This window comes from Podarcis bocagei (genome assembly GCF_964188305.1).
Source record: "Podarcis bocagei genome assembly, chromosome: 18".
Classification (NCBI taxonomy): domain Eukaryota; kingdom Metazoa; phylum Chordata; class Lepidosauria; order Squamata; family Lacertidae; genus Podarcis; species Podarcis bocagei.
The window spans coordinates 10,616,957-10,819,811 of NC_138144.1; the positions used below are offsets into that span (position 1 = coordinate 10,616,957).

Sequence of the window (202,855 nt, forward strand, 5' to 3'; positions counted from 1 at the left end):
CAACCAGAGAATATTGAGAAGCAAAGCAGCTTGTAAGCCTGATCTTTATTGATCTGTTGCAACAGGGTGCTCCCCTCACAGGCAGGAGAGGAGGAGGACCCCGAACCAAGGTGCGCCCGCCCTTATATAGACATTTTATATTGCCCCCCCTGGAGTCCAATACCACCCCCAGAAACATCATGCATACATCACAGAAGGGGTGTAACCCAAGACCACCACCCCAGATACATCATACCTACATCACAGAAAGGGCGGTCTACAACAGAAATCTGAGTGCATTGTTTACCTCCTGTCTGGCAGGTTACCTATTAATGCTCACTTAACTGGATACCCTGGGGAGCCTGGCCAGTCTTTTGTAATGATAAATACTTAGTTCCTGAGCCAGGTCACAGGCTCACCCTATTCAAACACAGACATACCCTTAAGACAGGATTTGTGAAGGAAAAGACAATGGGGAGGCTTTTCCACTTTGATCTTGCAGAGAAAACATTTGGTCAGTTTGGGAATCAAAAATGGTTTCAGGTCAGTCTTCCGGTGCTGACCTATGTACGTGCTTGGTTGGTGCATTTATGAACATTTATTATATATTTAAGACTTTAAATTTCTTATCACAGTAGAATGGTGGAGTTGGAAAGGACCCCAAGAGTCATCTAGTCTAACCCGCTGCCAAGCAGGAACTGCAACTCAAGCATCCATGTGCATCCCTTGACCACACAGCAGGGAGGGGCAGTTCCATCTCTCCACCAAGCAGAGACGCCATCTCCTCTCCGGTTTGCACGCCTGGCGGGAGATCTCCCTGGCAGATCTCATGCTGTCAGTCATGCTGTCTCTCGGCAGGAATTAAATGTTGGGGGAGAACCCAAGCTTCCTTGCCCTGTCCTATTTATTCTCCTTCTGCCCCGTCAATCATCCGCTGCTGACCCAAAAGTGCAAAGTGAAGATGCTCGGCTAAGTTTTGCTGACGGAGGAGAGATGGTCGCTCTGTTCATCCGGAGATTCTGCTGTTTTCTTTCGCTTGGGAAGAATCCTCAAATCTTAAGAGGTGGGATGAGACAAGATGGATGCAAGAGGAATGACCCGCCAAAGATGGAGCCTGTCGTGGATGGATCCCTTGAGATTCCTGCCTTGAAGGGGGTAGGACTAGATGACCCTACAATTCAATGATTCGTTGTGGAAAACAAGCCCTAGCTCAGCTACGTATAATTGTCAATTATTATTCCTTATTACCATTATTATTCCTTATTACCATTATTTATTTTTATCCATTTCATTTACAAACCTCCTCCTACATCTCCAAGTATTCTGCAGTAGAACGTAAGAATCGCACATATTAGAAACAATTTTGAATTCATCCAGATACCAACTGATATTTTATATATATTTTCTGTCCACTGAGAAAGACTTGATCTTGTTAAAAATGATCTTATTAGAAGGAGGTGGGAATAGACAAAATCGATGGGAGAGGATCGATCTGTCCAGGACAGCCTGGTTAGAAAGGACTGTATCCATTATTAGTCATACTCAGAGGAGACTTATCGAAATAAAAGGGGCATGGTTAATTTAGGCCCATTGATATCAAAGGGTCTACTCTGAGTAAAAGAATAATTTGAGAGGCAATCAAAATAGATGCACTCTGAACATAGGTCACAGGTTCCCAACCATTTCTGCAGCCTACTGGGACCGGTGGGGCAGAAGGCAAGGGCGACCCAGAATTGGGCAGAGCCAGAGGAAGTGAGGGGCAGAGCCAAACCACGCGGGTTCCTACCTCCTCCTTCTGTTCCTTCTCCTCCCTGCTGACTTCTACAAGGGGGAAGACTTGAGACTGAGGAGGAAGATGACAGGACTGGGCAATATATCAATATATCATGCAAAAACCAGTTTGAAGTCCATATCATGATAATCAGTTTAACAATTTTTGATCTGGCAATATATCATGATGTGTGCGTTTGTGTGCAATGCAAAATCACGATGGAGCAGGGGAAACCGTGGAGCCAGCCAAGGCCTCTACCTGACTCCATCCTTATTTCAGACCTCGCGATAGAAGAAGAAGAAGAGGAGGAGGAGTTTGGATTTGATATCCCACCTTTCACTCCCCTTCAGGAGTCTCAAAGTGGCTAACATTCTCCTTTCCCTTCCTCCCCCCCAACAAACACTCTGTGGGGTGAGTGGGGCTGAGAGACTTCAGAGAAGTGTGACTAGCCCAAGGTCACCCAGCATCTGCAGGTGGAGGAGCAGGGAATCGAACCCGGTTCACCAGATTACGAGTCCACCGCTCTTAACCACTATACCACACTGGCTCCCAGAGCAATACAGTGGTACCTCGAGTTAAGAACTTAATTCGTTCTGGAGGAATGTTCTTAACCTGAAGCACCACTTTAGCTAATGGGGCCTCCTGCTGCTGCCGTGCGATTTCTGTTCTCATCCTGAAGCAAAGTTCTTAACCTGAAGCACTATTTCTGGGTTAGCGGAGTCTGCAACCTGAAGCGCCTGTAACCTGAAGCATCTGTAACCCGAGGTACCACTGTATACTGTGACGTTTAGCTGCTGATACATCACAGTGTTGAAAACCAGATCTCGCCCAGCCCCAGTGACAGGAAGGGCACCTCCCTGCTCCCTGTCTGTAAGCCAGAAAGCAGGCGAGCGGGGGCTGGCAGAGGTCACTCATTCAAACACTGACCAGCCCCTGGGGGGCCACGGTCAGAGACGGGGTGACGTGGGGTGTCAAGCTTCACATATACACTTCGACCTGAATCTAGGATTCTATATTTCATACAATTATGGGACTGTTGGCCTGCTCCTTTTGGGGTCGTTTGTCCACCTTTGCTCCCCACCCTGCACTCAGCTCTCACCTGTGGCTCCTAGAAGCTGCCAGCAGGCGACAGCGGCCACAATCCTGGGGAATGGCTTTGACTGGCTGGCTGAACCAGGTGAGGGGAGCTGATGGGTCTCAAATCCTCAGTGAGTTAGGGGCTTCTCCTGCATGCAAAGATAGGTTCCAGTGGACAGAGTGGATGAGACCAGGAGTGGATCCAATGGTGAAGAAGGTGATTTCTGTTTGAGTTGTAGAGGGAAGTGAGGGGCAGATGGGACTAATCTCCTATCTTTTAGAAGACATCTGAAGTCAGCCCTGTTTAGGGAAGCTTTTAATGTTTACTAGATTATTGTATTTTAATATTCTGTTGGAAGCTTCCCAGATGGGCGGGGTATAAATAAATTATTATTATTATTATTATTATTATTATTATTATTATTATTATTATTATTATTTAGGAGAAGGAAAACTCTGACCCTAAACTTCCACTGCCTTGCAGGACATCTTTGGGAGAAGAAAAGACTAAGGAGGAATATGAGTAGAATGTGTCCTTTTATTTAAAATGCATCTCTGGATTATTTGTGGGGCATAGGAATTCGTTCACACACACCCAAAAAAATATAGTCTGGCCCCCACAATGTCTGAGGGACAGTGGACCGGCCCCCTGCTGAAAAAGTTTGCTGACCCCTGGAGTAAAGCCTACACAAATCTGGAGTGCAGTCCCTAAGGCGGTTGATGGCGCCTTGTCAGCCTCCTTCCAGCAACTCCTGGTGTCAGACGTCTTGCTCTGCTTTCCTTTGGACCCCCCTCAGAGAGGCCAAGAGGGGGGGTCTTGTCACCTGGGCAGCCCTGGACCCCCAGACACACTCCCCAGGCTTGCACCCCAAGGAGGTGACTTTGGTGCTGTGAATGCAGCAGTTGGGCTTCACCCTCGGAGGCACACTCCATTGTCTCTCAGAACTGCGGAGTTAGAAAGGCCATTTAGCCGAACCTCCAGCAATGGACGAATCACAGCTAAGATGTTGCAAGACCAACATGCCTTCTGAAGTGTGGCCAGCAGCTACTGTTCAACAGTGGGACAGATTCTCCGTCTCCTGATTCCTTGGGAGAAAGCAAGAGGAAGATATTCCATCGAAATTCAGCCTCCCGTTCGGCAGGGGGAAAAGCAACGACCATCTCAGAAATGGCAAGCAATCGAGATGATTTAAAAGGCTAATAGTTCAGCAGAAGGAGAGAGAGAGAGAGAGAGAGATGGAGAGAAATGACCTGTTGAGTCAGCCCATCTTTCACTCTGGTGACTTTGCAGGGTGCTGTACAACTCGTCTATCTGCATCTGTACAAAGCAGAGATGAAAGATGTTCAGGGTTCCCCACCCCCGCAAACCTCCTCCTCCTGCAAAACAGTTAACTCATATCACACCACCTCCTTCTGTCTCGGGAAATCTAGTGTTTAGCCTGCAGGAAAGAAAATAAGAAACATAGAACTGTGATGTTGGAAGGGACCCTGGGGGTCATCTAGTCCAACCCCCTGCAAGGCAGGAATCACAGCTGAAAAATTCTTGATGCCATCTGCTTAAAATCCTCCAGTCCACCACCTTTCCAAGGAAGTTGAAGATGGTTCTCCTCTCCGTTTCTTCTTTCCCAGGCTAAACGCCCCCAATTCCCTCAGCTGTTCCTCATAGGCTTGGTTTCCAGACCCTGGATCATCTTGGGGTTCCCTCCTCTCCTCTCTAGAATAGCTAATGCAATTCTTGGTTGCATCCACAGAAGTCTAGTGTCCAGATCAAGGGAAGCCACAGTCCCACTCTCTTCTGCCTTGGTCAGGCCACACCTGGAATACTCTGTCCAGTTCTGGGCACCGCAATTTAAGAAGGATGTTGACAAGCTGGAAGGTGGGCAGAGGAGGGAAACCAAGACAACCAAGGGTCTGGAAACCAAACCTGATGAGAAACAGTTGAAGGAGTTGGGTATGTTTCGTTTGGAGAAGAGGAGATTGAGAGAAGATAGGAGAACCATTTTCAAATATCTCAAGGGCTGTCACATGGAAGAGGGAAAAGCTTGTTTGAGAGCCAGTGTGGTGTAGTGGTTAAGAGCGGTAGTCTTGCAATCTGGGAAACCGGGTTCGCTTCCCCGCTCCTCCACATGCAGCTGCTGGGTGACCTTGGGCCAGTCACACTTCTCTGAAGTCTCTCAGCCCCACTCACCTCACAGAGTGTTTGTTGTGGGGGAGGAAGGGAAAGGAGAATGTTAGCCGCTTGGAGACTCCTGAAGGGGAGTGATAAAGCGGGATATCAAATCCAAACTCTTCTTCTTCTTCTTCTTCCTGATCTGGAGGGCAGGACTTGAACCCATGGCTTCAAGTCACAAGGAAGGAGATACCAACTAAACACCAGGAAGAACTTTCTGTTGGCAAGAGCTGTTCAACAGTGGAATGATCTCCCTCAGGAGGTGGTGGACTCTCCTTCCTTGGAGGTTTTTCAGCAGAAGTTGGGTGGCCACCTGTCCTGGATGTTTTAGCTGAGATCCCTGCATTGCAGGGGGTTGAACTAGATGGCCTTCGGGGGGTCCCTTCCAACTCTACAATTCTATGTTTCTGTGATTCCACATCTTCCAGCTTGTCAGCATCTTTCTTAAATTGCAGTGGCCAGAATTGGTCACAGTATGGTCTGACCAAGGCAGAAGACAGTGGGACTATTATTTTCCTTGCTCTGCTTAAGCAGCCTAGAATAGCGTCAGCTTTTTTTTTGCTGTTGCATCACACGGTTGTCTCATGTTCATCTTGTGGTCCACCAAGACCCCTAGGTCCTTTTCACATGTACTACTGGCAAGCCAGGTGTTCTCCGTCCAATATTTTTGTGCCCGGTTATTCCCGCCTAAGTGCAGAACCTTATGTTTGCCATTATAAAAATTAATTTTGTTTGCTTTGGTTCAGTTCTCCAGTCTGTTCCATAATAAGCCTTCGATTTAGGAGGGGGGTTGTTGGTCGTCGTCTGACTCCTCCCCTATCCTGGTTTTAAAAAACGGGAGAACATTTCCCCCCATGTATCCAAAGCTGAAGACGGGGGCAGAACTGGGCTGGAAGGAGAGGGTTCGGAATCCATCAGCTCATTGCAGCTCATTACATTTGCCTGCGGGGTGATCAATATTTTTGGGCAAGGGACATTTGGCAATTATGATTCATTTTCTAAAAAACCACCGCTTTTTAAAGTGGTGGTTATTATCATAATTGGTTTTTGGTTTTATGGAGGGAGCTGCTGTTTGGGGCCAGCTGAGATTAATACAAGATTTTGCAATTTCAAAAACCCCCATAAAAGGAGCGCGGATTCCTTCAAATAGACCCATTGGAGGGGCGTGTGCAGCTAAGTTAGAGTAGACCTATTTCAATGACTGCACCTAAGTTATTTGCTTCCCCCTCTCCTTGTTTCACCCCCACAACAACCCTCTGAGGTAGGTTGGACTGAGGTAGAACCATAGAATTGTAGAGTTGGAAGGGACCCCCGAGGGCCATCTAGTCTAACCCCAGGTCTTGTCGTCTCCCAGGTCTTGGTCAGACACTCAAACCCCGCTGCCCCCCTATTTCAAGGGGTCTACTCTGGGTAGGACTAAGATTTGGACCCAACCCACAGGAATGTCACAACGATGGAAGCAGTAGTTGCTGCTTGTCCCCGTGACCTCAAGGCAAGCTGGTATAGTGGTCAGAGTGCCAGACGAGGACATGGGAGACCCGGGTTCAAATCCTGTGTGACCTTGGGTCAATCACTGTCCCCAAATCCTACTCAGAGTTAGACCCAGTGAAATGAATGAACCCAAGCTAAGTCATGCCTATTAACTTCAATAGAGTCTACTCTGAGTAGGATTAGCATCGAACACCAACCCTGGCTTGGATCTGATTTGAACTGGGGGGGGGGGGAGAGAGGACAGTGTGAAAATGCCAAAAAACAAAAAGAACAAATGTGATTAAATTTCTTTATTTTGCTGGCAAGGTTTTGACTTATTCCGCACAGCTGGCAGAGACCATCTCTTCACCCCTCTGATTTCCCACACCGTTTTTTTAAAAGCCTCTGTAAATCTAAAAGCGGGGGAAATAGATTACCTGATTACCTCTGCACAGCTGTTGCAGAGTTTCCGGAAGACCTGCTATCTTTCTCTCGCAGTTCTTTCAAAATGGAAAAAAAACTGATGAAAGGAAAAGGGAGGGGGAATTCACAGAATCGTAGAGTTGGAAGGGACCCCAATGGTCATCTAGTCCAACCCCTGCGATTCTTGTCCCTCTGTTTTAAAAACTGCTCAAACTTCCACGTGGAGAGAAAACGAGAGAAGAAGAAAGCAGCAATCGTTGGTCAAATGATGTTGGAATGTGCCCAGGGAATGCAATCAGTGACCATTATCAGGTATCCTGGCAGAAAAGCTTTCTGCTGTGGATTGCCTCCGATGATGTATGTGTGATGGTCTTTAGCTAAGGGGGTTGGGCAATGTCAAAAGTCTTTAAAGGTTCCTGCACACTTTTGTTCAGTGCCTCTCCTTCCTTGCCTTCCACTGGATCCTGCCTCCATCCATTCTTCTCTGACCGATCATGGACTTAGGGGACTCAGAGTCCCAGGGGGAGCTGGGGAGCAAAAGCCAAAACCCAGTTTTTACATCAGAGTCCCACACTGGGTGGAAGATACCTGCATTGCAGGGGCTGGGCTACATGACCCCCCCTTCTCCCTCCCAACTCTACAAGTCTGTGATTCTGTGAAAAAACCGTATACATTACCAAATAAAAATAAAAATGTTATTGTAGTTAACCAAGCCGTAACCTAATACAGAATTTATAAAAATGAATTCCAAATATTGTTGAACTTGTCCCTGGCAAGTCTACGTTTCTGTACAACTTGTTCATGCATAGCAAGTTTGTACATATCTTCAATCCAGCCGTTGAAGGGAGATGCGTTTTAATTTTTCCAGTTCATCAATACCTGTCTTTTTGCTGTAATAAGAGTGTGGAGAGTCCATTCATATTGTCCCTTTGTTAGGTTTCATATATTGGGTATATAATTCAAATCTTTTCCTCTGCAAATGTAAGATGGTTCCGTAGAGCTGTGTTGATCGTCTCTCTTACCATCTGCCAGAAATTTTTCGATGTGGGAGATTGCACAAATGTCTGCTTTAGAGTAGTGTTATCTCTGTCATACCTCCAGCAGCTTGATGTCTTAGAATACTCCTTTCATAAACAAGCATAATGGAGTCCAGTAAGTTCTAAATATTATTTTTTTGTTGTATGAGTCTTGATTTGAGGTCCAGACACTTTAGGTACCTGAAAATGGCTGTCATTTGCAACACCTGAGCAAACGTAGTGCCCCCTCTCCCCAGACTTTCAAAAGCCCATTTTATAACCCCATCTATGTGGGGAGATGGGACATCTTGACTGCATGGTCCTGCAATGGGAAAGGACCCTTTGCACATGCTCAGAGGTTCCCTCCTCACCATATCACCCACTGCAGGCCAGAGATTCTGGGTCTGCATGGGGTGGTGAGTCTTCAAATTAAGATGTTTCCATACCAAATCGATAAGCACCAAAGAGGCCAGAAGATGTTATTTTGGGAATGTACTATTTTACTATTGTCATAGGAATAAAGCTTTTTAAACTCTCCGATTCCTTTCTCTTTTATAGGAGTCCGGACTTAAATAGATAACAGTTTGTGAGATGTTTTATCGATCCCTTGTTGAGGGGAAAGAGACAATCTTTCTTCCAAAGGGGAGACAATTATCCTTTATATAAAGTGTTAGTTGACTCTCATGGAGGGATTTCACCTTCTCTTCCACCACCTTTAAAAACTGCACTGTTAAAAACTGCCTGGAAGGCAGTAACCACAGCTTCACCAGTTGGATTTCTGCCTGTTGCAAAGTTGCTGGGAGTTCAGTTAGGGAGAGAGAAATGGCTCTGCTGACAGTGATGCCATTGGCTCTCCTCCATAAACTCCCATAAGACCCCAGACAACAAGGCCATTTGTTGGCATCCATCTGTCTCGAGAGACAATAGAAGTGACCTCCCCAGGACCCAAGCCTGGGCAGTGTGTCTGGGGGTCCTGGGCTGCCCAGGTGACAAGACCCCCCTCTCAGCCTCACTGAGGGGGTCCAAAGGAAAGCAGAGCAAAACATTTGGCACCAGCTTGGCTGCAGGAGTTGCCGGAAGGAGGCTTGCAAGGCGCCATCCAACCGTCTTAGGGATTCCACTCTGGATTTGCGTAGGGCTTACTCATGAGCCTTTTTTCCTCCTGAAGATATCCTGCAAGGCAGCGGAGGTTTAGGATCAGAGCTTCCTTCTCCTGGATGGGCTTCCTTCCCAGGTGGACCGGCTCCTCTACAGCTCAGGCAGAAATCGCTTTCTTGACTGTTGGACCTGTCCCGCCCACTTCATCTTTGCATGCAGCCTGTCTTCGCATGCAGAGAAAGCCCCTAACTAGCAGAGGGGTTGAGACCCATCGGCTGCCCTCAGCTGGTTTAGCCGGCCAGTCAAAACCGTTCCCAGGATTGTGGCCGCTGTCGTCTGCTGGCGGCTTCTAGGAGCCACAGGTGAGGGTGGAGTGCAGGTGGGGAACAAAGAAGAGGAAGACGAAGAGGAAGAGGAAGAGTTTGGATTTGATATCCCGCCTTTCACTCCCTTTAAGGAGTCTCAAAGTGGCTAACATTCTCCTTTCCCTTCCTCCCCCCCAACAAACACTCTGTGGGGTGAGTGGGGCTGAGAGATGCCAGAAAAGTGTGACTGGCCCAAGGTCACCCAGCAGCTGCATGTGGAGGAGCGGGGAATCAAACCCAGTTCACCAGATTACGAGTCCACCGCTCTTAATCACCGCACCACACTGGCTGTAGTGTAGTAGACAAACAACCCCAGAAGGAGCACATAAGACGCCCACGAGAGGTGCTACCCCTCCCATGCAAGATAAAAGCACAAAATAGATAAGAAAACAAGAACAACAGCAAAATAAATATCCAGCAACACCACTTTCTATGAAAGATAGTTAATTATCCATTTATTAGCTGCCAAGCAATTGTCATGGCCAGTTATGGAGAAAGCACGACTCTGCTGTCTCATAAAGCACAGCGGATGAAGGTTTTCCAAATGAGAGATGTGGATAAATGAGCTAATACGAGACGAACGAGGAACGCGCTTGTCTCGGAAGCCTCATCCTTCATGTGGCACCTCTATTATTTATTGGAAGGCAAACTGTCTGGTTTTGTTTTGCTAAATAGGGCTTTCGGTTTGATACTGTGGCATAGCGTGGTGGGGTGGGGGGCCGTGGCCTTGGGCACAATATTCAGAGGGGGAAACAACCAGGTGCCCCATGCAGGGATCCCCTCCACGGCAAAGGCAGCTGAGCAGAGCAGTTTGCCAGGGGCTGCCACCACTGTCCAGGTGCGTCCTGGTGGGACCTGTCCCCACCTACCTGCCGCCAAGGGTCTCTGCTCCCCAGAGTCCAGCCTGGCCTCGCCACCCTGGTGCCGTCAGGGACAAGGAACAGGGGAATTGTTCCCTCTTTGCTCAGTGCCCTGTGCTCCCAGATGGCAGCAGGAGCAGCTCAGGCCCGTGGTGAGTGGGCACGGATCGAGGGAGGTGGGCCAGGGGCGACCCTGGCTGACCCGGCCCCATATTCCTCTCTGTGGGCATCGGGGGCATTTACCTGCCAAGGGCTCCCCCCTGTGCAAGCAGACAGGTGGCACAACACAGCCTTGCTTGGCTGTGGGGTTGGTGGGTCACCTCGGCAGCACTGGTGGCTTGCCTGCCCTGGGCACCTGCAACCCACGCTACACCACTGGTTTGGTATAAACCTTTCCCTCTGTCAACAGAATTTGCACAAATTAGAACATGCCGTGAGCTTAGGGGAAAAGGCCAATTTGGGTCCCTGTTTCAAACAAGATGGTTTTTATCCCAAGCCTGGGGGCTGTAGTCTTTTCTTGGTGAGTTTCCATGGACTGCATGGCAGTGGTAGGTGGGGCTGGAAGGAAAAGTGGGTGGGGCCAATTGTCAGGAGTTCAGCCTACACTCGAGTAGGACCCTGGCAGAGACACATGCCCGGCTGCCATGTTCCCTCCCTCCTGGCCTTTCGTTCGGAAGCTTCAAAAGCTTTCTTCAGCCCGAACATCACAGCAACTGATGCCAACCGACACCGGCACACTCAGGGATCCACAGAGTTTGCGCATGATGTGTAACAGACCTCAGCAACTCAGCATTTTGGCTAATCTACTTTATTGACATATAAACACACACGGAGCACTGCAACATGGCTCCCTCTCTCTCTAGCCTCAGACAGCAAAGAGAAAAAGAACAAAGGACAATAGTCCCACTTCACAGAACACAGGAACACAAACATCTTGTCTCCATCACTTCCTACTCTGTGGAGTCAAAACACATACCGTCATATGATAGACAACAATCCCATGACTGCAATCAGGGAGCAGGAATTCTAACACCAATTTGGACTTCGTCCTCTCTAGGCCCCCTGTCAGGCACCTCTCTGTCATCCTGCAAGCAAGAGGCATGATCAGGGTTCAAGGACACGTGTCTCAGCCAGGCAAAACCACCTGAGGAAGGTGGGAAGGGGTTGTGGCCGGAAGAGGCTTCCCAGAGCCAGGCCTGTGGGCTTCTGGGCTAGCATTACCCTTCGCTCTCTTCGTTCCATGCATCTAATTTCTAGGGGAAGTTTTTCTTTAAAAGCTCTCAGCTCCCATTGGCTCGGACCGGGCCATTTCTTTTCCTACATTTTTATTAAATTCTACTTTTATTTGTATTCCAACATGATGCTCACTTCTTCGCGGGTCCCTCGGGGCTGAGTAGCAAACCTGTGGCTCTTATTTCATTTGTAAATGTGGCAAAAAACAGGAAGGGGGCAGGTTATTAAAGAGATAAAATAAAATCCTTTATGAATAATACCAACAGAAAACCTCACATGGTGGTTAAAAAATGCTGCCCTGAGCCCCTTTGGGAGGAAGAGTTGGTTATAGATTTACATGAACTATTGTTCTTCAGTGACCCTTATCTTCCTGCCTTCGGAACGCCAGCAGACCCGTTTCCGTGAGGGAAAGGGCAGCCATCCGTTCGGCTGGGGCTTACACTCTTGCACAGTCATCAGCCGGTTTTTAAGAGTTTTGTGTTTTTTTAAGGGGGGGAGGGAATTAAGGTTTAGAAAGTAAAAATACGAGTAAGAGGTGGCTGTAGCGGCAGCGCCCCCCTTAGAAAAGAAAATAATTAAAAAGGAAAAAGGAAGGGTGAAATGGGGGGGGACATGTTTTTAAGGAGAAGAAGAGAGAGAAAAGATTTATTTGTTATTCTTATTTTAAGAAAGGGGTGGAGGGAATTGGGATTTAAAAAGTAAAAATATGAGCAAAAGGTGGCTGCAACAGCAGTGCCCCCCTTAAAAAGGAAAATGTTTTTAAAAAGAGGAAAATGGGGGATCAGCCTGTTGTAGTTCTAGGAAGAATCATTGAATTGTCATGCTGAAAGGGGTCCCCAAGGGTCATCTAGTCCAACCCCCTGCAATGCAGGAATCTCAGCAAAAGCATCCAGGTGGCCAGCCAAACTCTGATTAAAAACCTCCAAGGAGGGAGAGTCCACCACCTGCCAAGGGAGACCGTTCACCGTTGAACAGCTCTGTCAGAAATGTCTTCCTGATCTTTAGTCAGAATCTCCTTTCTTGTAACTTGAAAGTCATGGGTTCGAGTCCTACCCTCCAGAGCAGGAGGAAACAAGCTTGCTCCATCTTCCATGTGACAGCCCTTGAGATATCTGAAGATGGCTATCTTCCCTGATTTGGGGTTGCCTTCTGAGATTTGCACCATACACTTAAAGCACATCCGAAGAATCCTGGGAAGCGTAGTTTGCAAAGGGTTCTGGGCGCTGCAGCAGTGAGTGGGGGAAACTACCGTTCCCAAGATTCTTTGCAGGAAGGCGCACACTTTCAGCGTTAGGTGTGTGGCTCTGCCGAGGGAAAGGAAATGTTTCTGAAGGGTGGGTGTGGAATGAACAAGAAGAGAACAGGGATCCTGGAGGGTTTGATGGAGAATGAGAGTTGCTGTAATTAGATATCACTGTAATTAGAAACTACCTGTTTGGGAAGGTCACACTTCAGCCTTGATCTCGCAGTACTAATTGTCCCTAGTAATTGGTTTGGGGAGACTCTGCAAAGTCCCAACCACTGCTGGCGAACTGAGCAAATTAATGTAGAAAACTTAATTAATCCTTAACGAGTTTTTATTTAGCCGTCAAAGGGAGAGTTTCAACACACTCTTGTTCATTGTAAATCAGGCTTGCAAACATTATCCATTCCAAGGTCTACAATCCGTTCTGGGCAACTTTGGGGGGCGGGGCCAGAAGCAAGAGTGGGAGGAGCCACAAATGCAAATTGTTTGCTTTTGGATGGTAGGCTGAGCCCCCCTCTAGCCAGGCAAGGAAGAGGCATTGCAAGGGTCCAAGGACGCAATACCAGCCAGACCAAAACCCTCAAGGAAGCTGTGAGGCAGGGCTGGTGGGGGCGTGGCCTGGGTAGAGTGGGTGTGGCCTGAGGACCAGGTGGAGATGGAGTTTTGGAACTGATAAGACAAAAAGGGAAGCAGCTCTCATTCTGCACCTGGTCCTTGAGGAGCAAAGTGGTTCAACTGAGACCTGGGAGACCAGGGTTCAAATCCATGCCCTCCAATATTTCTCCAATGAAAATAGAGATGTCCATTATTGTTGTTGTTGTTGTTGTTGTTGTTGTTGTTGTTGTACCCTGCCCATCTGACTGGGTTGCCCCAGCCACTCTGGGCAGCTTCCAACATATATAACAACATAACAAAACATTAAACATTAATAAACTTCCCTATACTTAGCTCCTTGGTTCAGGGGTTACATAGCTCCAGGGACGTGGACTTATAAAAAATATTGGGGGGGCCCGGGAAAGCTCATGAATAATAAATAAGCTCATGAATATGCAAATAAAGTGGCTCCGGCCCTAAATAGGGCAAGCCACGCCCCCCAGCCAGCCGATTGGCTGGCTGAGAGGTGTGGCCAGTCGGGATTCCCCTGTTCTCGCGGGGGCTGAAACCGCCAGGAGGAAGGAAATTCCCCCCGGCAGTGCCTTGGCAGTGGCGGTGGTGCTGCGAAGCAGTGAGGCAGGAGCCCCCGCCCCCGGGGATTCCCTAATCTCGCGGGGGACGGCCGGGGCTCTCCCACTAGGGCGCGCGGCTGGCTGGCTGGCTGGCGGGGGACGGCGGCGGCGCTCTGCTGGAAGGGCGCCCGAGATTATTGGGGGGGCTGAGCCCCCCCAAAAAAATTTTTGAGGGGGCTCGAGCCCCCTCAGGCCCCATGGAGTCGGCGCCTATGCATAGCTCCATAAAAAGGCAAAGGGACCCCTGACCGTTAGGTCCAGTCGTGGCCGACTCTGGGGTTGCGGCGCTCATCTCGCTTTATTGGCCGAGGGAGCCGGCGTACAGCATCCGGGTCATGTGGCCAGCATGACTAAGCCGCTTCTGGCGAACCAGAGCAGCGCACAGAAACGCTGTTTACCTTCCTGCCGGAGTGGGACTTTGCACTTTGCACTTCTACTTGCACTTTGATGTGCTTTCGAACTGCTAGGTTGGCAGGAGCAGGGACTGAGCAACGGGAGCTCACCCCGTCGCGGGGATTCGAACCGCCAACGTTCCGATTGGCAAGTCCTAGGCTCTGTGGTTTATACCACAGTGCCACCCACGTCCCACATAACTCCATACTCTCCAGCATTTATCCAATGAACATAGGGACGTCCTAAGGAAAAGCGGGAAATTCCAGGATCAAATCAGAAGGCTTCTGTTGTGAAAACAGTCCAGGTCCAAGGATCTCCAGGCAAACACCTCCAGATGGTGGAGACGTCAGGCACCATCCTGGTACCCAGGAATCTTCCCTTGGTTGCCAGAGGCCGATACCCAGGTGCAAAATGTGCCTAGAGTCTGGCTAATTTTGACGACTCAGACCAATGGCCCATCTAGCTCACAGCGTTAAAACTCAGATATATGAGCTAATCGCCAAATAGAACCTTAAACCTGGCTTAGGGTTGCCACAGCAGGCTCCTTCAGCCTGATGCAGCAGCCTCTTCTGAAGTCCTTAACTGGAGGAAATCGCCGTCCAACGGCTCACGGGCCTGTAGAAAACTAAAAAACCACAGCAGAGCTTCCAAGAACCCAGAGAAGAAGAGTTTGGATTTGATATCCCGCCTTTCACTCCCCTTCAGGAGTCTCAAAGCGGCTCATATTCTCCTTTCCCTTCCTCCCCCACAACAAACACTCTGTGAGGTGAGTGGGGCTGAGAGACTTCAAAGAAGTGTGACTGGCTCAGGGTCACCCAGCGGTGGAGGAGCGGAGACGCGAACCCGGTTCTCCAGATTACAAGTCTACCGCTCCTAACCATTACACCACACAGAGTGTTGATGCCAGTGCCGGATTTATGTGTAGGCTAAGTAGGCTGAAGCCTAGGGCCTCTAAATCTAGGGGGCCTCACCAGCCCTACCGCTCTCCAGTGCCGCAGTCTCCCCTCTCCCAAAATTGTAAACCCAATACTTCATGCAAGGGTAGGGCAATTCAGGCCCAGCAACTATTAGGTCTAGCCAGTGGGGCCCAATTTGAAGCAGTGAGGTACAACTTGATTTTTTTTTTTTTTTTTGTAGGGCCCAGTTCACAGTCAAAGTTTGCATAATCTTATAGATATAAATAAAATCCATCTAGATTGCCCTGGTGTGGGGAGCCCCTTAGGAGCGACCCATGGGGCCCAATTTGGCCCAATTGCTCCAACTGCCTTAAGGTCAGCCCTGATAAGACTGTGCAGGGGTTGGACTGACAAGCCCTGCACCTTCTAGGTCCCTGATTTCACCCATTCAGAGTACAGACTCAAGGACTTGTTATGGAAATAAAGATGGGGCACTCATTGGAAATCAGTTTGTCACTCTTTCCCCCCAAACCCCAAGACAATGAGCCCAGCCACCTTTGATTCACTGTAGTGCATAGGCACTACACTACAGCATGGCCATAAACCTGTACGTTCAACCACTGAAATATACACCCAATATGTAGCAATGGAGATTTGTGTTACTGCTTTATGAATGAACACTGTGTTTTATGAATGGACTCTGTATTTTGTGAATTACCTAAGAGCCACCAATAGGGAGCTCTAGAATCTGGTAGCTAACGAATTGGGTACTACCAAACAGCAACCTCTATTGCTGAAAGCAGGTAACCAGCAGGGAATGCTTCAGCTCAGCCTTTGCACTGTTGACTGAACACCCACTGCTGTGCAGATAATGGAGAAAGCTCATAAATTGTATCCCTTCTGGCATCCTGGCCAACTCTATTGTGCTGGTGTAAACCCTGGTGCACTAGAAGCACAGAATAGCAGCAAATAAAATCCGCTCATACGTCAGCAACTGATAAGATTTATCAACCAGTTCTTCCAAAGTCTTCCTAATTTATAAAGCACCAAAATACAGGCCAAAAGAGAGCAGGTCTGGGAAGAGCGAGGCATACAATGGGCACCACCAGTGAAAAGGCCTTGCTCCATGTAACTCCTGCCCTGTCATTTGATAGAGTGCCCACTTGCCCTCCTTCTTGACATGGAATGCTCTCTATTGGAGTCTCCAGGTCTAGTACAAAGACCATAAGAAGGGAGAGCAGGGACCTTGAAGTTCCCAACAGCTGTTAAGCAAGCAAGCAAGCAAGCACACAGGTCACCTTTGTCACAGTCAGGACGCCTATGTCCTGGCCAGGACTGCACCCAATCTTGTTTTCATACAATCTTGTTTGTCCCCAGTAATCAAAACTATATTATCAACATATACAAGCAGAAAAGATGTTTTCCTTCATTTGCAAGGAATCGTACAAAACAAAGTGGCACTAATAAAGAAAGTTTCAGGGTGGCAACAGAAAGCAAACTAAAAATGTTTTTGCAGTTCATCAAAACTATCCAGCAATATCAAGTTATAGGAAAACTGGTCCTATTAACAGTAATCCTTCTAGTTGGTTAATTTGTTTGGCAACTTCCATGCACATGACGTGTGATGCTAATTATTTTCCCCAAGAGTTAAATGATAACTAATCAGAGGCAGCTACAGGAGAGCTATGAGATTCAGGTGAGGGTCAGATGCCTTGTCAATCCCAGCAGGTATATAAGAGGACGACCCGGCCTGCCCAGCATGGAAGACATGCGTATAGTACGCAGATCTGAAAGGGCCACAAAGGGTAATCCACCCAAAAGGTATGCTGAAGAGTTTGCTAAAACAGTCAAAGCAGATACAGCTGTTGTTAGTAACTCAGAGAAGGTTTGGGAACCTTCAAGCTTCAAAGAGGGCCCAAAGTTTAACCTCAGAGCATGCTGAGCCATGGTTAAATGCCATGAAGGCTGAACGTGATTCCTTAGAGTGGAACAAGACATGGGAACTAGATCCAGGCCTGCCTGGGCAGAGCCATCTTTCCTATTGGGCTTACTGGCGCTAGCCTCTCAGGGGCACCCCAGCGAATGGGGGAGCTGCACAGGTTTGCCAGCGGCCTCCCCTTTCCCTGCACACCCGCCAGCTGTGCCCTGTCAACCATATGGCTGGCGGGTGGGCAGCTTCCCTCCCAAGCCTCTGCGGGAGTAGAGCGATCCCCGCAGAGGCTTGGGAAAAGGTTGACAACTCTGGGAAAGGGGGGCACCAGAGGGATCTTTGCAACATGGCGCCGGATGCGTAAGACGGCCCTGTGCCTAGGCCACATTAGGTTTACAAAGTACAGTTATTGCAAAAGTTTTTCATTGTTAATTTTATGCATTTTTAAAAATCACCATGGTATTTAACAATGCAGTGGTACCTTGGGATGCGAACGGGATCCATTCCGGAGCCCCGTTCACATCCCGAAGAGAACGTAAGATACGACAGTGCATCTGTGCATGCGCGGGTCGCGTTTTGCCGCTTCCGCCGCGTGACGTCATTTTGAGCGTCTGCGCATGTGCAAGTGGCGAAACCCGGAAGTAACGTACTCCGTTACTTCCAGGTCGCTGCGGAGCGTAACTTGAAAACGCTCAACCTGGAGCACATTTAACCCAAGGTATGACAGTATCATCTTATGTCCTTTAGAGGAGAAATTGTGAATTGTAGAATTTTAAATACCCGTCACCATCCTTGGCTTCACTTAATTTTGTTTATAACACTCTTTCATTTTCTTCTAGTTGCGAGGGTGGCGGGAGGGGCCTCACAAGTGGAGTAGCCCAGGACCACTCTTCATCTAAATCTGGCCCTGGTTGTTGCCACCTAGACCCCAAGGCTCTGCAGATCAGCACTGCAAAATCCAAGGAGACATTTCAGAAGCCCTCCACGCTGGGGAAAATATGCTGGTTTTATCCTTCCTGGGCTTGGGTTTTTCGTTTGCTTTAAGAAACGCATTCCAAGACGCTTGTTTGAGCCTCTCTGAAAGTCCCATCTTCCCTGGGAACAGTGATCTCCTTAAGACTTTCTGCAAGCACTCTCTTGAAAACATCCCCCCCCCCCGCTCTCCCCCAGCTCCCTGAAATGAAGTCTGGGGCTTAGATTTTTGAATTCTGGTCACACGCACATCGGTGCATGACTGAGGGAAAGCGGCGGAGAGTGATAATAACAGGACGGCTTAGCTCTGGTTACTAAAAAGAGAGCTCTCCAAACGGTCTGGCTTTCGCAAGTCCCATTCAATGCCTATAGACACCAAAAGGCTTTTTCGCTGCCAGGATTAATGCCACCACAATAGAGATCTCTGGAATCCGTAATGGAGCCAGGGCGGGCAGGGAGCCGGTGCCCCCACAATCCTGCCGCATTAACCCCCCTGAATCTGCCGAAGAGATTTGGCTGGCTGGCTGTGGGCATGCAGGCTGCAATATCCCGGGTGAGTGGGTGGGTGGGTGACGGACGTTTGGCGCATTGGCACAGCCCATCGCTCCATGCCAGCGCTGCCGCTGGGCGCCACCTGTTGTCACACACCCAGTGCGCATAGGTAGGGACGTGGGTCTGATGGCGGAGAGGGAGGGGGTATCTGTGTGGGCGTGGGCGTTTTTCAATTGCAAAAAGTCCTAGGGTGTTTTTTAAGGGAGGGCTTTAATCCCTGTGCAACTGTCTTCTCTGAGGCTCAGCACTCAGTTTGCATGCACAAGGTCCCGGGATCATTGCTCGGCATGCCCAGGATTGGGGGCAGGAGAAGGTGGCCTCTTTTGACCTAAGAGGACCCCCGCAGCTGGGTCAGGCCAAAGGGGGCCCAGCATCCTGTCCTCCCAGCAGTTGCCCAAAATGGGAAACCCCACAAACACGATCTGAGGGCAACAGCCTTCTCCAGTTCTGGTTCTCCTGCGTTCTAAGCTAGACTGGCTCTCTCCATGGAGGCTCCATTCAGGAATGGGATAAGAAGCAGGGAAGCGTCTGGATGCTAAAGTGATAACGCCAAAGAGGGTTCCTCCAAACCAGGACTGTAGCTGGGGGGGGGGCACCCTGCCTGGGTGTGTGTGCGTGTGTGTGTGCAACTGTGAGAAAGGTAAAGGTAAAGGGACCCCTGACCATTAGGTCCAGTCGCGGCCGACTCGGGTTGCGGCACTCATCTCATTTTATTGGCTGAGGGAGCCGGCGTACAGCTTCCGGGTCATGTGGCCAGCATGACTAAGCCGCTTCTGGCGAACCAGAGCAGCACACGGAAACGCCGTTTACCTTCCCACCTATTTATCTACTTGCACTTTGACGTGCTTTTGAACTGCTAGGTTGGCAGGAGCAGGGACCGAGCAACGGGAGCTCACCTTGCCGCGGGGATTCGAACCGCCAACCTTCTGATCAGCAAGTCCTAGGCTCTGTGGTTTAGACCACAGCGCCACTCGCGTTCCATGCAACTGTGAGTAGGGGGTGCCAAACTGGATCTTTGACCCGGGTGAAATAAAGCCTAGTTTTGCCCCTGATCTAAGTCTGGCATCCTATTTTCTTGTCGGGCAACCAGACCCATCCAAAGAGGACCTGAGTGCAACTGAAAACTCTCCCCAACAGCAGGAACCCAGAGTCGGCTGCCTCAGATTCTAAGGCAGCCATCAGGACTAGTAGCTAGCGACTGACCCCTCCCCTCCACGGATTTGTCTAATGCCAGACGAATGGATTTTAAAGCTAATGGACTCTGTGGAGCTGGCAGAATGAACAGCAAAAATAAGAAATCAGCATGACAGACTGTTCATGGAGGGACGGAAGTCCTTTTTGGAATATCTGAAAAAATATCATAACCAGGTGGATTTGCGAGCAGAATTTGAAATATGAGCAGCACTAGAAGATTGATAATATCTGAAAGGCAATTTGTCTTAGAATGAAGTATGCAAATGGGATGGGATTAAGAACAGCATGGAGGGGAATACAGGAAGTCAAGTCTTAAAGAGAAACGCACAACACATTTGGAATCTGGAATTTATAGGTAAAGATTTTAAAATTTAATAAAAATTGGGCAAAAAAACAAGGATTTGTCTAATGCCTTTTCAAAGTCGGGCAGGCCGAAGGGGCTCATCTAATCCAGCGTCCTGCTCTCACAATGGCTGACCGGATGCCCCCCAAAAGAAGCCTCCCAGTGGGACTGGACCACAACAGGAGCAATTCTGCCCACTTGCCACCTGGGCAAGCACTCGTTCACCAGCCTGTCCTACCCCGCAGGGTTGTTGTGTGGGCAAAAGCAGAGATTGTCAGAAGGAAGACGAGACCAAAGAATATTATTTACAGTATATGATAAAGGTAAAGGACCATTAGGTCCAGTCATGACCGATTCTGGGGTTGTGGCGCTCATCTCGCTCTACTGGCCGAGGGAACCGGCGTGCAGCTTCCGAGTCATGTGGCCAGCAGGACCAAGCTGCTTCTGGCGAACCAGAGCAGCGCACGGAAACGCCGTTTACCTTCCCGCCAGAGCGGTACCTATTTATCTACTTGCGCTTTGACGTGCTTTCAAACTGCTAGGTTGGCAGGAGCAGGGACCGAGCAACGGGAGCTCACACCGTCGCGGGGATTTGGACCGCCGACCTTCTGATCGGCAAGTCCTAGGCTCAGTGGTTTAGACCACAGCGCCACCCGTGTCCCACAGTATATGATAGCCATCTTCAAATATCTCAAGGGCTGTCACATGGAAGAGGGAGCAAGCTTGTTTTCTCCCGCTCTGGAGGGCAGGACTCGAACCCATGGCTTCAAGTTACAAGAAAGGACATTCTGACTAAACGTTTGAAAAAACTTTCTGACAGTGAGAGCTGTTCCACAGTGGGAGGCTGTAGACGCTCCCTCCTTGGAGGCTTTTAAGCAGAGGTTGGACGGCCATCTGTCATGGGTGCTTTAGCTGAGATTCCTGCATTGCAGGGAGTTGGACTAGATGACCCTTGGGGTCCCTTCCAACTCTATAATTCTTTGATTCTATTATTCATTTAAAAAAGAAAAAAGAAACCAGACCAGTCCTATGTTATTCCTGGAGGTGGAGTCAACAATTCAACGTACTTGCTGGAATCTGGCTCGGAAAAGAGCAAGGGGCAGCCGCGACTGACATTGAATTGCACTGTGCAAAAAAACCTTCCGTGCGTTTTTGACGTCTGCTTTGCAGGAGCGGTGAGGAAATCCGAGTTGCCCGGCTTTTCCAAAGCGCTACAAGGAAATTGTAAAATTAGCAAGAGGCGGCATCTCTGTCTCTCTCTCTCTTTCTTTCATTACTGATAAAGCTAAATGGAGTCAGGCTATTCAAGGTTCTCAATTGGGGCTTATGACTTTTAGCCATGCAGAGCACGTTCCGGGGCTGTTGCGTACAATGCTCCAACAAGGAGGACATCATCAACCGAAAACAAGAGGGAGGGAAACCCGCAATAATTCTGCATCACAAAAACCCCAGAGTTTCGCAGTCCTGCATACAAACAGGAGCATCTTAAGTGCATCCACAAAACTGTCTTATTCTGCGGAATACGGCACAAATTTCTTTGCAAGGAGGTCTTGCATACTTTTCCATCTCACACGGCTCTTGCCTATCCCCTTCGTTGCCCTGAGATCTAGAAACTTGCAGACCCTCTAAGCGTCCCTATTGTCCAGGGACAGTTCTGGATTTACAGAAGTGATTTGATCTCAGAATGTCCCACTTTTCATCAGAGATATTGAGTGTATAAAGTTATGCGACACCAAAACAAGGAGATAAGTAGGATGTTTTTGAGCTTTTTTAAAAAGTAAAATTGCCCAAAATGGCACTGCTGACATGGGTTGCCATACGTTCGGACATTTTGCTAATTTCCAAATTTCCGCCCGGACAACAGTAGTATTGTCTGACAGCAGTATTCTGGGTATGTCTAGGAAATTCTGCAACCCTCCAGTAAGGAACTGGACAACCTTTAGAAGACACCTGAAGGCAGCCCTGCAGAGGGAAGCTGGAAGCTGCCCAGAGTGGCTTGGGCAACCCAACAAGATGGGAAGGGTATTATTATTATTATTATTATTATTATTATTATTATTATTATTATTACTACTAAGTAGGGTGTCCCTTTTTTCATCAGAGAAACGTTGGAGGGTGTGGACCTGAAGCTGAGAAAGCAGGGCCAGTGGAGTGCGAGGAATTCCCCCGGTTTATATCTCACTTTGGCAATTCACGTTGCTTGTTTCTAACCCTGGTGACTCTGCTTTGCCTCCACAGTTTTGCCATCTGAAATATGGGAACATTAGCCTACCTTGCAGGCCTGTTGTAACCGTCAACTAGTACACGGAACATTGGAAGTGTTATCATATATATATATTATATTATTAATACAGTCAAGCTATTTATGGCACTCAGAGTCTGTTTCTGTTTCCCCCTCTCTGAACAGTGGAATCATAGAATTGTAGAGTTCGAAGGGACCACCAATGGCCATCTAGTCCAACCCCTCGTAATGCAGGAATCTCAACTAAAGCACCCATGACAGAGGGCCACCCAACCTCTGCTTAAAAATCTCCAAGGAAGGAGAGTCCACCTTCTCCCGAGGGAGTCCTTCCACTGTAGAACAGCTGTTCGTGTCAGAAAGTTCTTCCTGAGGTTTAGTTGGAATCTTAAAGCCATGGGTTCGAGTCCTGCCCTCCAGAGCAGGAGAAAACAAACTTGCTCCCTCTTCCCTGTGACAGCCCTTGCTTGAGATATTGGAAGATGGCTCTCATATCTCATCTCAGGCTCCTCTTTTCTATGCTAAACATGATTAATATCCAATGGATATTAATTATTATGTATATGTTATATTTTCCTTAAGTGGCGGGGAAGCGTCTAGCACCAATCAGCCCAGTGGCTTTGACCTCACAAATGTAAGCTGTCCGGTTTCTGTGAGGGAAGGGGAAGGTGTAAGTTTGGCTGGGATTAAAACCTCACTGAGAGCCACACGAAGGAGGACAGGATTTGTGAGTGCAGCCGAACAGAGATATTGTATGTTTTTATATGTGTTGTAAGAGTGGCTCGGGAAACCCAGCCAGATTGGCAGGGTATAAATATCATCATCATCACCATCATCTGGTAGGGCGGCTAAGGGCGTCCACAGGCAAGGAGGCTGAAAGATTCAGTAAGGTGAGAGAAAAAAGGGAGACAGAGAACTGAGATGGGGAAGGCCTGGTGAGGAGGTGGTGCTTTCACGCAGCTCCCGGACTCTAACGGCGTTTTAATATTTTGCCACCTTGCCAAAATCCCCTAGTGGTCCGTGAAGGGCTTCCGTGACAGCGAAGGGTAACGCAGGTTGAAAACACAATTACCGCCGTAAGCGAATTGATCTCCAAATAAAACAGGAGAGAAGTGAATGGGGACGGCATTCATCAACAGGCCGCTGAAAAGGAGGAGAGCAGCGAAAGCCTTTTGTGGCTGACGCTCCGCACGCGTGTCTGCGCTTCTCATCCCTGGCCGTTTGACTGGCTGGCCTTCTCCGGGGTCCCAGTTAAGGCACAGCCCTCCCCACTTCATACGTCCCCTGTGCCTGGAATTCGGAGATAGACTGTGGCTGAACAAGGAGGTTTTACTTAGCTGTCATGGCTGACCACCATTTGCAGACTGCTTAAAATCCTGAGTTTGGGTCTTGACCTGTTTGTTGTGGGATTTGCTTTCGCTCTGTGTAAGACACGAAGGTGTGGGTAAATCGGGGAAGTGGGGTGGGATGTGTGTCTGCTCAAGGGGTTGTCAGACTCCAACTCCCATCAGCCTTAGCTGCCAGTCGGGGATGATGGGACACAAAGTGCAATATTATCCAGAGGTCACAGGTCCGTCAACTGAAAAAGAGGCATTCCCTGCCCCAGGCAAGAAATAGAAGGGTGCTCTTTTTTTTTTAAAAAAATTTTTAATTAAAAAATAATTAAAATGGCTGCATACAAATTCAATTAAAAAAAAGAAAACAGCACAAAGCAATACATGGTGCAACAACTGCTTCTATTTTAGTAGGGCTGCTAAATTATTACTGGGATTTCAAAAGCGGAATTGACGCCTGGGGTGGGGGGATGAATTTATCCTGGATCTTAGGCAAATAGTGGGTTTTTTTGGCATTTTTGTGAAAAAAAAAAGCCCAACAAGTTTGGGGTTTGTTTAAAAAAGTTCAACAACTTTGGAGTCTTCCCTAAAAAAGGACCATTTTAGAAGATGCCTTTACTAATTTTAGAAGATGCATTTCCTTGCAAGAGAGACGAATGCTTCTTCCTAGATTAATGCAGATAAATCTCAATTTACCAGTCTTTTGAACAGTTTTTTTGTATATCATGTGAGTTTTAAAAGTATACTTGTGAATTTTATAAATTTTATGACTCTAAATATGAACAGGAGGAGTTTAATAAGAACACAGTTTGGGGGGGTACGGCATTCTGCATATGTTCAGAGCAGCTCTTTCCACTTTTCGCAACCCGGAGCCTGAGCAAAATTTACGCTGAACCCAGTAACTTGCTTCGGTCAGTGGGCAGCCAGAATGAAAGCTAAGACCTTTCCCTCTTCTGTTGATCTCAGCATTTGTTGTTCCGAAGATAGACTGCTTCTGAACCTGGAGGCTCCATCTGCTGTTCTACTAACATAACCAAGGGGGGCAGGGGGGCAACTGCCCACCCTCCGAAAATCAATAAAAATACATAGCTAACTGAGGTTCTGCCCCCCCCAACAAAAATCCTGGCTACGCCCTTGGTACCTAATGCCCCTCTACTGACCTCTAATTAGTGAATTCGGCTAATGGGATCAGAACTAGCCAATCTTTTTAGCGGTTTTGGGTGCCCATGTCCAGTGTCGGCATCACCAACCCTGCCTTCCTCTGCCCCTCTGTGTATGCTCAGAGATTACTGTATTTTCCTTTTCATCTGACACTCCCCCCCCCCCAATCCGCGTTTCTGGAACAGTCTGGTGCGCCCCAGCCCAAGTCTTCTCCCACCTCTGTGCCTTTCTAGCACCTTCTCCGAACTTTGCACGTGCCCATGGACACACGCGCGCAGCCTGCTTTCCCACAGAGCTGGAGCCCGCCCTCAACCTCTCCTTTCTCAGCAGCGTCTATTCCGATCCCTTGTTCCCTGCACTCTGCACATGCTCCATTCCCTTCGCATCTCCGATCTCTCGCTTTGCCTCAGTCCTCCACCCCTTTCCCCGCTCCGCACTCTGCACACACCCAGAGCCCGCCGAGCTCACGTCCCTCCTTCCCCCCTGCACTCTGCACATGCTCTGCCTGCCGCATGCCCTCCCCACAGCTCCTCCCTCTCCGCCTCTCCGCGCTCTGTGCATGCCCAGAGACTCCTTGCTCGCCTCGCGCCGTCTGCATCTCCTTGGACGAAGCGCAGACCTCTCACCTCACCTAGATGACCCTTCCAACTCTGCCATTCTAGGTTTCTGCGATTCTTCCTCGCCCGCGCTCTGTGCATGCCCAGAGGCAGGCTCGTCCTCCTCTCCGCTTCCTCGCCTCGCGCCGTCTGCATCTCCTTCGCCGAAGCGCAGACATCTCTTTCCGACGCAGCCTATATATGTGTGCTGCTTAGGGGCGCGTTAGGCGCCCGTGCCAAGCGGCGCTTCTCCTCTCCAACAGGCTGGCGAGGGTGCCATCATCTCCCAAATACCATCTTCATCCCCAGGTTGGCAGGGTCGCCCTCTGCCGCCCCTAGCGGCGCGCTCCCGCCAGAGCAGCCTCCAGCTCCGCCTGGGAGCGAGCGAGCAGCAGCCAGAGCGCGGGAGCGGAGGCGCAGCGGCGGCAGCGGCTGCGTTTGGATAGGGCGGGGGGGACCTCACTTTCCCGCTGCTCCTGCTCTTTCCCGCTGCTCCTGCTCTGCCCCACTTCCGCGGCCCCTGATGGGCGGGCCCTGGGAGACCCCCTCCCGGCTGCCTCCTTAGGGGACCCCCCACCCAGCGCGGGTGGGGGGCGGGCGCAGGGGTTGCGCGCCCCTGCGCCTTGCGCGCCCTGCCCTATGGAGAGGCGCCGGGCGCTTTGCTGCTGGTGGTGCCTGTCGCTGCTGCTGGCGGGGCAGCCGGCGGCCCGGGGGCACCCGCAGCCCTGCCACATCCTGGCACGGATCGGGCACACCGTGCGCCTGGGCGCCCTGCTTCCCCGCGCGGGCGAAGCCGAGAGCCGGGCGCGCAACGCCCTGGCCCGCGCCAGCCGCACGGCCACCTCCGCGCTGCCCTACAACCTCAGCCTGGAGGTGGTCCCCGGGGCGCCCCGGCAGAGGGACCCGGCCTCGCTGGCCCGCTGGCTGTGCCAGGCGCTGGTGGTGCGCGGAGTGGCCGCCGTGCTCGCCTTCCCCGCGTCCCGCAGGGAGCTGCTCCAGCTGGACTTCGCCGCCGCCTTCCTGGAGATCCCCTTCGTCAGCATCCGGGAGGAGGAAGAGGAGGAGGAGGAGGAGGAGGAAGGCAGAGGGGGACAAAGTGCGAAGACCCCCATGCCCTTCAGGAGCCGGGTAAGGAGAAAAGCACCTCCGCTTTCTCATTTAAAAAAATCCTCCCCGGTGGAGAGACTCCTAGGGCAAGAGCAGTCTACCAGCCCACTAGCAAGCAGGCTACAGATTGACTTGGGCAGGGCTTTTTTCCAGCTGGAACTCACCAGAAACCTCTCATGTGGGTAGCAAGGATTTATGTTGTGGGGTCAGGTTTTATGTTTCGGAGGCAGAACCGAGCTCTGCAAAACAATTGATCGGTTAGTTAAGTATTTGTACTTATTTACTTGATTTAGGGGGGTGAAGCTGCCCCCTGCCACCCTTGGCTACGCCCCCATTGCCATTATAAGAGAACAAGGGAGGTGTTCGTGGTGAGTTCTGGCGCTTCTTTCTCTATAAAAATAACACTGGATTTAGGGATCATGGAATTGAAGAGCTGGAAGGGTCATTTAGTCCAACCCCCTGCAGTGCAGGAATCCTGCCCACAGCCGTCTTGGACTCAAATAACTGACCTTCTGGTTGGGTTCCTTGAGTGATGGACCTGGAAGGGACTTCGTGGGTCATGTGGGCAGGGCCCACCCTGCTGTGCCGAAATCTTAGCTTTGATTAGTTATATGGTTGAACCTCCACATTCAAGGGCAGTCTACCTTGGAGAGGCCTCAGGGACAGGTAGCTAAATGAGGCTGTCATTGCCCTTCAGGAGGAAGGAGGAAGGCAGCCCTCCCTGTCAGAGAGCCTGCTCACAGGATTCTGCTCACAGAATGATAGAATTGTAGAGTTGGAAGGAACCTCAAGGCCACCCCTTGCAGTGCAAGGATCACAGCTTTGCATGGTTGGTGTCTAGGAACATCCACAGTCAGGAGCAGTCTATCTTGGAGTCATTCAGGCAGCGCACAGGCTAAACGTGGCTATTAATTTAAAATATTTCTCCACCCATCATATGCAAAGTCCACAGCTGGTTACAGCTACATTACGAATGGTAATAACGTAATATGATCTATTATTTTTTATTGTCCTGAAATACTTGTTATTCTTATTACTTGCATAACTCATTAATACTGCTGTGATTGTGGCCATCGTACCATTTTATAATGCAGTATTGTGTTCTTTTCTCATAATTCAAGAGTTATTATTACTTACATAACTTATTAATACAACTGTACTGTATTAATTGTATGTAAGGCAACGCATAGGATCATAGAACTGTAGAATTCAAAGGGACCCCCTTGAGTCATCTAGTCCAACCCTCTGCAATACAGGAATCATGTCTACTCAGAATTAAGTCCCACTTGAAGCCATGGAGCTTGTTCCTGAGTAAGCAGGTAAAGGATTGCAGCCCAAGTGGCTGTTATGTCCGGGGTCAATCTTACCTGAAGGTCCTGGATGCAGGGGGAGAAATGGCAAGGACTGTCTGCAGCTATTAGCTATGATTAATAATCCTTTTATTGCTTCGATCCCTGAGCTTCCATGTTTGGGAGGAGTCAACCTCTGAGCACCAGAGGCTGGCAAAAGGCAGCAGGGCAGGCTGTCCCTGAGTTGTGAGTACATCAGGCGAACTTCCATTGCAGGGGCAGTCTATCTCGGCTGGAGAGAAAGGACCGGGGAAGGCTGTGAGCGTCTTCCTCCATCATCAGTGTTGCCAGCTGCCTTTTGGGTCCTCCTTCCCCTTGAGAGGTCGGCTGCATCTGAAGCTGGAAGCTTGAGGGAAATCTGCCGATCGCAAATGCCCATTTTGCACCCGTGCTAAGAGGGAGGTTGTGGATGGATAATAAGTGGTCAAGGATAATCAGGGAAGGGTATCCCTTTCCCTGGTTGGCTGCACTAGATGGAGACCTCAACTGGTATTTCTTCTTGAAGTGAACAGAAATATATATTCTAATAATGATGATGATGATGATGAGGTACCCAAGGGTCATCTAGTCCAGCAATGCAGGAATAAAAAATAACAACAGCCCTGTAAGTTCATTGCTTCTGCCCTTAAAAGGTTCTGTCAGCTCCTTATTAGCCTTTGCGTTGCAGGGGGTTGGACTGGATGACCTTTGTGGGTCCCTTCCAACTCTATAATGAAACTGAGCCTCTCTATATAGACATAGTCTACCTTTGAGCACCAGCTGCCGGGGACTAGGAAGGCAGCATCGCCTTTATTCCATGTCAGTGTCCTTTCTGAGGACATGGATCTGTCTCCTGTTTGGAAGCAGGATGTGGTCCTTTCGCCCCAATCTCAGCAAGGCCACCCGCATCCAGGGGGTAGTCTACCCCCTGGTGCTACGGACAAAGAATTAGTGGGCGTCCATTTTGCACCCCACTGTTGGAGACAGGAAACTGGGGTGCGTAAAACCCTTCTGTTTCGGGGGAACACACACACACAGAACTTTTCCTTTCCCACGCCTGTTCAGTTTGAACCCAATGTTATCCCTACTCAGAGTAGACGTACTGAGATGAAAGGCACTGCTTACTCAAGATGATCAGTCCCAGTAAATGAGGCACAACCCAACAGGGTGGGTTTTTAAATTGAGGGGGACGATGACTGTCATTAGGCTTTTCGGCTCTCAGCCCAGGACCGTCGGCCTGCCTGCTGGCTTTTAATGCCGGTGATTGATGCAAGAGGTGTCCGATCGCCCCGCTCTGGAATAAACAGGCGCAGCTGAGCAGTTGTTCAAAAAAGAATGAAGCCTGTCGATGGGATGTCATGCTCAGACAGGCTCTGGGCCCCGAGCCCCGTTTGTGGCTCATAAATCAAGATAGGAAAGCAGAGGGGTGGGCGGGTGTAATCCTGCCACGGTCCTCTGCCAATTCATGCTGGGAGTCAGTAATCCTCCCATTGAGCTGGTCTGTTTTACAGCTATAGATATAGATACTGGAAGATTCACTTAATAGCTCAGCTGGTTACAGTAAATGCTGAGAACGCCAAGGTTGCAGGTTCGATCCCCGTACGGGGCAGCTGCATTGCAGCGGGTTGGACTAGATAACCCTCAGGGTCCCTTCCGACTCCACGAGTCTGTGATTCTACATCGATATCCTTCCTCTGCACACATGAGCCCAAAGCCACCAGGAACCCCATCTGTGCCAGGCTCTTGGCCGTTCTGCGTTTAATTTCGTTTCTTAACGGGAAAGGATTTGGTAGCTCTCGGCCTGGGAAGTTGATTTATATCGGAGGAGACGGTCTAGCTCAGGGCTGCTGGACACTGGCGGGCAGAGACTCTCTGGAAAAGATGTTGGTTGGTCCTCAAGATTCTGGTTTGAACAGGGTTACCAGAAGCTCAGATCCTTTGGCCCATCAAAATTAGTGTTACCTGCACTAACTGGCAGTGTTTCAGGAAAAGAGAGGCACCCAAGGTTGCCCAGTAAGCTTTGTTGACAGAAGGCAATTCGAACCCAGCACACTCTGCTTCTTCCTCCACCACGCTACCCATTGCACCGCACCACCTCTGAGAGCTGAGAACCGGCAGCTTTGCTACTGCATAGCTCAGTCTGTAGAGTATGAGGCTCTTAATCTCAGGGTTGTGGGTTCGAGTCCCACATTGGGCGAATGTTTCCTGCGTTGCAGGGTGTTGGACTTGGGGGTCCCACCCACCTCTACAATTCTGCAGTTCTATGTTCTTCATACCCTGGGTCAAAACAGATACACCCCCTCCCCCTGGCAAGCAGGCCTAGTGCAAAGACTCTGCCCCTTGTTTTCCCAGCAGATGACAGCAAAAAAAATCGGTCATTATTATTTTTTGCAAAACTTGGAGTTAGCCCCCCCCCAACTCTCCTTGAATGCATGGGGAATGCAATTGCAGTGGGGATAGGGGAAGAAATTGCTAATCAATATGTGCTGGGGCACCGGGACCTTGTTACAGCAGCAGCCGTCTGTTGCTGTTTCTAGGGACAGCAACACCCCAACAATGCCTTTTGGATTTGGGGAGCAGAAGATAGCCAAATCAGGTGCAAAGATTGAGGTGGAATCTGGTTCCAGCTTTAGAAGGAGTTGGTTGTTTTGTGACACCAAACAAGCTCAGGTCTCCTTCTCCGTCTTTGCCACTCAAGGCTGCTGTTTGGAAAAATCCAGGAATTATTCCAAGATGATAAATAGTAATATCCTTCCAAGGTCTTGCCAAGATCTGGGGGCAAAGGGAGGGATTTGATTTGATTTGATTTGATTCTTTCTTTTCTGTTGTTTCCCCTCCTTTCAATTGCGCTGTCTTGTCGCCAGGACATTAGTGATCTCAGAGAATTCCTTCCTCGTCGCTGGTTTCCTTTGGTCCAATTCCCCCCAGCCAATATAGGCAATCTGTATTTTGCTCACAGGTTCTCGATGGGGGAAGGAGGGAGAAAAAAACCAATTCCCTCTCGGCGCAGAAGCAAAAGGCTCGATTTTAAACAGGTTGCCAAATAAACCTGAAAAAGAAAAGCACAGCCTCTTTCAAACATCACATTTTCAGACCTGTGAGGTGCATGTTTCCCAGGGGCTGGATGTAGAGAGGTGCGCTCTTGTGGCATTTAAGCACATAAGAAGTCCAGCTTCCTATCTCCACAGCAGCCAGTCATATGCCTCAAAGGGAAGCCCACAGCAGAATAATAAGAATAATAATTTTATTATTTATACTCCACCCATCTGGCTGGGTTGCCCCAGCCACTCTAGGCAACGTCTGACACATATATACCAAACATTAAAACTTCCCCAAACAGGGCCTTCTTCAGATGTCTTCTAAAAGTCATTTGTTTATCTCCTTGACATCTGATGGGAGGGCATTCCATAGGGCGGGCGCCACCACCGAGAAGGCCCTCTGCCTGGTTCTCTGTATCCTCACTTCTCACAGTGAGGGAACTGCCGAAACGCCTTCGGAGCTGTTCTTCCATGTTTGGGCTGGGTGATGGGTATCCTTCAGGTATCCTGGGCCGAGGCCGTTGAGGGCTTTCAAGGTCAGCACCAACACTTTGAATTGTGCTCGGAAACGTACTGGGAGCCAATGTAGGTCTTGCAGGACTGGTGTTATATGGTCCCAGTCACCAGCTTGGCTGCCGCATTCTGAATTAGTTGTCATTTCGGAATCACCTTCCAAGGTGGCCCCACAGAGAATGCCTTGCAGTAGTCCAAGCGGGAGAAAACCAGAGCATGGACCACTTTGTCGAAACAGTCTGCAGGGAGGGTCTCAGATGGAGCTGGCAGACAGCTGCGCTGGACACAGAATTAACCTGTGCCTCCATGGACAGCGGTGAGTCCAAAATGACCCCCAGGCTGCGCAGCTGGTCCTTCAGGGGCACAGTTTCCCCATTCAGGACCAGGGAGTCCCCCACCCCTTGTCCCGCACAAAACGGCACTTGTACCTTGTCAGGATTTAACCCCAATCTGTTAACTGCCACCCATGTGAGAGCAATAGTGTTCTCCCACACTTGTTTACCACTGTTCTAGGGTAGACTGCCTCTGTTCATGCATGCTCCACTGAGGAATCATAAGAAACTCAGAAAAGCCCTGCAGTGGGAGCAGGCCAATGGGCCACTTAGTCCAGCCTCCTGTCCTCACAGAGGCTGACCAGATACCCCAAATGGGAAGCCCTCTCCCCCCGCAAGCAAGACCTGAGTGCCACAGCCACTCTCCCCATTTGCCACTCCCAGCAACTTGTGCTCAGAGACAGTGGATGCTGGAGGCAGAACATTTGGCCATCAATAAGTTCTTGCAAAGCCCAATTTGCACGGCAGGTTTAGCAGCGGTGTTGTAAATTCCCCAAGATCTTTAGAAACGTCCATCCTGCCTTCTTTGCCTCGCTTTTTAGAACGCAACAGCCATTTCTTTGACGCTGCCACACACCCATCCGTCAAGAAGCCCAGCAGGTGTTGAGGTTCCAGCTAAAAAACAAATTAAAAAAAAATACATTTGGCAACTTTTCCGGAGGTTTTTTTTACCTTGACATCGCTCCCTTCTGCCGTGAAAAATAGCCTCGTTATGGAGCAGATAACTTCTGGATCCAAGGTAAAGTGACATCGTAGATCTCTCTCCTGCAACAAATGAAAGATGAGTCAACACGGTCATCGCTTGGCAAGGCGAGGTCTCCCATCTGCAGAGGAGAGAGGGAAGGAGTTGGGCTGAAACAGGGTAGAGGTGGCTTCAGGGCTGAGCACGGTTTATGGTGCAACACGGGGAAAGTTAACCTCCCCTTGGCCTGTAGATTTCTCCATGCCTGGTCTTTGAAAGTGCACTTTCTCACTCCAAATGGAGGCGTTCTTCCACCTCTCAGGCTTTGTTCGGCCCTGATAAAGCCACACAACACAGGCAATATAGAACTGTAGAGTTGGAAGGGATCCTGAGCCTCATCTAGTCCAACCCCCAGGAATGCAGAAAAATGCTGGCATATTATTTATACCCTGCCCCTCTGACTGGGTTGGCCCAGCCACTCTGGGCAGCTTCCGACATACAGTGGTACCTCTGGATATGACTGGGATCCGTTCCGGAGCCCCATTCGCATCCTGAAGCGAACGCAACCCGCGTCTGCGCATGCACGGGTTGTGATTCACTGCATCCGTGCATGCACGTGATGTCATTTTGCACGAGTGGCAAAACCCAGATTTAACGCGTCCCATTACTTCCGGGTCGCCGCAGAGCGCAACCCGAAAGTGCTCAACCTGAAGCATATTTAACCTGAGGTATGACTGTACAGTCATACCTCGGGTTACAGACACTTCAGGTTGCATTTTTTCGGGTTACATACCCGCCAAAACCCGGAAGTACTGGAACAGGTTACTTCCGGGTTTCGGGGCCCGCACATGCGCAGAAGCGCTAAATTGCGCTTTGCGCATGCACAGAAGTGCCGAATCGCAACCCGCACCTGCGCAGACGTGCTGCTGCAGTTTGCGAACGCTGCAGATTGTGAATGTGCATCGCGCACAGATTACGTTCGCAACCCGGGCGTCCACTGTATATCAAAACATGAAACATTTTTAAAAACTTCCCTATCCAGGGCTGCTTTCAGATGTCTTCTAAAGGTTGTTTAGTTAACTCATCTACCTGGCTCTGGGGTCGCATTTCTCCATACCTTCCAACATTTTCCCGATGGAAATAGGGACTTCCTAAGGAAAAGTGGGACATTCTGGGGAGAAATCAGAACCTGGGGCAGCTTCTGTAAATCCGGGACTGTCCCTGGAAAATAGGGACACTGGGGGGAGCCCTTCTCTTGTGAGAGTCATTCACTGAGAGTTTTGGAAACCACCAGTTGACAATGAGGGGCCCACAATTAAAGCTAGATAGCTGCATCCATTTGCCTCAAATTGTCACCTTGTCCTCCCCGCCATTTCACTCTTTGCTAAATAAAAGCAGCCAGAGCCTGTCAGCAGAGAGGAAAATGTTTGCCCAGGGTGACCCCTGGGGTCCCGCTGAGTCTCTCCAAAAAGATAACCGGCTTCCATTAGTAAATAATTGCTTTGCCCACTTACGATCTCAAGGACATCCATTGCAGAGACTCCCCAAAGCCTCATTCTCAGCAGGGCTGGAGTTGCAGAGGTATATTTATGGGGTAGCAGTGGAGTGGGGTTTGGGGAGGGGGCAGGAGACAGGGGCTTTCCTCCGCCAGGGCATTCCTGGTGATCTTTATCAGCTGTGAGGCAAGAAGGGTTATGATAATTGCATGATCCCACAGTGAGGATCCCCCTCGAGATTTTGCCATGGCCAATTAGTCGCTGCTCCCATCACCGCTGCTGGAAAGTGTGTCATTTGGGGAGGGGAAGACTCCAGAGGCAGCACAACGAGAAACTTTCTGGAAGTCTAGCTCACTTTCGAAATTTGGGGGTCGGGGGCTCATCTGCCCTGCACTTTGATAATTTTAGACCCCAGATTAGGCAGCCTTATGGCGGGGGCTCATTGGATCAGAGAGGAGGTGGTGGAGTGGTCTGATGTGGCCATCAAGACCTCTCCCCCCCCCAGCCTCAGGGCTTTCCCCAAGCCACCCCCCCCTCTCCACGGGCCATGCCCCTCAATAGTCCTGCTTTAGTGCTTTTGGCAGCCTGGAAATGTGTCCTTGAGCTCTGAAAATGTGTACCCTCCAACATTTCTCTGATGAAAATAGGTAAAGGGACCCCTGACCATTAGGTCCAGTCGTGACCGACTCTGGGGTTGTGGCGCTCATCTCGCTTTATTGGCCGAGGGAGCCGGCGTTTGTCTGCAGACAGCTTCCAGGTCATGTGGCCAGCATGACTGAAATATACTCAGAGTCGCAAAGTGATTTCATGCTCTTTATTCAGCTCATAGTGGTGAGGAGGAATGAATGAATGTCCCCTCAAAGTATCTGCTTTATATACATTATTTACACAATGGGCTGCACATGATTGGCTAATTCCAGAATTCTACTGTAAGCCAATCAGGTTGTGGATTCGCTTCTATCTAGAGAATGATTGGGTGGTTCCTGCCAACCAATCATACTGCTGCATTGTTCTAGGACCAATCAAACTGCTGCAGTTTGGATCCTATTCAACTCAGTACATAACAATGACTAAGCCGCTTCTGGCGAACCAGAGGAGCGCACGGAAACACCATTTACCTTCCCGCTGGAGCGGTACCTATTTATCTACTTGCACTTTTATGTGCTTTTGAACTGCTAGGTTGGCAGGAGCATGGTTCTATTCCATCACCACCACCATCATTTTATTATTTATACCCAACCCATCTGACTGGGTTAGCGGCAGTATTTCAATAGAACCTCCATGGCCAGTCAGTGCCTACCTTTGAATACGAGGTCCCATCCCTCCACGGTTTGTGCCATTCCCAAATGTTTCCTTTTCCTACAGAGACGGGCACCCACAGCTCCTATTTGTGTGGTGTCATCTTGCAAACCTCCGCCAGGGCTTCCATCCAGCCCACAAATCTCTCTTGCAGCAGAGTTGCCACCCGGAGTCCGGAGCCGAGTTAACTTTGGAAAAGCTGCCTGGGCACTTTCCGTTTTCCTCCTGCCTCCTGTCCAAAGCCATATAAATGATGGTTGAACTCGGAGAGGAGGTTTTTATTGTGCTGTATTTTCTCTGTCTCCAGACAGTCTATTAGAAAGTTCTGGACATGGGCAGCTGGGGCCGGTGGTTCTCCTTGGGACTTGGCTGAAGCAGCAAAGTCGGCCGAAGGAGGAGATCTGGTGGGCTGGACAGCCCTGTTTTAAAGCCAGGATACCTCAGTCAGTAGAGCATAAGACTTTCAATCTCAGGGTCCTGGGTTAGAGCCCCATGTTGGGCAAAAGTCGATTCGAATAGATGGCCCTCATGGCTCCTTACAACTCTACAATTCTATGAGGAACAAAAATGAATTTACAAGGGGTGGAGAAACACCTCTGTTCAGAAGAGACATTGCCTCAATATTTCCTGCCGCATGCAAGAGACAAAGGAACACCTCTATTTTAAAAGAGCAATTCTCCGGGAGGTGGAAGAATGCCTCTGTTTCGAACGTGGTTTCCCAAATTTGGGTCCCCAGCTGTTGTTGGACTACAACTCCCATCATCCCTAGCTAGCAGGTATGGTGGGAATTGTAGTCCAAAAACAGCCGGAGACCCCAATTTGGGAAAACCCTGATTTAGAAGAGGCAGAACACTTTTTCAACCAGGCCTCTGCAGACCGAATGAGCTGCTTACATCGAACAGAATTAGGATCTCTTGCTTGGTCGCTATTTCGTTCCAGTTTCCGATTGCAGGGGGCTAATGGTTTCCACTGTGGCCTTTTCATTTTGTGTGTGTGGCTCTGTGGAACTCCCTGCCTCTTGAGAGCAAGCAGGCACCATAGAAACCCTGCAACAATCCCTGCGCTCTTTTCAGATCTATTTGCTTAGCTAGCAACTGACATTTCACATGCGATGATGGTCTTCATGGGATGTGGTTACCGTTTCCAATTCCATTGACCACCCACCTCAATTTCCTGCATCACCCACAAACACAGGCACATTTTCTTTCGTGTATTTCATTGAGTTTATCAATCACTTCCCATTAAAGCACCCCAAAGTGATAAACACTTTTTTTATTAAGAAAAACAGTAATGAAAACATCAATAAGTGTGTCTCAAGTGGCGACGACCTTGACGTGATCGTACCAGCTCTGGGCTGGCGATTCGTCTTTCTGAGCATTGCTCCTCTTCCACCCCCAGTGTTCAACAACGCATGTGCGCATGAGGGAAGGCGTCCTGAACCAACCGTGCGTACTCTCAGGCCTTGTGCTGGAATCATGCTTTATTTTTATTTATTTTTAGGGGGACGGCTGTAGCTTGGCGTTCCGACTCACTATTAGGCAGCTCAGTTTGCTCCAGTTTGAAAATCAGAATGATGAGGTCCGGAACCTTGACTTGGTGTGTAAAAGAAGGGTTGTGAGTCGCTGGCACAGAGCGCAGGCCAGTCTTGTAGAACGTCCCAGAGCAACATGGGACTCGGGTGGGGTGAGGAGATGATACCCAGTGCCAGAGCGCTTGCTTGGCATGTAGAACGTTCAACCCCACAGGCATCTTCAGGTAGGGCTGGGAGATTTCCCTAATTCTGAAACCCTGGAGGGCTGTTGCATACCCTCCAAAATTTCTCCGGTGAAAACAGGGGCGTCCTATTCCATCATAACAACAACAACTTTCTTATTCATATCGTGTTCAGCCGGCTGGGTTGGCCCAGCCCCTTTGGGCAGTTTCCAACATATATAAAAATACAATAAAACATTTAAAAACTTCCCTATCCAGGGCTGTTGTCAGGTGTCTTCTAAAGCTTGTATGGTGACTTATCCCCTTTGCTCGGGGGTTGCATAACTCCATACCCACCAACATTTCTCCTATGAAAATAGGGGTGTCCAATGGGAAAGTAGGGATCAAATCAGAAACTGGGATGGCTTCTGTAAATCTTGAACTTTTCTGGGAGAATAGGGACACTGTAGGATCTGCGTAGATCAGTGGTTCTCAAAGGCTGTGGAAGGATGACTCTTGCAGTCCCTTCCAACTCAACAATTCTATGATTCTCTGTTCCTATATAACTGCATTTTTTAATACTTTCTGAATACCCCATGATTATATGATAAATTAGTGGTGTTCTTGGTTATTAATCAAGTATTGCTATGAGCTGTAGTAGTAGTAGTAGTAGTAGTAGTAATAATAATAATAATAATAATAATAATAATAAATTATTTATACCCTGCCCACTCTGAGCAGCTTCCAGCAAAAGATTAAAAATACATTAAAACATCAGTCATTAAAAACTTCCCTAAACAGGGCTGCCTTCAGATGTCTTCTAAACGCCAGATAGTTGTTTATTTCTTTAAGGGCGTTCCACAGTGTTTTTTGTCTGTTTTTGTTTTCCAATGCAGCAAATTTTTATTCTCAAAGTGTCACCCGGAGAAGAAAAGTTTGAGAACTTGCTGGTGTGGATAATACTGAGCTAGATGAGGAAGATTCATAGAATCCTAGAGCTGGAAGGGACCACAGGGGTCATCTAGTTCAACCCCCCCGCAATGCCGGGATATTTTGCCCTACGTGGGCCTTGAACCCACAACCCTGAGTCTCTTGGCTATGCTCTGCACCCCCCAGTGGAGGCAGCGATGCCTCTGAACTCCAGCTGCTGGAAACGGCAGGAGGGGAGAGAGTTGGTCTTGTGTTCGAATCTCGCTTGCAGCCACTGCGAGAACAGGACGCTGGACTAGATCCAGAAGGGATCTTCAGACGTAAAGAGCCAAATGGTCCAGCAACCTTTAGCCCACATTCATGATTCTGCAATTCCTTTCCCGATGAGAGGAGGGGGATTTCAAACATCCCACCCTCCTAAAAGTCCACCTCTCTTTTCCATCTCTGGCACAGGTGAGCTTAAACTCTGCTGACCTCTAGTGGCCGCCTGCCTCTTTGCTCTGCTTCCAGCTGGGGGCTCACCTATATTATATTATTATTATTATTATTATTATTATTATTATTATTATTATTATTATTACTATTACTATTACTATTATTATTATTATTAGCCACTCATCTGAATGGCTTGTGCCAGCCACCAAAGAAGAATGGCAGCTGAAATTGATAGAACATGTAGAATTGGCAAGTTTGACGTGCAAAATTAGAGATAAGAAAGAGACCGGTTTTTAAAGGTGACAGGAAAATGTTTGCAGAATACCGTACTTAAAAACTCAGGGTAAAATATGTTAAAATGCAAGTAGAGTTTGAGGGAGAACAGCAGTGGGGGTGAACTTTCCATTTTTCTTTTGTGGTAAGGGCAAGGTCTATAGCAGGCATAGGCCAACTCGGCCCTCCAGATGTTTTTTGGGACTACAACTCCCATCATCCCTGACCACTGGTCCTGTTAGCTAGGGATGATGGGAGTTGTAGTCCCAAAACATCTGGAGGGCTGAGTTTGCCTATGCCTGGTCTATAGTAACTATAACATGCAGCATAAATTGAAATTCTGAGGGAACCCTGGAGGGAGGGAGGGGACGTCGCAGGTGGAATGATTGAGTGCTAAACTTGAAATGATGTTGAATTGTGTGTGTCTGTGTGTAATAAAAACCTATGAGTCAACTGTGGGATAGCCAGCTTCATACAACCAACATGCTTAAGTCTAATTAACGCATGATGGAGTTAGTATTTATTTGTTCATTTATTAGATTTTTATACCACCCTTATCATAAGATGAGCCAACAGTGTGACGTGGCAGCTAAGAAAGCCAATGCAATTCTGGGCTGCATCAATAGGAGTATAGCATCTAGATCAAGGGAAGTAATAGTGCCACTGTATTCTGCTCTGGTCAGACCTCACCTGGAGTACTGTGTCCAGTTCTGGGCACCACAATTCAAGAAGGACACTGACAAACTGGAACGTGTCCAGAGGAGGGCAACCAAAATGGTCAAAGGCCTGGAAACGATGCCTTATGAGGAACGGCTAAGGGAGCTGGGCATGTTTAGCCTGGAGAAGAGGAGGTTAAGGGGTGATATGATAGCCATGTTCAAATATAGAAAAGGATGTCACAGAGAGGAGGGAGAAAGGTTGTTTTCTGCTGCTCCAGAGAAGCGGACACGGAGCAATGGATCCAAATTACAAGAAAGAAGATTCCCCCTAAACATTAGGAAGAACTTCCTGACAGTAAGAGCTGTTTGACAGTGGAATTTGCTGCCAAGGAGTGTGGTGGAGTCTCCTACTTTGGAGGTCTTTAAGCAGAGGCTTGACAACCATATGTCAGGAGTGCTCTGATGGTGTTTCCTGCTTGGCAGGGGGTTGGACTCAATGGCCCTTGTGGTCTCTTCCAACTCTAGGATTCTATGATTCTATGATATCAGGGCGGTTCACGGAATAAAATACAGGATAAAAACAAGTAAATAATTGAAACAAAACAGCAACCCCCCCTCTTCCTGTAGACACATTAAAAAGGCTGTAGAATATTAATCAGCCTGTAGAATATTAATCAGGTTGTACAATTTTAATCACAATTTTAATTTTTTTTAGTGTTCCATGCTGGGTTGCCAGAACAGAACTGAACAGGCTTAGGATCCAGTCTAAGTCCCCCCTCTCTGGCCCAGGATGAACTAATTATGCCTGTATATCTTTGACTGTCCCGGTATTGGGGATTTACAGCTGGCCAAACAGGAATCAGCCAGCTGAGCTGGAGATCCACTGAATCCTTAGCTAGATCCCTGCAGATCTTGCCATAGAATCGCCCCTTAAGTGGGAGGTGGGATTTTGGGTTCGTTTTTTATTATGCATTTTGCTTTTTTATCTCGTAATTTTCTGTTGCAAACCACCCCGAGATCTATGGACGAAAGGCGGTATACAAATTTTATGCATAATAAATAATAATAATATAACCAAATTCCTTACTGGTGCCATGAGATAGATACCACCCTCTCCTGCGTTGTTGCCGACTGAGATCCCAGCAGCAGATTTTTATTTTTTTATTTTAAATAAACAATTCAACAACATTTCAAATTTATCAATCAGTCATTCCACCTGTGACTTCCCCTCCCTCCCTCCCTCCTTCCATGGTTCCCTCAAAAATTCAATTTATGCTGCAATGTCATAGTAACTCTAGACCTTCACCTAATCTCACTATACAAACAAAAAGTCCACCCCTGCCGCTGTTCTCACTCAAATCCTATTTGCATTCTAACATTTTTACACTGAGCTTTTCAGTATTCTGCAAATATTTTCCAACCTTCTTTAAAACCGGTCTCTTTCTGATCTCTAATTTTCCACGTCAAAACTTGCCAGTTCTACATATTCCGGCTGCCATTCTTCTTTGGCAGGTATCACCTCCTTGTGCCATTTTTATGCACATAATATTTGTGTTGCTGTGGCTGTGTAAAGAAATCAACAAATAACTCTCTTCCCTGCGGGGCCCCCTTGTTTCATATATATATATAAAAGTTTTTTGACATATCATTTTCAACAGTAATTAAACATACTTTTACACCTTATTCAATTTTTTTGACTTCCATCAATCCTGTCTGAAAAATTTCCAGTCTAATCTCTTAGTATGCATTTCTTATCTTCCCTATTACAGTGGTACCTCGGGTTACATAGGCTTCAGGTTACATACACTTCAGGTTACAGCCTCCACTAACCCAGAAATAATACCTCGGGTTAATAACTTTGCTTCAGGATGAGAACAGAAATCGCATGGCGGCAGCGGGAGGCCCCATTAGCTAAAGTGGTGCTTCAGGTTAAGAACAGTTTCAGGTTAAGTACGGACCTCCGGAACGAATTAAGTACTTAACCCGAGGTACCACTGTACATTTCAAACTCATAACCAATATCTCTATCTTTGACTACTTGGTAACACTTTGTATATTTCTCCTTACAAAACTTCTTGTAGTCCTACTGGACTATTTTGCCGATTCAATAATCTTCAAATAATTCAAGCCTCCTCCCTTGTTTCTCATCCTTCCCGGATCAGAACCCCTTCCACCTTCACATGGACCGGAGCAACGACTTTGAGACGCTCCTGGAGCTGCTGGCTAACATATTCCGCTCCAACAAATGGCGCGAGGTCACCTTGGTGCTGTGCCAGGCCTGGGACGTCCCTGCCTTTGTGGACCTGTGGAGCAGCTACGCCGAGCTGGAGAGGACGGCCGTGGTGGACCTGAGCTTCCTGGAAGAGATGGAGGCCGCCCGCCTCCTGCGCCGCCACTTGGAGGAGTACCGGGAACTTCCCGGCCCCGCTCTGCTCTTTGGCTGCAATGCCCGCCACTCCCAGCTGGTCTTCCGGACGGCCAGGGACCTCGGGGTGCTCCAGGAGTTCCACTGGGTGCTGGGGCAGCCCCAGAACGTGGACGAGCTTCGGACGGAAGGGCTGCCCCTGGGGCTCTTAGCCTACGGGGAGGTGGGCAGGCCGTCCCTGGAGCAGTTTGTCCACGACGCGGTGGAGCTGGTTTCGAGGGCCATCTCCAGGGCCGTTCACGTCCGCCCGGACCTCGCCCTCATCCAGAACATGGTGAACTGCAACGACAAGCACACCGTCGCCTCCGAGTCCTCAGGGCGCTACCTCTCCCAGTGAGTAAGCCGGGGGTCCCAGAAATTTGTGGTGGCTAGGGGGAGGACAAAAAAGCGTTTTAGAAGACCTGTGGCCAGTGCGAGTTCCTGTTCTCAGCAGACTGAGAAGGGGCACTCATCCAGAGGTGCAACGGGCAGGTGATTGAGCTTTACCTCTGCACGGATTGGGTGATGCCTGACACAGAGGCAAGCCCAAAACAAGGACCTGTCAAGAGATGTGACAGGCTAAGAATGGGGATTCTTCCAGAGATGCAACAGGCAGCCTCTCCTGTGGGCAGGTGGTTCCATTTCTTCTTTGCAGGGACTGGGTGATCTGGTCTGGCAAGCCCTGACTCATACAGAGTTGCGACGGGCAGCTGCCTGTGAGGACTGGCAGCTGTGCTGTATCCCTGCAGAGGGAGAGAATGACTGATCCAATTATGCCCAGAATAGAGATGGCATCATGGAGGCTGAGTGGCAGGAGGCAGGCCCAGATCCGCAGGCTCCTTTGGGAACCTGGGTGCTCCTCATCAGGAGGGGCTTGCACTCACTGCCTGTTAACTCCTGAGACAGTTTTAAGGCTCTGCTACTACCACAAGTTAACATCCAACTATTGCATCACGGCCAAGCGGGAATGTCACGCTCCTGCTCCCCTTTCTCTCTCTTGTGGCAGGTAGTTCCACAAGTTTATATATACAACCAATGCAGCCTATTATTATTATTATTTAAATTTTATTAACATATAAAACACATACATTTACACAATTACACAATACATGTACACAACATACTACCTTATATTCATAACATAAAACATACCTACATTACTCTATATAATGCCTATCTATACTGTACATATCAACATACCTACACACCTGCCCCACACGGACACCCACCAAGTGACTTGACTTCTTTAATCTCTTCTTCTATCTTAACTTTACTCTCCTTTCACTCTAATCATTTTCTGGATTCACTCAGTATCTGTCAGAATTTCTACCTTTTCCACATAAATTTTGATGTATTCCTTAAAGATAGCCCACTCCTTATTCACTTTTTGTACCATATCTCCTCTTATCCTCCCTGTTAGTTCGGCAGTATGGAAGTATTCCATCATTTTAGATAACCAGTCTGTTTTAGTTGGGACGCTGCTGCTTTTCCACTTTTTGGCAATCAATAACCCTGCCACAGTAGTTGCATACATAAATATTGGTCTGACCATTCTTTTTATTTCCTCTGACATGATGCCTAGGAGAAAAGATTCTGGGATTTTTTCAAATGAAAATCTAAACATCTTTTTCAATTTGTTATAGATATTTTCCCAGAATCCAACTATCTCTTTGCACATATGTAGAAAGTTTCCTGCCCCATTGTTGCATCTCCAACAGACATCACTACAGTTTTTATACATTTTTGCCAGTCTGACCAGGGTCAGGTACCATCTATATTGCAATGGGAATGGCTGTGGGAAAAAGATATCAAATTTACGGCATGTTATAATTTAAGAGAGAATGTAATTTAAGAGAGAATGCAGCGTATCTTACCAGGAACCCAGCCTCCTGCTTTCCTCTCTCTCTCCCTCCCTCCCTCCCTCTTTCTCTCGGTTCCAGGTTTTTAGCCAACACGTCCTTCCACGGCCAGACGGGGGAGGTCTTCGTGCACAACACGTCCCGCGTCCACACAGATCGCCACTACAAAGTCTGGAGCCTCCTGAGGGACTCTGTGGGGCAGCCGACCTGGGTGACGGTGGGGACCTGGAAAGGGGGCGAGATGGAGGTGGAGGAGGGGACGTGGCCCCAGCACCTGCAGCGCAGGAACCAGGCAGAGGGGTTTTGCCGCATGAAACTGCGCGTGGTGACCTTGGTAGAGCACCCTTTCGTCTTCACCAGGGAGGTGTGTATGAACCAGAAAGTGCCTGCATTTATTCAAAAGCCTTTTTTAAAAAAAGCAATCTTGTTTACGTCAGGGGTAAGAGGTGTGGGTTAATGTGCACAACAGCCAGTCATTGTGCAACATTCCTCACAGCCTCTTGGACCTTATACACAACGGCTGAGAAATGTACCAAAAGAAAAAAGAAAAAAGCAGTCAAAATACACATGCTCCCCAAGGCCTGCTGGTAATTGCCTACACTGACCAGGAAATGTGCAAAGTCCCCTCTCCATGGACATGTTATGTGCACATTCTCTAGGAAGGCTGGTCAATGTGCAGAATGACTGGCTGTTAATGCACATTAACCACTCACAGAGGAGGGTGTCCATCCAAGTCAGACTCCGAGGAGTTCCACTTTCTTAAACTGGTCATGCCCATTGATTTCAGCGGACCTACTCTGAGTAGAACACAACCCACGAGGACGAGGAGACAGAGCCATAATTTTAAGCCAAACTTCCTTGCTGAGCTAGGGCAGGGGTGTTCAACCAGTGTGCCGTGGCACCCTGGGGTGCCTTGAATGATGATCAGGGGTGCAGCGGGCAGCACTGGCCTCTGTCCCTCTTCCCTTCCCTTCCTCCTCTGATGCCCTCTTGCCCCTCTGCCTCCCAAAGGCTTGCACAGCTGTTTGGTGCAGCAGCCCTGGCTACAAGCTCCGCAGGCGAATGGTGCCTCTGGGGCTGGCCAGGGGGCGCTGGGTGCCAGGAGCTGAGGCAGCCTTGGAGTAAGTAAGCAAGCAAGCGGACGAGGGAGCCCAGTCAGCCAGTTGGGAATGGACAGACGAGTGGGCAGCCGGGCAGCCAGGCAGGCAGGCACTGTGCTGGCCTTTCTTGTGCTTGCTGTGTGCCAGGCCTGCCTGGGAGCTGAGTGCCCAGTGCTCAGAAGAGGAGCTTTCCCGCCTTGCAGGCCTGGCAGCACCCACTGCTGCCTCCCAAGTTAATGTCAGGAGATCAGCCTACACTCGAGTAGGACCCTGGCAGAGACACATGCCCGACTGGCATGTTGTTTAGTGAGCAGGGGGTGTCAGTGGCAGAAGCTGAAGCAGGAGAGGAGGGAGGCCAGGGGGCAGAGATGGTGAAGAGTCACGGGTGTCTCCCCCTCCTCCTGCAACAAGCTCCCCTCCCTGCTTGTCTCCCAGGACCAGGAGGGGCATGAAAAGTGCAGAGGGGAGGTTGGCTGCACGCAGATGCAGTCTCCAATTGCTTGGGGAAAACCCTGGAGAGGAGAGGATTTAAATGTCTATGGGTGTCTTTCAGTCTTGGCAACTGATCCATGGGGCAAGACCTAGTGAGGGTGAACTGCTGTGCTCATCAGTCTGTGCAGATCGTGTTTTTGCTGGTAAAGAGTTAACTCCAACTTGCACAGTGTGATTTATTGCTGGCTGGCTCCTGACATCTAAGAGAGAAAGAGAGAGAGAGGGGGGGGGAGAGAGATACTAATCTGTGGTTTATGCAGGTGGATGAAGAAGGCAACTGTCCTGCTGGCCAGCTGTGTCTGGACCCCCGAACCAACGACTCGGCCGTGCTGGACACCCTCTTTGACGAGCTCAACTCCGAGAACGGCTCGGTCCCCGCCGAGTACCGGAAATGCTGCTACGGCTACTGCATTGACCTCCTGGAGAAGTTGGCCGAGGACCTCCCCTTTGACTTTGACCTCTACATCGTGGGGGACGGGAAGTACGGAGCCTGGAAGAACGGCCGCTGGACAGGGCTGGTGGGGGACCTCCTGAGTGGGACGGCCCACATGGCAGTGACGTCCTTCAGCATCAACTCGGCCCGCAGCCAAGTGATCGACTTCACCAGCCCCTTCTTCTCCACCAGCCTGGGCATCCTGGTGAGGATCCGGGACACGGCGTCTCCCATTGGAGCCTTCATGTGGCCGCTGCATTGGACGATGTGGGTGGGCATCTTTGTGGCTCTCCACTTGACCGCCCTGTTCCTCACCCTCTACGAGTGGAAGAGCCCCTACGGGATGACCCCCCACGGGCGCAACCGCATGAAGATCTTCTCCTACTCCTCAGCGCTCAACCTCTGCTACGCCATCCTCTTTGGGCGAACTGTCTCCAGCAAGACCCCCAAGTGTTGGACCGGGCGCTTCCTGATGAACCTCTGGGCCATCTTCTGCCTCTTGGTCCTCTCCAGCTACACCGCCAACCTGGCTGCCGTGATGGTGGGAGAGAAGACCTTCGAGGAGCTGTCTGGGATTCACGACCCCAAGGTCAGTGCAGGGTTTGGTAACCTCTGAGTGCCGCCATCTGCTGGCCTTGCACGGCACTGCCTGTTGCACAGCGCCACCTAGTGGCCCTTGCACGACACAGCATCACCTTCACAGCTACACCTAGTGACCCTTGCACGGCTCTGCCTGCTCCACAGTGCCACCTAGTGGCCCTTGCACAGCACTGCTTGCTGCACAGCTCCACCTAGTGGCCCCTTGTACAGCACTGCCTGCTCCACAGCTCCACCTAGTGGCTCTTGCACGGCACTGCCTGCTGCACAGCGCCACCTAGTGGCCCTTGCACGGCACTGTCTGTTGCACAGCTCCACCTAGTGGCCCTTGCACGGCACTGCCTGTTGCACAGCTCCACCTAGTGGCCCTTGCACGGCACTGTCTGTTGCACAGCTCCACCTAGTGGCCCTTGCACAGCACTGCCTGCTCCACAGCTCCACCTAGTGGCCCTTGCACGGCACTGCCTGTTGCACAGCTCCACCTAGTGGCCCTTGCACGGCACTGCCTGTTGCACAGCTCCACCTAGTGGCCCTTGCACGGCTCTGCCTGTTGCACAGCTCCACCTAGTGGCCCTTGCACGGCACTGCCTGTTGCACAGCTCCACCTAGTGGCCCTTGCACGGCACTGCCTGTTGCACAGCTCCACCTAGTGGCCCTTGCACGGCACTGCCTGCTGCACAGCTCCACCTAGTGGCCCTTGCACGGCACTGCCTGTTGCACAGCTCCACCTAGTGGCCCTTGCACAGCACTGCCCTCTGCACAGCTCATGGCACAGCATCACCTGTACAGCGCCACCTACCGGCCCTTTCACAGCTCTGCCTGCTGCACAGCTCCACCTAGTGGCTCTTGCATGGATCTGCCTGCTGCACAGCTCCACCTAGTGGCCCTTGCCACTTCCCTTTATACAACTAATGCCGTAGTCCGGCTGTTGTTGCTTCCAGACCACAACCTCGGAGTTGGGAGGGACCCAAGGGTCATCTAGCCCAACCCCATGCAATACAGGAATCTCAAATTAAGATTTAAAGTTTGCTTGCTTCTATTAAAAAAAAAACCCACCATGTGGTCCCTGTTTTGCTTTTGGGCAGCTGCACCATCCGTCACAAGGATTCCGATTTGGGACTGTCTGGGAGAGCAGCGCGGAGGAGTATATCAAGAAGAGTTTCCCAGACATGCACGAATACATGCGGCGGCTGAGTGTCCCCACGACCCCCGCGGGCATCAAAATGCTCAAGTGAGTTGGGGGTGGAGTGGGTGGGAAAACTCGGTTCAGTTTGCATTTGAAGGGAGACCGACCAAATCAACACTCTCCCCCCCCCCCAAAGAAATATGCAAGCCGAAACAAACCCATCTTGGGAAATTGTGCTGCCAGCACAGCCGGGAGAGGTACCGTTGGAAAGGTAAGATAGATACGTGAGCGTAGTCCCCTTCTGTAATCAAGTACATAAATAAAAATACTTAACTAAAAGCAGAAATTGTAGAAGGGTTTTGACAGATTTTTCTGAGCACTTGGGGTCAAAAGAAAGTAATTTGAAACAACGGTTGTGGAGACATTTCATTCCGAATCTGCTAGACAAAGCCAGATAAAGAGTAATGAGTTGGGTCCTTTCCCCCACGACATACGGTAAATCCTGGCTACACCCATGGATAGATAGATAGATAGTTGGGGTGTATGGGGTAATAATGGGATAGAATAGATAGATAGTTAGGGGAGGGGTAATAATAATAATAATAAAGTGACGATGTGGGTTAAACCCCAGAGCCTTGGGCTTGCCGATCAGAAGGTCGGTGGTTCGACTCCCCACGACGGGTTGAGCTCTTGTTGCTTGGTCCCTGCTCCTGCCAACCTAGCAGTTCAAAAGCACCTCAAAGTGCAAGTAGATAAATAGGTACCGCTCTGGCGGGAAGGTAAACGGCGTTTCCGTGCGCTGCTCTGGTTCGCCAGAAGCGGCTTAGTCATGCTGGCCACATGACCCGGAAGCTGTACACCGACTCCCTCGGCCAGTAAAGCGAGATGAGCACCACAACCCCAGAGTCGGTCACAACTGGACCTAATGGTCAGGGGTCCTTTACCTTTTAATAGTAATGATAATAATAATAATAATAATAATTGGACGAGACCAAGTGTGGGTCCAGGAGTCAAGAAGGCAGGTCCCTTTGCTGTGTTCTTTTCGGCACCTGCTAAAAACATGCCCATTTAAAAAGGGGTCTCTGTGCATGCTGTGGAGGGAAGTGAGGGGCAGATGGGGCTCGTCCACCTGGGAAGGGAGCCCACTGGGGAGAAGGAAAACTCTGACCCTGAACCTCCACTGCCTTGTGGGATATCTTCAGAAGAACAGGCTTAGCAGTAAATCCTACACAAATGCAGAGTGGAGTCCCTAAGGCGGTTGAATGGTGCCTTGCACGCCTCCTTCCGGCAACTCCTGCAGCCAGTAGGTAACCAAACCACCCCCTGTGTCGCAAAGAGAACGTCAGCAATGTCTAGGCAACACGATGACCATATACACACGCAATGGACAATCTTTATAGAATTCCTTCAAACCATAACAAAATGAAATCTTTAGTCTCAAAGTCTCTGAAAATCTTTAAATGAAGCGAGGTACCAGGCTGTGTATGATGAAAGACAAGCTGTGAAGCTTTGTGTATACAGCCAATATGATGTCCAACACTGAACAGTGATTCCGGATATTGACTACTGTTTCGTAGAATTCTTCGTCAGCGTGGTGGGAGGATATAGAATTGCTTCATAAACCCATCTTAATTCAAATGAATGTATGTAAATGAAAATATCAAACGCTGTGGAACAGTGCTCATGTAATAATGTAGTCACTGCTCACGTCTTCCTTGTTTTCCTTCAAACCCCATCAGCAAGGCCAAGAGGGGGTCTTGTCGCCTGGGCAACCCAGGACCCCCAGACACATTGCCCAAGTTTGCCCCCCAGGCAGGTCACTGCGGCAGTTTGACTTCACACCTGGAGGCACAGTCCATTGTCTCTCAAGACTGATGGAGGCCAACAATATATACTACTGTTCATGCATCTGCTCTTTCCAATACCTTAGGTCTGAGCTATGCAACAATTCAGATTTAGCAAAGGTCATGGCTTGCTGACCTGTCAAAGTTCTGCAGCAAAGGAATGGCTGCTTTGCTGAAGATGGAGCAACAGAGGCTCAGCGCCGTTTGCCATCATTTGTTTGGTGCTTCGCTCAGTTCTCTAAGGAGCTGGAAACATAAACTTGTAAAGTTGGAAGGGACCCTAAGGGTCATCTAGTTCAACCCCCTGAAATGGAGGTCAGTTGATCTGCAACAGAACTGGGTTATATGGCTCAAGGGCAATTCAGACTGGGCAATTCATACCTCTCATAATTTATGGTGTCTGCTTGCAAAACCTTCAGGCTTAGCTCTGTCTATCTGTTTTAATTAACTCGGGGTTTTGGGTCTCTCCTCATCAGAACCAACCCTCCGAAGCTGAATGCCTTCATCATGGACAAGTCTCTGCTCGATTACGAGGTGTCCATCGACTCCGACTGCAAGCTCCTCACCGTCGGGAAACCCTTTGCGATCGAAGGTTTGGGGGGAAACGTCAAAGGACTTTCTTTCATGGCTCCCCGAGCCCTGCTCATTTAGCGAGGAATCCTAGCGGAAGGGTTTTGAGATGGAGAGAGAGAGAAGAGAGGGGGGGCGGGAGGGGGGCGATCGCAGTCCCAATCTCGCCATAATGAAACTGGGTCACCTCAATCAATCTTTTAAGTGGGGCTGTTAAATATTAAAGTGCTGGAGATGAGAGATGCCTCTCCGGGGGTCAACTGTTTTCCTTGGGGGGGGGGGGGAGGCGGGAAGACGCAGCGGCACAGTTGGCTCCTTTGGAGACTGCAGACTTCACATTCTCACCCCCCCCACACACACAAGCTGTCCTTTAGGGGAAAGCCCCCCCCCTTTGAGGGCCATGTGCTCTTCTGAGTGACCTATCAGGAATGTGGCTTTAAGTTTGAAAAAAGGTTTGTAAGAACATTAGGAGAGCTGCAGGGTCAGACCAATGGTCTGTCTACTCCAGCATTATGGGAAGCGGAGAAGCAAGACTGTGGAGACGCGTAGAATGGTGGAGTTGGGAGGGTCCACCAAGGGTCATCTAGTCCAACCCCCTGAAATACAGGAATCACAGCTAAAGCATCCCCAACAGGTGGGCATCCAACCTCTGCTTAAAAGCCTCCAGTGAAAGGGATCCCCTCAAATTCTCCCACTCCGTGGTGCTGTGAGTTGAATTGAACCTTAATAGGTTCTAGAGTAAAGGTAAAGGTAAAGGGACCCCTGATCATTAGGTCCAGTCGTGGCCGACTCTGGGGTTGCGGCACTCATCTCGTTTTATTGGCTGAGGAAGCCGGCGTACAGCTTCCGGGTCATGTGGCCAGCAGGACTAAGCCGCTTCTGGCGAACCAGAGCAGCGCACGGAAACGCCATTTACCTTCCCACCGGAGCGGTACCTATTTATCTACTTGCACTTTGACGTGCTTTTGAACTGCTAGGTTGGCAGGAGCTGGAACAGAGCAACGGGGGCTCACCCCATCACGGGGATTCGAACCGCCAACCTTCTGATCGGCAAGTCCTAGGCTCTGTAGTTTAACCCACAGCGCCACCCGTTTCCCTAGGTTCTAGAATAGCCCCCATTAAATCAGTGGACTGAAGTGAGTCACCACCTTTTCATTTCAATAGGTTGCCTCTGAGTGGGACTCTCTATGTCTGCGAATTTCAAGGAGTCTTCTCTGAGTAGAACTCACAATCAGGGTTTTTTGTGTTTGGGTGAAGTGTTAGTGTCTCGCACCTCTTTGTCCCTAGCATTTGGGGGTTCTACTGAGTCATTCCCTGCAACTGAAGTTCCCTGCTCCTGCATGAAAATCTGTTTCATTTTTTGTTTCTTACTTCCTCTCCACTCCTTCCCACGCTGGAATATTCTGTTTCCCCATCCCTCTGCCCCAGGAGCAGCCAGGGGTCTGCAGGGGGTGGCCTTGCAAACTTTGCTGCAAATCCTCTTTGGGTTTATGGGGTGCGGAGGTGGAGGAGGGGTGGGGGTGGGGAGCACCCAATACCCCCTAACGCTTTCGCTCCTTCTTGACATCCCTAATTATTTCCAGGCTGCCCTCACTGGAGCATCATCTGAAATGCTTTTTGATCTCCCTGTTTCTCATTAGCTCTTCGGCAAACTGGGGAGCCGAGCGGAATACAAATGAACCCATTATTTCTCTCTCTCTCTCGCCCCCCCACACCATGCTTGATTCCCACTCCCCAATAATTGATCCAGTCTCATCTGCCAGATTTATATTTTTTGAGAGAGGAGGGGTGGTTTTTTGCCGGCGTGGTGAGGAGAAGATTATTTATTTCATTTTATAATGTACATCAAACAGAGAGAACAGGTGAAAATTGAAAGATGAAACGATAGAATGAGTGCAGTCGCAGAGGGGTTCAAATGACAAAATCTAAGTTGAGAATGTAAGTTTTATCAGATTATCTATTTGCAAGGCTCGTGATGTGGGCTGCCGTGAAAATGATGCTTTATATGGCGTAAAGGAGTGCCAAATTGCATTAAAAGCGCCAGGAGGTTCCAGTCCTTGTCAAAATATCAAATTATGCGTAATTTTCTCCCTATTCCCGAGTGAGTGGTACCAAGTGGCCAGTGTAAGATTTGAGAGGTGTTTTCCATTGAGCGGCAACGACTGTCAAGAGGAGACTGATTGTTTTGACAATATATCGCCAAAAATACTCTGTGACTTTTAATTTTGAACAGCAAACAATAGCTTCTTTAGTAATGTTTAGTGTTTCTGCCAAGATTTAACTCCAGAAATCTTTTACCAGTGTGTACATTCCACCCTAAATGAGAGTTGACTGCCAGGGGGTATCCTTGACCCCAAGGTGAAGTGATTGACAGGTCAGAGAATCTCCCCCCTCCCTCTTTTTCTGCCCCAACTGTAGACTGTTTATAACATTAGTGTCTCATATTGAATATGAATGATCTGTAGAAAGAACTCTTATGAACTGAAAGCAGAGGCTCTGTATGTACTTTTGCAACCCAAGAAAAACTTTTAATAAAAACAAATTTTTAACAAAAACAAGAATGGGTTTGGAAAAAATTGTTCTTAATAAAGATTTCCTTGGGTTACCTAAGTACATACAGTGTCTCTGCTTTCAGTTCATAGAGTTCTTTCCACAGATCAGTTACATTAAGGTGCAAAGTTGCATCAGCAACAATAGGAAGGTTGAATAGATTTGTCTTGTCGGTCCATATCGACTTATTTATCCATCCGCCCACCCACTAGGATATGGTAAATAAAACTGCCAGTACCCTAACACCATTTATATCCATCTGTGGTCAGACTACACTTGTAGAATCATAGAATGGTAGAGTTGGAAGGGGACCCCCAGGGTCATCTAGTCCAACCCCCTGCAATAATAAATAATAATAATAATAATAATAATAATATTTATACCCCACCCTTCCTGGTTCAGAAAACCAGGCTCAGGGTGGCTAACAACAAATTTAAAACACTTAATTGATGCAACAAAAAAACAGCATAAAATGCAGTATAAAACGTGAATAATAAATTCAGAATTCAAAAATCAGTTTAGGGGGGAAATCCATCCAATAAGCATTAGATGATCACCAGGGCTAGCTGGCTGAATTGGTCCTACTTGGGCCAGCGAGGAGACCAGGGGAGAATTAGCTGTGGGGTCTCAGAGCGGGGAATCTTCATAAAAAGGGGAAGGGGAGGGAAGGAAGGGGAATAAAGATCAGGCTAAGTTCAAATTGAAAGCCAGGAATAGCTCTGTCTTACAGGCCCTGCGGAAGGAGGTTAAATCCTGCAGGGCCCTGGTCTCCTGGGACAGAGCATTCCACCAGGTCGGAGCCACTACTGAGAAGGCCCTGGCCCTGGTGGAGGATAGTCTGGCTTCCTTAGGGCCCGGGACCTCTAAACTATGGTTATTCATGGACCTTAAGGTCCTCTGTGGGCAGACCAGGAGAGGTGGTCCCGTAGATACGAGGGCCCTAAGTCACAAAGGGCTTTAAAGGTCAAGACCAGCACCTTGAACATGACCCTATAATCCACCGGGCGCCAGTGCAACTGGTAAAGCACTGGGTGAATATGCTCCCATGGCAGGGACCCCATGAGGAGCCTCGCTGCAGCATTCTGCACCCGCTGAAGTTTCTGGGTCAGCTTCAAGGGCAGCCCCGCGTAGAGCGAATTACAGTAGTCAAGCCTGGAGGTGACCGTCGCAGGGATCACTGTGGGGCTGGTGGGGCTCTAACCTCCAACCTCCTGGTTAACAGCCAAGTGCTTAGGTTCCTGTGTCCAGTTTTGGTCGCCTCGCCTCAAAAATGGGGATAGAATAAGTTCAGAAAAGGCCCCCCGAATGATCGGATGAAACGGATCAAATGTGAGGAGAGGCTGCAGCGTTTGGAGTTTTCCAGTTCAGGGAAAAGACGAGTGAGAGATGTCCTGAGGGAAGTTTGTAAAATGATGCGTGGCATGGAGAAAGGGGGGGGGGGAGTTTTTAATGTTTGACATTTTATTAAGTTTTTATATGTGCCGGAAGCACTCCAGAGTGGCTGGGGAAACTCAGCCAGATGGGCGGGATATAAAGAAGTTGTTGTTGTTTGGCTTAGGGTTGTTGTTGTTATTGCTGTTGTTGTTGTTATTACAGTGATACCTCAGGTTACATATGCTTCAGGTTACAGACTCCGCTAACCCAGAAATAGTGCTTCAGGTTAAGAACTTTGCTTCAGGATAAGAACAGAAATCGTGCAGCGGCAGTGCAACAGCAGCAGGAGGCCGCATTAGCTAAAGTGGTACCTCAGGTTAAGAACAGTTTCAGGTTAAGAACAGACCTCCGGGACGAATTAAGTACTTAACCCGAGGTACCACTGTATTCCTTCCTCTCCTGACACACTACAGCTTGCATGAAGCTGAAGGTTGGGGTATTCAGGACGGATGAAAGAAAGAACTTTTTCCATGCAGCTAAACTGTGGAACTCACTGCCTCAAGAAGCCACCAACTTGGTTGGCTTTAAAAGAGGATGAGACAAATTCACAGAGCATGTCTACTAGCCAGGATGGTTGGAGGCAGCAATGCATCTGAATGCTAGTTGCTGGAAACCACAGGAGGGGAGAATTACTCCTTTTTGCGGGGGCGGGGGGGGGGTCTTGCCTTCAGGTTTCCCTTGGGGGCCTCCGGTTGGCCACTGTGAGAAGACTAGAGCCGGACTAGATGGGCCACTGGACTTATCTGGCAGCCAGGCTTCGAAAATATTTTATTTTATTTTATTTTATTTTATTTTATTTTATTTTATTTTATTTTATTTTATTTTAATTTATGTTCTTATATTACATCGGTAAAGAATATCATATTACAATACAATGCTTATTATCATATAATTTTCAACATGTATACAAAATGTATATACAAAGTTTATATACCTAAAGATAACAAAAAGGGGGGGGGGGAACAAGGACAAAAAACTATTCCAAACTCATATCTCTACCAACACTTTGGACTTCCTGTCTATCCCGTTGTATATTCCTTTTTATAATTGAATGTACTCTTATTACTGTGTATATTCTTTACATTTTGTCCAATACATTCCTATATCAATATGTACCCTTGGTCTTATTTCTCAACTGCGTCTCTCTCCAACGTCAATCAAATGCTAGCATAGATAGTGAACCTTTGCTGTATTTTTTAACATATCTCCTATATCTATCCCACTTTTCTATACAGTGGTGCCTCGCAAGACGAAATTAATTCGTTCCGCAAGTTTTTTCTTCTTGCGAGTTTTTCGTCTTGCGAAGCACGGTTTCCCATAGGAATGCATTGAAAATCAATCAATCCGTTCCTATGGAGACCGTCCGGGGACAGAGGGGAAGCGCCGCTCTGTCCCCTCTTTGAAGCCGCCCCTTGCTTCAAAAGAGGTCCGGGGACAGCGGGGAAGACGCGCTGCGCTTCCCGCTGTCCCCGGACCTGGGGCTGCGGGGAGAAGATCGCTTCTCCCCGCCGCCCCTTGCTTCAAAAGAGAAGACCCGCTGTCCCCGGGGCAAGCTTCGTTTTGCGAAGCAAGCCCATAGGGAAATTCGTCTTGCGAGGCAACTCAAAAACGAAAAAACCTTTCGTTTTGCGAGTTTTTCGTCTCGCGAGGCGTTCGTCTTGCGGGGCACCACTGTAAATTTTTGTTTTGAATTGCCTCTCAACTGCGCCATTTCAGCAAATTCTTGTAGCTTGACATGCCAATCCGTTATTGTTGGTGCTGCTTCTTCCTTCCACCCCTTTGCCACCAAAGTCCGAGCTGCGGCCATTGCATATTGAAGATATTTTAATGGAACCTCCATGTCCAGAGGCAATCTATCTGGATCCTTAGGTTCTATGGGGGACTTGGCCACGGTGAGGATGCTGGACCAGAGAGGTCACTGGCCTGATCTAGCAGTCGGGCTCTCCTTGTTTTATGTTCTAATATCTGACTGATGGAACCCGGGTGGCGCTATGGGATGCTATGGGTGGCGCTGTGGGTTAAACCACTGAGCCTAGGGCTTGCTGATCAGAAGATCGGCTGTTCCAATCCCCGCGACGGGGTGAGCTCCCGTTGCTCGGTCCCTGCTCCTGCCAACCTAGCAGTTCAAAACCACATCAAGTGCAAGTAGATAAATAGGTACCACTCCGGCGGGAAGGTAAACGGCATTTCCGTGCGCTGCTCTGGTTCGCCAGAAGCGGCTTAGTCCTGCTGGCCACATGACCCGGAAGCTGTACGCCGGCTCCCTCGGCCAGTAAAGCGAGATGAGCGCCACAACCCCAGAGTCGGCCACGACTGGACCTAATGGTCAGGGGTCCCTTTACCCCTTTACTTTTTTTATCTGACTGATATTCGAACCAGAAGGCACTCTGCACATGCTCGAAACCCAGATTGGTGTTCCTCCAGCAACACCCTTTATTTATTTCTTTTTTTGCACCAAACCACCAAAATGTCTGTGTTTCTGCCACCTTCCAGGCTACGGAATCGGCCTTCCCCAGAACTCGCCCCTGACCTCCAACATCTCAGAGTTCATCAGCCGCTATAAATCGTCCGGCTTCATGGACCTCCTCCACGACAAATGGTACAAGATGGTCCCCTGTGGAAAGCGGGTCTTTGCTGTCACCGAGGTACGGGGGGGGGGGCTGGGGAAAGGGGGGGTTGCAGAGCACACAATTAAAGAACAATTGTGCATTGTTGCAAAAGTTGGGTGCCGCCCCCACTCTCTGCAAGACTCCAGGGGTTTCCAGGCACTTGCCCAGGGTCTGTGGTCCCTTGGGTCTCCAGCTGGTTTTGGACTACAATTCCCATCATCCCTGACCACAGGTCCTGCTAGCTAGGGATGATGGAAGTTGTAGTCAAAAAAAAGAGCTGAAGGCTCAAGTTTGGGAAACCCTGGGTTAGAGTATCAGACTAGGACCTGGGTTCACAGAAGCCTTCCTACTAGGTATTTTAGGCCAAGATATACCGAAAGAAAAGAGGATTCTATTTATGTATGCCACTACAGCTGCGAGAATGCTGATTACACAAAATTGGAAGACTGGAGAAATACCAACTAAAGAACAATGGCAAGAGAAGTTGATGAACTATGCAGAACTGGCAAAAATGGCAGACAGATTAAGAGAAAAAGACAACGGTGACTTTGAAAAAGAATGGGAACCATTTACATTATACCTGCAGAAACAAAGAAAGTCTATAGACTTGATGGCAGGATTTAAATAAACATTCACATTGTTAGTATTAGAAAATGTGTAGAAGATAGAGAAATAATATGGTGTACTCATTTTTTTAGGTTTGATGTTATTGTATAAATATGTTATTAGTAACTTTTTCTTTTAGGAGGCAGCAAAGTGGTGAAAGGAGAAACAAACCAGAAGCGGAAGTTGGGGGAAGCCTAGCAGGGGAGGGAGGGAGGGATATATAGTAAATGTTAAGAATTTGAGATGTGTATGAATGAAAAAGAAAAATGAATAATTTTTTTTAAAGGACCTGGGTTCAAATCCCCGCTTGGCAGTGAAGCTCGCAAGGGGTGGCCTTTGGGGGCCAGTCACCGCCATTGGCCTTGCCAGCCTCGCAGGGTTGTTGGGGGGATTAAATGAGGAGGGGAAGAGCCACCTTGGGGGAAAGGGGGGGCATAAATAGAATGATAATAGATACAGTGAGGGGGGAAAGTATTTGATCCCCTGCTAAATTTGCCCGTTTGCCCTCTGATGAAGAAATGACCAGTCCATAATTTTAATGGTAGGTTTATTGTAGCTGCGAGAGATAGAATAACAACAGGAAAACCCCCCAGAAACCCAGAAGACAAAAGTCAAGGATTGATGTGCATTATAATGAGTGAAATAAGTATTTGATCCCTTTGCAAAAGGTGACTTGGTGGCAAAACCCTTGTCGGCAATTACAGAGTTTCTTGTCGGTGGCTACCAGGTTTGCACACATCTCAGGAGGTATTTTGCCCCACTCCTCTTTGCAGATCCTCTCCAAGTCAGGAAGATTTCGAGGCTGATGTGTAGCTACTCGCACCTTCAACTCCCTCCACAGATTTTTGATGGGATTAAGGTCTGGAGACTGGCTAGGTCATTCCAGGACCTTAATGTGCTTCCTCTTGAGCCACTCCTTTGTTGTCTTGGCTGTGTGCTTTGGGTCATGTCATGCTGGAATACCCATCCTCCACCCATTTTCAATGCCCTGGCTGAGGGAAGGAGGTGCTCACCCAAGATATGACGATACATGGTCCCGTCCATCGTCCCTTCGATACGGTGAAGGTGTCCTGTACCCTTAGCAGAAAACACCCCCAGAGCATAATATGTCCCCCTCCATGTTTGATGGTGGGGATGGTGTTCTTGGGGTCATAGGCAGCGCTCCTCCTCCTCCAAACATGGTGAGTGCCCACTGTATGTGTGGGCTCTGAGCTGTGCTCATTCTGTCTCTCTCTCCTTGCCCAGACCCTGCAGATGGGCATCTACCACTTTTCGGGTCTCTTCGTCCTGCTTTGCATTGGTCTCTGTGGCTCTTTGCTGACTTCCCTCGGAGAGCACATCTTCTACCGCCTCATCTTGCCTCGCATCAAACGCAAGAAGAAGTTCAACTACTGGCTTCACACCAGCCAGGTAAGAGGTCGCCTCCCAAACTTGCCAAAGCCCACGCTGACCGTGCAGGACGGCGATCCACAGGTGGCGGCCTCCTCTTCTGTTCCCCTCTCTTAAGCATGGCATGGAGGGCGGCTGGTTCATCCACCCACCGCATTCCTCCCAGGTGTGTCTTCAAAGAAGATAATTCCAGAGACCAGCCAGCTCTTTGTGTCTCAAAAGAACCGGTTCCCAAGCTTGCGTTGTTGATAGGATTTGCAGCTTAAATTCAAATAAGGGAAAGCTAATTTGCAGGGGCGTTGCTGCAAGGTGTTTCTGGTTTCAACCAGTGGGTTGGGGTGGATGACCTCCTGGGAACCCATCCAACTCTATGGTTCTGTTGCATGCTGATTGGACCACTTTCCTGCTTTCTGCTCACGTTGCAAAGCATTTAACTGTGAAAACCTGAGGATTCCCAAGGAAATCATGTTTCTGAGTATCAGTGGGAGCTGCATGCACCTCACATGCTCAGAGACACTGTGGGTTTTTTTGCCAATTTAGATGTTATCTAGCCAATCTGAGGCCTCACCATTACTTCCTTAATTTGTTTTTAATATATGCCAGAAAATCCACCGGGCGCTGAACATGGGTTTGGAGGAGCAGAGGAACAAAAAGCTGAATTTGGAGAAAAGGTAAATAAGGAAACATTCCGCACTCGGACTTGCTGCTTGCTCTGAACTCTGTTGCTTTATCTCGGGATAAATTTTGCAGCCGGAAAGAATTTGGCTTCCATCGTCCAGATTTAATCAGCTGCTAAGGAGGAGTTTATGCCATTGGGCTTTTCTTCCTATATACATAAAATTGTAAGGCTGTTGTCATGCTATCTGATGCAGGACTTTCTCAGGGGGCACTAAGAAAGATGGAAGTGTAGTGATGGAGGAAGGGGGAGGCTGTTGTTGTAGGACAGGGATGTCCAACAGGTCCATGATCTACTGATAGATCCCTGCGAGGTTTTGGTAGATCGTGGTAGATTGCTGGCTCCCTTTCCTTAGCAGTGGTAGAATAGATTCCAGCCCCCTTGGCCCGTCCTCCATTGTAGCACAATCTGCCGAAGGGAAGTTTTTAATTCTGTGAGTAGATCGCAGTCTCTTGGGAGTTGGCCACCCCTGTTGTAGGAGAGGCAGCCACTCCACATCAGGATTTGACCAGGCGCCCAGTATAAACTAGCATATGCAAATCCCATGCAAATTAGCATATGCAAATGTCATGCAAATTAGTACAGACAAACGTTATGCAACACAGCGCAGGGAAACGTTGTGCAGCTTAGCATTGGCAAATGTCATGCAAATGTCCCCCAAATTAGCAAGGGCAAATATGCAAACCAGCACAAGCAAATGTAAATTGGCATAGGCAAATCTTATGCAAATTTCCTTTGGGAGCCTGTGCACCAAGCTCTTTAACCACCCAGCAGTGCCCCCACAATTGGACATGAAGCTCACTGGGAGACCTAGGGGGGCAATTACTGCTTCTCAGCCTTCCCTACCTCACAGGGTTGTTGTGCTTTTTCCTCTCTCTTTTTGTCCAAACTAAGACTTTGATCTAAATACAATAATGAGAAAGGGGTTGGGAGAGAGAAAGGAAGGGGGGGGGGGGAAGAAAGAAAGAAAGAAAGAAAGAAAGAAAGAAAGAAAGAAAGAAAGAAAGAAAGAGAAATAAAATTCAGAAGGGAAAGGACTTCCGATGCTTCATCTATTCGCTACAAATATAAACAATATTCACTCAACAAAGCTATTTTCTATAAGCAAACATGATCTTCAATCCTTGAATCCTAATGTCATTATTTCTTTTTCTTTTTCACGCAAAATCTTTCCAATCTTTAACAAATGTTAACAATGACTTTTCTCTGATTAAACATGTCCATTTGCCATCTCAGCTCAGTCCATAAGTTTTAATAGCCATTCTTCCATCGTTGGTCATGATTTGTCCTTCCACCACATTAGCGCATGTAAAAGTCTCACAGCCATGAACATACAGTGGTACCTCGGGTTACAGACGCTTCAGGTTACAGACTCCACTAACCCTGAAATAGTACCTCGGGTTAAGAACTTTGCTTCAGGATGAGGAACAGAAATTGCACGGCAGCAGTGGGAGGCCCCATTAGCTAAAGTGGTGCTTCAGGTTAAGAACAGTTTCAGGTTAAGAACGGACCTCCGGAATGAATTAAGTTCTTAACCCGAGGTACCACTGTATCTGACTTTTAGAAGACATCTGTATTGGGAAGTTTTTCAATGTTTGACATTTTATTTTGTTTTTATATATGCCAGGGTATAAATAATAAAATTCTAATAATAATAACAATAATTTATTTATTTATACCCCGCCCATCTGGCTGGGTTTCTCCAGCCACTCTGGGCAGCTTTCAATATAATATTAAAATACAATAATCTATTAAAAATTAATTATTATTACTCCAACTCTACAGTTCTATGCTTCTATTATATGTTCCCACTGTGCCATCCGTATACGATCTGCCTTGAGCTCCTGGGAGGAAAAAGTGGGGCATGAATGAATAAAGAGAGCCAATTCTCCCTCTTTTCTCCTCTCCGCCTTCCCTCAAAGGTGCAACATCCAAAAGAGCCAAGAGGAACCAGAGGCCCCCCCGCCGCCCTCCAACCAGCCAGGTTGGAACAACCTCCGCCGGGCAGCCGTGAAGAAGGAGGACAAGCGCGTCCACTTCAACATCGAGAACGCCCCGGGCGAGGCTTCGGATGAGGAGCGAGAGGCCCCCGTCTGGCACTGCATGAACGGCCAGGATCCGCAGCAGGGCAGCAAGGAGGACAAAGAGAAGGAGCTGAAGGAGCTGGAGAGCAAGATCGAGGACATGCGTGAGCAGCTGCGGGCTGCCCTGGTGCGCAAGAGCGAGCTGATGGTGGCGCTGGGGCCACCACCCAAGGCACCCCGCCTGCCGCCCGCCCTCAAGGCCTTGATCAAGGAGAGCAACGAGGACAGGTGATGCCCAGGGGCGGGGGCCGCCTCTCGCCGGCTGGCAGTGCGGGGCGGCTCCAGCCAGTTGTGGAGACGGACAGCAACGAGCGCTCGGGCTCTGGAACACTTTCGGAAAGGCTGCAGGAGGACTTGTGGGCTGGAGCGCTGCTGGGCTACAGCTTGGGGTGGCCAGCCGTGGGTGCAAGGAAAAGGTTTGCTCTTGACTCTGCTACGTTTCCCGGAGCTGTTTTGCAAGAGGAGGCTGCAGCAGGTGGCGTGAAGAGCCTGCACTTTGCATGCAGACGTTTCCAGGATCAACTCGCGGCAATGCCAGTTTTTGTTTTTTTGAAGATCTCCAGTAGCAAGCGAGTCCCAGGAGAGAGCCGTTATATATATATAAGGCTGCTTTGTTCGTACGTTCAGACCCCGACACACTAGATCTCACCGCCGCAAGCTGGTTCTTGGTATGTTCGCCAAGCAGCCGCTGGGCACATAGGAGCAGGCCTGCAAGCAATCAGTTGGCGCACTCTCCGGCCACCAGGTGCCGTCCCTCGCAGGATCCAGTGAAACGTATATTGGAATGGCAGAACAATCAGGAAGGGGGAAATGCAGTTGGTCAGGGACAAAACACAGAGTTTTGAAAGGAAGGCAGTCTGAGGTCCAATCCTTTGCAGTGACACCAGGTCTTGGGAGGGCTGTTGTCTTTGAGCCCCTCCATGTAGGACTCCAACTCCCAGCATTCCCAGGGCCAGTGGTCAAGGAGGAGGATGGGAGTTGGAGTCCTGCAACACCAGGAAAGCCGTGGGTGTCCTCAGCAGTGTCAAACGAGAGATGTCTCTGTTCAGAAGAGGCATTCTTTCCTGGGAGCAGGGAAGGCCTCTTCAGAGGTCAGGGCTGCTGACCAAGAGGCGGGAGTGATGGGCACCAATCTGGATGGTTCAAAACAGGACCAGATAAATTTGCGGAGGAAGAGAGGGCGATTGAGGGCCACTGGTGAGGTTGGGCAGTATCTGGTTTCCAACATTGTGATAGATATCACCAGCTAAACATTGCGATACATAGATATGTCACGATGTCTGAAATAAGGATGGAGCTATGTAGAGGCAATGGCTGGTCCCACATTGTGTTTTTTGCATAGCACACAAACAAATTATGATATCACGTGATGGACTTCAAACCGGTTTTGGATGATATGTTGATATATCACCCAGCCGTAGCTACGAGCCAGGACAGCTGTGCTCTCTGTGTCCACGGTCAGAGCAGCCACGCTTCTGAATCCCAGTTGCTGGAGACCTTGGGGCGGTGTGTGTCAGGGGGAGAGATGCTGCTGCTTGCATCTTGGGGGCATCTGGTGAGGAGAGGGGGCTAGACTAGATGCCTCTCTTTGTCCTCAACCAGCTGCAAAACTCATCTCGAGTTCTTTTGAGCTGGGAGTTCAGCAATTTCTTGGAGGGCCACAAGACTCCCCCACGATGCCTGGGGTGGACGCCCCATGGTCTGACGCTCTTAATGGCAGATTAAGATGTTCACATTTCGGAGGCTTTCGGTCTATTTCTGATAGGGCCTTTCCTTTGCCTTTCTGCAGGCGGTTTTATTTTAATGCATTTATTCCTTACGATGACCTGTTGGGTTTCCTGCACAGCTCAGAGCCCTTTGGCCTAATCAGGCTGCAACCTGGCAATTATTATTAATAATAATAATTAAGAGATTGCATTGTTTGGGCTCAGATTGCTAGCATTTCTCACGTCCTGTTCGAATGCAGTTGTGGGGCTAGGCTGCCAAAGAGGTTCTTAACCAATGATTGACAAGATCGAGAGCCAGTGGGAGCAACACGGACTCTTCATGCACCCTCCCCTAGCCCCTCCCTTGAGTGGCCCTTAATGGCTGGCATGGGCCCAATCCGCACTATAGAGATAAAGCAGTGCCATGCTGCTTTAAATGCTCTTGGCTTTTTCTCCCAAAGCATCCTAGTTTGCTTGGGGCACTAAGAATCGACAGCAATTCCTGGAGTGGTTTAACAACCAATCAACCACTTTGAGAACTGCAAATTCTCTGGGAGGGAGAATAGGGGGCACCCTAATGATTCTCCTCACCCTGAACAAACTCCACTTCCCAGAACTCCATGGGGGAAACTGAGGCTCTTTGAAGTGGTATCATAGCACCAGAAATGCATAGCTGACTAGGAATGCCAGAATGGAATCATGTGATTTGGGCCTTACAGATCCTTGCCAGTGTGCTGTAGGCTACTAGCCACAGTCTTCTGCTGGGATACCATCCCATTCTCAATTTTACGATGAACAATCCAAGATCTGTTGAGCAGCTCAGGTTTGGCGAAGGTCAACTGGAGCCAGCAGCTCAGGTTTCGCAAAGTTTAGCCTAAGTAACTTGAAGAACTGGAGGACAGGGTAAGGGGCTTGTGCAGAGTTTAGTGGGCTTTTTGTTCAGACAGTGCCAGTTTAGCAAAACTGGGTGGGGTGTTCTGCTTTGATCAAGCAGCTCATGTTTAGCAATGCTTAGCTTATAGCAAAGATTAACTAACTTGCCAAGGAGCAGTGGGACTTTTTGCGGATCTGCGATTTGACTGAGCCACAGAATAAGTGGAAAGCTTCTTCCAAAATTAGGTTGCAGAGGACATATTGCAAATGACATCATTGCTCGGGCAAAGATCAGTTCCCAGGAAAGTCTTGCTTTCATTAATCAACAGTATAATTAAGCTCAGATGTGATGCTGGTTTTTGCCAATGCTTCCAGTTGGAACAAGGGAGGGGGGCATAGCTATTGGGGATCCTCAGATTGCTGGTATAATTTATTATCCCCCTCCTCCTTTCTGCTTATCCTCACAGCACGTAGGTGCAGCGAATGAACCTGCTGTGCCCATTTTGCAGCAGGGAAAAACTGAGGCTGAGAGGCAACAAGCCAGTTCACAGTTCATTCAATGCTGGCGCCCTCCAAGAAGACCCACAACGAAAGAGTGAAAAAATTCACCCATGTAATCGTCACTTGCAAACACATATTGAAAGAGCCAGATCGGTGTCTGTTAAATATGGGTGGATTGTTGAAGGGAACATCAAAATTATGCAAAATAGAATAGTATAGCTATATAGAACAACTTTGTAACATGAAAAGGAACACATTAAAACTGGTATTACTTTTAAATGCTCATTTGTTAGAAAGAGAATTCGACCTGCCTGTTCTTTTGCTCTGGTTGTACAGAGCATTTTAAATTGATTCTCTGTGTATGTGCATGTATCTTCCTAAATATATAATATTGTAAGGCTGTCATCACGCAGATCTGGGCTTGCACTACAAATCCTCCACTGTGGGCTGGGTGATGCGGACCCTACATTTTTATGCATATAAGAAGATATATACATGGAATAGTGGCTTCATAATAGATCACTGCAGGAATCATAGAATCATAGAGTTGGAAGACACCACAAGGGCCATCGAGTCCAACCCCCTGCCAAGCAGGAAACACCATCAGAGCACTCCTGACATATGGTTGTCAAGCCTCTGCTTAAAGACCTCCAAAGTAGGAGACTCCACCACACTCCTTGGCAGCAAATTCCACTGTCAAACAGCTCTTACTGTCAGGAAGTTCTTCCTAATGTTTAGGTGGAATCTTCTTTCTTGTAGTTTGGATCCATTGCTCCGTGTCCGCTTCTCTGGAGCAGCAGAAAACAACCTTTCTCCCTTCTCTATGTGACATCCTTTTATATATTTGAACATGGCTATCATATCACCCCTTAACCTCCTCTTCTCCAGGCTAAACATGCCCAGCTCCCTTAGCCGTTCCTCATAAGGCATCGTTTCCAGGCCTTTGACCATTTTGGTTGCCCTCCTCTGGACACGTTCCAGTTTGTCAGTGTCCTTCTTGAACTGTGGTGCCCAGAACTGGACACAGTACTCCAGGTGAGGTCTGGCCAGAGCAGAATACAGTGGCACTATTACTTCCCTTGATCTAGATGCTATACTCCTATTGATGCAGCCCAGAATTGCATTGGCTTTTTTAGCTGCCGCGTCACACTGTTGGCTCATGTCAAGTTTGTGGTCAACCAAGACTCCTAGATCCTTTTCACATGTACTGCTCTCAAGACAGCACACAAGGAGGTGTGTGCTCAAAACCAACTCATGCAGGTTGATCCCCCCCCAAAAAAATTAGTATTTCAGGTTCTTCCCATTCTAATTTGTTCATATGCAGAAACATAGTTGTTCTATTGACACATCCACACCATATATTTGAACACACGGCTCCCCCTGCCCCAATAGTCCTGGGAACTGTAGTTCACCCCTCAAAGGGTTACAGCAGAGGTCCCCAAACTAAGGCTCGTGGGCCGGATAAGGCCTGAAGGACTCGTTTATCCAGCCCGCGGTGACCCCCGCTGCCGCCGCCCGCTCTTACCGGCGCTGTGCTGCGCGGCTACCCACTTCCGGGTCAGAGGAGCACTGGAAATAGCTTGAGCACATGCACAAGCATTATTTGCGCATGCGCAAGCGTTATTTCTGGTGCACATCCGGGTCAGAGGAGGCCCGTGCACATGCGCACAAGCTATTTCCAGTGCTCCTCTGACCCAGAAGTGCGCCGGAAATAGCGTGTGCAGACGCATATGGGCACGTGCTGCCCTCTGGTTCACTGCGCAATCGGCGCTGGAGACACCGGCCCGAGGCGTGGTAAGTTTGCTGACCCCTGGGTTACAGCATGGGTAGGCAAACTAAGGCCCGGGGGTCAGATCTGGCCCAATCGCCTTCTCAATCCGGCCCACGGACGGTCCGGGAATCAGTGTGTTTTTACATGAGTAGAATGTGTCCTTTTATTTAAAATGCATCTCTGGGTTATTTGTGGGGCATAGGAATTCGTTCACCCCCCCCCCATATAGTCTACAAGGTCTGAGGGACAGTGGACTGGCCCCCTGCTGAAAAAGTTTGCTGACCCCTGGGTTACAGTGTCCAGCACCATTAACGAACTACAGTTTCCAGGCATCTGTATGGAAAGGCGGCTGCTTCAAATGTTTGGTATAGATGTGCTCTATATACGAGCCTGTTTTGTGGAGGTTTGATGTTCAGACCCCATTTCCTTGCAGATGTAATGCTGCAATACTCTAATGATGCAAATCACAAGCAATCACCCCAAAAGCTCACCTAGCTACTGGCTAGGCAAAGGCTTGAAAAAGGAACACAAACCAAACCCGCAAACAAGGTAAAAATTCAGGGTGGGGGGGAATCCCTCTCCGCTGGAAGAATTTATTACAAAAATAACAGCACCTTGCTCGAAAACCCCAGCTGTCAAATATTCATTAAAAATAATAATCTCAGTACACCCACATTTCAGAGCTCATTATACCTTCTGCTTCAGGGGAAAGAAAATGTAGCAGGTTCTATTGTTTATTTATTAAAAACAGACCTCTTTGTTTTTTTTATTCAGCCTAGCCAGAAGCTGTTCTGATTATGCTCAGGATGTAATATTATTTTCATTCATGAATTGCCTTTCACATAAGATATACGAAATGCAGGACAGGGGATGAGATTATAAGGGGGCAGGGAGGTAAGAAAGACTTGGAAAATAACCCAAAATGCAATCTGTATTCCAAGTAAGAGGCTCTGTTTGAAATAATTTGATGTATTTTTGAGACGCCACTAATGCCATCACTCTTGAATTCATCCGTTGCAACTGATGCAGCACTAAGCTCGGTTTTGGACTCCAAATCCCATCAGCTGCAGTGTTATACAGCTGCACTGGCTGATGGGAGCTGTAGTCTAAACTTCTATAGGGTGCTTGGTTGGCGAAGGCTGGCATTTAGCCTTTGGGCACCCAGAGGGGGTCCTGCTCCTAATGATGGGCAGACAGATGGTACAGGTAGCCTTCCAGATGTTGCTTGACTACAATTCCCATCATCCTCAGCGATGCTTGCTGGTGCTGTTGGGAGTTCAGCAACACCCAGTGCGGTGTCGGTTTCCTCTCCTTGGAGATCAGGGATGGGGAACGTTTGGCTGACATTGGATTCTGGTGCCCATTGGATCCTAGGAACAGAGGATGATGGGAGTTGTAGTCCAACAGAACACCTCCGGTTCAGTTGCTGGCATCTACCTTTAAAAAAGCAACTATAGGGCAGGGCAACAAGCATTTTCAGCTTCATATGATGGCAGAATTGCACTGGATCATCTCATTTCCTAGAATCGCAGAGTTGGGACACCCAGTGGTCCTCTAGTCCAACCCACTGCGATGCAGGAATAAAATAACAAAACTACCACAGATCCGAATTAATGCAAGCCCAAAGGCTCCCTGTTAGGCACACATGCAGCTACTTGACCAAATATTTGGATGTTGACAGATAATATATATAAAACAAATTTAGAGGGGGTTGAATGTATGAGAGAACTTTGGAACCGTGGTTAAGCCTCGGATTTTGGTCAAAAGACTAGCTCCATTGCTTATTACAATACTCAGCAGACTTTAAGGACTCCCAAAAACAGCTTTCTGTCGTCTTCTTAAAAAAAGATTAGGATACGTTTCTTGGAAGAGTTGTAGCTGAGTTGCGCAGCACCCGCTTCGCAGTCAAGACGGTCCCGGGTTCAAATCCTGAATTTCCAGGTAGAGCTGGCCGTGTTCCCTGCCAGTAAGTGTAGAGCTGTAAGCTAGCTGGACCAACTGCAAGGTAACTTTACTACTCAGAATAATGAGGACTAGGAACTTCTATTTTGAAGGTGGGAGAGCATCTCCTTTGCATGCAGAAGATTGCAGGTTCAATGCCCAACAGCATCTGCAGGTAGTGGCTGTCTCAAAACCTCTGAGCTAGACGGACAAATGCGCTAACTTCTGTCATTTGTTTGCTTCTGTCTAGCTGTGTTCTGGAAACTCACAAAAAGTGTCTAGAATTCTTGACATCTGGAATATAGAGGGTGGTGTTTCTGCAGATTATACGTTGGGGCAAAATAACCTCAAGAAGTTGCCACAGATTTCAGGCTGCAGCGTGGCAGGTCATGTTCAATTTAGGCTGATAACCACCGGGTGAAACTCTTCACAGAGGACGCCAATATCAGTTGGGACCACTCCTTGAGGCTTGGTCATTGGAGTGGAGAAAATAAACGACACAGCATTTCAAAGAAATAAGGGTTGCGGCCAGTGTTAGACTTGCTCAAAGCGAACTTACGGAAATCAATGCATGTGACTAATCTAGGTCCGTTTTGCTCTGAGAAAGCCTTTGCTGGAGACAACCCTAAGAGGTCGGGCTGAGACTGCGGACAGGAGCTGCTGGGCCGTGTAGGAAACTGAGATACGAAAGCTAGGAGCTAAATGGCACCTTAAATCTAGGTTATGGGTGCAACAACGGAATGTCTACACACTTTTTAATTAACAAGAATACAAAGCTGAAAATTAATGAACTGCAGCTAAAAAAATTTTCACATGCTCTAGACCTTCCCCTGACCACCCCGCTAATATTCTTAAGAGGATCTCCTCCAGTCTTCAGAGAGTAGCTGGAAGTGGGGAGGCTGCAAAATCTTAGGCTCAGGACTGCACTGCTCTCAGAAACTGCTCGTGCTCATGAAATTCCGTCACAAAACGCGCCTAGAACAATGGGAGTTTCAAACACGGCTGCCGGGGATGGCTGATGCGACGAGCATTACGTTTGTTTAATTCTGGGATTTTGTGGGGTGCAGAGCAAGTATTTGTGGTGCTGAGCGGAAGACAACTGATTGATTTTGGGACGATTGTGTGTAAAATGGAGATTTGGTGTTTCAGCACTCCATGAACTGGGTGTTTCTCCGGAACAGAAGCTGCCTTGCAGACATGACTGGATCTTGCACGGCTTGGGGGGGCGGGCGAAGTTCTCCCTCTCTGCCCCGGCCCCATATCGTACTCTGTTCCATCCCAAAGTTAAGGGAAAAAAGGAGCACGGAAGCAATGCTGTTAGATATAGTATTTATTATATATATAATATATATAATATATACATACTTTTTTGTACATTAAATAGAATGAACTCTACTCTTCATTCCTGGTATAGTTTGGTGTGATTCTTCTCTCTTTCTCAACCCCTCAATCCTTTCTGCCTGACGATTACAACGTAAAAACCCTAATGTCCAAGTACAAGCATACAAGCACTCCATTGCCAAGCAGAGATGGGCGGGCGGGCAGCGAATGATCCCACCAACATATTGCACATGAATGGGGGTCGGGGGGGGGAATACCACCACTATGCTTGTTGTCGGCCAACCCACCCTCCACCCCAAAACTAAAACTACTTACACGTCACCCATCTAAGGGATTCTCCCTTCCCTGGCTTTAGGGTAGAGCACAGCAGCCCAAGGTGATTTTGACTGCAAAATCAGAGCATCTCACAGACGCTCCTGGGCTCCAGTCTCAAAAAAGGCTGCTGCTTGCACTTTGCACCTCATGGCAGAACTAAAAAAATAAGAATTAAGATGCCCAGGGTCCTTGGCTCCTGCCTGCTCCCAGGGACCATGTGGCAGGACAGTGAGGTCATAGGGGCAGGGTTTCCTTAGGTCCAGCCGTGCTACCCCCTGAACCTTCCAGCCTCCGAATTCCCCTTGCTATTGCTAGATCACCTGAGTACAAAGGCACTCAAAAGTTTGGAGCCAGCTGCGTTCTACGATGCTTCCTATTCCCAGCTAGCGCGCACACACATGCACCCCACAATTTAAGGGGTAGAGCTCTGCTCCAGAAAGGGATGGGCAAAGACTCCTGGGAAGCGGGTCCTTTTTTGGGAGGGGTGCCCCTTGCCCCCCACACCACTCTCTTATGTTTCCAGGAACTTAGGTGGCATTTTTTGACGTGCACACTCTTCAAAACACATCCTGCTTACGAGATAAGGCACTGGGCTGGGAAACTTTTTAGGGTGGGGGAGTGGAGAATAATCCTAAATTGCCACGCTGGGTAAAACAAGAACTGAGTTCACCTGTCAACAGCTGTGCAAGGGCATAAGAGAGAGGGAGCTGCGAGGGTTCTCACCAAATGACAGCTTTAAAAAAAAAAAAATACCACCCAATTTTTAAAGCACCCAAAAAGCCCCCTCATTTTAGAAAGAGTGTTGACAGCCACCCGGTCCTCTCTCATCAAGGCCATGTCAGACTGAAAATCAGGAGCTGCTCCCTCTCGCAGTCGCTAAGGATGCAACTTGCTAGAACCTTGGAGCTCTGGGAACAAAATAACTGCTGGGCTTTCCTATGTAGAGGTTAAAAACAGGGGGGGGGGGGGACGACAACACACAGTCCAGCGACCAGGCAAGCCACTGCAAAGGGGGTGTGTGGCTTTCTGAGGACCCCCTCCCCCAGTGGCCAAAAAGGGCCTCCTTGTCAAGAGAGAGATAGAATTCACCTCCAGATCTTCCCCTTCACGTTAATTTTTAAAAGCGCCCTTCTAACAAGAAAGACCTATTGCTGTTTTACTCTGAAAGAGGCTGCGTATGTGCATCTATACACGAGGCTTCTTTCAGAGTAAAATGCAGTCTGTCCCCCATGCTAAAAAGGAAAAAAGGAAAGGAAAAAGCCAGGCAGACGTTTCTATGACTCCAGCGCTTCTGGGATGACAGATCTTCGAGAGCGGCGGCTGCCAGGAACCCCAGATTTAAAGGGGGTTCGTCTCAGGGCCCCCTTCCACACAAGGGTCTCAAGTCCTTCTCCATCAGCCCCCCGTTTTCGCCCCTCCCCTGACGCAGAGTTCGCCATGATACCCGTTTTGTTCGCCTCCCCAGCGCCCCCTCCTGACAAAAGCAGAGAAGCACACACAGAAAAACAGCAGTAATTCCAGGGCAAAATTAAGTCCACATCTCCAGCAGACACCAAAGGCGGAGGGGCGAGGAGTCCCATGATTTGAGAAAAGCTTGGTGGGGTGGGGGGCAGAGAGACTGGCGGGGGGCTGTGGCTCCGTACGCCCAACAGGAAGGAACCAGAGGACTCTCTTCAGATGCAGGGGGTGAACTGGCTGTGGGTGTGAGCCCCTCGTTTTTTTTATTCACATTTTTGCCTTCCTTTCCTGGGTTTAGCGGAAGAAGGGGTGGGAGAGAGCGAGAAAGGGGGGCAGGTTCTCTCCCTCTCCCTCTGGCCTTTCAAGCTCTGCACCTCCTCAACGGAGGAATTGCAGGTGAGCCCAGGGACAATGGAGGGTCGAACTGAGAAGCATCCCGTCCGCCAGGAAGCTCAGGAGAGGCAGTGGGAATCTGGGCCTGCATCAGCCGCACTGTCCAAAGGCGCCGGCGCCGAGGAGTCCGCCTGCGCGAGTCCCTCCTCGGAGGCCTCGCCCGGGGTCCCGCTTGCAGCAGAGCCGAGTGGACAGCAGCCTGTGAGGCAGTCTGTGTCCGGAGGTTTGCCGCGGCCAGCTGAGCTCTCTGGAGGCTGTGGGATGTCCTCACGGGCTGGACTGAGGGGGGTGGCGGCGGCAGCAGCAGAGGCCGATCCGCCTGGTGAGGGAACCCCAGCGGTGGACGTGACCTCGATGGCAATGGACCCCACAGGAGCCTCTGAGAGGTCGCTGCTGACCAGGAGGCGGGTCATGACGCTCGAGGCCGACGCCACGTCCTGAAGGTCCCCGCTGGGCCCGGCGGCTTCTGGCGCAACGCTGGGGTCCAGGAGGGAGCCACTCAGGTTGGACATGAAGGAGGCCTCTGCGATGACGGCTGTCTCCGCCACCCAGTTGAAGTTGTCGCCCAGGGAGGCCACCGTGGCGGCTACGACGGCTGCTGTGTGGGCATCCTCGGGTGCCAGGGGGCCGTCCCCAGCCGCGGGGGGCTGCGGGCCGGCCGGGTCGGCGGGGGCAACGGTGTTGTTGTTGTTGAGGTTGTCCTGCAGGGTGGTCTGGGCTCCACCCTGCTGGTTCTGGAGCAACATCTCCTGGATCCGGATTTGCTGCAGGATGGCCGGCAGCTCGTAGTGGTGGAAAAAGTAGATCATGGAATGCTGTGGGAAAGGCAAGGGGCAGAGGGGGTGAGCTGGGGGCCGAGACGGCTGACATCCACACTGGCCAAGCCTTCTGAATCGTGGCCCATTCCGCTGCCTGCTTCCCCCTCCCAGCCCCTTGGGCAAAACTGGGTGTTTTTAAAAGAAAGCTTACCCACCAAAATAACCCAGGTCCAGCACTGAAGAATGCAGAATTCTGTGCCCCTTTTTTGAACTTTTTTATTGATGTTTTCACAACACAGTAAAAGGAACTAACTGAACTACATCTGAAGGTAGCATGTTCATCCTGATTGATGTTGCATTGTGTTTTTAATATTTTGTTGGGAGCCAACCAAAGTGGCTGGTGCAACCCAGTCAAATGAACAGCACATGAATAATAAAATAATTATGATGATGATGATGAAACATTTTTATGTCTATGCTCCAAATGGCTCCTTAAACTAAGGTTACGGTTGCCGAAAAGGGAACGCCTAGTTGCCATTTTGGGTCCGGATAGCTTGAAACTTGTATTTTTCAACACAACTTTTTGGCTCCTGAAATTTGTTTTTTCTGATCATGCGGATAAAATACAACGGACAGAATTCCGCAGTGTGTGAAAACAGTCAATATCCAAGGATCTCCAGGCAGACACCTCCAGATGGTGGAGATGTCAGGAGCCATCTTCACTCGGTTGCAAGTGGCCAATAGCCAGGTGCAAAATCCGCCTGGGAAATTTTGAATGCTGGTTCCAGGCTAAATGCACCCAGCTCCCTCTACTGTTCCACAAAGTCCTGCTGAGCTCAACATCATCCTGCTTCCTTGCTATGGTTAGTTCTACATCTTGAATGGGTTTTCCTGCACTCCAGACAAACATGGTGAAATTGCCAACGTACCTGTATGAAAAGCCACGATGTGACCAGTGCCAAGCTGCTGTATTGCCCATTGAAGCGGTAATGGTAGGCATAAAAGGCAAAATGGTACAAGTAGAAAAACCTGGAGAGGAACAGAGACATGGGGGAAAGGGGGTTAAAGGACATATATCAATACTGGACTGCGGCAGCACACGCTCCGTAGGGCTTCAATCACACTTGATCTGAAGCTGCAGTTGGGGCAGAATGATGGGTACTGACATCTTGGATCAGCTGTACTAGCCCTGTTACAGACTCCACATAAAGACCGTTTCCACATTTATAAGAACTCAACCTTTTATGATGGCAGCACCTGTGGAACTCCCGGTCTACTGATGCCAGGCAGGTGCCTTCGCTGTGCTCTTTTCCGCACCTGCTAAAAACATGCCTGTTTAGAAAGGGATTTCTGAACATGCTGTGGAGGGAAGTGAGGGCGGGGGGGTCTGTGGAATCTGCCTGGGAAGGGAGCCCATCTGGGAGAAGGAAAACTCTGATCCTAAACCTCCGCTGCCTTGAGGAATATATTTGGGAGAAGAAAAGGCTCGGGAATAAACCCTACACAATCCAGAGCAGAGTCCCTAATGCGGCTGGATGGCGCCTTGCATGCCTCCTTCCAGCAACTCCTGCAGTCAAGCTGGTGCCAAAGATCTTGCTCTGCTTTCCTTTGGACGCCAGCAAGGCTGAAAGGCAGGTCTTGCCATCTGGGCAGCCCAGGATCTCCAGACACACAGCCCAAGCCTGCGCCCCAGGGAGGTCACATCGGTGCTGCAAACACAGCAGTTTGGCTTCACCCCCAGAGGCGCACTCCGTTGTCTCTCGAGACAGACAGATGCCAACAACCCAGAAAGTTGATGTGTGTTTTAATCTGTTTCTAGTCTATTGCTATATTAACTTTCTGAAGGTTTTAAGTTATTGTTGCTAGCTCTTTTCTTACAATTTAACAGTGTAAGTACAGTGAAATAAACTCTCTCTCTCTCTCTCAAATGCCACACAACTGAAAGATGGGAACGGAAACATTGTGGAAGAAGGTTGGGAAGTCAACCAAATAAAGGACCATTGGAAACAGACAGGGCTGAGTTCAGTGGTCAGATCTGGCACAGAAGAGAGCCAATGTGGTGCAGCAGTTACTGAGCTGTGAGTGGTGTTAGAAACTCAGAAATAAAAGCTAGGCTCCAAATGGCTCCTTAAACCAGGGTTACAGCTGCCAAAACAGAATGCCTAGTTGCCATTTTGGTGCCAGGAAGCAGGAAATCGTATTTTTCAGTATGACTTTTTGGTTCCTGAAATTCATTCTGATTTTGCAGATAAAATAAAATGGGTAGAATTCTACAGGACGTGTTGCTAGTGTGTGAAAACAGACCAGATCCAGGGATCCCCAGGCAGGCACCTCCAGGTGGTGGGGACATCAAGCGCCATCCTGGCACTCAGGCATCTTCCCTTGGTCGCAAGTGGACAACAGGCAGGTGCAAAATGTGCCTGGTTCCTGGCTAATTTCGAACGCTGACCGGGAGGCCATGTTTCAAGTCCCACACTTGGCAATGAAGCTCACTGTGTGTGACCCTGGGGCCTGTCCCTTGCCTCTCACAGAATCAAAGAATTGCAGAGCCGCAATGGACGCCAGGGTCACTTAGCCCAACCCCACCGCAATGCAGGAATCGCAACCTATCTCACAGAGCCATTGCATGAATAAAGCAGGGATGGAAGGAGGACGTCACAGGCCACCTCAAGGGGGCTGGGAGAAAAGGAGGCCTATGCACACCAGGAACTGGAAGCTCTGTGTGCCCTTACCTGAGCCAATGCCTCTTGCTGGTGTTGGTGTGGCAGCAGATGGCGTCGTACTGGTCCGCCAGCCACACGATGAGGATGATGTAGAAGGCTGTGGTGGTGTCGTTGAAGAACTCGGACATGATCGCCTCCATGCCTGCCGCAGGATGGTGGAGAGGAGGGGAGAGAGAAGGCCAGCAAGTCATCAGGGAGCTCAGCGTCCCAAGAGAGATATAAGATGAGCTGGCTGGATCCGGCCAAGGGCCCTCCGAGTCCACCATTCTCTCCTCACAGTGAACAATCAGATGCCCCAGATGAGAATTATTATCCTTATTATGTATATGCTGCCCACCTGACTGGGCTGCCCCATCCACTCTGAGTGCCTCCCAACAAAATACTAAAAACACAGTAAAACATCAACCATGAAAAACTTCCCCATACAGGGTTGCCTTCAGATGTCTTTGGAAAGTTGTACAGTTCTTTATCTCCATGGCATCTGATGGGAGGGTGCTTCACAGGGTGGGCGTCACCACCGAGAAGGCCCTCTGCCTGGTTCCCTGTAGCCTTCCTTCTCGCAAGGAGGGAATGAGGGAACTGCCAGAAGGCCCTTGGAGCTGGACCTCAGTGTCAGGGCTGAGTGATGGGGAGGTGCTCCTTTGGGTCTACAGGGCTGAGGCCGTTTATGCCTTTCAAGGTCAGCAGCAACACTTTGAATTGTGCTCGGAAACATACCGGGAGCCAATGCAGGTCTTTGGGACCTGTCTAATATGGTCCCAGCAGCTGCATTCTGGATTAGTTGTAGTTTCTGAGTCACCTTCAAACGTAGCCCCATAGAGAGCACATGTGGGAGATAATCAGAGCATGGACCACCCTAGCGAGACAGTGTGCAGGAAGGGAGGGTCTCAGATGGAGCTGGCAGACAGTCGCTCTGGATGCAGAATTGACCTGCGCCTCTAGGGACAGCTGTGAGTCAAAAATGACCCCCAGGCTGCATACCTGGTCCTTCAGGGGCAGTTACCCCACAAAGGACCAGGGAGTCCCCCACCCCACCTGCCCCTGAGGGCCTGAGCGCAACAGCAGCAACTCTCCCCCCTTGTGATTCCCAGGAACTGGTCTCAGGACCTAAGGTTACGCTATGACCCGGTTCAAATCCCCACTCACTGGGTGACCAGGGGCCAGTAGCCACTGACTCTTTTCCAGCCTAGCCTCCCTCACAGGGCTGCTGGGGGGATAAAACGGGGAGGGGAAAGAATGGTGCCCATCACCTTGAGCTCCTTGGGAGGAAAAGGTGGTGCACAAGATGTCAGAGACAGAATGAATGGGCCTGGTATATCAAAGGCAGTTCCTGACATTCCTGCGAGGCGGTCTCCTTACCCACGAGAGCCAAGATGACGGTCAGCAGCGGGGCTGCCGGGAAGGCAATGGTCATGTTCATCTCCAGCATTTGCAGAAGGTCCACTGTGAGAGGGAGGAGGAAAAAACATTCAAGAGGAGAGGAGGCAGTTGTAGCCCCAGGTGGGAGAAGAGGAACCCCTCAACACAGATGACCCCAGGGTTGATCTCCAATTAGAAGGAATGCAAAAAGCAGAGGCAAGAGAGAGGGTGCAAATTTTGCCAAATTTTGTTTAGCACATCTCGGTCGACAAACTGTGGTTAGTGCTAACTACAACTTGGCTTCAAAATATTATTTTTAACTTTGTAAATAAATTAAGTTAAATTATCATACCACTGCATGTCTCTCTCTTTTTTAAAAAAAGTATCAAAGCAGTTTCAGCAATGAAACCATTAAAAAGTTAAGGTAAAGGTAAAGGGACCCCTGAACATTAGGTCCAGTCGTGGCCGACTCTGGGGTTGCGGCGCTCATCTCGCTTTACTGGCCAAGGGAGCCGGCGTACAGTTTCCGGGTCATGTGGCCAGCATGACTAAGCTGCTTCTGGCAAACCAGAGCAGCGCATGGAAATGCCGTTTACCTTCCCGCCGGAGCGATACCTATTTATCTACTTGCACTTGATGTGTTTTCAAACTGCTAGGTTGGCAGGAGCAGGGACCGAGCAACAGGAGCTCACCCCATCGCGGGGATTCGAACCGCCAACCTTCTGATTGGCAAGTCCTAGGCTCTGTGGTTTAACCCACAGCGCCACCCACGTCCCAATTAAAAGTAAAAAGCTAGACACCAATTAACCATTCTTCATCGCCTGTATAGGCTGGGCGGAATAGAAAAGTTTCCAGCAGGTGTTTAAAAATTGGCACAGGAGGCACCTGCTAAATCTCTAGTGCAATGGTTCTCAAACTTTTTTCTCTGAGTCACACTTTCAGAATAAAAATTTGCTCGCACCACACCCAATTTTTTATCAATAAGAAATACACTGGAAAACAAAACAAAAAAAACTAGCAGTGCTTGTTTTATAATATAGAACACAACTACTTCCTAATATGATCCAGAAAGTATAAAACAACAGAGTTACATAAAAACTGTTCAAAATTTATTTGATTGCCCTTGAATCTTCCTGTCACACTTGTCATTCTCTCTTCCGACACCCTCTAGTGGGAGGGAGTTCCACAGGACTGGGCCAATTACAACAATGGCTCCGTTTCTTGTCGTTGTCAAACCAGCCTCACCGACTCGGGGAATGACCAGCGACGCTCCTGCAGGTGGCGTCAGTTATCAAGCTGGAATATAAGGGCTCAGGAGGCCCCTGAGGAACCCTGGGCCTAAGTTGTTCAGGGCTTTTAAAATTAATACAAGAACCCTGAACCTGGATTGGCAGTAAGGTGGTCAGCCAGAGCAGCCGCTTCAACAATGGCCTCACATTCTCTAACTGTTATATACAAGGTCTCTCTCAGGAGGTTGTCAAGGTTTTTAAGCAGAGGTTAGGCTGTCATGGATGCTTTAGCTGAGATTCCAGCATTGCAGGAATGATGACCCTCAGGTTCCCTTCGAACTGTGGACCTTCTGATGCTGACTGATCGGAAGTGGCAAGCCTTGTTTGAACCCTCTACCCAGGGGGTTGGGGAAAGAAGAAAACTGCTGTCTTTGTCCTCCAGCAAACAGACCACTTGGGCTCTCGGAAAGCCAGCGAGACTGGATGAAATACTTACCGATAAAAACGAAGATCTGGTGGTGCGAGTATCGCAGAAGCATGGAGACAGACAGAGTCTGGAAAAGAGAAGGGGTGGGCAAGTGTTAGAGCCCCAGCTCCCTATGAATGTAGGGCAGTGTCACCCCCCCACCAACCCTTGAATCAACCAACCAAAATTCTAATAGTAGCAGACACCTGCCCTTTCGCCTGAATTAAATACCGAAGGCACTGTACACATGAGCTCCCAAATAATTAGCTTTTAATAATCTTATCTCCAGTGCTATTTAATAGTCAGTGCTTATTTAATCATCTTCTTCCTTGGAGGTTTCTAAGCAGAGGATGTATGGACACCTGACATGGATGCTTGAGCTGAGATTCCTGCCTTGCAGGGGGTTGGACTAGATGGCCCTCGGGGTCCCCTTCCGACTCTGTGATCCAGGGGTGGCTCAACTAGGAAACTAATGAACCTTAAGCTTCGGGGCCTCCAATTCCAGAGGGACCCCAGAAGCGAATTTAGTCCACACTGCCTAAAATTTTGAGTCGCACAAATCGATTAATTTGTTGTTGTATATACAGTACTTCAACAATCCCAAAGTTTGAATGTCAGTAGTGCAGATGCTTTAAAGGTGTGGTGATCTGACATGGAACAACCCTCTCCCCTTGAAGAAGATGATTTCAGTAATTATCCAGACCTCACTGCTGGTCTGAGCTGCATCCCTCCATATCACCCAGCCAGGAACTTCCCTGGGTTCTCAGTCAATTATTTTAACCACAGACCACTCAGGGAGCTGTGGCTGGCTCCTTCATTATACACCTTTAGGCACCAGGTGAAGTTGTTCGTCTTCAACCAGGCCTTTGGCTGACATTATTATTATTATTATTATTATTATTATTATTATTATTATTATTATTATTATTATTATTATTCTGTCCATCTGACTGGGTTGTCCCAGTCACTCTGGGCAGCTCCCAGCAGAATAAAACATTAAGCATTGAAAACTTCCCTGAACAGGGCTGCTTTCAGATTTCTTCTGAAAGTCAGATACTTGTTTATTTCCATTATTTCCTTGGCATCTGATGGGAGGGCATTCCACAGGGTGGCCGCCACCACCGAGAAGGACCTCTGCCTGATTCCCTGTAACCTCACTTCTCACAGGGAGGGAACCGCCAGAGGGCCCTCGGAGCTGGACCTCTGTGTCTGGGCAGAACGATGGGGGTGGAGACGCTCCCTCAGGTCTACAGGCCCGAGGCTGTTAAAAGGGTATTCACATCCAATATCCTTTTAAATGTGTTGTGGGAGGGGGTCATTGATTTGTTGTTGCTCTTATTTTCCGAGCACAATTCAAAGTGTTGGTGCTGACCTTTAAAGCCCTAAACGGCCTCGGTCCAGTATATCTGAAGGAGCGTCTCCACCTCCATCGTTCTGCCCGGACACTGAGGTCGAGCTCCGAGGGCCTTCTGGTGGTTCCCTCACTGCGAGAAGCCATGTTACAGGAAACCAGGCAGAGGGCCTTCTCGGTGGTGACGCCCTCCCTGTGGAACGCCCTCCCACCAGATGTCAAAGAGAACAACAACTACCAGACTTTTAGAAGACATCTGAAAGCAGCCCTGTTTAGGGAAGCTTTTAATGTTTGATGTATTACAGTATTTTAATATTTTTTTGGATACCGCCCAGAGTGGCTGGGGAAGCCCAGACAGATGGGTGGGGTATAAATAATAAATTATTACTATTATTGTTGTTGTTGTTGCAGCAATTTTATGTTGTGGACTGCCCCGAGATCTAAGGGTGAATGGTAGGATACAAATTTAATTGAAAATATAACAACAACAACAACAACAACAACAACAACAATTGTTCAAGAACTCTCCTGGGATCTACTGGGGCTGAAAAGCAGCCCACGAGCTGACACTGAATACTCACGAATATGACCATGATGACGAATGCTGCCAGGTATGAGGTCCGCGCCATCCACATGCTGATGAATCGGTAGTGTTCCCCAGATACCACATTGCGGAGGAATCCTGAGCAAGGACAGAAGGGAAGGGAAGGAAGCAGTGATGGGGATGGACAGGAGGAAAAAACAAGGCGGTTTCAGCAACAAAGATTTCCCAAAGTGGACTTAGTCCAATTAGTTAGCTCTGGCACCATCTAGTGTTGGACTTGCCGCCTTCTGCCCCACCAGAGATTGCAACAGCCCAGCCCAGATCTGTAACTGAGTGAGAACAGAGACCAATTATATACATATGCTAAACCTTTGTTCTCTTCGTTTTCAGCCAAGGCTTTCACGCTGGACATGAGGATGTCGTCGTAGCCAAGGAACTCATCCAGGAGCAGGCGGCTGAACCGGTCTCCAAAGCACTGGTCTCGAGTGGGGTCTGGGGAGAAGATGGAGAAGAGGGTTTGTGAAAACAGGCGGAAAGAAAACTGGCTGTGCTGATAGCAGCAGGAAGAAGCAAGTCGAGGGGTGTTTGTGCATTTCACGGGACACTCAGAAACATTCCAACTTCTGGAGGGGAAGGAGTGGGCGTTTTGTGATTTGGGAGGGAGGCACCATGGCACAGGGAAAAGAAAAAGCGGGGGCCAAGTAGTGGCCAACGCAGGCCTAAAAGCAACAAGGAGCAATCCCGGGTTCAAATCTTGCCACCACCCATTTAAGCTCACTAGGTGGAGTTTTGAGCAAGGCAGCTTCCCTTCTGCAACACGGGAATCAATCTTTCAGTGTGGCAGCACAGGAAAGAGAATCTTTGTACGAGTTAACGCTTCATTATCCCCTTTGCTGAACCTTTGTACTTTTGTCCTTCCAGGCTGTGAGACTTAATGATTTAAATTGTTGATTATGTTTGCAGCTATTTTTCCCCGTTAACAAATTATATAGATAGAGATAATAATAATAACAACAACATTTGTACCCAGCTGCTCAACCTCCCTCCGCCCCAACGAGGCACAGCAAATAAACAAACCTCCACCCTCAGTTGAACGGAAAAGCAAAACTTCTTACCCAGCGTCACCACCATGACAGGGATGCTGAGGCGCTGCCGGGTGCTGTGCGACAAGCGAAGGAACCCGTATTCAAAGGAGTATTCCACGATGTACTCTTCCTGGGGCCAGACTGGAAGGATTTTTTTAAAAAAAGAAAATGGTATTTTTGAAAAGGCCAAGAGGATGGAAAACCAGAGGTGCCCCCAGGGGTATTGCCTCAGCCTAGTTCACCACAGCATGACCGTAGATTAAAAGAAGCCTCGCTGGGTGCTCCAAGGAGCTGGGGAAAGTTCCGAAAAGGACAGGACAAAATGACTCTGCTATGAGGAAAGCTTGGAGTGTTTGGATGTTCTTAGTTAAGGAAATAAGAGGTGACATGCTAGAAGCCTGTAAAATTAATGCAGGGCACGGAAAAAGAGAAAAGTTTTCCTCCCTCTCTCATAACATTAGGAGTTGTGGATGTCCAATGAAACTGAACGCTGAGAGATTCAGGACACTGTCCTGCCCCCCCCCCCCAATACAATTTTTACTGAATTTCCAATTTTTTACAAATTGACTTTAAATCAAATACTTACATACGTTTCCTGACAGACTTCCCACTTCCACCTCCCGTGTTTTTGTATATATCAAACTCTCGCCTATTGCAAAAATGCCTCTAATACAATTACTTTTTCCCCTTCTGCTGCTCCTTTCCTACCTGCAATTTTTTAACTTGTTTGTAGTGCTTTTCCAAATAGTCCCCACCCCCCAATGCCTCCATTCTTCTATAAAAACTGCATCTTTTTGACCTCTTAATATCGCTGCCCGCCCCTCTCCATGGCATTAAGGTCATTGAGAGCGGGTCAGTTTCAAAGGCTGCGTGCCCCGAGAGTGCGCAGGTGGCGGGGCCTTCTCTGCCGTAGCCCCACCCTCTCAAAAAGGAACCTCTCCCACACACAAGGAGAGGAGGCAAACACCGAAAGAAAAGGAAAGTGGCAGGTGCAAAGGGAAGGGTATGGCAAAGGTGAGGAGTGGGAAGGAGGGTTATTTAAAGGGTCTGCAATGTCGTCTCTTTACCTGCTTTGGCTAGCATCTCAAACTGGGACACCGTCTCGCTGAGGGGCTGCATACCTTTAGACGCCGGCTCGCCGCTGAAGGAGAACTCTTGGCTCTCGTTGGGGGCTGGCACCTTGGCGCCGCCCAGGCGGGAGGGCTTGAGGAAGACCTTGGGCTCGATATCCAGCTCAAACTGGGATCAGCGGAAACAGAGGAGAAGAGTTCAGGGAAACGCAGAAGCTGGTCCTCCTAACTCAGCGGTTTCCAAAGTGGGCATTGCCTGGGGGGATGCTAAGGGGCAAGGGGGCAGCAGGGGGGCAGCGGGAGGTGTAAATGGCCACTAGACTCTGAAACGCCAGCATCACTGGATCAAGTTCATCCATTGCGTTGAATTAATTCAGCTAAATAATAGGACTGGGCAATATATTGATGTACTGTATTGTCCAAAACTGGTCTGAAGTCCCAATCATGATGTTGGTTGCATAGTTTTTCACCTGGCAATATATCATGAATCATAATGTGTGCGTGGGGGTGCTATGCAAAAATTACAATGTGAAGCCAGCCAATGTCTCTACATAGCTCCATCCTCATTTCAGACACTGTGATATATCAGTAGATTGCAATGTTTAGCTGGCGATATATCACAATGTTGAAACCAGGTATCGCTCAGTCCTATTACGGTAAATAGCTTAAACAGGATTGGGGGGCGAAACGTGCAATTAACTGTTACTGTTTTGAATTTTAGGGCTTTTTATAGGGTAGGGTAAGGGATGCGAGTGGTGCTGTGGGATAAACCACTGAGCTTTGGGCTTGCCGATCAGAAGGTTGGCGGTTCGAATCCCCGCGACGGGGTGAGCTCCCGTTGCTCGGTCCCTGCTCCTGCCCACCTAGCAGTTTGAAGGCACGTCAAAGTGCAAGTAGATAAATAGGTACCGCTCCGGTGGGAACGTAAACGCCGTTTCCGTGCGCTGCTCTGGTTCACCAGAAGCGGCTTAGTCCTGCTGGCCACATGACCCGGAAGCTGTATGCTGGCTCCCTTGGCCAATAAAGCGAGATAAGCGCCGCAACCCCAGAGTCGGCCACAACTGGACCTAATGGTCAGGGGTCCCTTTACCTTTTTATAGGGTAGGGTAGGAGGCACTGGTGATGGAACCAAGGGGGCAGTGACCCAGTATTTTTGGGAACCACTGATCTAACTCATTGGCTTCTATTATTATTATTTGTCTGCCATAAGGTTGCAGGACACATCGCAGCAATTTAAAAGAAGCAATATCCAAAACCATTTACAGTCTGAAGAAGAGGGTGAGTCCTGACAGACACAGACACACGCCTTTATCTCCCCGGATGCAATAAAGTGCGTCTCTCCCACTTCAGTCTCTGCAGCCACAGCAGGAGCTGCAACTCTCCAGCAGGTTGATTCCACCCGCTAAGGCACACTCTTCCATTGTCTCCCAAGACTGACGGATGCCAACCAACCACATATATCAGGTGTCAAAACATCATTGCAGCCTGGTGTGTCTGCAGCATAATGAACATGGCTAAGAGCCTAAATAAATGGGAGTAACATCTTCAGGACCCCACGCTGCCTAACCCTGAATGAGAATGCAGATGCACTGTCACATCTGCGGGATCTGCCTCTGTACTTTTGTGCAACAAGGCATTTCTCTCGGGGGGCGATAAAGAATCTAGTCGTTTACGCTGCGTTTGACAGCTCCTCTCAGGAAAAACATTTGTTGTGGCACAGAGAAATAGCGCGCCATCATTAAGGATCCAAAATTACTTTTATAACATGCAGCAACCTTTAAACAGCCATACGGAGAAGCTAGACACACACTCAAGCCCCCGCAGCCTCCTGCCAACCTCCCCCAAGGCAAAATAATCTCTAAACAGAGAAATGAAATAGTCCCCCAGCCCTGAAAGGCTAGATGAGGTCTAATACGAAGCACAACTGCGGTGGCAGACAGCAAATGGTAGCTTTCAGCTGGTTTATTTAATCCCCGTTCTGGGTTGCACTCAACGCAAATGGAAATATATATATATAAAAGAGGAACCATATTGGAGAAAATTAAATGAAATTAAGGAGTAAATTGAGTGAGTTAAATCAGCTGCGTTGCCACCCGGGGACTCCTGGCAATTTGTTCACACAAGGCATTAATTTGGTTTAACAAACCTTTAATGTACTACATGCTGGTTCGATCGCAAGGGAGGAAAGGAAATTACTGTTTGGTGGGTGGGGAAGAGGACCTGTTAATTATTGCCGGCTCTGTAGGGCTTGGAAGAAATGAAACAAAAACCCAGCCCAGCAGGACCACATAATGTTTTTTCTGCACTAGTGAGAAACAGACCTTTCAATGTGGCAGCAGCTGCCCTCTGGAACTCCCTGCCTCTTGATATGAGGCAGGCGCCTTCACTGTACTGTTTCAGACACCTGCCAAAAACTTGCATACATTTACTATATGGGCTGGACGCGGGTGGCGCTGTGGGTTAAACCACACAGCCTAGGACTTGCCGATCAGAAGGTCGGCGGTTCGAATCCCTGCAATGGGGTGAGCTCCCGTTGTTCGGTCCCTGCTCCTGCCAACCTAGCAGTTCGAAAGCTCCTCAAAGTGCAAGTAGATAAATAGGTACCACTCCGGCGGGAAGATAAACGGCGTTTCCATGCGCTGCTCTGGTTCGCCAGAAGCGGCTTAGTCCTGCTGGCCACATGATCCGGAAGCTGTACGCCGGCTTCCTCAGCCAATAAAGCGAGATGAGCGCCGCAACCCCAGAGTCGGCCACAACTGGACCTAATGGTCAGGGGTCCCTTTACTTACTATATGGGCTGCATCCAACAAAGTTCTACTCAAGAGTACAGCCACTAAAATTGATAGGCTGTAATGTTACACCTTTTAATTTCAACGAGTCTACTCTGAGTAGGACTAAAGGCAGAGACAAACCCTATATATTTTTGGAAAGCTGTTTGTTCACAATGTTATTTGGAACCTCTTTATAATATGGAACCATATTTTGCATGACGGTTCCCAAGATCAAGGAGCATGTTTTCGTCCAAGTAGGGATACAACTGGACACAATTCTGAATCAAGAATATAGGGTTGAACCTTTCAAAGCTGTACTGATAGATCATTCATTACTTGACGGCTTCCTGGAAGCAACTGTCTAGCTCTGGGACTAGATGGGAGTGAAATCTGACGGGACAGGAGTCTGATGGCTTTAAAAGACAATGAGCATCTTGGAGGCTGAGTTTTGTCAGAATCAAGTACACACTTCCAGAGTTGGCACAAAATACATTACCTCTAGTAGATGAGCCACCAGAGTCAGTGGAGGGCCGTGAAAATTTGTGCCCAGGGATTTTAGACTGGTTTACTCATGTACTAACTGAAACAAAAGGGGCTCATGGGTTGCCAGATGTGAAATATATTGGCATTATTTTCAGCTCTCCTGCTCCACTATCTAGGGAAGCAAGAGTCATGATCAGAGTGCAAGGACACATTTCAGCCAGGCAAAAAATGCTCAAGGAGGGTGCGGAGCAGGGCTGGTGAGGGTGCGTGGCCTAGGGGAAAGTCCCCAATGCTAAATAGAGAGGCCCAGAATGTCCACATTTAGGGTTTCTCAGCTGTTGGTGTTGCTTACGCAATGCCTTGTAACTGAGGCTGCTCTCAAACAGTTCCTTGGGGCCTCAATTAGCCACTGAGAAGTCCTCTCTCTCAAAAGCATCCAGGTTTTGCATTCCCGGCAGGGAGAACCAGTGATGACGGATCGTACCCAAGAGGATCTCCACAGCAAGGAGATGGGAAAAGAATGCAGTGGGTGAGGCAGTCCTCATCCTACAGAATCACAGAACTCTGGAGTTGGAAGAAACCCCTTTAGGCTCATACATCCCAACCCCCTGAAATGCAAGAATCAAAGCTAAAGAATCCCTTGCAGGTGGCCGTCCAACCAGTGATAGAAACTGAGACATGAAAGCTAGGAGCTAAAGGCACCTTAAACCTAGGTCACGGGTGCTGAAACCGAGTGTCTAAGCAGGCTTTTTTTATAACAAGAATACAGAGCTGAAAATGAATGAATGGCAGCTAAAATCTTATGTTCGTTTTTCACATGTTCTAGTCCTCATCTGAAGACTGCAAAAAGCAAAGCCATACTTCCCATGTACCAAGAACAATGGGAGTTTTGAAAGCTGCATCTAACCTATGTTTAGAAACTGCTAACGAAGGAGAGAGTCCACCCACTTAGAGATGGTCTGCTCTGCTCCACCCTACCTTGATGGAGCTGTTCTCAAACATCTCCACGCTCATTTCCTCCTCTTCTTCTTCCTCCTCCTCCTCCCCGCCAGCTGCCTCAACCACCATACCCGGGAAACGGTCGCTCTCGCAGAACTGGAGGAAGATGGGGGCGCGGCTGGAGTTGCGCTGGATCTCCACCCGCAGGATCCCGTCGCGCGGCCACTTGTCTCGGACGTGCTCCAGGCAGTTGATGGGGGAGCGGGAGAAGGCGATGTGGATATACGCCAGGATGAAGAGCACAAACAGGGCCTGGAAGAGGGAGGAGAGAGGCGGAAAAATTAGAAGCAGGAGAAACAGGAATCGAGGACCGCATTCCCTTCTTAGAGTAGTGCCACAGGCTAGTTTCTGCACACTCGCACCTGTCTCTCTCTCCTCCATCTGAACAAGCAAGTGGCATTATCAGAGGGTCAACCTTCCTGGGGTCACATGACTGTGCTGGCTGGGGCAATAGAGGCAGATGCCAATAGAGGCAATAGATGGCAAACTAGTTTCTAGACACACTAACAGGAGCCAGCCAGCAATAAATCACACCCTGAACACTGGAGTTAACTATTAGAACAGGATCTGCACAGACCTGGTGGAGGGTCAGGAGTAATGGGCACAGGAACTCATGCCCAATAGGACTTGCACCCATGGATCAGTTGCCAAGACTAAAAGTCCCTGCCTCCTCACAGCCATCTAAGTTTTTTGGACACCCCCCCCCCCAAAGCTGTTGATTGAGAATTTTTGTGGGCTAGTTAGCTTCTGTGTATTGATTTGAAAGGCTGAATGAACAGGAAACTTCCTCAAATGTTTACAACAGGGATAGGGACCCCCGAGGCCTCCCAGAAGTCATTGCACTTTAACTCTGGTCATCCTTGAGTCTTGGCCAAGTGGGTTGAGTAGAGCCAAAGGAGTTACAGGACGGCCGACTTTGGCTGACTGTTTGGAGGAGCTTCCAGAGAATGTTCTCTCCTGAGTCATCACCACCCTAAAACTCTGAGGGCAGTGGCACTACCAAGAGGGACCCCCCCCTCCAGTGAGAGACCCCTCCCTAGAGTGTCTGAAGGGAAGCGGCCAAAGTCAGCTTAGATATTTGGTACCCGAGTCATGAATACGAATATCAGCACCTTGAACTGGACCCAGGAATGAACTGTCAACCAATGCAGCTGTTGTATAACAAGGGTCATGAGAGTCCAAAACGGAAGCCAGCCAGTAAGCAGGCAGCTGCATTTTGGATGAGTTGACGTTTTTCAGGTAGTCTTCAAGGGCAGCCCCACACAAAGTGACGTAGCACCTGTCAGGATTTCCTGCCTCAAGCAAGAAGCTTGAATAAATGACCTACAAGCTCCCCTCTGCAATTCTATGAGCCTGGACTCGCAAAACTGTCTACGCAAGTTGACAGCTCTCAATAGGTTCTGCTAGGGGGGCTGTTTTTGTGGGGTTAACAGAGAAGAAACTTCCTTTTACCTGGCCATCCAAACCCAGAACTGTAACGCAATGACAGGCACAGGTTCTCCAGCCAAGAGCCTTTCTCAACTCTATCCTAAGATGCCAGAGATCAAACAAGGAGCTTTTGCAAGCTCTACAACCAAGCTACAGCAGATATCAACATTAGCATTCCTAACACTTCTGGTGTGTGGTTAAGCCACCGAAAAACCCCACCTTCCTATTTCTTAAGAGTTGTGAAGTTGGAAGGTACCCCAGGGGTCATCCTGTTAAACCCCCAGCAACGCAGCAGTTCTAAACGTCTAGTTGCCAGTCTTAAAAACTGGGATGGAAAAGCTAGGAGCCAAATGGCTCCTGGGACCTGGGCTGTGGGCGCCAAAACAGAATGTCAAGTCGCCATTTTGGGGGGTCGGCAACACTTTTTATTTGTTATTTTGATAAGCATGGACTAATACGCAATTCACACGAGACACATTGCTAATATCACGTTTTTATCAGAAATTGTTAACACACGTTAATTTGGTGTTTACAATAAAAAATACTGGTACCATACTTCAGTTTTCAAAACACTCTACTCTTTATTATTAAACGCCTTAACATATTGTCTATCTTTAACTTTGAGGCTTCAAAGCACATACTTTACAGTAATCCTTGAGCATCAGCTGGGCGCAAAAAATGGCACCCAGATTTTTTGAGGTGCTCGCAAATGGATAATATTTTGGCGCAAAATGCACCTGGCGCCCTGCTAATTTCAAACCCTGCTAATCGCCTGTGTCGGTTAAATGTTGCAACCGGCCAACCAGGAAGAATCATGTAAAAGCTTAAGAGAGGAGTGGGGAGGGAAAGTGTTTCCAACTCAACATTTATGTGCCACAAATTATTTCCATGTGACTGTGCGCAAATGCTGTGTTAAATGTATGTTTGAAACTGGAAGTATTTAGGATTCAGCAGGTGGAAAGTAAAGGCTTCCTTGATATATAAGGGGTGGGGAGCCTTTCTCAGGCAGAGGAGCACATTGAGAAACCTTCAGGAGCGGCCAGTGTTGGGTGGGGCCAGGGGCAAAAGTGGGCAGAGCAAGAAATGTATTTTTTACTTTGCGTAGACTAGTTCCTACACACCTTGTCTCTGCTCCACCCAGGAAAGGAGGAGGCCTGATCTGAGTTAAAGGTCCCTGCAGCACAACGTATTTGACTTTTATTTATCCATTTATTTAATCTATATACCACCCTTCCTCAAAAGATCTCAGTGCAGTTCACATAACAAAATACAAGATAATTGAACCAAAACAACAACCCCCACCCCTTCCCACAGATACATTTAAAAGGCTGTAGGATATTAATCAGCCGAAGGCCTAGTTGAAGAGGAATGCTTTCATATGGTGCCTAAAAATATATAGTGGAGGCGTCAGGCAAACCTCCTTGGGGAGAGTATTCCACAAACAAGGAGCCACTGCAGAAAAGGCCCTGTTCTCATGTTGCCACCCTCACGTGAAGAGGGTACACAAAGAAGGGCCTCAGATGTTGAACGCAGTCAACCCCCCCCCCAAAAAAAACACTTTACCTTGAGAAGTACGAAGAATTCAAATATACGACGGAAGGAAGGTGGGAAGAGGCGGGCGTAGGTGACGGCCATCTTGAAGAAAAGGGCATGGAACAAGCGGTCACGGACGTTGATGAGGGGGTTCTGGTTGAGGTTGCGGACCCCACGGTTGTTTCCAGCAGGGGCCCTACCCCCCACATTATTGTTCATTGGGTGGTGGTGGTGGTGGTTGCCTTGGTTCTCTGACATCCTTTTCCAAGACTGGTGTTAGCTTTCCACGGGCGAATTCAGATTTGGATAACAGAAAGTGCTCAGGAAGCGGCCTGTGGGGTCGTCTTGGTAAGGTTTCTCCAGGGGGTGGGGAAAAGCGGCCGAGGGGGAGGCGAAAAACAAAAAAAGAGTCCCTTTTTTCCCCACAAGGGAAAAAAAATCCACTCACAGCAGGATAAAGAGAAATTGTCTTTTAAATGGGCTGATGCAAAAGTTTCAGTAACTTTGTAAACAGGTGGAGAATTTTTTTTGGGGGGGGGTACTGGTTTGAAAAGTCACCCAAAGAAAGCAAGGGAGGGGGAATGTTAAGCTTCCTAGGTTGCAGTTTATATAATGTTGGAAGGTAGGGGGGGGAGGGGGAGAGACTGAATCTAATGGGACTTTTGGGTCGGAGGGGTGCAACACTAATAGTCCCCTGAAAGAAGAGGAGCTACCCCAAGAGAACAGAGCAAAAGGGAGTCTGGGGGGTCCAACACGGTAGGGTCCCGAGGGGGGAGGCAGAGAAAGATCCTAAAGAGATCAAGTTGTGGGTTTTCTTAAGGGGGGGGAGAGCTTTCTTTAAATTAGGGAAAGGGTCAGACAAAGAAGAGACTATGCTAGCAAAATAATTAGGGGGGAATGCCTAAGTTTAAAACACCCCAACTTGGGCTGGGGAGAGGAAAAGAAAAAGGGGTGGGGGTGTTAGAACCTTTTATTTAGATGTTGGGGGCTGCCAAATCCCACCGTTGTGGGAAGAGGCACAGGTTGAATGGGGGGGGGGGAGAATGCCAGCCTCAAAAAGAGAAAAGGAGTCTTAAAGCCCCTTGCTTTTTTGGGGGGGTTGGCTGGAATGCTAAGCAGACCCCAAAATCGAAGGGTGGGGGTGAAAGATAGATATAAGGAAGATATTAAAGGGAGGAGGAATATGCCTATTTTAAAACACCCCAATCTAAGGGGGAGGAGGAAGATGGATGTGGGGCGATTGCGGGGGACCCCCAAACCCCACATATACACCCTTCCCCTTCAGAACTGGGGGGTGGGGGAACAGACACCTTTCCCCCCAAAAAAAAGAAATACAAGGGAGGGGCGAGGGAGGGAGGAGGACTAACTCTCCCCCCAAAAATGGGCCCACCCCCCAAAAAAGAGAGAGCCGCCCCACAGATGTCAATAGGTGTGGGGAGGGGGGGTGACAGGAAACCAGGCTGGGGCGGGAGCGAGGCCCTACGGGGAGGGAGGCTCGAGCCGGGCCGGCTTCTCCCCTCCTTTTCGGGGCGCCTCCTCTGAGGGGGGGCCGGCGAAGGAGCGCCCCGCCGCCGAGCTGCCTCCTCTCAGTCCCCCTTCGCGTCCGCGCCGGCCGCCGCCATCTTGTTTGGTTCTCTTCCCTCCCATCTCCTCTTCCTCCTCCTCCTCCTCCTCGCCCCGCCCACCACGGCGGGCGCGGTGACGTCAGCGGGAGGAGGAGGCGGGGCGAGAGAGAGGTAGAGAGAGAGGCGCCGAGCCGGGAGAATGGGAGGGACGGAGAGGATTCTGGGAAAGCACGCAAAGGACGCAAACTCTCTAGTAGAACGTCATGTCTAAACTGCGGAAGAGGAGGAGGAGGAGCTCCAAAGGGGATGCGGTCAAGATTGAGAGGCTGTAACACAACGCTTCCGGCTCTGAATTAACATGTGTCCTAGAGGGTGGAGATGAGCTGAGCTTCAGTCTTGACTGATCAATTTATTTATTTTTAAAAGCACTTTTATTTCTCCCTGAATGTGATTGGGTACGCTGGGGGGAAATGTGCAAAAAATGATTTTTTTCTTTTACTTCCTCCACTCACCCACACAATACTTTTCATGAATGCACCTCCACCTGTTGAATTTCTACCTGCGTCGTGAAGAAAGCTATTGCAGATGCCGAAGGAGAACTCCCCCTCCCCCTCCCCCGTCATTTGACCTCTTTGATTCCCCAGTACCTATTAATACCGGAAGCTGCGGTCGAAAACCGGAAATGATGTCCCATCGCAGAAGCACTTTTCCTACCTCTTTGTCCCAAGGTTCACCCGCCCCGTCAGCCTCATTATGAAGACCCCGCCTCCTTTCCCCATCATGCATCGCCAGATCAATGCCAAGTTTCCTTTTATGTTTCTCCCATTCTTTTGCTACTTTCCTTTAAAAATCTTCACTCCAGAGGAGAAGAGCCGCAGAATCATTTCCCTTGATTAAAAAATGCGAGAAAAATTCTAAAGGGAAATAATGGCTTTCCATTTGTGATCACCATGACCTTACAACATTTCTACCAACCGAGGTTTATATAGCAACTGCGCGCATGTAGCATACGTGCTCGCTTCGGCAGCACATATACTAAAATTGGAACGATACAGAGAAGATTAGCATGGCCCCTGCGCAAGGATGACACGCAAATTCGTGAAGCGTTCCATATTTTGCAATTCTAGCTAAGTGACATTTTGCAATTCTAGCTAAGTGGTCCACATGCAAAATATATTCATACATGTATATGTGTTTTTTAAAAATAAATGCATCCTCCCTCCTCTCTTTCCTCCCCCTCTCCACTTTGCTAACCTCATAACCACTTTTGCAAGGTCTTGCTTTCAATGGGGGGAAGAAGGGCTCTGCCGTAGTATTTGCATAGTAGGCCCATTTAAATCAGTTACTTATTTGGTTCTTTTCCCCCTCTATTCCCATCTTCTTTCCCCCTCCAAACTCAATTCATTTCCCCTGCCTTTCCCCGAGTTTGTCCCTGCACAACAGCCCTGCCAGGTAGGCAGCAGGTGAAGATGCCCTGCCTGGGCCTCTAGCTCCAGGTTAGACTGTCAGGCAGCAGGGATCCTAGGATGGGGCCTCTCAGGCAGGCAGTCACAGTCCCCAAAGGGGGAGCATGGGATGGGGCTGGCTAGTTGCCAGCATCCCCCAGCCCCTATAAATCTTGGGGTTAGCCTGCCCTGGGGAGAGAACATGCCACGTTTTGGACTTGCTGCTTGATGTTCTGTAGCTGGTGCCAGAGAAGAAGCCAATAAAGCCCCAGAACCCCTTCGGTTCCTGTGTGTGATGCATAGCTGTCAACCGTCCCTTATTTGGCGGGACAGTCCCTTATCCCAGCGCCGTGTCCCGCTGCTGTCCCTTATTGATGATGTCCCTTCAATTTCCCGGGTTTCAAAGGAAGCAGCTCCTCTCCCTCCCTCCCTGCCGGCCAGGGAGGAGGGAGGCTCCAACAGTGTTGCTTGGCTGCGTTGCTCACCCAATAAGGAGTTTTAAGAACGACTGGGGGGGTGGAGCTTGCATGCCTTGTGCCGATCAAGTCGGCCGCATTGCCTGGGGACTTGCCTTTGCTCAGCGCTTCCCAGCGCAGAGGGGACGGTGGTTTTCCTTGCTGCATCCCCTTTGCCGGGTTGCTGCGCTGTGGGAACCACCGCTTGAGGCTTCGTTTGGCTGCTGGCTGGGCTTTCTGCCTTTGGCTCAGAGGGGCTCAGAAGTTGAACATACCTGTGCTCGGAAAATCCCTTATTTTGGCTGCTGACCCCTTATTTTCGAGGCTGCTGGTCCCTTATTTTCAAATCTGTAAGTTGACAGCTATGGTGTGATGGACTTGGAGAGAGGGCTGGGGAAAGCGACCCCCTCCTTGACCAAGAGAATAATGATAACAACAACAACAACAACAACAACAACAACAACAACAACAACAACAACAACAATTTATACCCCTGCCATCTGTCTGGGTTTCCCCAGCCACTCTGGGTGGCTTCCAACAAAACACTAAAATAATACAATAACCTATTAAACATTAAAAGCTTCCCTAAACATGGCCAAAACCCATTCATCCAGCTGGGAAAAATGTCAGAACACAAAATGTCTTTAATTATTAGCAGATAGATATTACCACAAAGCAGCCACTCAGATTTCGGGTGTATTGAGCAGGAGAATTTGGAATTAGTAGGAGGGAAAATAAGAATATTCAATAGGAGGAAAAGGGAAGTAGATAAAATATCTACAGTCATATGTGGTGGGATTGTCCACTAGTTAATGAATTCTGGAAACAGACTGGTATAGAAATAGCGGGAATTGTGGGTAGGAAGGTGGAAATATCTAAATTAATGGTTCTTATTAGCCTGAGTAGCGCAGAGTTAAAAACAAAGGAGGAATGTAAATGGGTAAAATTGATGGTAATTGCAGCCGGACAGGTTATAGCGAGTAATTGGAAAAATGCAGAAGAGCTAGGGGTGAACCAATGGAGGAAGAAACTGAAAAATATTATAATTTTAGAATATCTAACTGTGAAGATACACAGAATGAAAGGGTTTAAGGTCAGTGAGAAGGAAGAGGATTGGTTTGAGAAAATATTGAATTATTTGGGCAGGTTTGAACAATTTGGGGCAATTAAAATGTTAAAAGTTAAATAAACAATGTGGAGGGAGGAGTGCTAAGGTATACAGAATTGTACATATGGTTGATTTGAATATGTTATTATTGATTATGTATACCCAATGTATCAGCCGCCTGGGGGCTTTCACTGTTTGTTTTCACTGTTTGTGTTTTGGTTGTTGGGGAAAAGAAAAAAAGCAGCCGCTCAGCTGCAAGCTTCCCCAGAAGTCAGATTCCAATCCTCATCATTCTGAATATATACAAATTTTGTTATCTGGGCTCTAGTGGCCACGTCAGCCGTGCAGAATTCAGCGGCCAGGTTGCAAGACAGTTTGAGCATAGTGCACCAATCCTGGTCTGGCTGCACTGGCTGCCAATTACTTTCCGTGCCCAATTCAAAGTGCTGCTTTTGACCGATGAAGCCTTAAATAGTTCAGGACCACAATACTCTTTCCATATGAACCTACCCAGACCCTGAGATTGTCATCTGAGTCCCCTCTTTGTACGTGTCCCTTCTGAGGGGCACGAGAACGGGGCCTTTTCTGTGGTGGCTCCCTGTTTGTGGAATGCTCTCCCCAGAGGTGCCATTGCTACATGATCTTCAGGCACCAGGAAAAAACATTCCTTTTTAAACCGACCTTTGGCATTTACCTGTCTATGGGTAGGATGTTTTAATCTGGGTTTTTAAAAAATAGAATTGTCTTTTAGATTGGCTTTTTCATGCTTGCGTGCGTTTGGTTTTGCTGATTAAAGTATTGTAAGTGCTGTGGCAAAAAAAGGAAGAAGCAACTAATAAATTTATTTAACACTTAATAATATTTTCCCCCAATTATATTTTATTAAATTTCAACTTTTTAAACCTATACAATCCAAACACAGTTAATCTTTTCTCTTATTTCTGTTGACTTCCCACCCCGTTTTCCAGAGTTGCTCTTTCTCTCTATTATAATCTAATTCCTCCTGCTGCTCATTGCTCAAATCCTGTTTGCAAGTCCATCATACCATAACATTTCTTTATATAGTCCGAAAAAGGCAACCATTATTCCATAAGAACACACACCATTAGCTTCTCTTAATCCTGCTGTTAATTTTGCACAGGCAAATAATGTATCCTCATAAGGAGCAGAATGAAATTCAAGAGCTCTTGTCCGTCCCGACTCGCACCTTAATCCTTGGTAACCTTGCCAATTCTTGCAGGAAGAAAAAACAAATATTGTTCCACGGGGTGGCCAAGCTATTATTTAAGCATTATTTCCTTTGTGGCTTTGTGAGCAGAGTGTTTTGAAGCACTCTGGCCCTCATTGCTTAGATACTAGCTGGGTCTGAACACAGCAGAGAAAATCTCTGTGAAAAAGGGACACTGAACGGAGCCCCGGAAAGCAGGAAATCTGCCACACAATACGGATCTGGTGGGGCCACGCAAGCTGAAGGGTCCCAGCCCCAATACCATCCTCCCAAAAAATTATCCAAAAAGCAGACTATCTTTTAGAGGTGGGCAACGCCATCCTTGCATCTTTCTTGGTCTCCCTTATCACCTCCTTTCCCATCACCTCATGCACAGAAATCAGCTAAGCAGCGGTCACTGAGATCAGCTGTGCTAGAGGTCAGCTGCGTGGAGGAGCATCTCTCCAGATCTCAGCTGCTTCGCTGGTGAATGAGCACGGATGCTCGTTGCGCTCAGCTCCCACCCGTCGTTGCCCAAACCAGTAAAGTGCGTTGCTCCCTGGAAGAAGACGACAGCCATGATGCCAGCCGGCTGGGGCTCCCATGAGGCAACGAGGCCGCTGCGCATCGTTTGGGCTGATCTTGTGATCCGGATCCCTCTGCGCCAGGGCCGGTCCAAAGGTAACCCCTGTACTTGTTTTTGTTTCGTTTTTTTCCTGTTTTAATTTTCATCTGTCATTACAGCTGTTCTCTCTGCAGCCCTGCAGAGGGAAGTTTTTTAATGTTTAATTTTTGTTATGTTTTTATATATGCTGGAAGCTGCCCAGAATAGCTGAGGAAACCGAGGCAGATGGGTGGGGTGAAAATAATAAATTAATAAATCATTTTTTACTACATTGCAAAATGAAATGGAAAAGAATATTATCTGCCATTTCAGTGGCACCCAAAGAGATGCAAGACGTGACCTTTGCGGCAGCCATGAAGCAGCACCCAGGAAGCGAGGGTCACAATTTGGGCCAAAGGAGCAGGAGGACACATCTGCCCCAGCGCTGCCAGGATTGCACCCGAGGAGCTGAGGCGGAAGACAAAAATGAGCCCATTGCCCCGGCCTGCCACACAGTGCCTCCCTCGTCCGCTCCAGAGAATGGAGACTCTCAAGAAAAACGTGCCGTCCGAACGATCCTCGTCGACCTGAGACCCATCCTGGAGAAAGCGTTGGACCTCTCGGACTCTTCTCCAGAGATGTTGGAGAGAGACTCCCAAAACGATGAAGAACATCTGCAGATGGAGACTGGAGATCTCCCCACTGAAGGAGGAGGACACAGCTCAGAGATGGCCACTGCTGCTTCCATAGATACCAGCATCCCTGAGGACATCTTGCCACCGCTCCCCAGGGATCCCTTCCGAGCACCCAGTGCCCACGCCGAGAGCACCCGCAAGGCCCCAGAGATCTGTCCTCAGTTGGACGACTCGACTGAGCTTGAGGAAACCACGCTGCTGGCCGCGTTGACCCATGAACCGAAACCCAGAACGGTTGTTTCCTTGACTAAGATTATGCCGCAAGAGCTAGGAGAAGACCATCTATTGCAATCAATCAAGGTAAATTCACACACCCAATATGGGTGTTGCTGTGACCCAAATTTGTCCGTGCATGAGGATGGGGATGGGTTTTCAACCAGGGATGAGCAGATTTCTTCTCGGTACCCTCACTGTTCAAGGCCTGGTTGCTTACTGCAACCGGAATGCACCTTAAACATGCTCAAGGCCAAACATGCCCTTGCAGGTGTCCCTATTTTCAAGGTACAGTCACACATTTACAGAAGCCGTCCTGGTTTCTGATTTGATCCCAGAATGTCCCGCTTTTCCTTAGGATGTCCCTATTTTCATCAGAGAAATGTGGGAGGATATGGGGGTTATGCGACCCTTGAAGCAAGGAGATAAGTCACTAGATAACCCTTAGAAGACATCTGAAGGCAGCCCTGGAGAGGGAAGTTTTTTAATGTTTAAAGTTTTATTATGTTTTCATATATGTTGGAAGCTGCCCAGTGTGGCTGGGCCGACCCAGTCAGATGGGCAGGGTATAAATAATAAAATTATTATTATTATTATTATTATTATTATTATTATTGAATAGGGCATTCCTATTTTCATCAGAGAAATATTGGAGGGTATGCCCTTGTCACTGCAAAGTCATGCCTCTCTTCCTACCTTCTTGGGTCAAGCGTTGGACATGCCCCCAATTTAAAACACTATCTTGCCTCTTTCTCTTCACATCCCCCCCTGCTTTCCTGACCCACTTTCCCCAGCCTCCTGCCTCCCCCCCAGACTTCCATCTCCCCACGCAACTGCTGCTACAGAGGCTGCAGGAGACGACCACCAGCCGACATCACTCGCTGATCGCGCAAGTCCTGAGTTCGCTGCGGGAGGAACTCTTGATGGAAGAGCAGCTGCCTCTGGATGGTGGGTAAGGAGACTTATTTCTCCCAGGCTCACAAATGTAAGATGGGGCACACCTGGCTTGCAAAGGATCTAGGGTCTTAGTGGACCACAAGGTGAACAGATTCATCCTCTCTCTCTCTCTCTCTCTCTGCACTTCCAGGGACAAGGCAAGCCCCCTCCTGCAGCTGCCCAGCATCAAAGCTCCAGAACGGAAGAAGGGAGGCCAGCATTTCAAGCCCAGCCAAGTGACCACCGAAAGGATGCTTGGCAAGTTCACCTGGCGCAGGTGCCACAGGTCTGTCTATGGGGCTGGCTCAGCCCCACAAGCCACAGACCTTTGAGTTGCGGCAAGGTCTTTTATTAAAGATGATGTTGCTGTTGTTACAAAACAAACAACTTAAGATCATTGGTTTCTATGGGTCCATTCTGACCCATAGAAGTTTTGCTGATAACAGGGGTTTGAACTGAACTTTACTCTGCTCAGAATAGAACCCACTAAAATTTATCGACCCAAGCCAGTCAATGTCTCTGAATCTCAGCAGCTCTACTACTGAAGCTGAACCAATTATTTTGCAAGGTTAGATATATATATATATATATATATATATATTCATGATTGTGGGGGGGTCTGTTTTTTTCTTAAACAAATAAAATAAAGTCCAGTGTGCTGGCTTTAATTTTTTGCTTTTTGAACCTTTGACTGTGACTGTTCATAGAACTGGAAGGGCCCCCCAAGGGTCATCTAGCCCAACCCCCTGCGACGCGGGCTTCGAAGCCAAAGAGAGAATCCCAAGCAGACAGCCATCCAACTGGTTTAAAAACCTCCACGGAAGCAGAGTCCACCATCTTTAGACAGGTTTCCTAACCACACAATCCTATCCACATCTACTCAGGCAAAGGCTCAGCAGTTACTCCTAGAATAAGTGTGTACAGGATCAGGGCCTGAGCAGCTGCATAATTTATGGATGCAAGTCTGTAAACACACACATACCACATTTCATTATTCTAGTGGTGAAAGCACACCAGATAGCATTCTTTCCAATTTCAGTCCCTCTGTATGTTTTTCTCTTTTGGGGGCATTCATATTCTGCCTAGTCCGCCAAGGAGTTCAAGCTGGTTCTCCTCAACAACCCTTAACCGTATCCACAGAACATTAAATCTGATGTAATTTCACACTGATCCGTTAAAAATTTGGAGATACCAATAAATATTAATTGTCAAATAAGAAAAAGAGAGAATCTTATCTGCAGAACAACAGTCCTGTGAGGTAGGCTAGGCTGAAAGGCGGCGATCGTCCCCCAAGGTCCCACCCACGGAGCTTCGTGGCGCAGCTGGAATTTGAACCCTGGCCTCCCAGATCAGAGACCGATGCTCTAAGCCAGGCATAGACAAATTCCGGCCCTCTAGATGTTTGGGACTACAATTCCCATCATCCCTGACCACTGGTCCTGTTAGATAGGGGTGATGGGCATTGTAGTCCCAAACATCTGGAGGGCAGAGTTTGCCTATGCCTGCTCTAAGCACTAAACCTTGCTGCCTCTCTCTTGGCCTCTCAGCTGCTCACCCATCACCCTGATCCGTGGAGCCCCTGTCAAGATCTTGCCCGCTCCCAACACCTCTATGATTCTATGATATAAGAGGGAGGATGGTTAAAGGAGCACAACAGAAACACACAACGAAAATGTGCTCCCTTCCAGATTTGTTTATTGAGAAATATATCGTGAGAAACGGGCTGCCCACCCCACAGCCCTCTCTCCCCGCCTCCCGGGCAGCTCACACGTAGAACTGGCACCCGAATTTCATTTCTTCCTGCTTGCTCTGCGGGTGCAGGAAGTAGAGCTCGTCTAGCGTGGGGTTCGTCCAGCGGGTGGTGTGGTAGCGGGACTCGCCCACCTGCAGGGAGGAAGAGGAGAAGCTATTGACAATCTGTCGGCCTCACCTGGGTCAGGCAACAAGGAACTTAAAAGAACAAAAACACACACCCCAATATCCTTATGATAAGTGATACCACCTCTGACCACTTATGGTGGGGGCATTGCAGCTCAGTCTGGCAGCTTCCTTCTTTGGTCGCTTGGGAAAGTCCCTAAGCTCGCCACAGGTGAGCGCTAATTCAAAAGAGGACGCTCTCAGTCCACTGTACAAGGGACTTGGCTCTTTTAAGGCCACGGGGGTGGGAAAGTGCTTGAGCAACCCCATTTTTTTAACACTGCACCCCAGAAGCAACCCCAGGCCGGTCCTCACCTGCCAGCCAGGGACGTCCTTCATGATCTTGGCTTCCTCGTCCAAATTCTGCCGCAAGAGGCGCAGGGTCCTTTAAGAGGGAAGACGAGAGACGGACAAGAAAGCGAGGCACAAAATGAAAACAGCCGAGTTGCACAAGTCTGTTGATTTCAATGGATCTACTCAGGTGTCAGCAGGTTATTTCTGCGGGTTGGAGGCTGGCTTATCTGCATTTTTATGTGATCCATTGCTAATTATCACAGCAACACCTGCTTGGAGAAGGACCTGGGTATAATAACTCAAGGATTTTGCAGGCTACTGGCCACTAAGCAGAGGTTGGGTGACCATTTGTCCTGGATGCTTCAGCTGAGATTTCTGCATTGCAGAGGGTTGGACTAGAGGACCCTTGGGTCCCTTCCAACTCTACAATTCTATGGGGAAAAAACCCAAAAAGCTGGCAGAGCCAGTGCTTTGACTCCCAGACTATAATTATTTCTGAGGAGAGCCCGGGCCCCTGCTCTTTTGATGGAACGTGGGTACCATCATGCACAACATTGATAAGACTCTCCCAGCTCAAACAAGCGAATGGAGCAATAATGAGGCTTTCGAGTTCCCTTGCATAGATAGAGACAGCCAGGTAATGTCGAAAAGCATGGAGCAAGAGGCTGGGCACATCTTTCCTTTCCTTTGATAGGGTCCCTGCTAATCGCTGGCAGTTTAAATAAGCACACACTTGCTTTAAGAGCTAAAGGTTGCATCTTCGGCGAAACCTCTTCTGTGTTTTAGAAACTGAACGAGGGCATTTGCACGTGAACGCTGGTGAGCTGAACGAAGCTTACTCCCAGGAAGCTGTGCAAAGGATCACAGTCCTACTGACCCAAATAACACAGCAACACACGATTATTAATAACAACAACAACAATTTTCTTACCCACCCTGCACCTTCAGCTCCCAATCACAACAATTTAAAATCCAATATTTAAAACTCTTCAATGGTTTTAATGATGCAAACCACCTTGATATATATATTTTTAATTGATGTAGCAATATACAGATTTTTTAAAAAAGAAATAAGTACACACTGCCCCCTGGTTTGTTTATGGGTGTGCTTACTGGATTCAAGGCAAATACCCGCGTTTGGGGCTCTAAACCCACCACAACTTCACGAATTCTGAGGTCTATGTCCATAGAGAAAGGAAGGACCCAGGAGGGGCGGGTCACTTGCTTCAGAGGAATCCAATGGGATCCACACATACCTCCGGTCGTTCTCCGCCAATAGAAGAGGATAGATGGCAATCCGTGTCTCCAGATCCTCAATGTTCAGACGTCTGGCGAAGGGAGAAACATAACAGTAACAACACCCAGCCCATCTGATTGGTCCAGCTTCTGGGTTTGACAATGGGGAGGGAGGAATCCTGTTGCGTTCTGCGCATGCAACGACAGGTGAATCCTGCCCCTTGTTTCTCTTTTCCAGCAGTACTCTTTAACCAGGGTTTCTCAACCTTGGGTCTCCAGCTGTTTTTGGACTACAACTCCCATCAACCCTGGCAGTGATGATGGGAACTGTAGTCCGAAAACAGCTGGACACCCAAGTTTGAGAAACCTTGCTTTTAATGTATTAGTGGAGTGTTATATCCCCATGACATTGGTCACTAAAGTTGATAAGTCTGTAGTCAAACACAGAGGAAGGCATCTGCAAGGAAGTTGGGAATGGACAGAAGGCTGTCTCGCTAGGGTGGTCCATGCCCTGGTTATCTCCTGCTTGGACTACTGCCATGCGCTCTGTGACTTGGAAACAGCCCTGTTTAGGGAAGTTTTTAATGTCTGATGTTTTATTCTGTTTTTAATCTGTTGGGAGTCGCTCAGGGTGGCTGGGGAAACCCAGCCAGGTGGGTGTGGTATAAATAATAGAAGATGGTAATAGTAGTAGTAGTAATAATAATAATAATAATAATAATATAATACCAGTCCTGAAAGATCTTCACTGGCTCCCAGTCTGTTTCAGAGTCCAATTCAAAGTGTTGGTGCTGACCTTTAAAGCCCTAAATGGCCTCAGCCCAGTATACCCGAAGGAGCGTCTCCACCCCCATTGCTCAGCCCGGACACAGAGGTCCAGCTCCGAGGGCCTTCTGGCAGTTCCTTCCCTGTGAGAACTGAGGTTACAGGGAATCGGTGGCTCAATGTCCAACCCTCATTGTACAGCATGAGACTCTTAAATCTCAGGGTCATGGGTTCGAGCCCCATGCTGGGCAAAAGACTCCTGCATTGCAGGGGGTGGACTGGATGACCCTTGGGTTCCCCTCCAACCCTACAATTCTCTGACCGCTGGCTGCTGGGAGTCCAATGGAAGGTGGGCAAGTCTGATGTGGAGGCTTAGATTTTGCAAGAGAAAAGGGTCGTTTCAGCTTCTTTCATCTCCCACGCAGCATCTACTGAGCAGAAAGGCTAGAGAAACTCACCTCCTCTCTCGGTTCCACTTCACTATACTGTAATAGCCGACGATGAGGGTCCCCAATCCAATTGCAAAGAGGCTGTAGCCTGGGGAAGGAGAAACACAAAACAAAAGGGTGAGAGCATTCAGCAATTGCCTATACGAAGATCCCTTGAACTAAGGTTACTAGTCCACATTGAGGTTCTGGCTGCTTTGACAGCTATTCCCTTTTGGATGGCGAAATTAAGCTGAGAAGCTGTTCCAATGGCCAGTTCTAGTACTATAATGCTCAAACGAGTAAAGATTATTGTCTTTGTACCCGAAAACTGATTCTGAGCACTCCCTATCATTTGTGAACTGCATATGCATATCATTGATTTACTGAACTGGCATGTGCTGCCTTAACAAAATGTTTGTTTATAGGTTTTTCCTTGTACTTTTAGGGGCATTTTTCATTGTTATTTGGTTGGCTTTAGATGCTGCCCTGTTTGGGCTTCGTTTGCAGAACGAGCAAACAAATGATAGATGATAAAGAAAGAGAGGACACATCATAGAATCATAGAATCATAGATATAACACTGAATCCTAGAATTCTAGAGTTGGAAGAGACCCCAAGGGCCATCGAGTCCAACCCCCTGCCAAGCAGGAAACACCATCAGAGCACTCCTGACATATGGCTGTCAAGCCTCTGCTTAAAGACCTCCAAAGTAGGAGACTCCACACACACATGTGAGCCCCTGAACATTTTGTCTCCCCCCAACCCTTTGGAGAAGAAAAAGAGAGCAGGACTTGACCTCTATGCAGTGGTACCTTGGTTCTCAAACTTAATCCGTTCCAGAAGTCCGTTCCAAAACCAAAGCATTCCAAAACCAAGGCACGCTTTCCCATAGAAAGTAATGCAAAATGGATTAATCCGTTCCAGACTTTTAAAAACAACCCCGAAAACAGAAGAAGAAGAAGAAGAGTTTGGATTTGATATCCCGCCTTTCACTCCCTTTAAGGAGTCTCAAAGCGGCTAACATTCTCCTTTCTTTCCCTTCCTCAACAGCAATTTCCCTTCCTTAAACAGCAATTTAACATGGATTTTCCTATCTAACGAGACCATTGATCCATAAAATGAAAGCAATAATGTACTCCTGTCATACAATCAATCAATCAGTAGCTGAACTGGGTTCTACACAGTCACAAAAACAAAGCTGCAAAAACAAAAATGCAAAATAAATAGCAAAAACAAACAGACCTCAGAGTAACACTCCAAACAAAAGTGTGGCACTCAAATCGGAAGCATAACACTCCAAATGGAGCATGTTTGGCTTCCGAAAAAAGTTTGCAAACAGGAACACTTGCTTCTAGGTTTGCAGTGTTTGGGTTCCAAGTCCCCCCACCCCGGTAAATCTTTATTGGTTTAAAATACAAATGTAAATGATCATTTACAATGAAGGTAAATATAGAAAAATTCAGTACAGAAGAAAAAACATCATGACATAAGAGTAAGAAAAAAGTTAAAAAGACGAAAAAGAAAAGAAAGAAAAGATGAAGGGAAAAGGGAAACATTTATACAAGATCATGTTCATCAAACAAAAATTTCCAATCGTTCTCATTATACTATTTCCATTACCATGGTTTTGTCGCCCAAAAATGAATAAAACGAACACCTTAGTGGGATATATGAAAAAGGATGTAAGGCAAAGATGGGTTCCAAGTTGTTTGAGAACCAAGGTCCCACAGTATTCCCACGACACGAGGCGCCCCGACTGCGCCCCCCCTTGCAGAGGAATCCTGGCCCCCAGGCGACCCTCAGGGGTCCCCCCCATGCAGGGGGCCAGGCTGGGCAGGGGGGCCAACTGAGAGTGGCAGCCAGGACCTGTGTTGGGGGTGGGCAGGTGGTTAGGTCTTTCTCTTGTTTCCCTTGATTTTGGGGATGGGTCTCCCCCCCCGCCCCTTTCTGACCCAGCTGCCTGAGCCCCCCCCAGCACCCCTCCCCCCACCCCCGAGGGACCCAGGCGTCCGGGCGCCTCCCTGGGCGGGGCGGGGGAGGCCCGACTCCTCACCCGAGAGCCCCCTCCGGGGCAGGTTCCTCTTGTAGTCGATGGGGCCGTATCCGCCCGGCGGCGGCATGTCCTGCTTCACCTTCCCGGCTCCCGCCGCCATCTTGGAAGCGGGACGAGAGCTCCGGGCAGCGGCGCCCTCTGACGTCAGAGCCGTCGGCGGGCGCCTTGGCGTGACGTCGCCCCTGCCGGAGCAATCGGAACCCCGGCCGCCCTCTCCGTGTTACCGTAACCACACGAGCAGAGGCGCACGGCATTCTGGGGAGCAGGCGCATCCCAGCCCTCCCTCGTGGCTCTTAGCCAAGGCTTGCAACTGGAATACAAAGACGTTGCTTTTCCCCCGCCCTCAGCTGATTTCCCTGGCTTTTTTCTGGCCCTGTAGGACCAGTCTGGATAGCTGGCCTTGGGGAAGATTTGTCTTTTTCATCCCCAAAAAGTTTTTTATTTGAGTTTCTACTGAAATGAGGCTGCATTTTAATGTTGTATTTTAATCTTGTTTTTAAGCTGTATTTTAATCAATTGTTTTTATACCTGGTGTTAGCCGCCCTGAGCCCAGTCTTGGCTGGGGAGGGCGGGGTATAAATAAAATTATTATTATTATTATTATTATTATTATTATTGGCTGGGGAGGGCGGGGTATAAATAAAATTATTATTATTATTGGCTGGGGAGGGCGGGGTATAAATAAAATTATTATTATTATTATTATTATTGGCTGGGGAGGGCGGGGTATAAATAAAATTATTATTATTATTATTATTATTATTGGCTGGGGAGGGCGGGGTATAAATAAAATTATTATTATTATTATTATTATTGGCTGGGGAGGGCAGGGTATAAATAAAATTGTTGTTGTTGTTATTGTTGTTGTTATTTCTGGAGGCGGTGGAAGACAGGAGTGCCTGGCGTGCTCTGGTCCATGGGGTCACCCGAAGAGTCCAACACTACTAATCGACTCAACAAGCAGCTGATTTCTGCATCGCAGGGTGTCGGACTCGGATTCAGTGCCGGATTTACGCATAAACTCAATAAGCTCTAGCTTAGCGTCCCGCTCTCTTGGGGCCCCCATAAAATTGAAAGGAAAAAAACCACTGGATGTAGATTTCCTAAATATAAGACAAAAAAACCAATAAAATAAAACTTACATGCAGCAACCATGTTTTGTGTTGTGTAGGCTCTAATAATAATAAACCGCCACTCTGGGCGGCTTCCAACAAAGACTAAAAATACATTAATGTGTCACACATTAAAAACTTCCCTGAACAGGGCTGCCTTCAGAAGTCTTCTAAAGGTTGTGTAGTTACTCATCTCCTTGACATCTGACAGGAGGGCATTCCTCAGGGCGGGCGCCACCACCGAGAAGGCCCTTTGCCTGGTTCCCTGCAACCTGGCTTCTCGCAGGGAGGGAACCGCCAGAAGGCCCTCGGAGCTGGACCTAAGTGTCTGGGCTGGACGATGGGGGTGGAGACACTCCTTCAGGTCTACAGGGCTGAGGCCGTTTAGGGCTTTAAAGGTCAGCACCAACACTTTGAATTGTGCTCAGAAACTATGATGTAAGTAATAGGCTCCACCTGCTTCCTAAAATATCGCTGATTTGCTCATTTCTATATACAGTGGTCCCTTGGTTCTCAAACTTTAATCCCTTCCCGAAGTCTGTTCCAAAGCCAAGCTTAATAATTATTTCACTATTAATATACTGTACTTCTTAATTGTATTTCAGTTCAACAGTTATTTTGATAAAATACATATTTTGCTATGTGCAAATGGCTTGAGATACCTATGAGACCCATAAATTACCATATAGCATATATTCAACACAAAAACAGCGACAATTTGTTGTTGACAAATGACAGCTGGACATATAAAGGGCCCCATTATCTTCAGGAGCTCAGGGCCTCATCAAACTTAAATCCGGCCCTGATTGTAACTGAAATAGAAAGAGGGGAAATTGCTTTTTTATTTAGCGCATCAAGCCATTTGGCAGCTCTGCAGGGCTCCACGCAGAGAAAGGGCTTTTCCCCGCCCTCAGCCGATTTCTGCATCGCAGGGGGTCGGACTAGATGACCTGTGGGGTCCCTGCCAACTCTCCCATTCTGTGATTCTCTTTACGCGAGGAGACCATCAGCAGGGATTGAACCCGGGAGCTTCTGCATGCCAAGCAGGTGGGCAGCGGTCTCGCTCTACCAGCCACGCCGCCCTGGCCAGCCTTCAGAGGGCTTGCTTTCCAGGAGAAAAGGATAAATTTGCCCATGTGCAAAAAAAGTCTTAACAGGTTCAGGCAGAATATTGTACGTTTGGTAATGTTTCGGAACAAGTTCAATGATATTTTTTTTTAAAAAAATTAACATCCCTAAATTAAGTTGTGTGGGCTTGTTTCTCGATCTGATCCTTTTCCATGGTTTTGTATGTTTTGTGGTATTTCATGCATTGTGATTTGCTGCTATTTTATTGATTAGTTTAGTAATTTTTAAAAATTATTTAATGCTCTGGTTCATGGGGTCACGGAGAGTCAAACATGAGTAAGACAACTAAACAACAACATTTAATGATTATTTGCTGATAAAGGTAAAGGGACCCCTGACCGTTAGGTCCAGTCGTGGCCGACTCTGGGGTTGCGGCGCTCATCTCGCTTTATTGGCCGAGGGAGCCGGCGTACAGCATCCGGGTCATGTGGCCAGCATGACTAAGCCGCTTCTGGCGAACCAGAGCAGCGCACAGAAACGCTGTTTACCTTCCCACTGGAGCGGTACCTTTTTATCTACTTGCACTTTGATGTGCTTTCGAACGTCTAGGTTGGCAGGAGCTGGGACCAAGCAATGGGAGCTCACCCCGTCACGGGGATTCGAACCGCTGACCTTTTTGGCAAGCCCAAGGCTCAGTGGTTTAACCCACAGTGCCACCCGCGTCCCTTTATTTGATATTTCGCTGTTTATTACATTCTAATGAATTACTGAATACTGCTTTAGTTGATACAAATTGTTTATTTAAAAATTATGTTTTAATCATCACTTTCTTGTATTGGGTCAGGTTGTCTATTACGTGTCTTATATTTGCTGTCTATTTTGTTGTTTCTTCAGTTATTCACCTTTCTATAGAAATATAGAAAGGTGGGATACAAATTAAAAGTGAAATGAAAATGAAATGTCAAACTTTATGCTGTCTTCAACCTGCTTTAACAGTATTCCTTTACTATGCCTTTCAGTTTGTTTTGCACACACGCACAAACACATATATACAATGTTGGTTTTTTTAAAACCCCAATATTCCCATCAGCATCAGGCAGCATGGCAAGGGATTGTCAGGAATGATGGGAGTTGGAGCCCAACAATGTGAGGCAGTGTGGTGTAGTGGTTAGGGACTAGGGTCCAAATCCCCCTTCGCAGGCATGAAGTTCACTGGGTGGGGCTTTGCCTCTCCCCACCTAAGGCTACCTCACAGGATCGTTGTGAGGATGAAATAGGTAGGAGTGGAACCAAACACACGACCTTGAGCTCCTTGGAAAATAAAGGCAGTATATAAATGTAAATAATGATAGTAATGATAATTAATAAATAGGCTACGTCACAGGGTTTAAATGACTCCTCAAAACAGCTAATGTGGAGACAGAAATTAGAAGCAGCCAGTCAGATCATCAAAATTTCTGATGTTAACAGAAAGGGACAAAGGGCAGATGAAATGAAACTGGGCTAAGGTACTGGATGCTTTTTTGGGGTGTGTGTGTTCATTTGCTCCCGATTATTTTTAAATAACTTCTACAACTATACGAGGCGAGTCCTTGCCCTGCTTAGTTAGAAGTCCTGTTAGAAGCCCTCTAATCCAACGCCCCGCAGTGCAGGAACAAAGAGTTACTTATTGCCGGTTCTTAAGATTTTAAATGCACTCTGTGCACGTTCAGAAATACTCAGAACACTCCCTCTCCTTGGAGGTTGGCTTGCCATATGCCAGGGATTCTTTAACTGCGGTCCCCACGCTGCAGAGGGTTTGGCTAGATGACCCTCAGAGCCCTCTTCCTACGCTACAATTCTGTTGAGCTGAACTGGAACTAGTAAGGTTCTAGACTAGTAAGCCCACTGAAATGAATAGGTAAAAATAAGCCACGTCCTTTTAATTTCTATGGGTCTGCTAGGAGTGGGATGATCTGCACTTGAAAAATTGCTTTATTGGCTTGTTGGAAATAACTGACCCTGCTAGGTAATCCTGGCTTTTAGGCCCAGTATCCCTGAAGGAGCATCTCCACCCCCATTGTTCAGCCCAAACATGGAGGTCCAGCTCTGAGGGCCTTCTGGCAGTTCCCTCCCTGCGAGAAGTGAGGTTACAGGAAACCAGGCAGAGGGCCTTCTTGGTGGTGGCACCTGCCCTGTGGAATGCCCTCCCAGCAGATGTTAAGGAAATAAAAAACTATCTGACTTTTAGAAGACATCTGAAGGCAGGGAAACTTTTAATATTTGATGCTGTATTTTGCTGGAAGCTGGGGCTGGGTATGAGAAATTTATTACTACTACTACTATTATTAGAACCGAGGAGGTGTCCCCTGCCCCCCAGTTTGGGAACCACTGTTCTAGTCCTTAAGAGCAAAGTGATAGGGCATGAGCAACGCCAGTCTCTGATGACATTTCTCCAGGATGCAACAAGTTTAACCCCCCCCCCCCAATTTTCACCAAGTGTCTTCTAGATATGTCACCCCACCCCGTGTCATTCTTCATGTCTGCAAACAGCCCCCAATAAATTGTGCTAGTGATTTTGCTGTAGCTTAGGAGGAAGGCATGGGGATGAGAGCATGCCAAAGGATGTTTGATCCAGACTTGGTAATGGGGAGTTCAGAGATATCTGGACGGCTCTGCAGAATGCTGGCTAATTCCCAACGCTGGATCCAGTTCTTGGCTACCTGGGCAACACAGATTTTCTGTAAAGAAAAGGCCCAGGACAGAGGATGCTGCCTTATACTGAATAAAAACAAGCACCTCCTCCGTGGCTCTCTGGGATTTTTGGCACGGAATCCTTTGCAGCCCTATGTAGAGATGCCAGCGATGGAGGACAGCTGAGGTCAGATACAACCTAATGGTTTCAGGTGTGTCCATGTGTGACATCGCTGGACCCTTTAGACAGCAGTGCCAGATATCATATGTGTGTGTGTGTGTGTGTCTGTTGGGTGTTGAGCTAGGACCTGAGAGAGACCAGGGTTCGAATCCTCCCGTTCAGCCACCAAGCTTGCTAGGGGTGACCTCGCGTCAGAAGCGATCACCCTCAGCCCTGGCCGACCTCGCAGGGTTCTTACGAAGGTGAAGATGGGGAAGACGGGCTCCATGGGGGGGGGGGAGGTGGGATATTATAACATACAGACAGGTCCATGTAGAATAGTTAAAACCCAAATATCCACACTTGTGGGGAGGGGAAGAAGAAAGAAAGAAAGAGGAATTATAAGGAGCTTTTTATTACAATGCAACAGTCATAATCTGAAGAGGGGACCCCCCTCCTCACTCCCCCCCACCCCTGTACAGCAATGGTTGTTTTGTATTTTTTTTTTTGTATTTTTAAAAATTTATTTTAAATTAAGTATCTAACTTGCTGCTAACAAAATACCAGACTGGCTCCCCAATGCCCCACCTGCCTGAAAAAAGAGAGAGAGGTTCAATTGCATTAACCCTTCCCCACCCCTTCCTCTTTATATATAGATATATATATTTATATATTTATATAATTTTTATTTTTTATTTTGCAACGAACCCCTCTCCTATCAGCACTAGATCTAGTACCAACATGTTGTTAGGAATAAGTCATTTTAAAAACAGGGGCTGTAATTCCATCTCTAGAAAATAAAAGTTTTTTTTAAACAACCTTAAAAACACAAAGAGGGAACAAACTGTAGGTGCTCCTTTGATTTAAAGCTTGGAGTATTCTGTTTTTTGTGGGGGGTAGGGGTGGGGAATGCAATTTAAAGCAAAAACAAAGGTTACCCAAGGTGCTACTAGAAATTAAACATTTGGGGGGGCAGGGGGGAGAGAATTTGCTTGTTGGGAGGAGGAGAATGAAGTCTGGGGCACTGTGATCAGGGTCTGGGTTGTGCTTTGAGGACAGCGACCAGCCCTGCGGAAAACTCTTCAAAGAGTACAAAGGCCGTTTTGCACCCCCCCAAAAAAACTGGTAGCAAACGGCGGCTGAGGGAGGCTCTATCTCGTGGCACAGCTGAATCAATTTTCTCTCTCACTCCCTTTTCTTAAAAAAAAAACACAGCCTCCCCACAAAATTTCCTTTTCCAAAATCCACCGGATCTTTTCTTTATTCCAGGTTGCCTAAAACTGCATATTGCTCCTGGAGATCCAAAGTACAACCCCCCCCCCCCGGCCACAGAAAGCGCACGGCAGAAGGAGGAGAGGGGGTGGGAGGGACCCAGTAGAGATTTAAAAATAAAAATTAAGAAAAAATTATACATCTCTTCTTCCTTGATCCCTGTTGGGATGTTTGAGGTTCATTCTCTCCAGATGAAGGGAACTCCTTTTAAACTGTCCGGTAAAGTTTTCGGGCTATCAAATGTCCGGGGCAAAACATCTATCTGAGACAGGATCCTGTTTATTTCAAAGAAAGACAAGACAGGTACACCTCCGACCCCCCCCTTGACGCAACCCCCCCTCCCCGCTGAGTCCTGTCGCTCCACATCTTCGGGGGCGGGGGGGGGGCGGAGAGTCCGTTTTGCATTTGTTCACAACATAAGTTATCAGCGGGTTTGTCTTTAATTAAAAAATAAAACCAACAACCCTAAGAAGCCACTCATGCCCCCCCCACCGCAACAACTCCCTGGCTGCCCCCTCCGTTTATCACGTTGCCACCACGGGAATTGCGGGGGGGGGGGGGCAGAGCAAAAACGAAAAAGGCAGGGCTGGAGCCAGTCCGTCCCCTTTGCGGATTTCTCTCTCCACAAGCGCTGGGTCCCAGTTCCACTTTCCGTGAGCGGGAAATAGTACATCCTTGATCGCTAACGACCGTTGTACGATCGCTCAGAAACGGAAATAATAATAATAATAATAATAATAACGACAACGATAAAATCTAAAAAGGAACTAAAAAAAAAGCGGCCTTTTTTTTCTTTAAAGGGGAGGATGGGAGGAAAGCAGGCGAGAAAGACAGAGAGCGAGCGAGCGAGTTTCTTGCGCAATTAATCCTTGTTCTGTACTACTGCTGGCTGGGGGGAAGAATGACATGTAACTCCCCCCCCCCAAAAAAAAAATGCTAATAAGAGAGACAAAATAAGTTTCAGGGTGTGTGTGGCCAGCAGGAAAGAATGATAAAGGGCGACTCTCCTCTCGAAGACAGCAGAACAAAAATGATAATAATGAAAATGCGAAAGTCCGGTTGCCTAATGTCCGTTGCAACCTCCCCGAGTGTCCGTTCCACCCTGCAGGGAAGTGTCGGTGCCCCCCTCTGCCGCCATTCCTTGCTGAGAGCGGCGCTGGTGGGAGCAAGCTTTCCCCTCCTGCGACCTTTGCAGGCGTGATCCGGGCGAGGCTTGAAAGCAGGCTTGCTGTTGTTGCTGTTGTAGTTTTCCCCACCGGGTGGTGGGATGCTGGGCAGGGGGCGGAATCGAAGGTTGGGTTGGGGAGGGGGGGGACAAGAAGAAAAAGGGAGAAGTCTTCCACTCTAGGCGGAGGTTCCTGCGTTATTTCCACGTGGCAGACTGAGAGATGGATCGCGGGGGGATCATGTCTAGGAGGTACTCACGTTGGCGGTCCACAGCCGAGGTGGCAGTTTTATGCACAGCGAGACTGGGGTTGACAAAGTTCAGCGTCCCACCTGGAGGGAGGGAAGAAAGAAAGGAAAGAGGGGGTCAGGGGTGGGTGTGTGGCACAGCAAACGTTTGCACATACAGTAACTGACAATCGTTCCCGCTAATGGCAAACTCTGCCGGAGCGTGCGGATGGTTTTGGAGGCAAAGCTCAGTCGGTAGAGCACGAGACTATTAGAGACTCTTAACCTCCGGGTCGGAGGTTTGAGCCCCACCTTGAGAAAGATTCCTGCCTTGCAGGGGTTGGACAAGATGACCCTCGGGGTCCTTTTCAGCTCTACAATTCTACTATTCTATAAAAAAACATTGGGGGGGGGCAGAATGCAAGGTATCAAAAGGATCAGTTACTGAATCATATGTTCATTTATGCTGGCAATGTGAAAAAGCACAAACCTTTTGAGTCTGTGGTATTTAAAGAAACCACTAACATGAAGGAGCGTCTCCACCCCCATCTTTCTGCCCAGACACTGAGGTCCAGCTCCGAGGGCCTTCTGGCGGCTCCCTCACTGCAAGAAGTGAGGTTACAGGGAACCAGGCAGAGGGACCTCTTGGTGGTGGCACCCGCCCTGTGGAACGCCCTCCCATCAGATGTCAAAGAGATAAACAACTACCTGACTTTTAAAAAACATCTGAAGGCAGCCCTGTTTAGGGAAGTTTTTAATGTTGGATGCATTACTGTATTTTAATGTTTTGTTGGAAGCTGCCCAGAGTGGCTGGGGAAGCCCAGCCAGATGGGCGGGGTATAAATAATAAATTATTATTATTATTATTATTATTATTATTATTATTATTATTATTATTATTTGTCGTATTATCCCTTTGCCTCTGAGCTACAGCCTCTCCCCCCACCACAAGCCTCCCAAAAGACAATGAGATTATTTTCATCCATATGCAAATGTGAACCAATCAATTAAAAATTGCATTCCTGCACTGCAGGTGTTTGGGCTGTGTGACCCTTTGGGCCCCCTCCCAACTCTACAAAAAACACAAACAATCATAAATCAAAGTTTTAAAAGCAGGGCCCTGAGAAGCCACCGAAAGAGAGAGAAAGCGTCCCAGGAGGGAAATTCTGCAAGGCGGTTTGGAGTCCCAGAATGCTTTGCAAAAGGCACCAAAGAAGAGAGAGGGGAAGACGGAGGGAGAAGTAATAATTCTAATTAAAGGAATAGAGAAGCACCCTTTTCACCCAGGAGAAGAAAAGAGAAGAGAAAAGAGCCAGCCTTGCTCTGTTTGCTGGCTGGGCAAGGGAGCTCAGCCAGCGACGGCAAATATTTGTTTTTAAGAGTGCTCTCGAGAGCGAGTGGTCTACCTGCGTTGACGAGAGTCTTCTTCCAAGTGCAAGCACTTCCTTTGCCGGCGGGTCTCTGAGCACGCTTACCTTGCCTGCCGCCAAGCACGGCCACACTGGAGGCGGCGTTCTGCAACTTGGGCGACGGGCTAAATGCATGCAACACTCCGCGGGGGGTGCTGGCGCTGCGGGGAAGCTGGCTGGAGGCCTGGGGGAGGGGAAACGGGAAGAGAGGAGGAAGGTGAGAGAGGCCGGAGCAAAAGTCCCGCTTTGTGCCCATGTGAGAACTCTGGGAAACATTCAGCGTTTCCCAAACTCAGATCTCTGGCTGTTTTTGGACTACAACCCCCATCACCCTAGTGCTCAGGGATGATGGGAATTGTAGTCCAAAACCAGCCAGTGTTTGGGAAAACACTGGGTGTTTGGGTGTGATGGAGGTTGGGCTCATACTGCAAGCGGCTGGCTAGTGGAGTATTTCCTGCACAGGCCGGCAGCATCTCTCCAGGGTGTCAGACTCAGGTGTCTCTCCGCCCTACTGTGGATCGGACCTGGGATCTTCTGCATGCATAACAGGTGGCCTAGCCCTGAGTGGTGGTGCTCCAGGCAACACTCCGCCTACCCGAGTCCTAGGACCTTCTACAAGCACGGAGTCATGGTCATCCCCTTAAAATCAAAGCTAAGATCCCAGCCCCCATTGTTTTAAACAGGCAGAGAGGAAGCTGTCTGACACCGAACCAAGCTGCCGGTCCATATGACAGAGGTACATGTAGCACTTTCACTATATGCTGGAAGACACAGCTCTTTCCCCTGGTCCTTGGCACCCAGGAGAGGTGTGCGCATGTGCATTACCGTATTTTTCACTCTATAAGACGCACCAGACCATAAGACGCACCTAGTTTTTGGAGGAGGAAAACAAGAAAAAAAATATTTTGAATCTCAGAAGCCAGAGCAAGAGGGATCGCTGCGCAGCCTGCATTCGCTTCATAAGACACACACACATTTCCCCTTACTTTTTAGGAGGGAAAAGGTGCGTCTTATAGAGCAAAAAATACGGTATATTGTAGCTGGCATTGTCTCGAGAGACAATGGTGGGCATCTCCGGTGGTGAAATCAAACCACTGGTGAGCAGCAGCTCCCTGGGGTGCAAGCCTGGGCAGTGTATCTGAAAGTCCTGGACTGCCCAGATGACAAGACCCCCCTCTCGGCCTCTCTGAGGGGTCCAAAGGAAATCAGAGCAAGATGGTGGACACCAGCTGGGCTGCAGGTGCTGCCAGGAGGAGGCGGACAAGGCGCCACCCAACTGTTTTAGGGACTCTACTTCGGAATTGTGTAGGGTTTATTCCCAAGCCTTTTTTTCTCCCAAAGATACCCCGCAAGGCAGCAGAGGTTAAGGATCTTTCTTCTATTTAATGGGCTCCCTTCCCAGGTGGACGAGCCCCACCTGCCCCTCAATTCCCTCCACAGCAGAGACCGCCTTCTGGACCAATGGACCCCATCTTGGTCTCATCCACTCCATCCACCGGAGCCGATCTTCGCATGCAGGAGAAGCCCCTAACTGTGGGTTTGAGACCCATTGACTCCCCTCACCTGGTTTAGCTGGCCAGTCATTATACCCAGCCACCCCTCCCTATTTTAGGACCCACCCCTGTTCATCTGATTGCAAATGGTATAAACTTATTTTATTATTATTTATTTTATTACATTTGTAACATAGGAAGCTGCCTCCTACCGAATCAGACCACGGCTCCATCGAGCTCAGTACTGTCTATACAGTGGTACCTCGAGTTACAAACGCTTCAGGTTACAAACTCCGCTAACCTGGAAGAGTTCCCTCGAGTTGAGAACTTTGCCCCAGGATGAGAACGGAAATCGTGTGCTGGCAGCGCAGAGGCAGCAAGAAGCCCCATTAGCGAAAGTGCACCTCTCGTTAAGAACAGTTTCAGGTTAAGAACGGACCTCCGGAACGAAGTAAGTTTGTAACTAGAGGTACCACTGCACTGACTGGTAGCAGCACTCCTGGGTTTCAGGCAGGAAGTCCTTCTCAACCCTGTTTGGAAGCGCCAAAGATTGAACCTGCAATCTTTTGCTTGCAAGGCAGGTGGTTCTACCACTGAGTAGGGCTGGGCAATAGCTGGTTTGCAACATCGTGATATATTACCAGCTAAACATATACGATACATCACAATGTCTGAAATATTGTGGAGCTAGGTAGCGGCATTGGCTGGCTTCACATTGTGATTTTTGCACAGCACACACACCATGATTTGTGATATATTGCCCGGTCACAAATTATGAAACCACTATCATATGGACTTCAAACCAGTTTGGGACAATCTACCAATCTATTGCCCAGCCCGACCACGGAGCCATATATCCCACCTTTTCCTCCAAGGAGAGCTCTCCTCCTCCAGGCCTCACCCTCCACAACAACCCTGTGAGGTCGGCCAATGATCTTGTATTTCTATACCACTGTCACCTGGCACAGGTGGGGAAATGGCTCTCCCCTTGGGCCTGCAGAACAAACTAACTGGAAAACTAAGTTGGATACAGCATGCTGCTGATAACGCCAAGGTTGCAGGTTCAGTTCCTGTAAGGAAGAGCTGCCTGTTCCCGCATTGCAGGGGTTGGGCTAGATGACCCTCAGGACCCCTTTCAATGCTTCGGTTCTTATGAACTAAAAGCAAGGGAAAGTGCCGTGTCCCCACCTGCTTGAGCGAGTGGTGCTGCTGTGTGATCTGCTCGGGTTTGGTCTGGACGGGGGAGGCCGCCTGCTGCAGGATCCGCTGCTCGATCTCCTGCTCCTGCTGGAGGGCCTTGACGAAGGCAGCCTTCAGCCGGCTGGTGTGCTCTGCTTTCAGCGCCTTCTTCTGGTTCGAGGACATGCATGTCTCGCACATGATGGAGCCGCTCTTCTCCTCCCGCCACCGGCAGGTGAAGTCCGTCTTGCACTGGACGCATGTGTAGGGGTCCTGAGAGGAAGGGGCAGCAGAAACCTTGCCTGTAGGGGGAGGGAGAAACGGAGTAAGTCAGCCCAGAAGAAGAAAAAACAAAACAGGACAGCCTTTCCCCACCCCCAACCCATCAATTGCCCAAAGTTGTGGGATGCACGCAGGTCACAGAACTGCAGAGCTGGAAAGCACACCCAAGCCCTGTTGGAAATTCGCCAGCTTGCGATGCCCAGGCGGTAAGATGGCACCCGACTCTCCACCATCTGGAAGTGCATGCCTGGGGATCCTTGGACCTGGACGGTTTTCGCACACTGATACCACATCCTGTAGAAGTCTATCTGTTAAACTTTATTTGCACAATCAGAATGCGTTTTGGGAACCAAAATGCTTTCATTGCGCAGGAGCAGCCAGGTTGGAATGGGCCAATAAATATGTGGGCTGCCCCTGGATTCTTCTTTAAGTTCTCAAAGTTCTTAACCAGGCTCAAGGTTGTCATCTGAACTAGCCAGAGGTTTAACTAAGAATCAATCAGGGTCAGTCCAACATTTGAAAAATGAGACTTTAGAGCCGTCTTGCCCCCCAATGGTAACTGGACATTCCTTTCTGGCAACTGCAACCTTGGTTCAAGGAGACATTTGGTGCCTCGGTGACAGAAACCTCTGCTTGAGAGCCTCAAGGAAGGAGAGCCCACTACCTTCTGAGAAAGTCTGTTCCACTGTTGAACAGCTCTTGCCCTCAGAAAGTTCTTCCTAATGTTCAGCTGGACTCTCCTTTATTGTCATTTGTAGGGTTACCATACGTCCGGGAAAACCCAGACAGACACGTCCTCTTTTTGGAGGCCCAACATGTCAGATGGGCATTGTCAGGGAACTGCCATCAGTGCCAGAGGGAGAGAGCAAAAGCCAGAGGGATTCCAGAGAGCGTCCCGGGAGTGGGAGAGGCAGCCCATCTTCTGGGGAAGAGAATCAGCGTAGCACCAGTGGAGAAGGGGGGCAGAGGGGGGAAGCGGCGAGGCGGTCCCATGACTCCTTGCCTGGGACCAGCGGGGAGAGTAGGGGTCCTCCGCTGCCTACGCCCTCCTTGCGCAGAAGGCTTTCGCGCAGAGAGAGTAGGAGGAGACTAGGCGTCAAAGAGCTTCTTTGCTGGAAGAAGTTTAAGAAACGCCCACGGACGGATTCTGCCAGCGATTGAGTCAGCCACGGGAGAGTGGCTGTCCGGACAGGAAAGGTTCACTCAGGCAACCCAGCCAGGTGTTGGCACAGGCTTACGCACGAGCAACCCCTAGAACCATTACAGGCATGTTTTACATTTTAAAGGAAATATCTGGGTTTCTTTGGGCTCAGGCTGTTCTGCCTGCTGTGGCATTTCTAGTCATCTGAATCCATTGGTTCAGGTCCTACCCTTATTCTTACTAAATAAATGAAGTGGATTAGCAATCCTTCCATCTCCGCAGGGAATTCTGGGAGGGGAATGGGGGCGGGGTCCTCCCAACAACTCTCAGCACCCTTATCAAACTACAGCTCCCAGAATCCCTTGGGGGACACCACAGCTGCTTAAAGGGATATCACCCTGCTTTAAACGTATGCGGTGAAGGTAGCCTTGGATTCCAGTTTAAAAAGGAGAAAAGAAGGATTTTTGACGGAGGAGAGAATGTGTGTGCACATCCCTCTTCTTACCTTGAGCTTCTAGGAGGTTCTGCACCACCTCCTCCAAGCCCACCAGGTAGATGAACTCGTTGTTGGCCGCGCTGGGCAGGAAGTTCATCTCGGGGGCTGGCGGCTTGGGCGGAGGGATCTCCAGCAGCGTCTTCTCCAGCTGCTTCCGCAGCGCCAGCTTGGCGGCCGCTTGGCGGCTGGCAGGGGAGTCATTGGAGTTGACGATGGAGGCTACACTGGTGGCAGTGGCTGCAGCGTTCACCTGGGCCGCCGTCACGGCCGCACCTTTGAGCGAAGTTGGCGAGGCCTGAGGGAGCGGGAAGGAAAGAAAAGGGGTTGTATTGAGATGAGATTCCTGCATGGCAGGGGGTTGGACTAGATGACCCTCGGATCCCTTTCCAACCCCTATGATTCTGGGACTCTTATGATTCATGCAGACTGCACCGCCCTGGTGCCGTCACACTGAAATAATAGCTCATTGCTTGCTTGCTTGTTTTTAAAAGTTTTGACAGTTGCGACCAGTAATTTGATCACTGGCTGCAAAAAGGATTGGGAACAATGAGTCAGATAAAATTGCTATAAGCTCCTTTGGTGATTGGGAGGTTTAATTTGAAATTAAGCTCATTTTCCGCTGTCTCCTTTTGCCCACACCACGGATGTCAGTTCATATTGCAGGTGTATGTTCTGCATTATCTTGTTAATATTACTGCTACAAACTTGTCATGGCCTTTGGCTAGATTACAGTGCTTCCCCAACTTGGGTCTCCAGCTGTTTTCGGACTACAACTCCCATCATCCCTAGCTAGAAGGACCCAATGTCAGGGATGATGGAATTGTAGTCCAAAAACAGCTGGAGTCCCAAGTTTGGGAGACCCTGGGCTAAAATAATAATCTTAAATAGTTTTCTTGTTTTATTCATTTTTTAAAAAACAATGAAGCTGAGTATAAATTTTATGAAATAATGATATATTATCATAATCACCACCCTAGTTTATTGCCTACCATTCACCCTAAGGTCCTACAGCAGGTTACAATATCAAAAACATTTTTGCTTTATTTTGTATTTATTCCATTTATATACTGCACTTTACCCAAAGATCCTATGGTGGTGTACAACATTATATAGCATAGTAGTAATTTAAAAATCACTGAAAAAACCTGTAATAACAGACTCCCCCCCCCTTAAAAGGTCATAGATTGTTTAATGGTCAAAGGCCTGGTTTAAGACTTTAAAACAGCTTCTGCAGTCACAAAAATAAGGCAGGTTCTGAAAATATACCCCTCGGAATTCAGTAGCCAGGTTGCTCACCAGAGCAAGACGGTTTGAGCATATTGAAGGAGCATCTCCACTCCCATCGTTCAGCCTGAGGTCCACCTCCCTGCCTCAAGTGAGGTTACAGGGAACCAGGCAGAGGGCCTTCTCGGTGGTGGTGCCCGCCCTGTGGAATGCCCTCTCATCAGATTTCAAGGAGATAAACAGCTGACTTTTAGAAGATATCTGAAGGCAGCCCTGTTCAGGGAATTTTTAATGTCTGATGTTTTATTGCTTTATTATTATTATTATTATCATTAATTCTGTGGCGAGCCACCCAGAGTGGCTGCGGAAACCCAGCCAGATGGGTAGGGTATAAATAATTTATTATTATTATTATTATTATTATTATTATTATTATTATTATTATTACTACTATGCACCAGTCCTGGTCTGACTGCACTCACTACCAATTAGTTTCCAGTCCCAGTTCAAAGTGCTGGTTTTGACCTATAAAGCCTTAAACGACTCAGGACCGCAATACCTTAAGGACTGCCTCTTTCTCTATGAACCTGCCTGGACCCTGAGATCACCTTCTGAGGCCCTTCTTTGTGTACCTCCTCCTCAAGAAGTCCAGAGGGTGGCAACACAATAACAGGGCCTTTTCTGCAGTGGCTCCCTGTCTGCGGAATGCTCCCCCCCGGGAGGTTCACCTGGAGCCTTCATTATACAACTTTAGACACCAGGCAAAAACTTTGACATCCAATGCCCCTTTAAAATGTGTTTGGGGAGGGGAGGGGGATTACTGGGTTGTTCCTGTTTTTGTTTTTATTATGCATTTAGTGTTTTTTATATTGTGGTTTTATCTCGTGAACTGCCTTGAGACCTGAGGGTATAGGGCGGCACACAAATTTAAATAAACAACAATGTGTCTTCAGCATTTGTCAAAATCTGTTTAGCCAAGGTGCCAAAATCTCTGGGGAGAGTTCGAAGGCCTAGGATCTGCTGCACAGAAGACCCTCTCCCTCCCCCAGCGCCACCCCCCTCCTAAAGCATCTGAAGTCAGAGAAATCGCCACTCCGCTGATCTGGGCAGAGGGTCTGCAGAGAAGGAGGCTGCCTTTCAGACTTTGGGGGCCTGAGTTGTTCAGGGCTTTGAACACCAACATGTGCAACTTCAAACTGGACACGGACACAGAAGGCGGCCAGAATTTTAGTAGCAAGAAATTGGAAAAACAGAACAATACCCAACATGGAAGATTGGCAAATCCTAATGGTAGAATATCTGCAGCTAGCGAAAGCGACAGGAAGAGTAAGAGGCCAGCCAAAACAAAAAGCCTTTAAGGATTGGAGAATCTTTAAAGAATATTTAGAAAACTATGGAATAAAAGGAAACATCTTGGCAGAATTAGACTGATCCCTATATTGTATAAATGTAAGTTTGTAGGGAGGTAAAAAGAAATTATATAAGAAATATGTAACAGTAATGGATAGACAAAGTACAGTGAGATAAATTGGAAGTCAGTTTTAAATTTCTTTTCTATAAATTTTATAATTGTGTTCAATACCAGGAGTATATACAGTGGTATATACAAACTGGACATGGAAGTGAACTGGCAACCACTGCAGCTGTGTTATATAACACAAGTTATATAACATATAAATGGGACCCCAGCCAGCACCACCTGGCTGCTGCCTCTTGGGTGGCGCCTGCCTGCCCCCCCCCCGCTCTTGCAGCTCCTCACCTGTGGGATGTTGACCAGGAGGCTTGCGTTGGGGACGTTGGCGACGCGGATGAGGCCCTGCTGAATGATGCGCTGGCCCTGGATCTGCACGCTGGGGACGGAGGCCCGCGGGGCCAGGAGCAGGGGAGGGGGCCCCGAGCTGGAGTGCTGGCGGATGTTGTGGATTTGCTGGGGAGACACAGAGATGGGCTGATATAGATGGGATCCGAGGGGGGATGGAAGAGAAATTTTAGAAGAGGGGGAGAGGAGGGTGACAGCCAAGGGGGAAGAAGGCAGAGAGGAAGATGGAGCAATGGGGGAGATGCAGAAAGGAGGGGGGAATAAGAGAGCAAGAATATTAACTTCTTTTTCCCTTTGAAGACAAGAAATGGCAGAAAAACTGATCCTCCACTTATAACCCAGCTTTTCCTCAGGGAGCTCAAGGTGGCATACATAGTTCAGAACAACAACCGTGTCAGGTTGACTTGAGAGGAGATAGGATAGCCATCTTCAAATATCTGAAGGGCTGTCACACAGAAGAAGGAACAAACCTGTTTTATCCTGCTCTGGAGGGGAGGACTCAAACCCATGGCTTCAAGTTACAAGAAAGGAGATCCCAACTAAATTTCAGGAGGAACTTTCTGACGGTGAGAGTTGTTCCCACAGCGGAGCAGACTCCCTATGGAGGTTGTGGACTCTCCTTCCTTGGAGGTTTCCAAGCAGCGGTTGGGTGGCCCTCTGCCATGGATGCTTAAGCAGATTCCTGCATTGCAGGGGGTTGGACTAGATGACCCTTGGGGTCCCTTCCAACTCTACCATTCTAGGATTCTATAGGTTGGCTAGGTTGAGATAGGCAGTGACTGCCTCCCCGCCCCCTGCCAGGGAGCTTCATGGCCGAACGTGATTTGCAACCTGGTCTCTCCTGGGTCCTGAAGTGACCCTCTCACCACTGGTTCTCCAGGGGACGATTGGGCCACACCACAAGGTTGGAAGCTGACATTTCAGCCTTTCCCCATCTGCCAAACTCCCAGTCATAATGAAACACCCAACTGAATCCCACCAAGATTTAAGAGCATGGAGTTATCCATGTCCTTTGATTTCATAGAATCATGGAGCTGGAAGAGACCCACAAGGGTCATCTAGTCCAACCCCCTGCAATGCGGGAATTTCAATGGGTGTCCTCTGAGCAGGGCTAGCAGCTGATGCATCCCGATGTCTGACTGAAGCGCCATTTATAGCAGGAGCCCACTACAGAATCACATACCTGTAGAGTTGGAAGGGATGCTGAGGAGCACCTAGTCTAGTTCAACCCCCTGCAAGGCAGGAATATGCAAGCTGTTCCATACAGGGATCGAACCTGCAACCCTGGCGTGGTCAGCACTGTGCTCCATCTAACTCAACACTCTCTACACCAGAGCTTTTCAAACCCTTCATGTTGGTGACATGCTTTTTAGACATGCATCATTTCGCGACACAGCCATTCAGTTTCACCAGTAAACTGGAGGTTCAACTAACGCTTTTTGCAGCCCCAAGAGGAGTGTAGGGAGTGTTTGTGCAACACACCTACACACTGCAGCTGACACACTAAGGTGTTGCGACACAAAGTTTGGAAAGCTCTCCTCTACCCTGACGGACGGTGGCTCCCCCAGGGTTTCAGAAAGGGGTCCCTGCTTGGAGAAGCTGCCGTAGACTGAACCCGGGACCTTCTGCCTGCAGGGTGCACGCTCTGGCCCTGAGCTGCAGCCCCAACTGAGCCCTTCAAGCTGAGGCTGTGGGGGCGGAAAGAAAACGGAAAGCACAAGGTGGAGAAAAGCAGCTCACCTGTGCTCCTCTCACCAGAGGAGGCATGACTATCTGCGTGTTCTGCTGAGAGCCCAGCTTCGAAGATGCCTGCTGCCCTCCGCGGATCAACGGGGGAGGAATAACAGTCCCGGGAATACGCGAGGAATTCTGTATGGCATGAGAAGAGGAGACAAGGGAAGTGAAGGAGGAAGTCCGTTCTATAAGCACCCCACCCACCGATGCATCATTTGTCGCCAGAATCTTTGCTATATTCTTAAGGAGGCCGTGAAAACAGACCAGTGATTTCCAAAACGGACTAAAGAACAGCGTTAGGGCCAGTGTGGTGTAGTGGTTAGAGTCGGGCTAGGATCTGGGGAAGACCAGGGTTTCTCAAACTTGAGTCTCCAGCTGTTGTTGGACTACAACCCCCATCATCCCTAGCTAGCAGGACCAGGAGTCCAAAAACAGCTGGAGACCCAAGTTTGGGAAACCCTGCTCTAACCACACCACACTGGCCCTCACCCCATGGTCGCTGACAAGGCACAATCACAGGGTTGTTGTCAGGGAATTAAACAAAGAGAGGGAGAATCATGTAATCCACCTAGAGTTCCATGGAGAAAAAGGGGGGATATAAATGCAGCAAATAAATAGATTCTCTTGGGGGTGGGGGGTGATGTCTTTCTTGCCCCAGAACCTCCAAGTAGGCTGCCTGTTGCCCGTCTGGGGGTGAGTGGCTGGGGGAGACTTAAGGTCCCAAGAGTCAGCCTCTGGGGTGTCTTTACATTGGACTGAACCCAGCAGAGGCTTCTTCCTGTTGTTTCTGAATAAGCAACTCCCCTGGCCTCAGCCTCCTTCAGCTTCTGCAGGAGACTTCCTGTACTGCGCTACATTTGAGGAGACTCAGTCAATCCCAATGCAGAGAGAAGGTGTCTAATTCTTAACCGCTGGTTGCTTAAAAAGAAGAGGGAAGGAGTGAAATGTGGCGGCTTTGTAATTCAGGAAAAAATATATATCTGGGGAGCACCAGTGTAGATTTTGGTTCCCTTGCTGTTGAACAGCTTTGGATTTCTGTCAGACCTGCAAACTTGCACTGTTCTGTTAGTGTGAGCAAGATCTGCTTCCCAGTCCCCCCAATAAAGAGCACAGAAACTGACCTGCCTATGATTCAAGCAAGGCTGCATATTTGCTGGTCTGAACCAACTTGCAAGAGGTCTCATCTGCTGGGATGGTTATGGGGCTATCTGTTTAGCCCATTTTAGTGTTAACTAAGTTCTAAAATCTTCCTGGAGTTTTTAACTGTGTACTGACAAATGTATTTTTTTACTGACTGACGGTCGAATAAAATGATTGATTGATCTGCTGGGATGGATCTGGAAGAGCATTCGGGCCAGCAAACTGCCTTCCCCTCCTTAACTTCCTCACCCCCCCCCCCCGCAAAATGCACACACAGCTTTGCTTCCAGTTCTGCCGTGTGCAGGCGGCTCCCTTGCGTGTACTGACCTGGAGGAGGGCTGACTTGCTGGAGGCGATGCTCTGCGTCCCTCGCACCAAGGGTGGGGGAGTCGCTGCGGCATTTCCTGAGGAGCCGGTGGGCTACAAGGAGCATCAGCCAAAAGGGGCACGTTGCAGGGGGTCGGGGGGGGGGGAGGGGAAAGAGATCAAAGAGAGATCAATTAGGGAACAGACAACTGAAAATCCTTGGGAGTGTTGCGGTAGTTGGCTTCCCCACCTGCCCATACCCAGCACTCTCGCTTCCTGTGTCCTGGGGATACAGAAACTGCCTTGTATTGAATCAGACCATAGTCTGTCTAGCTCAGATTTGTATACCCTAAACGACAGTGCATTCAAATAATCCATCAATTTTTAATGTATGTATCTATATCTATATCTTTATCTATATCCACATCCATATATATATATATATATAGCCAAAGGCCTTCACAACAAACAGCAGAAAGGCTTCCCTGTAAAACCACACAATGCAAGTCTATAAAAGTCTACAGCGTAAAAGTTTACAACATAAGATTTAAAATTACAATGCAGTAACATAGCTGGATTTCCCATCTTCCGTGTTCCCATCTTCCCAGACTGCTGGGGGCCACTAGGAGCCGCTGCCCAACATCTCGAGGGTAACAAGTCCAGGGAGGGGGGTGGGCAGGGGGGGGGGAGGCTCCTCGGTCCCTACAGTATTTTCTGTAGAGCACACCCGGCTGACACCAGCAACCAACTGTATGTCTTGCTGGGATGCCTGAAAGCAGAAAGCAAAGTGGTAGACTGCTGCTGAATAGGGAAGTTCTGTTTGGCTTCTCAACAGCCGTTGACGGCTCCAAGCCTGGGATGGGGCACCCTGTGGCCCCCCCACTCCAGATGTGGTCAGGCTCAAGCAGCCCCCACACAGCCAGCTCTTAGGGATGCTGAGAGCTTGAGGCTGGTGGACCCTGAATCGCCACAGGTCCCCGTGCTTGCTCCAGAGGGAGGGGTGGTGTGCCACTGCGTTTAGAAATTAGCCTATTGAAATGTTGCTCCGCCCACTTCTGCCCCCAGCCCCTCCCACCACGGCCACGCAGGGCCCTCCCCACAAGGGAGCGTGGTCCTCAGGCTTAATCCCTGTACCCCACCACTAAAAGAATTACTTTAAGCCACTTTCCAGAACAACATCTCTATTTGCCTGTTGTTGGGGGGGGGGGTGGAACTGGGATAAGTCTTTGAATGTACTGTTTATCACACTCAGTGGAGCTTACTTCTGAATAGGCTTGCAAGGGATTGGGAATATTTTAAACAAGGGGCATCCAAGGGTGAAGCAGGGCAATCTTTATTCTAGGTGACTTCACCCAGAAGGTTTTTGCACCCAGTGGCAGCGTGCGGCCAAGAGATTCTCTCAGAGACTTCCGGGTTAGCGCGAACAGCTAATGGCGGATTCCCTCCGAGCTCCGGAGGAAATCGGCTCCGCTGGAGACGGGTCATGCCGCGACGGCATCGCGGGGACCCTCAAAAACCGCAGGCGCAGATGCCTGCGGACCTGGTGACTCGGTGGGCACCTTAAACGCCCCCTCTGACCCACGAAGAGCCTTTTTAAAGGCTTCGGAAAGGGTACGGAGAGCGGCGCGGTGCTGGGAGTAGACCGCTACTCCAGTGGAGCGAAGCCGCGTGCCATGGCTGAAGAGCGCTGACTTTTCCCCCTGAATTCGGCTGGAAAAGAAACAACCCGTGAGTAAAGTGGAATTGGGACTTTAAAATAGTTATCTGTGAATTCGGTACGACCGGGGTGTGTGTTAAAGGGAAGTCCGCACCCCTCCTCTTGCAGACGATCTAAAGCAACAATAGAAGAACTAAGCTGGAGAGCCTACCCTTTGCGGGGTGAGTTAAAAAAGACATTAACTTCCAAGATTTGGCAAAAAGAAATTTTGAGCTGGAGTGAAAGAGTGGAATTTTAAAAGTTTTCTTTCTGTTGTATACAATCCCCCCTCCCGGGCCCGGGAGCGTCCTGTGTTTTGAGCTTGTGGAAGAGGAATACGGAGTTTGACAGCTGTCAAAGCTGTCAAACGGACAGTTTAAAGCTGAAAAATTGTTATCTAAGATCCCTTTGGATTAAAATGAGTTACAATTGAACTAAAATCGTTGGAAACAAAGTAAGAATAACAAGTCAGAGGTTTGTTGGAGAAAGATTACTAAGTAACCAGATTCCCTCTAGGGGGAACTCTGTGACATTACAATGGCTGTGGATGGAAAGTTACTAGTGGAAATTGAAAGAATGTTTTATTTGGTGGGAATCTTACAAGAGCAAAGTCTGGCTATGAATAAACAACTCATGACCTTGACCTCTGGAATAAGCAGCTCTGCTGAATGTATTGAGGACCTGAATGAGAAAGAATCTGCAGCTGAATCGGAAATGATATCTCAAGAAGTGGAGGAGACTAAACAAGGAAAAGAGAAAGCAAAAATGGAAAGTACCAACCAGAAGCTTACACCAGTGGAGTATAAGCAAGGAGACTTTTGGATTACATCGACTACAAATCTGCGAAAGATGCAAAAGACGAAGGAGGAGGCCCTTGGAGTATATGGAATACAGGAACTTAAAATAAAGAAGAAATATGATTGGGACCTCCATTCTGACTCTGAAGATGCATGGCCCGTGGAACTTTTGCAGCAGTTGTTCCTAAATACCCTTGCGGGAAGTGAACCTGGTTTGATGGGGACAGAACTCCTTCGAGATTTGATGACCAACATAAAGGACTACCAACAAGACCGGCGGAGAGGGACTGAAAGAGACTTGAAAGCCTCGGATGTGAGGAATCCAGGCTAAGAACTGTTGTTTTGGACATGTATTGGGGAAGGGACGAAAACCGGGGATGGGAGGGAGGGAAGAATAGAACTTTAAAAACACTCAGGACTTTTGGGTTTAGTTAATATGACTTTTATACAAGACAAAATGGGAAATCGATGGAAGAGAATTTGAGTCCAACTTAGAAAAAACTTATTTTTTATAGAAGAGGTAATATTAAGATGATTAAGAGGAGAAATAATAATTTGCTGACACAATCATGGGAATTGGGATGCATGAAGGGGGGTGGGGGGAAGTCAAGGAACAAGGTTAAGAAAGCAGGATTTTCTGAAACTATACATGTTTTTGTCTTTGTCTTTTTGTGTATGTTATGTTTATATAAAAGGTGAAAAACCAATAAAAAATTTTATTAAAAAAAAAGAGATTCTCTCAGAGGGAATGCAGCCCTCGATGGGCTGCTCACACCTGGCCTACAGTGTTAGAAACTCATAAATAAGAGCTAGGCACCAAATGGCTCCTTCAACCAGGGTTACAGTCGCCACAACAGAATGCTTAGTTGCCAATGTGGGACCTGACGGCTCAAAAGTCAATGTGACTGTTTGGTTCCTGAAATTCTTGGGACACCCCACCCACCCCCAGCGCACAGCTGCCTTGGCGATCCACCGCAGAGTAGCCGGCAGCAAGCGAAGCGTTCTCACCTTCTGAGCCGTCGCCTCCTTCTGTATCTGACTCTGCCGCAGTTTCTTCAGCAGGACGAGTTTCGCCTCCTCTAACCGCAGCTCCTCCTTCAGCTGCTTGATCATCTGCTCCCTCTCCTCAGGGCTGCTCTTCTGCAAGAGGGAAAGGGGGCTTAATTCTCCAGTTAGGGGGGTTGCCAAAAGGGTTGACGTTTTGGGGAGGGGTCTACAGGGAAGAGAGGCGACAGCAATGGGGAGGTAAGGGGTGCAGGACTGGCTCCAGCTAGCAATGGATCCAGACCTCCCTCCTCCCCTCCTTGCTCTATGGGCCCCTTTGACAGGTGGGTGGGGCTGCTCACCTGTCAATCACCTGCCATTACGGATGCCCAGTGACAACGTCACCTTTTGTTTTGCTTGCCTGCAGGCGTGGTTTGGGGACAGCACCTGCAGACTGGAACTGTCACATGTGGCATGTGACTTAATCTCAGGGTCATGGGTTCAAGCCCCACGTTGGGCAAAAGACTCCTAGATCGCAGGGGGTTGGACTAGGTGACCCTTGGGATCCCTTGCTACTGTACAGTTCTATGCGATGAAGCAGGCGCCTTCACCGATCCCTTTTCAGCACTGGCTAAAAACATTTTTTTGTTTAGACAAGCCTAGTCAGATATTTAGAAAGCTGGTGTGAGTTTTAATCTGCTTGCAGTCTACTGCATTTTAGCTTTTCAAATATCTTATTATTGTTAATTTTTCTTAGTGATATTATTTTTCGATAATAAAACAGTGTACAGTGGAACTTCAGAAGCCAAACGCCTGTAAACTTGAACGTTTTGGTTCCTGAACGATCAAAAACAGGAAATGATTTTTCCGGTTTTCTAATGATTTCTGGAAGCCAAACGTCCAGAGCAGTTTCCCGCAGCCAATCGGAAACCACGCCTTGGAAGTCTAACGGACTTCCAGACGGATTCCGTTTGACTTCCAAGGTAAAGGTAAAGGGACCCCTGACCATTAGGTCCAGTCATGAAAGACTCTGGGGTTGCGGCGCTCATCTCGCTTTACTGGCCGAGGGAGCCGGCGTACAGCTTCCGGGTCATGTGGCCAGCATGACTAAGCCGCTTCTGGCGAACCAGAGCAGCGCACGGAAACGCCGTTTACCTTCCCGCCAGAGCGGTACCTATTTATCTACTTGCACTTTGACGTGCTTTTGAACTGCTAGGTGGGCAGGAGCAGGGACCGAGCAACGGGAGCTCACCCCGTTGCGGGGATTCAAACCACCGACCTTCTGATCATCAAGTCCTAGGCTCTGTTTAACCCACAGCGCCACCCGCATCCTGACTTCCAAGGTACGTCTGTATAAATTTTGGCACCCAGCCTGAGTGGGCTCCAGCTGCCCCCGAGGGTAAAGCCCCAGAGGCTGCAGAAGTCAAGGCAAGCGGTGACTGGGTGAGTCAGAGTTTTAGCAAAATGTGCGAGGATGAGGGGCAGAAGAGATGTACAAAAAGGGATGGCTTGTTTCAGCGCCACACCCAAGGAAAAGTCCCAGCGGAAGACAGAACAGGAGGAAGCAATGAAAATAGAAAGCTCACAGCCGCCTGGCCCGAATGCACCGAGTGAGGAGAGGCAGCTACGTTAAGGCAAGGGCTAAGACTTACCATCAGCACCTCTGTGCTGGTCTCCTTTAACGGGATTTTTGTCAATCCATTCATTCTTGGGCTCGACGGCTCGTTGTCCGATAGTACTATTACATCGGGCGAAGGGACCCTCCTCTCTCGCTTGACGTCGCTGGAGGAGCCACCCCACACACAAAAAGGAAAGCAGAGAGGAGAGAAGAGAATAAATAACAGTAAATTAAGACAACACAGTGAAACAGTTCCAGCTGGCTGTTGTTCAATTAACACACCACCTTCCCCAATGTATGTCCTTCAGAGAGGCTGTTGCGCTTCATCATCCCTGACCACTAGTCATGCTGGCTGCTGGGAGATGGAGTCCAGTAGCACCCAGAGGGCCAAAGGTTTTTCGGTCCTGCAGTAGGAAGAGGCATTCCCCTTTCTCAGGAGAGAATGGCTCTTCGAAACGGAGGCATTCCTCCACCTCTTGTACACAGCAACCAAACTTTTCAGGGCACTGTCCCCCCTGATCCCATAAACTCACCCCCCCTACCCTGAAGAAGCATCGTTCAGAACAGCGGTTTGCACAGCCCACTGAAGCAAACAACACAATCAAATTCAGCAACAACAGGGTGCACATTCATTCAACATCCAACTGAAACTATTTAGTTTGACAAAATCGATGAACTTGATCCAGGGATGCTGGCTTTTCGACAGCCATTTATACCTGCTAGGCAGTGGCACTGCCCACTTGGAGAACCACTGAAGTACAGAATGCTCCTTCTGAGAGCAGGGATGGGGCGCCTGTGACCCCCAGATGTTGTTGCACTATAACTATGTCCATCACCACTGGCTGTTGGCTGGGGCTCTAGGTTTCGGAAGGCTGGCCAAACATGCGGACTAGTCTTTGGAGGGGAGACACCAATATTTTTATTCATTTATTACCAAATGTACATCTCCTTCAAGGAGATTGAGATGGTGGGTATGGTTCTTGCCACACGTACAAGCACTCCTCATGGCATGCCTGTGAGTGTGACTAGCCCAAGTTGCAGGGCAGAGTGGGGATTCGAACCCAGGTCTCTCAAGGTTCTGATACTAGGAGCTTCAAGTTCAGCCCAAACACTTAGATCAAGTGTATAGCATCTAGATCAAGGGAAGTAATAATGCCACTGTATTCTGCTCTGGTCAGACCTCACCTGGAGTACTGTGTCCAGTTCTGGGCACCACAATTCAAGAAGTACACTGACAAACTGGAACGTGTCCAGAGGAGGGCAACCAAAATGGTCAAAGGCCTGGAAACGATGCCTTATGAGGAACGGCTAAGGGAGCTGGGCATGTTTAGCCTGGAGAAGAGGAGGTTAAGGGGGGATATGATAGCCATGTTCAAATATATAAAAGGATGTCACATAGAGGAGGGAGAAAGGTTGTTTTCTGCTGCTCCAGAGAAGCGGACACGGAGCAATGGATCCAAACTACAAGAAAGAAGATTCCACCTAAACATTAGGAAGAACTTCCTGACAGTAAGAGCTGTTCGACAGTGGAATTTGCTGCCAAGGAGTGTGGTGGAGTCTCCTACTTTGGAGGTCTTTAAGCAGAGGCTTGACAACCATATGTCAGGAGTGCTCTGATGGTGTTTCCTGCTTGGCAGGGGGTTGGACTTGATGGCCCTTGTGGTCTCTTCCAACTCTATGATTCTAAGCTCTGGGGGCCTTCTGGTGCTTCCCTCACTGTGAGACACGAAGCTACAGGGAACCCTGTGGAATGCCGTCCCATCAGATGTCAAGGAAATAAGAATTATGATCATGATGTTTAATCTTACTGTTTATTAGTAGATTCTAATGAATTATTGAATATTGCTTTATTTGATATGTTGTTCATTTGAGTTATTGTGACTTGCTTGAGTTATTGATCAGATTGCTATTATTCATGTTTGATGCTTTATTATGTTTTTGCATATACTGGAAGCCGCCCAGAGTGCCTGGGGCAACCCAGTTTGATGGGCGGGGAACAAATAATAAAATTCTTGCTGTTGTAAATTAGCAGAACTTTCACCCCACTTGTAGCAAGTGGTCTCAAGGAGAGGTTTCTGCGGAGGCTGCAATACTTAGAAGAGTCTCTAGAGGGCAGCCTAATACAATTCAAAATGCATCATTCCTCCCAATGGGGACAAAAGGTGAAAGAGCGGTTATTCCCCTTCCCCATTTCTTAAGAACCACGCCAGATCTGTGGACCCGATAGGACCCCTTGCAATTAAACCTTAGCTCAATGGAGACCCACTAAACTTGAGAGGCTCAAGCCAGATAAAGCACGGCTTGTGAAAGAGCACACTTCTTTCCCTGCAAACATTACCCAAAGGGTCCTATTCCTTCTTAGAATCATAGTGTTGGAGGGGGTTCTAAGGGTCGTCTAGTCCAACCCCCTGCGATGCAGGAATATGTAGCTGCCCCTTATGGGGATCGAACCTGCAGCCTTGGCATTATCAGCACCAGGCTCTAACCAACGGTGGTCTCCAGGCTGACTTTCCCAAGTTGCAAGGTGGTTAGATTGGTCTCAGCTAGGGCCAGGGCCTTTTCAGTACTGGCCCCGACTTGGTGGAACGCTCTGTCCCAAGAGACTAGGGCCCTGAGGGAGTGACATCTTTCCGCAGGGCCTGCAGGACAGAGCTGTTCCGCCTGGCCTTTGGTTTGGACTCAGTCTGACCCTTATGCTTCCCTCCCTTTATGGTTTTGATCTATGGGCTAGTTTTAAAATGTGGCTGCATATTAAATTGCATTTTAACCTGTATTTTAAATTGGTTTTTTTCCCCTATTATGTTTTTACTGTGATTTTATTGGTGTTAGCCGCCCTGAGCCCGGCTCTTGCCCGGGAGAGTGGGGTATAAATACTTTTTCAAAATATTATTATTATTATTATTATTATTATTATTATTATTATTATTATTAAAAAGTAAAGGTAAAGGGATCCCTGTCCATTAGGTCCAGTCGCGTACGACTCTGGGGTTGCCACGCTCATCTCGCTTTACTGGCCGAGGGAGCCAGCATACAGCTTCCGGGTCATGTGGCCAGCATGACTAAGCCACTTCTGGCAAACCAGAGCAGCGCACGGAAGCGCCGTTTACCTTCCCACTCTTTATCTACTTGCACTTTGACGTGCTTTCAAACTGCTAGGTGGGCAGGAGCAGGGACCAAGCAATGGGAGCTCACCCTGTTGTGGGGATTCGAACTGCGACCTTCTGATTGGCAAGTCCTAGGCTTTGTGGTTTAACCCACAGCGCCACCCGCCCTCACTTCTTTCAGTAGACAATAAAACAAGCCCCTTGCTCAAGTACTCTCTCACAGGCCCTCTCTTTATTTTGATAAGCAGACCTGATTCCAGAGAAGAAGATAGATAGATAGATAAATAGATAAATAAATAAATAAATAAATAAATAAATAAATGGATGGATCTAAACACGGGACTTTTGCTGCAGACTCAACTTACGTTTCCACTCGCTTGTTTTTTGGTTTGCTTTTTTTAAACACCATTTAATGCATTTACATCCCACCTTTTTATCCAAGGAGCTCAATTCTTTCCTCACCCCTTATTCTACCCACAGAACAACCACCCTGTGAGGTAGGTTAGCCTGAGAAGCAGTGACTGATACCCAGTGAGATTCAGGGCTGAGTGAAGGGATTTGAACCCTGGCCTCCTAGCTCCTAGTCTGACAGTCTAGCCCAGGGTTTCCCCAACTTAGGCCTACAGCTGTTTTTGGACTACAACTCCCATCATCCCCGACCACTGGTCTTGCTAGCTAGGGATGATGGGAGTTGTAGTCCAAAAACAGCTGTAGGCCTAAGTTGGGGAAACCCTGGGCTAGCCACTACACCACACTGCAGAAGAGCTCTTTCAACAACCCTCAAGGAAACAAGCAAGCATTCCTGTTGTATCTGGCGGTCGTCATACTCTGAGCAGAGGAACCAAAACGCATGGACACAACTAACATTGTGCAATACAGAAAGGAGCCCTGCAGCTGAATAAGGCCAGAGGGCAGCCATCAGTTGGTTACAGTGTGGAGAACACCAAGGTTACAGGTTCAATCCCCATAAGGGATAGATGCATATTCCCGTATTGCAGGGGGTTGGACTAGTTGATCCTAGAGGGTCCCTTCCAACTCTGATCCTATACTAGTCCACCCTCTTGTCCTCACAGTAGTCAAATAGATGCCCTGAAGGGAATCCCACAAGCAGGACTACAGCACAACACCGACTCTCCCCAGTTACGACTCCCGGCAACCCATATTCAGAGGTATTTATTGCCTCTGACCATGGAGCCCATTCATTTCAATGGGTCTACTCAAAGTGGAACCAACTTAAGTGAAACTTCTTTCTTGCAGTTGATGCAGATACTGGCCAATGTACAGCCATACCTCATGTTATGTTCTTTCAGGTTACGTCCCGCGGAGACCCGGAAGAACCGGAAAGGGTTACTTCCGAGTTTCGCCGCTTGCGCATGCGCAGAAGTGCTAAATCGCGCTTCACACATGCGCACAAGTGCCAAATCGTGCTGCGCACCTGCACAGATACGGCGCTTCAGGTTGCGCTCTTTTCATGTTGCGAACGGGCCTCCGGAACGGATCCCGTTCACAACCAGAGATACCGCTGTACTCTTCCTTGAAAACTTTTCAGCTCCGGCTTGTGGCTTTTTAAAGTGTCAGGTTTTGCAGGAATGAACTCTTGAGGAAGAAAGCAGTTTCTACCAGGCCAATGCCAAGTTCAGCAAACGGGGCAGTCGTAGAGAGGGGACACAAACAGCTTACGATTTCAAACAATGAAAATAAGGCCCTCTCTTTGGGGGATACCTGGGATTGGGACGTCTGCAACATTCCAGCCCTGACTACAGAAGGGAATGTCCAGTCTTGATCACAGAATCATAGAATTGTAGAGTTGGAAGGGACCCCAAAGCCCATCTAGTCCAACCCCCTGCAAAGCAGGAATCTCAGCATCCTCTTCCTACAGAGGGCCCATTACACCAGCCTGCTTTCAACAAAGGAGAGCATGCGCCTATAGTCTTCCCTGCCACAAAATACTATCAAGCAGAGAGCTTCCCAAACCATTAGCTTCTGTTAAAAGCCCCAACACACCCACTCCTCCAATTTGCGAACTGTGCAAGATGTTTTCTCTGATCCTGAACCTCTGCTGCCTTGTGGGATGATGATGATGATATACCACCCTTCTTCTGAAGGTCTTTGGGAGAAGAAAAGGCTAAGGAATAAACCCTACGCAAATCCAGAGTGGAGTCCCTAAGGCGGTTGTGTGGCGCCTTGTCCGCCTCCTTCTGGCAACTCCTGCAGCCCAGCTGGTGCCCAACGTCTTGCTCTGATTTCCTTCTGACCCCCTCAGCGAGGCTGAGAGGGGGGTCTTGCTGTCTGGGCAGCCCAGGACCCCCAGACCCACGGCCCAGGCTTGCGCCCAGGGGGGAAGTCATTTCAGTGCTGCTAACACAGTGGGTTGACTTCACCCCTGGAGGCAGACTCCATTGCCTCTCGAGACAGATGGCAGCAGCGAGATGTAAATTCGGCCTGGGAAGTGGTCGGATTTTGGGTTCAGAAGCTCCTGGTTTGATGCCCAGCATTTCCAGACGCGGCTGAGAAAAAGAGACCTTGAATCTGAAACCCTGGAGAGTCGCTGGGGATCCTGAGCTGCACTCTTGCACAGAAAAAGAATCGGCCAAGTTTTAACCCCTTCTGCTACGTGCAAACTAAAAATCTCTGGCACACATCCACAACGCACACAGTCACCCTTGTATAATCAGTTATCACAGCATCATCATAAGACGGTGAACTCCCCCCCCTCCATGCCGCCAAAAAAGTCACATGATCCCATTGGTCATGTGGATTAAAAAAACCCAAAAAAAACAATTCCTTTCCACATCCTGGAAAAAGTCATGGCAACCAACCGGTCGGAACCGGTTTCGTGACACATTTGCTTTCATTTTGTGGAGTGGGAAGTTGTTGTTGGGGTGGAGGGAGGAAGGAAGGGAGGAGGAGGAAGAGGAGGAGACAGGTAGTGGAAAGAAAATGGAGGGGGTCGGAAGGAGGAAAAGTCTCTCTCAATCAGACACACACAGAAAAAAAGGGCAGGCAGGCGAAGGCGAAGAACCTTAAAAAACTTTCTGAAACCAGCTGAACTGTGAGATTCTGCAGAACCTGTTTTGTACACCTAACATTTTTTTTTTATTTCTGCATTTAACATTGTCATTCCTCCTGCTTCGTTTTAAGGCACTAATTTCATTGGCTAAGTTGCATCATTTTGCATACTATCTTTATATATTTATTGCAGCGACTACCAAACAGAAACTTTCTATTCTTATGGCAATACATATTATGATTATTATTTAGATTTGTATACATTCATTAAATTTATACATCGCCCTTCATCCAAAGATCGCAGAGGGTAGTTTACAACATAAAACCACAAAATGCATAACAAGCAAACCAATACTATATCATATTTGTAGGTGGGTTTCATCCTACTAAGAGTAGACCCATTAAGGAACTTAAGGCAGTTCATTCATTTCAATAGCTCTGCTCTCTTGCTAATGCTGGATATAACCCACAATCGTGTATGGATTTGTTTTCTGTATTGATTCACATTATTTTAGATTTTTCTTATTTTTTTTCTTTTTACTGCAGCATTTATTGTTCATGTGGGTATTTCTATTTTTAATATTATCATTATTTATTTTCAATTATTTATATGCCGCTTATTAACAACAGCCACCAAGCAGTGTATAATAAATTCAAAACAATGCAAATATCTATTATGATCATCATCAACAATTTTATATACCAAAAGGTCCTACAATGCAAATGATTTATTTTCAACAGTTTATGTACCACTCAATTACAACAGCAGTGGATAATAAACTCAAAACAATGCAAATAACTATTAGAATTACAGTGGTATCTCTAGTTGCGGACACGATCCATTCTGGGGTGCCGTTCGCACCCTGAAAAGTCCGCAACTTGAGCAGCGCTTCTGCGCAAGCGCGGAGCGCAATAGAGCGCTTCTGCACATGTGCAAAGCGTGCAGAACACTTCTGCGCAAGGTTTACCATGTTCGCAACCTGAAAAGCTGCAATGTGAAGCAAACACAGAAGAGACCCTGAGGGTCATGCAGTCAACCCCCTGCAACGCAGGAATACACAGCTGTCCGGGGATCAAACCTGCAACCTTGGCATTATCAGCACTGCACTCTAACCAACTGAGTTGTTATTATTTTCAACAATTTATATACCACTCAATTGCAGCAGCCTCTACGCAGCAGCGTATAATAAACTCAAAACAATGCAAACAACAGCAGCAGCTGAAAATGAAAATATCAGGGTATCCTTGTGAGCCTCTTTGGGTACAATGGTGGGAAATGTATGCAAATCTAGGAAGACACTGCAAGGAAAAACTGTGCACAAATTCACACACTTCTACTGCCCACAGCGCTTTTTAGGTAGGGCTTCCTCCCTTGTTCAAACGTCATCACATACGTTTACTTGGGAGCAAGCCTCCATCAGGTCCAGTGGAACTTATTCCCTCCAAAGATTAAAGTCCTTTTTCAGGGCGTTGGAGGAAGGATAATAGAATGGTTGCATTGAAAGGGACCCCTGTGGGTCATCTAGTCCAACCCCCTGCAACAGCTGTCCAGGCAGCTTTTCTTTCTTTTTACTGCAGCATTTATTGTTCATGTGGGTATTTCTATTTTTAATATTATCATCATCATCATTATCATTATTCATTTTCAACCATTTATGTACCACTTATTACAACAGCCCCTAAGCAGTGGATAATAAACTCAATACAACACAAAGAACTTCAGTCTGTCTGTCTGTCTGTCTGTCTGTCTGTCTGTCTGTCTATCCATCCATCCATCCATCCAAGCTGCTTCTCCTTCATGCTGTTGGAAAGTTGCCTTGCACAGAGCCCTGGCTTCATTCAGCTCAGCCTTCCCTCCCCTGCATTGTTCACTTGGCAGCAACTGCCCAAAGTTTTAGGGTGTGTGTGTGTGTGTGTGTGTCTTCCTCAGCCCCCACCTGGATATAAATCAGGAATTGAACCTGGGAGGTTTTGGGTACAAGGCAGATGCTCTAGCTCAGAGTTCAGGCTCCTGCCTTTAAAAGAGAAGAAGATTCTAGCCCTCATGGTTCTAGAACAGTGTTTCCCAAACTTGGGTCTCCAGCTGTTGTTGGACTACAATTCCCATCATCCTTGACCACTTGTCCTGCTAGCTAGGGATGATGGGACTCGTAGTCCAACAACAGCTGGAGACCCAAGTTTGGGAAACACTGATCTGGAATCTGAAATCATACAGGATGCAGAGTCAGACCACTAGCTCAGTATTAAAGAACAAAGAATGGCAAGTATTGTCTCCTACCTCGCCTACCTGGAGAACCTCGCCTACCTGGAGATGGCAGGGACTGGACATGGGACATTCTGAATGCAAAGCAGGTGCTCTGCCACGAGGCCTTCCTCTAAAAACGTTGCAAGGTTCCAGTCCCTATTGTTCTGGATACCCAGCAGGTTTGAATGTCCCTCCCAGGTGTGGACACACAGGAAGAGTCATGTGAGTGTGTGCCTGCAGTAACTTATCTTGGGGATGAAAGAAGTCTCTTTGGAATCCAGGAAAGTTTCTCCCCAACAGGAAGTAAAAAGAGCAGAAATAAATTCCATCTCTCCCACCCGCCTCCTCAAATAAAATAAAATATCTCAGAAGAACATCTTTGCAGAGTTTGAAATTGTGTGGTGAATAGTGCCTGTAGGGTGGGGTGTGGAGAACAAACGAACACACACACAGAGCTCATCAGCATAACCTGTCCTCCCGGAAGAGCTGGTAGGTCAAGGATCCTTGTTATCAATCCCAAATAAATCTTTTAAAATTCAGCACAGCCTTAAACACTACCAGGAGTCAGGTAGTTTTCCAAGAAGGGTGAAGAGGCACCTGGGCAGGATGGGGTAGTCAAAATTAAAATTAAAACGTGGACCCTCTCACATTTCCACCAATTGTGCCCACAAAATAAATTGCTCCAGGGTTAAGGGAAAGCAGAGCCTGAAAATGGCCTCCCCAGAATGCTTCTTGCTCATCACCAGCCTTGGAAAACACTTTTTATAGATGGCCGCTGAGTGTGTGTCTTTTGGCCAAAAGAAGGCATGCACTAACAAAGAGGACACCATGCCACTCGAGAAAAACTGCAAACTGCAGCCCAAAATAAACAACAACCGGCTTTTCACCTAAGACTGGGCCCAAGATTCTCCCACTGGTCTGCTTTAAGAACATAAGAGCAGGCAGAGGCAAACTCGGCCTTCCAGATGTTTTGGGACTACAACTCCCATCATCCCTAGCTAATGGAACCAGTGGTCAGGGATGGTGGGAACTGTAGTCTCAAAACATCTGGAGGGCTGAGTTTGCCTCTGCCTGAAGAAGAGCCTGCTAGATCAGGTCAATGGCCCATCTAGCCTCTTCTCACAGGAGCCAACCAGGTGCCTTTGGAAAATCTCAGGTAGGACCAGAGCGCAACTCTCCCCTCCAATGGCCAAGGATGATGGGGAGTTGAACATCTGGAGGGCCACAGAGACTCCCTGTCCCTGCTATGGAAGGAGGTCCCCTTGGTGTTTTCCTGAACTAAGATGTCACATTCCTTTTGCATGCAAGAGATGGAGGAGTGTGTTCGCCTAGACTAGGACCTTGAAAGACCTGCATCCCCCCAGGGGTTATAGAGAGTCAGACCCTTGGACCCATGAGCTCAGAACTGCCCACTCTGACTGGCAGTGGATCTCCAGGGCTTCAGGCAGGAGTCCCTGGAGATGCCGGGGATGGGCGAGAGCTGGGAGAATGCCTCCCTTCAGAAGAGCAGTTCACCCTGAGAAAGGAGAAATGCCTCTTCTTCGGCCAGGGACAGGGAAACCAGTGGCCTGCAGATCTCATGGGAGGAATGCCTCTTTTCAGAAGAGGAATTCTTTTCTGAGAAAGGGGATTGGCTCTTCTTGGATTAGGGATGGGAAAAACGTGCATCCTTCCAGGTGCTGTTGGGACACCCAAGGGTGGTATAATAATAATACAGTGGATGCTTGGCTTGCGAACATGATCCGTGCGGAATGCACGTTCACAACCCGCAGCAGCACGTTTGCACACGCGCGGGTTGCGATTCAGTGCTTCTGTGCATGCGCCAAAACCCGGAAGTAACCCGTTCCAGTACTTTCGGGTTTCAGCGGGTCCGTAACCCGAAAAAACACAACATGAAGTGCCTGTAACCTGAGGTATGACTGTAGTAGTAGTAGTAGTAGTTGTAATAATAATATACACTATCCATCTGGCTGGGTTTCCCCAGCCACTCTGGGTCGCTTCCAGCACATATAAAAACACAATAAAATGTCAAATATTAAAAACGTCCTGATACAGGGCTGCCTTCAGATGTCTTCCGCAAGCTGTGTAGTTCTTTATCTCCTTGACATCTACAGGCCACCTACCTTTTTGAGGTGCTCATGTCCACCGGCTCGTCTCCCGTCTGCACCTCCACTTTGATCGTGGCTTTCATCTCCCCTCCTTTTAACAGTCCCTGGACTCTCCCAGATGTGGGTTCACTCTTCACCTTGAGGTCTCCCCCTTCTGCGTTGGCCTCGGGGGCCCCCAGGAGCCCCTTGTCCATCTTCATCTTCTTGCAGTCCACGTCGTTCTGGGTGATCTCCCGCTCGAGGGCGCGCTTCTGACTTCGCGTCCGGCAAGCTTCTTCTGTCATTATGGTACTCTGATGGAGTGGGGAAGTAACACAAGGAAAGGAAAAGGGGAGGGAAGAGGAAGAGGAAGAAGGTAAATTCATCCACGCAACACAGATCAGAGTATCACAATGTTGTTGTTTTTTAATAATAGCAATAAAGAAGCAGCAGTCTGAACTAGCTGCTTAGAGAGTGCAAAAGTGGGTGCTCAGCTCTGTTTCAAGCAGAACTCACAACGCAATTCATGGGGAAATGGAAAAATGCGAAGTCAAAATGGGTTTTTGGAAATCAGGGGCAAGTTCACTGCAAGAAGATATGGAGACTCCCTACCCACAATTTTTTTAAAAAACCTGCTTAATTTTGCTTGCCTCCCCCTCCCCTTTAAAAACCTGCCCGTTACCCTGAACACCTGCTTCTCATGACTGAAAGTTTCCAAGTCCCTCCTGGCACATCCTGGGGTTTGGAAAAGGCCCTGTATTTTATTTTTTTAAGGTACAGAGAACATGCCTTTTACTGCTAAAGAGATTACAGGCTTTATTCCGCCACCGGCCCTAAAAGCCACCAGAGAGAATGTCTTAAAGGAGAAGGGCTGTGGGGGAGCCATTCTCTGCACCCCTCCCTCCCCACCGGAAGTGCTCAAAACTCGTGGAAGTAGTTGGGAGAGATTTGGGGGGCTTTTTTAAAAAAGTTTTTTAAAAAGTGGTGGTGGGGTGGAGGGTTGCATTTTGCCCCCACCCTGGGGGGGGGCGTGTGTTCCCTCTCCAACTGTACCTGCAAGAGAGGCACACACACACACACATGCACACACACACACCAAACCTCTTCTGATTTGGGGGTTGGCGTTGCGGGGGTGGGGAAGGGCAGGGAGCAAAGAGCTGAGTCAGTTTGTGATCCCATGACATCACTGGGTCCACACATGACCCTTTCCCAGGATTCAGTGGGAGAGACAAAGCACTTTCCAGAAAACCGGTCTGAACTGGTTCCAGACAACAAGGCTATGTGTTGTTAACCCCTCGCAGCAGAGAGAGCGCGAGAGCGGCTGCGGCCACCACCGTCCCTGCATCTGCTTGTGGGTGGGGTGGGGCTGGGGGGCTGCAGATGGGCATTCCAGAACACAGAGTCCCAGGGAATAAATGGGAAGGGGGTGGGGGAGACCACCCCACGGCGTGCTCTTAAAGGGGCAGCGCAGGTGGTGGTCAGCCGGCCGGGCTTGAGAGAGCCATTTTGGAGAAGCGGGGTGGGATGGGTGCCCGCAAAAGACAGATGTAGAAAAAAGGGGGGTGCGAAGTCAAGGACTAGGGGGTGTGCGATGAGCACCATGAGCCCAGCCCCCAGGAGGATCACCCAGCGGGGAGTTGGCAAAGAAAAAGCAACTTTTCTCCAAACCAGGAAGGTGGGGGGGGGGAGGTTTCCCAGGATGCATTGCACAGAAGGAAGAAACTTCCCCCTCCGTAAAAAAACAAGGTGGAGGCAGGAAAAGCAATGCTTTTGCCGCAGGTGGCCTGTCCCTGCAACGGAAAACCCTTCCAGACTTCACAGAGCCGAAGGAGCAGCGCATTTTGCAAACCACGAGGTCTAGGAAGCTGCTCTGTCAATTTGGGAGAGAGGCAGGATTCTCTGACATCCAGCCCGCTGCCACCGGCTGCCAGGGGTGCCAACCTGAATAAAATATTGAGGTGGGGGGGGGGGAGGTAAGCCCCACCCCACAGAATCGAGCACATGCTGCGGTGTACGCACACTGTTTGAATGGCAATGCCTATCAACTTTGGAGAGGGGCAGCCCCCAAATATGTTATGGGGGGCCCCAAGGGACCTTGGCCCCTAGGAACTGGCTCCCCCCTCCGCAGATGGTGTAGGGACTCCCCTCTCCCTGCAGGCAGCGTAGCCAATGGTTAGGAGCGGTGGCAGTCAGAGCCGAAGATCCAGGGGGGTTGCAAGTGCTCCCCATTCCCAAAGCTCACAATTTGTCTGCAGAATTTTGCACCCGAAGAGAGCTGTTGTTTGTTTGTTAAATTGGTACAACGCCCTGTCAGGGCGGTGGACAGCACAAAGATGCAGAACAGAAGCACAAAATGCGGCATGAATAAAGTTGTGTTTGTGTGTGTGTGTAAACACCTTGCACAACCGGATCCCAGCAGGACTTAAGGAGGAAGGAGAACTGGACCTACAGCTACGCTTGAAGTGCTCCTTCCTGGGGCAGGGAAGCCACAAAACTCCTTTCAATGGCCAAGGAGCCTTCCAACTCTGCAATTCTATGATTTAGTGGTTAGTCCAGCCTGCAAACTAAAGGAAGAAGAAAACCTCACAACCTTTGTCAGTTTCAGCCTAGCTACCTCTCTGCAATTCTCGACTCGCCACTTGCTTAACACCCGGCACCCCTTTTCCTGTCTGCCACAATAATGGGGGGCAGGCCCTTCTATCACTTAGGAGACAGGAAGCTGGGGTTGGTTTGTTTGCAGCCCCAGAAACTTTTTTTTTTAAATACCCCCAACCGCCTCCCTTTAAAGAAATGGAGACAAACCTGGTATAATTCAGGCAGTGTCTTTTCCAGCATGGGGTGCCTTGTGACAGAATCCTATCACATATTGACATAAATTCACCTCCTGCTCGGAAGAGAGGCGAAGGGAAAAGGAGCTTGCGGGAGAGTAATACCGCTTTCTTTCGCCACTGCAGGGAAGGTTATAAGGGAAAGGAAAGAAAAGAAAAAGCAAAAGGGTAAATTTCAGTTTATGAAGGTGAGGAGAGCCCTGCAGCTGGCTAGACCAGAGGGGAGTCCCATTGAGTCCGGCATCGTGCCCTCACAGTGGCCAACCATATGCCCCCAAACAGAAATCCACAAGCAGCAGCAACTCTACCCAGCGGCTGAGCCAGCAACTCAGACAAAAAGAAATCAGGCGTACAGACATTTCCATACATAGCTGCCACTACAGCCGCCAGAGCAAGTTCTACCTGCTGCCCGACAAAAAGGAAATCTTTCTTGATCCTGTGAGTTTTGGGCAACCAGCTAACTCTGCGTGCAAACAAACGTACTAGGAAAGGGGCAGTTTGCAACACATTAAAACATCAAATCAAACAATCCAGAATAAAATAAATTCAAGCTTCAAGGAAAATAGTTCAGATCCTTCTAAGGGACCCCAGTTGCCAACCTGGAACCCAGAGGTCTCCGCGTGGTCGCAACTGGGCCTGCGCCAGTTGCAAAAGGTGCCTGCTAATTTCTAACTGCCTGGAGAGCCGCTGCTGCCAGCCAGTGTAGGAATGCAGAGCTAGAGGGACAAGTAGTCCGGCTGCATAAGGCAGCTTTCAAAGTTCCTATTTCCACCTCTGATGCAGGGATATTGAGGGAAGAGCTTTGGGAAAGGGCATCACCATCACCATATGGACAGGTCTACATGGGAGAAGGCATGCTTATTATTTGAACACGTTCCTTGTTTACCCAAGCAAGGTGGTGGCTGAAGAAGACTGTTGCAGGAAGCCCTAAGGCCACTGGAGAGAAGAATGCTGTAACAGCTCTGAGATGTTTTTAATTTAAAAATGTTTCAGCTTTATTTTTGGATTGCCCATCTCCCTGCTGCCCTGGGCTCCTTTGAGAGGAAGTGGTGGGTTAGGGTTATGACAGGCGCAACTGGCTTTGTGGCTAGGCCTACCTTGCAGGGTCGTTGTCTGCAGCAGGGACAGGGATGTTGAAGCCTGTGTGGGCTGGGGGCAATGCACTCTTCCCCTTGAGTGCTTTTGTCTGGTTGGAGTCATAGTTGGAAGGGACCACAAGGGTCATCTAGTCCAACCCCTGCAACGCAGGAAGCTTTTGCCTAATGTGGGTCTCGAACCCAAAACCCTGAGAGTAACAGTCTCTCAACCAACTGAGAATTACCCTCGCACCTCTCGCTTGCCTGGATGTATGCAGAGGGGCACGTGAGAGTCCATGTATAGAAGCTAGCTTGCTTTCTAAAAAATATCAATGCCATCTGAACAGAAGCAGCAACAACAGCCCTGCAAGGGAGGGTCACATGCACAGACCTCTCTGAGCTCCTTCTGGAGGAAAGTAGGGGTGCAGGGGGGATAAACCGAACAAGCCAATGAAAAACAGAGAGCCACTCAACTTAGCCTGCAGAACGGCAGCCTCTCTGGACAAGAACCAGGGCTGTTGCCTCCAGCACTAATGCAAATCAAAGCCTACATCTTAAGGAAATGGGTCTCCAGAGAGCGCAGAATGCTGGAGAGGCGAAGAACAATCCCCACTAGACAACCAAGGAAAAACATCGGTGTGTAAGGAAGGCGAAGAGAAGAGGACGATGGCTGCTGTTCTGCCAGCACGGTCAGAGGTGGTAAATGCCTCTAGATCAGGGTTTCCCAAACTTAATTCTCCAGCTGTTTCTGGACTACAACTCCCATCATCCTTAGCTAGCAGGACCAGTGGCCAGGGATGGCGGTAACTGTAGTAAAAACACACACACAAACCCACCAATAAACAGCCTAAGTTTGGGAAACTCTGCAGTCTGGATTCCAGTTGTGCTTGTGGGCTTCTGATTCAGCAGGACAGGATTCTGGGCTAAATGGCCTGATCCTGCGGCCGCAGGGCTCTTTTTATGTGGCGAGCGCTCCATGCGAGTGCAAATAGCTTGCGCCAACTTTCATTTACAAGCTTTTCAATGTCAAGTGAAACAAAAGTTTCCTCTGCCTGGACCTTTTTTATTACACTCTGGTCCAGGAAACACTCTTCCTCCCTTGATCCTTATAAACCCACTCCCTACTTATTTATTCTGTTGAATCAGAACCGTAGAGTTGGAAGGGACCCTAAGGGTCATCTAGGCCAACCCCCTGCAATGCAGGAATCTCAGCTAAAGCATGGAATTGTACCTGTGGACATGCTAAAATATGTATTTTTTTAAAAAAAGGAAGGCCCCCTCCTCTCTCCAAGTAAACAGAGTAGTATTCTTGGTTGTAATAATAATAATAATAATAATAATAATAATAATAATAATAATAATAATAATAATGTTATATATGTTTTAGCCTTAAAGAAAAGCAGAAAATAAAAGTTTCTCTACTTTATGAAACAGGTCCCTTAAAAAACAAAAAACAAAAAAAACCCAACACATTTTCCCTACATTCCTAGAATTATTTGGAAAAAGAAAAATATCAGATATTACAGCTCATATTCTGGAATGTAGCTGTCTTCAGTTCTACTCAGAGTAGCTCCTTGAAAATAATGTTGGGCAGGGCAGTGCAATCCAGTCAGGTCTACTCTGAAGTAAGTCCTATTAAATTTGCTGGGGCTTACTCCCAGGTAAATAAGGTTTAAGGATTGCAGCCAAACTGTAGGTCCATTGATATCAACCAACCTACTTACAGAAGGACTCAAGTTGAATAAAGACTGACACTTATTTTAAAAGGCAAGTTCTATTTCATTAACCTGATATGTATGCGCATATATATATATATGCTATGTCTGAAGAGAGAGAAATCAAGTTGCATTTTGGGATTCTTTTAAAAAGGTGTGTGTGTTTGGAGTCAAAGCTTTAAAAACAAAATAAAGGGGGGGGGGACTCTACAGAGTCGAGCTTTGAGCTGCAGCACACGAAGGGTTAAGCCCTGCCATCTTCATGCCATTCACTGATATGTCCATTAAGGGTGTTACATAACAAAATGGCAGACCTTAACCCTTCCTGTGCCACACATCCCCATCGCTTGTCAGTCACAGGAGCCAGGCTGAGTTGAAAGCAGCATGAGGACACAACCCAAATACAAAAAAAAACCCCAAACCCCCGCCTTTTTCGGGGGGGGAGTGTAGAGAAATGGGGGAAAGAAAGGACAGTGGGTGCTTTAAGGAACCCTACCATGCCTGCAAAATAAATAAATAAAAGTTGGGGGTGCACAAGTTTTGGGGTTTTTTTAACATTTTGTTTGGTTATTCAGGATTAAAGCTAATTAGAAGTTATTTAATTTAAAAGCCACAGGGCAGTGTGGAAAGATTCCGAAACATGTTGGTGGTAGGCAGTATGTTTAATACTGGGGGGGGGATGTGGGGTGTGTGTGAAAGGGACACAGTGCCTCCCAATGTCAGGGCCAGGGAGACGTCTGTGTCCCTCCAGCTGTTGCTGGCCCCTCAGATCTCAGTAGCCCCCCCCACGCATTGTTTGATAGAGTGTGTGTGCGCGTGCATGTACATGTGTGTGTGGCAATGGGAGTTGTAGTACAGCAGCGCCTGGAGGGCCAAGGAGCTCCCGCCCTCTGTGGATGGAACATGCATTACATGCGCACACAACTTCGGGATCTCTGAAGGGGATGCAGCGCAAGGAGCGGAGGTCTTCCTGCAAGCACCCTTCTTCCATACAACAACAGCGCACCAAATCCCTCTCCTTTACACATAGGGAAGAAAATGGTCTCTTGACCAGGAACTTCAACTACTAAAAAAAAGGTCTGCGGCTGGGTCCTCATCTTGGTCACACTCATATATGACCACAATGCAGAAGCCAGGCAGTGGATACAGGGAGAAGGAGGTCGTGTCTGATGCTGCTTTTTCTTACAGGGAGTCCCATTGCAGGTGTCAAGTCCAACAAGTGTAGCGTTAGCCACCACTACTATGCCAAGGAAGTCAGGTTTCACCTCAAGTTTCCACCTGTTGACTTTTGGCAGCTGGTAGGAAAGGACAAGGACTTGCCCCCTTACATACCTATGGGGCATAGCTGTCAACTTTTTAAAAGGGAAATTCCCTTATTCCGAATAGGATTCCTTGCAAGAAAAGGGAAAAGTTGACAGCTATGCTATGGGGTTAGGTCCTCCTTGCTCAAAGTCAGGTGTAGAAGAGAGCATCTGGGAGCAAGCAGAGAGGCTCCCCCCCACACACACCACGGACCAGCCACCTGCATTTTACGGGTCCAGCCCTACCTGGGTCACTTAAGGATCATGGCAATTTCACTGCAACACCCAGACTCAAGTGGCCTTGTTTGCCAGCGGGAGAAAGAGAGGGAGGGAATGCATAGGAAACTAGGCTGCGCACACCTCAAACGATACAGGGTGGACTTCCTATTCCTGCCTCTTGCTCTCTCACACACAGATTTTGCAATGCAAGAATATAGGTCTGTCGCATCAAGCAGCGTCCGGATTCCCTCAGCGCCCAGCCAGAGATGTCTCGGGGGAACCCTGCAAACAGGAGATGAGCACCACCAGCCCTCCCTGGCAACTGATCTTAAACTCCAAAACTCAGGGGCTGTTTGAATTCCTCTCTGCCACCAGAGAATTGCAAGAACTGGTTGTGCTCCTAACTAAAGGCTGCCCCTTAAACAGTCTCCAAGGTTTTCCTGGCTGTATCAGATGAGTTACTGCCCGTTCCTAACTGTGCCACCACATACCCCAGATTGTTTGTAGGGGGGCAGGTAAGCCCCCCCCCCATAATTGATCACAAGAGGCGGTGCACACATACCATTTGAATGGCAATGCCCATCAACTTTGGGGGGCCTTAGCCCCTCAAATATTTTATTGTGGGGACTCGAAGGGACCTCAGCCCCTAGGAGTGAGTTCATATGCTTGTGATGCACAGCTACTGCCTCTAGAGATTGGGGTGGGGGGGCTTGGGGGCAAATGCGACCCACTGTCCAGCCCTGAGGACTCTTCTCTTTTTCCAGGCCACACCTCTTCTCTCCCAGGCAATGCCCCTCATCATGGTAGTCCTTTTGCCTGGTTGTAATAACAGAATCACAGAACTGTGGAATTGGAAGGCACCAAGGGTCATCTACTCCAACCCCTTGCAAGGCAAGGGGGGCGGGTGAGACAAATCTGCACAGGACAAGACTTATCAGCAGATATTAGCCACAGTCACTATGTTCTCCCTCTACTGTTGCTGGGAGTTGCAAGGGGGGAGAGTTGCTGCTGTTCAGTGTTAGAAACTCAGATATATAAGCTAGGAGCCAAATGGGTAGGCAAACTAAGGCCCGGGGGTCAGATCTGGCCCAATCGCCTTCTCAATCCGGCCCGCGGACTGTCTGGGAATCAGTGTGTTTTTACATGAGTAGAAGATGTCCTTTTATTTAAAATGCACCTCTGGGTTATTTGTGGGGCCTGCCTGGTGTTTTTACATAAGTAGAATGTGTGCTTTTATTTAAAACGCATCTCTGGGTTATTTGTTGGGCATAGGAGTTCGTTCATTCCCTCCCCCCCCCCAAAAAAAATATATAGTCCGGCCCCCACAAGGTCTGAGGGACAGTGGACCAGCCCCTGCTGAAAAGGTTTGCTGACCCCTGCCATAGACCAAGGTCACAGTCGCCAAAACGAAATGTCTAGTTGCCATTGTGGGGTAAGTCGGCTCTAAAGTCTTATTTTCCAAATGATGGACTGACTGTGATTGATTCTCAGTTAAACGTCTGGCTAGTTCAGACGACAACCTTGGGCTTGGTTAAGAGCTTTGAGAACTTAAAAGAAGAAAAAGTCACTCTATCCAGTTCACATATATACTGGCCTGTTCCAACCTCTTTTTCTTAATGGTTACTCAGACCATTCATGACGTGGGAATATTCTTCCCAACTCTGAGCAGGGCATTGGGGGAAGCCAAGACAAGCGACAACAATTCACTATAATGTTGTTCACTGCTCCTGCTCAGGCTGCACTGAAAAAGCATTTTGGTTTCTGAAATTCATTCTGATTGTACAAATAAAATATAATGGATAGAATTCTACAAGGTTGGGTATTAGTGTGTGAAAACTGTCCAGGTCCAAGGATCCCCAGGCAGGCACCTCCAGATGGTGGAGATGTCAGGAAGCATCCTGGCAAATTCACTTGGTCGCAAGTGGTCAAAAGCCAGCTGCAAAAGGTGCCTGGTTAATTTCGAACCCTGCTGCTGTTGCACTGGGGTCCTGCTTTGGGTTTCCCATAGTGAACATCTGGTTGGCCACTGCAAGCACAGGAGGCTGGACTAGACGAGCCCTTGGCCTGATCCAACAAGCTGATTCTTACATTTGGGGCCTAAGCCCTTTATCAGGGCAGCTTAATGTTTCTGGGGGAACAAGAAGTTAGGGCTGGTCCCTGCGGACTGCCCTCCAGCAACTGTGGTACCTTGCCTTGGAAAAAACAGAATGGGAGAGTCCAGTTTTAGTCGCCAGAACCAATTCTTATCATTTTCCTTTTTTTCCAGACACCAGGCCACAGTGACATCTTAAAATCATCATCATCATCCTCAAGGGTTGTCACCAACTAAGTTCTCCTCAGAGAAGACCCATTGAAATCAATGGACCTTACACAGTCAAGTCCTTCACAAAGAAAATAAGAATAGCCTGCTGGATCAAGCCCATCTAGTCCCTCATCCTCTTCTCACAGTTGCCAACCAGATGCCCATTGTGGGAAACCCCAAGTCGGATTTGAGCACACAGGCCCCTCTGGTCTCCTGAAAAGCATTTGCTGCCTCCGACCGTGGCTAGCAGCCACTGATCACTTCCTCCTTCTCCATGAATCTGTCCAATCTTGCTTTAAAGCCATCCAAGTTGGTGGCCATTCCTGGGAGGAGTGAGCTCCACATTCCGGTTTCTGTGGATCCGCTCCGAGTTTGACTACTGTTGGGCTCAACCCTCCAAGTCACACAAGACAGGAAGCTCCTACCTGTCCCAGCCGTTCATGGGTTCCCAGGAAAGGTCTGCTCAGTCCTTCCGAAGGTTGTTTTGGGGAGGGAGATCCCGACTACAAGAAACCTAGGGAGAAGGCAAAAGAGAAAAAGGTGTACTGGGTTACTGGTGGGGCAGGCAGATATTTATACAAGAGGTTTGTAGACCTTAAAAACATAACCTGGTCCCTGCTGGATTTGGCCATCCAGACCAGAGCAACCAACTCTCCCTGCAACGGCATTCATAAGTATTTACTGACCATGACAGTGGAGGGAGAAGATAGCCATTGTGGCTAATAGCCACTGGCTTTTTTAAAAAAGGAGGGGTGGAAGAACTGAACATGTTCCCTGTTTGTTTTGTATCCCGCCCTATACCCACCAGTCTCAGAGTGGTTACAACATAAAATCACAATATAAAAACACAAAATACACAATCAAAATAAAAACAAAAGCAGCCCAATTAACACTCTGATGCAGAGATACGAGTACTCTGCTGAAATAAAAAGCGTGAGCTGCAGAGCTCTTCTCATCTGAAGCTGCCTTCAACCCAGCTGGACAGGTGGGGTTGTTGAGAGCAGGATTTGGGAATGCCTGAGGCCTTGCAGGAATTGCTGGGACATTGACTCTTGTCAGCCCCCCTAGGCGGTATGACCAACGATCAGGGACGATGATGGAACTTGTGATCCCCGCACCATCCGGAGGTTCCCCACCTTAGTTTGCTCCAGGCTTCCCAGTCCAAAGGCCACATTCCCTTCTGAGGGTTTCCACCCGCTCTCTATCCTGTATTCCAGGATTTCCCAAACTTGAGCGTCCTGCTGCTTTTAGACTACAATTCCCATCATCCTTGACAGTTGGTCCTGCTAGGTAGGGATGATGGGAGTTGTAGTCCAAAAACAGCTGGCGACCCAAGTTTGGGAAACCCTGCTCTATTCACATGAAGACATTATTATTATTAATTGCCTTTACATCCCACCTTTTCCTGCAGGGAGCTCAAGCTGGTGTACATATTTCCTCCCCTCTCAGCATTTATAATTCAAACAACAACCCTGTGAGGCAGGTTAGGCTGAGAGGTAGCGACTGGAGCAAGGTCACCCAGCGAATTTCCTGGCCAAGCAGGGACTCGAACCCCAGTACTAGCCCAACACCCTAATCACTACACCATGCTGCTGCAGAGTTCAAGGACATACCCCGGCCAGGCAAACAAAGCAGGGCTGGGGGCTGGAGGGAAGTGTATGGCCCTTGAACCTGAGGCCCCCACCCTTGTGGTCTACTCTGACTGATGGTGGGCTCTTGAGGCATTCAGGTCGAGAGGGGTCTTCCCCCAACCCCAGAGGACCTGAGACCTTCTACATGCAAAGCAGGTGTTCTACTGCAGAGCTAGGGGGACCGCCTTCTTTCAGAAGCAGTTTCTAATATGGCTTCAGCATTAGAAATTCAGGTATATAAGCAAGGAGCCAAATGGCTCCTTAAACCAAGACTACAGTCGCCAAAATGGAATGTCTAGTTGCCATTTTGGGGCAAGACAGCTGTCAAGTCTTATTTTTCAAAGGATGGACTGACTGAGCTTTGAGAATGTAAAAAAGCGAAGTCACTTTTATCCAGTGACAGTCCACAAATCTATTGGCCTATTCCGACCTCTTTTTCTTGTAATGGAGACACGGACCATTCATAACATAGGAATATTCTTCCCAACTCTGAGCAGGGCAGTGGGGGAAGCAAAGACAAGTGACAACAATTCACTTTAACAATGTTCACTGCTCCTGCTCAGGCGGCACTGAAAGCACATTTGGGTTCCTGAAATTCATTCCAATTGTGCAGATAAAATATAACGGATAGAATTCTACAGGATGCGGTATTAGTGTGTGAAAACAGTCCCAATCCACGGATCCCCAGATGGTGGAGCTGTCAGGCGGCATCCTGGCACCCAGGCATCTTCCCTTGGTCACGAGTGACCGATAGCCAAGTGCAAAAAAGCGCCTGGCTAATTTCGAATGTTGTCTGGCTTGGCCCCAGGGGTGGGGAGAGAAAAGATTGCCTTGAAGTCCTAACTGAGAGTAGTTCTTTGGACATGGACTTGACATTATACTCAGCTTGAAAAGCAAAAATGAAAGGAAACAACCAGTGAGAATGTGCCAGGGCAAGAGGCTCTGCTTTGAGCCAGGAAGTTGGTGGCTTAAGTAGATCTATAAAAAAGGTGCAGCCCACCCACACCTAGTCACCCATGCTGCTTTTTCACACTGTAGTGGGGGGGGGGGGGGGCTCACAAAGTGGTTGCAAGGCTGTCCATAGTACTAACGGAAATGGCCCTCCCTGTCCCATCACTATGTGAGCCGTGCAGAGCCACCCCCAAAATCTGAACCACGGCACCTCCACTGCCAGTATTTGTTTGGCCAGGATTCTTGGCTTGTATCTAAGCTTAGCAATACTCAAAGGACACCCATAGCATCAGAGTAAATGACTTACTTAGGCCCATTAATTTGAATGTATCTGCCTTAGATGCACCAGCCTCTCCGGGCGGCTTCCAACACATATAAAAACAAATTAACATGTCAAACATTAAAACCTTCCCTACGCAGGGCTGCCTTCAAAAAGTCAAATACAGTGGTACCTTGGTTTAAGAACAGCTTAGTTTATGAACAACTTGGATTAAGAACGCTGCAAACCCGGAAGGAGGTGTTTTGGTTTGTGCACTTTGCCTTGGAAGCAGAACATGTTCCTCTTGAGTGTGTTCCATTTGTAAATTGAGTCCCCCGCTGCTATGGGAAAGCACGCCTTGGTTTAAAAATGTTTTGATTTAAGAACAGACTTCCTGAACTGTAGTTTTATTTCCTTGACATCTGATGGGAGAGTGTTCCACAGGGTGGGCACCACCACCGAGAAGGCCCTCAGAGCTGGGCATCAGCGTCTGGGCTGAACAATGGGGGAGGAGATGCTCCTTCCGGTATACTGGGCCGAGGCAGTTTAGGGCTTTAAAGGTCAGCACCAACACTTTGAATTGTCCTTGGAAATGTACTGGGAGCCGATGTAGATCCTTTAGTTTTATATGGTCCAGATGGCTGTTTCCAGTCACCAGTATGGCAGCCGCATTCTGGATTAGTTGTAGTTTTCGAGTCACCTTTAAAGGTAGCCTCAGCTGGATGCAACCTCTTGTGGCAGTGCGTTCCACAAGCTAATCAGGATCTATTCTGCACAAATCATTGTTAGGAAGCTGCAGCTCAGTGGTCAAGAATCTGCTTTGCCTGGTTCAATCCATGACTTCTCCAGGGAGGGTTGGGAGAGACCTTTGCCTGAAGGGATGGAGAGCAACTGATGCCACTCAGTGCTGGACTCTGTATAAGAAAGCTTCCTATGCTCCCAGTATATGCAGCCAGCATGGGCACTGATGGGGGGGTGATAAGTAGGACTTAGAGCCCCTCAACATCCAGAGCACCCCAGATGTTCCTCCATCCTTGGCCTATATGGAGGGACACACCTCTGGGCTATAGATGGGCCCAGGGTCCTACTCTGCTGCACATATGGTAAGTATCATAGAAGCAGAGAATTGTAGATTTGGAAGGGACCACAAGGATCATCTAGTCTAACCCCCTGCAATGCAAGAATCTCTTTGCCCAATGTGGGGCTTGAACCCACGACCCTGGGATTAAGAGTCTCATGCTCTACTGACTGAGTTATTTCAGCATCCAAGGCGCATAACCGAAATGCTCACTTAAATAATGCTCAAACGCACATCTGCAAACCAGCAAGTTACAGGTCGGGGCAACGGACAGGTATATTACAGAAACCCAATACTGGAGGGGCTCTGAATTAAAACATCCACCCCACCCCACAAAAAAAGCAAGGAAACACACAAATTCCTGCCCCCTAGGGATCCAAGGTTAGACTTGAAAAACCACTTGAATAAATTAACTCCCCCTCAGAAACTTGGGATGGGGCAGAAGTCCCCTCCCCCAAGAGCTGTAGGAGAAGAGAGAAACTTGAGTAACTGGCCAACGGTTCCTTTATACAGGGCCACAGATCATTTTATTATCGCATGAAGCCTTGCTCTTCTAATTTAAAACAAACAAAAAACCAGAACAACAACATAAACGAGCCTCTCCTTGGGCAGAGTTTTGATCACAAACACAGCTGACACAAACCCCCAATTGCACAGGATTTTAAAACTAGAGTTGGAACAACTTTGCCCCCCCCCAAAGTAGCAGGAGACTGAAAACACTGTTTTTCAACACCCCCCCCCCCACTTAAAAACCCTTGTACCCCTTAGGATTCTGGAAGGATGGAAGTTGTGGATCTTGACAGGTTCTGTTGTTGTTGAAACAGGAAGCCCCTTTGGGTGTGCCAGTAGAGTGGTATCTTTTGTAAGGTTTTTTATATATATATATATATATAAAATTAGGTGCAATGTTTCGGTCTCTGGTTCCCTTCCACTCTCATTCTGCTTTGCCAAGAAGAATTTACCAGCTGCCCGGCTTTCTGTAGGTTCCCTCCTCCTGTTTCCCGGCAAACTCCAAGTCAACTTCTCTCACGCAACCCCCCCCCCCACGAAACTGCCTTTTTTGGGGGGGGTGCTTTGCTAACAAGAGAGGGGAAGAGAAAAGGGGGTCCAGCTTTGGGGTGCAGAAGGGAACGAACAGAAAGAAGCGAGCCCAGCACCCCGGACCACGGAGCAGGGTGTTACCTACGCGCGGAAAGTGCCTGGCATCCCGAGCAGCTGGCAGCTGTTTCTCCCGTGGGCGTTTCCGAAAAGAGGAGAAGGGGAAAAAGAAAGAAAGAAAGAAAGAAAGTCAGGGATGAGACTCCCGGGAAGCAGCTCTCCTTCGCCTCTTAAGGGAGCCAATAAAAGGAGGCTGGCGGTGGTGCCCCTCTTGTAAGCTGGTTTTAAGCTTCCGGGGCAGTTGCAGGAATGACCTTAGGACTCTGAAGTGGGCAGGGAGGGAGGGAAGGGACCGTCTTCAAAGAGGCAGGATTGCAAAGCAAGATTAAGTCCCCCGCGCGCCCGGTGCCATTGTGCACAAAAGCAAAGTGTGCTTGTGGCACAGGAAGGGGCTTGGAAATGGATCCTGCGTGTGCCATTAGCGCGGCGGGGAGGGGGGATGCCGCCCCACGGCCAAACAAGGCAGCCAGTCACTTACTGGGGGGGTTATTGTGGCTGCTGTCTGCTTGCTTGTTTTGCAAAAGTCCGCTCCGGAGGATGACGGCGGTTTGGGATTTACTGGGGGTTAAGGAGAGCAGAGCGTGCTCAGAGTCCCAGGAGAACCCGCTTCGCTTCCGCACGGAGGACCCCAAGTGGGAACTCGGGAAGCCGCTTTGTGTCGAGTCCATCTGGCTCCCGGGATTGCCTACACTGACTGGCAGCACAGGGGGGGCTTCCCAGTCCTCACCTAGGTTTGCACCCAGGACCGTCTGCCTTTCAAACCTCCGCTGCAAATAAAGGAGGATTCCATGTCCTCATCGTTCTGAATAAAGTGCTGATTCTGCTGGGAGTGAAAGAAGGTGCCCATGCAGACCAGTACTGTTTGCACTGGCTGGCAGCAGCTCTCTTGGGTTTCAGACAGGGAATGCAAAGCAGGTTCTCTACCAATCAGCTACGGCCCCTCCCTAAACAGGAAGCTGTCTTAAGCTGGGTCAATGGTCCATTGAGCTCAGTACTGTCCGCACTGACTGGCAGCAGCTCTCCGGGGTTTCAAACAGGAGATATTTCCAGCCCTAAGTGGAGTTGCTAGGGACTGAACATGAGACCTTCTGCATGCAAAGCAGTTGCTCTACCATTGCCCTTCCTCCTTAGGGCATCCACGGCAGGGAGTGCTATTTTGCTGCCCATATGCCCTGCCATACCCTGGGCTGGGGCTATTGTGAGTTGAGGTGGTCCCTTCAACATTCCTAAGAACGCTGAGTGGCTCTGGATATACTGCCTCTAACCATGGAGGTTCTGCTGGATCAGACCAGGTCCCCACGTCCTCCAACCAGCCCAACTCAGGGAAAGCCAGAAACAGGCTGCAAAGGCAACAGCCTTCCCTGGCATGTTTGGTGTCCAGCTCCTGGAACTCAAGAGATAAGACTGCTCTTCAATATGGAGGCTCCACCACAGCCACCACAGAATACATCACAAAGAAATCTGCTAAGCAGACGGAAGGGTCCATCTAGCAGGGTGGCTTGTCACAAGCCGACAGAACCCCAGACAGGGGCTAACCAGATGGCCGTGGAAGGCCATAAGCAGGAAAAGGAAGGCCACTGTCCTCCTGGAAATGGAGGGACCAAACGCCATGCTGGTTCTGCCACACAAAACTGTCACACACACACTCCGCACCCCTGAGACAGCCCTGCTTTAATATTTCACAGAAAGGTGAGGAGAGACTCCAACTTACGATGCCAAGTGGGGATTTCTCATAAGTTTCAAACAAAGCACTTTGAGACATGGGCTGGGGGTGGAAAAGAGAGATACAGGTAAATTGTGGTTTGCTTATGTTTTTGTTTGTTTTAAAGGGCTAGGTCCAAGATCACATGACCTGTTGCAACAGCTTTGCAAAACTTTGTAGGAGCAGTAAGTGGTGGAGAGGTGTTTATGGGGATATTTCACCCAGGGAAGCTTTTGGTTTCTTTAAAGGTGATGTTTGCATACAACCCCCCCCCCCCTGCTGCTGGATCAGACCCAAAGGAGACCCACCTAGTCCTGCATCTTGTCATCACGCGGCCAGCCAGATGCCCCCATAGGATGCCCATAAGCAAGCGAAGACAACTCTCCCCTGCTGTGGTTTCCAGTAACTGGCATTCAGAAGCACCTACTCTCTCCCAACTGAGCATAGCCTCCTCCATAACTCTTAAATGGCTCCTTAAACCAAGGTCGCAATCGCCAAAACAGAATGTCTAGTTGCCATTTTGGGGCAAGACAACTCTCAAGTCTTATTTTTCAAAGGATGGACTGACTGCGATTGATTCTCAGTTAAACATCTGGCTAGTTCAAAGGGCAACCTTGAGCAGGCATAGGCAGACCTGGCCCTCCAAATGTTTTGGGACTACCACTCCCATCATCCCTGACCACTGGTCCTGTTAGCTAGGGATGATGGGAGTTATAGTCCCAAAACATCTGGAGGGCCAAGTTTGCCTCTGCCTGGTTAAGAGCTTTGAGAACTTAATGAGGAAAAGTCCCTTGATCCAGGGATGGTCCACATAACTACTGGCCTATTCCGACCTCTTTTTCTTTATGCTGACTGCTCCTGCTCAGGCTGCACAAAGCAAGCATTTTGGTTCCTGAGATTCTTTCTGATAGCGCATATAAAATATAATGGATATGATTATACAGAACAGGGTATTAGTGTGTGAAAACAGCCCAGATCCGAGGATCTCCAGGCAGGCACCTCCAGATGGTGGAGACATCAGGCGCCATCCTGGCACCCAGGCCCCATCAATTGGTGGCCGTTATCCAGGTGAAAATTATGCTTGGCGCCTGGCTAATTTCGAACACTGGTTCTCACAGCAGCCAACCAGGAGCCTGTGAGGAACCCCCAAGCAGGAGCTGAGCACAAAAGCGCTGCCGTTCATGGTTTCAAGCGACTGGAATTTGGAAGCAATTACTGCCTCTGACCATAGCCATGGTGGCTGGAAACCATTGGTGGCTGGCTTCTTCCACCTCCAGTATGACAGTCTCATTCTCTTTTAAGGCAATCCAAGCTGGCGCCCATCGCTGTCTCCTGCAACAGTGAGTTCCACAGTTTAACTCTGCACTGTGAGAAGGAGGATGGTCCTGAAACTTCCAACGTTCAGCTTCCGTTGATACCCATGAAAGAGGAAAACTTCTCTCTATCCACTTCCCCTATGCCTTGCATAATTTCATAAACTTCCAACAGTCTTACCTCTTTCTCGCCTTTTCTCTACGCTAAAAAACCCCAAAGCGCTTGGGGGGAGTGCAGAGGGAAGCTGTGGAGGGGTGTGGCCTGGGGCAAGTTTCAAGGGGCAGAAACAGGCTGGGGGGGTATTTGGCCCCTCAGGGGCTGAGGTTCACAATCCCAGATTTACAAAGTGGTGTTGAATTTCTCCCTTCCAAGGCCACAAATGACAAATCTAGTACTGTATGCGCAACGGGGGGGGGGGGTGTTGTTGGTATTCTGTGTTATTAGCCACAATGGCAGCCCCAGGCCTCTGGAATCAAGTTACCAGCTGAAATCAAGACAGGGTCTCAGTGTTTTCGGCAGCTACTGAAGCATTTTGCATTTAAGGCCCCCTTTCTTTGAAGCAAACATTAATTGTGCAATTGTAGAAACGGTACCTGCTGATTTCCAAGAGTTTGGGTTCTTTTTTCCACTTCATCTTATTGAAGGCTGATTCAGTAGCTGCCAACTATTTATAAAATTGTAAGATAGGTTACTAAATAAACAGAATCTTCATGTGACAAGGAACTATACCCCAGAACATCAAAAGCTGGGAGAGACACTGGAGGTGAAGTCCATGGCTCTCCAGCTCTCCTTAATGGGCTTTGTGGAAGCATTTGATGAAGTTCAGAGAGAAGTAGGATGCTGGATCTGTGCCTCCCAGCCACACGACTGAAACAGAAAGCCTGCTCTTAAAATCTAGGAGGGTCCCACCGTTTGTTGAAAAGTTGGGTGACGATCCATCAGAGTATACAGTAAGAACATCAGAAACTGCCTTTTATCAGGTCAGTCCCACTGGCTCCATCAGAATTTCTACACTGACTGGAACAGCTCACCAGCAGTGTCCGAAATCCCCCAGGTGCATTTTGTGACTGGCATCTCCACCTCGCTGTGTCCTCCAGCTTTCTTAAGCAGGTAACCAGCAGAGCTTATTTATTACCTTATTCTCCCACCTTTTTCTCCAAGGGGTGCATGATTCACCCTGCCTACGATGACCCTGTGAGGTAGGTGACTGGCCTAAGGTCACACAGTGAGCTTCATGACTGCGTGGGGATTTGAACCCGGATCTCCTAGTCCTAGTCTGACCCAAATCACTATACCACGCTTGCTTCCTAGAGTACTTTTGCTGTGGGGCAGCTATATAAATTAAGTAGGTAAATAAATAAATATGGGGAAAGCTAAACGTCACTTAGAGAAGGATCTGAAATATTTCCCTGGAAGTCTGAATTTGCTTTATTTTGGATTGTTTTATTTGATGTTTTAATGTGTTGTAAACCACTTTGAGGTTTTTGCTTTAAAATAAAAAACAGCATAGAAATGAACTGAACAACAACAACAACAACAACCGGGGGGTGGGGGGTGGCGGCGGCGGCGATTAGACATTCTGTTGTGGTGACCACAACCCAGGTTAAAGGTGCCATCTGGCAATTAGCTTATATATATCTGAGTTTCTAACACTGCTCCACTGCTCTCCAGGGTTCCAGGAAACAGCCTTTCCCAGCTCTTCCTGGAAATGCTGGAGATTGAACCAGGAGCCATCTGAATACAAAGCATTACTCTGCCACCGAGCTACAAAGTACTCAGTCCTCAATGTTCCGAATAGAGCTGATTTACACAGGAAGCCACCCTAGACTCATGTTGCCCACACGGGTTGGCAGTGGCTCTTTATTTGTTGCCTTGAGGACTGCAATCTTGCGCTTTATTTTTAGGGAAGGGGCACGGGTGTACACACAAGGCCCCAGGTTCAGTCCCAACAGGCACCTCTGGGTAGGGGTGGGAGAGATACAGTGGTACCCCACAAGACGAACGCCTCACGAGATGAAAAACTCGCAAAACGAAAGGTTTTTTCGTTTTCGAGTTGCCTCGCAAGACGAATTTCCCTATGGGCTTGCTTCGCAAAACGAAGCTTGCCCCGGGGACAGCGGGTCTTCTCTTTTGAAGCAAGGGGCAGCGGGGAGAAGCGATCTTCTCCCCGCAGCCCCCGGACCTCTTTTGAAGCAAGGGGCTGCGGGGAGATCGCTTCTCCCGGTGCTCCGAAGCGGGGCGGGGGGGGTGGGGGGGTGGGAACACCTTCCCCCAGCACCGGGCTTCGGAACGGTGCTCTGAAGCGGGGCGGGGGGCCGGAACACCTTCTGAAGGCTGACGGGGGGCAAAAGTCTTTGTCCCCCCTGCCTGCCTTCCCAGGGGCTTTTAAATCGCCCCGGACAGCGGAGAAGTCCTCCGCTGTCCCGGGGCGATTTTAAAATGCCGCCCGCCAGCATTTTAAGATTGCCCGGACAGCAGAGAAGTCCTCCGCTGTCCCGGGGTTTTTTAAAATGTGGGGTGGGAAGAAAAGCCCTTATCCCCCCCCCCAGCCTTCAGAAGGCGGTTTCCCTAGGAACGCATTAATTGATTTTCAATGCATTCCTATGGGAAACCGTGCATCGCAAGACGAAAAACTCGCAAGACGAAGAGACTTGCGGAACGAATTAATTTTGTCTTGTGAGGCACCACTGTACTGTATTTTTCCATTTATAAGACACCCCCATGTAGAAGACGCCCCCTATTTTGGGAGACTCAGATTTAAGAAAATGGGGGAGATGTATCCATGTATAAGACGCCCCCTAATTTTTAACATTATTTTAAAGGGAAAAAACCTAGTCTTATACACGGAAAAATACAGTATCTGCCGCCTGAAACCCCGGAGAGCTGTGCTGCCAGTCAGTGTGGACAATACTGGTATTTGGCATAAAGAGTAGAGCTGGGTGATATATCAATATATCACCCCAAACCGGTTTGAAGTCCCTATCATGATATTGGTTTCATAATTCTTGACCTGGCAATATATCGTGAATCATGATGTCTGTGTGTGTGCGCGCGCATTATGCAAAAATCACAATGTGGGGGAAACTGTGAAGCCAGCCAATGCATCTACACAGCTCCATCCTTATTTCAGACATTGTGATATATCAGTAGATCGTGATGTTTGGCTGGTGATATATCGCAATGTTGAAAAGCAGGTACCGCTCAGCTCTAACAGAGAGGCAACTTGCTCTCATCCCAGCAAGCCCCTTGTGATGGCAGCCAGAGCTTTCCCGCAGCATCCTTGGCTTTCAGAGGCAGCAGGAGCTTTCGCTCCCAGTTCCCCAGTGGATTGCACAAGGAGAAGGCCTCAAAATGGTCACCGTAACAGTATGCTGGCACCAGCCCAGGACTTAATATAGCAGAACCACACCCACTTCTTCGGGCCTGGTGTGTGTACGTGGGCCTGTGCGTGTGAAAAAGAGAGAATGGAGCTGCAATCGCCTCCTCCAAAAGCAAAACAAAAAAGCCCCCCCCCCCGTGCCATCCTCACCCACCACCAGGTCAGACAGAGAGGGAAACCCCCCCCCCCAAAGTTCTTCCCTGCCTGCCTTCCCTTCACTAAAGGCGTGTGTGTGTGTGTGTGTGTGTGTATGAGTGTGTGTGTATATATATATATAGCGTGCACAGGAATAAGTTGGTTCCCTTGCTGCAAGAGAGGAGGAAATAAATTTTAAAATTCCATCTGGAAATGAAAAATGGTTCGCCTTGATGAGATCATAATCATTTCTTTTAAGAGGAGGGGGTTGAAGACGCCTGGAAATAAGTGTTTGGGCGGGGGCTCAATATGGAGTGTCCTGCGGCTGGATCTGGCCCAAGGGGGCCCATCGAGTGCAGTCCCCCCCCCCGTCCTCGCCAACCAGATGTCCCCCAATGAGAAGGCCACAAGGAGGCCTGGGGCACAAGAGCCACCAGCCTCGGACAGTGGAGGGAGAACCTAGCCCTAGTGGCCAGTAGCCCCCGAGAGACTTCTCCTCCGTGTATTTGTCTTATTAATTCTATTTATGGAATTTGTTAAAAGATAAACAATAATCCAACAACATTTCAGGCTTTGCAATCAGTCGGTCAACCTAGGACTTCCCCTCCCTTCCCTCCATGGTTTCCCCAAAATTTAAATTTGTGCTGCATGTTAGTTACTCCATGTCTTCACTTCTGAAGCCACAAAACACAAAACTCCACCATCCTTCCCATTGCTGTCCCCAGTCAAATCCTATTTGTGTCTTAACACGTTTACACTGAGTTTTTAAATAATCTACAAACATTTTCAAATCCTACTCAAAGTCAGTCTCTTTTTTTATCTCTAATTTTACAAGTCAGACTAGCCAATTCTGCCAATTCCAACCGCCACTCCTCTTTCAAAGGCACCGCTATTCCCCGCCATTTTTGTGCATATAATATTTGAGCTGCTGTAAAGAAATAGATTTACTTGGTTTTTGAAGGGGACATCTGTTCCCATTGTGCCTAATAAAGAGGCTTCTGGACTTTCTGGGAGAATTACCTTAAATATATTTTTTATCTCATTATAGATCATTTCTCAAAAGTGCTTAGCCACTTTACGCGTCTATCACATGTGATGAAATGAGTCTTCTGCTTCTTCACATTTCCATCAGATGTTTGACGCAGATTTATGCATCTTTGCCAACTTAACTTGGTGTCAGGTACCACCTGTACATCATTTGCATTAAGTTTTCCCTCAAAGTATAACACTTTCTCCATGATATATAAGCCAGGCGCATGCAGGAGACAGACCCAGATGAAATGAGAGTCCTGCCAACATTAAAAAGTCCAGCTCCATCAAGGCTCCTTTCCCACAACTGTCACCAGGCAGCAGCCATCCCATGAGGCTGCCTCCGAGGGGGAGATAAGAAGTGGGATGCTTTCCATCAGAACTGCTGAAAGACCAGCCCCATTCAGCACCTCCTGCCACCGGACTGCTTCTATGCCAGCCGGCCTTTCTAAGAAACTATTGTGTGGGAATCAGTGCCCGGCTTTGCCTTTTTCCTCTGCCCTCCCTGTCCCTTTTGCCTTGTGTGTCGTGTTTTTGTTTTTATTTTAGATTGCAAGCCTTGGTTTTACGTAAGCCACTTGAGGAAGCTTTTTTTGGCTGAAGAGCAGGCCATATTATATTATATTAATTATATTAATCATATTAATTATATTATATTGCATTTTTATTTTATTTATATTAAATTTATTATTATTATTACCCGGAGGCCCGTTCGCAACATGAGCAGAACGCAACCCACATCTGCATGTATGCGGGTCGCAATTCACTGCTTCGGCGCATGACGTCATTGTGCGAGAGGTGAAACCCAGAAGTAACCCTTTCTGGTACTTCCGGGTTGCTGCGGGATGCAACCTGAAAACGCTCAACCTGAAGCAAGCATAACAAGAGGTATTATATTATTGTTGTTGTTTAGTCATTTAGTCGTGTCCAACTCTTTGTGACCCCCTGGACCAGAGCATGCCAGGCACTCCTGTCTTCCGCTGCCTCCCGCAGTTTGGTCAGACTCATGTTTGTAGCTTCGAGATTTATTATATTATATTATATTATATTATAATTATAGTACCCTGCCCATCTGACTTGGCTTCCCCAGCCACTCTGGGCAACTTACAACAAATATAAAAGCATAATAAAACATTAAAACTCCCCTATACAGGGAATAGTTATCTTTCTTGTGATATGATGAAAGACAGGGAGGCAGTGTTTTGTAAGCTTGCCCACTGAAGAAAAGCCATTGAGGAAATGCCCTAATCACTAGGGACAATCGTAATTCTGACAAATGCGCTTAAATAAATAAATAAAAATCAAACAACAAAAGCAACATTTCCTGCACTATAGAACGCAAACCAAGATCTGCTGTCTGATCATTTCTCCAACAAATCCACTGTATGAAAGGAAAGTGCTGGTCCCCTCCATCCACACTGGACACTTCTGCAATTGCTTTAAAGCAAAGATGAATTAACAGAGCTAGCAGCAGGATGCATAGCCAGATTCACGAGGCCTGGCCCTTCTGGAGGAATCGCGGCCCTTTTTTTGACTTTCTAAATTTCTCAAGAGGGAGTCGACGGAGAACTCCTGTGGTTGCTAAGCAACCACCTTGGGGACCTTAGCTTGGCGGACACAATTTCAAGAGGTACAATAGACACCCCCCGCTATAATTATTATTATGTTCATATATATACACACACATTGCAGACAGGCAGGCTTTGTTTGTTTGCTGCAAAGTTTTGCTGCGGCCCCTAGCTTGGTACATTTGCAGCTCTTGTATATTTTGGGGGGAAAGGGTCCTTAAAAAGCGGGGAGAGAAAGAAAGAAAGAAAGAAAGAAAGAAAGAAAGAAAGAAAGAAAGAAAGAAAGAAGAGTTGGAGGGAGAGGCATTGAAAGGTGTCATTAACAGGAAAGTGAAGTTCTTAATTTAGCCACAAAGAGAGAGGAGGTTGGCGATTGCAGGTGGGGGAGGGGAGAGAGAGAGGAAAAAAAAGCATAATTAGCCCAGAAAAAGGTTTCCTGCTGGCTGGCCAATTTGCCTCGATTTTTTGGCACAGAGGGGACCAAAGTCAGCTAGCAAATGAGATGCAAGCCCCCCCCCCTTACCCTCTCTCCCCACCCACAGATTTTGTGATGCTCAGCTGCCCAAAGGTAGCTCAAGATTCCTGCCTTTTGCTGGGGACGGGCAAGATCCGCAAAGCCAGCATGGCTCAACTCACTTGTGGATCCCCCTTTGGGGGCATCTGGCTGGCTGCTGCTGCGAAAACGGGATCATGGGCTGCATGCCCCCCCCCAGCATGATCCACGGGGAAATCCAGATGTTCTTGCAGACAGCTTGAAAAAGAGGATTAGACGAATTCATGGGGGAGGAGGAGACGGCTGTCAGTGGAAACTGAATACCAGTTGCTGGGAGCTGTAACAGTGGAGCTCTCAGGCCTGCTTACGGGCTTCCCTTGGGGGGGATCTGGCTGGCCACTGCGAAGACCCTTTGGGCCTGATCCAGCTGCGGGCCTCTTCTGATAATCCGATTACGTCTATAGGATTGAGTTCTTGGCATGTTGAAGTGCATGAAAGCTCGCTGTTTGCTGGCTAACATTTTCAGCGTTGGCAAAGAAAAAAGGGGTGGGGGTAAGTCTGCCATCGCTCCTGTGATTATTTGTACACAGTTTCCGAAAGGGGGGAGGACAGCACCCTCAAGGTAGTTTCAGCAGGTACCTGGAAAAGAATCCCTGAGTTGTCCTCCCAGTGACATCACACAGTCCACTTGGCTGCGCAAAGCCGTGACATCACCATGACATTAGCACATGACTCCCTGGCAGAGTGGACCAAGGCTGCAATCATAAGCCCACACACCAGGGAGTAAGCTGCATTAGAGTCAATGGGACCTACTTCTGAGTAGACATAGTTAGGAAATGCCCATCCTCCAAAAATTGCTGTTTGACTGCCAAAAAGATTGAAATAAAAAGCAGAGAACATTCGGAAATGCCTTATTTATCAGTTATAATTATTATTACAGGTAGCTAGACATGTTGCTCTGCCATAGTTGAAACAAAATAAAAAAATTCCTTCCAGTAGCACCTTAAAAAGGTAAAGGTACGGGCCAGTTGTGACCGACTTTGGGGTTGCGTGCTCATCTCGCTTAAGAGGTCGGGAGCCAGCGCTGTCCGGAGACACTTCCGGGTCACGTGGCCAGCGTGACGAAGCTGCTCTGGCGAGCTAGCGCAGCACACGGAACGCCGTTTACCTTCCCGCTATAAAGCGGTACCTACTTATCTACTTGCACTTAAGGGTGCTTTCGAACTGCTAGGTGGGCAGGAGCTGGGACCAAACGGCGGGAGCTCACCCCACCCCGGGGATTTGAACCGCCGACCATACGATCGGCAAGTCCTAGGCACTGAGGTTTTACCCACAGCGCCACCCGCGTCCCTTAGTAGCACCTTAGAGACCAACTAAGTTTGTTATTGGTATGAGCTTTTGTGTGTATCTGAACAATTATTATTACATCTATGTATTCCACCTTTTCTCCCAGGAGCTCAGGGTGGTATGCATGACCCACCTCCCAATTCTATCCTCAGATGGGCAGGGTATAAATAATAAAATTATTGTTGTTGTTGTTGTTGTTGTTGTTGTTGTTGTTGTTGTTGTTGTTGTTGTTGTTGTTGTTGTTGTTATTATTATTATTATTATTATTCTGAGCTAGATAGACCAGCGGTCTGTCTCAGTCAAAAGCAGCCTTCTAGGTTCCTATTTAAAACTAGGTCTTTATTCAGGACCATGAGGACTAGCACCTATAGCTTAGTGGTAGGGCACTTGCTTTGCAAGCAGGAGGTCCCCGGTTCAGCCCCAGGCAGCTCCAGGTGGCGCTGGGAATGTCTGCTGCCTAAATCCCTGGACAGCTGCTGCCAACTGGTCTTGACAGCGCTGGATGGAGCAGTGGTCTGACTCAGCAGAAAGGCGGCTTCCGGGGTTCAAGGCTTCTTGAACCAACTCCCTGCTCCCTGAAGAACCTGTTGGGTTAGAAAGAGCAGCCTCAGAGGCTCTGCACTCCAACCACCTGAAGTCGAGTGGAAGAGGGTGAGCGGCAGCAGGGCCTTGTCAGTAATGGGACCATGCTCTTGGAACTAATCTGCAAGAGAGGCGTCATGGTTACTATATTTTCAGCACCAGATGAGAAAACAGGGCGTGAAAGCTGTATTTTAGCTCTTAAGCTCTGTCAGTGCTTCATGCTGGATTTTAAAACTGCCTTCTGTTTAGAGCGGAGTTTCCCAAACTTGGGTCTCCAGCTGGTTTTGGACTGCAACTCCCATCATCCCTTGCTAGCAGGACCCGTGGTCAGGGATGATGGGAATTGTAGTCCAAAGACAGCCAGAGACCCAAGGTTTAAAGCAGTGTTTCCCAACCTTTTTTGGGCAAAGGCACACTTGTTTGATGAAAAAAATCTCGCGGCACACCACCATTACAGCCCCGTGACGTCAGCGCGCAGCGTCACGCCGGGAGGGATGCACGAAAGTGAAAGTTTTCAATTTTTTTCCCTCCCCCTTGCCGGGGAACCTCCAAGCTTTGGGGGTGGGGGGAGGGAGGAGGCAGCAAAGCGAGGGACTGAGGGACCCTAACCCTAACCCTCACCGATCACCCGGGAAAGCATGCGAACGAGGAGCCCCTGTGTCCTGCTCCCGGCAGCGGACGGCACAAAGCGAGGAGGCCTGGACAAGGCAGCACGCTCCCCGCTCTCGCTGCATCGGGGCTTTTCTCCTCCAGGCCGCTTTCGAAGTCCCCTTCTCCGCTCCCAAGAGCCGGAGCCGCTGCTTCCAGGCCCTGTCCGAGCCCCGACTTGTGGCCTCACTTCGAGGAGCGCCTGTTGCTGGGGACGGGGCTGCATCCCCCTCAGCCGCCGCCTCGCTTCCTTCCAGGAGACCCGACGGCTCCCCCTCTCCCGCTCGCCCTCCTGCGCCCGCAGCAGACCGAGACCTCCCCGCCCCCGCCCGGCTCGGCCCTACCTGGGCGCCTCCAAGCCCGGCCGGCTCCGCGTCGCGCTCCACGCCGGGCAGCTGCAGCGGGAGCGTACGGCGGCCCGGCTGAGCGCGCCCCGGAGCCGCCGCGCCGTCGCTCGCGAGTCCCTCCGAGAGCCCTCGGGACTGACTCCGGAGTCGCGAGGCGGCGCGTCGCCCAGGGAAGGGGCGGCTTCCCACAAGTCTTCCGGGAAGCAAACGCCCTCGCCCGCCTCCCTCCAGGCAACATCTCGCGGCACACCAGGCAACATCTCACGGCACACTAGTGTGCCGCGGAACACCGGTTGGGAAACACTGGTTTAAAGAACTCTCCCCTCTGGAAGCCTGCCTGGTGCCATCACTGTCAGCTTTTAGGCTCCAAACTAAGACCCCCCTTGGCCTTTTTGAGATCATGCTAGTGTTTAATCTTCACCCCTGGCTTTTGACACCTGAGATAGAATCATAGAGTTGGAAGGGACCCCAAGGGTCATCCAGTCCAACCCCCTGCAATGCAGGAATATCAACTAAATCATCCATGACAGATAAACAATAATACTAATATTAATAACAATAATACTCTAAAATGGTGTGCATCTTATGGGTGGCTTTAAAAGGGAAATTGGACAAATTAATGGAGGTAAAGGCTATCCGTGGCTGCTAGACATGAGGGAGGCTATGCTCCATCTCTGTGCTTCTGCCTGCCAGCTGCTAGAAAACAGGGATGTGGGGGGCGGCAAATACTCCTGTGTGTTTCCAACAGGCATCTAGGTGGTCGCTGTAAGAAAAGGATGCTGAACTAGAGAGATGAGCCATTGGGCTGACCCACCAGGTCTCTTGAGTTCTTACTAGGTTGAGGTTTTCCTTACTTTGCTATATGGTCAGATAAGCATTTTCAGCCATTCTGGGACAAGGTTTTTTTGTTTTTGAATGTTTTTTATTAAGAGCATGCGTGCGCACGCACACAAAACACACATGAACTACAAAGAACTATTATGACTGTTTAGAGGCACTGTGGTCTGTCAATACTCAGTAGGTTCCAAAGATCAGCATATGGCAGAGGCAGCGTGATTTACGCGTTCTGTTAACATGCATCATAAACCCTAGCTGATCAGAGACAAATCTGCCCCTCTTGCTCTTTTTATTTTTACTTGGTAGCTTTTATTGCTAGTGTAATGCACCAACTTCCTTTTACTCCAAAAGTGTAAGCCTGGATATATTATCCCAGAAGAGTGCTACTGTTAGTCTATCAACACCTTGCTTTTTAAATCCTTATTATCATCAATAAAGATATAGTATTTAGGAAATTTTTGCTTCTTATGTGTTGCTTTCTTCTATCTTTTCAAAAATTGGCTTCTCCTTTATTTTTACCCATTTTGTATTTTATCTTGTTGCAAAGCCCCTTTGGGGCAAAGCGACAGGCAAGTGTGAATAATAATAATAATAATAATAATAATAATAATATTGCAATGGTGAGAAAGAGGAACAGGTTTAGGAAGCCATTGCCAATGGGGCTTTTCCTGGGGTGTGGGTGCATGGTTGATGCTGAACCATGCCAATGCTAAATGCCAGGCCTGCATGACGTAGCCAAAGGCTGTCCCACCGTCAAGGAACCCTAAATATTGAACCTGCCACTTGCTCCTATTCCACTGCAGCAGCGTTTGCCTGCCTGCCTTGTCTTCCCCATCTCCCTCAAGGAGGAACTCAAGACTGCAAACAGGACAGGAGTTTGCCTTCTTTGCTTATTTCATTTTGTAAACTGCTATGCACACAAAGTTGCTACAGAGGTAAAGAAAACGGAATATATGCAATTTTTAAAACTGCATAGATTTACTCTGCATCATTTTTTAAAAAACGCATTTTGCAAGAAGGATAAAGAGAGTCTAGCTTCTGAGTCAGGCCGAAGGGATCCCATCTAGTCCAGCATTCTGTCCTCACAACGGCTAACCCAAAGGGAAGCTGGCAAGAAAGAGCTGAAAGCAAAAGCCGGTCTCCCCACTTGTTTCCAACAACTGGTTACGAGAGGCTTTATTGCCCCAGATAGTGGAGGGAGAACACAGACATCGTGGTCAATGGCAGCCTTAATTCTCCATGGACTGGTCTAAATTAGTATTTCCCAAACTTGGGTCTCCAGCTGTTTTCTGGACTACAGTTCCCATCATCCTTGACCACTGGTCTTGCTAAGCTAGGGATGATGGGAGTTGTAGTCCAAAAAATTGCTGGGTACCCAAGTTTAGGAAACACTGGTCTGATCTAAGCAGCTCTGCGCAGCTCTGTACTTAATCTTGTTTTTAAGTTGTATTTTAATCGATTGTTTTTATACCTGGTGTTAGCCGCCCTGAGCACAGTCTTGGCTGGGGAGGGTGGGGTATAAATAAAACTATTATTATTATTATTATTATTATTATTATTATTATTATTATTATTATTATCATCATCCAGTCCAGCATCCTGTTCTCACGATCGCAAACCAGATACCCCTTTTACAAAGCCTGCAAAGCATAGTCTGAGCCCAAAAGCAATTCTCCCCTTCTCCCCACTTCTGGTTTTCACAACTGTACAGGTGGGCAGAGCACAGCTATCGTGCCCAGTAGCCCTTGAAAGCGCCCCTCCCTCCCTCCCCAGGCACCAGGCTCATTTTGCAACCGGCACGGGTCCAATTGCAACTCTGCGGAGATCTCAGGGCGACAGAAATCTCCATTTGGCCGGCCCTTCCAGCTTTCTTAAGCAGGTCAGCAGAACAGCTGAATTACTGCCTTTATACCCCACCTTTTCCTCCAAGTGGTGCATGAGTCAAGTCAAGGATGCCTTGATTTCTCAATTCTCCCTAGTACGACGCTCTAGCCACTGCCCCACCCTGCCTACCTAGAGTCCTTCTGCTATGGTAAAGGTAAAGGTACCCCTGCCCGTACGGGCCAGTCTTGACAGACTCTAGGGTTGTGCGCCCATCTCACTCTAGAGGCCGTGGGCCAGCGCTGTCCACAGACACTTCCGGGTCACGTGGCCAGCGTGACAAAGCTGCTTTGGTGAACCAGAGCCGCACATGGAAACGCCATTTACCTTCCCGCTAGTAAGCGGTACCTATTTATCTACTTGCACCCGGGGGTGCTTTCAAACTGCTAGGTTAGCAGGCGCTGGGACCGAGCAACGAGAGCGCACCCCGCCGCGGGGATTCGAACCGCCAACCTTTCGATCGGCAAGCCCTAGGCGCTGAGGCTTTTACCCACAGCGCCACCCGCATCTCCCTTCTGCTATGAGGCAGCTCTATAAATCAGTGGTGTCCAAAAAATTTTCAAAGAGGGCCAGATTTGGTGAAGTGAAAGGCCGTGGAGGCCAGCCAAAGGGTCAACCAAAGCTGTTGAGCTTTTTTTTAGGACTGAGGTTGTTGAGGTTTTTTTTTAGGATTTTAACTGCCACAGGGGCCAAATTAAACTGGTTGGTGGGCCGGATTGGGCTCCCAAAACGGACTTTGGACATGCCTGCTATAAATGAAGTCACTGAATAAATTTGAGGAAAGCAAAATGTCTCTTGGAGAAGGATCTGAAATATATTGCTGGAAGCTTGAACTTCTTTTATTATGGGTTGTTTCATTTCATGCTTTAATGTGTTGTAAATCGCTTTGAGTTTTTTTCTTTAAAATATAAAGCGGTATAGAAATGAAATTAATAATAGTAATAAATTTTAGACGGGGGAGCATCAAGACAGTCAGTGGTGGCGACCACAACCAAAGCTTAAGGTGTCATTTGGCAATTAGCTTTTATACCAGAGTTTCTAACACGGTTCCTCCACGAATTTATCTCTGACACTTTAATTTGCAAGTTGCTCCAAGACATCAGTGGAACATTGTCCAAATATTGCCAGGAATGAATGAACAAATGAGACTCGCTCAAGCATTCCATGGAGGCTGTGTGTGTCCGTGTGTTCACTATGTGCATCAGGGCGTGGGAGCAAGAGGGCGCACAACACCAAATGCCCCCCCATGGGGCAGATGCGTCCTTCCCTGCAGCACCCACCCTTCTTACGCACCCCCCCAACTCAAACTCCCGGGAGACGTCTTAAGGATCCAGAAGTTGAAAAACAGCCAAGGGATGGGATGTTTGCCAAGTACACAGCGATGCTGATGCAATGATGTGACACGACTACGCAACATCCTCCCTCCCCTCCCCCCCTTGCCCATTCACACAGCAGCCAGACGCCAAGATGCCTTCGCAGCAGGAATTTTTTTAAAAAGTAGTGTGGGATCTTCACCGTGCAGCCAGGTGATTGTAATAAGGCGAAGTTTATGCTCCCACTGACCCAGGAAAAGGAGAGGCGGGAAACAGGCAGAATTCTGGGTGTCTGTTGGGAACACGAGGGAGAACTCAAGGCATCCTGGGTGTCCAGCCCACCAACCCTGACATCCTGGCTCCTAACCAGCTGCAAACTCTGGGGAAACCTGCAAGAGTTATGAATGCACAGGGGCAGCTCTCATTGGGTCCATCTGGAGCAGCGTGGCCTTCCCGGACTGGCAGCTGCCCTCCAGGCTTTCAGAGAGGACGTTTTCCCCAGCCCTACCTGGAGACGCCATTGGGGATAAAAGCTGGGACCTTTTGCTTGCAAAGCAGGTTCTCCACGCCTGAGCTACGTCTCTTTCCCCACAGTGGTATTTATTTATTGGTTTTTAATTGCATTTATACCCCACCTTTTTCTCCTATGAGCCCAAGGTGATTCTTCCCCTCCCTCAATTAACCCCCAAAACAACTCTGCAAAGTAGGTTTACCTGGAGGCAGGGAATGGCCCAGTGAGCTTCACAGCTGAGTGGGCATTCGAACCCTGGTCTCTCAGGTCCAAGTCTGACCCTCTAACCACCACACCACACCAGGGCTGGGTGATATATTGATACAGTGGTACCTCTGGTTAAGAACTTAATTCGTTCCGGAGGTCTGTTCTTAACCTGAGGTACCACTTTAGCTAGTGGGGCCTCCTGCTGCCGCCGTGCGATTTCTGTTCTCACCCTGAAGCAAAGTTCTTAACCTGAGGTACTATTTCTGGGTTAGCGGAACCTAAACCTGTAACCTAAAGCGTCTGTAACCTGAAGCGTCTGTAACCCAAGGTACCACTGTATATCATCCAAAACCAGTTTGAAGTCCATATTGTGATATTGGTTTCATTATTGTTTAAGGTAAAGGTAAAGGTACCCCTGCCCATATGGGCCAGTCTTGACAGACTCTAGGGTTGTGCGCTCATCTCACTCTATAGGCCGGGAGCCAGCGCTGTCCGCAGACACTTCCGGGTCACGTGGCCAGTGTGACATCGCTGCTCTGGCGAGCCAGCGCAGCACACGGAAACGCCGTTTACCTTCCCGCTAGTAAGCGGTACCTATTTATCTACTTGCACTTAAGGGTGCTTTTGAACTGCTAGGTGGGCAGGAGCTGGGACTGAAGGACAGGAGCTCACCCCGCCGCGGGGATTCGAACCGCCGACCATACGATCAGCAAGTCCTAGGCACTGTGGTTTTACCCACAGCGCCACCCTTCATTATTGTTTACCTGGCAATATAACGCAAATCATGATGTGTCCGTGTGTGCGTGTGCTATGCAAAATTCACAACGTGGGGAAAACCGTGAAGCCAGCCAATGGCTCTACACAGCTCCATCCTTATTTTAGACACCGTGATATAGCACTATATCATGATGTCGCCTAGCCCTACACCACACTAACTCTCGCCCCCAGTGAACAGCTAGCCTTACAACAAATCCTGTGTGAGAGGCCAACTTTTACCACCCCTGTCTGTTTTAAAACCTGTTATTTCTGGAGACAACAAGGTTACCCCCCTGGAAATTATTACTTTGCAACTGCTGCAGACCTCTCCCTCTGTCTCTCCCCCTTCTGCTCAAGCCACCTTCCTCTTCTACTGAATTATGGGAGAGCTACCCATTTTAGCACGGGTGGCGCTGCGGGTTAAACCACAGAGCATAGGACTTGCCGATCAGAAGGTCGGCGGTTCAAATCCCCGCAACAGGGTGAGCTCCCGTTGCTTGGTCCCTGCTCCGGCCAACCCAGCAGTTCGAAAACACGTCAAAGTGCAAGTAGATAAATAGGTACCGCTATGGCAGGAAGGTAAACGGTGTTTCCGTGCGCTGCTCTGTTTTGCCAGAAGCGGCTTAGTCCTGCTGGCCACATGACCCGGAAGCTGTACGCTGGCTCCCTCAGCCAATAAAGCGAGATGAGCGCCGCAACCCCAGTCGGCCACAACTGGACCTAATGGTCAGGGGTCCCCTTTACCTTTTTACCCATTTTAGCAATATTTGGGTCTTACCCTGCCTTGACCACCTGTTAAACCTCACTCCCCCATTCAGAGTTACACACACACACACACACACACACCCCTACACCTTCACAGGTTTTTTTTTTAAGAGCAAGGGGAAGTACAGAGCTCAGAAGCGAAAGTAAAAACCATGAGCATTTGCATGCGTGATAGCTTTTAACCCCAGAATCTGTAAAGCCACAATCCCAGGCCCTGCAAGCTCTGAAAAGGGGCGGGGGTCTTCAGTTCAATCAGCATGAACAGGACTTATTTCCGAATAAGACTGCTCTTAAATAAATAAATAAATAAATAAGATGATAAACTGAGGTACAGGGAAGAAGCCCTGCAGGATCAGGCCCAAAGCTTCCATCTACTGCCTCTGAGAGAAGACAGTCAGCAGAGAAATTCACTTAGCAATGTCAGGGAGTCCAAAACCCTACCCAGTGGCATCACCCCAGTGATCTAGTCTTCAAAGACATGCTGCTAGCTTGCATGCCATGAGACTTAAAAGGAAGATTATCCATGGGCAAGAAGAATTGCTGGATCAAACCAAAATTCCATGTAACCCAGTGTCCTGTTCCCAACAGCGGTCAGTCACACACTCCAAGCAAGACCACAAGGGCAGCATTCAACTAAGTTTCACAGCAAGTACACCCGCTGAAATGTATGAATACGACCAAGACAGGTTTGTTAATTTCAGTGGGTCTACTCTGAGTAAAATGGAGCTGACTATCATTCCATGGCATCAGTCTCTGTCCTCTGCGTATGATAATAACTCTGCAATGTAGAACAGAGGTAGCTGCCAGCATGACGTTCTCAGGCAGTGTTCGAAATTAGCCAGGCACACTTTTGCACCTGATTATTGGTCACTTGCAACCAAGTGAAGATGCCTGGACGCCACAACGGCACCTGATATCTCCACCACCTGGAGGTGCATGCCTGGGCATCAATGGATTTGGACTGTTTCACTCGCTAATACCACATCCTGTAGAATTCTATCTATTTTATCTGTACAATCAGAATGTATTTCAGGAACCAAAGTGCTTTTTCTGTGCAGCCTGAGCAGGAAACAGTGGTTTAGTGAATTGTTGCTTGTTTTCTCTTACCCCACTGCCCTGCTCACAGTTGGGAAGAATATTCCTAGGTTACGAATGGTTCCTGTTACCATTAAGAAAAAGAAGTAGGAATAGGTCAATAGATATGCAGACAATCCCTGGATCAAGTGACTTTTCTTCTTTAAGTTCTCAAAGTTCTCAACCTAGCCCAAGTTTGTCATCTGAACTAGCCAGACTGAGAATCAATCAGTCAGTCCCATCACTGGAAAAATAAGACACGAGAGCAATCTTGACCCACAATGGCAAGTAGACATAAGGTTTTGGCAAATGGTTTATATATAGCTTATATATCTGAGTTTCTAACACTGGAGCCCAACATCAGGAGGGTGACAGATTCCCCATTTCTGATTTAAGAGGCATCCCCCGCTCTCCTGGAGAGAATGCCTCTTTTAAATAGAGGCATTCTTCCATCTCTTGCATGCGGTAGGGAATGTTGATTCCCAGGAGCAGGGATGGGGAACATCTATAGGGCCCCTTCAGAAGTGTCTGGACTCCAGCTCCCATTACCCTGACCACTGGTCATGCCTTCCACCCAGATTAGCCATCCACCTTATGCTGTTTTATGGCAGCATAAATCCCATGTTTATCTTTATTTATTTCCAGTGCTTGAACGTAGCTAAGCGCCAGGCACATTTTGTGACTGACACAGGTTCATTTGTGAACATGTGGAGATATCTGGATGACAGGTTGGCAAATGGCCCCACCAGCTGTCTTAAGAAGGTCATTTATTGCATTTATCTCCCACCTTTTTCTCCAAGGAGTCCATGGTTTACCCCCCTGCTCAGTTAATTCCTACAACGACCCTGTGAGGTAGGTGAAGAGGCCGTGACTGACTCCAAGGTCACCCGGCCACAGAGTGGGGATTTGAACCCTAATCTCTCAGTCTAACACTCTAACCACTACACCCTACTGGCTTCCTAGAGTCTTTCTACTATGGGGCAGCTCTATAAATTAAGCAGGGAACTAAATAAGGAGAAAGCAAAATGTCACTTAGAGAAGGATCTGAAATATTTTCCTTGAAGCTTGAATCTGTTGTATTCTAGATTGCCTTATTTAATGTTGTAAACGGCTTTGAGATTTTTTATTTAAAATATAAACCAGTAAAGAAATGAAATTAAAAGGAATAAACTCCACTGGGGGGCAAAATGGCACCAACACATACTGCTGTGGTGCCTGTAACCCAGGTTTAATTTAATATATCAGCTAATATGGTGATTAACTTATATATCCAACACTATCTCATTCTCCAAATTTGGAAGCCCCTCTGTCATGCCAACATGATCCAAAGGTGGTTTTCAAGCAATACAGAAATACCCCAAAATGTTTTTCTGAAGGCCTTCTTGAACCTACTGCCAACCTGTCACATTAGGCAACCCCTCTTCTTTGGGAAGGACCGCAGTTCAGTGAGAGCGAACCTGCTTTGCATGCAGAAGGTATCAGGTTCAGTCCCCAGTGATGGCTGGGAAAGAGTCCCTTCTTGAAACCCCAGAGAGCTGCTTCCAATTAGTGTGGACAACACTGAGCTAGATGGACCAACAGTTTGACTTAGTTTAAGTCAGCTTTCCATGCTCCTAGTGTTAAGGGAGATGAATATCCCTCTGTCTGCTCCAGAGATGGGAACAACACCTGTGGCCTCTGGACCAAAAGACCCAACACCAACATCTTCCCTGACCATTGCCCATAATTTCTGCCTTGCAGGGGGTTGGACTAGATGACCCTGGGGGCCCTTCCAACTCTACAATTCTGTGGTTGCTGTGAGTTCAAAGACAGCTGGAGGGCAGCATGTTGGATATCACTGGAAAATGTTATGTTTGTGGGTGCAAGACACCCTAAATTCCTGTGTCCAGCAGGAATTAGAATTTAATCAAGGTAAATGTTAAAATATATTTCCTGACTAGGAAATTGCCTGGGGTGATGGACAAAAGGAAGGTAATTAGCCATTAGGAAAGCAAAAGAGGGCCCCCCCTCCCTCAACGCAGAATTAGTTTTGAAGAAAAAGCAGTTTTGAAGTAGAGTTTCAGAATTGGCTGTGATGTGGGAAAAGGCTGCAGGATGGAAAAGGCAGAGCACAATGTTGAGCTTTCTGCTTGAATCCAAGGCCGCAGCTATGGGAGACACAAGACGCTTTTGGGGTGTCAATGCTGTGAACCTCTCCACTATAGGCTTGGGCGGTATATCTGTGTAAATAAGCCATATATCCTAGAGACACCAGTGTCTCCGCTGTGCCTCATTCCCAAAGGCCAAGCGCAGACCCTGGCGAAGCACTCGGAACCCCTGGAATTCTGCATGACTCACAGATTAGGGTGGGTTCGGCTAGAGAAGTGTTTCCCCAACTTGGGTATCCAGATGTTTTTGGACTACAATTCTCATCATCCCTGACCACGGGCCTTGCTAGCTAGGGATGATGGGAGTTATAGTCCAAAAACAACCAGAGTCTTCCCTGATGGAAAGCGGCTCCCTGTTTATATACAGCAGCGGGGGCTCTGCAGACTGAAGAGGGGCAACATCTGTGGCCTTCTGGCATCGATAACACCTGGAGAGGAGCCACTGGTCGTCCCCCCATTCCCCTCCCGCCCTCTCTGTAGTTTAAAGAGGAATGATATTTTGAGAAGGATTTGAAGGTGATGAGGGAGATTGGAGGGGGTGTGGGAAAGAAGAGAAGAGTAAGTACTCCCCTATAAAGAGAGAGTGAGAGCAGCCATCTGAAGCAAAAGAAGCCCTGGCTAAGCAGAAAGCCTGAAGCAACAGTGGCCAGTCCATGGAGTGGGAAAGGAAACCGTCACAGAGACAGAGCTCAGTGGAAAATCAAATAAATAAATAAATGCAAAACTCCAGGAAGAGGTGGGGCAAGATTTCTGGTGGGGGAGGGGGCAGGCAAGAATGAGACAGGGTCTCTGCCAGACGAATCGGGCTACAGGGGGGAGCCTAGGTCCCACCCCTCCAGCACATCACCACCACCACCACCATCATCATCTTCATCCTAACAGGAGGATTGAGGAGGGACTTTTATTCTGGAACAGAATCCTGTCTGGCGACCTGCCAGGTTTAGGTGCTAAGAGAAGACGCAATTATGTCCTCAAGCTCCCCTCCCCTCCGAATTTTTTTTACCTCTCCCTCTATGTTCCCCCCCCCCACGCCCAATAAAGCCAGTGGCCTGCTCATTCAAAGTCAGGAAGCCATTTCAGACGCCCCAGAAACCCCCCTGACCTGTCTCCTGAGCTCCCCCCAGAAGTACTCTCCCTCCCCACACTCAATAAAACTGTGTTTTGGGGGGGCGGGTGGCAGAGGGGAGTTATTTTCTAAACCATGCTTTGTATTTAAGTGCTCCGGCCGCCCTCTGCCTCCCCGCCCCCACTCCACTCCAGTCTCTCTCTCCTTCCCAAACTGGGAGGGAAAGGAGGGAGTGCGGGATGGTGGCCGGAGGAGGAAGAGGAAGTGAAGAAGCAAGGCCGGGGAAAGAGGACAAAACAGGGCTCCAACTTTTTGAAACAAGCTTTTTTCCTCCTTCCCACCCAAAAGGCCGCGGTGGGTGTTTTTATCAGATAATGCTACAGAACCCGGCGAGTCTGGCTGTTAGAGAGCCGAGGAGTTTGGAAACTACTTCTCGTGGAAATAAAAGTGTATCTTGTCAAGAGGAAGCCTCCTCCAAAACCTCAGTTCCAGCTTCCTGTCTCTCTCTCTGTCCTTCCCCCCCCCCGCCGCCCCTCCATCCTCGGTGAAGCACGCCAAAGAAAGAAGAAAAACCCACTTTCTTGCGAGTTTTCATGAGCAGGAAACCTTTTTGAAAAAGAAAAAGTTCTTCGCCAGCTGCTTGACGTCCACCTCCTCCCGAAATCCCCCGTCGGAGGTGCGGAAGACGACTTGCCAGGAAGTCGAGTAAGCAAAATCTCACGCCTCCCCCACCCTGCCAGGCCAAGGGGCCGGGAGGGGCAGCAAACTCCCAATCCAGCCCGGCCGGCGAGATAAGGAGGCTTCCAGCCACAGCCCCAACCCCCCTCTGCCCGTGCCCCACTCCTCTAGAGGCCGCAGGGATCCCACTGCCACCGCCTCGCTCCTCCCCCCCCACCCCAAAGGGGAAAAAACCCCAACTTTTAAAGAGACGCACTTACAAAGCCGCTTCAACGATCCCCCAAATCGAAAGGTCGGGTAGGTCCACTTCCTTTTAAAAAAGCCTCCCTTTTCTGTCCACCCCCTTCACCGGGGGTGGGGGGGAGCGAGGAGGAAGAGCAGCCTCCTCTTTCGAACCGGCCGGCGAGATCCCTCCTCTCTCCAAATCCTGCTGCGCCCTCGCCCCCCTCCGTTGGCCAAATGCGCTCTTTACACATGGAGTCGCTGGGCACGAGCATGCGCGCACCGCCCGCCGCCGGCCCCCTTGGCTCTTGAATCCTCCTCCTCCGATCTTCCTCTTCCTCTCTTCCCTCCCCCGGCCAAGCTCTTAATTAGACGGCAGCAGGCAAACTCCGCCTCTGCCATCTCCTTCCTTTTGCTCCGCCCGCCCTCGCCAACTCCGCTCGAAAAACTTTGCGCAAAATGGAACGGCTGGAAGAGCGCGCGCGCGCAACGAGGAGACTCGGGCAGGAGGCAGGCGTAGAGAGAGCGCGCAGCGAAGGATCGGCTGGGAGATCGGGGCAGAGAAGGAAGGGGGGATGGCTGAGGATGCCACGGGGGTGGCCCCCCACTTTTTGGGTGCTCCTCTTTCTCTTTGGGGCCACGTGGAGAGGCTGGACGGCGGCAGACCAAGTCTGGGTATGTGCCGATATAGAGGCAGGGGGCTTCTTTCTGCGTGTCCCACTCCCGGGAGGGAAGAGGAGGCGGCTGCGGCTGCTACATCCGATGGGGCTTTGCATGCTGGGGGAGGAAGAGGAGAAGCCGCCCGGCCTCGCTAGGGCCTCGGTGCCAGAGAGCGCTTGTTGTTGGACCTGGAGTGAGAGGAGGGAGAGTGACGGCCGCCCGGGACTCGCAGCTGCCTGGCGCTTTGCGAGGCCCAGGGGTGCTGACGACACGCGTTTGCTTGCTGCGTTTACTCGGGAATCAGGGCGGCCGCGGCCGGAACGGTAATCCCTTTATCGGGGCCGGCCGACTAAACTGTCAGCAAGCTTCCAGGTGCTCCGGAGCTCTCCGCTGACGCTGCGGAGTTGAAAGCCAGCTCTCGCCTTTCTGGCATTTGGGTTGGGGCCTAATGCGAGGGACAGGGTAGCTCAGTCGTTAGAGTCTGACTCTGCGGGTCGTGGGTTCGAGCCCCACGTCGGGCAAAGGATTCTGGCATGGCATGGAGTTGGGCTAGACGACCCTCGAAGCCCCTGGCAACTAGGCAGTTCTATGGTTCTCCCACCCACTCCACCACAATTGCTCGGTACAGTTTCCGCGAAATTGGGGCATTCACAATCTGGGTTAAAATGAGAGCTATAAAGAAGCACCTAGGCCAAACCCCTTGAGGCCTCCAATCCCTGCTGGGCTCCAAACTTCAATCAGCCACAGCCATCATAAGGCAGGTTTCTTTTGTGTTCCCCGTTAAAACCAGCACTTGATTCAGAGCTGGAGGACTGTAATTTTAATTTGTTTTGGGGAGAGCAGTTGGGCCCCTGCTTTGTATGCAGGAGGTCCCAGGTTCAAGCCACTGGGGTGGGGGGCACACACCCCAGCCACCTCCGTCTACTGCTACTGGCAGTGCCTTCCAGGGGTCGCAGGCAGAAGCACCCCACCCCATCTTTTATTTAGAAGGAGAGACTCCAGGAATTGGCTGCATGAAAAGCATTGTTCTACTCAACAGTAGAGCCACTGAAATGAATGGGCCCAATCTAGTCATATCCTTTCATTTCAGTGGGATGTATCTAATGCTAATTCTACCCAGGAATTAGAACTGTTGAAATTGATGGACATAACCAACACAGGTCCATTCATCTCAGTGGATCTGCCCTGTGTAGAAGGTGCAACTCAGTGGGTCTACTTGTGAGTACCACTTTGGATGCAAAGACCATGCTCCAGTCTCTTGTGGGCTGCAGCTCTTAGGCTTCTTCCATCAGCAACTTTGAAGTCTCTTTAAGCTTACCATATTTATTCCAGTCTAATGTGCCCTCGGATCTAATGCACACCTAAATTTTCAGAACCTTGAAACCAAAAAAAGGGATTTGCTGGAGAATGCAAATGTGCCATCGAATCTAATGCGCACCTGAATTTTCGCAGCATAATTTGGCCAAATGAGATTAGATTTGAGTAAATAAGGTATTAATAACTTCCATCCAATCTCTTGTGCCCACTACAGCTCCCCCACCCCATCTTTGAGGATGAGATTTCAAGCCTACGCCAGAGGCAAATGCAGCAGCAACACGCCCAGCCCTTACACCAACTACCCTTCGGTGAACACAATAAAACCTGGAATGCAAAGCAGGTGGAAAGGTGTGGTCTGGCTGGTCACGAGGCTGAGGCTGGCCATGATGGCTGTCAGCATTCCAAGGTCTTTTAGGTGTCACGTTCTGGGGTGTGCCTTTAAGGTGACGCTGTGTTTGAAGAATGGCGGGCATCAGCTGTGCTGCATTAATTATACTCCCTGGTGAGTTTGTAGGAGCAGGGTGGGTCCGAAGGGAAAATGGCTATCTACTGTCTTTTTTCCCCCCTTCTTCACCTAAACAAATGGAATAGAGGAAGACCTTTTTCGTTTTCTTATATTTTGCCAGGGAAACATGGCCAGCTTTCTTAAACCTAAAATTCTCAACAGGGGGGCAGATCCTATAAGTTGAAACAGGAATCTGCTACAGAAGACGCTGCCCAGTCCTATGGCATTTTAAGAGGGAGTTTGGAGACAGTGCACCATAAACAGGTGACCACGTGCAAAGTTTAAGGTCAGAGTGGCCAAGAAATAAAGCCCAATACCAGTCCTGCTTAGAGTAGACCTGCTGCAATTGATGGGCATGACTCACTTTGGCCTTTTAATTGCAGCATGTCTGTTGTGAGTAGGGCTAGCACTCACTACTTCTCTTCCCCATAAGATGCTGGGGCAGGTTACAGCAATGTATAAAGACAATATTGAAATTGTTTAAAGAATTTACAATCAGGAAGGATAGCGTGGGTCCTAAAATATAGCAACACAGGGCAATAGGCCATCTAGCATATGATCCTCTTCTCAAAGTGACCAACCAGATGCCGCTTTTGAGAAAAAAACACAAGCAGGACACAAGTGCAACAGTATCTCTCCCCACTTGTGATTCCCAGGAACTGAAATTCAGAGGAACAAATTAGGGTGTCAAAGGTGAGGGTTAAAAAGGTGTGTTTTCAGCATACAGTAAAGTACTTTCCTTCCTTGGATGCTTTTAAGCAGAGGTTGAATGGCCTTTAGCTGAGATTCTTGCATTGCAGGGGTTTGGATTAGATGAACCTCAGGGTCCCTTCCAACTCTACAGTTCGGATTCCATACAGTTTAAGGTGCCATGCTCACCTCTGTAGAGAGGGGGTTCCACAGCTTAGGGGCTGCCACAGAGTGACCTGTTGGCAACTGCTTCCCTTGTTCTACACTGGCTCCCAGTATGTTTCCAAGCACAATTCAAAGTGTTGGTGTTGACCTTTAAAGCCCTAAACAGCCTCGTCCCAGTATATCTGAAGGAGCGTCTCCACCCCCAACATTCAGCCCGGACACTGAGGTCCAGCTCCAAGGGCCTTCTGGTGGTTCCCTCTTTGCGAAATGTGAAGCTACAAAGCACCAGGCAGAGGGCCTTTTCGGGAGTGGCACCTGCCCTGTGGAATGCCCTACTGCCCAATGTCAAGGAGATAAACAACTACACGACTTTCCAGAGACATCTGAACTGTATGGGGGTTTTTAATATCTGATGTTTCGTTGTATTTTTACATTCTGTTGGAAGTTACCGAGAGTGGCTGGGGCAACCCAGTCAGATGGGTCGGGTACAAATAAATTAGTATTAGTATTAGTATTATTACTAGACTCTAGTTGTCATCATCCCTGACTATTGCTCACTATGGTGAGGTGCATGTGATCTCCCTGACCTTGTTGCTGTCTGAATAACAGGTTTGCAACTACTAGCATGCAGTGTTAAGAACAACATAACCTATGGATAATTTCAAATATGTAGCAAGATTCCAGTCCCCATGGTTTTGGTTTTTTTAAAAGATAGGTGTGTCTCAGAGTCCTACCTGGAAACACCTGGAATTAAACCTGGGACCTTTTGCGTGCAAAGCAGAACATACAGTACAACCTCTTGCAAATATGGGAACAAAGACAGTCCCTCTGGAAGCAGGCCCAATAAACTATGTTAATGCCATTTCACAATGGTGAGGCATGGAGACAACAACGCCAGGTCACAAATCACAGGCCTACATGTTCACATTTGTTTAACTATTAATGTTCTGATTCCAGGGCCTTGGAAGAAGAAGCAAGCATGTTGGGTCAGGCGAGGAGGGCCTAAGTTAAAAACTGCTAATATTTTAAAATGAACAAAACGTGGAGTGGTTTCCCTTTAGGTTCCTTCCAGCTAAGGATAGTGGCGACAGAAATAGCAAGGGTTACATCATCTGCTTTCCTAAATATTAATGTGTGTGCGCGCGCACACACACACACGAACACACACAGAGTGTGTTCTCTTGAGACAGGCCAGAGATTGCACACCGTTTTGAGAGTGAGGGAAGAAAGGGGGGACAGTTCAAGGTATACCTGTCTGCCTGGTAGGCTGTGTGAAGGCTAGTCACCTCCCCTAGGGTTAGCCAATGTAATGCCTTCCAGATGCTGTTGGAGTACACTTATGCTATCATCATCTCTGACCATTGGGCCATGCTGATTGCCAAGAACGAGGAATGTAAGAAGAGCCCTGCTGGATTGAGCCAATGGCCTATCCAGTCATAGAATTGTTGAGTTGGAAGGGACCCCAAGGGCCATCTAGTCCAACCCCCTGCAATGCAGGAATCTCAGCTAAAGCATCCAGGACAGATGGCCACCCAATCTCTGCTGAAAACCTCCAAGGAGTCCACCACCTCCCGAGGGAGTCTCTTCCACTGTCAGAAAGTTATTCCAGAAGTTGAGTCAGAATCTTCTTTCTTGTCACTTGAAGCCATGGGTTCAAGTCCTGCCTTCCAGCATCCTTTTTTCACAGTGGCCAACAAAATCTGCATGGTACCAAGCTGGTGTGTACCTCTGATCTACACAGACCAGAACTTTTTTTAAAAAAAAATCATTATAATGAAGCACAGGAATATTTCAGCACATGGCAAACAATACAATGACAGAAGAGCAGGGGAATGAGAAGAGGTTTGTGCATAGGAACCATCCATACAGCGGAGATGGTGATTTTAAAATAAGAAGAGCCCTGCTGGATTACACCAAAGGCCCATGTAGTCTGGCATTCAGTTAGGAACATAGGAAGAAACCTTAATAGTGAGTCAGATCATTGGTTCATTGAGCTTAGTGTTGTCCACACTGACTGGCAGCAGCTCTCCACGGGTCTCTTCCCTGTCACGCCTGCAGATGCCAGGGACAGAATTTTCTACATGCAAAGCAGAAAATCTATCACAGAGCTATGGGATTGATCTCCAAGGACCTTCTGGCAGTCCCCACACTGTGAGAAGTGAAGTTGTAGGGAACCAGGCAGAGGGTCTTCTTGGTAGTGGCGCCCACCTATGGAATGCCCTCCCATCAGAAGTGAAGAAGATAAGTAACTATACAACCTTTAGAAAACATTTGTTAATGTTTAGTTATGTTTTTATGTATGTCGGAAGCTGCCCAGAGTGGCTGGGGCAACCCAGTCAGATGGACGGGGTACAAATAATAAAATTATTATTATTATTCCTTGCCCACCACCCAGACTGAAAGCCCTGCCCACGGCAGAGAGGTGTATTATAAACCACCCTGTGAGTCTCAGATGTAGGGTTGTATACAATTTTTAACAACAACAACAACAGAAGGGCCAGTGCTCTTTGGGATCTCCCTGCTCCACAAAGGAGATGATGCTTTCAAAATGGCAGTTGTCTTTTTCAAGCTCTGGCATGGAAATCACTCATGTACTGAATCCTATTAGGATCTAGGTTTTGCTTTTTCAAAAGGAAAACACATTTAAAGGGTGCTTGGGGAGCCTCAGGTCCATGGACAGAATTCAGCCCTCCAGCTTACCTGGCCCTCAAAACTCTCCCCATAGGAGCCAACTCCTATGGTCTGAGAGGTCTCCCCCCACAATAAAATGTTTGAGGGGGCTGCCCCTCCCCCAAAGTTGATGAGCATTGCCATTCAAATGGTGTGTGTGCACCGCGTCATGTGATCGATTATGCAGGGTGGGGCTTACCTGGGCCCCCCAATATTTGATTCAAGTTGGCACCCTGCATCATCCTGTCACAACTCCTGCTTCAGACCGTCCTTGAGTGTTTTGGTTTGACCGCACTGTGCCTTTGTGATAAAGCCTCTTTGCTTGCCTTGATGGAGAGAAAGGTGTGGGTGAGCAGAAACCAGTCTACTGCCCAAAGGTTAAATTTGCATCCATTGCTCTGCCCAGTTTTGCCTGTGGCCCTGCTCACCACTTGCATGGAGTCCTCAAAAAACTTTACCAGAAGGGAATGCAGCCCTAGAACTGAAAAATGTGCCCCCCACCCCAAATCCCTGACTTAAAAGGATTGCCTATCTATGTATTCATTGGAGAATTAGCACCCTTGGGTGTCAGACTTTAGCGGGGCTTGTTCAACTGGGCTCTTAAGTGAAACCACTTAGCATAACTTGTTCAGGTGGATGCGGAAAGGTGCACTTGGAATGACAAGGAGAAGATGAGTCAACTTACATGAAATAAATAGGTCTGTGTACAGTATATGAAAGACGGAGGGAGGGGGAAAGGAATCTGTTGACCTCAAAGCAAGATTTGCACACCTGGGATTAAAATACAACTCATTGTTTTTCTGAACTGCTGATGGGGACAAGAACAGTAGTGTGCTGCAGAATTCTGGAGGTGGCGCAGCTGTCCTGCGCACTACACCCCACCCTAACAGTAGATGGCTTTGGTTCTGGGGAGGGGATCAGTTCCCAGTTCTCACTTCCATCTTTTAAAATGGGAATAAGCAGCCTTACAAATAAGTCACCAGCCCACATTTATCTTTTTGCTGCTGCTAACCATATTTTAAAATGGTTTTCCAAAAATGCACAACTTGTGTCAAAAAGGTTAGAAAGAAAGAAGAGACACAGAAACGGGCTCTCATAAAGCTTCCCAACCTGTTCTGCCGGAGATGATTCTTGCTCTTCCACAGGTAACCAAGGTGTGGGGCATTTGCAAGCCTGCTATTATCCTGCCTCACAGACTGGGTTGGGATATGTGTTCTTGAACTCTGAGAATGCCCCTGTGGAGCTAGAACGGACATGAAATTCCCTCAGCATGCAACTGAAATAATTGGGAGTCCTGGAAAAGTTGTGGACAGCAATTAGATTTCGCACCAAGCAAAAAGTTGTTCCTTTTTTCCTGAGACTCTTTTAGCTTCCTGCTTTTCCTATGGCATCCTGTCTCACCCACATTTCACACTCTGTCCCTGGATAGGAATAAAGACCTGGGCTAATCTTCCAGGGGCCACATTGCGGTGGTGGGCAGAGCCAGAAGGGAAAGTGGGCAGAGCAATAAATGCAAATTTTACCTTTTGTACCATAGGTACAACACATAGGTGTGTTCTACACCCATGCCCACACACCCCTCTGCCCTCCATCTAGGTAAGCAAGATGCACTATCAGAATTAAAGGACTCCTACCCAGGCAAAAACACCCAAGGAGATAAAGAGGCAAGGCTGGTGAGAGATGCTGGCCTGGGTAGAGTCCCGAGCAGTGAAAAAAACTTAGATATATAAGATTGGCACAAAATGGCTCCTTAAACCAGGATTACAGTCGCCAAAACAGAATGACCAGTTGCCATTTTGGGTCCAGGCAGCTTGAAAGTTGTATTTTTCAGTAAGACTTTTTGGTTCCTGAAATTCATTGATTGTGCAGATAAAATATAATGGATAGAATTCTACAGAATGTGTTGCTAGTTTGTGAAAAAGGTCCAGGTCCAAGGATCCCTAGGCATGCACCTCCAGATGGTGGAGACGTCAGGTGCCATCCTTTTGCCCAGGCATCTTCACATGGTCGCAAGTGGCCGATAGCCAAGTGCAAAATGTGCCTGGTGAATTTCTAACGTTGGTCCGGAGGGCCAAATGGAGAGGCATGGAGCTGCTTTTGTGCAATAGGCCTGAAGTTCCCACCCTTGCTTCCCCCACATGCACACTTTATAAACTACTTTGTACATTCCCCTAACAAAATAAAGTCTTAAGGGAATGTGGCCTCGGTGGTTCACATCCATTGTGCTATACTCATATTGCTCCATTTCTCTCTCACATTCCTTTGCCATCAACCTTTCTAACTGTTAAAGTCATTGGAACAGAGACTTCTCGTTTCTCTCCTGTTGTTCATGTACCCCTACAGAGCCATGTTTCTAGAACATGCACACTTTCATGCTTTCTGCAGGCTATGAAATGCGGCCCACCCTCCCCATGCAACCTGCAAAAGTGAGTTAAGATTGTTTTTTGTACATTAAGTTATAGAAAACAATCTCTATAGCAAAGACCAGCATCAATCCAAAGCCATCAAAGAGAAGCATCAGGCAGTGTAGTCTGAGGGTCATAACCAGAGTTAAGATCGTCATTATAAAACTAGCAGTTCATAAAACACTCCGGGGGTTGGGGGGAGTTGCATTGTTTTTAAGGTGGGTGAAATTCTTCAGAATAGTTTTATTTTTAAAGGCAGGTTGCATCCAACTAAACTAGAGTAGACGCACTTAAGTGAATGGATCTAAGTAAGTCGTGTCCTTTAATATTAGTGAGCCTACTCTGAGGATGACCAGCAATGGACACAAGCTAGCGCTACTCAGAGCAGACCCATTGAAAATAACAGACATGCTCGGTTCATGTCCATTAATTTCAATGGGTCTACTCTGAGTAGGAAATTGTTGGAGACAACCAAGTGTTTGCTAGGGTGAGAAAGAAGCTATCACCACTTTCAGTGGCAAGACACCCGCTCCCAACATAAACAGGAAAGGTGTGTTTCATAACCCCCCTTTTAAAAGAATTTTGCAAGAAAACATTTCAGTGAGTCGGACTGCAGCTTCCAGTCTGACATGGGCTTTTATACATTTGGCAATTGTTCAATGAATGGAAGTGGGGACACACAGAAAAGGAAAAACTTACCAAACTTAAAACCATGGAGAGACCTGGTCTGAACAAAGACATTGGATTCTTATCTCATTATACATGACTAAGCCATTTCTCACCTTCTCACCCCTTGCCTTTTCCTGTATGACCTATTACAGTCGTTAAGAGTCGTCAACAGGCTCATCTCAGCTATCTGCCAATCTCCCATTCCCACCACCCTTCTGAGTAATACCCCTCCCCACCTTCTCACTATATAGAAGGGTCTGGCAACTTCTGTTTCAGTGTATCTGAAGAAGTGTGCATGCACACGAAAGCTCATACCAAGAACTAACTTAGTTGGTCTTTAAGGTGCTACTGGAAGGAATTTTTTTACAGAAAAGGAAGCAAGCTTTCGAAGTAAATACAGTTCCATGCACAAAAAGTTTCTAGATAACTCCCCCTGCTGCCGCCTTTATGCTGGAATCTCAGCCTGCACCAGGCAATTCTGACAGTTAAAAGTACGGTATGTTGAACTTTGAGGGAGTGGCAGGTGCTGGTTGGATATTTTAAACTGGACCTCACATTCGCATGACACTAATAACTTGCTCCATAAATTAGTCTAACCGCCATCATCATGGGGCTTCCAGCAACTGGTATTCAGAAGCGCTGCTGTCTCCCAGCAAGGAGGCCCAGAACTCAACCATCATGGCTGGCAGCTGGGAATCATGGGTGGGGAGAGTTGGTGTTGCACTCAGGTCCTGCTTGTGGGGACTTACTACTGGGGCATCCGGTTCACTACTATGAAAACAGGACTCTGGACTGCTTGGTCCTCCTTTGGCCTGATCCAGCTGCAGAGTTCTTCTTTGGGCTGCATTCAACTAAGTTCTACTCTAGAGCAGACCCACTGAAATTAATGGGCACACATTAGTCATATCCATTCATTTCAAAATGCATACTTTCTAGCATTGGATACAACTCTATGTTCTTAAGTTCCAATTCTATCTCCATTCAGTTTTACCAGACCCTCCAAGTGTCCCTGTTTTCCAGGGACAGTCCCAGATTTATAGACGCTGTTCCGGTTTCTGATTTGATCCCAGAATGTCCCACTTTTCCTTAGGAGATCCCTATTATCATCAGAGAAATGTTGGAGGGTATGGTTGGCTGTCCCAATTTTCATGGGAGAAATGTTGGAGGGTAGGGTGTTATGCAACCCCTGAGCCAAGGAGATAAGTAACTATACAACACTTAGAAGACATCTGAAAGCCATCCCGTAGAGGGAAGTTATTTTTAATGTTTAATGTTTTATTATATTTTTATATATGTTGGAAGCAGCCCAAAGTGGGCAGGGTATAATTATTATTATTTCTACTACTATAACTGTTATGGAATAGGACATCCCTTTTTTCATCAGAGAAATGTTGGACGGTATGTTTTACTCGATGACTCCCAGTACTATGAAAAAATAAAGGAAAAAATAAACACCCCTTTATTTCTACACTTCCTTGTTAGTTGCTTTTCCCTGTCTCCTAAGGTTAATATCTCCAAATACATTTCTCACAGGGAACGTGCCACAGCTGTCTAGCACAGGTATGGGTGGGTGCACAGCATGGGCTAATAAACTCCCCCCCCCCCCGGAAGATTTGCACAGCTGACAACCTTCCTAATTTTACAGCTGTTGTCTTGGAGATAATGGAAAGGTAGAACAAAGGCGCACACACAAACACAATGCAACTCCATCTCTAAAATAACTTTTTAAATGGATCACGAGAAAGCAAAGGTTTGATTCCTAACCTATAAGGAATTGTTCAACCCAAATCCCCAACCATGGCCTGTGTAAGCGGGAGGGGCACACACAATGGATCTCCAGAGCATGTAACATTTTCTTCCAAAAGCACATTTCTTGGGGAGAGAGGGAATGACATATGAAAATAAGAAATCCCTGCTTTTAGTGGCCCCACCCCCCAGCATAAACACACAAAGCACTGGCTTAATGATTTGAAAAGTAGGGCAGTTCTCTCATCACCTGAGGACTTAACATCCCTGTCATTGTATCCAAGAGGAAGGAAATGTCTCACTTCCCCAGCTATTTCAGGAACAGAAATCAAGGGGAGGGGAGAAGGGTGGTTAGCTGAGCATTCCATCATAGGCTATTGGAATTGCATTCCTGGGCCACCCTAGGCAGTGAAGTGAAGTGGTTAGAGCACTAGTCCATCCATCCGTCCCCCCAAAAAATCATGTCTCAAGCAACCTGCCTCATGGGCTTAGAATGAAACAGATTCTCCCATTGGAAGGGTGGGGAACACCTGTGGCCCTCCAGATGTTGCTGAATCACAACTCCGGTCATCCCTAACCACTGGGTCATGTTGCCTGGGGCTGGATGGAAGCTGATAGTTCAGCAAGATCTGAAGGGCCACAGGTTCCTCGCCACTGTGCTAGGTACGTGGGCTACTGGCTGGCTCCAGGTAAAATATTTGAGGGGCTAGTTTACTTTTGTGGGCCTGCATAGCTCGACACCCCTCTTCTGACCCTCCACGGATTCATCCGGGGGGGGGGGGAGGGTAGGGGGAAAAGATGCAGCTCGGAGATAGAGAACATGCATTGCATGTAGTCAGTCCCAGGTTCAATCCCCAGGCTGGGAAGCTCCCCTGCCTGAAACCATGAAGAGCCGCTGCCAGTCAGTGTTGATCTGGCTCAGCATAAGGCAGCTTCCTACATACAGCTTAGATCTGGTGTTTATCTTAGTACAAGTTTCAACTGCCCTATCAATGCCAGGACATGTGAACAGCAGCACTGCTTCCTGATGACATAACAATTACTTTACACTGATTCAAGCTGTAGCTTCTTGCCATATAATGCCCTTAACAATTTGGGATCCGGGCATCTCGCCATATTGTCCTGCTGGGGACCCAAGATCTGCAGGGGGTGCCCTGCTGCAAGTTCCAGCCTTAAGTGTGTTCAGTACTGTGGGCCCAATTATGTGGAGCTTCCTCCTGGCTGGGAGGAGAGAGGTCTTCTTGCAATGGCCTTTCCATTTCAGCAATGCACTGCAGTGAAGTTTTCTGTTGCATAATAGGTTTTATCCACTACACGCTTTTCATTATTTTTTAGAGAGTTGAGAGATCTAGGTAATTAAATGGCATATGAATACTGCACTTTAACTAATGTAACTAGTTAAATCTGAGGACCAGTCACCCATCAGAGGGCCTTCTCAGCAACAGAATCTCCAGTTGTGGAAGGCACTTCCTCTGGGAGTTAGGCCGACCGCAGCATTCATGGTACTGCAGAGTTGGATAAGACCATGAGGAATCCTTTGCCCATTGTGGGGCTTGAACCCACAACCCTGAGATTAAGACTGAGCCAGGTTAGAGCAATGTACTCAGCTTTAGATGCTGGCTGAGGACCTGCCTTTCTGTGAAGACTGTAATATCAGCCTGTGTAGTGAGAAACAAGCATACTTGACAACATTATGTGATATTTTATTATTGGGTTTTATTCATGTAGTTGCTGTAACCAACCCTGAGGTCTTCTGATGATGGGCAGGAATGAAGGTTTATATATATATAAAAATAGGTAAATGTGCTTGTCATGATCTGTATTAATTCCCCCAGCCCTCATAAAAACTTTAAAAGCACACTGATGTTCAGTGGCTGACCTGGTTTGGCGTCCTGCTCTCACAGTGGCCAACGATGTCCCAATGGGAAGCCTCCAGCAGGACCTGAGTGCAACCACAGCAACTCTCCCACTTCTGATCCCAAACAACTTGCATTATGCCTCCGATCCTGGAAGTAATGTACGGTTATCATAGGCTGTAGCAACTGATAGCCTTATTCTCCATGAATTTATCTAATCCTTGTTGGGAGCCATTACTACTTCTTGTGAGAGAGGGGTCCAGTTTCATCATGCACTGTCTGAAAAAGTATTTCCTTTGTCTGTTCTAAATCTTCCAAGATTCATCTTCATTAGATGGTCCTGAATTCTGGTGTTATGAGAGATGGAGAGAACAACTCTCTGTCCACTTTCGGCACTCCAAGCATACTTTTACACCAGACAAGTGACTTTACGTATCTGAGGGCACTAGACTCCAGTCCATCACAGCTTCCACCATAATACATTTGTTATGTCTTTTTAAGGTTTAATTTCTTTTTCCTGCCAGAGACTTAACACAGCTAGCCAAAATGTTGCCCGGAGCGTTCTTTCCTTCCCTTTGCTGCTCTTTCATTGCTCAGCCTTCTGCCACCAGCAAAACTTCCATCTCTAAGACAAAACAAGCCCCTGCATGCCTCTAGTTGTACCTCTTGATTTCCCACCTCCCTGATCTCAGTTCAGCTTGCCCTTCCTTCCTGGAACACCTGGACCCAGTGGATTCCCATACTACCCTGTGTATAATTACACCAACCTCACCCTCTTCCCGAGTTTCCCTAACCGGCTCTTCTCCTCTCCTGGCATTCTCATTGAGCCCTCCATGTTCCCTCACACACATCTCTAGAAACTATATTTGGAGATGGGCTGTAGCCTAGTGGTAAACTGTTTTTCATGCAGAAGGCATGTTTAATAATAATAAAATAATAATAATAATAATAATAATAATAATAATAATAATAATAATTTATTTATACCCCGCCCATCTAGCTAGGTTTCCCCAGCCACTCTGGGCGGCTTCCAACAGAATATTAAAATACAATCCTCAGTATCTCCAGGTAAGGCTGGAAAGGACTCCTGGTCCAAAACCCTGGAGAGTCACTGCCAGCCAGTGTTGACAATGCTAGATACACCAATGAGTCTAGCTCTGTAGAAGCCATGTTCCTATTTAAACCAGCCCTCTGTTCATAAGCATGAGGATCAGAACTTTACATTATCTTTAGAAGGTCCACAGCTGAGTAGTATAGCACATGTTTTGCATGTAAAAAGTCCAAAGTTCAATCGCAGGCACCTCTAGGAGCTGGGAATACCACCTGACTGTGAAACCCTGTAGAACTATTGCCAGTCAGTGCAGAAAATACTGAGACAAACAGACCAATGATCAGATTTTGTCTAAGTCAGCTCCATATGTACAAAGCAAATTCCTTCTTCACCCACCACTCTTGGTACCTCTTTTCTTCCTTGTTTATTTTTTGATATTTCTATGCCACCCCATAACAAAGTCCTTTGGATGGCTGGTGATAAATAAGGAGGGGGGGAGCTAATAAATAATTTAAAAAAAAAAACATTTAAAAGGGGAGGTGGATGAATAATTACATAAAAACAACAAAACAGAACTCCCATGCCACAAAATAAAAAACATCAAAGGCTCAGATTATTGAAGCCAGCCTTTGCCAACCTGGTGCTCTCCAGATGTTTTGGACTACAATTCTCATCTGCTCTAGCCAGCCTGGTTCTATGATGTCAAGGCTGATGGGTTCCCGACTGTGCTGGCTGTGGCAGCTGGGAGTTGTAGTCCAAAACACCTGGAAGAAACAAAGGTGGGAAAGGTTAATATAAGTTCAGGAGACCCAAAGCCTAGAATCAGGTGTGGGAAATCTTTGCCCCTCCCCCAGATGTTGATGAACCACAGCTCCCATAAGCCCTGGCCATTGGCCATGTATGCTGGGGGCAATGGGAGCTGCAGTTAGCAACATCAAAAGAAAGGACTTCATCACCAGAGAGATGGGAAAGTTACTCCATAAGTGTGTGGGTGTGTAAACTACTGAGAAAGCCCATTTTGGACCAGGTTTCCAGATGATTTTGAACAGCAGCCCCGACATACAGTGTGTTGCAATAGTCTTAACATAAAGATAGCCTATTCTTCAGCAACTCCTTTCCCCCACTTAATGTGTGAGGGGAGATGTGCCAGACACTTACCACCTTAAGCTGCCACCTATATGCAGAACAAAAACTTTGGGGTCTGGATCCAGAAAGCTACATAGAATTGTAATGTACAACAGGGATGGACACATATGCTGGGCTCCCTAGATGTTGTGAACCACAATTATTATTTTTTAACTCTTAATTTCAATTATCTGTAAATGCTTTTATTGATAATTTTAATATTGCTTGTAAACCCCTTAAAAGACTTGTGACAATCAAGTGGTATATTGTTAAATGCTGTCCTCAGTGCTCATTCTTTGAGCACCCCCAAAATCACTCTGAACCCCCCCTCCCACAAACCATCTCCAAAGCCCTCCCATTAGATGTCAAGGAGATAAATAACTATATAACCTTTAAAAGACATCTGAAGGCAGCCCTGTATAAGGAACTTTTGAAATGTTTGATATTTTATTATGTTATTTTATGTGTTGGAAGCTACCAAGAGTGGCTGGGGCAACCCAGTCAGATGCGTGGGGAACAAATGAATGAATGTTAGCCATTGATGGTAAAGATTACTATTATTATTATTGCTCCCCCTGAACCTAAACCACCCAACCAAACTTCTTTCCATTGCACACCCCTACTGCTTCCTAGTATCAAATCCCTTGACACCTTAGCACAAACCCCCCTCTGCTCATCCCCCCAAAAAACCTCCTGCTTCTCGGCCCCTCAAACACCCCCAAACAAACTTCTACTCAGCCGCAAAACCTGAACGCCCCCTAAACTCCAAACGCTTCCCCAGATTTCTCTCCTCAACCCCTCCAAACCCAACCCCCCCAAAAAAACTCCCTCTGCTCAACCTCTCCAACACCCCCCAACCCCCCCCCTGCTTTATGCCCCTTAACCAACAAAACCAGCTCGAAAACACACACAGCCGTTTACATGGCTCCCGGTTAGAGCGCGGTGCTGATAAGGCCACGTAGGGCCATCTGCCTATTCCTGCCTTGAGGGGGTTGGGCTAGATGATCCTCAGGGTCCCTTTCCAACTCCAAACAATTCTATGAACACTCACACTGGCCTGTCAGACAGACATACATACAGGTATAATATTATATATACATAGTGCTTTTCTTTTTGGGGGGAAAAGGTGCCAGTACCGCACACCCCCCGGAAAAAGCGCCCACGCCACACACCTATCCTCTCCCCTCCCCCACGCCGCGCCCTCGCGTGACAGAAAAGGCGGCAGGGAAATGTGGGGGCTCCTTTGGGAGGAAGGGCGGGATATGGAAATTTAAGAAATAATATTAAAATAATTAAAATATTAGAAATCCGCCCCTTTCCGTTTGCTCCCCCTTCCCCCTCAGTGACACGCGGTGGGTGTTTGTGCTGTGGGGGTGGGGATCCCCCCCCAAAAAATCCCCCCTCACGCAGGAACTTCTTTCTCCGCCCTCCCCTCGAAGCCCCCGAACGAAGGCCCCGCGGACTTTACCTCAGCTTTTCCTCCCGAGGGCCTCGGCCTCCTCCTCCTCCTCCTCCCGGCTCGTCCTCCTCCCTCAGCGAGGCAAGGCCCGGCTTGGCCCGGCTGAGGGGAGGGAAGCGCGGTGGGGGAGGGGAGGAGGCTCCCTCAGGTGGCCGCTGACAGGAGGCGGGAGGAAAGGCCCCGGGGTGCCAGTGCGCGTGCGCGGGGAAGGGCAAAGGGGAAGAAAAGGCGGGCGATCGGCTTCCAGCCTCGGGCCACGCCCCCTCTGGCCTCTCCCGCTTTCGACGACGCCGGCTGCTCTCCCCGCCCACTTGACGACCGCAGCCTATCCGCCGGCTTCGCGGCGCCACGCCCCCTTCTGTCTTTCCTCTCCGCCGTCACTGCTTTCCCCTTCCAGGCCCCGCCCCTCTCCGATCAAGCCACGCCCCTCCTCTTTTCGCCTAGCACGTCTGCGTGCCTGTTAGCCGCGCCCACTTTCCGTAGAGGCCACGCCCCTTTGTGACTCCCCGCCTCTCCTCTTTTCGCCTCGCCTATCTGCGTGCCGGTTCGAGGCGCGCCCCCTCACGTGATATTCTAATCCGCCGATTTTGTTTGATAGGCAGCGGGATGCGGCCAATGGGAAGTTCTAAAGGGTGAGGTCAGTGGAGGGGGAAGGGGAGGAATAGGCCAATAAAAACAAACAGAGGGCGGGTCTCAAAGGATCCTTCAACCTCATCGCACCCGGCTTAAGACACGCCTCCTTCGTCATTCCCCCTTCTCCCCGCCCCTTTTCTTCTGTCATAGAGTTAGTTGAGAGACAATCGCGTCTTCGGGTAAGAAAGCGAAGCATCAGATGGTGGATATCTCCCCCCCCATGGAATCAGAGTGGCAATCGGTCTCTATGGGAAAATCCTCTTCGTTTTTGCATTTATAGTTAATAATAAAAGGCACACAGGTGCCATTGCAAGTTGGTGTATTAATATATTGCTTTGCCCAACAGGTATCTCTATGTTGCAGACTCTGTGCAAGCAAATAAAAGTACAATTTATTGCACTGGCCCTCTCAGGTTCCCATTTGAAAGCAATGGAGTTTTTAAAAATAAAAGTTATAATTGTTTTTGCCCGCTTTGTAAGGAGTTTTGTATTTCCTCCCTAAATTTTCAGGGTCACAATTGTAACTGGGGATAGAACCTATGCACTGCCAATAAATAAATTCTCATTTTCCAGATTATGCAGTAAGATTCTACTCCTCAGGGCAGGTTCAATAGGAAGTTAGGAAAGGACAAAATGACCTTCCCTCTCACAGACACTTATTAGGGTGTCCGTATCTCTCTCTCTCTCTGCTTTTGCTGTGGTTGGTTTTTTGTGTGGTGACCTACTTCTTAGGGCCTAGGTTTTCAACCAGTGTGCTGTGGCACCCTGGGGTGACTTCTTCCTGCCAAAGCTGTCTCTGTTGAAAGATAGTGGAGCAACCTGGACCCGTTGACCCCAGTGGATTCTACTCCTGAGTAGGCCTTTGCTGGGAAAACCCATCTTCATCATTATTGGGTTGTAGGCAATGTTGGGTCCTGCTCAAGAGGAAACCCGTTAAAATAGGTGGGTAATGGATGGGCAATAAACTGCAATAGTAATAATACCCAAGAGACCTACTAAAACTGATTGGTGTGGTTGACTCAGGGGGTCACTGGCTTCCAATGGGTCTTCCCTGAGCCAGATTATATATTATATTATATTAATCGTATCATATCATATTATATATTCTATAGGGTTGTTGCCAGTGTTAATTTTACTCAGTGTAAGCCCATTGAAACTGATGGTTACGGCAGACAGTGTCATTGATTTCCAGTGAAGCCTATTGGGGTTAGAACATAGCAACCTTCAAATCCAAGTCCCAGTGTTAAGTGGGGTTTCCCCTGTATCCCACAGGGGACCCACAGAAAAAATGTGGTTGGTAAAAGGAGCTGTGGACTCAAAAAGACTGAAAACCTCTGACTTCCGGTCGGTGCCAGCGCTTAATGGCGGTCCTAGCTCCGAGCTCCGGAGAAGGACTGCTTCGCAAGTTCGGGTCTTACCCGCTACGGCAAGCGGGGGACCCCTAAAATCCCAGGCGCTGAAGCCTGAGAACAAGGAGACTCGGTGGGCACCTTCGCGCCCCCCGGTACCGTGAAAGAGCCTTTTTAAAGGCTACGGATCGACATCGGGAGTGAGCGCGGTGCTGAGAGTCGCTACCCAGCCTGCGAAGTGAAGCCGCGTCGCCATAAGCGGAGAGCGCCGATTCCTTCCTGAAAAGAAATTCGGACTGATTCCCCGTGAGTAAGAACTGAAAAATAACCGGGACTCTTTCAATTTTAAAAATTGGGCTAAAAACGGGGGAGATTTAAACAAAGGAAGTCTGCCTCCCCCCGACTGCATGAAAGCGAAAGCAACGGAGCTCTAAACCTGCATCCGTTTAAATCCGTCCTTTGATCAGCTAAACCGGACATTTAAACCTTTGATCTCCCCTCTAGCAAGCAGGGCAGAGGGGAGGCGAATTTGACCATTAACTGCATGACTTATTTGGAGGGAAAAAACCTCTGCTGTCTCATCTGTTTGAATGTACGAAACGGTCTGCCTTCTTAGTACACTGAACTGACTCTTCCCTGTGAAGTGATACTTTGATACAAAGTTTCCACACTGCCTGACTATTGTATATCATAAGAAGAAACAGTATAAATTGGGCAACTGTGGCAATTTGAAGTTATAAGTATTTAGTAACATTGACTTTGACTGTGTTAATCTCCCTTTTTCTTACTTTTTGGACTGTCTCCTTTGTTTTGGTACTTGGAAATTTTGCTCTATGGCCATTTTGATTTGCTCCCTCTAGAGGATAAAGTAAAGTTCGGCACGGCTTAAGACAGTGGAATTTTCCAAGGGAGAACAAATCCCGTGGGAATTGACCTTGACATGAGTGGCCCACAAGAAGAGATAGTCACAAGAGCCAAGATCAAGCAACAACAGCAACAACAACAGTTGCAGCTGCAACAGGCAAAGAAAAGAGGCTCAATCTCAGGCGCAACAGCCGGATCAGCAGGAACAACAGGTCAAGACAAAGGAGCAGCCGTTTCTATGGAAGCTGTGACAGAGGCCCTGCTCAAGATAAACCAAACCCTGGAGTCTTTGACAAAACAGACTTCAGAGAACACACAAAAATTAACAGAAATATCAGCAAGATTAAACCAGAATACAGAATCTATAAATAGATTGGTAGAGGAGAACGCCACCACGCGCCAAATTGCCGAGGAGGCCAAAGCCACTGCCGGAGAGACACAGGAGAAGCTAGAGCCGCTTGCCAAGAAGGTCTATGAGCATGATGCAACTTTGGCCTTGTGGGAGTTACAGAGGAAAGAGAGAAATTTAAAATTAAGACTGATTCCGGAGAACGAAAGAGACAACCTTGTGGAATACTTGACACGGGAGTTTGCGGATTGCTGGGACCTTGAGGAAGACGAATTTAAAATTACGACTGCCTTCAGATTGGGTAAAAAGCAAGATAGAAAGACACCGAGAGACTGTTTGATCACACTCAGATCCAAGGAGGAAAGAGACAAAATATTAGGATTACACTTTGAAAAGGCCCTGCAAATTGGAAATTCAGCTGTACAGATCTTCAAAGACATCCCAAAATACATTTTGGATTTAAGAAACTTTTACAAGGACTTGGTTCTCTTGCTAAAGAAGAACACTATTCGCTTTAGGTGGGAGTTTCCACAAGGACTGTCATTTGACTACAAGGCAAAGAAAGTGAAAATAAAGACAATTCAAGATAAAGACAAATTTTTGGCAAGATACCAGGAGGATTTACAGAAGGGGACTGTGGACGTACTTGCAGAACAGAGGAGAGCACTGGACATCCTGAATCTCTCGTTTGGACAAAAACCACCACCATCAGAAGAAGAGCAACAACTTGGAGCTGTTGGAGGAGCCTTAAGAAAATAACAAGATGGCTCTGCAATTCCTTAGTTGGAATTGTAATGGGCTCAATGGGCCTTTGAAGAGAAGACAAGTATTTCACATATTGAATAAAGAACAATTGGACTTGATATGCTTACAAGAAACTCACATAACCAGAGCCCACAGGAGATTACTTTCAAATAAAAGGCTAGGACAAGAATTTATTTCATCAGACAAAGTTAAGAAGAGAGGAGTTGTAATATATGTGAAGGAGAAATGGGCTCCAAAAATGATATTCAAAGATGAACAAGGGAGATATCTGGCTGTGGAGATACAAGTACAAGGAGAAAAATTCTTAGTTGTTGGAATTTATGCACCAAATGAAGGCAAATCTGACTTCTTTAAGAGACTTCATGAAACTTTGACGGACTATTTGGATTACAATATGATAATCATGGGAGACATGAATGGCGTGGTCTCCACTAATATGGACAAGGCACAAAGACTAACAGTTACTAAAGAAGGGAGACTCCCTAAGACTTTTTTCGAAATGACAGAAAACATGGACTTGATAGACATTTGGAGAACAAGGAACCCTCTGGAGAGAGAGGGAACCTTTTTCTCCCAAGCAATGATGACCTGGACCAGAATTGACCAAATCTGGGTTACTAGTGGACTGGCTCCAAAGATTAAGAAAGTGGAAATCTGCCCAAAAACTTGCTCCGACCATAACGCCGTGAAGATGGAGATGAAACTCACAATAACTGGTCAATTTAGATGGAGAATGAATGACACCCTCTTTCGAGATAAGGAGATTCTTACGAAGGCCCAAAAGACCCTAAAAGACTATTTTGAAATAAATTTGAGGACCGACGTGGAGAAAAGAGTGATCTGGGATGCAAGTAAAGCGGTTATGAGAGGATTTTTGATTCAACAAAATTCAATAAAGAGGAAAAAACAAAATGAGAAAAAAGAGAAGATCTTGGAAATGATAAAGGAAGGAGAGAGGAAATTAAGAACAAAACCAAAGTCTCAGGACATTTTAAGAGAGATCAAGTTATACCAAACTCAATATATGGAATTGATGAACCAAGAGATTGAATGGAAGATAAAGCAAATGAAGCAAAAAACTTTTGAATCAGCAAATAAATGTGGTAAACTTTTGGCATGGCAATTGAAGAAAAGGCAGAAACTAAATACAGTTACAAGTCTAGAGGTGGATGGAAAGAACATATCTAAACCCAATGAAATCAGAAATTGCTTTTTAAGTTATTTCAAAAAACTCTACACTCAAGGCCCGCAAAATGAAGAAGATATAGACAAATTCCTTGGAAGATATGGATTACAAAACATCTCTCAGCAAAGTAAGATGGACCTGAACCAGAGAATCTCAGAACAAGAGATAGAGGCTGCCATTCAGAATATGCAACTGGGCAAATCTCCGGGACCAGATGGACTGACTTCTAGATACTACAAATCGCTGAAGGAATGGTTGATTCAACCATTAAGAGAAGTTTGTAATGAGATCCTTGAAGGAAAAAGGGCACCTGAATCGTGGAAAGAGGCATATATTTCACTCATACCAAAGTCAGAGACTGAAAAGACCCAACTCAAGAACTACCGCCCAATATCATTGCTCAATGTGGATTACAAAATTTTTGCAGACATTTTGGCAAAAAGACTTAAAAGAGTTTTGATGGAGATGATTCATAAGGACCAAGCAGGCTTTCTCCCTAAAAGACACCTGGCGGACAATGTAAGGAATGTTATAGACATTCTGGAAAAGCTAGAGGTGAATATAAACACTAAAGCAGTATTGATCTTTGTGGACGCGGAGAAAGCCTTCGACAATATTTCTTGGAGTTTTATGAAGAAGAATCTTCATAGGATGGGGGTAGGCCGGGGTTTTGAGAATGGTATGGCTGCGATATACTCTGAACAAAAAGCCAAACTGATTGTAAATAATGTTGTGACTGAGGAGCTTAAGATAGAAAAAGGAACACGACAGGGGTGCCCGATTTCCCCATTACTCTTTATTTCAGTTCTGGAGGTGTTGCTGAATATGATAAGAAATGACCAGCAGGTTAAAGGTGTGCAGGTCGGAGCTAAACATTACAAGTTAAGAGCGTTCGCAGATGACTTAGTATTGACTTTGCAAGAGCCAAACACTAGTACGAAAAAGGTATTAGAAATAATACAACAGTTTGGCCAGGTAGCTGGATTTAAGTTGAACAAGCTAAAAACCAAAGTTTTAGGGAAAAACCTAACAGATATGGAAAAGGAGAAATTTCAAGAGGAAACAGGTTTGACTGTGGTCAAGAAGGTCAAATATCTAGGGGTTTATCTAACATCCAAGAATCAGAATTTGTATAAGGACAACTATGAAAAATGTTGGTCAGAAATTAAAAAAGACTTAGAAATATGGTCAAATTTGAAACTGTCAATGTTAGGCCGAATTGCAGTAATTAAAATGAATGTATTGCCTAGAATGCTATTTTTGTTTCAGACCTTGCAGATTATTGATAAGATGGAATGTTTTAAGAGGTGGCACAAAGATATCTCGAAATTTGTCTGGCAGGGCAAAAAGCCCCGAATTAAATTTAAAATACTGACAGATGCTAAAGAAAGAGGGGGTTTTGCCCTGCCGGACCTAAAATTGTATTATGAGGCAGCAGCTTTTTGCTGGCTCAAAGAATGGATGCTCCTCGAGAATACAGACATCTTGGATCTGGAAGGTTTCAATAACGCTTTTGGTTGGCATGCATATCTTTGGTATGATAAAGTTAACAGTGCCTTCAAAAATCACATTGTCAGAAAAGCATTGTTTAATGTTTGGATAAGATATAAAGATCTATTGGAAAACAAAACCCCTAGATGGGTGTCACCAGTGGAGGCTAATGCAGTGAAAAAACTCAATATGGAGGTCGGATGGCCGAAGTATTGGGAAATTTTAGAACAGGATGGAGATAAGTTCAAATTACAAAGTCAGGAGAAATTGAAGCATAAAGTGGAAAATTGGTTCCAATATCGCCAAATAATGGAATTTTTTAAACAGGACAGGAAAGTCGGCTTCCAGGTGGAAAAATCAAAATTAGAAACCGAATTGTTAGAACCCAATACTAAGAATTTATCTAGAATGTACAACTTGTTGTTGAAATGGAACACACAGGATGAAACAGTTAAATCGGCTATGATTAAGTGGGCTTAGGATGTTGGACATAACATTATGTCAGCTGACTGGGAATGGTTATGGAACACCGGTATAAAATTTACGGCATGTAATGCCTTAAAGGAAAACATTATGAAAATGGTATACAGGTGGTACATGACCCCCGTCAAGCTGGCAAAAATCTATCATTTGCCCGATAACAAATGTTGGAAGTGTAAAGAGACTGAAGGTACCTTTTATCACCTTTGGTGGACATGCCCGAAGATTAAGGCCTTCTGGGAAATGATCTATAATGAAATGAAAAAGGTACTTAAATGTACCTTTTCTAAAAAACCAGAGGCCTTCCTCTTGGGCATTGTCGGCCAATTGGTGACAAAGAAAGATAGAGCCTTTTTCATGTATGCCACAACAGCAGCAAGAATACTCATCGCAAAGTATTGGAAGACACAAGACCTACCCACTTTGGAAGAATGGCAGATGAAAGTGATGGACTATATGACATTGGCCGAGATGACAGGCAGAATCCGTGACCAACGAAAAGAGACGGTAGAAGAAGAATGGAGAAAATTTAAAAGCTATCTTAAGGACTACTATAAACTTAATGAATGTTAAAATGTCGTAGTTTCCAGAAACAAAGGGGTACAGGGACATAAGGTCAGAGCGTAAGAGAGGACTAAGATGATAGAGATTGGAAAGTAATAACTGGGAGTTGCTAGTTGAACTATGGACATTGGGATGCAGAGAGGGGGGGTATGGGGAAGTCCTAGAAAGGAGGTTTATGAAAATATGTTTGAAACTATACGTGTATGTTTGTCATTCTTAATGTTTGTCTGTTTTTTTTCAAAAATGTTGTAAAACCAATAAAAATTTTATAAAAAAAAAAAAGAAAACCTCTGCCTTAGGGCATAGATGCAGAAAACACATTGATGGAGGTTAAATTAAAGAATGCATACCATGATGCTGTGCATGCACACTCAGAATGAAGCCCTATAGAATTCTATGGGACTTACTCCCAGGTAAGCGTTAGGCACATTTGTGGGCTAATTTAATCTCATTTCTAAATCCCTGAAATGGAGCAGGGCACTTGAATCAGAACTGGATGTGTTGGCTGATACCGCTGTGCTCCACAAATGTTCTCATCATCCTCTGTGAAGAATGGATTGTTGGTGCATCAATTAAGCAAGCCCAACCTATCAAAATCAAGGCCTAGTACCATAACATTCCATGTCCTTCAATTGATTCTTCAGCTCTCTTTGACTGACAAAGCCAGTTCACCAATAAGAAAGTTTTTAAAGGGATAGGTTGGGACTTAAAAGTGTCTCAACAGGCTCCATGCTTCTATTTAGGAGAAATGAATATGAGGGGCTCAATAGCTCTGCAA

The 202,855-nt window shown here is 48.2% G+C and overlaps 5 protein-coding genes and 1 long non-coding RNA gene across 20 annotated transcripts; 3 read left to right on the plus strand and 3 right to left on the minus strand.

Moving 5' to 3' along the window:
* Nucleotides 1–26,183: 26,183 nt before the first annotated feature.
* On the plus strand, nt 26,184–64,705 carry GRIN3B (glutamate ionotropic receptor NMDA type subunit 3B; the record flags this gene model as incomplete). 3 transcript variants are annotated; one of them, XR_014003633.1, is made up of 11 exons in its annotated part: nt 26,184–26,672; nt 41,491–42,086; nt 43,673–43,955; nt 45,444–46,205; nt 47,299–47,444; nt 49,660–49,775; nt 56,231–56,382; nt 58,198–58,362; nt 58,945–59,012; nt 60,940–61,769; nt 64,148–64,705. XR_014003633.1 is itself a non-coding variant. In XM_081177637.1 (10 exons), 10 exons carry the CDS (start codon nt 26,184–26,186, stop codon nt 61,331–61,333), a joined length of 3,171 nt encoding a protein of 1,056 aa, XP_081033763.1. In that variant the 3' UTR covers nt 61,334–64,705. The 3 variants fall into 3 exon arrangements, 2 of the variants coding, with proteins under 2 accessions (XP_081033763.1, XP_081033764.1); XM_081177637.1 differs by having other exon boundaries at nt 60,940–64,705; XM_081177638.1 differs by lacking the exon at nt 26,184–26,672 and adding an exon at nt 27,554–27,627 and having other exon boundaries at nt 60,940–64,705.
* Nucleotides 64,706–71,236: 6,531 nt separating this feature from the next.
* TMEM259 (transmembrane protein 259) lies at nt 71,237–90,907 on the minus strand. 3 transcript variants are annotated; one of them, XM_081177483.1, is made up of 12 exons: nt 90,656–90,907; nt 89,230–89,556; nt 86,218–86,490; nt 81,983–82,154; nt 80,946–81,056; nt 80,200–80,322; nt 79,868–79,968; nt 77,966–78,023; nt 76,241–76,324; nt 74,891–75,023; nt 73,088–73,187; nt 71,237–72,215 (listed from the first exon to the last, which is right to left on the minus strand). In XM_081177483.1, the coding sequence occupies exons 2-12, from the start codon at nt 89,455–89,457 to the stop codon at nt 71,460–71,462; spliced, it is 2,139 nt and encodes a 712-aa protein (XP_081033609.1). In that variant the 5' UTR covers nt 89,458–89,556; nt 90,656–90,907; the 3' UTR covers nt 71,237–71,459. The 3 variants fall into 3 exon arrangements, with proteins under 3 accessions (XP_081033609.1, XP_081033608.1, XP_081033610.1); XM_081177482.1 differs by having other exon boundaries at nt 89,230–90,907; XM_081177484.1 differs by having other exon boundaries at nt 82,037–82,154; nt 89,230–90,906.
* A 1,910-nt stretch (nt 90,908–92,817) lies between these two features.
* LOC308577595 (uncharacterized protein) lies at nt 92,818–98,085 on the plus strand. 2 transcript variants are annotated; one of them, XM_081177941.1, is made up of 5 exons: nt 92,818–93,014; nt 95,377–95,660; nt 95,917–96,578; nt 97,286–97,443; nt 97,579–98,085. In XM_081177941.1, exons 2-5 carry the CDS (start codon nt 95,480–95,482, stop codon nt 97,757–97,759), a joined length of 1,182 nt encoding a protein of 393 aa, XP_081034067.1. In that variant the 5' UTR covers nt 92,818–93,014; nt 95,377–95,479; the 3' UTR covers nt 97,760–98,085. The 2 variants fall into 2 exon arrangements, with proteins under 2 accessions (XP_081034067.1, XP_081034068.1); XM_081177942.1 differs by lacking the exon at nt 92,818–93,014 and having other exon boundaries at nt 94,704–95,660; nt 97,286–97,439.
* Nucleotides 98,086–99,105: 1,020 nt separating this feature from the next.
* Nucleotides 99,106–104,279, minus strand: NDUFA13 (NADH:ubiquinone oxidoreductase subunit A13). Its single transcript, XM_081178135.1, has 5 exons — nt 104,121–104,279; nt 102,098–102,176; nt 100,895–100,966; nt 99,660–99,729; nt 99,106–99,311 (listed from the first exon to the last, which is right to left on the minus strand). Exons 1-5 carry the CDS (start codon nt 104,218–104,220, stop codon nt 99,192–99,194), a joined length of 441 nt encoding a protein of 146 aa, XP_081034261.1. The 5' UTR covers nt 104,221–104,279; the 3' UTR covers nt 99,106–99,191.
* A 6,385-nt stretch (nt 104,280–110,664) lies between these two features.
* GATAD2A (GATA zinc finger domain containing 2A) lies at nt 110,665–194,531 on the minus strand. 10 transcript variants are annotated; one of them, XM_081177777.1, is made up of 13 exons: nt 194,407–194,531; nt 149,427–149,515; nt 142,363–142,508; nt 139,597–139,874; nt 129,150–129,279; nt 127,522–127,653; nt 124,042–124,134; nt 122,581–122,709; nt 120,781–120,969; nt 117,807–118,092; nt 115,888–116,180; nt 113,204–113,390; nt 110,665–111,902 (listed from the first exon to the last, which is right to left on the minus strand). In XM_081177777.1, exons 3-13 carry the CDS (start codon nt 142,393–142,395, stop codon nt 111,769–111,771), a joined length of 1,884 nt encoding a protein of 627 aa, XP_081033903.1. In that variant the 5' UTR covers nt 142,396–142,508; nt 149,427–149,515; nt 194,407–194,531; the 3' UTR covers nt 110,665–111,768. The 10 variants fall into 10 exon arrangements, with proteins under 10 accessions (XP_081033903.1, XP_081033902.1, XP_081033901.1 ...); XM_081177776.1 differs by lacking the exon at nt 194,407–194,531 and adding an exon at nt 178,118–178,316 and having other exon boundaries at nt 113,273–113,390; XM_081177775.1 differs by lacking the exon at nt 194,407–194,531 and adding an exon at nt 178,118–178,316.
* Nucleotides 178,619–183,676, plus strand: LOC308577772. Its single transcript, XR_014003671.1, has 3 exons — nt 178,619–178,754; nt 180,271–181,269; nt 181,321–183,676. It is a non-coding gene; the product is annotated as an uncharacterized lncRNA (long non-coding RNA).
* Nucleotides 194,532–202,855: the final 8,324 nt, after the last annotated feature.

Excerpts from the sequence above, each read along its gene's own strand:
- TMEM259 (XM_081177483.1), bottom strand. The coding sequence starts at position 89,457 with ATGTCAGAGAACCAAGGCAACCACCACCACCACCACCCAATGAACAAT. Across the intron at positions 79,969-80,199 it reads TGAAAACGAAGAGAACAAAG|GATTCCTCCGCAATGTGGTA; the intron begins GTTTAGCATATG and ends GTCCTTGCTCAG. Across the intron at positions 78,024-79,867 it reads TCGTCATCATGGTCATATTC|ACTCTGTCTGTCTCCATGCT; the intron begins GTGAGTATTCAG and ends TCTCTTTTCCAG.
- LOC308577595 (XM_081177941.1), top strand. The coding sequence starts at position 95,480 with ATGCTCGTTGCGCTCAGCTCCCACCCGTCGTTGCCCAAACCAGTAAAG. Across the intron at positions 96,579-97,285 it reads ATCTATTGCAATCAATCAAG|CCTCCTGCCTCCCCCCCAGA; the intron begins GTAAATTCACAC and ends CACTTTCCCCAG. Across the intron at positions 97,444-97,578 it reads CAGCTGCCTCTGGATGGTGG|GGACAAGGCAAGCCCCCTCC; the intron begins GTAAGGAGACTT and ends CTGCACTTCCAG.
- NDUFA13 (XM_081178135.1), bottom strand. The coding sequence starts at position 104,220 with ATGGCGGCGGGAGCCGGGAAGGTGAAGCAGGACATGCCGCCGCCGGGC. Across the intron at positions 99,730-100,894 it reads TTGGCGGAGAACGACCGGAG|GACCCTGCGCCTCTTGCGGC; the intron begins GTATGTGTGGAT and ends TCCCTCTTAAAG. Across the intron at positions 99,312-99,659 it reads AGGACGTCCCTGGCTGGCAG|GTGGGCGAGTCCCGCTACCA; the intron begins GTGAGGACCGGC and ends TCCTCCCTGCAG.
- GATAD2A (XM_081177777.1), bottom strand. The coding sequence starts at position 142,395 with ATGCTGGAAAAGACACTGCCTGAATTATACCAG. Across the intron at positions 127,654-129,149 it reads CCAGCACAGAGGTGCTGATG|AAGAGCAGCCCTGAGGAGAG; the intron begins GTAAGTCTTAGC and ends TCCCTCTTGCAG. Across the intron at positions 120,970-122,580 it reads CTCTGGTGAGAGGAGCACAG|CCCATCTCTGTGTCTCCCCA; the intron begins GTGAGCTGCTTT and ends CATCTATATCAG.